Genomic DNA, 285728 nt, shown 5'->3' with positions numbered 1-285728 from the left:
GGCCTTCCTGGGTGAAATGAATAAGGATTTAAAGGACTATATGGAAAAAGAAGTTCTTAAAATTGGTGGTTAGATCTCACACAGGAGGCTACTGGGCCCCAGCCATGGTGGTTGAGGTAGTTTGCCACTGGTGCCTTGTGGTTAGCGGCGGATGGTGACATATGAAAGTGATGAGGCGTAAAAATAGTTTTTGACTGGCACAGAGCTGGTGAATGTGATAGAATAGAAGCTCACCGTCGCTATCCTGTCACACATCAGGGTGCTATCGGCCCTATAGGTCTATCATGAAACATTGCCCTTCTCTGGGACCAGTTTCGTAGTAAAAAAAGAAAACCTCTCACAATTGGGGTGCATAAAGCGCCTCACACAGCTGGGGCCAATGCCACTGCATCTGCTGCGCTAATCACAACGATGCCCCTGTGGGTGGGAACTGCAGAGTGACCAGATAGTTCTTTGTGTGGACCAGCACACATCTTGCAGCAAGGAATATGGGAGGATCTAACGTATAGCTGATGCTTACATTATATTGAGGAGAGAAGCTGCTACTGCAATCTCCTTCAAGCAGCATTTTCGGCGGGTTCATGCGAACCACGTTGTGTCTATTTCACTGCTGTTACTAAAAGAGAGCAGAACTCTGGGAATCGGTTATTTTACCCCAATTTATAATAAATGGGAATTTGTTTTTCGACAGCATTTTTGCAGTGCTTTATTCCGTACATATTTCAGGAAGTGACCATGCTCAGCTGTTACTTGATTTCAGCCAAACCTTTGAAGAACATTGCCTCGCAGCGGTGTCTTGATGTGAGGCTTGTTTATTTCATGTTGGTTCCTCTGTTGTGTGTTCAGCATTCCTGCTGCTAACGGAAGCCACGAGTTGCTGGTTACAGGGTCAGTACCAGTTTGCTCCATTTTTCGCCCCTGCCATCCTAATCATGTGTATTTTGATGTCTGGCACCTTGCATGCTAGGCGCCCTATTTGCTCGTAATCTGGCTGTGACTTTGAAATGTTCCCAGCTCCACTTTTGTTACCTGCCCAGACCTACAGAGGCCAGAACATTTGTAGATGGGGTTCCCGTTCTTTCAGCAGCTGTTATGTTAAATGTCCTTGTAAAGCGCACAGCTGCCCCAGCAAAGGGGCGTCCCGGCGCTGTATACCGCTGGGGAACCCGTCCTGGCTTTCCCTGTGGGATGGTCCCTACTGGGAATCCTCACTGGTTGCACACCTATAGAATCGTAGGTGCATCTCCCATGGCACCAGTGTATTTGCTGAATCAGCTAACGGTTACTCTTCAAATGATTCAAATCAGTCCTTTACTTGTAAGTTGATAAACTTATATTTCACATTGTTTTAAATTGACACAATGTATTTCCATATCATCATTTGTAGCAATAATCATCCAATGCATTTCGGTGAAACCCTTCACCTTCGTCAGGGATTTTCTACAAACAAAATAAACAGTGTACATTGTAACTCGCTTTAAATCAACAATGGTTACATTTAGTTCACGTTATCACATTAATTACATTTGCTCTTCTGTGCTTCCTTTCACATTTAATCTCCCTACTTAGTTCATCTTCAAATACATTCTAGTTTCTGTGAAACTAAGACGATAAACCGCTGCTGCTTAACTATCCGTTAACGCGGTGGTTAGGGACAGCCTAGGTCTTCAATCTACGCTGCTGCGCGATTAAAAAATCACTACCGATCTCCTCGTGCTTTCTGGCGTTCTAAGCTCACCTGGTGCTACTGCAATGGTTTCTTTCCGCTCCTGTCTGCGGGTGGGTCTATAGCGAAATGAGCTCTCGAACTCTGTGTAATAACGCTGACGCTGCGTAAATGACGCATGCGCAGTAAGGGAGTAGATCGATTTTTTTCTTTGTTTCTTTATCTGTATCTTTATCAACTACGGGTAGACATAAAGTCAAAAACTCATATATCTGGGTTTATGCGGTGTCAATCCTGTTACGTTTGCAATTCTTGGATCGAAAATAATAAACGCGCTCCATGGATCTAACATGTAATGCTAATTTATATGATCGGTTATATACATGCTAAATTATAAATAACATACAAACTCTGTACGATCATTTAAACCATTCGGCTTGAGACTGTTCAGATAATAAATCCAGTGATTTTCACGTTTCAACAGGTTCTTTTTGTTCAAAGTTCCTTCTTTTCTTGGTACAATTTCCAAAACGCATGCTCTTAGTTGGTTCAAGTTGTGTCGTTTTTCTTCAAAATGGGTGGCTATTGTGGATTTCGTGGAATGAGTTCTTATATTGCTCTTGTGTTCTGTCAGTCTTACTTTTAGTTTTCTTTCTGTGTGGCCCACGTACACACTTCCACATGGACATTTTAAGAGATAAACCACATTCGTGGTGTCGCAAGTTGCATTAACCCTTAGAGGTATTTTGTTTCCTTTCATAGGGTGACTAATGTTTGGCCCCTTAATGATGTTGTGGCAGTTGGTGCAATTTAAGCACGGTACTGTTCCTCTGTATATCTGATGGGGTGTAGTTTGTTTGGGTTGTTTTAACAGATCACTTAAATTTTTGCCTCTAGAGTGAGCAAACAGTGGTTCCTGGTCAAAAATTCCATTGAACTCGCTTTCCATCTTGACTATTTGCCAATTCCTGTAAATAATTCTTTTGAATTGGGAACTCACATTAGAATATTTACTGACACAAGTTATCCTTTGCGATTTGGTGCTAGACTTGTACGTGAGTAATTCTGATCTGGTTTTCGATTGGGCTCTAGCCTGTGATTTGCGAACCATGTCTTCTGGATAACCTCTATTGATAAATCTGTGTGCCATGTTTTGTAGTTGATCCTGGCATACGTGATCCTCAGAGACCACTCGTTTAACCCTAAGAAATTGGCTGTATGGGAGGTGTGCCTTCAAGGTTGGAGGGTGGTGGCTGGAGAAATGTAATAAGTTATTCTTGTCAGTGGGTTTCCGATACAAGTTCGTCGTAATACTGCCATCTTTTAGTGTGATCTCCACATCGAGGTATTGAATGGTGGTGCTGTGAATATTCCATGTGAATTTAATTCTGTCGTTTTTTACATCCAATCTTTTAAGTTGCTGTTCCAAAGATTCTTGGGTCCCTTTCCATATGATGAATATGTCATCTATAAAGCGCATGTAAGCTAACAGATGAGTTGCCCATTCCTGGTCGTTGTAAATGTGTTCCTCCTCAAACGTTCCCATAAACAAATTTGCATACGCCGGAGCGGCGCAATTTCCCATAGCGGTTCCATTCAGCTGGATGTACCAGCGCTTCTCGTAGGTGAAATAACTGTTCATGAGAGTAAATTCCATGAGTTTCAACACAAAAAGTTGTAAGTCTTGTGTGTATGTGCTTTGTAGTAGTGCTTTCTCTATGGCGTCAAGGCCTTCTCTGTGTGGTATTGCCGTATACAATGTTTTTACATCAATTGTCGCCATGATACAATCTTGTTCAATTTTGACTGCTTGTAGTTTTATCAAAAAGTCTGTAGTGTCTTTTATATACGAGAGGTTTTTGATGACTAAAGGTTGCAAGTATTTGTCGATGAACTTCCCCACTGGCTCGTGGATGCTCATTTTGGTGGAAACAATGGGTCTGCACGGTGGTTTCTTCGGATCTTTATGTATCTTGGGGACCAAGTATATGGTGGGACTTTTAGGGTTGGATTGCATCAAATATTGTTTGGATTTCTCATTGATCGTTCCCTCTTCAGTGGCTTGTTCCAGTATGGCCTGTAGGGTTTTTCGTATTTCCATAGTGGGATCATAACTAATTTCTAAGTAGGTATTAGTATCTCCTAAATGGGTTTGCATGGCCGCCTCATAGAACTCTTTCTCCATAATTACTGTCGCTCCTCCCTTGTCTGCTTTTTGACAAATTATCTGTGGGTTGTTGGCTATACTTTCAATGGCTCCAAATTCTTTTTTGGACATGTTTGGGTTTTTTGTCCTCTTGTGCGTGTTAATTTGGTTGATTTCCTGTTTGCATAGGTTTTCAAAGAGATCAATCATCTTGTGCGATATGGGAGGCATATAGGTACTTGGAGTTTTCAATCCTTTTAATTCATCATCTTTAGATATGGTGGGTTCTGTGATGACGTTTTCAAAGAAATGTCTCAATCTCATCTTACGAGTAAGTTTGAAAAGACTGACTTCCAACTCTAATTGATTGGTGTGACTGGTTGGAACGAACGATAATCCTCGTTGTAAGGTATTGATTTGTATTTCTGTGAGATTCTGATTTGAAATGTTTAGAACTAAGTTATCCTGGGTAGTCAATGGTGTTTCTTCCCATATCGCACAAGATGATTGATCTCTTTGAAAACCTATGCAAACAGGAAATCAACCAAATTAACACGCACAAGAGGACAAAAAACCCAAACATGTCCAAAAAAGAATTTGGAGCCATTGAAAGTATAGCCAACAACCCACAGATAATTTGTCAAAAAGCAGACAAGGGAGGAGCGACAGTAATTATGGAGAAAGAGTTCTATGAGGCGGCCATGCAAACCCATTTAGGAGATACTAATACCTACTTAGAAATTAGTTATGATCCCACTATGGAAATACGAAAAACCCTACAGGCCATACTGGAACAAGCCACTGAAGAGGGAACGATCAATGAGAAATCCAAACAATATTTGATGCAATCCAACCCTAAAAGTCCCACCATATACTTGGTCCCCAAGATACATAAAGATCCGAAGAAACCACCGTGCAGACCCATTGTTTCCACCAAAATGAGCATCCACGAGCCAGTGGGGAAGTTCATCGACAAATACTTGCAACCTTTAGTCATCAAAAACCTCTCGTATATAAAAGACACTACAGACTTTTTGATAAAACTACAAGCAGTCAAAATTGAACAAGATTGTATCATGGCGACAATTGATGTAAAAACATTGTATACGGCAATACCACACAGAGAAGGCCTTGACGCCATAGAGAAAGCACTACTACAAAGCACATACACACAAGACTTACAACTTTTTGTGTTGAAACTCATGGAATTTACTCTCATGAACAGTTATTTCACCTACGAGAAGCGCTGGTACATCCAGCTGAATGGAACCGCTATGGGAAATTGCGCCGCTCCGGCGTATGCAAATTTGTTTATGGGAACGTTTGAGGAGGAACACATTTACAACGACCAGGAATGGGCAACTCATCTGTTAGCTTACATGCGCTTTATAGATGACATATTCATCATATGGAAAGGGACCCAAGAATCTTTGGAACAGCAACTTAAAAGATTGGATGTAAAAAACGACAGAATTAAATTCACATGGAATATTCACAGCACCACCATTCAATACCTCGATGTGGAGATCACACTAAAAGATGGCAGTATTACGACGAACTTGTATCGGAAACCCACTGACAAGAATAACTTATTACATTTCTCCAGCCACCACCCTCCAACCTTGAAGGCACACCTCCCATACAGCCAATTTCTTAGGGTTAAACGAGTGGTCTCTGAGGATCACGTATGCCAGGATCAACTACAAAACATGGCACACAGATTTATCAATAGAGGTTATCCAGAAGACATGGTTCGCAAATCACAGGCTAGAGCCCAATCGAAAACCAGATCAGAATTACTCACGTACAAGTCTAGCACCAAATCGCAAAGGATAACTTGTGTCAGTAAATATTCTAATGTGAGTTCCCAATTCAAAAGAATTATTTACAGGAATTGGCAAATAGTCAAGATGGAAAGCGAGTTCAATGGAATTTTTGACCAGGAACCACTGTTTGCTCACTCTAGAGGCAAAAATTTAAGTGATCTGTTAAAACAACCCAAACAAACTACACCCCATCAGATATACAGAGGAACAGTACCGTGCTTAAATTGCACCAACTGCCACAACATCATTAAGGGGCCAAACATTAGTCACCCTATGAAAGGAAACAAAATACCTCTAAGGGTTAATGCAACTTGCGACACCACGAATGTGGTTTATCTCTTAAAATGTCCATGTGGAAGTGTGTACGTGGGCCACACAGAAAGAAAACTAAAAGTAAGACTGACAGAACACAAGAGCAATATAAGAACTCATTCCACGAAATCCACAATAGCCACCCATTTTGAAGAAAAACGACACAACTTGAACCAACTAAGAGCATGCGTTTTGGAAATTGTACCAAGAAAAGAAGGAACTTTGAACAAAAAGAACCTGTTGAAACGTGAAAATCACTGGATTTATTATCTGAACAGTCTCAAGCCGAATGGTTTAAATGATCGTACAGAGTTTGTATGTTATTTATAATTTAGCATGTATATAACCGATCATATAAATTAGCATTACATGTTAGATCCATGGAGCGCGTTTATTATTTTCGATCCAAGAATTGCAAACGTAACAGGATTGACACCGCATAAACCCAGATATATGAGTTTTTGACTTTATGTCTACCCGTAGTTGATAAAGATACAGATAAAGAAACAAAGAAAAAAATCGATCTACTCCCTTACTGCGCATGCGTCATTTACGCAGCGTCAGCGTTATTACACAGAGTTCGAGAGCTCATTTCGCTATAGACCCACCCGCAGACAGGAGCGGAAAGAAACCATTGCAGTAGCACCAGGTGAGCTTAGAACGCCAGAAAGCACGAGGAGATCGGTAGTGATTTTTTAATCGCGCAGCAGCGTAGCTTGAAGACCTAGGCTGTCCCTAACCACCGCGTTAACGGATAGTTAAGCAGCAGCGGTTTATCGTCTTAGTTTCACAGAAACTAGAATGTATTTGAAGATGAACTAAGTAGGGAGATTAAATGTGAAAGGAAGCACAGAAGAGCAAATGTAATTAATGTGATAACGTGAACTAAATGTAACCATTGTTGATTTAAAGCGAGTTACAATGTACACTGTTTATTTTGTTTGTAGAAAATCCCTGACGAAGGTGAAGGGTTTCACCGAAATGCATTGGATGATTATTGCTACAAATGATGATATGGAAATACATTGTGTCAATTTAAAACAATGTGAAATATAAGTTTATCAACTTACAAGTAAAGGACTGATTTGAATCATTTGAAGAGTAACCGTTAGCTGATTCAGCAAATACACTGGTGCCATGGGAGATGCACCTACGATTCTATAGGTGTGCAACCAGTGAGCATTTATTCATACACTCCAGGAGGGGAGTGGTTCCTATGAGCACAGTATAAACATTTTTTGCACAAACAAGGCGGTGCACACACCCTATATCCATTAAACCCTACTGGGAATCCCCAAGGTGGAGCCAGGCATCCCCGACGTTGATGGGGCCGTTGTGGAGATTAGGCAAGCTAATGCCCAGAGTTGCCGAGTGGGACCCCAGGTTAGAGTAGGCACCAAGGCGAGAATTGTCGAGTCCGCTGACCCTGGTCCACGACCCTGCCGCGTCTGGAATTGAACCCTGGTCCCTGGCCGACTTCAGCTCCCGGATCTGCCGCCTCTAACCAGTGAGCCACACTATATCCACTGAAATAGCATTGAAATAACACTCCCTTTTCTTTTCCACATCACACCTGTTTCAAACAAGCATTGTTAAATGCATTAGGTTTCGCCTATATGAGTAATAATACGTTTTTTTTTGGTGGTAAGTTTTAGTTTGGGGAGTAGTTTTGCAATGCAAGTTACTGAAACTTTGAAAAAGTGTTATGACTGGCTTAATGCGCATGGTCAGCAACGGCTACCGCCCCCCTCCCTGTAGACCCACATCAACACGGACACACTGACATGAAACCTGATTGTCTTTGGAAGGCGGGGGATCGCGGGACCCCCCGGCCGTATTTATTAAGATACAAAAGAATAAAATTATTAAACCAAAGGTACAGTTGTATGCAAAATATTCGGGGACATTCGATACAATCATATCAACAAGTATGATATGCTAACCTTAACAAAATTCTAATACAGCTTGTTTCTGTAAGGATTGAAAGCAGCGCAAGAAATCGCAGGCGCCACTAACCTGAGTCCGATGCCCAGCAGGGACGACGGGATGACTGTCCTCGCTACCTCCCACTGCACGTTACCCAACAATGGGACCAGCACCGCTATTAGAGCACGCACAGCCAGAGGTCGCAAGGGTAAAGAGGTAGAGGATTGTGGGTTTCTTGGATCTCTTCTACTCAGGCTCTAGGATCAGCGGCTTCACTGAACAAAACCCCCCTGGAGGTGGGTGAGAAGATAGAGAGAGAGTAATGTATCTCAATACTGCCTTGAGGAGCCCCCACTTCCCCTGTGTTCCGAGACTTACCACTAGCGTGAATGGATACTCCGTGGATGTAGTCTACAGATATACGAAAGTCGGTGTACCTGTTCAACAGGTGTTGAAGAGTTAACTCACTCTCCTCACTGGGATCCAACACGGAAGAGCACTTCCCACGATAAACGTTTTCAACAAGGTACTGCTCTCAAAAAGACCCAAAATGCTCCTTTTGGGGTAAGCATAGCAGTAACGGGTTACAGGTTCAATAACGCCTTTATCCAGGTCTCCAATTAGTTAACAAACCCGAAATGCACGATCTACACAAAGAGTCACTATGCTAGTAGAACGAACAACATAGGAAAAACAAAAAAGGCAGCGGAAGAGAGCGAGCCCGCTCTCCTCAATCTTTGCAAACAAGCGCGGTTCTGTTACACTCACAGGACGCGCTGAGGCTCCGCAGATCTGACCACGCAGGCACTTCCACACAGTAGCGCGGCTCTGTTACTTTCACAGGACGCGCTGGGGCTCCGCTGATCTGACCACGCAGGCACTTCGTCGTTGTGACGGGTGTTTGTTCTCTGACCACGCAGGCACTTCGTCGTCGCGACGGGTGTTTGTTCTCTGACCACGCAGGCACTTCGTCGTCGCGACGGGTGTTTGTTCTCTGACCTCGCAGGCACTTCGTCGTCGCGGCGGGTGTCTGTGGTCATTACAAGTAGGCTAGTCACGGTATCCACGGTAGAACTCCAGAGGAAAAACAGACAGGGAACGAACCAGGAAAAGGATTGACAAGCCCCGTTTTGTTCCAGGGGCGGAGCTTAAATAAGGTCTTCCCATTGAGCCTGATCCCAGCGCCGCTTGGCCTTCTGGGACTGGTAGTTTTTCCGTGGATGAGTCAAACTATGATGTCTGTGGCCACCTGCCGTTCTGCTAAGGGTGATCGCTACAGAACCCCCTCTCGAGGACTGCCGTCCCGGCGGTCGTCCTGGCTTCCCGGGGTGACGTTCATGAAAAAGTGCAACCAAATCAGGACAATGCAAGTGATCCACCGGTTCCCATGAGCGATCTTCGGGGCCATAGCCTTTCCACTCGACTAAATACTGTACCCTGCCCCGTACCAAACGGGAATCCAAGATGGACCCCACTTCATATTCCTCCTGCCCTTCCACATCCACGGGCCCAGGGCGTTCAGGTAACCGGACACTAGGTAGGCAAGGCCGCAGAAGGGAAACGTGGAAAACCGGATGTATGGACCAAGACACGGGCAAAGAAAGTTTCATGGCCACCGAGTTTATCACCTCACAGATACCATATGGACCGACATATTTAGGTTTCAATTTGTTCGCTCCTCTCAGGTGCAAGTGACGAGTAGAGAGCCAGACTTTGTCGCCTACCTTATACGCGGGTTCCGGGGATCTTCTTTTATCAGCGAAAGTTTTCTGGGCGTCTTGAGCCTTCCTCAAATTGTTTCGCGCCTCTATCAAGATCGCCCGGAGATGCTCGTGGTGTTCTTGGATGGTGGGCACGAGGGAATTTGCTGGCCACTCAAAGGGAAGCATGTTTGGGTGATACCCGTTCAGACAAAAAAAAGGAGAACATCCCAAGGTGGAGTGAACCGCATTATTGTACGCGAATTCCGCCAACCATAAAAGAGTGGTCCAATCGGTGGCGTTTTGTAGGGTGAAACAACGTAGGTACTGTTCTAGAGTTTGGTTCAACCGTTCAGTCTTGCCGTCCGTTTGCGGATGGTAACTGGATGATAGTCGAGCGTCTATCTGTAGGATGGTACATAGCGCTTTCCAAAAATGAGAGGTGAATTGCGTTCCCCGATCAGTTATCATCACACTCGGTAGCCCATGCAGACGTACAATATTGTGCAAGAACACTTCCGCTAGTTCTCCGGAGGTCGGCAAACCTGGTAGGGCAATGAAGTGTCCCATCTTGGTGAGATGATCTACCACCACTAAGATGACTGTTTGTTTCTCACAAGAAGGCATTTCTACTATAAAATCCATAGACAAGGTATGCCAGGGTTTGGACGGAATAGGTAAGGGGTGCAGCAATCCTACTGGTTTAACATGACAAGACTTCCCTTGCGCACATACTGCACAGTTGGTCACGTAGACCTTCACATCCTTCCGGAGATTGGGCCACCAAAAGGACCGTTCCACCGTAGCGATCGTTTTGTACACTCCCATGTGTCCACCCAATACTGAGTCATGGGCCCATTGTAACACTTTGCTTTGCAGCTCGATGCGAGGAACGTATAAAGCATGGTGATGGTATGCTAATTGATCTTTTTCGCAGCGATGATCCGGCTCTTCAAGGACCCATGCAGATACGTCAAGATCTGTGAGGGCGATTTTGACGTCCTCAAGAAAGTCGTCTGAGGTGATCAAAGCAATGGATGCCTCGGCGTTCTCGATTCCCTGAAGAATAGAAGGGGTTTCAACCGATCTCAATGTGTCCTCCTCTCCCACTCGAGAGAGAGCATCTGCCTTACCATTCCGAGTTCCAGGCCTGTATCTGATAACGAAGTCAAAGTCGGAAAAGAAAAGGGTCCACCTCAATTGACGAGGTGTTAAGGCCTTTGCTGTTTTCAGAAACAGGAGGTTGCGATGATCCGTAATGATCTCCACCGTGTGGACAGCCCCAAGGAGGTAATGTCTCCACTCCTCACACGCTCTTTTAATGGCCAGGAGCTCCTTGTCCGTGATGGTGTAGTTTATTTCACAAGGGGAGAGCTTTTTTGAATAGAACGCCACTGGATGAAGCTGTCCGGTGGTAGGGTGACGTTGTGACAGGATTCCACCAAGAGCGTATTGGGAGGCATCCGTTTCGAGAATAAAAGGCAGCTGTGGGTCTGGATGCCTAAGGATAGGTGCTTGAGTGAACTTCTCTTTGAGAGTTTGAAAAGCCTTTTCTGCATCTGCCCCCCATTTGAACGAAACGTTTTTCCGCAAGAGTGACGTGATAGGATGTATTATCTTGGAGAAATCCTGAACGAAGCGTCTATAATAGTTGGCAAAGCCAAGAAAGCTCTGAACGGATTTGACAGTCCGTGGTGTTTTCCAAGTAAGAATGGCCTCGACCTTTCTCATGTCCATCCTAAACCCTTGGGCATCGATCACATAGCCCAGAAACGCCACCTGTTGGACGTGAAAAAGGCATTTCTCAAGTTTTGCATACAAAGAGTGTCGTTGTAGTCTCTCCAGTACTTCTTTGACATGTGTGATGTGCTCTGGGAAAGGTGTTCTTACCGGATGTAGAAGCCCGAGCTCTACATTCATTAATGAAATGTCCGCTTTTTCCACAGTACATACAGAGTTTGAGTCTTCTTCTCCGGTCTCTTTCTTCCTTGGTAAGGGGGCCCCGGATCCCTCCGATTTGCATGGGTTCTGGCCCCTCTGGAGGCTTGGCTTTTTCCTCTCCCGTTTGTCGGGGTCTAACTAGAGGATAGGAGTGCCTAACGTCTCCTCTACTCCGATCCCCTCTCCTCTCCAGCAACCTATGATCCAGTTGTACTGTAAGGTCAATCAGTTCTTCACATGTAGAAGGCAATTGCACCACCTGTGCTAATACGTCCTTCAGTTCCCCCCGAAGGCCCTGATAGAATAGAGAGATCCGTTTCTGAGCTGGCCAGTCCGTCTCTACTATGAGACGATTGAAAGTCGTGATATACGTTAACAGATCCTGTGATCCTTGGCGTAGGGTCATTAGCTCCCGATCTAATGACAGCATGTGGGACTTTCTGTCGAACAGTTTGCGTAATTCAAGACAGAAAGCGGCAAAATCGTTTAACACAGGATCATTCCGCTCCAACAAAGGAATGGTCCAGCTGGATGCGTTTCCTCCCATGTAGGACATTACGAAGGCTGTCTTAGATGAGTCCTCCTGAAAGATTTGAGGTTTACAGAGAAAATGAAGGCGACATTGGTTGAGGAATGTCTCAAATTTTCGGGGGTCTCCGTAAAACCTTTCGGGAGGAGCTAAGGGTATACCATGGGTTTGCAGTATGTGCACCGTGGGCGCGTCCATGGACGTGGAAGGGGCTGCAAACGCTCCTCCAGGTTGAAATGAAGGAGGAGGGTGCAGGGTAGCAGGCCTAATCAATGGTTTGACGCTCGGCTCCTTTTGGGCGAGATCGGACAAGTCTCTGCGCAGATCCGACACTTCCTTATATAATGCTTGATTCTCAGCACGAGATGTTTGCACCTCGGTTTGTAGCTCCGTGAAGCTCTCCAACAAGGAGGTGAGGACGGCATTGGTATCCATCGTCCGGGCTGGTTAGCGTTCTTGGGCTTGTCAATCTGTAAGGATTGAAAGCAGCGCAAGAAATCGCAGGCGCCACTAACCTGAGTCCGATGCCCAGCAGGGACGACGGGATGACTGTCCTCGCTACCTCCCACTGCACGTTACCCAACAATGGGACCAGCACCGCTATTAGAGCACGCACAGCCAGAGGTCGCAAGGGTAAAGAGGTAGAGGATTGTGGGTTTCTTGGATCTCTTCTACTCAGGCTCTAGGATCAGCGGCTTCACTGAACAAAACCCCCCTGGAGGTGGGTGAGAAGATAGAGAGAGAGTAATGTATCTCAATACTGCCTTGAGGAGCCCCCACTTCCCCTGTGTTCCGAGACTTACCACTAGCGTGAATGGATACTCCGTGGATGTAGTCTACAGATATACGAAAGTCGGTGTACCTGTTCAACAGGTGTTGAAGAGTTAACTCACTCTCCTCACTGGGATCCAACACGGAAGAGCACTTCCCACGATAAACGTTTTCAACAAGGTACTGCTCTCAAAAAGACCCAAAATGCTCCTTTTGGGGTAAGCATAGCAGTAACGGGTTACAGGTTCAATAACGCCTTTATCCAGGTCTCCAATTAGTTAACAAACCCGAAATGCACGATCTACACAAAGAGTCACTATGCTAGTAGAACGAACAACATAGGAAAAACAAAAAAGGCAGCGGAAGAGAGCGAGCCCGCTCTCCTCAATCTTTGCAAACAAGCGCGGTTCTGTTACACTCACAGGACGCGCTGAGGCTCCGCAGATCTGACCACGCAGGCACTTCCACACAGTAGCGCGGCTCTGTTACTTTCACAGGACGCGCTGGGGCTCTGCTGATCTGACCACGCAGGCACTTCGTCGTTGTGACGGGTGTTTGTTCTCTGACCACGCAGGCACTTCGTCGTCGCGACGGGTGTTTGTTCTCTGACCACGCAGGCACTTCGTCGTCGCGACGGGTGTTTGTTCTCTGACCTCGCAGGCACTTCGTCGTCGCGGCGGGTGTCTGTGGTCATTACAAGTAGGCTAGTCACGGTATCCACGGTAGAACTCCAGAGGAAAAACAGACAGGGAACGAACCAGGAAAAGGATTGACAAGCCCCGTTTTGTTCCAGGGGCGGAGCTTAAATAAGGTCTTCCCATTGAGCCTGATCCCAGCGCCGCTTGGCCTTCTGGGACTGGTAGTTTTTCCGTGGATGAGTCAAACTATGATGTCTGTGGCCACCTGCCGTTCTGCTAAGGGTGATCGCTACAGTTTCCTAACCGAATCTAACATCCTCCTCTGAAATTGTGCATACTAAGATTACTGGCCATATGGCGAGGTCCTACCCGGTGTCAGGTCTTACAAGCTGCGCCTCACCACAATATGTGTGTGCGCATGCGCAGCCGAGCCCGTTAATTACTCGGTCCACGCCGTGAACTCCATTTACCCACTGAAGGAGGGCCCTTACTCGCGCCATTCGCTGACGTCATGAGTACGCGCGGGATGGCTACCAGCCCTAAGGACAGCGTGACTCTCCTACCCGCGCCCCTTTGCAGCACCAGTTATACCTGCCCCTGAAGTTCTGGGAGGGGCCAGTGACCCCTCCCCCTGGGCGGACACCTCCAAAGGATGATGCTGCCCCCTCAGACCTTAAAATAGCTGCTCACCGGTCATGACCTTACCGCATGTCCATACCCTAATAAATACGACGACCTGTGGAAAAAAAAAAAGATCTAAAGGACAACTACACTAACTAATCAAACACGACATGACGTACCATCGTCAGGCTACTAGGGAAAAAAGGCCTAAACAAAATTGCAACCGACATTTTATGTTTCAACGCTGTTTCCTAAATGGGAAAGAAATAATTAATACACGTCAATACACACAATAAAACAGGTATACTATAAACACGATACACTAATGCAACCGACATTTATGTTTCAAAACCACTTTCTAAACGGGAAATAAGTAATTAATACACGTCAATACACACAATAATACAGGTATACATTATGCACAAAAAAAACGAAGTGGTCCAGGGATGGTGGGTGGGGAAAATTAGGAGGCCCCGGACGCGGGGCACGACAAGTGTGGGGGAGCGTCCAGGCGACAAGGGGCCACCTGAGCGCTCCCCCCTCCTTTAGCCTCGGGGCGCGGGGAGGGGGCAGCACGCCCCCTCCCCCTGCCCCCCAGCCGACCGCCCCCCCGACCCGGAAGCCTGCACAATGCCCTCTGGGTCAGGGGTCAGGCGGCAGCCAACCGGTGGTGCGGCGCGCACCCCCCGCGTCATCGCTGGACGCCGGGAGGTCGCGCCCCCCCACCACCGGAAGTCAAGGGGAAGAGGGGGGTCGCCGTGCCGCCATGCGGGCGTGGGGGCCGAGGGCCCCCCCTTTTCAAAAGGCAAAATGTGCAGTAAGAGCCTTTTTTTTACACTACTATGGATTTGTTGCATTTTGCATCCGTGCAACCTCTAGTAAATGCAAGCGCTAGTCTTTAATGTATGTGTGATCCTGCTCCTTATAATAATATTATAATGCACGCTTCAAATGTATGCTAGACAGCAAATAAATAAAACGTGTGGTTTCCTAACAAATGTATGCAGCTTAACCAGCATGCTTTAAACCACTCTATTTTATTTGAAAGGAATCCCAGCCCCAAAAGCATATAAAAGTATAGATATTAGAAGCACAGTTCCGAAAACGGTGCTCCAGTAAAGGCACATGTCACGTGTTTTTGGTTTTGTTGTATTCACAGCGTGAACTCCACCCGAAGGTATAGGTAGAGTGCTTTTACATGAGCCCCAGTTACGTCACACAAACACACATTTTTAGTTGTTGGCACAGTGAGATTAAATAATTTGACCAAAAATACTGGATGATAAGCCTGGGCTGAGAACTTTAAGTTGGTTTAAGAGTTTTAAAATTGTCCGCTTTGGACTGCAACCATGCAACCGTTATGTAATCTAGGCGGTAGCTTTTAGTATATGTGTGATCCTGCTCTACCATTCTAAAACGGTGCATTTCCTCTTGTTTAAAATGTTAACTTATGCTAGTAGATTAACCTTTAAAAGAGATATGTATGCGCACAGAAAATACATTAAGCATAAATGTGTCAACTCCAGGTGCAAAAGGCACGCAAAGATAAATGTTAAAAATGACAATGCCAAAGCTTGCAAGGATTAATTTTAAAGTCTACGGTGCCCACATGCGAACAGATGTGTGTTGGCAGAGAAACTGAATGGAAGGCCTAAATAAATGTGTGCCGAGTCAAAAAGCTAATATGTAAATAATTGCTATAAAAGTAAAAAAGCACGCTTTACATGTGTACAGAATGAGAAAGTTAACCAAATGTTGGACTAAGTAATAAAATTGTAAGATAGATAAAAAGGGTAGCTAGTGAAATTTAAGTGGGATGTGTGGCTGGTTGAGCTCTGTTGCATTAAACTGCATATTTTTTCTATTGGTATTTCTGTGTGCGAATTTTTAAATTAAAGTATTTATTGTCTAGCTGTTTGTCACGCACTCCTAATGTTTATAAGTGCTGGTGATGACTACTCATTTGAGTGCTTTTACATGAGCCCTAGTTCCGTTACACAAAGACACTGGTTTTTTGGGGTAGGTACACGGAGATTAAGGGCTAGATGTAGGTAAAAAGGATTTACCGATTCTAAAGTACCAAATTTTACCGATTCGGTAGTTTAGAATCGGTAAATCCTATGTAGATAATTACACGGTAAAAATTACCGAATCGTTAAGATTCGTTATTTACCGAATCGGTATTTACAGATTCGGTAATTGTCATTCATTCCTATGGGCCTGGAGGCCCATAGGAAAGAATGTCAATTACCGAATCGGTAAATACCGATTCGGTAAAATGGGGAAAGGATCAAGGGTGGCAGGGTGTCACTTTGACACCCTGTTGCACCCCTGAATAGTGCTTGTGTGCACATGTGACACACAGGGCATGTATGTCTGTCACAGGGCACAGGTGTAAATGCACAGATTTGCATTTACAGAGGTATTCGTTATTTACCACCAACTAATAGTTGGTGGTAAATTACGAATCCTGTAAGCACAGAAGCACTCCTCAAAGTGCTTTCTACATTTCATTTACCGATATGGTAAATACCGAATCGGTAAATGATGATTTGGTAAATACCGAATCGGTAACTACCGATTCTACCACCTACATAGGAAAAGCCTATTACCAGTCCCGTTACCGACCGGTAATGGCCTTCCTACATCTGGCCCCAGGTGAATTGCCCAAATTTTCTGGATGCAATGCTGGCACTGAAACATGAACCAGTTTCACTTGTTCCCACGTCGGCAGTTGGAGATGGCAGTAATGTGAGACATGGATTTACTCGAAAAAGAGCAAACCGATGAGCCACATTACTTAAGCAAATGCATGCATGCCATGAAAGTTAAAAGTGCAAATAAGTAATAAATATAACGTAAAATGAAAGGAAAGTGATGTGCGACATGGGTTCAAGGCAAATAAGCAAGCTATGAAAGGTAAAACATGAAATAAGTATGAAACATATAGGAGAATGAAACAAATGGAGACGACAGTGATGTACAAGGTTTCACTTGAAAAAGAGCATGTGTTGAAAGTTATACGCGAAAAAAGTTAAAAACCTAAAAATATATTTTTAAATTACATGCATTGGAGAATCAAAGAAATGGAGGTGGCAGCATTGCCAGGGAAAGTAAACAACATGTGCGATATGGTTTAGTGCTCAGTGCCAGGGAAAGTAAAGCCCAAAAAAAGTTCCACACAAAAGCGCATCAACACAATACTTCAGCCATGGGAACTGATAAGAGCCTCTTTTAAGATGTATTGAATATGAGAGATTTGACAAACACTGTGTAGGCGAAACCTAAAAAGCATGTTACAGAACACTCCTTTTCTCTGCTCCACTATTGTACTTATCCTGACGTCCCTTTCTCATATAGCACTCTTTCATACACTTGGAACACTTCTCACTCTTGACGGCTCAGACAATCTCATGTCCCTGAATCATCCTTTCACATTTTCTCCCGCTTGTTATTTTTAACAGACGCCCTATATTCAAATGGATAGTCTTTCCCCTTTCTTGCTTCCAATTGTTTTCAAACTATTGAACTGAGGAATACAAACATAAATGCTTGCATTGGCCATTTTTGGGACTGCAGCAAATAAAATAATTGTATGAACCAAAATGTACCAAGTGCTATCATCGGTTTACAATCAAGAGTGAAGATCTGCTGGGTGCCCTAGAGAGATGCCTACTGGACTGGGTAGTCCGTCAATTGAACGTTAGCCGGATAGACGCCTGGTGAGGTGCACGTGGCCGGTGTGGGCTCTTTCCTGTGTGGTTGCTGCAGTGTCCACGTGGCCCACCAAATGAAGCCCAAAGGTCCAGCGGGGTCACAAACCAACAAAATGGATAAGTACACAGTGTCGCCGTCAGCGGCGTCGCAGGTTAGTCTGCTGGAGGATCACACGGAGCTATCACGGAGCGCCATCATGGCAGCAATAGCGGACTTCAAGGTGACAATCAATCCCAAAATCGACGCTGTAATGCTCAACGTCAACCTACTATGTACAGACTTTAGGAAATTGTCCGATAAAGTAGCTTCTACGGAAACACAGGTCACGCCGTTGGAAACTAGCACTAAAAGTCTGGAGGAGAGGGTCCAGACCCTCACCAAGCAACAAGAATCGATGGCCACTAAGTTTGAGGACCAGTAATGGCAGGCGCGAAAAAACAACATACGTGTGGTGGGAGTTCCGGAGGGAATGGAGGGGCCTAGTGTGGACCTCTTCCTCGAAGACTTGATCCTGAAACATTTCAAACCCAAGCGTCTCTCAGTGCACTTCATTATCGAGCGTGCACACAGAGTGCCCGTTCCTAAACCGAAGCCCTACCACGCACAATTGCATAGCACAGATTCTTAAAGACCGTGACAGGAACGCCATCTTGCAGGCCACGCGGCAGCATGGGGACTTGCTACACGAGAACAAGGTGATCAGATTTTTTACGGATTTCACACCTAACGTTCAGCGTCAGAGACGTGGCTTTGATGCTGTAAAGAAGGAAATGCGGGCCAAGGAACTCAAATATGCCATGCTGAGGGGCTCATGCTTGGGGCCGCATGGACCGAGAGGCACTCTATTTTTGTGATAACCCTGTGGTAATCATCATTAGTATAAAACAAGTTTGTTACTAATGGAACCAGGGACGGGGACCCGGTGCAGGAGCCAGGGTAACTCGGCATCGACCAGCCCTACTGTTGATCGGTTTGTTCAGGGCAACAGGCACTCTGCATGTTGGGGAGGTGGGGGTTGTTGTACTCACCAGCAGGGTAGCTGGGAGGGAGGTGTGGATGGGGGTGGGATTGTTTAGTATGTTTGAAGTTCTCGGTTGTAAAGTCAGCTATTTTGGGAGATATGCGTATGTTTATGGGTTGCAGCAATCCGAACGCCTTAGGATCGGACAGTTAATTAGGGGATGGCATCCCAGGAATGGGTAACTAGTCATGGGATGACCCATGCACCCCCTGGAGGGCGGCAGGGGTAGCGTGCATGGTACTACCAGCCTAAGCATTTTATCCTGGAACGTAAACTGATTGGGGAACCGTATCAAAAGCAGCATTGTGCTCCAGTATTTACATCGCTGCTCCCCAGTATTGTACTGCTCCAGGAAATACACCTCAAGGGTCAGAGGTATAGGGCACTGGATAGATATGGTTATAGATTAGTTGCACACGTGGGCTATATCACTGGCTCCCATGGAATGGGAATCTTAGTGAAGACGGGGATCGCGCTAATTGTAGACAAATTGTTGTACAACCCTCTGGGCAGGTTTGTGGCGCTGGCGGGGAGTTGGGAAGTAAGAGCTCTTAATTTGGTCTCCTGTTACATCCTGCCAATGGCACACACTGAAGTGTTCATGGCACTGGGAGCCTTGATTGTGGACCTCCCACTGGGTGTGTTGGTGCTGGGGGGTATGAATGCTGCAATGGACTAAGGGGTATGACAGAGACACAGTACTGTGAGAGACAGGGGAGTGGAACCACTTCAGGCATTCACCGAGGCATTTAGTCTGAAGGATCTGTGGAGGCTGCATAAACTGGGGGTCCGAAAATACACATTCCACTCCGCCGCCCATGCTAGCTACTCCAGTTTAGATTATATATTGATGCACTGAGGAGGTGAGGGGTGGTTCACTAATGTAAGAATAGGACCCAGGGTATTTCAGACCATTCCCCAGTGGAAAGAAAGATGAGAGGCCTGTCTCGACCACCTGACTTGCTCCCAAGATTGAACACCTGGTTCTTCCGGAATAAAGACAATGCCCAGATGGTTAAGGAAAGAGCGCAACTTTATTTCGAGGAGAATGAGGGGTCTGTAGAAGAGGCTGCCACTTTATGGGAGTACTGAGAAGAAGGGGTCCCAGCAATAAAGCAGCAAATATATATCAAAAGTGACTAAAGATGAAATTTCACTGAATTCACCAACAATTGTTATTTAATCACAATGTTGTCATAAATAAATTATCAAAAGACATTTGTTGAACATTTCAAAATGTAATATAGTGCCCCTGGAGACGGAAAGGAAGTGGTAAAGTGAGGGATGGTGAGGGTGAAGGATAGTGACATATAAAAACGGCCAGGCGGCCTCACTGTACTATCTATTGTACGTCAAACATAGACATATACATCATGAATGAAGAAAAATATTTTTTAAGAGATATCATGTTCCACATAAGAAACAACATTTTTCAAGTCATGGAGTAGAGCTGAACAGTACACAGAGCTGTCGACGTTTCGACCCCTATACAATAACAGGTATTAGTTATCTCCTTGTGGTGGGGTCTTCATCAGGACGGGAAGGGCGAGGCAGTGCCCTATTTAAATAAGTAATAATGGGTATTACCATTTATTGAATGAATCAAGTTTAATCTAAAGAATATATGAATTGATGGCACATGTTAGTTAGCGACAAAACATACCAACTGGTCGCTTGTCGAAGGAGAGGGTGGTAGGAGAGGTATTACGCCCAATCATAGAACTTCAATGCCTGTGGAGGAAGGTATAGTCTATAAATACAGAGCCAACGTATAATCAATTATATCACGAGAGGAAGGGAATGGAGTTGTTGTAAAACTCACATGAATCAATAGAGAAGTGGGACATCTTGGATCTGGAAAGGAAGCGAAACAGCATCTCATTACTCATGTGTTCACCCCGGGATTGTTCAGAAACCAAACAGCGATATTTCAATTGAAATTAGAGCAATGGACAAGTGGCTTACTTGAATATAAATAAATGCAAATCAAGAGTCCGCCCGTAGGTCGGTCTGGTCCGTGAGGGATGAACCACTGCTATCAAAGTCGTCGGAGACCCGTACAACCTGTAGGAGACAGACCGGGTTCGTGAATGGAATAATCAGCGTGACTGCAAACGTGGACACGCAAGGGTTGAGCGAATTGGACTTACCGAGAGAGAAACTGGAATAAATCCGTCAGTGTTGCAGCGCGCAGTCAGCAATGGAGACCCGCTGCTTCCTGGTGTGTAAGTAACCATGGAGATCGCGTCACGTGTGCGCGATCTCCAGGTTAGAATTGGTAGAAAGACTCAAAGTGTCATTCAGTCCACTTCATAATATAGAGGGACCAAGTGTAATATTATGAGCGCTACACAGTGTTGTCTTAATAAAAACAGATGCTCAAACATAATAGTACAAGTCTAGAAATTGTTATTATTAACAGTAATACCGAGTCAAAAGATACTCATTTGGATATTGTACCCAGCAGAAACAAGGCAGGACATTCAATATCATTACACAAGAGTCCATATTCTGTATCATTGTACCCGAGAGATAGTCAGAGATTCACCAAGAGGATATTACATATCTGTCACTAAAGAGAACCATAATTGGCTAAACTGGCACATAGGTCGTGGTTACATATACATAATTACGGATCTGTCGCACAGTTACATAATAGATGCAGTTATTTATACTTAAGCCAGACAGGAAGTACAAAACGTAAATGGCAAGATCAATCGATATCGATTAAATGAGTGTGGCCAACTGAGTGAAAGAACTGTCATTTTCATTAAGGCCAGTATTGATCGAGTCAAAAAAGAACATCCATTTTGACTCTCGCACATTTAGAATATTGCCAATATTACCACCACGGGGTCCCAACTGCGCTTTCTCAAGGATCACCCATTTAAAACTGTCTGGGGGGTGTTGGGCAGATTTAAAGTGTTCCACTAGGGGTGCACTGTGTACTTCACATCGTATCCTACTAATGTGTTGTAAGATCCTGGCTTTGGCTTTTTGTTGAGTCTGACCAATATAGATCTGGTTGCAGGGGCATACTATTGCATAGATGATATTGGTGGTATTGCAATTGGTATGAGTTTTAAGCTGAATTTTGTGTTGATTATATTGGAATTCTTTGGTTTGAACAGTACTGGCACATGCTTTACAATTTCCACATTTATAATGGCCCACAATGGGTGGCAAATTCCACAGGGTCGTTACAGATTCTTCATCCTCAGACTGTAAGAAAGATTTTACAACATGGTCTCTAACACTTTTAGCTTTTTTGAAAGCATGAAGTGGTGTATTTTCTTGTCCAATATCGTCAGCGACCATTTTCCAGTGTCTGTTTATGGCCCGTTTGATTTTATTGCATTTTGTGGAGAAGGTTGTAAAGCACACAAGTCTTTGTTCCTGTTGTTCAGTTCTCTCTTTCAGGATCAAAAGGTCTTCACGCGGATTGAACCACGTCCGCTTTCTTGCTCTTTTGATTATCCTTTTTGGGTAGCCACGCTGTTGAAGACGGTTGGACAGGTCTGCGGATTCCTCCATGTAATAATCCTTATTGGAACATTACTGCCCAAATGGGAGATAATCACGCAGAGCTCTCGGGTGGTGGCTATTATATTGTAGCAATGAGTTTCTCTCAGCTGGCTTCCGATATAGTGTGGTCTGCAGACTTCCTGCGTTCTCAAAAATGGTGATATCCAGAAAGTCGATTTTCTTACTATCTGAATGGATGGTGAATTTGAGATGGGGTGATTGTTGGTTGAGCCATGTGTAGAATTCCGTAAGTTCATTCTGAGTGCCAGGCCATGTTAACAAAATATCGTCAATATATGTCATCTAGAGGCCGATGTGGTCTCTGAATGGATTGATGGTGTTGAGGATAACATTTTCTTCAAAGACAGACATATATATTATGGCTACATCCGGTGCAAATGTACCCCCCATGGCCACACCATGGGTCTGGAGGAAAAAATTATTCTTGAAGATGAATTTTTTTTTCATCATAGCCAATCGTAGTAGGGCCACAATGAAATTGGTGGGTACCGCCATAGGTGCCGGGCGCTGATCCAATGATCTGGTTACCACTGCTAGAGCTTCTTCCTGGGGGATGCAGGTGTAGAGGGAAATGACATCACATGTGGCCAAAATCTGTTCATTTGGATCAAATGGTTGACCTTCCACGATATTGATGGTATGCATAGTGTCCCTTAAATATGTCTGAGTGGATTCTGCAATGGGTTTCAAGAAGAAATCAACGTATCTCCCAATAGGTTCCAGCATGGAACCACAACCCGAGACGATGGGCCGTCCCGGGGGTTCTGACATGCTCTTGGGAATTTTCGGGAGAGTATAGATTGTTGATATCCTTGGAGTTTTCTGGTTAAGGTAGTTGAATTCTTGCTCCGAGAGGAATCCTTGATCTAATCCTTCCTTGGTAATCTCAAGTATTTCTTGTGCAAGGGGTACTGACGGATCAGCTGTTAGTCTTCTGTAGCTCACACTATCGTTAAGTTGTCCTAGGATCTCTGATTCATATTTGGAAAGATCCTGGACAACAATTGCCCCGCCCTTGTCTGCCGGTTTTTTAACAATATTTTTAATCTTAGCAAGGGTGGTGAGTGCCGTTCTCTCAGCTTTACTTATGTTGAATTTGGTATAGCTCTTGTCTTCAAGGATTTCATTGACATCTTTCCAAACAATAGATTCATATGCCAGTATCTTCTGTGACATTGACTGTGTTGGGGGTACAAAGGTGGACGGAATCCTCAGCCCTGCATAAGATGGACATTGGTATGGTGGAGAGTTCCGAAAGAAGTACTTTAAACGAATCTTCCTGAAGAATTTGAACAATTCAGTTCTTACTGAGAATTTGTCAGGTTTGTTAGTTGGAATATAGGACAAACCTTTACACAAGACTCTATGTTCGTCCTCATTTAGGATGTAGTTAGAGATATTGACCACAGGATCAGCAGTTGGCGTGTCAATCACCACCGGTTTGTCTTGCGGCGCGTGGTTCCCTCGCCATGTTGTTCCTGTTGGAAATGTACTTGTTTCTGTGGTTGCCCCCTGCCTGCGTCCCACGTGTTGGTGCTCTGTTGTTGTCCCCGCTGGTGACCTCTTGGCTAATTGCTGCCTCTGCCTCTTGGTGGTCTCCATTGTCCCTGGCCTTGCCCTAAAAAAGAGGGGGGTATTGATTAGGATAATATCCATAGTCTTGATAGGCGTTGCTTGGGCCTGCTTGATCAGATTCACCCTCCGAGCTATATGAAGAGTCAGAGAATGTCATGTAGGAGCGCCTCCCACGGTATCCTGCATGTCCTCTGTTGGTGAAACGGCCCTGGTTATCCTGGTGGTAATAATTTTTCTCAGTACTTTGAATACCCAGGTCCCAGTGACTTCTTCTGGGTGAACCCTTTGTGTATACGGCCACTTTATGGGAGGCGTTTACAACGAGAATTGCAGGACATGGCGGCAAAGGCGGCCAGGTCAGCAGCTCTGGCCACGCAGAAAAGTGTGTATAATTTGGAAGACAAAGCCAATAAAATGATAGTGTGGCTAGAAAAACGTGACCGCAAGAGAAATTGGGTGACGGAAATTGAGGACAATGATGGTAACGTACAATCGGGGGGAGAGGCTATAACAGGCGTTTTCGCCGACTATTATGAAGAGATTTATGACACGAACCCAACCAGGTCGGCCCAGGACTGCAGTGAACTTCTTGCGGAGATGCGTCTCCCAGTGCTGGCGGATGATGATCGAGACTCGAAAGACAGGGATCTCATGATAGAAGAAACAGTGGGAGCTATACAAGACTTGCAGTAGGGGAAGGCACCGGAGCCCAATGGCTTACGTGTGGAACTTTACAAATGCACCACCAATACGGAAGCCCCGTATCTACTAGCCATGTTCAACGAGGTGAGGGACAGTGGGTTGCTGCCACTTGATCAGCGAACTGCGACGATAGTGGTGGTCCCCAAAGCCGGTAAGCCACCGGACCATTGTGGTTGTATCGACCGATCTCGTTGCTAAATCTTGAAGTCAAAATTCTGGCTATAGTCTTGGTCAATAGACTTCTGGTGCCCATTCTAACCCTGGTCCACCCTGATCAGTCGGGCTTCATGCCTTGCCAAAGCACCAGACTCAACCTACGACGACTGTATGGGGTCATGCATCTGGTTAAAACCAATCCGGGGGTGGAGGCGGCCCTGCTGTCATTAGACGCTCGGATGGCGTTTGACAGTGTAGAGTGGAACTATCTATTTGAGGTCTTGAAGAGATTTGGCTTCCGACCACGGTTCATCTCCTGGATTCAGTTATCATATATCCAACCTATGGCACGGGTTTGTGTTAATGGCGCGGTGTCTCACTATGCGAAAGGGCACACGACAGGGATGCCTTATTTTGCCGATTCTGTTTGCACTGGCACTCAAGCCTTTAGCTGCAATGGTTAGAGGGGGATCCAACTGTATCAGGCATACGGGGAGGTGACCAGTGGGAGGAGAAGATATCATTAATGCCGACGACATCCTCCTTTATGCATCGAGACCTCGGTTTACAATTAACCGGTTGCTCCAGATCTTTAAGTTGTTCCAGGGGTACTCTGGGTATCAGATTATCTGGGACAAGTCCCTTTTATATATGCTATCGGACGGGCCACCGCCAGACCTGGGCGCTGACTCCAAGCTCCAGATTAGGACTAGTTTTAAATACCTGGGCATTGTTATTGAAAAATCTGTGGCAGCATTCATAGCAGGGAATCTAAAGCCACAGCTGGAACATTTGAAGAGCGATGTTGCGCACTGGAGGAATCTACAGATCTCCCTGATGGGACGTGCAGTGCTCTTCAAGATGATGTCTCTACCTTAGATACTATATGTCTTCCAAAATACCCCCTGTCAAGTACCAGAGAAATTCTTTAGAGACAAAGACAGTAAGTTGAGAACGTTGCTGTGTGACTGGGGAGGGGCATAGATTGTACTAGCCAAACTGCAGAAAGGGGTGTATGATGGTGGTTTGGCCATACCTGACCTCCAGAAGCACTACTGGGCCTCACAACTCATGGTCATTAATGACTGGGTCTTTGCAGATAGGAATGACCCGGCATCTAGAGCTGATCACTGGACAATGGGGAAAGAACGTTACCTAGGCGTACTTTAAAGATGAGGAAGACAGGACGGTCTAGCCCCACATACCCAACTAGTACAAAAAGCTTGGATTAAGGCCAATCGTTTTTTGGGCTGGGCTGGACGGGGCGGCTGACGGACCAGACTCCTTTATGGAATAGCGACATGCTCCGAGAAGTGGGCTAACTGCAGGGCTTCTCGAAAATTAAGCTTGGGGGACGTTTGGGGAACGTAAGGCGGAGACAGGCAGTGTTGTTGTTTGCAGGGTTACAGGCAGAATTTCAGTTGGTACCCACGGAGTACTATAAATATCTGCAGTTGAAACACGCATTGAGTCGTCATCATAAAAACTGGGATCAGCTTCCAGAATACAGTCCATTAGAAGACAGATTACCATTGGACCCAGTCCTGGAGAACGCGTTGTCCTGCACGTATAAAAAAATCATGAACAACTCACCAGATCTACTAGGCAAGGTATGGGAGGCGTGGGAATCTGATGTGGGCCTATTAGAGGACGACGGCTGGAAGGAAGCAGTGCAAAGTCCCAGGGAGGTGGCTCTTAGGGCACGATTTTGTCTGGTACAATTGTGAATATTGCATAGATCCTACTGCACCAGCTTCTTTATGTTCACATTAGGGCGTATTTCGAACAAGGAGTGCCAGAGGGGGTGTACTCAGAAGGGAACATTTTTTCATATCCTGTGGGATTGCCCTGTTATACAGACTTATTGGATAAAGGTGGTTTGCATCATGTCAGAGGTGTTGGAACAGGAAATACCTTTGGATGCTAGATGGCATTTATTGTGTGTGTCTGGAGGACTTACTTGGCCCAAATATCAGCAGATTTGGTTACAGGTGGCTGCCATGGTTGCTAAAAGTAATGTTGCCGGTTGAAGGGGGGCGAGCCAACCGCCTAAAGTCTCTCAGTGGAAACGAGACATGCACTGGTGCTGTGCGGGGGAAAAGACAATTTATGATAGCTGGGGATGCCCCAAGAAATCGGAAAAAGTCTGGCAACGGTGGGTAGACTACAGAGGGCTTGGGGGGGCTTTGGGCAGTTGGGGGGGTGGGCTTTGTGATCGGGAGATTCTGCCTATTAATGCATGATCGAATCTTGTTTAACAGAATGTGTACGCTAATGAAACTACATGCAACCTGTTCTAAGCATAGGACAATGTATGTTAAAGCTGACTATTGTTCAATAAAAAAGAAAAAAAAGGTGAAGATCTGCTTCTTTACAATGTTGTTCGCATGTTGCTTACTACACATAGCTGTCAAGTTTTCACACTGCGTTGGTGTGATGGTTCCATACGTGTAGTGTGCACGAGTGACATACAGCCTAATGAGTGACACTTTTTCTTGAGTAAAACCAAGAGAGTAAGTCCATGTAAAGACAAAGATATCAGAAATAACCTCTTTTTGAGCAATTAGGGTCTCTGAACAGTACTTGGAATTGCTGCAAAATCCCTGAAATGGAAGGTCACTAACTTGATTTGTTAAGAACGCTCCTGATTTGTCAGCGAAGCTACCAGTGACTAGTGCCAATTAGCACCTGCTCCCCTGCCGAAGTGTACTGCAAGATAGTTCATAGGGTTAAATCTCTGGTATCTGAAACCCCTACCAGAATTTATGACTTTAAGGCCCACCACCACTGTGGAGCTTGAAAAGATACCTAATTGGGTTGAATACGGGTGGCAGAGATGTCTCTCACTTTTAGTGTTAATTGATGGCTCAGCCTTTCGTTTGCTGAGTCCTGTACCTAAAATGTTTGACCCAACTCTTCAAATGCCAAAAATGCCTTTTGAAGTCATTGTGCATAAAAATGAATCCAACTGCAATGACAATGCTCCACATAAACCTACAGTTTACATATAGATAATGCAAACACCATAAGAAACAGAGTTCCAGGCTAGTACCACTGATATGGGTATATGCAGCGCTTCTCGCAGTCCCTTTCACACGGGCACTCCATGCAGCCTCACACACACCAGCTTTGATAAGAATATGCCTAATGCACGCTCTCACATTAACACCTCAAGAGTGCAGTCAGTGACTCCTCATACCTTCAGCCTTGACTTCTCACATCTGGTGTTGGCTGCAGTATTTGAGTTCAGCACCATATTGAGTTTTAGGACATTGGGAGGTTCTTAATTGTTCAAAAGTTTTAGGCACCCTATCCCTTTTCTTAAATGAGCAACGCCTCTCTACCAGGACAGAATTACCTGGAAGCATTGAGGGGTTCTAGAGCGGCTTTGGCAACTGAATGGCTTCGAGGCACAAGGGTTGTAGCCAATGTCAACTCTGCCAGATTCTCCTCGAGTCGAGGCAGGAAGAGATTCTAGAGTCAGGTCTGTTGAATGAATGGCTTTGAATGGCTATAGATTCAGAAACGGGAGTGGTGATGAACAGAGTGCCTGAATTAAGCAGACCACTCTTACCCAGTCCAAAGATCAGGGCTTGATTCATCACTGTTTTTTAGCTCACTGCACCATCCCAGCTCAGAACTTGGCTATATGCAAATTAGTCTGTTCCTGTCCCAGTGCATGATGGGAACAGGGCAAACCAAACTACCAAGCCAATTCTTGTACTGGGAAGGAAACAAGCTTCCGGGGACCGGTTTCTGCCATTTCAGGCGTCGTCGGCCCGGCTTGCTTTAATCCTGATGGTGCAATGAGCAAGGGACTCACATCTGAGTATACCCTTCCACGCTTATGGTGGACAAAATGATTCAGAAACGGGGGTGGTGATGAACAGAGTGCCTGAATTAAGCAGACCACTCTTACCCAGTCCAAAGATCAGGGCTTGATCCATCACCGTTTTTTAGCTCACTCTTTTCTGGTGAAGAATTGGCTTGGTCTGGGTAAGAGTGGTCTGCTTAATTCAGACACTCTGTTCTTCACCACCCCCTTTTCTGAATCGTTGAATGGCTATAGGGCTGCTGTGCCAACACATTGCAATTGGCCACAAAGTGCTAAGGGGCAGATTCACCTTGAGAGGCTCACGGACTGCAAAGTATGTGCACAGGGACTTAACCCCTTTGCTGCGGGGCGTTTTCACCTGCTGTGTGGGGGAGGGAGGCTGCGCGCGGCGCCGCTGTGCTTGTGACGAGCTTGGCTCGTCGTGAGGCACAGTGGAGCTGCACTCATGACTAGCGGAGCTCGTCCCGACCAAACCTATTTTGGAACGTTCAGCACAGCGGGGAAATTATCCCCACGTGTGAACGTTCCAACGGTCATGACGAGATCAGCTCATTATGAGCACAGCTCAACCGTGCCTCCTGATGAGCTGAGCTCGTCATGAGCATGGAAAGTGTTAAAAAAAGACAGCAGGCTCTGTGTTTCCCATGCAGAAGAGCTCTCTTCTGAGCCCAGTCCCTGGTGCATCAAAGCTGTCTGCCAGGGCTGTGCTCTCATGTTCCCAGGCAGGTGAATATTTTCTTTTCGAGCAGAAGCAATCTGTCTGGGGAGCTGCTGAGTTGGGCGCGGCCAGACAGGACTTTCCAGAACCTTCTTCCTGCTTAGTGATGGAAAGGGTCTCATATGGACATAGTGCCACTCTGGTGGCAGCAGGCATGGCAAGAAAAACAAAACTGCTGCCTGCCGCCTTAGTATCTTGCTCCAGGCCAATCAGATCCTGTGTTGTCACAGTGAGGAAGTGAGGCAGGCACCCTACCGCTTTGAGAAAACAACAAGCAATGTGCTGCCCCTGGATCCACATTACGGGCCAGAATACTGCAGTGGCAGCCATGTTATCCAATGGACTGCTAACACTTATAGTAGTTTCCAATGGAGATTGTCACTATAGGGACACATAGGCTTACACTTATATGTGCACACCTTAATGCACGCTTATCCTGGGCTGAGGAAGCCTACCTTAGGAGTGTCTGACATATATTATGGGCAGTGCATTTGACTGTGCCACACATGGTATGGGCACAGTTGAGATTTGAGCAGTTTGCACTGCTCCTGCATTCAGCAATGGCAGGCCTGCTACCAGTAGTTTGCTTGCGTCAACCCGGGTGGCAGCAGACTCCAGCGCACTATCAGAGTCATAACCATCAGCATTTGGAGCATAAAGTGGAGTGTGACCATTCACAAATGGGCACTTTCCAACACTCAGTATATCCAGATACAATACTGCATTCCATGCTCACTGTCCCAGGTGAGGACTATTGTGGTCAGTGTCTTTGCACTCTTTTTCTTCCGTGCTGGGATGGGAGACCACAAAAAGTGGTTTAGCCATCTTAAGGAGCACAGGTACTGAGCAATGCACTCAGATATCTAGATTGCAGTCACAGCCTTTGGGCCATCACAGGAGTATGTTCTTATTTGGCAGGTGCTGCCCTTGGGGTTGATGCAGATGGGCGCTAATCTTTGGCAGTTGTGGTCCTTGAGACAAGTGCAGGCAGGGTCTTGTCTATGGTATTTCTAGTCTCGGAGATTAATGCATCTGCTCTTCTCAGGTGAGTACCTCATGTGGTCCGGTCCTTACTTCGGCACCGAAGTAAGGACCGGACGCATCCGGTAGCGGTGAAAAGACTTATGGGCATTCACTGTGGGGAATCGTGATCCTTTGACGCATACCAGATTCTCCTTTTACACATGGTTGCAGGTATATGTTATGGATGCAACCTAATGGTTTGATGTGAACCTACCATGAGACATTGATTTGGAACCCCAACAGCCCTGAAGAAGTTGCCCGAAACTTTCCCTTGGCAACAAAACATGTTGGCGTAGACTAATTGATCTTGGTTTGAAGGGAACCATTTTTAATCTGGGAAGCTATCAGCATCAAATAAAGTTTGTTATAGCTAGGTAGCTTCACCAAGTTTTAGCAATGAGGATTGCCTGTTTAGATCCTCATGGGGTCCATTGGTTAGACATGTTATTAGCATGTTATCACTTCAAGGTTTTTACAGTTTGGGTTTCATGGTTTTGAGTTTCAGTTATTTATACGCACACATGTTTCCTTATTACCTATTGAAAGGTGGTAATCAATGATGAAAAGTGGACTTGCTGATGAGTACCAGATAGCAGTCCCCTTGGTGATACTACCATGAGGTGCCTCCTTTCCACTCCACACTTTTTTCAATGCACATTGGGTGGATTATGATGGTATAAGAGTTTTTTTAGAATTGGAAAACACCACAGCTGAGGGATTTAGTTAACTCCGGGAGTGAGTTATAAAGTATAGGTGACTCCTCCATGGCTGGATACACAGATTTAGGTGTTATACCGATTGATCAGGCCTTTTGTTGATTTATGATACTCAGCAAGGCCCCAGAATGAGTAAAGGATGTGTCTTCTCGCATTCTTGTCCCGCAGCTGCTCCTGCTCACCTTGTGCTCCTGGGTTCCCCTGGTGGGATTGTGGTCCCAGGGATTGCTTCGCTTGTGCCCCTGCCGAAGGACTACAACGCCCAGGGTGCACATTGCTCCATCCTGCTTCTGCTAACGAGGGGGAGGCGCTGAAGTCAACACGCACAGTTAAGCGCTGCCTCTAACCCGCGGCACGGGATTCTTGTCCCTCAGCTGCCCCAGCTCGCCTTGTGCTCCTGAGTTCCCCTGGTGGGACTGTGGTCCCAGGGATTACTCTGCTTGTGCCCCTGCCAAATGACTACAGGGCTCCATCCCGCTGCTGCTAACGAGGGGGAGGCTCTGAAGTCAACAAGCGCATTTAAGCGCTACCTCTAACCTGGGGCGCGGGTGTGTCTTCTCGCATTCTTGTCCCGCGGCTGCTCCAGCTCACCTTGTGCTCCTGAGTTCCCCTGGTGGGATCGTGGTCCCAGGGATTGCTTCGCTTGTGGCCCTGCCAAAGGACTACAACGCCCAGGGTGCACAGTGCTCCATCCCGCTGCTGCTAACGAGGGGGAGGCGCTGAAGTCAACACGAGCATTTAAGCGCTGCCTCTAACCCGCGGCATGGGACACACGCGGGATTCAGCCCAGACCCAGGGCGGGCCCGTCTGAGCCCGTCCGAGACTGGAAGAGGCTGGGCTGGGCCACCGTATGTACATCTGACTTTTTAATTGCATGGTACTGTTTAGTCTCTTTGCTTCGCTGCTATGCCTCCTGTGGGGGCTGGACCATTGAGCAAACGTAAGGCAGGAGTGGGAGGGGGGTGGTGGGAACGCTTGATGCCTTTTTGACTAGGGCAGAATCTGCGCTGATTCACCAGATTCAACTAACTGAGCGCAGGTTATCTTTAGAACCTCAAATGCCCCTAACCAATGGTAGTTTGGCTGCCCCCACCATTCTAACACAAATAGATACACCCTCTGTCATACCTTCCTCGTTCCTAAGTCAGCATACTCCGGGTTTTATCGCCCCATCACCATCTACTCCATCTTGTCCAGATTCCAATTCAGGCACAACAATGGTTATAACTAGGGGCAAGAAAGCAATTCAGGTTGAAAAAGGAGAACCACCCTTGAAGAAAAGGAAAGCCCGGGGTCCATCGACGGCCATCCCCCAACCATCAGTGGGAGTCAAACGGAAGTTAGCCTCAAGGGGGTGTGACAGGTGCTGTCAAACCACATCGGCTACCACTAGTGATAGCCTACCCAGCCGTGCCATTGATAGTCCACCTATATTTAACAAGGAAATACTCTATACACGGATAGTGCAGGGAATCTCAAATGTAATTGACCCCTTGTTGCAAAAATTGTGTCTGATAGAAGATGGACTCAACAAAATGGAGCAGGGTTTATACCATAGTACCTTGAGCAACTCCAGCGCAGTCGGGAGGTGGGGGCATTTCTTCCCAGGTGGGTGTGGTGGGTTTGCATAACAGAGGGTCTGTAATCAAAGCACCGAATCCCCCTGTTAATAGTCATTATGTCTCCTTGCTACGAGGAGGTACTCGCTTACCGGGTTCACAGCATGTCTCAAGAGAAACTCGCACACGCTCTCCTCAACAATGTCTTGCAGGTGCTCGGCATGCTTTTCATTTTTTACATCTACTCCGGGAATCCACTCCCTATACTTTAGTCCTAGGTAATTTCCCTGGGTTAGCATCTCAGGCACAGGAGGATTGGTCATCCCTGAGAAACAAGGCATTACACCTGCTGAGCTCAAGGACAGGGATCAAAAACCAACTTTTCACTGAATTTAAAGTGGTCCGCAGAGTACCATGCGTAGGGAAGTCCCAAAAGTCCCTCAGGGGTTACTGTGTGGTCCTAAGTTTTAGGCCTCCTGGTTTGGTCCAGCATATTCTGGAGGGGGAGGGGACCTTGTCGTCAGGGATGATATTTCTGTTCTCCCCTTGGGGTACTTCTATCGACCCACAGATATCATCAGATGTGCCGAATGGAGAGGGACATCCTAATCAGTTGGCCAATATAACTATTCTGTTCCCCTTAACAACAGTTTCGATGTTTTTTCTTCATTAGAAGATATCGACTGACTTGAATCACTTGATTGTTCTGTTTTACCAGAGGTCACGTGGGCTATGGTACCGGTCCCCCAATTTGTGTTCCACCTGATTCTTTTAAAACCTGAGAAATCCCAATAGAGCAGGATGCAATAGGTAATAACTCTGGCTATCCGGGGGGTGTCTATATAACTAAGGTGGAACTGAGCATGATGGAGAGGCTGAAAAGCATGGCTAATGTTCTCCCTGTAGGATCCGTTCTACTAAACTGCTCTTATGGTTTGGATGCGCAGGTGGCTGTGAACGCAACTCCTCCCTATCCGTCCCCCACAAGCTCATCTCAAGGGCAGTTAAAGTCAGTCATGACAGTGGGCTCCTGGAATATTGCAGGGCTTTTGCCCAAAATTGCATCAAGCGATTGGGCAGCTTTTATTGAACAGGATGACCTCTGGGCATTCCAGGAGACTTGGTCTATTGATCAGGTACATTACTCCGGGTTTTTAAATTTCTCTAAACCTACCCAAGGGGGACAGAAAGGTAGACCCATTGGTGGTCTCACTTGCTGGGTGAGACAGCAAATGGGTTACAGGGTTGAGGTGATTCTTATCGACAGTCCGGATATTATGGCCCTACTGCTCCGGACGGCTCAAGCACGAGACACTTTGATAATTAATATTTATGTAAGAGGGCAGCCGGGTGGGAGGTGTTCCGAGTCAGTTTCCCTCCTTGATAGTTTCCTGTACAGCCAGAGGGATGGGTGCAACCTGATAATTATGGGAGATTTCAATTGCACCTTTGAACCGCTTTATTTAGACGATGGTAATCTAAGTATTGATGATTATTCACAGTGGAACATCCTGTCCCTAGATCTGAGCCCAATAAAAAAATGGACAGAAGCTGCCTTGCAACTTAGGGGGCTGTGCCTGGAAAGGGGAGTGCGAGCGGCAAATGGGAGGTCTCAATTGGACCGGAAGGGCCTGCACACCATCAATAATGGTATAAGGAGCAGTCGCATTGACTTTATTCTCCTCAATGTAGAATTTTGGTCTTCCCTCTACGATATGTTGGTACAGGAACGCACAGAAAGCGATCAAATGACACAGGGAGAGTAAGATGGTCTAGGCTTATTGGGAACGATGGGGACCTGGGAAAGATGAAGGCTATGGTTGCCCACTCGATATCTTGTGTCCAAAGTTGGGACTCCAAGGAGGATATTAACCGCATTGCCCCCCAGGTTCATAGAGAATTGTTTTAAAATCTAAAAACATATTTTATCAAGACCAGCCAAAAGAAGGCAAAGACAGGGACAAAAACAGCTACCTGGTACAATGAATCCTGCAGAGAGGCATATTGATTATTGACATGGGCTATTTGATCTAAAGATATGGGAGAGGTTAAACTTGTTGCCAGGGCAAGGTATAAAGCAACTCAATTAAAAGCTAAAAAGGAATGGAAAGATAACCCCTGGCTTGACTTGCTTACTGCCAGCCAAGAGAAAGATATGGTGAAACTTTGGCAGTTAGTCAAGTGGGGGAGTGGCTGAACACCCTATACACCTATTAATTATGTTCCGCCCGAACAGTGGGCCTTGTAATATAAGGCCCAGCTCTCTGCCTCCAATAACAACTTGGTATATTTCCAAATTCCCTCCTCGATCCTACCCTATCATTTAACACCTCAGAGGTCGAGACAGTCCTCTCCTTAATTACGAGAGGAAGGGCCCCGGGCCTCTATTGTGTACCAGTGGATCTGATTGTTTATCACAAGGACAACTGGGTTGTTTACATCACTTATCTTGCTAATGCCATCGCTAGTGGCACGTGCATCCCTGACACCTGGCCTGGAGCAGTTATAATACCAGTATATAACAAGCATTTGCAATTCAATAGGTCTCGCATTAGGAAAGTTTGAGCTATTGGTATTGTAAATGACACATTTTTTATCTATGTTTTGTTTTTGTAAGTAGCAAAATTAATAGCGAATGTGACACCTATAGCATTTGTAATGCAATATGTGTTGTATTTACGTGACTTACATGTATTAAATTTACAAATAACAATGGCTTTTAATTTTGTTAATAATTAATTCTTAAATAAAAGTTATTGTAATTTATAATGGCAATAGCTTAAACTTTTGTAAATAACTTTTGTGAAGATTATGTTCAGTGTATTTTATTGTGACGAAAATCCAAGAACAGAAGTGAAATATTAACATCTTTTTGTTACATTTGTAATAAAGCTTGAAACATTGAGAGGACATATTTGAACCAGTTGTTGTTGAATGGTTGCACAGATTGATGCTGTGGTGGTGCTGAGTGATGTTGTATTGGCGAACGAGTGATGCTGTGGCGTTCAGTGATGCTGTGGTAGCGCATAGTGATGTTGTGGTGCCCCTGAGTGATGCTGTGGTGGTGCTGAGTGATGTTGTATGCTATGCTATGTTTTGTTTTACTATTCTATGTTTTGTTTTGTTATGCTATGCTATGTTTTGCTATCCTATGCTTTGATTTGTTATGCTATGCTGTGTTTTGTTATGCTATGCTATGTTTTGTTATGCTATGCTTAGTTTTGCTATGCTATGTTTTGTTATGATATGCTGTTTTGTTGTGTTTTATTATGCTATGCTTTGTTTTGCTATGCTATGCTTTGTAATGCTATGCTATGCTATGCTTTGTTGTGTTTGGTATGCTATGCTATGTTTTGCTATGCTATTGTAGGTTTTGTTTTGCTATGCTATGCTTTGTTGTGTTTTGTTAAGCTATGCTATATTTTGTTGTGTTTTGCTATGTTTAGTTATGCTATGTGTTGTGTTTTGTTATGCAATGTTTTGTTATGTTATGCTATTTTGTTTTGTTTTGCTATCCTATGCTTTTTTTTGTTATGCTATGCTATGTTTAGTTTTGCTATCCTATGCTTTCTTTTGTTATGCTATGCTATGCTTTGTTATGCTATGCTATGTTTTGTTATGCTATGCTATGTTTTGTTGTGTTTTATTATGCTATGCTTTTTTTTTGCTATGCTATGTTTTGTTATGCTATGTTTTGTTTTGCTATCCTATGCTTTGTTTTGTTATGCTATGCTATGTTTTGCTATCCTGTGCATTTTTTGTTATGCTATGCTATGCTGTTTTTTGTTATGCTATGCTATGTTTTGTTATGATATGCTGGCGAGGGTGTGTGAGGGTGAGTGAGGGTGAGTGAGGGTGTGTGAGAGGGTGTGAGGGTGAGGGTGAGTGAGGGTGGGTGAGGGTGTGGGAGGGTGAGACGGTTGTGAGGGTGAGAGGGTTGTGAGGGTGAGACGGTTGTGAGGGTGAGAGGGTTGTGAGGGTGAGGGGGTGTGAGTGTGAGTGAGAGTGGGGGGGTGTGAGGGTGAGAGTGTGTGAGGGTGAGGGTATGAGGGTGAGTGAGGTTGTGTGAGGGTGAGAGGGTGTGAGGGTGTGTGAGGGTGAGGGGGTGTGAGGGTGTGTGAGGGTGAGGAGGGGTGAGCGTGAGGAGGCGTGAGGGTGTGTGAGGGTGAGGGTGTGTGAGGGTGTGTGAGGGTGAGGGTGTGTGAGGGTGAGGGGGTGTGAGTGTGAGTGAGGGTGAGGGGGTGTGAGGGTGAGGGTGTGTGAGGGTGAGGGTATGAGGGTGAGTGAGGTTGTGTGAGGGTGAGGGGTTGTGAGTGTGAGTGAGGGTGAGGGGGTGTGAGGGTGAGGGTGTGTGAGGGTGAGGGTATGAGGGTGAGTGAGGTTGTGTGAGGGTGAGAGGGTGTGAGGGTGTGTGAGGGTGAGGGGGTGTGAGGGTGTGTGAGGGTGAGGAGGGGTGAGGGTGAGGAGGGGTGAGGGTGTGTGAGGGTGAGGGTGTGTGAAGGTGAGAGTGTGAGGGGGTGAGAGTGTGAGGGGGTGTGAGGGTGTGTGAGGGTGGGGGGTGTGAGCGTGAGGGTGTGTGAGGGTGTAGTTGGGATAGCTTTGCATATGACTTACTGCCAGCTCTCTTGTGAGGTGTACAAAGACAGAAGGTAAAGTGTAACACACAGGAGCTAATTAATTGCACAGACACCTCAGGAACTGCGACTCCCTCCGCAATCTTGCAGTACATAAAGTAGTCAATTTGTATGCGAAATCCGAAGTGATCAAACCATTAAAATTACAAATATTTCAAAAAGGCTCAAAGTGTTGGAGACACCAGGAGTATGAAATGGTTTTCGCCAGCGGCGAGGTGTTTCTGAAAAAGTATAGTGCTTTTGGGTGCGTTGCAAGACCCTGAAGTTAAAATGTGACGTTTTTGGTCGCATTTTTTAATGCTCCTTTTTTAATCCGCCCACCCCCAAACATCTGCGCAGAGGGTCCAACTCGCATGCTAAGTTTGCTCGATGGATGTGGTATTAACATTTTCCCAGAGTTGCTTTAGGGTGCCAATCCGCAGGGCCCTTCACTGCCGCCACGGCTCAGTAAATAAAGATGCTCACAAAGGAGACAGAGACAGGAAAAGTGCACCGTTGGGCACAGGGGACCGGCAGTGTTTTGAAGACAGTAGGGCTGAGGCACTGGGTAATATTGCTATGAGGCTATTCTCTGCCACCCCCTTGTGCACATATCTCAGGGCACTGCAGGGCCCCCGAGGGCTGTACCCAGCACCCCGTCCGCTAGCTCCCTCCACCAGCACCACGTCCACCTATCGATGCTTTTGCACAGCAGGCCCTGTCTGGGACAGCCCTGCTCGGTTGCCATGGCTGCAGTGTGCTGCCAGGGGGGTTGGAGAGCTCCTTGCTGCTAAGGTCGCTCCTTCCTCAGCGTCTCCGAGATTCCAGGGCAGACCCCAAAGAGTTTAAACTGCAGCGTATGGATGGAAGGGATCCCTATACGTCAGGTCCATTTCATAAGAGCTGATGCCTGGTCCAACTCAAAATGGCTAGACTTTTGTGTAATGCATGCGCACAGAGAAAATACAAAGAGACCGGCACACCTGCAGACACTGATTTTCACAAAATTCAACAAACCGATGCACAAAGACTAACTAAAATATAAGGGCATCAACGCCACCAATCAAGACCAGTCATGCATCACTTTATGCAGCAGGAGGCACAGGGTGGTGTGCCTCAGTGCGAAAATGAGTGATGTACTTCAGGTGAACCCTGGGTGGTGTTTCGCACAGGAGCACTACATTCTGTGCATTAGAGAAACGTGGGCCGCTGTGCGACAGGCAGGTACTACGTACAGTTCATGGGCACAGGTCTGTGTGCTATATAGGGCCACAGGCAGGTTTGAAATAGGGGGTACTGGGGAGAGGATGTGGCGTAATGGCCAGAGCTGCCGACTTTGGAACAGGGAACCAGGATTGAGTCTCGGCGGCGGCTCAACATCCTTTGATTCTGGGCAAATCATGTCATGTCCCCACGCCTACTAAAAACAAGCATCAATCAGCCAACGTGCAAGGACCATTACGTTTGAATCCGTTACATGACATAAATGCAAGGCCGGCATGTTTACCTTCTTATTCTGTAACTTTGTGCAGCAGACAGTTTGTAAAATGAACTCAGAATTAGCCCAGTCGCGCTTAGCTTTTAACTTTCTTTAATCAGCCCAACGCAATTGCTTTCTGACACTGCAAGTATTATACAAATCTGCTGTACACGCAATTAAAATGATGTATCGCATGCATTATAGAAGGAAAAGAATGAGAGTTTATTCTTCGTTTTCATTTCAATGCATTTAGTACATGGTGGACACAGGTTGCATCGCTGTATATGCATCAGGTAGTGTCGCGCTTCTCAAGATGATGACACTCGCTTTGCATAAGAGAAAGGCCCTGTGTGTCGCTCTGACAACACGAGGAAATGAACAAATGAGCACCCCTGGCATGCAGCCGGGTGGAGAGCTGTGTGCCAGCATTTCCAAAGCTGCTAAACCGCCGGTTAACCTTGCACGCGAAGGGTAATGTTACGATGCACAGTGCAGTGATCCCTGACCTGTGGGAGGGTGGCAGACGGCTCCGTCCTGCTGGTCCCGTCCAACCCAGCATCCTCGGGAATTTCCATGGAAGAAGCAGGCCTGCTCTCACACCTCCCACCTCTGTAACTACTGTGAGTTCTTTCCCACAATCAAAGCACCATGATCGCCCGCCTGCGAAGCCTGTACTGGAAGCTACCGATGCAGACCTAAGGGCGGACCTTGCACTGGGCTCGCATCGCACCGCACCAGTACATTTAATCGCCATATTGCAGCGACAGTCACTTTCCTGTTGATGCTCAGTTACCTTTTCAGCACTTAATAAATGATAACACTTGAAGCAAGACGTGTGCGTGAGGAAAACTGCCGTGGAGCGGGACTTCCATTTCCTGCTGGAAGCCCGCGCCCACGGATTGGCTGGCTAGGAGAGGAGCAGTGGTGACGCGGGGCTCCCATGCCCGAGGGAGAGCCCCGCGGTGGCGGCTAAACTCCGGAGTTGCTCCGATGCGGTAAGTGGGGTTGGTGGGGGGCAGGGGGTTGGCGGGGGTGGGGGTGTGTGCGCGCGTGTGTATGTATATGTGTGGCTGTGTGTCTGTTAGCTGTGCGTGTGTATATGTGTGTCTGTGTGTCCCAATGCATTGTGCCTGCGTGGGTGTATGTGTGTGTGCGCATGCGTGAGTGTGGCTGTGTGTGATTGAGAGAGGCTATGAATGGGAGGCAGGGGATGTGCACGGCGCCGTACGCACCCTCGAGGACAAATCTGAGACAGCAGAGGCGCGTGGCCGAATGCTGTCTCAGATTCCCAGGAAAGTGAAAGCAATAGGTCTTTCGCTGACGCTGGACCTAAAAAGGGGGACCATGCACTACCCAGCAACTATAGGCCTATCAGACTTATAGATCACATTCCAGAAATTGTTGCCAGGTAGGTACTGTGCCAAATCCAGCTGTGGATAGAGGAGTCTGAGATCTTATCACCACTGCAGGTAGGTTTTCGCCCCCATACCAGCACCATAGATCAGGTGCTCAGGTTTGTGATGATCTACTGGCGGATAGTTATTATTGGTGGGGGCACACTATATGCAGCTTTTATCGATCTTAAGTCCGCTTTTGACTCGGTTCCTTGTAATAAAATGTGGAGTGTCTTCATGGATGTGGGGAGGCCATTGGAGTTACTAGCAATGTTAGCCAAATTACATGACTCCAATCACACACACGGTCGTTGGGGCACACATAGTGAAGTAACGGATACATTTCCCATTTTAAAGGGTGTGCGCCAAGGATGTGTCCTCGCTCCCACCCTGTTTTCTTTGTTTATTGACAGGGTCATTCAGTACTATTCCACATGCCCCACTGATGCTCCTACCTTGGTGGGCTTGAAGATCCCCCTACTCATGTTCCCGGACGACACCTGGATCCTATCTAAGACCCAAACAGGGCTACAGGTTGCCCTGTCTCGATTCGAGGAGTGTTGTCGCGACCATGAGTTGGTAGTCAATGTGGATAAGACAACGTTCATGGTTCTCCACAAGTACAAAGCCATTAAGGGTAAAGTGTACATGAACAATGTTCTTTTAGAACAGACTGAAGTGTTCACTTACTTGGGAATAACCTTAAACAGGAAGCTAAACTGGAAGCGACAGATTGACATGCTAGTTCTAAAACATGCTCAGCTGGCTGGGGCTCTTATAAAAGAGCACAGGCTTTCACTCACCAAGCCAATAGCCCTGCCCTCAAGACATATAACTCTAAAGTCGCTAGTGCAATCCTATATAGTGCTGAACTCTTGGGCCATGAGGATATTACCCCCCTGGCTACTGCCCTAAACAAATTTATAAGGTCACTAACGGGTTTGCCGCAATTCACTTCATTGCTGCCTTTATTTTTAGACCTGGGTTGCTTTTGCATTGAGGATTTGGCTCTATTCAGGCATATAGCTTTTTGGAGAAGGCTTTGGGTTACTCCTGAGCTCTCCCTGTATGCCAAAGATCTCTTGGATTTCAGGGTGGTAGGGTACCCAGGTAAGATCAAATGGCTTCAGTACATAAAAAAACACCTTGACTGAAATGGGAATGAGCAGTCTGTGGGAGAATCCAGAAGTCAACCCATTTGTGGGTGTGGTTGGGCCCTAGGGGATGGGGGTCCCTTGGCTGCATTTGGCCTGGAGAAGGGACCTGCATGCCCCCCCTTTTGATGATGGCCGGACCCCAGGGGATGAAGTGTCGGGGCCTGAAATCCGCACAGGATTGGGGCCGCCGCATGCTCCTCTCTCACTTGTTTTTGAAAGGCTGAACTTCGTGAAAATGGGTCCCAGGGCCTGAAATCGGCCTAGGGAGGGGAACCCTAGTGCCCCCTTTTTGATTATGACTGGGCCCGTGGGATGGGGTCCTCATGGCCTGAAATTGGCCCAGGTGGGGAGGCCGCATATGGGCCACATGCTACCCTACCACCTGTTTTTAAAAGGCTGGGTCCCAGGGGATGGGGTCTCCGGACCTGAAATCGAAGCCATGCGGCCCCCTCCCCTTCTTACAGTCGGCCAGAGGATGGGGTTCCCCGGGCCAAAACAGCCTGGGGAGGAGAGTCACATGAGTCCTCTCCCCGAAATATATCTGACCTTGCCCACCTGGGGGAGTGCATAGAAAACAAGCATTTTTTTTTCATTTAGCCACAGTACCTCCTGGTTGAAGTGCTGGCAGCTTATCACAACATTGTTGCTGAAGCGTGGATCTGCGGATCCACTCCAGTAGATTCCCTTCTCTAGACATACATAAATCTTTTTTCTTTAACAACTCCAGATTTACACAAAGTAATCTTTCTGTCAAATTTGGTGTAATTCTGTTAAGTGGTTTGGTTTGTAGTCATGTATAAAATCCCTATATTAAATTGCATGTAGAAAATGCTTTTTAGGAACTCCCTTTTCACACGCCGCTTGATGAATTACCCCAAATCTTTCCAGACAGCAACTTAAGTGAGTGGCAAGCTAGTTTTGAAATGTTTGTGAACCACTTTATTAGCAATCCAAAAAACACTTTTGCTATGGAAACTAGGTCCTAAGTATTTAAAAATAAAAAATATTGATATCTGGTGACCAAAGTGGATCCGCAAAACCCTCCTGATCACAAGCTTCACTCTGATTGGCTGCAAAAACGCCAAACCAGGAAGTGTTTGCAGCCATCTTGTGACTTGGTAAAACTGAGTCAGAAGAAAAAAGGTAAAAAAAAGAAAAGGGGGAAGGGTAGAAATACCCTGACTCCCTAGGCCTGCTCAGGGGGTCCCACAGGGACCCCAAGGCCAAAAAAGCATCTAAACACTTGGTGCATGAATCCCACCGAAACCCCCCAAAAAACAAAGCATGGTCTTTTGTGCTTCGTTTTAATAAGCCCCCGTGGGGGCAGGTCCCGGGGGCAATATGCCAAATATATGAAGGGGCGCATGGGCTCCTGCAGCCCAGGGAACTGCCACCTCCCCAGGGCTTAATTAAATATGTGGGGGGGCCCCCGCAGCCCGGGGACCGCCACCTCCCCGGAGCTTATTTATTAAAAAAAGCGTGCGGGGCTCCTGCCCCCATGCTGCCCCGAGACCACTACCTCGCCGGTGCGTTTGAAAATAATGGATGGAGGGGCCTCATAGGCCCCCCGAGCCCCAAGGACCACCACCACCCGGGGCTACTTTTAAAAACTGTGTTTTGGGGGGCTTGAGCCCCCCCACACTGCCCTGGAGACCACCGCCTCCCCGGGGCTACTTTTAAAAGCTGTGTGCTAGGGGGTTTGAGCTCCCTACACTACCCCAGGGATCACCACCTCCCCGGGGCATAGACAAATGAAGTGCAGGGGTCTGTCTCGGGCCCCCGGGGACCACCATCTCCCTGGGGCTTTAAACTTGTTGGAGGGGCCGCACAGCCCCCCTTGTGGAGCCCTAGATGGCCCTGGGGACTGCTACCCCCAGGGGGTGGCTCCTGCAATGTCCTGGGGTGCCCACCCCCAGGACATTGCAGTTTGCAATGACATTGCAAACTCTGCTTCGCTTCATGGAAGCGAGAGCAGGTTTCCTGATCTTGCTTCCATGAAGCGAAGCAGAATTTCTTTTGGACAAGGGGAGCTGGATGTCAGCAGTTCCCCATGTCCAAAAGCAATGCCTGCTGCCGCAGGAGGTGGGGAGCCAACTGGGACCGTGAGGGGGGCTCCCCCGCGGTCCCCAATGTTGAGGCCAGGCCCTGGGGGATGGGAACCCCTGGCCCAATAGTGGCCCAGGGTAGGGGTGCCTTCTCGATAAATAATAAAAATAAATAAATAAAAGAGGCAAAGTCTGGGGGATGGGGTCCCCGGGGCTGAAAAATGCCTCAGAAGGGGGCTGATTGGCCCCCTGCATTAAATGTAATTTTTAGAATAAAAAAAACAAGTGGCCATGCCCCGAGGGATGGGGTTCCCGGGGCCGAAATCGGCCTCTGGAGGGGGTTGTGTGGTCCCTTTCGCATTTTGTTTATTAAATAAAAAATAGGATCAGGCCCTGGGGAATGGGGTCAACAGGGCCCAAAATTACTAAGAGAAGGGGGTCACCCAGCCCCCTTTCTGAAAAAAGAAATACTAGAGAAGCCGGCATCTTGCCGGAGACCCCGCCCCCCCCCCGCCCTGCACCACTCCGCAAAGAAGCCTCCTGGCGCATTCTGGGTTGAGGGACTAAGTCCCCATGAATCCTAAGGATCCTTAGGGACCAACTAGCCCACCAGGTACCTCTAGTTAGACCCACACAGTGGGATTGCTGAGAGGTGGTCCTAGGCCACGACCCTTTTTACACCAGTCTGCAAACGCGCCTCTTGGCGCAGTGCTGGTGGGGCGATTAGGTCCTCTTCTGTCCTGAGGACCTCAGGACTGAAGTGGACTTCATCCCCCAAGCAGCAGTGCGCCAAGAGGCGCATTTGCAGAGTTGTGTAAAAAGGGGGCGTGGCCTCAGACCTCTCTCAGCAATCCAGCTGTGTGGGGCTTACTGGAAGTACCTGGTGGGCTAATTGGCCCCCAGGGACCCTCAGGAGGCAAGTGGAGTTCATCCCCCAACCAAAAGCGTGCCAGGAGGCACTTGCATAGTGGCAGAGAAATAGGAGCATGGCCTGCGTCCACCTGTCAGCAATCCCACTATCTCGGGGATTCTGAAGGTATCAGGTAGGCTAATTGGCCCCTATGGACCCCAAGCTGTGAAGTGGACTTTAATCCCCATCCAAGAGCGCGCCAGGGAGTGCGTTTGCAGAGTGGTGGGGAAAGGGGGCATGGTCTGCTATGAGAACTTAGCAATTCTGCTGTGTGGGACTTACTGGAGGTAATAGGAGGGTTAGTTGGCCCCCAAGGTTGTCGTTGGGGGCCAACTACCCATCCTGTTACTCCACAGAATTCTGTCCAGGACTATGAGTCAGGACAGATTTTTACATTTCCGCGCAAGCAGTTCCAACAAAACAGCTTATGCAAAGACACCAGTGGTCCAGTTTCAGCCTCTGGAGGAGTACAGGCACCATCAGAATCAGATGCAAGCTCCTTACCCAGCGAAACGGAATCCGATGACAGACTGCAAGGAAGAGCTCAAGGGAGTGAAGATTATGGTACTTTGACCACTGCAGAAGAGCTGGATTTTTTTACAGAGAGCCAGACGGCAAACCCTCAAACCACGGAAGCCAACATCAACTCAAAACAAAGACGGAATCAAAGGAGGAAGGCCAGAAGAAATTGCAGTAAACGGAAGGAACAGAAAACAGCAGTACAACAAAAGGAAGTAAAAATCAATTTGAATACCAATGCCATCATCAATCTGTCCCAAACTCAATTTAACAAGACAGAACTACAATTGTTATCTCTAGGTCTGTCTTTCTGTCCTGACAGTAGTTTTAATTATGTGCAAACCCGCATGGATATTTTCTAATTCTTACGGAATATGAAACTTACAAAATATTTTGCTATTAAACACTGTAAGAACAACTCAGATCCCACGGTACAAAGAGAACAAGAAGAGACAAAACACCTATCCTCACAGACAGTATCAGATAGTTCAGTCCTGCGAACATTGGAAACCTTTGCATTAGAGAGTGGTGGGTGCACCCACTTGCCCAACACACATAAAAACCTACACAATGCAGGCATTAGACTTAGGAAACTGGCTCACAGTCCCTTTAAACCTCCATCGTCTTTATGCCCATCATGCCCCGTGATGCAATTGACATCTTTCAGGATGTAGTAGCAAATGAACTAAAAAAGCAAAGTCCAACAAAAAAAGAAAATAATGGGATTTAAACAAAAAATTTATCAAGATCTCATAAAAAAATTACAGGACCAAAATGATGTCATCATAAACAAAGCAGACAAAAGAGGAAATATTGTTTGTGGCCAAAGGATGACTATCTAGTGGAAGCCCACAAACATTTGGACGATAAAACATGCTACGTCAAATCCAATCACCAAAAATTAAAGGCGGTACACAACAACTCAAACAACATCTTAACAAATGGAAGAGGGATGGCATTGTGACAAGTGACGAATACCAATTCTTAAAAACAGATTTTTCAATCACTCCAATAATCTATTTTATTCCCAAATCCATAAAAAAATCTCGCCAGTCCCTGGAAGACCTATAATATCAGCCAGAGGAGGACCATCAGAGAAGGTGTCCCAATACGTGGACTATTACGTACAGGATTTTGTTAAAGCTCAACGGTCGTTTATAAAGGACACTAATGACTGTCTATCTAGACATAATTAAAACTATTTCCTGGTCAAACCAGCATTATCTAGTAACGCTAGACATTTGTGCTTTATATACTAGCATTACTCATGCTGATGGGATCAAAGCAGCAGGTTTCCTTTTAGAAAATGCTCCTATTGAAAGGTATAGACACGGTAAAATGATCCTGGAGATGATACATGTTTGCACAATAACCTTTTCTTGTTCAATAAGGAAGTATACCAACAGACAAGAGGTGTTGCCATGGGAGCCAGCCTCTCCTCCAGTTATGCGTGTTTACACGTAGGTTGGTGGGAGGAGCAGGTACTCAGGACCACACACAAAGAGGTGTGGGACAACCATATAATTTGCAGGATGACATTTATAGACGACGTCTTTATGGTATGGAATGGTTCCAAAACACAAGCTATTGACAGCATTAACTAAAATGATTTGAACTTAAAATTTAGAGCAGAAATCAGCAATACAGTCACAAATTTTCTAGATGTAAAAGTTCAAGTCCTTAACAACGAACTGGAAACCACTCCATACAGAACAAGCATTAGAAATGCAATCGGGCTCGGATTTATTTGATTTTGAGCTAATGGAATTGTAAATGGCAATGTCTTTCCGCCATGTGTGATGGAGTGTGTGCATGTGGTGTGTAGTGGTATTATGTGAGTTGGATTGTAATTTTACCAATGGTGTCATGCTGTGCTTTAGATGAATATGTTTAAAAGTAAAGTGTACCATACTGCGATTGCTACAAAAGTTAATTGTGGATGCGTTAACAATTGATGCGTGCACTGATGGCTGGTGGTGTGTGTGTTTGGTGGAAAAGTGCACTGGCGCCTGGAGGTGTGTGTGCCTAGTGGAAGGGTGCACTGACGGCTGGTGAATGTGTACTTAGTAAAACAGTGCACAGATGGCTGATGGTGTGTGTATTTGGTGAAAGAGTGCACTGACGGTTGCTGGTGAGTGCGCCTTGTAAAAGAATGCGCTGACGGCTGCCTGGTAATGTACGCCTGATGGTGTTTGTGCTTGGTGAAAAAGTGCATTGATGGTTAGTGGTGTTTGGCCCTGGTGAAAGGGTGCACTGATGGCTGGTGTTATGTTGTTGTGTGTGTGTTTGTGTGTGTGTTTGTGTTTGTAGTGGTGAGTCTGTGGGGGTGAGTCTGTGGGGGTAAGTCTGTGGGGGTGAGTATGTGGGAGTGAGTCTGTGGGGGTGAGTCTGTGGTAGTGAGTGTGTTGTGGTGAGTGGTGATGAGTGTGTGGTGGTGAGAGAGTGGTGTGTGTGTGCTGTGTGTGTGTTATGTGTGTGTCGTGTATGATTGTGTGGCTGCTCTGTGTCTTCATCCTTCTTGGGTCTGCAAGCAGCCAATGCCTACCACTGAAGCCTGATCTGTGCTGATCTAATCTGCAGGGCTGCTCTGTGTCTTCATCCTTCTTGGGTCTGCAAGCAGCCGCTGCCTACCACTGAAGCCTAGTTCCCTTCACAACAGCACGGCAGACACGCACATGCAGCACTGCCGATCTGTGCTGATCTAATGTGCAGGGCTGCTCTGTATCTTCATCCTTCTTGGGTCTGCAAGCAGCCGCTGCCTGGCACTGAAGCCTGATCTGTGCTGATCTAATCTGCAGGGCTGCTCTGTGTCTTCATCCTTCTTGGGTCTGCAAGCAGACACTGCCTGGCACTGAAGCCTGATCTGTGCTGATCTAATCTGCAGTACACAAATGAAGGTGTAGGGTCCTGCAACTGACCAGCCTGGACCTCAATAATTGAGAAACAGAACAGAATGGCTGATCAGGGTAATTGGAAACAAAATATATATAACCACACAACCAATGAGTGTCTGCAGCCAAGGGTTTAGATATTCCCAACAACTTGAGTATTTTTGAAAAAACTTTATATTATTTCAATAAAAATGGCATCAAATAGACACTCCGTCACCACAGTTAGTGCAAAAACATGGAAGAATATATACAAATATATACAACAAATATATATACATCACATTGAAGGCAACGTATACTTGAAAAAATGATGGAAAACAATATATTACAATTGTTGTGATGACACCAACTATAATCTACAATGTGAATTCAAAAGCACACGTTTGCAAATTAAACACTTCTTTACAATTCATTAAAGAGATAAACCAGTCCCTTGGTAACAAAACATGTGAACAGGGCGGACACTAAGGTGGAATGGCCTGCCTGTCACACAACACCTGTGAATAGTAATTTCTAAGAAATTGCAGGTAGGGCCCACAGAAGTGGTATGAATTTATCCCTAGCTGCACCCTCCGTTCTTGACACAGGCTGGGGGTCAACGCGTTTCGAACCTTGTTTGTTCTAGGTTCTCCTCAGGACGAGGACTGGGTAAGTAATTACCTAAAAGGAGATATAGGGAAGGTGTCAGCAGCTGTATAGAGTGTATATATATCTGACAAGATAGTACTCTGACAGGCTACCCATAAGTAAGATTACCTTCTCAGCCAACACGTTGACTGCGTGGAGAGAAGGGGAACCACCAGAATAATTCTGAAAGAACAAAAGAAGGCTTTCACCAAAGGCGTTACATAAGGTTTGTCACGCATGGGTTAGGCAGGCTAGCAAAGTGCCTAGGTATAGTGAAATATCAAAATACCTGGGTGTGGTGTCAAAGGTGCCTCAGTCGGGGGCGCCCAAAGCGAGCTGTATTTATCAGCGCGGACTCACATCCTCTCTTAATTGTGTGTTATTCAGATGAGGAGAGCTGGGGAATGAAAATGTAGAGTTGACAAGTTCAAACTCTGGAGCGGAAAAGTTCGTGCTTCACAACTCAGGCGAGCTTTGAAATCAAATAGAGGAAGCGTTTCCTACCTGCACACGTTGTGCGCTGTTCAAGGGAAACGAGCCGCAGTATGTTTTTCAAGCTTGCGAGTGGGAATCAATCTCTCGCTGTCGACTGTAAACAAACAAAGTCCGTCAGACAGCTGGTATGAGGCACTCGTTGTTCCGCATTTCGAGTGAGCGTTAAAGACGGCTCGAATTAACTTACTTCAAGCCTTGCTTAGATGAGTCTGCGATGTTCGTCTGCCGGTAGGGTCAGATTAGTGAAGCGGCGCCGCCCTGCTGCAGGCTACTTAAAGGCACGGCAGCATAGGCGAGTAGAGAAGACTGCAAAGAATCATGGTCCTTGTAGTCCATAGTGGGAGGGCAAATGTCAATGGTGGAAAGTATGGGAAGCCAAATGTCGTTTAAATATTGGAATGACTGAAGTCTTTTAAGCATGTTGTTGTTAACCCACCAACGATTAGTTGAGCGTTGAAAGAATGCATTGCGCATACCAAAACCATCATAAGCAAAATACACTTTATATGCGTCGTTTCTCCTAATGTGACATAACATACACATTTCAAAATGTCAAGCAAAAAATGGATGTAAGCCCCTGTACACTACGGAACTTTGTCATTCTGCAAACGGATTTTACTGTGCCCATCTAACCCCATGATCATTTCAGTATGAAAGAGTGGAACCAAAGAGTAATAACAGCCAGACATATGGAAGCCTTGGTGAAAGTATGAAATAAAATCTGCAGCCACAGTCTCACAGCTCAGTATAGGTTCATTGAGGTTGCGCATGCAGGAAAGGGGCTGCTGGAGGAAGTAGGAAATAAAGACTGCAGCCACAGTCTAACAGCTCAACATAGGTTCTTTGAAATTACGCATGCAGGAGAGGACCTGTGTGTTTCTGTTGTAAGAAATGGGCCACCAAGGGTGCCGTGAGAGTCTCTACCTTTGGACCCCACACCAGCGAATTACAAAAAATCATCAGAAAGAGTTGGCACCTGGTTGAGGAAATCTTACCGGACGCTGGCACTCCACTATTTGCCCTAAAGAAGAACCGGAGTATAGGTCAGATGATTACGTCCACCAGGCCACCTACAAAAAAAGACACCCAGAGTACCATCTTCGGGTCTACACCAGTTAAGGGACATCGCAAATGCGGTACGTGCACTGCATGCCATATCACGATGGAAGGATCACTGTTCACCGATGGGAACAAATTCTGGCGCCATGAGGAACACACCAACTGCAAGACCAAGTATACGGTGTATGCAATCCAGTGTCCCTGCAAAAAGCTGTATATCGGCAAGACCACGCAGGAGGTACGCCAGAGAATTATACAACACAGGTCCCGTATAAATAACAAGACTCTCACGGCACCCTTGGTGGCCCATTTCTTACAACAGAAACACACAGTGAATGACATGCGATGGACCGTTCTGGCAGTGATCCGCGGAGGCAGTGGTGACCCAGATGTACGTCTGTCACAAAAAGAAGCGTATCTCATCCTAAAATTTGACACTTCGAACACAGGATTGAATGAAATGTCCGAACTTTCGAATCTGTGACCTGAAATTCTCCTCTAACAGGTCCTCTCCTGCATGCGTAATTTCAAAGAACCTATGTTGAGCTGTTAGACTGTGGCTGCAGTCTTTATTTCCTACTTCCTCCAGCAGCCCCTTTCCTGCATGCGCAACCTCAATGAACCTATACTGAGCTGTGAGACTGTGGCTGCAGATTTTATTTCATACTTTCACCAAGGCTTCCATATGTCTGGCTGTTATTACTCTTTGGTTCCACTCTTTCATACTGAAATGATCATGGGGTTAGATGGGCACAGTAAAATCCGTTTGCAGAATGACAAAGTTCCGTAGTGTACAGGGGCTTACATCCATTTTTTGCTTGACATTTTGAAATGTGTATGTTATGTCACATTAGGAGAAACGACGCATATAAAGTGTATTTTGCTTATGATGATTTTGGTATGCGCAATGCATTCTTTCAACGCTCAACTAATCGTTGGTGGGTTAACAACAACATGCTTAAAAGACTTCAGTCATTCCAATATTTAAACGACATTTGGCTTCCCATACTTTCCACCATTGACATTTGCCCTCCCACTATGGACTACAAGGACCATGATCCTTTGCAGTCTTCTCTACTCGCCTATGCTGCCGTGCCTTTAAGTAGCCTGCAGCAGGGCGGCGCCGCTTCACTAATCTGACCCTACCGGCAGACGAACATCGCGGACTCATCTAAGCAAGGCTTGAAGTAAGTTAATTCGAGCCGTCTTTAACGCTCACTCGAAATGCGGAACAACGAGTGCCTCATACCAGCTGTCTGACGGACTTTGTTTGTTTACAGTCGACAGCGAGAGATTGATTCCCACTCGCAAGCTTGAAAAACATACTGCGGCTCGTTTCCCTTGAACAGCGCACAACGTGTGCAGGTAGGAAACGCTTCCTCTATTTGATTTCAAAGCTCGCCTGAGTTGTGAAGCACGAACTTTTCCGCTCCAGAGTTTGAACTTGTCAACTCTACATTTTCATTCCCCAGCTCTCTTCATCTGAATAACACACAATTAAGAGAGGATGTGAGTCCGCGCTGATAAATACAGCTCGCTTTGGGCGCCCCCGACTGCGGCACCTTTGACACCACACCCAGGTATTTTGATATTTCACTATACCTAGGCACTTTGCTAGCCTGCCTAACCCATGCGTGACAAACCTTATGTAACACCTTTGGTGAAAGCCTTCTTTTGTTCTTTCAGAATTATTCTGGTGGTTCCCCTTCTCTCCACGCAGTCAACGTGTTGGCTGAGAAGGTAATCTTACTTATGGGTAGCCAGTCAGAGTACTATCTTGTCAGATATATATACACTCTATACAGCTGCTGACACCTTCCCTATATCTCCTTTTAGGTAATTACTTACCCAGTCCTCGTCCTGAGGAGAACCTAGAACAAACAAGGTTCGAAACGCGTTGACCCCCAGCCTGTGTCAAGAACGGAGGGTGCAGCTAGGGATAAATTCATACCACTTCTGTGGGCCCTACCTGCAATTTCTTAGAAATTACTATTCACAGGTGTTGTGTGACAGGCAGGCCATTCCACCTTAGTGTCCGCCCTGTTCACATGTTTTGTTACCAAGGGACTGGTTTATCTCTTTAATGAATTGTAAAGAAGTGTTTAATTTGCAAACGTGTGCTTTTGAATTCACATTGTAGATTATAGGTGGTGTCATCACAACAATTGTAATATATTGTTTTCCATCATTTTTTCAAGTATACGTTGCCTTCAATGTGATGTATATATATTTGTTGTATATATTTGTATATATTCTTCCATGTTTTTGCACTAACTGTGGTGACGGAGTGTCTATTTGATGCCATTTTTATTGAAATTATCTAATCTGCAGGGCTGCTCTGTGTCTTCATCCTTCTTGGGTCTGCAAGCAGCCGCTGCCTGGCACTGAAGCCTGATCTGTGCTGATCTAATCTGCAGGGCTGCTCTGTGTCTTCATCCTTCTTGGGTCTGCAAGCAGCCGCTGCCTGGCACTGAAGCCTGATCTGTGCTGATCTAATCTGCAGGGCTGCTCTGTATCTTCATCCTTCCTGGGTCTGCAAGCAGCCGCTGCCTGGCACTGAAGCCTGATCTGTGCTGATCTAATCTGCAGGGCTGCTCTGTGTCTTGATCCTTCTTGGGTCTGCAAGCAGCCGCTGGCTGGCACTGAAGCCTGATCTGTGCTGATCTAATCTGCAGGGCTGCTCTGTGTCTTCATCCTTCTTGGGTCTGCAAGCAGCCGCTGCCTACCACTGAAGCCTAATCTGTGCTGATCTAATTTGCAGGGCTGCTCTGTGTCTTCATCCTTCTTGGGTCTGCAAGCAGCCGCTGCCTGGCACTGAAGCCTGATCTGTGCTGATCTAATCTGCAGGGCTGCTCTGTGTCTTCATCCTTCTTGGGTCTGCAAGCAGCCGCTGCCTGGCACTGAAGCCTGATCTGTGCTGATCTAATCTGCAGGGCTGCTCTGTGTCTTCATCCTTCTTGGGTCTGCAAGCAGCCGCTGCCTGGCACTGAAGCCTGATCTGTGCTGATCTAATCTGCAGGGCTGCTCTGTGTCTTCATCCTTCTTGGGTCTGCAAGCAGACACTGCCTGGCACTGAAGCCTGATCTGTGCTGATCTAATCTGCAGTACACAAATGAAGGTGTAGGGTCCTGCAACTGACCAGCCTGGACCTCAATAATTGAGAAACAGAACAGAATGGCTGATCAGGGTAATTGGAAACAAAATATATATAACCACACAACCAATGAGTGTCTGCAGCCAAGGGTTTAGATATTCCCAACAACTTGAGTATTTTTGAAAAAACTTTATATTATTTCAATAAAAATGGCATCAAATAGACACTCCGTCACCACAGTTAGTGCAAAAACATGGAAGAATATATACAAATATATACAACAAATATATATACATCACATTGAAGGCAACGTATACTTGAAAAAATGATGGAAAACAATATATTACAATTGTTGTGATGACACCAACTATAATCTACAATGTGAATTCAAAAGCACACGTTTGCAAATTAAACACTTCTTTACAATTCATTAAAGAGATAAACCAGTCCCTTGGTAACAAAACATGTGAACAGGGCGGACACTAAGGTGGAATGGCCTGCCTGTCACACAACACCTGTGAATAGTAATTTCTAAGAAATTGCAGGTAGGGCCCACAGAAGTGGTATGAATTTATCCCTAGCTGCACCCTCCGTTCTTGACACAGGCTGGGGGTCAACGCGTTTCGAACCTTGTTTGTTCTAGGTTCTCCTCAGGACGAGGACTGGGTAAGTAATTACCTAAAAGGAGATATAGGGAAGGTGTCAGCAGCTGTATAGAGTGTATATATATCTGACAAGATAGTACTCTGACAGGCTACCCATAAGTAAGATTACCTTCTCAGCCAACACGTTGACTGCGTGGAGAGAAGGGGAACCACCAGAATAATTCTGAAAGAACAAAAGAAGGCTTTCACCAAAGGCGTTACATAAGGTTTGTCACGCATGGGTTAGGCAGGCTAGCAAAGTGCCTAGGTATAGTGAAATATCAAAATACCTGGGTGTGGTGTCAAAGGTGCCTCAGTCGGGGGCGCCCAAAGCGAGCTGTATTTATCAGCGCGGACTCACATCCTCTCTTAATTGTGTGTTATTCAGATGAGGAGAGCTGGGGAATGAAAATGTAGAGTTGACAAGTTCAAACTCTGGAGCGGAAAAGTTCGTGCTTCACAACTCAGGCGAGCTTTGAAATCAAATAGAGGAAGCGTTTCCTACCTGCACACGTTGTGCGCTGTTCAAGGGAAACGAGCCGCAGTATGTTTTTCAAGCTTGCGAGTGGGAATCAATCTCTCGCTGTCGACTGTAAACAAACAAAGTCCGTCAGACAGCTGGTATGAGGCACTCGTTGTTCCGCATTTCGAGTGAGCGTTAAAGACGGCTCGAATTAACTTACTTCAAGCCTTGCTTAGATGAGTCTGCGATGTTCGTCTGCCGGTAGGGTCAGATTAGTGAAGCGGCGCCGCCCTGCTGCAGGCTACTTAAAGGCACGGCAGCATAGGCGAGTAGAGAAGACTGCAAAGAATCATGGTCCTTGTAGTCCATAGTGGGAGGGCAAATGTCAATGGTGGAAAGTATGGGAAGCCAAATGTCGTTTAAATATTGGAATGACTGAAGTCTTTTAAGCATGTTGTTGTTAACCCACCAACGATTAGTTGAGCGTTGAAAGAATGCATTGCGCATACCAAAACCATCATAAGCAAAATACACTTTATATGCGTCGTTTCTCCTAATGTGACATAACATACACATTTCAAAATGTCAAGCAAAAAATGGATGTAAGCCCCTGTACACTACGGAACTTTGTCATTCTGCAAACGGATTTTACTGTGCCCATCTAACCCCATGATCATTTCAGTATGAAAGAGTGGAACCAAAGAGTAATAACAGCCAGACATATGGAAGCCTTGGTGAAAGTATGAAATAAAATCTGCAGCCACAGTCTCACAGCTCAGTATAGGTTCATTGAGGTTGCGCATGCAGGAAAGGGGCTGCTGGAGGAAGTAGGAAATAAAGACTGCAGCCACAGTCTAACAGCTCAACATAGGTTCTTTGAAATTACGCATGCAGGAGAGGACCTGTGTGTTTCTGTTGTAAGAAATGGGCCACCAAGGGTGCCGTGAGAGTCTCTACCTTTGGACCCCACACCAGCGAATTACAAAAAATCATCAGAAAGAGTTGGCACCTGGTTGAGGAAATCTTACCGGACGCTGGCACTCCACTATTTGCCCTAAAGAAGAACCGGAGTATAGGTCAGATGATTACGTCCACCAGGCCACCTACAAAAAAAGACACCCAGAGTACCATCTTCGGGTCTACACCAGTTAAGGGACATCGCAAATGCGGTACGTGCACTGTATGCCATATCACGATGGAAGGATCACTGTTCACCGATGGGAACAAATTCTGGCGCCATGAGGAACACACCAACTGCAAGACCAAGTATACGGTGTATGCAATCCAGTGTCCCTGCAAAAAGCTGTATATCGGCAAGACCACGCAGGAGGTAAGCCAGAGAATTATACAACACAGGTCCCGTATAAATAACAAGACTCTCACGGCACCCTTGGTGGCCCATTTCTTACAACAGAAACACACAGTGAATGACATGCGATGGACCGTTCTGGCAGTGATCCGCGGAGGCAGTGGTGACCCAGATGTACGTCTGTCACAAAAAGAAGCGTATCTCATCCTAAAATTTGACACTTCGAACACAGGATTGAATGAAATGTCCGAACTTTCGAATCTGTGACCTGAAATTCTCCTCTAACAGGTCCTCTCCTGCATGCGTAATTTCAAAGAACCTATGTTGAGCTGTTAGACTGTGGCTGCAGTCTTTATTTCCTACTTCCTCCAGCAGCCCCTTTCCTGCATGCGCAACCTCAATGAACCTATACTGAGCTGTGAGACTGTGGCTGCAGATTTTATTTCATACTTTCACCAAGGCTTCCATATGTCTGGCTGTTATTACTCTTTGGTTCCACTCTTTCATACTGAAATGATCATGGGGTTAGATGGGCACAGTAAAATCCGTTTGCAGAATGACAAAGTTCCGTAGTGTACAGGGGCTTACATCCATTTTTTGCTTGACATTTTGAAATGTGTATGTTATGTCACATTAGGAGAAACGACGCATATAAAGTGTATTTTGCTTATGATGATTTTGGTATGCGCAATGCATTCTTTCAACGCTCAACTAATCGTTGGTGGGTTAACAACAACATGCTTAAAAGACTTCAGTCATTCCAATATTTAAACGACATTTGGCTTCCCATACTTTCCACCATTGACATTTGCCCTCCCACTATGGACTACAAGGACCATGATCCTTTGCAGTCTTCTCTACTCGCCTATGCTGCCGTGCCTTTAAGTAGCCTGCAGCAGGGCGGCGCCGCTTCACTAATCTGACCCTACCGGCAGACGAACATCGCGGACTCATCTAAGCAAGGCTTGAAGTAAGTTAATTCGAGCCGTCTTTAACGCTCACTCGAAATGCGGAACAACGAGTGCCTCATACCAGCTGTCTGACGGACTTTGTTTGTTTACAGTCGACAGCGAGAGATTGATTCCCACTCGCAAGCTTGAAAAACATACTGCGGCTCGTTTCCCTTGAACAGCGCACAACGTGTGCAGGTAGGAAACGCTTCCTCTATTTGATTTCAAAGCTCGCCTGAGTTGTGAAGCACGAACTTTTCCGCTCCAGAGTTTGAACTTGTCAACTCTACATTTTCATTCCCCAGCTCTCTTCATCTGAATAACACACAATTAAGAGAGGATGTGAGTCCGCGCTGATAAATACAGCTCGCTTTGGGCGCCCCCGACTGCGGCACCTTTGACACCACACCCAGGTATTTCGATATTTCACTATACCTAGGCACTTTGCTAGCCTGCCTAACCCATGCGTGACAAACCTTATGTAACACCTTTGGTGAAAGCCTTCTTTTGTTCTTTCAGAATTATTCTGGTGGTTCCCCTTCTCTCCACGCAGTCAACGTGTTGGCTGAGAAGGTAATCTTACTTATGGGTAGCCTGTCAGAGTACTATCTTGTCAGATATATATACACTCTATACAGCTGCTGACACCTTCCCTATATCTCCTTTTAGGTAATTACTTACCCAGTCCTCGTCCTGAGGAGAACCTAGAACAAACAAGGTTCGAAACGCGTTGACCCCCAGCCTGTGTCAAGAACGGAGGGTGCAGCTAGGGATAAATTCATACCACTTCTGTGGGCCCTACCTGCAATTTCTTAGAAATTACTATTCACAGGTGTTGTGTGACAGGCAGGCCATTCCACCTTAGTGTCCGCCCTGTTCACATGTTTTGTTACCAAGGGACTGGTTTATCTCTTTAATGAATTGTAAAGAAGTGTTTAATTTGCAAACGTGTGCTTTTGAATTCACATTGTAGATTATAGGTGGTGTCATCACAACAATTGTAATATATTGTTTTCCATCATTTTTTCAAGTATACGTTGCCTTCAATGTGATGTATATATATTTGTTGTATATATTTGTATATATTCTTCCATGTTTTTGCACTAACTGTGGTGACGGAGTGTCTATTTGATGCCATTTTTATTGAAATTATCTAATCTGCAGGGCTGCTCTGTGTCTTCATCCTTCTTGGGTCTGCAAGCAGCCGCTGCCTGGCACTGAAGCCTGATCTGTGCTGATCTAATCTGCAGGGCTGCTCTGTGTCTTCATCCTTCTTGGGTCTGCAAGCAGCCGCTGCCTGGCACTGAAGCCTGATCTGTGCTGATCTAATCTGCAGGGCTGCTCTGTATCTTCATCCTTCCTGGGTCTGCAAGCAGCCGCTGCCTGGCACTGAAGCCTGATCTGTGCTGATCTAATCTGCAGGGCTGCTCTGTGTCTTGATCCTTCTTGGGTCTGCAAGCAGCCGCTGGCTGGCACTGAAGCCTGATCTGTGCTGATCTAATCTGCAGGGCTGCTCTGTGTCTTCATCCTTCTTGGGTCTGCAAGCAGCCGCTGCCTACCACTGAAGCCTAATCTGTGCTGATCTAATTTGCAGGGCTGCTCTGTGTCTTCATCCTTCTTGGGTCTGCAAGCAGCCGCTGCCTGGCACTGAAGCCTGATCTGTGCTGATCTAATCTGCAGGGCTGCTCTGTGTCTTCATCCTTCTTGGGTCTGCAAGCAGCCGCTGCCTGGCACTGAAGCCTGATCTGTGCTGATCTAATCTGCAGGGCTGCTCTGTGTCTTCATCCTTCTTGGGTCTGCAAGCAGCCGCTGCCTGGCACTGAAGCCTGATCTGTGCTGATCTAATCTGCAGGGCTGCTCACTGCTGGTATTGCTAATGCAAACATCGATGTTATTAATATTTTTTGCTGTAATTCCTTGGCATTTAGTGTTCTTAATATTACATTTACAGAACGGCAAACGAGGCACGCTTGCAGAGCCTCCAGGGTTTTTATTGATTGTTCTATATTTCTGTAGCCTACTTACATAACTCAAATTTCAGATGTATCTGATTTCTCTCGCGGGATATGGTGGATGTGCATTAAGATGTGTGTGCAGTTCAAAACATGTTGATTGCTTTGTATTGGCATCTAACCACGTCACCATGCTAGGTGAGCATTGCAGAGGGTAGCGCAGATTTCCACCGCATCGTGATTGAACGTTTTGCCAGTATCGGAGCTAAATAAAAAAATCTGGATTGTACTATTTGCTTCTTGTGCTTACCGGTCAGTCCTAGTATGCAGGATTCTGCTGTGTCTCCCACTACTATATTTGTAACTGTCACTAGGATCTTTATCAAATCTGCCTCTTTTTCAGCCACAAAAAGGCTGCAGACGAACGCGCGCCCTATACATGCAATGCAGGATGGTGAACGTGCTCCCACCATCTGGATTGCATTAGAAGGGCACTCTGACAGCTCCTAATTAAAATTAATGGTCTGCCGTGCGCGAAACCGCACAGAAAATGCCAAAAATGGCGGACGAACATTACATATGCCCTATCACATGAAGACAACTAAAAAAACAGCACAGCGAGGACCAATTACCATTCAGCTTATAAAATAAAACACTGGAAATGCACGAGCAAAGAAGAATTTCTCCAGCATGAGCCATAAACTCGCTACAATACGGCTCGCAGCTCCTCCCCACTTCGTGGAGATGTCGCAGAGCCCGTAAAAAGCACTTCAGGCAATTCCACCCTCCATGCCTACAGCTCCCTCCCTTTCGTAACTATGCATTTTTTGTTGCAAGCTGTTCTTAATCATTTATAATTCACCAACCCCCCCCATATGTTTAAACATCATGTAAAACAACATGTAAAACAACAAATAAAGTCTGGATATAGATTCAGTATCAGGGCCACAGAGGGGGATGTAGTGTTTTATAGGGAGATCTCATTGACTGGTTCCACAGACAATATAGTTTTTCTCTGCAGTGGTAAAGCCAGAACATATATCGTTAGATTGCAATATTTTTCTTTGCTTCGAATCTCTGTAATCCATTTCAATATATATATCTTTTGGGAAATCGCTCTGTTCAGCCATTTTTGTTTTCTATCATATTAATTGAAAAGAAGGGAGGAGATTCAGATTTGTGTTGTCTGTTATGGAATCATGCAGCTGAAAGCTATCTCTTAAAGTTTTGGAAAAGTCCTTATGGCGTGCATTTACTGCACTGTCATGCGCTGTAATTAAAATAAATATTTTCACAGTGGCCCACAATTATCCCGCACCGGTGCTCCATTAAGAAAAGACATGGATCAAGTCCAAAAACACAATGTGTAGAGCACATGTCTTGCTTTTGGGCTTACTGCATTACTTCTCTCAAGGAGAGGGCTGAGTGCTAATTGAGGGTTATTGTGAAAATATTTATGTTACTTGCAGAGCAAGACGGTGCTGCAATTAACAGGAATACTTTCACAAATGCCAACAATCAGCCCTCAGCCGCACTCCATTAAGAGAGGAAATGCAGCAAGTTCAAAAGGACGCCATGTGCTTTACACATCGTGCTTTTGGTCTTTGGGCAGTCAACTTTCACTAGGCACAGCCAGGGCCTGCTTTAACACTGATGGGGCCCTGTGCGACAATGTTTTCTGACGTCCCCCCAATGGCCAACTCTACCACGGACTCCATCACTAGCTCCCTTTAACAGCGCCGCTCAAGTCTCCGTAACCACTGTCTCTCAGATTCATTTAGCTTTATAGCACCACTCATTCCAGTGTAAGGTGTCAGAGTACTTTACATCATACACACATTGCACAGAGACAATAATAGGTGTGTAAATCAGTGTATAGGAAGTGTTAAATCAGAGAGGACTACACAGTGTAATGTAGGAGTAACTTGTCATTGATACTGATAGTTTATGAATGCTTATTCTGAAAAAGTATAAATTCATAATTTAAAATGTAACATCACTGTTAGAAGTTCTCTCTAAAAACAAGAATTGTTTTCTACCCAAATTAATCCTTTTGGCAAGATTAGGATAATGAAAGACTGGGCAAAAAACATATTGCTCTAACATAATGCTTGCAGTTTGCAGGCAGCCGTTTGATGACAGTTAATAGCTCAATGCTCTATATTAGGATTTTGACTTACAAGTCACAAGTAACAAGATAAGCTCTCTTACAGAAACAGTAACCCACTGACCTATTTACATTACATGCACTTTGTTATTTGCATGGTACAATTTCTTCGCAGCAGGCATTTTAACTCACTGCGCCACATTTGGATGAGTCAAAACGTACCACTAGACAAACCTCTGTCTCTTTCTAGGAAGACGATTAATCACCAGAGTTTTCTAGACATTTTAATTGATGCCTGAAAATTGCTGGAGGCCAGGAACACAGCAGCAGATGCTTTCAAAATGGTAATATACTTGCAAAAATGACGCACCCACCCCAAGTCAGAGCCCGGTGCGGTGGCACCGATCTGGAGCTGGCCCTGTGCACAGCTTTCAGCCAAAGGGTTTGTCTGCATGGAGAAACTTTTGCCATTCCCTGCATCCTACTCTTCACATGAGGATAACACCCTCATTATATGTATGTCAACTGCATGCAGCAAAGCCTGGCAGTGGTCTTGGTCTCTCTCCATGCACAGCTCACAATCTGGCAGCCAACTAATGCTATGTATAACTTTTAGGAGGCTTGGTTGCAGCGAGCCCAAAAGCACGACGTGTGCTTTACACATAGGTGCCAAGGTTTCAGATTGCTTGTGTGTGACAATTTCATAATATCAGTGTAATTATGAGTGGCATTTCAACAACTATGACACTTTCTCGTGAGCAATATCAAGCCATGAATAAGAGGAAAAACCTATAAATAACAGAAATTACAGTTATCTGAGCAACAGGAAACTCTAAGAAAATCCAAAAACTGCTGCAAAGCACCAGAAATGGAATGGCACAAACTTCACAGGAGGCCCCGGTAGTGATAAATGAAAGCCAAATTGCTGGTTTATTGAAGTAAAACATCTGGTGAAGAAGTGAGCCACAGCAGTAGACCCTGGACCCCAACTAACTAACAGCCAACGTTCTATACTACAGAGCACAGTCAGTATACAGAAACTTGAGCAGAGGTGTAAATTCACTAAATTAAATTAAATTGGTTAGAAGTACTTTGGCACTAGTGTGAGTGACACAGTACAGGCTAACTCAGTCACGGTGACTCCGGTCATACTATGCACTTTACATGCAGCTGATGCCTTTGATAATAGTAGGTCACTGTGTAGATTAGGATTGAAATTTATGAATTGCAAGAAACACAAGGAGGTGACAAGTAACCCTATAAGCTTCCCATATAAAATATGGTTCTGTGATAGGCAGAATACACGTTTGTTGCAGCAGGCATATTAACCCTCTGTGCTACTGATGAGTCAAAAGCTGCACGAGAGAACTTTGATCTCTCTGTAGCAGGAACATGAATAATCACCACGTTATCTTAAACTTACCCACGGATTCACTGAGTGCTGGGTAAATCATTCCACTGGATAACCACGCAGCCCTCAAGAACGACAGCCGCAAGCACCACCAACTCGTTTGAGACACCTAAAGGACCTCCTTCAAATACCGCATCGACAACAATGCACACAACAGCAAAGAGCTCTTCACCATTGTGAAGGAACTCTCCAACCCAGCTCCAACTCCAATGACATCCCACCATCGCAAGACCTGTGTGACTCCTTAGCCACCTTCTTTCAGTGCAAGATCGCAGACAACCACAACAGCTTCAACACCCAGACTCCCCCAACAGCCACCAATGCTGCAGACTCATTACCCACCCCCCAGCCTCACCAACCTCCTGGTTTCTTGGACCCACGTCAGGGACAACGACACCATGAAAATCATGAACACCATCCACTCCGGCTCACCCTCCGACCCCGGCCCTCTCCATATCTTTAACAAAGCAAACCGCATTCTCGCACCCCAACTCTGCAAGATCATCAACAGCTCCCTCGAGACCGCCACCTTCCCAGGAAAGTTGGAAGCACGCTGAGATCAAAGCTCTACTCAAGAAACCCACAGCGGACCCAAAGGACCTCAGGTATTTCCGGCCCAACTCCCTGCTCCCGTTCCCGGCGAAAGTCATCAAGAAGATCGTCAACAGACAGCTGACCCACTTCCTCGAGGAGAACAACATCCTGGACCCATCCCAATCCAGATTCCACAGCAAGTACAGCACAGAAACCGCCCTCATCGCTGTCACCGACGACATCAGGACCTAGCTGGACAACGGCGAAACCACTGCCCTCATTCTCCTGGACCTCTCGGCTGCCTTCAACACCGTCTGCCACCACACCCTACGTAGTTGCCTCCACAACATAGGGATCCGCGAAAAAGCCCTTGACTGGATCCCCTCCTTCCTTACTGACAGAACTGTGGTAAATAAATAATTAATTACCGGTACTATTTTTCTAGGCATTAACTGAAACAGATAGCTCAATAAATAAGAGGCAGGATCCGTGGTATCTGAGTCGAATAGGCTTTAATTAGATGGCTCGAGCCAATGGACCATCGGGTTCCATCACCTGCAAAGGTTCAGGAAGGGACAGACACAAGGAAAGAGGGAATGAAAAGCCTAATGTCATATTAACATCATACAGTATATATAGTAAAACAGTGCAATTTCATTGCATACAGTAGGCGTAACAAGTGACAAACGAAAGATAAGAACACAGGGGCGTAAAGAGAAGGCGTGCACAGGACGTGCACGAAGACATGTGATGTAAACGTCACAGAAGTGTCATAAATGGGTGGATACATGGAGGGGGCTACCTGGGCAGCTGGAACCTTTAACCTACTGGTGCGCGCAAACGGGCCATGACGTGTAACTGGGGAGAGCTGGGGGCTCTGACTTCTGGCACTAGAAGAGGAGACTAAAGTCTGGGATGTCAGAACGACCTGTACCTATAGCATATCTGATATCTCGTGTTTGGAGAACATGTTGCTTGAATCTAAATGTCATCAGGGCAAAGGCTACTTGACACTAAGGCTGGTGCATGCATATATTCTACATGTATTGCGTGTGCTATGAATCTTCTATGGATACTAATTCAGTAATTCTCTTGCATGGAGACAGGAAGGCTAGACTATAGCTGAAGATGTTTATACGGTTCGTTAGCTTAGGAATGTGAAGCCGGGGAGCTGAACTGATAACTAGAGGCATAACATATTCTTGGCAGACAGGCAGGCAGGCCAGGCCGGGCACCATGCTGCTTGGCAGAAAGTAAGTGAAGGGTCAGGGATGCGGGAGGGGCTGCATCGCTCCTCGGAGTGATTCAGAAGACTTGAAGCTTGAATCTGGTGTCCGGGCCCTGTGAGGCCTAGAGACGGGTGCAACTCGATGATTTATCGTGCACAATGTAAAGACGTTGGCATCATAGGCCTAATACTCGTTGCTTTCGCGAGGACTGGATAACTGGCATACTAACGTTGGACACAACTATAATTGCGTCTTTATTCGGGCAAGGGGATAAATATGCATAGCGTACATGCACATATAGCATATAATGGGGAACACGTAGGGACACATGACAGGGCAAAATTCAATTTTCCTCATTCCCTCCTTGTTCCCTACGTTTCCTTCAGGAAACATCAATATTCATGATACCATCTATCTGTTCATACAGCATCATTTGCTCGTCTCGAATCTTCTTGGAATGGGACTTAGGACTTGGAATACAAGAGGTAGCGCACAAGCCGCAAATCGCAGGGCCACATTGTAAGCATAGGCAACAACTGAATATGATCATTACTACTATTCCTAGGAATGATAGTACTTTCCATCCCCAAGCAGATATTATACTCCAGAGCCAACCGGACCATGTCCAGGTGCCTGGATTCTGGTGCAACTGATGGGCTATCTTGTGAAGTCTGGTTATAGCTGAATAAACAGATGGTGCGTTATTAGGAATGAAAATGCAACAACTAGATCCGATGACTCTACAAGCTCCACCCCTATCGGCCAGTATGACGTCAAGAACGAGGCGGTTCTGAAGAACGACAAATCTCATAACAGATTGCTCTTCTGTTAAGTTACCTAGAGCGGAAGTAGTCTCATTCACTACTGCTTCAAGGGTTCTGGTTAACCTACGTATTAGCTTACTATTCTGGATAGGTCCTATGAAGAAAAAGAAACCTTTATTGAAATCTGTATACTGTTCTAAGGCAGTTTCAGTTTGATCGACAATTGGGGACTCGATCTCCCTTCTATGTCTGATGTGTACTAGATGTGTATTTCGGTGGTAATCGGATGGGGCTAGGAAAACTGGTGGCAGTAGGAAGGCAATGTAACATGTTCCATCCCAATCTAGGGGCAGACGTACATATGCGGTCTGACCACATACAAAATACGAATGACGTGAGGCTTTGAAATTAGATTTCCCACTGTCACTGTACTTGACCACAGTAGTACAATCACTGTGTCCTAGATGTACTGAACCATTCTTTCTAACACATAATTCGCCTTTCACTGGGAGAACTGTAATAGCAGGCAAATCTGGAGTAGTCTCGGACTGAACATTCAAAACCATGAAATTGGAGGAATAATTACCTAGATCATATACTTCATTTTCTAGATCTAACCCTGTCCTATGGGAAAGACCTTCCTTGTCTGGGAAACATGTTCTATTCAGAAGGGACTTATCGTCTAGGGATGATGTTATCGTAAACCATGCTCCACACGAACCATTGTGTGAAAACGGATAGGGAAAGAGTGGCAGTACTCCCTTCGGTGTCTGGAAAGGGGGGAGTCGACCACACACCCAACAATTAGTGGCATTGTTAGTCTGGTGTGAATAGTGTAACATTCGAATAAAAGTATTGTTGCGCATTGCAAGTCGGTAGGATAACTCGTGAGGGGGTAGTTCACTAAAAGTGTGCTCTACTGTATTATTAGAGGAAAGATGTACATGTGAATCAATAGGAGGAAAAAATACATGTAAAACGTAACTTATACATGTGATCGTAAGACTCAGAAATAACATAAACAATAAAGTGACGATACATCTGCTGCGCAGATGTTTACAGTAACGTATTTTCTTGGAGTTTCGACTAACTCTCTCACTATGGGGGTCTATCTCATACATGTCAGGAACCTGTCTAACCGCTTCACCCGAGAGGGACTTAAACAATTAAACTGTCTGACTTGCTAGACCTGAGCTTGAGTTTATACTCCTGCTGTGGAGTTTTCTCTAACCGGGGAAGTTTAGAGTCAGTATCGGGGCAGTCCTTGAAAAAAGTCTTTGGACGGAGTCCATGAAAACGCTTGATGTGGCTGGAGTGAAGCCACCCTTTTCTTCCTTCTAGCTTTACGGCGGTCCTTGTGGTCATCAGAACAAGCTTCGGCTCTTTCCAGCAGGGCTCCAGCGGACTTGAACGATCAAAGTTCCTCACTAGAACGAGGTCGCCTGGAATGACCTCGTGCGGTTTCACTTGGGTGTTGTCTGGAAAGGCAGCCGCGACCTGTGAACGACAAGAGAGTAGTGCAGACATCAAGGAAGCTAGGTAATCTGTCAGCATATTACTGTCAACATCGGTAATTTTACGTGGCATAGGTGTACCCCACATGTTCGGGGGACGACCGAATACAACCTCGAAAGGGGACAGACCTGAACGGGAGTGAGCGACCATTCTCATGTAAAAAAGGGCGACTGGCAGAGCTACCATCCAATCGACGCCTTTCTCTGCGCAAACCTTTGCAATGCGGATTTTCAGAGTTTGATTATGTCTCTCGACGAGGCCAGCTGCCTCGGGATGTCGCACACAGTGGAACTTCCACTGGTACCCTAACAGAAGAGATACTTGTTTCATGAGTTCGGATGAGAATGGCTGACCGTTGTCTGAATACACGACCCTGGGCAAACCATAGCGTGGGAAAAACTCACGAACCAACGGCCTGGCAGTGGTCGCGGCAGTGTAATCTGGAACTGGATAAGCTTCGGTCCATCTGGACAAAGCGCATACAACTACGAGGACATACTTGAAACCTCGACATCGATCCATCTGAATATAATCCATCTGGAGGACTTCAAAAGGGTGGTCAGGAGGATGGAATCCACCTTGTTCCACCGGAACACCTTTACCTGGATTGAACTGACAACAGATCATGCAGGTACGCACTTTCTGCTTGGCTGCTGCTCGTAAATGCTTGTTAAACCAAAGGTTCTGGATGCTGTCTAACATGGCTTTTTCTCCTAAATGTGCTGGACTATGTGCGGTGTTAATAATGACTTGAACCATAGAGTCGGGGAGAAACCATGTGGCTTTTCCCTTCGTCAACCATCCCTGATCTGTCTGGGCCCCTCCTTGTTCAGACCATTTCTTGATTTCGTCTGGGGTAGCATGTGACTGTATGTCTAGTACGTCTTGTGTAGGATCCTTGACTGTCATGCAAGTTGTCAGAACTGAAACGTCTGTCTTTGTCTTGTCAGCTGGAATGACTGGAGTCTGAGCTGTAAGCTTGGCTGTTCGATCTGCTAGATCGTTACCTTGGGAAATGGTGTCAGTGGCTTTCGTATGTGCTTTGCACTTCATAATGGCAATGGCTTTCGGTAAATGTATTGCTTCTAACAGAGCTTGAATGAGGGGGCCATGCTGAATCTTGGCTCCATGAGAGGTCATGAAACCTCTTTCTTGCCAGAGGACTCCAAAGTCGTGAACGACTCCGAATGCATAACGTGAATCTGTATATATGTTTACTTTCAGGTTCTTGGCTTGTATGCAGGCTTGGGTCAGAGCGATAAGCTCTGCTGCTTGAGCAGACAGGGTGTCAATACGATGTGTTTCTATAACATTAGTTTCAGTAGTCACTGCATACGCGGCTACTAACTCTCCTGTACTTGTTCTCATACATGAACCATCCACATAAAGTGTCAGGTCTGGATCAGGTAATGCAATGTCCGTCAAGTCTTGTCTTGGCTTTGTCATGGTGTTGATAACTTCCACACAGTCATGTGTGGCAGGGTTTGATGTAATCTAGGGTAACAATGTAGCAGGATTTAAAATGTTGCAGCGTCTGATTTCTATGTGTGGCTGAAACAGTGTCAGTTCATATCCTGTTAAACGTCCTATTGTCAGGTGCTGAGTCTGTGTTCGGTTTAAAAGAACTTCCACGGAGTGTGGAACTTGTACTGTCAGGGAGTGTCCTAACACTATGGAATCACTTTGTCTGATAGCTAGAGCTGTGGCTGCAACTGACTTGAGGCACGCAGGCAGAGCCTGGGCTACTGGATGTAATGTGCTAGAAAAATAAGCACAAGGCTTGTGTTGTCCTGCTTGATCTTGTGTGAGAACAGACAATGCTGTACCATCACGTTCAGTGACAAAAAGTGTAAAAGGCTTACTGTAGTTTGGTGTCGCTAACACAGGTGCGTTACATAAAGCTTTCTTTAACTCATTAAAAACAAGTGTATGTTCCTGGGTCCAAGGGAGGACAGTCGATGTGGCTGCCTCCTGTGTCGTTAACTGTATCATGGTTTGGCTAGATATGCGTACTGAGGAATCCATTGTCTGCAGTAAGAAGTGAGGCCGATGAAAGCTCGTACCTCCTTCTGTGTCTTGGGCTGTGGAAGATGTGCTATTAACTGGATACGGTCTGGTGTCAACTGTCTACCCCTCTTGGACAGTAAGTGTCCAAGGTATACCACTTGCTGGACACAGAATTGCAGTTTGGAAGGGGACACCTTGTGTCCCATGTCTGCCAGGAAATACAAGACTGTCAGTGACGCACGTTCGCAGTCACGTTCTGTACGGGCTGTGATCAATAGATCATCGACATACTGGAGCAGGGCAGTGTCAGTTGGCATGTGGATACTGTCTAGTTGTCTTTTAAGTGCTTGACTGTAAATACTAGGACTTTCTGTGAAACCTTGAGGTGCTCGTGTGAATTTATAGCTTCTTCCATTTAAACAGAATCCGAAAAGAAACTGGCTGTCTGGATGAATGGGGACACTAAAGAATGCGTTCTTGAGATCAATAACAGTAAAGAACGTAGCTTCAGAATCAATGGCAGTCAATAGGGAAGAGATATCTGGAACCACTGGGTACTGGGGTATGATACATTTATTAAGTTCTCGAAGGTCAATCACCAATCGATAAACTGGAGGTGCATTTGGATCAGTACGTTTAAGAATCGGAATGATAGGAGAATTACATACATTGGAGTCAGTTTCTACAACTACTCCTTGAGCGATGAGCTCGTCAATTATTTTCGATAAGGCTGCTACAGCCTCAGGGGGTAACTTGTACTGTCGGATTCGTGGTAATACAACACCTTGTTTCAGAGTGACACGATATGGTGTAATATGCATACAGCCTACATCAGTTGGACCTTGCGCCCATAAATGCTGTGGTACATTCAATAATCTTGGATCAAAATCACGTAACACATAATGACCTTTAAAATCTCGTAAAAACAATCTCACTCCTTCCGGAGAGCAGCATATTACGGCACCTAACTCTTTCAATGTTTTAATACCCAGTAAATTTTCAGGACAGGATTTCGTAAGCAACAAGTCTGTAGTTCGGGACAATGGACCAACTTCTAGGGAAACTGGTTTCGATATTTCATTAACAATCGGCTTTCCTGAAAATCCCAGGGAAACATTTCTTGAGCCTGAGAGTGGAGCCCCTGGAACCTCGTCATGACTGATGGTAGTCCTACTTGCCCCTGTATCAATCAGAAACTTTCTGTCTTTCCCTAATACTTGACTGTGTACATAGGGACCCTCTTGATCTACAGGAACTTCGATGAGAGGCAAGCCAACCTCCCTCTCTAGGCTGTTTCATGAATACTGCTGATATTCTGGATAATCTGACTGTGCGTACTGGTACATCTGTTGTGTAACGTGTTGTGTGGCAGCTATAGGCTGCGGTACTGCAACTGTCTGTTGTGCGTTCTGCGGTGGTTGCGTATTTTGCGGAACATGTTCTTGTCTAGGAGGACGCGGTCTCTCTTTCGTCTTACCTGTAGCTATGTTATGTTTCAGAACTGCACATTCCTTTATGTAATGACCTGGCTGTTTACAGTAATTGCATGTCCCTTTAACGGGAGCTGCAGAATGACTAGTTTGATTCGTACCCCTCTTCTGACTATCTGATGGAACAGACTGTGCAACTAGTACTTTCATTTTCGTGTCTTTCATACGTCTTCTTTCGTGTTCTTGCTCTTCCCTGATTCTGTTCTGGTGATACTGTAACATCTGGAGCATTTGGGACGGGGTATTAGCTTGCCATGTACTCTCGACTTTCAATACTCGATTTTTAACTTGTGGTAAAGAATTCTCAACTAGTTTGGTAACAAAAAGATGTGGATACGACTCACTACTTGTTTTCAGACCGCTATTAATAATGAAACATTTCTCGAATCTGGAATAAAAATCACTAGTGTCTTCGTCTTGCTTCTGTTTACAGGCTGAGATGGCATCCCAGTCTTCCTTTTTCGTGGCTAGTAATCTTGGCAAGACTTGTATTAACAACTCGGGCAACTCTTTGGCTTTATCCCCAAGACCAGTACCTGGGACTCGTGTGTTATCTTCGGTTTCTAACGCGGTCCAATCTATCTTTTTCTCTCCCACCTCCCATTCTTTTTCTTTGAGTTTTTCATATATGCCCGCAGGCAGCAGGACCTTTAACATTTTGATGATATCAGGATACGTGTATTCTCCCATACGGAGCATGTCTTTTAATTCACGGTGGAACCCTGCTGGATCTTTATCGTGACAGGGCACTAACTTTTTCATTTCTAGTAGTTCTATTTTCGTGATAGGGGTGTAAACAAATACTCGTTCGAGCTCACCCCCCATTCCCTTAACAGGATGCACTTCTCGCAACGGATTCTGTCTATCTATGTAGAATGGGGGTGAAACAGAAACACAATGCGGAGTCAGGAACGTTCTGTATTTGTGGCGTTGTTCTAAAATGACACTAATTAAATCGGTACCTAGACCTTTCCATCGGTTTAGTAATAACTTGTTCAATACATTATATAAGGGACCTGGATCAGAATGCTGACTCTCATACAGTGTGATGAGGTGCTGGATCATGTACATACCCACCAGTCGCTGCTTGGCTGGGGGCAGTTTCAGAAACATTTGAGCCACTACTTCGTCTGGAAACGTGGTAGAATCACTAGTCCATCGGACTGCTGATCGGGCGAGTTCTTGTTCATGCATGGTACTAAGTTTACTGTAACCAATTCGTAATTTCAGAACTTTATCGGTAGCCTGGAATAATTGTTCAAGAGAACACTGTTCTGGCACGGGAGGAGGAAAAGCTTTCTTGTAGTCTAGGCGTGTGTGTCTATCAGAAGGTCTCGTCCTACCTACATACGCTATTCTGGTGGGATTCTCGTTGTCTACCTCTTCGTCTGAAGAGTCATTCTCTTTCTCTGCTATTATTCTTGCTTTCTCCCTCTCGTGTATGCCTATAATTTCTTTACGAATCTTTCTGTACATGGTTTCTATACTATTCTGTGTCTTGTGTTTTCCTTCTGCTATATTGTCACTCCATCTGGTCAGGACTCTCATCTCTTCTGGATTTTTATCAGGATGATCCTGTTCTCTTATTAAACAATTTATTAAAAATTGCAAAATCATGCCATGAATCTCGACTTTTCTGTGTACCATAGCTTCGTGAATACTTTCTGGTTTCTCCCCTGTTCGGATGAAATGATATATTCTGTCTAGATGTTCTTTCATATTTGATATGGTAACCAAGAAGCTTGCAACTCGTCGTAAGCGTATGGAATATATTATCATACTATCTTCACCTGGTACTGGATCATATCTACAATCAGATCCGCACTCATTGAAATACTTTCTGAGGGCTTCGTACGTAGTCACTTTCGGGGTACGTTGTAACGCTGCATCTCTCAGCGTCAGGCGTTTTGTTTGAGGCGGGGTGATAGGAACTGATTCTTCGAGTAACCCTTTTCTGGTTTTTATCTGACGTAACTTCGAAAACAGAGGCATATTTGAACCGTACTTGAACTTGAACACAATACACAATGAACACGATAATAAATAGCAAAACAATCACTCATACCACGACATCAAGAACACATTAATAACAGTTCGAACAGAATACTACCTAATACATTGAAAACATAATGCTTGAATTTCTCGAGAACAGACTTACTAGAATTACTGGATGCACTGCTAAAACAGTACAGAACATACCGGTCTCCTAAAGAGACACGTCATACCGTATCCACCTAGGTGAACACGTCGGACCGGATCTGTGTACCCAAACCCGTCGGACCGGGCACAAATTAATGAACCCGTCTAGATACCCCCAGCAACGGTACTCACCGGGAAGCAAAACTGAAGGCCTCGGACTGGACTGGACTGCTACGACGTCTGGTTACTGCTACGCACTACGCATGCGCCTCGGGCTTCGGGCTTCGGAAACAGGTGGGCCTCCGGATACCTCGGACCTTGCTCTCTCGGCTTGGGCTCTGGTCGGGACGATCCGCCTTCCTCACTGCCTCCCTCACCGCCTCGTCTGGATGCCGGACCGCAGTCTCCGTCTCCTCCGTGGGCCTGAGGGAGACTTGAAGCAGAAATATCTGCACGTGCACAGTAGGGTTCCGTCACGGCTGTAGAAGGGTCAGGGGGCCTGCGTTACATCGCCGGCGCGTGGGGAAGGGGCTAGTCCCTATTCGGGCGCCATTATGTGGTAAATAAATAATTAATTACCGGTACTATTTTTCTAGGCATTAACTGAAACAGATAGCTCAATAAATAAGAGGCAGGATCCGTGGTATCTGAGTCGAATAGGCTTTAATTAGATGGCTCGAGCCAATGGACCATCGGGTTCCATCACCTGCAAAGGTTCAGGAAGGGACAGACACAAGGAAAGAGGGAATGAAAAGCCTAATGTCATATTAACATCATACAGTATATATAGTAAAACAGTGCAATTTCATTGCATACAGTAGGCGTAACAAGTGACAAACGAAAGATAAGAACACAGGGGCGTAAAGAGAAGGCGTGCACAGGACGTGCACGAAGACATGTGATGTAAACGTCACAGAAGTGTCATAAATGGGTGGATACATGGATAGGGCTACCTGGGCAGCTGGAACCTTTAACCTACTGGTGCGCGCAAACGGGCCATGACGTGTAACTGGGGAGAGCTGGGGGCTCTGACTTCTGGCACTAGAAGAGGAGACTAAAGTCTGGGATGTCAGAACGACCTGTACCTATAGCATATCTGATATCTCGTGTTTGGAGAACATGTTGCTTGAATCTAAATGTCATCAGGGCAAAGGCTACTTGACACGAAGGCTGGTGCATGCATATATTCTACATGTATTGCGTGTGCTATGAATCTTCTATGGATACTAATTCAGTAATTCTCTTGCATGGAGACAGGAAGGCTAGACTATAGCTGAAGATGTTTATACGGTTCGTTAGCTTAGGAATGTGAAGCCGGGGAGCTGAACTGATAACTAGAGGCATAACATATTCTTGTCAGACAGGCAGGCAGGCCAGGCCGGGCACCATGCTGCTTGGCAGAAAGTAAGTGAAGGGTCAGGGATGCGGGAGGGGCTGCATCGCTCCTCGGAGTGATTCAGAAGACTTGAAGCTTGAATCTGGTGTCCGGGCCCTGTGAGGCCTAGAGACGGGTGCAACTCGATGATTTATCGTGCACAATGTAAAGACGTTGGCATCATAGGCCTAATACTCGTTGCTTTCGCGAGGACTGGATAACTGGCATACTAACGTTGGACACAACTATAATTGCGTCTTTATTCGGGCAAGGGGATAAATATGCATAGCGTACATGCACATATAGCATATAATGGGGAACACGTAGGGACACATGACAGGGCAAAATTCAATTTTCCTCAGAACCCAGAGGGTCCGCCTCACCCCCTACTGATATGAAGAAATCAAGATCACCTGCGGCGTGCCTCAAGGATAATCCCTCAGCCCGACCCTTTTCAACATTTACATGGCAGCGCTCGTCAACATCGTCCGATCGCACAACATCGTCTCCTACACCAACAACACCAAGCTGATCCTCTCACTCACCAAGGACCCCGCCACCGCCAAAACCAACCTCCATGAAGGAATGAAGGCCGTCGCAGACTGAATGAGAAACAGTCGACTGAAGCTAAACTCCGACAAGACAGAGATCCTCATCCACGGCTCCACCCCCTCCGCCTGGGTTGACTTGGTGGCTGGCAGCTCTGGGAGCTGCACCGACACCCAACAACCATGCTCGCAACCTGGGGTTCATCCAGGACTCATCACTCTGAATGACCCAGCAAGTCAACGCCGTCTCCTCCTCCTGCTTCAGCACCCTCTACATGCTTCGCAAGATCTACAGATGGATTCCCACTGGAACCAGAAGGACAGTCACCCAGGCCCTTGTCAGCAGCAGACTGGACTACGGCAATGCCCTCTACGCAGCAAACATGGCCATATTCCAGAAGAGGCTACAACCATACATGACACCTCTGCACACCTAATCCTCGACATACCTCGCCACACCCACATCACAGCCCACCTTAGAGACCTGCACTGGCTCCCAGTCAACAAGAGGATTACTTTCAAGCTCCTCACCCACACTCACAAAGCTCTCCACAATGCCAGTCCAGCATACCTCAAGAAACGACTCACCTTCTACACCCGAACCGCCAGCTTCGCTCCACTGACCTCGCGCTTGCCACCATTCCACGCATCCACAGGATGACCACCGGTGGCAATTCCTTTGCCTACCTGGACATGGAACACCCTCCCCACCCATCAGCGACAGACCCAGGACCTGCTGACCTTCAGGAGATGTCTCAAGACCTGCCATTTCAAGCAGTAGCTGCACCCCCCCCCCCCTCACCCCCCCCCCAGCGCCTTAAGACCCTCACAGGTGATTAGTGCACTTTACAAATGTCTGATTGATTTAAGGGATATGTTTTGTGAAGATAATAAATGTATATTGTTTTTAAGTAATTTTACGATCTTGCGGGACTCTCACAGGATCACAAGTAGTAATAAGGAGTAGATGAGATCTCAAAACACTCCATTAGTAGGAATACATTTGTCCGTCATTGTTATTGATAGGAAGTTGCCTCTTTTCTCTTTTATTTGCCTCTGTTTTGTCTTTTCTCTCTCTTTTCTTCTTTGCTGTGCTCCCTGCCGCTGCTGTCCCACCCCTCAGCATGTCGCTCCGTCTCCCAGCTGATCGCCCTCCCCTGACCCCTACTTAATTGTGGCCGCTGCGGGTCAAGAAGAGCAAGACCTTTGACCTTCTTGGTCAGTGTCACTGCTCTCCCCTCGCACAGCTCCACCATTAAGGCGCTGCCCTTGAGCTCGAGCTCCTTCCAGGTAGGTGTTCAAGGCCCTTCTCTACCCACAGGCTTCTGCCTGCACCTTATCCCTGGTGGTCTAGTGGAAAAGCACCCTGCTCGTCTTGTATTGCACTCTGTATCCTCTGTTCTCTTCTGCCTCTTTTATTTTGCTTCTTTTCCTTTGCCATTTTCTCTTTTATTTGCCTCTATTTTGCCCTTTTCCTCTTCTTGCTCCCTGGACTTGCTCCCCGCTGCTGCTGCAACTGCAGCCCCACCCCCCAGCATGTTGCTCCCGCCTCCCAGCTGATCAACCTCCCTGACCCCTACTTAGTGGCCCGTTGTGCAGCTGTGCTGCTGGCGCATCAAAGGTGCACCAAAGGTAAGCCGTCTGCGCCCATCCATTTTTTTTTTGATTTAAGCCAGTATATTTATTTATCACAAAAAATGATATTATACATTTTATTAATATTTCATAAAAACAATATATCATCCATTTTATACAGAGGCATAATCATAAAACCTTTTCTATTAAAAATAATTAAAAGAAAAAGCACAAAAACTGTCAACGCGGCGTTTCGGTGAACAAGTTGAACACCTTCTTCAGGACAATGCTTTCTATGGTTAAAAACAATCTATACAAAAGATGTAAACAGAAAAACTTTGTTACTGAGCATTCTATTCAACAGACCTCTTTATTCCATTTTAAAAAAAACTGTAATTACTCTGATTAGTATTGCCTCTGTCTACTATACATCTCTGTTTATACATTACATATCATTTCATTCAACAATAAGAACGCAAGAAAATTGCTGTTCTGGCCCATACCGCCGTTCCTCTATGTTTTAATGGCTATTTGAATTTCTAGTGGGGGTAATATGCATTATGTACTTACTGCCGGGACGCGATCTTTTAATGCCTAGTTGCGCCATCTTGGAATGGGTTGGATTGCCTATTTGCGGCGTACCAGATGTCTGCTTGTAGTGTCCATCAAGCACCCGCGCTCTGTTTTGTATATAAGAGCCTGCGGCAGTGTTTTGGGGCCTACGGATGAATCCGAATTTACCACAATAAGATAATCTCGATTTTCAAAGTCAAATATGTGCTCCAGCGGATCAGAAACCGCCATCTTGGAGTATCTATATATTCTATGTATTGCGGTTAATTCTAGGTTAGTTCATTTTTTTTTTTAAATATATCTTTTATTGAGTTCACAGGAGGAAAGAAAACGTGAATAGTACATCTTACACATTTCTACATCTCAAGGTCGTATGCCATGGTTGCGAGGCGTATCGCAAAATATTGTAGCATATCACTTTATGTTTCATAACAAAAACTCAGTACAATCGTTCCATCCGCGTTGGCACAGTGAAGGTAATGACATTATAATAAAGAGGAAAACAATGAAAAGGAAAGGGGGGTCATGATCATCTAGCTTGGAGGTGTGGTGCGCGTGTCGTGATGGGAGTGCGTCGATGCATTGGGGGCTCGCAGGTGACATTGAATAGCGTCTATGGATATTTGTCTAGTGCGGGAGGGCGGTGTGTTGTTGGCGGGAGGTGTATAGCATGGGCAGAATGTGGGGGGGGGGCGTCATGTCAGTCAGAGTGGGGTGCCGTCGACAGTTGCATTGATGGTAATGTCTGGGGGTTTGCGTACTTCCCGGTCGGGGGTGTTAGGGTTATGGCCCATAGCTTCTGCTCCATCCGTTGCCTCCCGGTCACCTCTAGGAGAGGAGTTATTCGAGGTGTCCCCCAGTGTTTGGCATTCTCTATGGAAGGAGTTGAGCGTCTCATCCCATAATGTCGCGGTTGGGAATTGTCTCAGTCCCGCTGTTTCCTCGTAATGGAGGGTGACGCTTTCTGCCCTCGCCCAGGTGTCACGAGAGGTGCGCCAATGTTCCGTCAGGGGTGGGAATGCTCGTTTCCAGTGTTTGGTGATCAGCCTTTTGGCCGTGAGAAGGCCAAGGTCCCAGAAACGAGAGGGAACTTTATTGTGTTTGGTCCGCTTGTATCGGCCTAGCAGGCATGCCTCCCATGTGTGCGGCATCGGCATGGCTGTGCATCGCTCTAGTATCGGTAACACTGACCGCCAGTATGCTTGGATCCGTGGGCATTGCCACAGCATATGTAGCAGGTCTGCCCCCTCCAGTACGCATCTTGGGCAGCTAGCTGCGGCGCCCGGGAAGTACTGGTTAATTTTGTCAGGTGTGAGGTACGCTCGGTGCAATATATAAAACTGGATCAGTTTGAAGCGTGCGTTGCGGGGGATGTTCTTGGGGCCCGCTAGCACCATCGTCCACTCCTTATCCGTCCAGTTCCTCCCCCTGTCAACCGCCCATTTGTCACGCAGAGGTTGCAAAGTGTGTTGTGTGTGCGACAGCAGTGCTGAGTCAGCCAATGCACCACATGTGTACCGTCCCCTATGACGTGTAGGTATTGTATCAATTGATGTGTGGGTAGTTCCTCAGTGATAGTTCCCCACTGTTGCGTGTACGCCATAACTATGGAGGCGTGCTGTAAGAACTGTCCCGCCGGGAGTCCCGTGTCGTTAGCCAGTGTCGCGAAAGGTATCAGGGTGCCATCGGCGTAAAGGTCCGCCATGGTGTCCACTCCCGTGCGTGTCCAATGTTCCAGTGCTGCTTCCGTGACAACGGCTGTGGTCTTGGGGGTGCCTAGGAGCGGGAGCGCTGGGGCGTATGGTTTAGTGTTGTGCGTTAGTCTCAAACTCCTGGCGTAGCACTTTACGGCTACATCTACATGTAGTTGTGATGTTTTCCTCGTGCGTGCTAGGGGGTGGAATAGGGAATGTATCTGTGAGTGGGACAGTGCATCCGCTGCCGTGGCTGTGTCCTCTAGGTGTTTTCCAGCAAGCCAGGCAGCTACCCACTGCAGTTGTGCAGCCAGATAGTAAAGCTCTAGGTTTGGTACTGCGAGGCCACCGTCACCAATTGGTGTATATAATTTTTTCAGTGCCACTCTGGGTCTCCCAGCGTTCCATATCAGATCTCTGATCATGGTTTCCAGTTCTTTGAAAGTGCGGACCTGGACGTATACTGGGATGTTGGCGAAGTAATATAAGAGTCTGGGCAGAACGATCATTTTCGTCAACGTCACTCTGCTCGGTACATTAAGTGGGAAAGTTTTCCAAAAGGCAATCTGTGATCTTATGGACGTGATGGCGCGCATCAAGTTGCCATCTAGGATATCCGGGGGTGTTCTGTATATGTATATTCCCAGGTACTTGAAAGTGGTGTGGTGCCACGGCAGTCGTTTGCCATTGATTCTAATTTCGGGATCCGGAGTGTCGGGAGCGAACGAGTACGCCCCTGATTTGGCCCAGTTTACTTTGAGGCCCGACATGGTCTCGAAGGACCGAAAGATTTCTGACAGTTCCAGTGGTAATTGGGTGAGGTCCCTGACATACAGGAGTAGGTCGTCCGCTTATAGCGAGACATTGTTTGTGCCGTCTGCCAGTGGGATACCCCAGTGTGCGCCTCTGCTGCGTAGCATCTCAGCGAGGAGTTCTATTGCCAACAAGAAGAGCAGCGGGGACAGCGGACAGCCTTGTCTGGTGCCACGTCGGACCCTAATGGCATTGGACATCAGCTTACCTGTGCGGACTCGCACCACGGGGTGTCTGTACAGCAATCCGACCAGTTCAATATATTCGTCCACTAGGTCGAATTTGCGTAATACCGACAACAAATAGGGCCATTCGACCGAGTCGAACGCCTTCTCGAGGTCTAAAACTAAGCAACCTGATCTCGGCCATCCCTGCACTGCGTATTCCTGTACTCGGAACAGCCTCCGTATGTTCTGGGAGGTGCATCTGGTGGGCACAAAGCCGTTCTGGTCACTGTGTACCAAGGCGGGCACCAGGGCTGCCAGTCGTCGGGCTAGGGTCAACGCCAGGATCTTGTAATCTGTGTTTAACAGCGCTAGAGGTCTGTACGATCCTAGGAGCGTGCCATCTCGACCTGGTTTAAGAAGAGACACCAGCGTCGCCTCGTTCATCGACTGGGGCAAGGTCGAGTCTTCTAGTGCCGCTGAGTATACCCTGAGGAGCTCCGGGATCAGGATATCGGAGCAGGCTTTATAGTATTCCGCCGGTAGCCCATCCGGGCCGGGGGCTTTACCATTCGAGAGGGCGAAGATGGCTTCACGTAGCTTTTCCGCCGTTATCGGCGACCCAAGGTCATCCCGTTGGTTATCCGCCAGGGCAGGTAGTGTGATCTTGTCTAGGTAAGCAGCGATGTTTGGTTGTGGGGTCTGTAGACGGGACTCATATAGCGCACTGTAGTGTGCCACAAAGGCCTCGTGAATTCTCGCCTGGATGTATACCATTGGGCAGGTGGTTGGATGTATCGCCGCCACGGGTGATGTTCGCTCTTCGCGCTGTATCAGCCAAACTAACAATTTGCCAGGTTTATCCCCCGTGTGGTGTGTGCGGGCTGAGTGGGCTGCGTAATTAACATGCTTCAACCTATCATTCAGTCTGTCATGTTCCGCCCGTGCCTCCAATAATCTAGTGTCTGTGCCTGTAGCCGCTCCCTGTTCCACTTGCATCAAGTCTGACTCTAGGCGTCTGAGGTCTGCTTCTAATTGCCTTCGGGAGTGGGCCTAGGTGCCAAGACATTGTCCCCTGAGGAAAACTTTGAATCCGTCCCATTCAATCTGCGGTGTCGACGCCGTGCCAGTGTTGTCCTCAAAATATTGTGCCGTTTGTGTGCTTATGGAGCTTCGAAATGGGCCGTCTAGTAGTAGGTCAGGCTGCAACCTCCAGGTGTGTATCGGGGGCCGTGGGTGCTCCCATGTCAGATCCATTAGGTGTGGGTTGTGATCAGAGTGTGTGCGGCCCATACAGCAGGTGTCCGTGACATTTGGTAGGAGCTCACTGGTTACCATGTACCTGTCAAGGCGCACATGTAGGGCGTGCGCCCCTGAATAGTACGAGTAGACTCTGGTGTGTGGGTTGCGGTTGCGCCACGCATCATGCAAGTCCCATTGTGTGGACCACGCCTGGAGTGTGTTCATAGCAATCTGTGCCTGTGAGTTGGGTGGCGGAGGGTGGGATCTGTCTAGGGCTAAATCTAATGTGCTGTTGTAGTCCCCACCCAACACCCAAGGGATACCATGCCAGGGGGCCAATGTGTTTGACAATTGAGCAAGGAAGTCCGTCAATCCTGTGTTGGGCGCGTACACTGAGGCTAGTACCAGTGGGTTCCCATCCAGCCTGCCGTGGACCACGACGTACCTCCCCCCGGGATCTATACACGTGTCTAATGTTGTCCATGGAGTGCCCGGCCTGACCCACACCAGTGTCCCCTTAGCATAAGACGAGTAGCCCGTGGCATATAGTTGCCCACGCCATCTGCGGCGTAGTGTGGAGGTTTCAGCAACGCTAAGGTGTGTCTCTTGTAGGAGGGCGATTTGTATGTGGTGACGCTTGAGGTATGAGTAGATCTGGTAGCGTCGGGATGGTGTATGTATGCCCCTCACATTCCACGTACATATCTTAATGACAGACATTACAGTTCTTTAACAGTACCCTCCTCCCAGGCCTCCCACCATCTCCTCGCGAACCCCACAACTGCCATCGAGCAAAGGTTCCTTGCAATCAAGTAGATATCAATGAACTTCACACCACTTCAATGAGACCTGAGGGGGGGGAAGAAACCTGGCTAACGGAACAATAAGCCATTGAACAATATGAACATACAAAATACCAAAAGGTCGGATGCGAAACATGCTCCCGTCCATACTCTCTAAGAGAGCAACAAAGTCTAAATCTAAGGGGGCTGTTGTGCTATGCGCACTTTAACAGTGGTTTCAAATCGACAGAGTCATTGCATGAAGGCCCTCTGCCTTCCCGGGAGGAATGCGCCAGTCTAAACCACCCTTGCATACAGGGAACCCCAATTGTACATGTATGAAACACTATACTTTACGTGTCCCAATCGGTCTGCTGCCAGGCGAATTGTCTCTGGGTCTGTGCGCCGGCCAAGTGCGGGCACCCAGGGTCGCTCCTGAGTCTCGTGTCCACTGAAGAGGCTTCGGGCATGTGCCTGCCCCGTGTCTGACGTCCATGGTCAGGGGCATTATACGCTGTTATGTGCGCCCCCTGGATTCGCAGCGTCGTGGCCCTGTCGGCTCACTTCATCTAGTCTGCTGTGGCATCCCTTGGCAAGTGTCTCTACGAGAACCAATCTTATGGTGCAGTCAGTTTATGTAGTCCGCCGTTTGGGGTGTGACATCCGGTCTGTCTTCTGATGCTTGGGAGTCCGGTATGCCATAGATGGCTTCATCGTCGCTGGGGGGGTCCTGCACGCCGTTGCTCGCCACGTCGCTCTGTGCTGGGGACCTGCTGAGTTCCATCACTAGGCGGAGGGTGTCCTGCTTCTCCTGCTGCGCGGTATCTGCAGGGGGGGGGGGAATCCTTGTCGCTCCCCGCGCGCCGGTCTGTGATCTTTGGCGGGGTCTGCGTCTTCTCCTGCTGCCACTGGATTGTCGCCGAGGTGTGGGACCTGCAGCTGTACTGGGTTCCGTGTCTATGCCGCTGTCTAGCCATGTTTCCACGTCTGTTGGGTCAGTGAAGAAGTGGGTCCGCTCACCAGCCACCACTCTCAATTTCTCAGGAAACAGCAGAGAGTATTGCAGGCCTAACTGCCTCAGTCGCTTTTTCACAGCTAGGAAGGAGTGTCGTTGTCTCTGTACCTGTACAGTGTAGTCCGGAAAGAACATCACTGACGGGTTTTCAATCCGTACCTCTTGAAGCTTGCAAGTTTCGCGCAGGATGGAGTCCCTGTCTCTATAGTTCAGTATACGGAGCAGCATGGGCCTCGGGTTGGAGCCTGTCGTTAGAGGTCTGGTGGGGACTCTGTGTGCACGTTCTATCACAAAGTGTGGCGAGAGCGATCCCTCCGGTAGTATGTGCTTTAGCCACCGTTCCATGCGCTCCTCCGGGCTCCTCCCTTCCCATTTCTCCGGGACCCCGACTAGGCGCACGTTGTTCCTTCGTGCCCTACCTTCCGCATCCTCGGCCCTGTCTTCCAAAAATTCCACCCTGTTCAACAGATCCTGTATTTGTTTATGTGATTGGCTGGCTTGAGGTTGAAGTGTCTGTACGTCGCTTTCCAGGGTCGTGGTGCGCTCCGCCAATTTTTTATGGTCCGCTCTCAGGTGCGTCAGGTCTATGACCACGCTATCGATTTTGGTAGCTAGGGAGGTGCGAGTTAGCTGAATGGATTCTTCCAATCTTTCCATTGCTGCCAGCATGGTGTCCAGTTTCGCCGTTGTGTGGTCCGGGTCGCCGCTCTTCCCGGGCTTGTCCATCTTGCCCTTTGAGTTCGCGCCGCCGGTCCCAGTTCGGGTTCTAGGCCCATTAGACATAAGTACCGTGGCTCTGCCTTCGCTTCAGCAGCACGATCCACCTCCAGAGGGCCGGCTAGAGCGCGGTTCCGCCGCACTCCGGGGCTTTGGTCAGTCTCTTTGCGCTCGTGGCCTGGAGGTGGGTAGTTGCTTGTTCCTCTAACTTCGTGCTGGCGGTCCGTGACGCTTGGCGGCAGCTAGGCCGCTGTGTCCTCGCTCGCGTGTGCCACTGAGCCAGAGTTTGCTCCCCAGGGGGTATTTCGGGTGTGGTGGCGGGTCGTGTAGGCCTCTGCGCCGTCCACGTGGTACAGTTAGTGTTGGGGGCGCTGCGTGTCCCCTGTGCTTTCTCCCGGTCTGCCCGACCCCCTCTCAGCTACGGGCGCCTGTGTGTCTTTACCGCTTTCCACCGGTGGGTGGGTGGTCTGTCTCCGGGTGGATGTGCCCGAGCCTGCTCACTGCCCGCGCCATCGGTCCTGGCAGCTCCTGTTGTCCAGTCCTCCCTCGCTCACCTCTGGTTGTCGCCCAGCGCCGGCGTTGCAATCTTCCCGGCCCTGGGGTAAGGCCTCGGGCCGTCTTGATGGGCAGTTACAGGTTCCCGCGCCCTGTGGATCGTCTCCTTTCTTCCCGCCTCCGGCCCGCGGCGTCCCGGTCGTTGTCACGTGGCTGCCCGCCGCCACCCAGCCGGGCAGTCGTCAAGGCAGGCAGCGCGCAGGGAACGGATGCCCCAGCTGGGCCAGGCAGGGTCACGGATATTGTCCTCGCACTCCAGTGCGGTGCGCTGGTGTTGTGAGCAGGCCGCAGGATCGGGCCTGTCGCGCCCGCCGAAGCCTCGGCCTGTCCTGGGCGCGCGCCGAGGTTAGAGGTGACGTGCGCGGCTGATTCACCGTGGGATCCTCGGTGCGGCTCGGGTGCACCGCATGCCCCCAAAATTGGTGGGGCGCTTAGTTGTGGCATCCCACTGCAGCGCCGGCGGTTATCGGCCGGCTGTGTTCGGCGATTCCTCGGATAATTTCGCCGGCTCTACCCCAAGGCGGCCATTCCCGTTGCGCGCTTAGCCACGCCCCCCGTCTGCGCCCATCCATGACCATCTGTGACCCAACCGTGATCAGTGCCAGGGACCTTGGTCCCCCGATCCCCCGCTGTTACGATCCCAGGACCCTCTACGCTCTCAACCATGGACGCAGCAACAACTGCCAGCTCTCAACGCCGAGCAACATCCAAGGCCTATTCTCCTGCCGTCACTGCTGCTGCACCTTCACCCACCTCCGGACGCCGGCAGTACACCCCAGCCCACCGAAACTGATTACTCTCTTTCTGAATTATAATTACAGCTTTAATGTAAAAAGCACGTATAAAGGCTATGAAAAGTACGCTATTACCATATTAATGAACTTGCTGGGAAACATTTTCACTATGAGAGTCAGAAGAACTGAGGAGATAGACAATCTCAACACATATATTGTTGTAATATGCTGTTTTATACTCAAGCATCATTTTTGAGAAACGTTCTGCAAAGTGTGCACCCTTTCTGGTTAAGTCACAATACCAAAGCAATTCCCTTTCAGAATAATGTTTGCACACAGTATATATTATTCAGTTATTGTACCATACATACAGTTAAAAAAATACTTTACAAAAACCCTAAAAATTCATTTAAAAAACAAGTTTAAAGCAACATTATAGTTAGGTGTCATAAAAATGTCTGTTTTTGTTTAAAAAATACCTTAGACATTCACTGAAAAAAACAGAGGTTAAAGTAACGTTATAGTGAGGTGAATTTACCTGTATCAACATTAACATTTTCAACAACAAAAACACAGAAAATCACCAGTTATAGTTCGCGGTGCTAACAATAGCTTGTGACCCCGCCATGCACTGCTTACGACATCACATATGACATCACTCATGACATGCTCGATGACATTATTTATGGCATCACTGATGACATCTCAAATGACATTGTTCTCCTTAAAGAACTTTAAAATATATGTACAGTATTAGAGATCATTATATATTTCTCATTTTACAGATATCAGGAAAGTTTCTTCTTGCAAGTCACTTCAACAATGTCAAAGAGGATTATTTGTCAAATGATTCCACTCTCTGTAAAAGTACTTTCTGTGAGTTTAATTCAAATAATGTCAAACTGCATACAAAATAGAGGGGCCTTCAGTGTTCCCTTTTATCCCTTGCACTTAAAATCCTACGACCAGACCTGCTCATATCCTTCTTCCAACCCCGTACTTTGGAGCTTGTTCGTGGCCATGAAAGGAAAACCTACTTTTTGCCTGCAACTGTCAGTTAGTACCATTTGGCTTTTCTACCACTTGCAAGCATATGCAGAAGCTGCTGGGCTGTTGACAGGAGAATATTGTGCTGGGACAAGGTTAAGCCTGGAGCTGGGACAGGTTATGTAAGTCAGCTTGTACTCCACCCTTCATTCTGTCTGCACTCTGCCCCTAAGGCGCAGGCAGAACGGCAAAGAAAGCATTTTCCAACCTAATTACCCTAGCCAGCTTTGTACAGGTCACACCTGAGAGATGTCATTGACCAAGGTTTCACTAGGTATGAGGCAATGGAGATACACTTTCTACAGAGAACATTACCGCTCCACATCAAAGTTATAATTTCTCCAAAACCCTGTCATTGTACATAATCTGGAATCATACCTCAGGTCTCCCACACCTTTTCAGTGCTCCACGTCTACCTAGCCAGGTTTACTTTATAGAGATTCCGCAGTCTAAAGAAATAAATGCATAAATCAATATTGCTTAGGAATAATGACAACATCACAAAATAAAATGGTGGTTGGAGGAATTAAACTTTTCAAATACTCATCCCAAGTCACAGATCTGGGTTCCATCCTTATTTGCCTCGCCACGTCACCCACGTTTGGACACAGCCATATGCAAATCAGTCTTGACCCTGCTCCCCCTTTCTCCAGCATTAGGGAAATATCTGAATCCAACAAAGGGTTTGTGATGTCGATCATCAATAGTGTATCCAACAAAGCACTTAATATGAGATCTCCTAAGTGTTCTGTGCAATTTCTAGGAGCAAACTTAGACCTCATGGTAGACTCAGGCTCACCTTGGACAATTATTACCTCTCAGTATTATAAAGAAAAATTGCATAGCTTATGTGATTATGATTTGTTACAACCATCTGACATTGTCGCTGAGAGCTATGATGGGTCAACAATTATAATGGAAGGGTTCTTCCAAGTGCCTTTACACTTTAAAAGAAGATGTGCAGACATAAAACTATATATAGCGTTTAGAGGAGTGATTTTTGGGGCTAGCGCGACCGGTGGAAATTAGTTATCATACCGAATCCGCGGTCTGGTGAACCTGTGTCACTATGTGAGGCCGGAGAAATGGGAAAAGTTGCAAGTATTAGCACAAATGTTACCTGTGATGACAGAGAAGTGAAATTAATTAGCTCTTATAACAATGTTTTCTGTGACAGATTGGGCAAATTGAAGAATTTTGCGCATAACATTGTCTTAAAAGAAAATACTTGTCCATTCAAACAAAAATTGAGGGGTGTGCCCATTAACATAAGAGACGAACTAAGAGAGATGCTCAAAGAACTATCCTATGAGGGCATTATTGAGAACATAGAGTCATCAGAATGGGTTTTACCCATAGTTTTAGTACGCAAACCAGATCAAAAGTTGAGTGTGTGTGGACTTAGGAGTGTTAAACTCCAACATTGTTATAGATTGCCACCCGCTACCCAAAATAAATGAGGTGGTCTCCATGTTGGAGAGTGCACATATTTTCTCCACATTAGATTTAAGGTCTGCATATCACCAATACAGCTCACAGAGGTGTCAAAGAAATACACAGCTTCACTCCACAAGGGCTTTACCAATACCCAAGGATGTATTTTGGACTGACGTCGGCCGCAACAGTCTTTCAGAGGGTAATGTTTCAAATTTTCAGGGCCATAGATCATTACGGAAAATGTTTCTGAGATGATATTTTGATCTTTTCGAAGGATAAATTGAGCATGAGAGTCATTTAAAAGAAGAATGCAAAAGTGTAGAAAACCATGGTCTCACACTTAAGGAAATAATGGAACCATGAGAAGGTAATCAGGCAAAATGTTACATATGAATGGGCTGACCAGCAACAAAAAAGCTTTTGATGACATAAAACAAATATTGTCAATGCACCCACATTAAGACCATTCCGCATGAAAAAGGAATGCATCATCACAGTCGATGCTAGTTTGTATGATCTTTGTGGTGTGCTGTCACAAAAGGATGGTAAAGATGAGTGGAATGTCTCTTTCGCGTCCAGGACCTTGAATGAGACCGAACGCAAGTTTGCTGTGATTGAAAGAGAACTTCTTGCGTGTGTGTGGGCTGTTGAACATTACAGAATCTTTGTTTGGGGCAGTAAATTCACCCTGAGGATGGATCGTAATCCTCTAGTTAATATTATTTTCACTGGAGGAGGGTGGAATTCCACAGCTAGGATTGCAAGGTTTGACTCAATGCTTTAGGCATACAATTTCTAGACCGAATACATTACTGGGAAGAAAAATGTTACAGCAGATTTTCTTTCATGCTTACCTTGTAATCAGAATAGTATACGTGTGATTAAGGAGTGTGATTTAGTTGTGGGCATTAATGACATTATTCTGTTACAGTTCCATGAAATCACAGAACAACACTGGGAAGAAAGCCAACAAAATGATGACAGGTGGAGTGACTTAAAGAAATTTGTAATGGGAGGATGGCCGAAGAAGTATGATGCAAGCTCAGAATTGTTACCTTTTTTCAATGTTTAAGATGATTTGGAAATAGAGGGAAATTTGAATTTCAAATCCGGTAAAAAAGGGAATACAAAACATCATCCTAAAAATTGCTAACAAGACACAACCAGGGATATCTTCTATGAAACGCCCAATCAGAAGCTACTTCTGGTGGCCTGGCATGGATAGATTCATTAATCGCTTAGTAAAGAGAATGCAATGAGTGTGTATCCACTGAGAAGATGCTAAAAGTATATACTCCTCCTTTAAAGATCGTTAAGTGGCCTGCGGAACCATGGCAGAAGGTTGCTTTTGACATATCAGGACCGTTAAACATTTTGCCCGAAGGTTCTCGTTATGCGTTGGTCATAATTGATTACAATTCTAAATGGCCAGAAGTAAAATATGTTCCAAAAGCCACTACAATCCGGTCATACATTTCTTTAAAGAGGTTTTTGCACAAGAAGGGTGTCCCTCCATTTTAGCCTCAGACAATGGAGTGCAACTCATCTCATCCAAAATGGAAATGTTTCTAAAGAGTTGTGGTATTAGGCACAAGTTCACGTCTCTCTATGAACATCATGATAGTGGACAAGTTGAGTGCTTCAACCGAGTGCTCAAAAGTTTTGTCACTGACTCCCTCAAACAAGGTGGGAACTGGTTAAGTGTGTTGAGGGAACGATTGTGGGTATATCGTATTACTCCGCACTCACCAATGAAGTCAGTCCGTTCAAATTACTAAAATGGAACAGATCCTGCTTCCAGCGTGTGCCCATGGTAGTTCTAAGAAAAGTGTAAAAGATTACTTGATAAAGAGTGAGTACATGACACTGCAAAGAGGGTAGAATGTAAACAAAACAAAACAAAAAAACGGAATGATAACAAATGGAAAACGAAAATGTAGAAAAATGAGTTCAAGGTGGGTGATTGAGCCAGGATCTTAACATCTGGTTTTGTCAATGTAGGCTTCCATAAGTTTGGGAGAGCTATGCAAGTCAAAAAAGTGTTTAGCAATAGCTTCATTACCCAAGATGGGAAGGTCTGGAATACCAGAAAGATAGCAAAATGCCTTGTTAGTTACGACCCACATGTATGTATGACCATAGTGATATAACCCAGCAATTTGTGAATGCTGAAAATTTGCAAACTGGGCAGAGTAATGGGACGGTGGCTTTAAGAGTGAAAGGGTCTAACCGCCTGAGACAAGTTCCCAAAAAATCAATGATTTAGTTTAGCCACATGTTGCTCCCTCGTCCCTTCCCCGCTCTTTATTTTCCTTTTTTAATGAGGGGGATGTGTTGCATCCTACTTTTATGTATTACACAATATATTACTATTGTCATGTCTGCACAACTATTACATCACTCCTGCTGTTCCTGGCATGCGACTTGTATACATGTGTATGTATTCAATATTCCACATGGAGTGCTGACCATGATGTGTTCTACACTGTTTTCTCCAGTTGCATCTGGAGCCTGAACTGAGTGGATGTCTTTGCTGTGCTACCAATAAATATTATACTTATTTACTTTACTGGATTTTGGAAGTTTCAATAGCAGCCTTGATGGATTTTGCGCTGTACTTGTCCAGAAAGATTCTGGGGGAAATTCTACCCCTTTGCTTATGTAAGCTGACAGAGAAGGTAGGGATTCCTGTACATGGAGGCCACAGATAATTAAAAATACTACATATACATCTATGGCTACCCCTTCCACCTAATAACCAATCATAAACCACTGATGCAACTATTTCATGAGTCAGCACCACATCCACCTCCTCACATCAACAAATGGAAACATTTAATGATCCATATCTACAGCAGGTAACTGCCACACAATAAGAGAATGTGGTGAGATATGCTTGGAAGGGTCAAGATCCGCCCCACTGAAATGTGGCAGAAGCCATATTAAACATTTGGCAGTGGATATCTGTAGCACCGGAAGGACTAGTGCTAGGAGAAACAGTACAACTAGTACACAGTGGACACAAGGGAGTGGCAATGTACAAGACAAAACCAAATGAACATAAGTGATTTTCTAAAGTAGGTCTAATGGCTGAGGTTCAGGTTTGAAAAGGCCTTTTGTGTCACAATCTCCAACAATGATCAAAACTGAGTTGCCTGCTCTGTGGCCACATCAGCATGGACATCTGGAAGACACCTGCTTGTGATAATGGGTCAACTGTCCAGATATATAAAACTTTCTGAGCACCACCACAGCCCCCCAAGGCTCAACAAAGATGCTGCTTTTGCATCAGCTGTTATCCAAGCTCAAGATAGACAATGGCCCATAACTCCACTGCAGTGAAATGCAGCTGTTCTCGAGGCAGAGTGATATGCAGCATCATCTTCACTTGTCAATATGTCTCCTGTTAGACCTGACATCCTTAGTGTGGTTTCTCCTAACCTTTTGCTTTCAGACTTCCTGTTTTGGGTGGCCTTAGGACTCTGCACACGTTACCACTGGTAACAAGTGCTAAAGTGCTTGGTCTCTCCTTCAAAACATGTTAGATTGGCGTGTACCCAGGGTCTGTAAGTAAATGCTACTAGTGGGCCTGCAGCACTGATTGTACCACCCACTTGAGTAGCACTTTAAACATGTCTCAGGCCTACGACTGCAGCCTGTGTGTGCAGTTTTCAACTGCCGTTTTGATCTTGCAATATAAACCTTTTGCAAGGCCCAAACATCCTTTTTAAAACATAGAAGTTACCCCTAGGGTAGGCACTGGACAGCCCAGAGGGAAGGGTTCAATGTTTTGAAAAAGTAAGGCATATACTTTTAAGTTTTGCATGTCCTGGTAGAGAAGAACCCTTAAAGTAAGTAGTTTTTCACTAATGCAAGGAATACTACACCCACAGCATAACATTGGAGTTACCTTATTTTATCTAATAAGCTGTAATTTCCAAAGGCAAACAGGTAACCAGTAAATGTTTGGTGTCTTTGGAATTGTAATGAAAAATCCTAACTTATAGTGGAGTCGGATGTTAAATTACAATTTTGATAATACTGTCTCTGGGTCGCATGACTGGGTGTAGTCAACAGTAGGGGTTTGTATATTCCTCCTAGATAGCCCGACTCAACAATGGGGAATGTGACTGGATGGCCCATCACTGGCAGGATGGGAAGGAGGAGCAGGACCCAGCCCCACTTACACTTGAATAGGCTGTGTCCTAAATCCACACAAAGGGCTGCATACCTCCTGTCTAGGGCAATTGCCAGGACGGCAGGGCAAGTGTGCACTTGAAAGACATGCCTCTAAAAGCTTCTCCTCACTTCAAAGGCACAACTGGGTATAAATATTGGTCCTCATACATAAACTCTTCAGGATACTTCTGGATCTGCTGATACTCTCCCAGGAAGAAGAACTGTTGTGCTTCTGAAAGGACTGCCACTCTGCTGGGCTGCTGCTTTGAATTAACTGCTGCCCTGCTGTGAAGACCTGCTGCCCTCTTGCCTGGGTAAGATGGACTGGACCTGAATCTCTTGAACACGGAACCCCAGAGTAACGCCAAGGGCTAATTGGCTGGCCTACTGATCTGAAGCCTCAGGGACATACCAGGTTACGTACAATCCAGAGCCTGAACCTGTACTCTGCCATCTATGAGTCTACTCTGCCAAGTGGTGCCAACCCTATCCTGGATCCTTTGAAGTAGGATTAAGAGGACACATCTCCTCTGCTGTGCAGCGCAAACCCGAGTAGAACAGACGCATCACTGCTGCAGCGTGGATTGAACCCATCACAAAGACCCTGATTGCCTTCCCAGCTCCAACAGAACTGCCAATGCATGACACATTCTGAGTGCAGGTTCTTGCACCACTTGCCAACGGCAGTCTCGATGACAATGCCGGACTCTGTATAAGAGCTGTTAGATTTGGGGGTCTCTAGTTGGCACAGGTAGGTACTTGTGACAAAAAGGACACTTGACTCTAGTCAGGGTAAGGAGGTACACTCCTAAAATAACCCCTGCTCACTCCCTTGGTAGCCTGGCATGAGCAGACAGGCTTATCTCAGAGGCAGTGTGTAAAGCATTTGTGAACACATACAGTAACCCAGTGACAATACTACAGATGGACACCACACAGTTGTATATTAAAAATAAGTATTCTTTATATAGATTTAACACAAGACCACAAACGACAAAAAGCCACAATACTGTACTTAAAATGGTAGAATTTGTGTTGTTCTTTTTAGATATAAAAATGCGACACTTTGAGTCAATGTACCTTAAGATGCAACACGCAGGGTGCAAAAGTGTTGCAGGTAAGGTGATGCGGTAGTCCCTGGGACGCAAGGACGGTGATGCGTTGAAGATCTGATGCAAAGAAACAAAGATGCGTCTTGTTCTTGATGCGGTGCGCTTCTCCGATGCTGCAAGATGTCTGGACTCAATGCGTCAGCTGCAGCAGCGACACCCTTGTTCAGAGATGCGACAACAGCGGCTTTGGCGGCGACACTCTTCTCCCTCGATGCGTGATGCTTCCGCTCGATGCGACAGCTGCAGCGGCGACACCCTTGTTCAGAGATGCAACAACAGCAGCTCCGACGGCGTCACGCTTCTCTGTGGATGCGAGGCACTTCTGTGGTGCAATGCGTCAGCTACAGTGGCGACATCCTTGTTCAGAAATGCGACAGCAGCGGCTGCAACTGCGACACGCTTCTTCGATGTTGCGAGACTTTTCTTGTGATGTGGTGCAATGCGTCAGCTACAGCGGCGACACCCTTGTTCAGAGATACACAGTTTCTTTTTGTTATCTGAAAGCAGATAGACCTTTGCCTAGTCCAAACCAGTTCTGGTCAGTCCTGAAGCACTCTGTTGACATGACTCCTTCTTTCCTTTTACAGTGCAGGACAGAGATATCAGACGCACCACAAGAGGTGGAGCCAGCATTGTGGAGGGAAGGCACAGCCCTATTCAGGTCCCAGGTGCAACTCCTTCCTCCCATCTAGATGCAGATCTCTCTAGTCACCACTGGGCTGACTCACCCTGTTTCCTGGAATCTCTCAGCCCCTGTCACTCAAACTCCAGACAAGGAATACACAACCTAGTAGAGGCAGGCTTGGATAGTTAGACAAGAAAATACCTACTTTCTAAAAGTGGTATTTTCAAACACAGAATGTTAAAATAAACTTTACTAAAAGATGCATTTTATCATTCTGAGTTCAGGCATACTAAACTCGAATTTCTACCATGTTCCCTGAGTCTGTTAGGATTATAACATTTAATAATCTAACTGCCCATTCTGGCCTATGGGGAATAGGTAGCCTTGCAATAATCAAAAACGAAAATGGCTGTGATTCACTATTAGGACATGCCACACACATCAGGGCTTGTCATACCTTATACTTACAATGCACCCTGCCCTTGGGGCTACCATAGGGGTGTCTGATATGAAGAAAATGGAAGGTTTAGGGACTGGCAAGTGGGTGCACTTGCCCAGTCAGCACGGCAGTACCAGACTGCACACAGGCTCTGCAATGGCGGGCTTTAGACACACCTTTACGGGCTGCTTCTGTGGGTGGCACAACCAGTGCTGCAAGCCCACCAGCAGCATTTTGATTACCAGCCCTGGGCACTCCTTGTGCACTGTACTAGGGTCTGACAGGTAAATCAAACCAGCCAATCATCGAATCACTAATCCATACATCAATTTACAATGGGGAGAGCATATGCACTTTAGCACTGATCAGCAGTGGTAAAGTGCCCAGAGTCATAAAACGAACAAAAACAGGTCAGACAAAATACAGGAGGAAGGCAAAAAGTTCAGGGATGACCCTACAAAAAGGGACAAGTACAACAACAGCTTCGCAGCTCCTTGGAACTGATGCATCGCCTGACTGTGCACCACATCCTTGATACTGAACTACGCCTTGCAAGCCCCATAGATGGAATTCTGGATGATGACAAAGACCCTCACAATGCAGCCTCCCTGAATCTCGGAACCGATGCATCGCTTCAGCTGCGCAATACATCTTCGACACGGATCCTTGCGATGCTCCACAAACCAGGATTTACAGTACTATGTTCAGCAGGCCTAACTGGGTCCTTGTAGGTGGGCCACGTTTCATTATGGTTGATGTGAACTTGAGACGTTGTCATGGTCAGGCCCACCAGCTATCCACAGTTGATGCATTGTGCTTTTTGTGTTATTTTCACTAACATCTTTAAAATTGCATATCTCTGGTTCTACTAATTAGATTTTTGTAATTTTGGTCTTGTGTTATTTAATCAAGGAAGTCTTATCTTTTAACTTGAAGCAGAATGCTTTTTGCGTGGTGTTTATCACTTTATTACTGTTTGAAGTGTTGAACAAATACTTTACTTATTGCCTCGAAGTTCAAACTGACTGTTATGTGCCAAGCTACCAGAGGGTTGAGGATAGGTTTAGTTAGGGTTGGCTTGTGCCTCACCCTGATAAGGAACTTGGTAGCTGCTTGACCAGGGCTCACAACCCAGTCAATTAACAACCCAATTTCTTGCAGCTTCATACCAACAATGAATTTCAATAGTGTATGCACATTTTTATGTATCAGGTTACCAATATAACAATCTGCCTGTTCCTGCTTAATTAGAGGAGCACACAACCACCAAAGGTACAACCACTTTGGAAAAGTCCAACTTCCTAGAGGTTATAATGATGGCAATATCTTAGGAACCCAGGCTCCTTTACTCCAAAGAAGTTGGGTCCTACCACTGGTGTGCCAATGAGCACATAAACAGATGGCAGGGAACCAGGACACAATGAATCCAAGTTATAGACTGGGTTTATGAGAGATTGCCAACCGAGGTGAAGTTCCAAGTGCCCTTTGAAGCATGGCACATTATTGTCTCATAGTTAAAGGGTATGGTGATGAAGCCCTCCCAAGATTAATAAAGTGTGCTCCACCACCGTAGTGCCAATGGTTATGCCTGATGCCACTGCCCTGTGATCCGGTACATAACACATAAAGGGAGTTGAGCTTCATGATTGAAATGCCATTGTACACATGAGTAGATGACAGGGAACCATAGCTGTGTGACCCAACTTAGATATTGTCTATTCATCAGAGATTGACAACTGGATACAAGTGCAAAACGCCTGACCCGTGGTTTCCCCAGTGCCGAAGGGCAGCTTGATCACAGCATTATGAGATTGATAAAGTGTTGACCTACTGTGTATCCTGTGCCATCCAGGGGCATAGCTTTGAGGGTTATTTAGGGTGTTACACTCCCCTAATAAATGTTTTTGTGGCAAATAGCTGGGTACCACTGCTTTCAGTCGGATATGATGAGGTGACTATCATACTTCACCAGGAATTTTTACGAACACACAGTCAGAAACCCACACACACTCTCCCTCTTTCTCAGAAGTTTTCAAAGATGTTGGTTATTTTGTGAAATATTGTGTTTTCTCTCACTTAGTATCCCTACCAATCTGTGTTCCTCTCCCTATTCACTGCCCCTTAATTTCCCCGCATGCGCCATGCTTGGCGTGTAATGCATTTCAAATTGATATGCCAAAGTGATTTTTGGAAAGTCCGACACTCACACGCTCCAACCTTATTGACCAATCTACGCTCCTGGTGCCTTCTGTAAATGGGGAAGGCTTTGACTTCGACAACAGCGAGGTGGGGTAGGTCCGAGGAGTCACCCCCAGAATTTACTGAGTCCTCCTCACCTGTCTCCAGACTCACCATTTCCATATGATTGCTAGAAAAAGATCACTCCTTCCGCTAGATGATGGATGATACACTCCAGCTGGTTAGACAGCAGAGGTGAGCAGGGGACAGCTCTAGAGCCAAAAGGTGCCAGGGTTAGCTGGGACCCTATCACCTAAGTTGATCATGTAAAGGGTGAACCTTCTTCACCCACCCAACTCTGAGACTTTAAGATTTAATATCCAAGGGCCCCCTTTGCCCAACTTTGTCATTACCTCTCACCTTGGCGATCCCTTTAAACTGATAGACAATATTAATCTGTTGGGGGAGGGATGTTATGCCTATATTCCTAGCATCTGCTTGCCCGAGTATGAATAATTCTGACACCAAAAATACCAGACATGGCACCCAGGTCCACAAATTCCGAGATTCAATGGTTAGGAGCTGAATAAAGAGGGAACGAATGGTGCCTAGGACCCTCCCTCGGTGGCTTGCCAAGGCCAATCAATGTGCTTGCATAAGGTTTGAAAATCCTAGAACAAGCTCTGCCAGGGCTGATTCGAGGTGTCAGTTAATCCTGATGCATTCTAATGGAATCTGAGTTTTGACTTGTCCAGCCAAATTGTAAAATGTGGTAGGATTTATATAAAAAGTGCTTTTGTTGCTTTACCATCTGTGACATATGCAGACCTTGTCAGAATTCATGTGTAGCAGTCACCTGGATGCAAGTGACACCCCCCCCCTTCCCCTCCGCACTGCTTCGAGCTCTGCCCAACAATGTATTTTTTCTGCACTCATTGAAAAACGGTATGAATGACTGTTTTTGCCTTATGCAAATGAGAGAGTGAGGCTTGATAAATTGATGGATGACTCTGTCTGCTTTTAAATACAGTCGAAGGCTCGTTTATTATGGCCATGACTCATACAGTTTCAATGCTTATTAGGACTGTTCTTGGGGTTGAAGGCACCATGAATTTAGATCCATCTGCTTTCCCCCATCTCAGTCTGGTATCAGCATTTGCTGCTGCTCCCATTCTCTGATGACCAGCAGTGCCTCTAAAATGATTCACGCACATGGATGGCACTTACCTGCTGTTTCATGAGCTGTCGAGGCTCATTTGTTTACATAGGTAATAATAATTCTACAATTTATACAGCGTAGTATCTTGCAATTTGGGATTTAATACACATGACACTGCCAAGCTTGAAGTTCCCGTTTATATCCAAGATCTGGGCTTACTATCCTTAAACATTTAAAGCCTTAAAACATTTTTTAAAGCTGTGTGGAAAAATGTAAAGACAACTATTAGGGGCTCTAGGTTTCTGTATGTGTAGCATGGCTCACCCACCACAATCTTTTCCTTTCCCCATTTTAATTATAAACCTTTTATTAGCTTGAGGTACAGAAGCTAGTCCACTGGAGTTACTGGTTATTTGGAGATGAATGTGTTAGATTTTTTTTTTATTTATTTGCATCAACACCAATTCATGGTTACAGTCCCGTACATGTCACAAAGCTCTTCATTTGGCAGCAAAATATGTCATAGTTTTGTAGTGCATTTTACCCGTAGTTTACCCTATTACATGTCATTAATTGACTTTTCTGTGTCATGTAGGACCAGCATACTGATACATTAAGGTGGTGAGCGCTATGTACATGTAGCAGATCTTAAAAGATAAGCAGACATTGGGATAAACAGATCCTGGGTGATCAAAAAGGTCCTTGGGATGCACTATAGCTCATCTGTCGACTTTCTTTCATGCCTAGGAATTTAGGAATTTAAAACATTTGTAGAGCGCAGCGTTCACCATGCGGTTTCTTGGCGCTATAGTGGTAGGTCCAGCAACTGAGGGCGGAAAGAACCAGGCGCAAAGAGAATGGGCAGGTTACAAGGGAAAAGCCTGTTGAAACTAGACCGTTTTTAAATCTTTGCGGAAGGATGAGAATTGTGTGGCCGAGCGTAGGTGATCAGGGAGGGAGTTCCAGAAAGTGGGAGCCAAAGTTGAAAAATTGGCTCCACCCCACTTTTTACGCTTAAAACATGGAATTTGCAGGAGGGATTTAGAGGAGGAGCGAAGCTCTCTGATCGGGACATAATCGTGGATCAGAGAGGAAATGAAGGCAGGGGCAGTGCCCTGGCGAGCCTGAAAAACCATACAGCCGGTTTTGAAAAGGGAACGTTCCTTAACAGGGAGCCAATGAAGCTCCTTCAAGAGGGGTGTGGAATGGTGAAAGCGGGGGAGACCGTACACCAACCGGGCCGCTTGGTTCTGGATCACCTGGAGCTTCCGCAGGCTGTATGCAGGGGTGCCGTTATATATGGCATTGGCATAGTCCAGCCGCGAAATCACCAATGCGGACATGATCAGCTTAAGTGCTTGGGGAGAAAAGAAACGGGAGACAGTGCGAATGGTTCGAAGAGTGAGAAAACAGGAAGAGACAACTGAACTGATTTGTGAGTGTAGAGTGAGTAGGTTATTTATTTTGAAACCCAAGGTTTTGACTGTGGAAGACGGAGTGGGGGAAGTACCAAAAGAAGAAGGCCAGAAGAGAGAATTCCAGGGACTGGAAGAACCACCAGTGAGAACCAACTCGGTTTTATCCGGGTTCAGTTTGAGATGGTTGTGGTTCATCCAGTCCCTGATGAAAATCATAATAGATTGGAAGTTTAAGATAGAGAGGGGTGAAGAAGAAAGATTGAAGATGAGCTACCTTAGTTTACCTTAGTTTACCTTTGAAAATCAGGCCTCCGTGTTTCAGACATATTGGCACATGCAAATTTAGACCTACTCGTGCTGTGACTTCTGATTTGGAAAATTGGCAACTGTGTGTAAGAATTATAATTCAGCTCCAGCAACTTTGTTAGGAAGTTGTGAAGATATTCTTGCCCATCCTGTCTTTTAAGCCCTACTTGGAAACCAGACAGACTGATGTTTTTTCTATCTTCTCTATTCTCATGGACTTCTTGAGTAGATTAACTATTTTCTTAACCTCCCTGGCCTAAAAAGCAATTTCCACTTCTCATCTGCAATAATAATGTCTGTCTTCTCATGCTCCTTTTTCCAATCCATGGCACTCATTTTCTCATTATTCAGCTGCACTGAATCTCAAAAGTATTCTACAAAGTAAGTATTTTAGAAAAAGATCATTTCAGTTTACAAAAAGCATTTTGACAGTTGAATCCGGATCTTCCAACCCTCTCAGGGATCAATTTATCTTACCCATCAAGGTGATTATTTACAAGCCCCTTGCACCGTGGTGCGCCACTTTTGTTGATGCACCGGCAGCGCAGTGTCGTACTCCATATTTAGAAGGCCATGTAAAGCCACACTGCGTGGCTTGTGTGGCCTTGTACATCCAGGCCCCTTTTCACTCAGCACTTGGGGCTGCGTAAAAGGGGCATTCCTTGGGTGTTTATGTGAGTGTTCCCATGCAACACCCATGTATTCTGCCATATTCCCAGATTTATACCATTTCATAAACCTGGGAATGCGTCAGAATCCTACACCTCCCAGTAGAGGTGTAAGGAGGTGCAACAAAGAGAAATGCTTATATTTTGCCTCGTTATTTCTATTGTATATGCCTGTTACATTCTGCAGCACATATTGAAAGAGGAAAATACCTGATGTGATTGTTTTTGTGCAGGAAGGCGTCTCTTCCTGCGCAAAAACAATTTCCACTAAAATGGAGACATAGTTGCACCATAGCGCAAGAATGCCTGCATTGGCGCAAGGCAGCAAATTGTGCACCAGAAGTGGGGAAAGTACAGGGAAGCAACATTGTTGTAAATATGACGCATTCCTGTGCTTTGAAAGTGACACAGTGCGGCACAGCCAAATGGCTTGCGGTGCCGTGATGCGTCACGTTCTTGTAAATAAGGTCCCCAGTGTTTCATTTCATCTTTTCGATTCCCATAAAAGTGTGATCCAGAGGCATCCACCTTCTCCACTTCTGTAGACACTGGGAGACAGATTTACCATGGTATGTTGAGATTCCCTTGCCTCAAGCATGGGTGTTGCTAGGGCAACACTACACCTAAATTAGATTTACCAAGCTTCACAAGGCCTCCCTATATGGTCCTGCCTGCATTGCTTGGCAAATTTAGAGTAATTCAAGGCAGCGCAAGTCTCTGCCTTGCATTACTCTGCCCTGGGAAGCGATTCCATGGGTGGAACTTCGGTATTCCCTTGCAACCACCCATAGATTTTTGGCACATTCCTAGAGTTACCAATACTGGTAAACCTGGGTTTGTTTCAAAATCATACTTCTTCCCAAGGGAGGCGCAATGAGGAGAAATATCTTCATTCCTCCTCATTGTTTCTTGTTTCTAAGTGTGCTGCATTCTGCAGCACACTTTGGAAGAGGTAAGCACGTCATAGGATTGTTTTTGCGCAGGAAGGAGTCCCTTCCTGCACAAAAACAGCCTTCCTGAAATGCTGGCACCCTCACACCACGGTCCAGAGGTGCCTTCATTGATGTTAGACAGCAGATGGTGCTCCTGTGCTGGCAGGGAGCAGAAATGTGCCATCTCTTGATTGATATGGTGCATTCCTGCCCTCTCCCTTTCACTCAGGGCAGCAGGTTGTTTTGCTGTGTTGCTTGATTGAATAATATATCTGGCCATGGATGTGGCTAGTAAATACGTAATCATGAGATCTATGTGTTGCCTGAAATTCCAGAAATTATCGGGTATATGGATGGCAAACGTAGGACTGGAGTAAAGGCAAAAAGATACAACCGAGAACATGGCGTCCAATTTGACTCGGACAGGCATTAACAAACATATATGCCAATTTGAGAGTAGGCATGCCCCGAAATATCCTGCAAGCAGCTATGATAATGTATAAAAGCAACAATAATGTACAGATAATGTTTAATTTATGATTGAATGTGGAATGTAGTGATGCAAGCTGAAAGTATAAAAACAATTTATATATTTTTTTATTATTTGAGATACATGTGTTAATATGTCTGCACTTACTTTACTCCTTCATCACTTATTCCTTAGTTCATGGACATCACCATAAGTGATTAAGGAGATACACTTTAAACTTAAAATGACAGTGACAGATTTATGACAGAAAATATTCTAACACTCAGTTTGTTTTTTTAAAACAGACTTTATTGAGTTTCATACAAGGAATATAGGCTGTGATATCTCAACCCGGTCAATAACACAGTTGAGCAGCGAGTTACTTGGAGCATAAGTAGAGCAATACATAACCCACATGGCAACAGTTCAGTTGGAGTTTTAGGTGAACACCATGACTAGCCGGCTAAGTTCTTGTAGTCAGGTCCTGCTGCAACTGCGGCGATTGCAGCCTCTTGTCCCCAAACTGCCCCCTCCCCCCTGCCCTCCAACTATCCCACTCTAACTACCCCTCCTCCCAATCCCTCCCCCCCAGGCATGTCAGTAATATGAGATACACATACAGGGATTGTTGGGCATCCCCACTAATTGGAGTATCACTGTAAGGGAACTCGCCTCAGTAAGATGTTACAATCTATTCTCCTGAGGCAGGGCAGCAAGCCCCCGGAACTCTGCTTCTGCCCACAGATTACCCTGTGTCAGCTGTGGGGCCCACTATAGATGCATCTTCTTCGCTGTTATCAGGGGATTTGAGCGCTACAACCAGTCTCTCCCAGGCCCTCGCCGCTTCCAACGCCTTCTCGCTCCCTGTTCGTTTTGCTACTTGCCATCTGAACACTCCTTCTCATTCAGCCCGTTTAAGGAGCTCTGCTTTCCAGCGTGCTATGCTTGGGCCCGCTTCGCTTTCCAGTGTATAGTGATATTTCGCTTGGCCAGGAGTAAACGCAAATCTAGAAACTTACTTGTGACTTTATTTTTGGACTTGTGAGGGAACCAGTGTAAGACACAGTGTTTCAGGGATGGCTCCAGTACCCTATCAGTGACATCAGTCAGTACCGTTGTTAATTCCTCCCAGTAACTGTCTAGAAACGGGCAGCCCCATAACATGTGCTTAAAGTACGCTCCCTCTGCGTTAAACATTCGAACACTCATTACTGTTGGATCTCATCTGGTCTCTTGCTTGTGCTTTGATTGTGAGGTAAGTTCACTTGATAAATGATAGTACTATGGCACCAGTCAGTCTGTGGATGATCATAGGGGAATTTCTCTGTCATACAGTTATCTTCATCAAAACGATAAGAAATAGGATACTAAGGGGGAGATTTACCCAAAAATTATTCAACGCAGCACAGCCCCCTGCGAGGCTTCGCTGCATTGCGTGACAGGGAGGGAGCAGGAGTGCGCCATATCTTCAGAAATCTGTCTCTCTCCTCCCCTTTCCCTTGTGCTGGCGCTGATTTCAGCGGCCGTGCACCAAGCACACACCCTAGTGCTAGGGTGTGTGCATTAGTCTAGCATAGGTTTTGTACAGGAAGGCTACCCTTCCTGTACATAATACGATGCCTAGACATTATGCAAAGTTTTTCCCACTTTATATGTGTCCTCACAGTGCAGCATGAATAAAAGTCGGAAAAGGAAGGAGAAATGAAAGCATTTCTCCTTCCTTGCACCTACTTGAAAAGGACGCAATTTTCTCACACTAAACCCTGTTTACTATGTTTAGCAAATTGGGTTAACGTGAGAAACCTTGGGTGGTTGCACAGGAATGCCCATGCTCCACCCTTGGTTCGCCCTCATGGCTCAGAGTAATACAAAACAGCACTATATGGTGCTACGCATTGAAAGTAAATTGGTAAAAAAAAGATTTTGCACTGATTTGCGTCATTTTCGTGATGCAAACACGGCACAAAATCTTAGTAAATCTCCCCCTAAATATCTAGGAAAGCCACATGATCAATGCACTTTTAGAATTCCTTCAATAAAATCAGTAGTAAAAATGGGAGAAAGAAAGCTAAGAGACTACACAAAACGTTGCTCTTGTTTTTGGTGATGACGCTAGCGCCAATGGTCGTAGCAAAGCTGCTGCTTATACTGCTACTAGTGACGTTGAAAACCCCCTGATGGGATGTCACATTTGTCGCATATCGCTGAATCCATTCGGTGTAAGCGGTAACACGGGTGTAGACTCCGGGGCGATTGGCCTTCGCACATCCCTCTCCCCAGCTCACGATGCCGGTCAGGAACCAGGTGCCGTCATCTGCTGCACACACCAGAGGTCCTCCAGAGTCTCCCTACATGGCAAGGAGGAATCGAACATACAGGAACGTTAGAGGAGAAACAAAACGAAGGCAAACAAATAGAACAAGTGGTGCTATTGGCCTCTTCTCGGTTCTAGAATCTACAGAAATAATTCTTTTACTTGAGGTCATGAGTAAAAAAATGAAGTTCACATTTCAAAGCGTGGTCGGGTTTCAAGCATTTTCAATTAATGCTCCAGCAGAAGGTTAATTCCTCTGAAATGTTCATCTGAAAACTAGTGGCCCAGTTTGAGCAAACACAATTAAACAATATTCCCCCTCAAACCTCAGAATATTACTACAAGAATCACTGTATTTCTATTGAGAACCCATTCTTGGAATTCAAAATTCAAAGTATTTTTTAGAAAAGAAGTGAGTGGCAAAAATGTTAATAATATCTGCAAAAGCAGGTAAATATGGTGAGGATCTTGGAAGCATTATGAAATTCGGATTAGTGCACTGAAAAAGACTTCCAGGGTGTGCAGATTGGAATAATCGGCTATTTTCCAAAAGATTCCCTCCAGATCTACTGGCATTTAGTGGCTAAATAGCACATGGGAATTTAATTTTCACACGGGCAAAAAACACAGGAGAAATTAGTGCATGAGCAAATACGGTGCTCAATTTGTAAATATTAAAATGCCAGGACCCACATTTTTCTCAGCTGACACTACTGAATGTCGGTGTTGCCAAATACCGATGTATAACTCTGATTGTACCTTTAAACTCTTCCTTCCACCAATATACTCTCCCTACCCCTTTATCTCCCAACACTATCTCACTCTTTCAGGTTCTTTCTCACATCTGCTTTGCCTCTTTCTCACTGTTTTTTTCGTATCTCTCTTTTTTTACCTCCTGCGCTGTCTTTCTCTCTCCTGTACCGCGTCCAAATCTAATGATTAAAAATAAGTTCCTGTCCCAAAAAAAATAGTGGCAGTAGACCGATTTGCAGCCTCCAGCTCAAATTAGGCAATGGGCAAACACCGCCCTACTTGCAATCTAGTTCGAAATCGAATTAGTTGTGTAGTCAGGTCTCCTTTCCTTCTCAACTTTTGAAAAAAAAGAACGTAATTTGGTACTTCTATGAGGCAATACGAGTTTCCAACTCAAGACCTCGTTATATTAATGTACTAAATTGAAAAATATCTTCTTCTTCTCACTGTTCCATAACAAGGCATTCAGGTCCGCTAAAAGTGAGACCCAGAGTGTGCATGGCAGCCTAGGCTGAGTAGGCTGTCCGTTGATGGAGAACTCTGCAGGTGTTGTATCATATCATGATATTCATTATACAAGGCATTACCATGCGTAAGCCTTTGAGGAAATACAGTTTAACATATCCCATTGAATTACTAATGTTATGTTATGTTATGTTAAAACAACTTATAAAGCGAGCAAATACCCATAGGCGTCTCAAGATTTCAGAATCCCTAGAGCCCCTACTTTTTTAGACACCTTGAAAATGTGTCCATGCTTGTTTATTCATTTATTTTTCCATAAAACTCTGTCCTTACTATAAGACACATATTATAAATGGGCCTGATTTTTAGGAGGGCCACTGTGCTCCTGGAAATAAGGTTTCAGGTCGGTACTCACACAGCTAAACCTGGCTTTTCTGATCTAATCCCCCAGAATGGGGAATAACCACATGAACCCTTTTTCCGAGTCATAGTCCATATCCATAGAGGGCACCACCTTCTCGTAATAGGAACCGGGGTAAGTGTTTAGATAGAAAAGATTGTGGAGGGTGTCATTTGACGGGACAGGCTATGGGCTTAGAAGATGGAATATTCCATGCTAGCCCCATACTGCAGGATGTGGGTGGGAAGGGGCCATTTCTTGTGGTCTGGCTGTCCTTGCAGACTAATACTTCTGTGATTTCGGGTCATAAATGTTGGGTCTGCTACCTCATGCCCACTGTCCCACTCTCAGAGAAAGTGGGTGCAGTCTAGTCTAGTTGTAAGGTGGTGGAGTGGAGCCCATTCAGGGTTTCCGCTCAGCCAGACTTTTAAGTGGACCTAATATTTTCTTCTCATTTCAGAAAAATCTGCTTGGCATCTGAAGGACTTGTTCAGTTTTTCTTTTTTTAAAAGAGGGCTGTTTGTTTTCAGCCATCTTCAATGAGCCTCCTCCCGCACCAAGGTGATTTTTTTCTGTCCTGGCTAGGGGCAGATGGGACGAAACCCTTGAGCCATTATGTTATTCAACTATTTATCAAAAAATGTTGAAAACACACACATTCATTAATTAGGGTACACTATGTGTAGGGTACTCCTATATTTGGCATGACCTACCCTAATAGTCCCTAGTAGATAATACGGCAGGGAGATTAAAACTACTTTTAAGTCCCCAGTATGCGATACAGCATGCAGTTTAAAGGCCAGCAGCCTTTGGTGCACGTGCATGTGTGCACTGCTGAGAGTCTGAGGTCCTTTTAAAAGCAGCCCACTGTTGCAGCACTGCTTTTAAATAGAAATAGAACCCAAACTCGACTTTGGTGGTAAGGGCACTAAAGAGGTGATAAATTACAATATTTTGGTATTTTTGGTACCCCCCAGGTTGTCCCCTAGGTGTCTAACGGGTGAGGGGTCACATCATTATACAGAGGGCCAATATATAAGATGTTTTATATTCCATGGGGATTAAGAAATTGAACATTTCACTTTCCCTGTTATAGTTTTGGTAAAGTGCCTCTCAAAATCGAATGTGGTTTTAGGAGCACTGTGGAGTGAGGATCTACATTATTTTGCATATTCAAGACCCCTAAAGTCTTCTTGGTGTCCAGGTTTGGAGGGGGGGCATGTAGATATAAGCAGGGCCCTTATAAAAGATGTTTTACATGTCCTGGTGATGGAGAGATTGCACATTGCCCTTTGCCCATTTTAGATGCCTAGCACCATAAGATAACATGGAAATAGTTTATGAATGTATAATTATCGCTAGGAAATGAATTAAGATATCATTCAACTATTTAGGAGAATAGTACTGATAAATCCAGCAATATTCCATTACTGAATGTATCCTAAATTTCACAGAAAATTAATTATAAGACTTTCTTGTCTGTCGGTCAACATTCAGCCTTCATGTCCTCTCCCTGCCCGATTGGCCAGAGTTAAAAGGATTAGCCAGGCTGCTCTGATGAAGTGATACGTGGCTCACCCAGGGAGAGACGATCTGGTGGAGAGAGCTCTGCTGTGCAGAAATGACAGAGCAGGGGGGAGGGGTCTTAAAGCATGAAGCCTCAAATGGGGAATGTGACAGATAGTGAATTCCAGGTCCTTCTACCTACCAGCCCCTCTGACCCAGCCAGGTGTCAGACTTAGGGCAGGAATTTGAAAATGGTAGGGGGAGAAACCTACGGAAATGAGCCATACTGGGGGCTTGTTTAACTAGTACTTTATCCTTTGCTGATATTTTAGCCATATTGAATTTTGGAGGAATACTGCTTTCTGGGATAGGATTATGCCACACTTTGGAGCAAATGGCCATGCTCTAGGGTATTGCCCTGCACCTAATTGAACAAGAGTGCTCTTCTGCTTCACCCCCAGAGAACAGAGAATAAATATGTGAGAGGAGCCGCGCCTCTTAGATCTGCTGCTTGAAACTAAGATAAGAAGAAGGTTTACCAAGCTCGAAGCTTGATTTGTACCATCAGGTCCTGCATTCTAACTGATTGTGCCTGCTGCATTATGTGGAACTACAGCCCTTTGGAGGTACCTCTCTTCAAGGGGAACAAAGAGTGGACTCCCTGCATACTACAGGTTAACAGAGCTCACCTGGACCATCAACACCAAGAATCCCCCGCCTGGAGTGCGTCCAGTGGATTTGTAAGGATTTTGTCCAGGTGCATTGTAGGAATTTTGGTCCCAAATTTTCAAGTACCATTCTGGAGCTTCCAGACCATTGAATTGTGTTTTGGACACTTTGGACTATCAATAGGAAGTTCAGGAAGGAGTTACAGAACTTTATTGCAACTTTGGAAAAAAGCTCCATAAGGGGACCGACTCAACTGCGAGAACCAAACCGGCCACCTTCAACTGCGTGCTGGCCTGGCCTGCTCCTTCCTCCTATAGAAAAGCTCAGGAGGTCCTACTTCGAGAGTTTGACCAGCATCTCCCTGAAAAGCAAGCTGGCGAACCCTCACCTAATCCAGCCTGGTGAAGAGCATCAAGGAACCCCAGCAGAAACAGCTCCAGAAAAGTTTCAAAGTCAGCAGGTAAAAGTTTGACCAAGGTCACCCATGAGGGGTGTGTGAGCAGGGCTCAATCACAGTCAGCCTTAAACTTTGACTTTGTCCCTGTCAAGCATGACCAGATGTCGCAGATTGGCAATATAGGTTTCTAAGTGCTGTATAGTTCTAAATATTAAAACATTCATATTTCAGTTTCCCTACATGTAACTTCAAAGATAAAAATATTTCCTATGTTTATATATTGGTGTTGGTTTTTTATTGTGGGTTGTGTCTTAATTAGCTACATAATTGGTCTTTTTAAATGCTTGATATACATGTCTCCTAGGTTATGTCTGTCTCCTTGCAGCCAAGCTACCCAGGGTTGTGTTATATTCCAGAGTTAGGCCCATGTAGAGAAGCTGCTTATTTTTTACTTTTTCTCACAAATAATATTTCCACCTGTGACCGTTGGCACACATTTGCATGCACAACAATGTTGGATTAGTTTCTCTGAAACTAAAATTGTTTTTTACATCTAGATTTGCACAACATTATCACAACACCCTGAACATTATGTACAAGGTCTAGTTTCACACTATGCACAAATGTCATCACTATCTTCATTTACGGGCAACAGGGCTATCTATTTATCTATAACATCACTAATATATACATACATTGCAAGGCTGCTTTCTATTATAAAAGTTGAGCATCACAATAGAATAGCAGAGGAGGTACTTCCGCTGACACCAAGGGTCCTCGCATGCTCAGAAATCACCGTGCAGCAGTCTGGCATCTCGTGAAGGGTGTCCAGTTTGTGACCAAGACGGGGTCCTTCACTCCATCAGGTAATGGGGTTCGATCATCCCTTGGGGGGATTCTTGGCTCTACACCTACACACACTCTAGGTACACTTAGAGTATGGTTGGCATAGTAAGAGTATGCTAGAATACTGTCTTGTTTATATGCCTGCATATATGCATTGTTTGGCACCATGGTAGAACTATATCTGCTCTTAGTGCTTGTAATCATGTTGATCTGCTTCTGTCTACTAATAATTGCAGCACACGTATTTTATGCAAGAATAATGTTAGTTCAATAAATATTAATGAAAAAGTCCCACTATGTATTCTCTGTATTTTACTCTGAGAATAAGTCAGCGAAAGTTTCGGTACTGTTTCCATGATACATGAGGGGTCAGGGTTGTCATGTTCAGAGGTTGCCAAAAACAATTCGCTCCATGGTAGGTGAGGGGGGGCTTACAGTGGCACTGTGAGCAAGCTGGTCTATAGGCCAACATATCCTGTAGGGGTGTCCGGTATCAATCTTGACGCCAAGCACTTAGTTTGTGTTGTCCAAACAATGCGCAGGTCCTACAGATTGGTAGGAACTACATAACAGTTGAGCATGGACATAATTTACTGAGACCTATTCTGAGCCCTAGACTGTGTTAGTGGCTTTATTACCAGTGGTAGATACATATTTACCACTACTAATAACCCACTTTCTAACACACACAAACACAATTGGGTTGATACCTAAAGTTACTGAATGATCAGCTATAAGACTTAAGTTTTGCTACTTTAGGCTTTTCCATCTAAAATGAGGCTTTCAACCCTTACTATTCTAAATGTTTTTCCTACATTAACATGTAAGCTGAATGACACCCTCAAAAGATTATTGTCACCTTTGTCACAGGAGCAAAGAATAAGAATGACTTGCTAATGTGAAAAAATGAACAATAATACTATTTACCTCTCTTGACGCAATTGTTGGGCCGGCCTGTTGCGCCAGTAAAAAAAATCACCCTTTCAAATAAGGCAGTTTCTTGGATTTCATAACTTCACTTAAATTAAGACGCTGTTTATGCATTCTGCTGACTTCTCCGTATAATTAAACCCTATCATATGGTCTTCATATTGGACTATCTGTTTGTCTAAAAAGGAGTAAACAATCATGCATCAAGGAGGTCTTGAATCACATTGGTCCCAAAATGTGGTGGAGTAGAACATATAATATCACTCTAAAGATCAATAGCATATTCTTACTGAAGAAAATTTACCATAATAAATGTGAGATAAACTAACAGCCATAATACTGCATTATCGCCTGATGCCAAGGGCTACACTGGTTGGTATTGGTATGGTAAATGAGGTAAACAACTCCTTGGTATAGTGCCTGCCCCAAAGTTGTGCACCATTTTTCTTTTGCCAAAGTGGATCCCCTCTCAACAAACGTAAGCGGAGAGAGCCCAGATAGCCTTGCATTAACCAGCAGTTGCTAGTGAAGAGGCTGCAGGAGAATGGAACTGTTATTTTCACGAAAACATTCAGGTGAGTGGCTGCACATACACCCTCAGTTCTCTCTATTCACCCACCTTGTGTATGAGATGGAGCTTACCTGGGTGTAGTTGTGAAGGGGCTTTTGGCCAGAGAAAACAATTATCAATCAAGAGCCTCTCCTAATCAACAATTTTGTGTGTCTACTGACTGTTAACCCCTTTCCTGCTTATGACTGAACCACGCTGTCATGAGCCACGGGCGGCATGAGCTCATGACGGCGTGGTTCCGTCATGCTGCAGCTGCTCCACCCACGCGGCACTGATTCCCCGCCTGTGCGGGTGAATTAGTGAGTTGGCGGAGTCATGATGGAACCACACCGTCATGAGCACAGCTGGCCCGTAACTCATGACGGCGTGGTTCCGTCACGAGCATTGTGGCGCTGCTCTCACCCCCCACACCCCCCAGCACCGCAGCAGAATTAACGTCGCGGCCAAGTGGTTAAATACAATAGATTGGCTTAGTTATGGTCTTTGGGTGGAGAAAACGTGCTGACTTTCAACATTGCAAGTAGCATGCTAAGAACAAGAACACTATTTCCACAGAACATACTCTACCTCCTTCTCAAAAGAACTCTTCCTACCTATTTTTACTGGGAATTAGGCCTCCTTATCCCAAAGAATTGCGGCCAAATTGGCTCCTCGGTTGAAAACAATGATGTCAGACAAGAAAGGCCACCATAACATCCATTAACTCAAACCAAAGAGACAGACAGGAAAACTGCATGATGAATTCACTCATTCCCCACCTCTTTCCTGCTGACAAAGATCCCCTTCCTTTAAATAGGTGCGCCATGCACAAACAGGGAAACATACCCTATTAGATGAATGCACTGCCGTAAGGGCACCTACAATTTTGTGCGGACTTGGGGGCAGAAAATTCAACTGAAATATAGAGCAGCTACTTCAAAGCTGCTACGTGTTTCATTATGCAGGCGGTAACCTGCTTGCACTTTAAAAAGGGATTAGAGATCCCTTTGCAGACAGGTGCAGTGTCCCCATGTAAATGATGGAATGTTGCCTTGAGATAGTGCTGGTTCTATATGTGCACATGTGCTATCTGTATTCCAGGAGGGGCTACACAAGTATCTGAATACCAATCTGTAATACCAAAGTGCCCTGGGGGTGCACAAAGCTGGTGCACGTGCCCATTGATGTCCCGGGGAGCTTGTTGTAGTACAGCCCCAGGACAGCATAAATACTCTTGTCCTTTGTTTATTCTAAACCCTGATCTCCTGTAAAAGAACCACTAAAAAAAATCACAAAGATTCCTACATCAAAATATTAGTATATATAGCGTTGCAGGGCTGGCAAGCAAGTTTGACAATCCAGACTGAGTGCTTTTTTAGGAAGGTCTGATGTGATCTGCCTCCAGGGGACATGGGCGGCCGTAAACAGTTATTATCTGGAAGGTTACAAAACATTCTTTGTGACAGCCACACCCTCTACAGCAGGAAGAGCGTAGGGGGGTTTAGCCAGTTTTGTTTCTTTAGCTGTCCAAGTCAGCTCTGTCATGTTGCCTCAAGACTCCCCCAACTTACAGGTGCCGTCGTTATTTAGGGGGACAAATAAGTTATTGCTTTAACATTTTTAGTCCTTTAGAAATATGCAATATTAAACGGCTGGGTTTTTTGTCTGAGAAACAAGACCCGGAGGAAGCAGATTTGCTCGAATGTTCTCATTGAGGGGGACTTTAATGTCCATATATGTGTGGACCCCAGGTCTGGGGTGGTTAAAGACATGGGTGTGCATTCCACGCTAGTCTGCATATGGAACACACCTATCAGGGCTCTATCCTAATGACATCTTGAATGAGTTCGATTTGTTGTCTGCTATGTATAAGCTGCACCCGGGCAAAAAGGATGTTGTCCCCATTTTTACTGGGAGAGAGCAGTGTCTCTTACCCTGTGGCTGTGACTGAAAATCTTCACAGGATATGATTCAGTTTTTAATGTTTTGAAGTTTTTATGAGGTTCCAAGAAAGACTTGTATTATTCCTTTTCTTAAGAAAGCTAGCTTTAAGCAGGTTATACAGGCTTTTATCTTTTTACAACTGCTTTAAAAAACCTCAGTATTACAAACTCTTACCATTTTAAGGGCTGCAATTAGTCTTAGGTCCAACTGCGATTCATTTTTATGGTTAAATCAGGGTTACCGTGGTAATATGAAATTGTTTTTCCTATCTATCCATCAAAAGTATTTGCTATTTAACTCTGTATTATATACTGTTTTTGTTAAAGTATTTGATGGAGTCTTTTTTAAAGGTGTTTTTTTGACTTTTATGATTTTCTTGTAAAAACCGAACAAAGTTGATGATAATGATGATGAGTATATGTATGAATCCATCTTGTAGCTAAAATAAAATAAAATGTATAGGCTTGACTAGCATGTTCAAAAACGTTATCTCCTCTTGAACAACTGTTTATTTATTTATAGTTTATTTAAAACGTTTTCTGTAGCGCAAACATGACCCTTTAAGGGATCAGTGCTTTAGAAATGCTCAGAGAGAATAGAAATACAGAGCCAATAATATCATAGTCAGGAACAATACAGGACAGGCAACTCCTCAGAAGAGGGAGTGATCACCTCAATGTCAAGTCCAATAGATCAAAAACAATAACATAACAAGCGAGCAGTAGACATGAGTGTAGTTAGCTTCTTGTGATAGGCTCAGAGAGAGGTGTTCCGAGGTTCTAGGGCAGAAATGTGCTCATTAACTTCTTTCTTGAAAGATGCAGTTGAGGGATTAACTCTGATTTCAAGGGGCATGGAGTTTCAATTTCTCGGGGTGATGCCAGAGAAGGCTTAGTTGTAGGTTTTCTTTTAATAGAATCTCTGCAGTTACAAAAGCAAGATGCTAGAGCTTCTGTTGGATCTGCAGCTGCCAGAAAATTCCAGTTTCTGAGCAAGTTATCCCGAGTTATTGAAGTGTAGGGCTTTATGGGTCATGCAGGCAACGTTTTGCTGTGTTCTTGCTTTCTAAGGGAGGGATTTCAAATTGGTGGTGATGTGGTTGTTTCTTTTAATTAATCAATATTTTTATAAACGTTTTCTGCAGGCACTACAATCTGCTAAACAATGGATCGAGAACCATATACATATGGGAGTATGTACACCATCATTCAAGTTAGCAATAGCACAGTACAGTGGCAATGCTCTCACGGTATTCATTCATAAAGACAGGTAGTACAGTATACAACTTTCTATTGCACATTACCGGGGATGTGTTAGCTGGGGTAGGCCACCGTTCTCCCCAAATCCTAACGTAAAGTTTTAGCTGGGGTGCCATACCTCGTAGAACTTCGGGCATCCTCTGGCACAGTAGGTAACCTTGGCTGTTACTTTTTGATCCTGTGATGAGCTTTGCAGCAAAGTTAAGGGAGGCCATTAAAGGAGCCGTCTGAAATCTGGACAAGCTGCAGAGGGTTGATCTTCCATAGTTTAACCTGGGAATCACTAGGGCTTTAACAGCAGACTTGAACTTTTTGAGGGGGATGAAGGGATTTCATTTTCTCAGGATGTTCATTAGGAGGTTCACTCCTTCACTCCTTTGGTGGCAGCACTGATGTCCTTCTGCTTGTTAAGGTTCTTGTTGAGGGGTATTCCCAGTGATCTCTCTGAATCAATAACTTGTGGCAAGAATTTGAGGGCTGTTTATTGCTTCAACCATTCCTCAATGACAGTGACTGGGAAGGGGATTAGGAGGAATTCAGTTTTTAGAGTGTTTAGTTTGAGGTAGTTGCAAGTAAGCCAATGTTGTCTTTTTTACAGTTAGGTTAAGGGACTTAATGTCCTATGGGCAGGAGACATTCAGGTATAATTGGGTGTCATTGGTGTACATGTGACGATGGATGCTGGATAAACTCTAAATTTCCATTAAGGCTCCATGAACAAGTTAAAGAGCGTGGGTGAGAGGGAGAAGCCCTGTGGAACCACTAACGTGACTAGAGTGGTTTTGGATAGAGACAAATTGGCCTTGGGTCTTTTAGTTCTGTTTTGGAGAAATGAGGCAAACCAGTTTAGGATGGATCCTGATAACCCCATCCTATGCTCAAAAAACTAGAGTAGGTTGTCGTGCTTAACCGTATTGAATGCCGAAGATAGGACAATGGGGATTAGCAGGCATGAATCATTCTGATCCAACATTTTTACTGCATCGTCCACAATGTGTGTAAGAACCTTTCAATGTTATGCCCAAAATGTAAGCCATGTTGAAATTGGTCAAATAGACGAAAGTGTTCAATGTCCTTAGAGAGTTGAAAGTGTACACATTTTTCAAGGAGCATCGCCAGGGTTGGGATGTTGGAGATAGGGCAGAATTTGTTTAGGTCTGTGTGGTCTGCATCTTTTTTTTAGGATCGGGAAAACCTGCAAAGACCTTAGGCAGTCAAGGTTAGTACCTTAAAGTAGACAAGCATTTACAATCTCTGTCCAAAGTGGTAGAATACATTTTTTGATCTCACTGATGAAATTGGCAGGTAGAGGGATGTTACAGTCGCTTGAGGGGTTCAGAGCTGCTAGAAGGTTGGAGACTGTCACTTTCCTCCAAGGTTATGAAAGAATTCCATGAAGTATTGTTTTTAGGGATGTGCCCCAGGGGACATGATTTCACTAGTGTACCATTCACGTATGCATTTTGATCACAGTGAACAAGAGTGCGGTACAAGTTCATTAACATTTGACTATAGTGCAGCATGCATTTAGTCATAAAAAAAGCTAATGTAGTGGTTTGTTTCACCCGAAGTCCATACATAAATAGGTAGTCTACTGAAATGTATGGTTGGGAAGGGCTGTTTAATAATAAATGTTATCCCTAGTTGCCACAGAACACAGGAGGGGATGTTGGTAGTTTGCCAGCCAGAGACTACTTCCTTTCTGGGCCTGTAATAATAAATATAGCCTGCAAAGCCAGTTCTTTGACAGGATGACCAGTTCATAATATCCCCCTCATGTGCTAATCTACATTATAAGGTTATTCCAAGTGACCAAGGAGTCAATTTATAAGATAGTCAAACTATGATGTAAATTGCAGTATGTATTAAGGGACATCGGAGGAAAGTTTATTCTTTATAATGCATGGTTAGATCATTATCAGTTTCTTAAACATCACACATTCTTGGTCACCTGCTCCTTAATGAGAAATAGTTAAACTAATACTTCACATTCACTCACCTGGCAAGAATCTTTTCCACCACGCACATAGCCGGCACATATCATGTCGCTGAGGATTAAAGGTTTCATGGAGCTCACAGAGGACCCTATGTGATAGAGACGATCGCAGGTTGGCTGGTCAATGAGTGGGACCATCACTTCTTGCATTGTCTTTGGATAATAAAGATGGGCTGTGGAAATAAACAGATACTTTATAGAAGATTCACTCTAAGAAAACTGCTTAAGTAACTAGAACTGACATTTGACAGAAGTCTCACATTCCCTACATTCACGAGCCATAAAGCCTGGTTTGATAGCCTCAAATCCACATGTGCAGAAAGTAGCTTTATTTGCTGGCCACAAAGTGGGACTCTTCCCCTTTAAAAGCTATTTTGCACAAAGCATGAGCTGTAAGGATGGTTTTAAAAGGAACCTAAAAACAACATATAACAGGAGTGATATGAAAACCAACGGACTACTGTGAATAAACTGGGTGACACTGAGTCAAGATCGACTGAGTACCCCCATTCCAGAATTATTGGTGCCACATGTAGTGCCCATTTACAGACATCATTTTGTTATTAGGACACCAGGTAAGGAGCTTTGTGCAGATAGTTTAATTACCACATGTAATCAAATAAAAAATGCAAATTAGGTCATTCCAGACTGATCAGGTATTGACAAAGTTTAATTATTGTTGGGGGTCTGCAGTGGATTCTATGTGGCTCAGAGTATTTTTGAATCCTGAAGTTTAATTATACTTACCCTTTGGGGCTGCACAACCTGCTTTCTTCCTCCCTCACCCACCCTCCCTCCAAACCCTGGACATAAACTGAAACATGGTCCATCTAAACATTAGGCTACAGCTAAAAAATCCTGGGTTCTCCGTGGCCCATACTGTGTCAATTTAGAAGTGGGGAGCTAGCATTAAGTCGGTTAGAGGGCTGACTTTTACCATGCATACCCGTTAGGTATCTGCTGTCAGGTCTACTGGAGTAAAACATCCAATTGTCTAACTCCTTGCCCCCTCCCTTATTGTGTATCCTCCCAGATCTGGCTGGATTTTATTCAGTTGCATCTTTAGCCTTCATCAGTAACTTTCCTTAATTGTCGCTGGGTTACATATTACTTTCTCAAATTAATTCATATAAAATTAATGTCAAAGTAGAAAAACTGTAAATGTAGCTCATAGTATTATATAGTATTATATATATATATAGATATAGATATAGATATATATATATCCTTGCTCCACCTGCACCTGAGATTAGCGCACTCGAGGACGGGTGCTTGTAACGCAGAGGTGCATCAGTGTTCAATGTGCATCCTCACTCCCTTCTCCTCTACGGTTTCGAGAAAGCACTCACAGGGGTCTTTACCTTTCCCAAATCTCTTTAATGCGTACAACCCACAGTCAACATGACGTGTTTCAGCTTACGCCTTAGTCAAATGTTTACATGTTACATGCTAAAATGCGACAGATTTTTAAATACACTTACTGGGTCACATGATAGTTAAAAAGGATGCCACTTATCCAGTAGCAAGACATTTTTCAGAGAAACACGACAGTGATAGGGAGCTGTTACGATATTATGGGCTAGATCAGATCCCCATTAGTGTGAGGGGAGGCAACAAGATCAAAAAGTTACACAGGCTAGAATCCAGATATATCCTTGATTTGGGAACTAAGACCCCTAAAGGTATGAATATAGGGGAAGAACTAGCAATTCATCTTGGAGATTGAATTTGAACATGATATAAAGGAATAAATGATTGTGTAAAGTAACTGAAATGACAGATCAGTGTACAATTTTATGATTTTGAATATTTTTGGACCTGATTGCATTTTAGGAGTGATACCAATTATAAGTTTAAGCCGATACACGGCATAATTAGGAAGGACTCTTGTTCAGGAACCATAAAGTAACCCTGGGCGTAGTTCGCGAAGTAGCGCTACGCGTAGCTATGCGAAGTGCACTTCACACTACGTGAGCTACGCGAACTGCGTGGTGCACTGTGTAAAATGCTGTTAACACAGGTTGCACAGTACCGGATGCTTGTCCACACTGTGCAAGCAGTGCAAACTGCATCTTGCACAGTGCAAGCTGTCGTTTTCTGCCTCTTGAGTAGATTTCTACTCGAGCGGCAGCTTTCTCAAAGTGGACTGGTAGTTTCTGATCACGAGCGGTCGCGAGCATACGTGACCACTCGCAATCAGAAACCTGATCTCCCCGCATTGAGAACCTCGCTGGGAGGTTTATTTTCCACGGCTGCGATCGGCAACTTGATGTTGCTGATTGCGAACGAGGAAAAAGTCTCGCCGGGATGTCATTTTGCTTGCTCGCAGTTGCCAACTTGACAATGAGGACTACAAGCAAGCAAAAAATAAATTAATGCTGCACTACGCTACGCATGTTTGCACTGTGCTACATGCAATTCGCATAGTGTGAAGTAGCGCAAACTTCGCAAACTACGCAAGGGTAGCATAGTGCTTTGCCCAGAGTTACCATAAAGCCGAAACACGGCGTAATATTTTAGGAATTGGTTTTATCCCACCAAAATTGTGTGTTACTGCGTTTCGCTTTTAATTCTTGATATGGAATAATGAAATGTGCACAGAATTAGAGGCTTGTGAAGAAGACCGTTTGGTCGAAACGCATCGCCAATAACAGACACTTACTTTCACGGACCCTGGTGTGCAAGTGTTTATTTCCCGTGGTTTATGTACCTAGATGATTTTCGAGCAGTATTGGACCGGGTCCCGACACCCGGAACTTGCACCAACCCCGTCAGGAGCGGAGCTGGCAGGTCGAGAATCTCTCTTTCCACACAATTAGATGAGAATATATATTGTATAGTCTTGGTAGCTTAGCAACGTATACAAACTTTGCTTTGTTCACAGGGATTTGACTTGCCGATATACATTCCAATATGGCGCTTGATTTTGGAAATAAGATGGTCCTTCATTGGTTTCCAATGAGTAAAGCATCATCTGACCCAGTATGTGTATTTAAAAATCTGCCGCATTTTAGCGCATAACATGTAAACATTTGACTAAGGCTGAAGCCGAAATGCGTCATGTTGTCTGGGGGCTGTACGAATTAAAGAGATTTGTAAAAGTCAAAGACCCCTTGTGAGTGCTTTCTCTAAACCATAGAGGAGAAGGGAGTGAACATGCATATATATATATATATTCCATATATAGTTAGTTGCACTAACTATATATCGCGCACCCGCAATCCACTGCTGATGATGTCACATATTACATCATTCATGACATGGTCAGTGACATCACTGATGACATCACTGATGACATCATCTAGTGTCTGTGTGTTTTTGTAAAGTTTAAATACGTTTTACATATTGAAGAATGACTGGATGTATGGAAGACTGAGTGTGTGTGTGGCTGGCTGGGAGGTGTGTGACTCTGTGCATATCAATGTGTACTTGTATCAGTGATTGTATAAGAGAGTAAGTATGTGTTAGTATATGTGTGAAAAGTATGGTGTTCTGTGTTTAACTATAGATGAGGAAATCGAAGTGTGATTGATTCTTCACAGGACTGACTAGGTGTATGAGTGCATATGATAGTGTTCTAATAATAAGTGACTGTATGTATGAGTAATTGTATGGGTGAATGAGTGAATGTGTGTGTAGACGTACGAATCAGTGAGTGTGTATGTAGTAACTGGTATTGGTGTGTCATGATGTCATCAGTGATGTCATTTGAGATGTCATCAGTGATGTCATTTCAGATGTCATTAGTGATGTCATCAGTGATGTCACTGAAGTATGGTGTTCTGTGTTTAACTGTATAGATGAAGAAATGGAAGTGTGATTGATTCTTTACAGGACTGGCTTGGTGTGTGAGTAACTCCATGGATGAGTGGCAGTGTGTGACTGTCTGCATAGGTGTATGAGTGCATATGATAGTGTTGTAATAATAAGTGACTGTATGTATGAGTGATTGTATGGGTGAATGAGTGAATGTGTGTGTAGACGTAGGAATCAGTGAGTGCTTATGTAGTAACTGGTATTGGTGTGTCATGATGTCATCAGTGATGTCATTTGAGATGTCATCAGTGATGTCATCAGTGATGTCATTTGAGATGTCATCAGTGATGTCATCAGTGATGTCACTGACCATGTCATGAATGATGTAATATGTGACATCATCAGCAGTGGATTGCGGGTGCGCGATATATAGTTAGTGCAACTAACTATATATGGAATTTCAATGGTTTTGTGTGAGTAAAATAAGGTTTTCTAAATGCTAATTCCTAACTATATATGGTCTATAACCTATGGTTTTTTCAGTGAATTTTCAAGGTTTTGTAAATGCTAATTCCTAACTATATATGGTCTATAACCTATGGTTTTTTCTGTGAATTTCATTGGTTTTTTAACAGCTAATATCTGTAGCTGTAAAATGTATTCTTCTTTAAATCCAAAAATATATTTTATATGTTTATGAATAAATTTTTTTTAAAATATTTTTTTTTCTTCGTTCCCGCTTTGCGAATCGGGAAGCTTCCCGTTAGCTGACCTTGATGCCGCGAAATACACAGCGAGCCGGTAAACGTTTCTTTACCGCAAGTGCCGCGTTAGAAAACAACATCGTGACGCCTCCCGTCCGCATGACGTTTCACGTTGTCGCGTGATACGTCATATGACGTACAACGTTAGCGAACTGGTACGCGAAGCGAGTCGCAAAGCGCAGGTTTCTGGAAGCAAACCGGGAGGCCCTGCAAAGCGCTTAACGTAAACCCAGCAAGTCATGTGACTTGGTAATAACACTTTTCATTGGTTCATTTCACTTTTGGTTTCCTAATGATGTAAGACTAGGTCATATAATCTAAAATGAACACTTTTGATTGGTTGAGAACTCTTGTTTTTCCCAAATGATGAAAATCCCTCCTTCTTTCCTCACTCTGACTTTCATCATTGTGAGAGAAAGACCCTTTGTGATCACTGAGCAATGGCTTCTTTAGTAGCTTCAGCTGGTGCTTCCCCACCACCTCCACCACATCCAAGGAAGAGTGGACCACCTGCTCAAGTTATAATTCAACAAGAAGAGGAAGAAGAGGAACAGGAGGACGAGCACGAAGAGAGGCAGTTTTTGCCTGAGCAGCCCAGGACGTCTCACTGGAAAGAAAACTTCATTTGGCAATTTTTTAAAATTCCCAAAGGTCAGAAAAAAGTAAATGCAAGATACGTAACTTGCCTTATATGTCAAGATAGACTGTCCAGAGGGACCGACAAAAAATACAGTTTCGGAAACTACACAATGCATCGCCATATGACTAGGTGGCATCCTAACAACTACAGTGCTGCACAGTTTCGGAACGACCTAGATAATCTCCCTATTATGGCCAGAAGATCTGTTGTACCGGAAGTAACGGGACCAGAGGGCAGGGAGATGGTGCCAAATATACAAATGAGATTTGGTGATGTAAAACACATCTGCGTATTTTGCGATGGATTCATTTCCTACGGAGAAAAAAGCATCACTCTGATCAACAGAGCTATTGACTATCATATGCAAGTTTGTACGAAACGCCCAAAATAATAAATACTTCTTTTTTTTGTTTTGTTGCTCCTGTTGAGCCCTTTACAATGAATCGTTTTCATTGCCCCCTCCAAGAAAAACCCAAAAAAATATAAAACTGTTCAGAAAAATTCAAAAAAAGTAAAAAAATGTTCTGAAAAATAAAAAAAAAAGTTCTTTTCAGAACTACCTCCCCGTTATTAAAAAATTGGTACAATATTTCGAACTGTGCCAACCTCTATTTCTCTTAGTTTGCTTCCCAGTTCGCTCCCCGGTACGCGAACCGGAAGCGAACCAAAAACAGTAAGTATAAGGGAAGGAAACAGACACTTATGTTAAAAGAAAGACAGCTATAGGGGAGTAAACTAGAGATACTATTACCCGTAATCCACTGCTGATGATGTCACATATTACATCATTCATGACATGCTCAGTGACATCATCAGCAGAGGATTGCGGGTTTTTTGGCAACGTGCCTTATCCACGGTTTAATAAGGCTGCCTTTTGCTTTATATAAGTTTTCAAATTGTATGAAATATATACCAATAGGTCGTTATGAACCTTTAGGTAGTGCTTTTCTTCATGAGGTCTGGTCGCTTCCATACACATACAGATGTTTCAAAGATGATCAAGAAGTTTATCTGAATGGAGAGGAATGCACTGAGACGCCAGATCATTCACTAATGTGTAGGCACATACAGTTACACGGTTCATGCAACAAACACCGACCAAATATGGCTTGCGTGTTGCAAGGCACGCCAGTTCCTGCTATCATCCCCACGTTCAAGTTGTTGGAAAATGGTAGTTATTTGATGCTCAATAATGAAGATTGTTCTGAGTTAATTAAAAGTATTCCTTTTATCGTAACAGTAAGTGAACGGGTTATTTGCTGCAGAAATGTTCTATTTCCTCCCACACATGAACATAGGGAGTTTTCAATCTGGCCACAAATACCAACCTTGGGACAGATTTCAACGGCATGGCAAGAATAAGAGCTCTTTTGTCTCAGAGAGAGGTGGCCTTGAGTTCGGCCCGTGAAACTTTCTTGCTTCACATAGCGAACACCCGTACAGAGGTGCACACACTTTTCAATTCAGATTTGCCTTTCAAATTCAGCAAGATGGTTCCGACTATCTTTAACGCATCCTCCGCAAAGTCCCTGGCGCACTTTTTTAAAGTTGTTACCAGTGGTCTCGTGACTTCATTTGAGAAAATCTTTGGACTCATCCCTGCTTCCTTTCATTCTATTTTCTCCACTCTGGTTCGTGGATTGGCATTTTTACTTGCATTACCAGCGGACGCTCTTGTGCTTTTTTACATTTTTAAATATGGATGTCCCTCCTATGCAACCTCCCACCCTGCAGCTGCTGACACTGTTCCGCAATCGCATGCTAGAATATTATGGCACAATGCCGTTGGCGATATTAAGCACGGCATATGGATTATCTTTTCGATTCTCCTACTTCACCTGTGTCCAGCCTGTATTTCACTGCCTGACCTGTGATTTCGATTGGGCCATTGATTTGTGTCTCTGCGGACCGGTTTCTCCTGACGTCGACTTTAATCAGCTGATGACTCCTATCATTACTCACGAGTTGGTTTGTCCTGGCGAAAGGATTATGGCTGTGGCATTGATGCATGGACTACTTGGTCCCTGGAATTTACTGGCGGCAGCACAGTCTTTCTTGGAACAGAGCTTTCTTGAAAACCCACCGAGCTGTCCTCTGATGGTGATAGAGGATCCGGTGCTGGGAGAGCACGTATGTTCTTTTCCGCTTTTAAATTGGATGGCTGAACTGTTTTCGGATGAAGACGGTGACTTCCTATTGGAGGCTGTTGCAGCTTATTTTGCATACACAGTTATGTCATAGACCTTTTTCATGTTTGATATGCTGAGTACTAGCATTTCATTGACAATTCATTGACTTATTTGTCAAGTTTTTATTATTTACCTTGCCTATTGGCTTAAGACTCGATAAAGTACTTGGCTGTTTTATTTTTCTTTAGCATTAAATTTTCCTAGTTTTTAATGCTTTACCTTGCGGACCGTCCACATATAAACTTGCAATCTGCTCTCATGAGATGGCACTTCTATTATCTTATTCAGTTCGTTTCCGGATCATGGGGAGGTGTCATCTAGGTCCTGGATATCTTTACACCGTGTTAAGTTAGCATGGGCTCATTACCGGTTTAAACGCCATTTTTCCTTTTTTGCAACTTCTGCACACGACACTTAGTTGTTGCTTTAGCTTTCCACCTAGTAGTTCATCGTGGTTTACATGAGAATAATATGTTATTGCTCTACTATCTGCTTTGCTTGTTAAACTATATCTGTACAGCGAGTGCTAAAGTTTCAAGAACAACACGATACAGAATTGTTATGAGGTCTGATCTCCACGACTTCATACTCATAACATAAGTGCAACTTCTGCCAATTCTGGGCATGAGGCGGGTTTTATATTGCTTTGCCGAACACACATACACAACAGTTGATGCGGCTCACATGAAGAGAGAGCTGGTGTATGCTGATGTGATTCCTTCAAATCTAAGACACTAAAGTATGGGCACGCCCTAAACCAACACAAAGAGACCTTCTTAGCAAATAATATAATATGTGTATTAGGGAGGGTGAGATATAAGCAGCCGCGGGCCGTGGAGGGAGTTACGGTGAGGCAGGGAGGCGGGGAGGGGGAGAAGCAGGGTGGAGCCCTCTCTACCTTGCCCCTCCCCCTCCCCGCCTCCCTGCCCCACCGTAACTCCCTCCACGGCCCGCGGCTGCTTATAAGTGTTGCTAACTCTTATTAATTTACAGCATGTTAACATACTATCGCTTTTTATGTACTAGTAACTATGCTGGTAATTTTGCTACTGATAATATGTGTACTTGTATTATCTAAGATACTACACCTGTGAAGACGGCATTAGTAAATAAACATTTCAAATACACATGTGTTCTTCTTAACTCCATGTTCTGGTTTCTAAGAAATATATAACGACCGACTGTTCATGAGTTCCACGTATCCTGAGGTACTATAAGTTCATATTCTGGATTGTCTAAACATTGAGAGTTTGTTATATCCAATGTGACACTGTACCTAGCTTGCTAAGGAGTTTTTGATTACTAACGTGAGTTTTGGGACACCCTAATTCGCCGAGGTTCCAATCCTCTGTCCACAGTTCTGTGTGAGAACAGAAACCCTGCGACAGGGGCACCCCCGACCCTTGCTGGAGCTTCATCACACTTGCGATACAACTCCAGCAATGCGCCACCTTTACGGCACAGATACATCACGCATCTGTGCTGTTTTTGCCCCATGATGCGCCGCATTGTAAATGCAGCACACCATAGGTGACGGAACAGCGGCACAGAATGACTAACACATCCCTGGTGATGCGCCAGTCATCATAAATGTATCCCTATGCTTCTTATCTTGTTAGAGATGAACCGCCATATGTATCATCAAAGTTTTTTGCATTTCCTAAATAGCGAACTTTAAGGAATAAATAGCGATTCTTTACCATTCCTAGTTTGCGATGAGCTATTTGCTAATTACAAATTACCCATTCATTTCCTTCATTTCCATAGGGCGGTTGGACTCACTTTTAGCTCGAACGGCTGAATGGATTTCCACGAAACTTGGCAAAATTGTAGGGACTGGTAGCCCGATGTGCCTTTGCTATGTCTCAAGATATATGCTCCAGTGGTTTTTACGAAAATTAACTTTGAAAAATATATATTGGGCTACATTGGCCTATATATATGTTGGAGCCCAAATGTAGCCCAATGTAGCCCAATGTAGCCCAAAGATGGCCGCCAGACACACAAAAAAACAAATGTAGCCCAAATATCAGCCAGATGTAGCCCAACTATAGCCCAGTGACAGAATGACCAATCAGCTTCGCAAACCTCCGTTACGCGAAGCGGAGCGCTGTTACAGATATATATCTTTTTTTGAACGTTAATTTCTCAAAATCCACTGGAGCACATATATTGAGACCTAGCAAAGGCACATCGGGCTACCAGTCCCTAATATTTTGCCAAGTTTCGTGCAAATCCATTCAGCCGTTCGATTATTATTATTATTATTTTTTTTTGCCCCGCGGGGCCCTTTTAAAACCTCCACATCAAACCTAGGGGGTCAGCGAGGATCTACTATGCCCCCTTATAGTTATTCCCCCTTTGTTTTGACCTCCTCTTGTCTCTCGATCCTACCGAGAGACAAGATGGCGGCCGCTACGGACTGTTTGGAATGTTGACAGACGCCGGAGAACCAATCAGCTTCGCTTCACAAAGCTCCGTTGCGCGAAAAGTCCGCGTCCTGGGCCGCTGCCAGTCCGCTGTTACAGATATATATCTTTTTTTAAACGTTAATTTCTCAAAATCCACTGGAGCACATATATTGAGACCTACAAAAGGCACATCGGGCTACCAGTCCCTACAATTTTGCCAAGTTTCGTGCAAATCCATTCAGCCGTTCGGGCTAAAAGTGAGGCCAACCGCCCTATGGAAATGAACATGGGAAAAACGCGTTTTGGGACCCCCCTTTTTTCTCGGCCCCCCCTTGACGAACCCCCCCATAATTTTCAGGGGCTGCTCAGAAACAAAATGTGCCATTTTCCTGAAAATTTTAGCCAATTCCGTCCACAAACGCCAAAGTTATTAGACATAGAATTTTCAAAAAACCCATAGAGAAAAAATCCTAACTATATATACCTACTGGCGACCGCCAGTAGGTAATATATATATATATATATATATATATATATATATATATATATATATATATATATATATATATATATATATATATATATATATATATATATATATATATATATATATATTATATATATATATATATATATATATATATTTATATATATATATATTTCCATATGAAAAACACCCACAATTGGAAAGCCTCTCATTGCGTGCTCAGGGTTCTTTTATTGGCATCATACTGGATACAATCACGGCAGTTACCACGATACAAACTGTCACGGTGCCTTCAGCTGCCATACACGTTTCTGGAAAGAATTGTCCCTTGTTCACTGGCTCGGCACAGGGGGAACTTCGGAAGGCAAGAAATGACGCTCCTTCTCTTACGTGCTAAATCGTCTTGCCATAGTGAGCATGGTTTAGGAGCATTGGGATAATTGAAGTCCCAAACAGTAAACCCTTCGTGGGTGCCTTCCGTGGTGTTCCTTCATTAAATTAAACCTCTAGTAGGCAAGATACTATTCCCTGCTGTGCTTTTGCGGTAGATTTTGGTCTCTAACTTACCATTCTTAACATACACCTCAGTGTCTAGAAAGGTGACAGTTTCTTGACTCAGTGTGGCTGTAAACGCAAGGTTGAGGTCATTAGTATTGATATCACTAATGAATTTTTTGGCCTGTTGTTCACTGCCCCTCCAAATGACAAACAAATCATCGATAAATCAATACCACCCAATTATATTGGCATCAAAGACCTCCCGATGTGTGGTTTTGAGGACCAGCTCCTCCCAAGCTCCCATGTGCAAGCATGCGAAGCTCGGAGAGAAGCTGGCCTCCATTGCCACCCCCTGTAATTGCCAGTAAAGGAGATTGTTGTACATAAATACATTATTAGACAGGCAGAATTCCAACATTTGCAATAGCATATCATTGTGATCCCTGAACAGATAAGAACGTCGGGATAGATAGTATATATATATATATATATATATATTTATATCCGTTCACGAGTCCCACTGATCGGCTCTGAACGCCGATCCAACCACGTAGGTACAGACCACAGCAACGCTGAAAAATTAATTCAGGGCAGTTTTAATGCTCCCAGATCCCCAGCATGACGCGTTTCGGCTACAACACGGTAGCCTTGATCACATGGCCAAAAGGAACCAATACCAGTGTTTAAATACAGTGCAAAAAACAGATTGACGTCACAACAGCAATGATCAACATAGAAAACATACTGTCCATTAATGCCCGGAAGTCATACTATTTAACCAAATGCATGAATCTATAGATACATATTAATAAAAGGCTATTTCATGATTCATATAATTACACTTAATTCACGAAAATTTACAAACCATTAATGGTACTCCCGAGGCAACAGTTAAAAAATCCTATACACTTAATCAAAAGGATTTTGCAAAATCTATAGTTGGTCTTAGCAGTCATTGGTGGCTCAATCCAGAAAAAAGTGCAAGTGCAAACCTATATACAGTGCAAAACGTACTTCATTACCACAGTGCAGATCCTAATTAATACAAAAAGGACTTTCATATACAATTTAATAAAAACAGCATGTTGGACGGCACATTGAACCCTAAATGATGGGGGTTATATGACTATAAACCTTATGCATGAAAAGAAAAGCAAAACCACAAATCAAATCAGGGGAAGTGATAATTTATACGGAAAAAATTATCATTAGGACATAGTGCCCTTAATTTCCTCAACAAAACACTTGTATATATATACACAAAAATATATACATATATACAAATACCAGGATTACGTGATAATCAATTCACATCCAAACTCAAGATAGTGAATTCATATCAATCATGACATAAAGGGATAAAATCCCGAAATCCTGTCAAATACAGATTGGGAAAAAAATCTAGACAATTTTCCTAACAAAGGAAAAAACAGAGACAAAAAATATGTATACTATGAGAACACACAAGAAGACCTTTCCCATTGTAATCCTCAAATAGAACTCAGAATTATAACTCCAATAGAGTCAGACAGAAAAGCAAACTAAGCCTCAATGAGGCAGCAAATATCAGATATCAGTTTTCAGTTTTCAGTTTTAAGCCACAGGCAGAATATATTATGTTACCAGATGTAATAGTACAGATTAGACACAGTATGTACAGCAACCAAATCAGAGAAAACAATGCATGTCCTCTCCTGTGTTCATCCCATTTGGGATTCTGGTGTCTAAAAGCAAAATATACTTGCTCTCCAGTTGTCTTAAAGCTCTCTCTCTATTTCCTCCCCTGATGTTTTTGGGTACAGCATCAATGATGAAATATTTGAGGTCATTTAAGTTTTTGTTATGGACCAACTCGAAATGACGAGCCACAGGATAATTTTTATCTGAATTCACTATGGCCCTAAGATGCTGCAGGATGCGGTTAAAAGCTTGTAACTTTGTGCTTCCAATGTACCTAAGACCACATGTACATTGGAGCACATAAACCGCAAAATCGGTGCGACAGGTGAAATGGTTCCTGATCTTAATGGGACTAGGGTCGAAAGCTGAATGGAATTCACTGGTGTTAATCCCGAATTTACAGGCCCTGCATGAAATGCATTTAAAAAAGCCACATTTGTCTGAAATCCTGATGTTTTTAGAGACTACCTCTGGGCTTGACCTGACCAAGACATCCCTCATTGATGGAGCTCGTTTAAATAAAATAGAGGGTTCCTCGGGTATCAGAGGGGCTAGGCTGATGTCAGTTTTGAGCAGAGGCCAGTGCTTTTTTATATTTATATATATATATTCACTGAAAAAAACATAGGTTTCAGCACATTATAGTAAGAATTAGCATTTAAAAAACCTTCGAAATTCACTGAAAAAAACATAGGTTTCAGGGACGTTATAGTTAGCTGGAGATTTCACTCGTATAAAACCATAGAAATTCGGCCATTATAGTCAGTTCAGCTAACTATAACTTGCGCCCCTGCAATACACTGCTGATGATATCACATATTACATCACTAAGGACAAGGCCAGTGAATGTGTGTTTCTGAAAAGTTTAAATATGTTTAATATATATAAGGAAAGGCGTATTGAAGAATGAGTGGGTGTATAAGTGTCTGAATGGATGATTTAGTAGGTGCGTGACTGACTCTATCAGTGAGTGATGAAACGTATCTTACTGAATGCATGGGTTAGTGACAAAACTGTGTGAATGTCTGTAACCATCTGTCTGTTGGTGTGTAAGTGGCTGCATGGCTTTATGAATAGCTACATGAGTCTATATGGGTTATTTATTGGTTGTCTGAGTATCTGTATGGGTGCCTGAGTGTTTGTGTGGGTGGGGTGTGTGTGACTCTGTGCACAGATGTGTGAGTGGGTGATTCACTGGGTGCATGGTTTCAAGAATGCATCTGGGATGTACTGTATGGGTGGGTGAGTGTATGTATGGGTGTGTTAGTGAGTGAATGTATATCTCAGTAGTACATGTGTGAGTAACTACAGATGTGAAAGGCAGTATATATGTGTGTTGGAGTATATAAATGGCTATAAGTGAGAGTGTGTGATTGTGCGTGTGGCTGAATGGACGAGTCTGTGCTTGTATCAGTGATTGTATTAGAGTGTAAGAATGGGCTAGTATTTGTATGAGTAATTGAGCTGGTGTGTGTATAAATGTATAGGCGAGTAAATGGCAGTGTGATTAATTATTTACATGACTGACTAGGTGTGTGAGTACATATATGAATGTGTGGTGATGTGTGAGTGTCTATAAAGGTGTATGAGTGCATATGACAGCCCAGTACTGAGTGACTATAAGTATGAGTGACTGTACAGATGAGTGAGTAGATGTGTGTGTAAACCTAAGAATCAGTGAGTGGGTATGTAGTTATTGGTGTTGGAGTGTCTACCGTTTTGAGAATGGCATTTAGAGTGGGTATATCAAAGGTTATATTAGGGTGTGAGAAGATGCATCAAATTATCACATGGATAATTTCATCGGTGATGTCATCAGTGATGTCATTTGAGATGTCATCAGTAATGTCACTGACCATGTCATGAGTGATGTAACATGTAGCTTCATCAGCAGTACATTGAGGGGTCGTGAGTTATAGGTAGCTGAACTAACTATAATGGGGGAAATTCCCTGTTTTTTTTTTGTACGAGTGAAATGTCCAACTAACAACAACTTTCCCTAAAACCTATGTTTTTTTCAGTGAATTTCTAATGTTTTTTTAAATGATAATTTCTAACTATAACGTGCCTGAAACGTATGGTTTTTTCAGTGAATTTCAAAGGTTCTTTAAATGCTAATTTCTATCTATAACGTGCCTGAAACCTATGGTTTTTTAAGTTAATTTCAAAAAATTTTAAATGCTAGTTTTGAACTATGCCTACAGAGGTAGGACATGTGAAGAAAGAAGAAAAAACGCACAGAAAAAAGCAAATGAAATGCAGGAAGAAGCAACAGAAGTCCACAAAGACAAAGAAAAGTGCAGGAAGAAGCAAGACATGTGCTGAAAGAACCAATAGAGGAGCAGAAAGAGGTCTTGTTGGAAAATCATCCTGTGCCCACAACTTTTAGAGACGGGTACTGTTGGTAACTGACTCTGACTAACCAGGCCTAGAGCCAGTGCACTAAAAGACACTTAGAATACAGTGAAAACACCTACATACTCTAGGGAACACTATGCGTTGGGGTACCCCTGTGATTAGCATGACCTCCTCTGTAAGGCCCTAGTACATAATAGGGCAGGGGGATTAAAACTACCTCTAAGTTAGAGGTCCAGAAATATGCTACTTAAACTAGTAGTCGTGTTTGCAGAGTGGTGGAGAAATGGTGCTAGGCATCCAACCAACTCTCAGGAATTCCGCTGCTTAGCACTTACAGGAGGTACCAGGTGGGATCATTGGTCCCCAAACTCCCTCAGGACCAAATTGGACTTCATCCCCCATCCTGTAGTCTGCCACGAGGCACGTTTGCAGAGTGGTAGAGAAAGGGGGCCATGGCCTCCGAAGACATCTTAGCAATCCCACTGTGTGGGACTTACTGGAGATAACAAGAGGGTTAGTTGGCCCCGAAGGACATCCTTGGGGGCCAACTTCCCTAACTATTACCTCCAGTCAATCCCAAACAGCAGCACTGGTAAGTACTCATACCAGGCCATGCCCACTTTCCCCAGCACTCTACAAATGTGATCCCTGGCACACTCTTGGACAGGGATTGAAGTCCCCTTCACTGCTGGGGGTCCTTTAGGGGCCAACTAGCCTACCTTTTAGCTCCAGTAATCCCCACACAGTGGGATTGGTGACAGGTAGACAAAGGCCATGTGCCCTTTCTCCACCCCTCTGCAAATGTGCCCTCTGGCGCTTTGTAAGTTGGGGGGTCATGTCTCCTTGAATCCTGAGGGTCCCTGGGTCCAACTAGCCCACCAGGTACCTCCAGTAAGCGTCACAGAGCTGTATTGCAGAGAGGTGTAAAAAGGGGGTGACCTGGACCACCTCTCTGCAACACAGCGCAGTGGCGCTTACTGGAAGCACCTGGTAGGCTAGTTGGCCCCCAGGGGCCCTCAGGATTGAAAGAGAATTAATTCCCCAACTTAAAAGGTGCCACAGGGCTTGTGTGCACACATGTCACCTCAGGCCTTGCCCCCTCCCTTCACCACAGTGCAAACACGTCCTTGGCGCATTTTAAGTTGCAGGATAAAGTCCCTTGAATCCTGAGGGTCCCTGGGGTCCAACTAGCCCACCAGGTACCTCCAGTAAGCACCACAGAGCTACGTTGCAGAGAGGTGTAAAAAGGGGCATGGCCCCGTGCCACCTCTCTGCAACGCAGCACTGTGGCACATGCTGGAGGTACCTGGTGGGATAGTTGGCCCCCAGGGACCCCCTGTATTCAGGGTGTGTTTGCAGAGTGTTGCTGGGAGGGGGCGGGGCCTCCGGCACGATGCAGGTATTTTTCCAATTTCTTTTTTTTAGAAGGGGGGCTGTGTGTCCCCCCTTTTGTTTGATTTTTTGGGCCCTGGGGACCCCATTCCCCATGGCCTGACCCCTTTAAAAAAATAAATAAATGTGTGGGCCCCATGCCCACTCTGGCCCCGGGGACCCCATCCCCTGGGGCATTGCCACATTTATTTATTTTTTAATGGAGGGTGGCTATGTGGCCCCCCTCCTGAGGCCTCTATTGGCCCGGGGACCCCAAGCTCCGGGGCTGGCCTTTGTTTTTTATTTATTTCTTTTTGGGAGGGAGGCCACCTGGCCCCCCTCCCAGGCCACTTCTGGCCCCAGGAACACCAACCCCCGGGGCGGGCCCTATCCATTTGGGACCCAAATTCCCCCACGGTCCTGCCAGCTCTCTGCCTCCTGTGGGAGCCGACATTGCTTTACCATAAGGGGAGCTGCTGACATGCAGCTCCCCTTATGGAAAAGCAATCCTGCTTTGCTTCATTGAAGTGAGAGCAGGGAAACCTGCTCTCGCTTCAAAGTAGTAAAGCAGTTTGCAATGACAGGGCGGGAGCCGCGTGGCTCCCACCCTGTCATTGTAAACAGCAATGTCTGGGGGTGGGCACCCCTGTACACTGCAGGAGCCGGCCCTGGGAGGTGGCGGTCCCCAGGGCCATCAAGGGCTCCAGGAGGGGGCCGTATGCCCCCATCCCAATGTGTACACAGCCCCGGGGAGGTGGTGGTCCTCTGGCTTTGTGGGGGGCTCGAGCCCCCCCCCCCCCCCATACTGGTACTTTTATTTTTTTTTAAAGAAGCCCCTGGGGAGGCAGTCCCTGGGGCTGCGGGGGGGCCATGTGCCCCCCACAAATATTTAGGAAAGGCCTCGGGGAGTGGTGGTCCCTGGGGCTTGAGGGAGCCTTGGAGGCTCCACACACATAAAAAAACAAGCCCCGGGGGTTGGCGGTCCCCGGGGCTGCGGGGGAGCGTGTGCCCCCCTCAAATATTTAAGGAAAGCCCAGGTGGATGGCGGTCCCTGGGGCTGTCGGGGTCTCCCTGGGCCCCCGCATTTACAATCGTCCATGCCCCCGCGCTTATTTTTTTTTCAGCCGAAGTTTCGCGCCGGGTGCCCTAATCTCGCCAATTTATTTTTTACAAAAATGCTTTTTATCGTCCTGGGGGTCCTTGTGGGACCCCCTGACCAGGCCTGGGGGTCAGGGTGCTTCTACTGAGTCACAAAATGGCTGCCTACACTTCCTGGTTTGGAGTGTTGACAGCCAATTAGAATAAAGCTCGTGGTCGGGAGGGTGCCCGGATCCTCTGTGCCTGTATATATCGAAACTTTTCTTTTTTTATTGTCTCAGCAACTACTAAACCGATTTACACCATTTAAGAAAAAGAGTTCTTTCTGAAACAAGGGCTACCTTTATGTCAAATTTGGTGTAATTCTGTTCAGCAGTTCGAGCTGTAGCCGTGTCTAAAGTTTCCTATGAAAAATACATTTTTTGTCCTTTTTTTTTTATTTCTCAGGAACTACTGAACGGATTACACCATTTAAGAAAAAGAGTTGTTTCTGACACAAGGTCTACCTTTTTGACAAATTTGGTGTAATTCTGTTCAGCAGTTCGGGCTGTAGCTGTGTCTAAAGTTTCCTATAGAAAATAACATGGAAAAAAATACGTTTAGGAACCCCCCTTTTTTCTCTGCCCCCGCTTGGCAAATCACTCCGAAACTTTCAGGATAGGAGCTGACCGAAACGGGTCACAAGTTTTGAAAATGTCGCGAAGATTCGTCAACTGGCGCAAAAGGTATTGGGAGCAATGCTGGCTCTGCAGGAGGCCAGAGGTGGCTGTGCTGCAGGGGATTTAGGACTCCCCTGCAGCCTCCAAAAAAAAAGAAGTGGGTGCCCTGGGTTGTTTCCAAGGCACCCACACTTCACTGCCAGGCCCTGGTGGACGGCTTTCCTGGAGTCAATTTTGGCGCAAGAAGGAGGGCTGCATGCCCCCTCCCAATTTATAGTGTGGCCTGTCCCTCGGAGATGACGTGCCAGGCGCCAAAATCAGACCAGAGAGGGTGACCCTTTCCCCCCAATATGGTAATTACATAGCCCCCTGGGAATTGGGTCACCAGGGCCAATATTGGACCCAGAAGGGAGACTGTGTGTCCCCTTCCCCCTTTTGAATATATTCAGAAAATGGCCGGGCTATGGGGGGGTGGGGTCCCCAGGACCTAAATTGACCTGTGAGGTGGTATGCATGCTTCCTTCCCAATTATTAAGATTTTGCCCCGGGGGGTGGGGCTCCATTCCCCTCTCCCCCTTATAATTATGGCCAAGCCAGAGAGATGGGTTCCCTGGGGCAAGGTAGATGGGTTTCCCTGCTCCAGAAATCAGCCAGAGGTAGTGGCCACACAACCCCATTTGAAATAAGACCAGGCCCTTAGAGATGAGGTCCCCAGGTCGCCCCACACATGTTGGTTGCCTTTTGGGGTTGGCTACAAGCCTCGGTGACCAACCCCCACCATGCACAGCCAAAGGCAATGCACGGCGTGTGATTGGCTGCAGGAGCAGGATTGCCTGTAGGGCCTGTGGCAAACCCCCTGTCTTGCAAGCACACACAAACTCATAGACATTCAGCAGTTATAATTAGAGTTATCTCAAGAAGCTATAACTTGCACCTTAGGGTTAACTATAACTTGCACCCTATCCATGCACTGCTAAATATCCCACATATTTCATCACAGATTAAATCTTCTATGAAATAATGAATAATATCACTGCAACTTTTACAATAAAAAATTGATGAGAAAACTGTGCATGGCAGCTACTGTGGGTTAAATTGAACAGGTGGTGCTTTAAACAACCTTGGCATCTTTAGTGTTTTCATGTGATAAGGTTTGCCAGTGGGGTTAAGGAGATGTTGAATAGAATCATAATGAGAGATGATTCTTAGGACATTCTGCATATGAGGTTTTTGAAGGATGACATTTTGTGTTCTTCCTGTGAGGAAAGATCTGATCTGGGTCTAGGCAGGTCCTGGGATTCCTGTTTCATGCAGGGTGAGACCATATCAAAGGTTGAAGAGAGGTTGAACAATATGAAGGCTGCTGTGCCTCCACGGTTGAGGATCAGCCTGATGTGGTCAGTGGCTGCATTGAGGGCAGTCTCAGTGCTATGGTTGGGCTGGAAATCTGATTGTGTGGTGCGTAGGATACGGGGTGCATTAAGGTAGAGAGAGAGTTGGATATTGATAACTTGCCCCATTACTTTGGCTGGGTAGAGTTGAAGAGAGATCGGGCCATAGTTTGCCAGTTGAGTGGGGTCTACTTAAGGTTTCTTTAGCATTCCATTGACCATCCCGTGTTTCCAGGCATCTGGGACCATCTCAGAGGTGATCGAGTTGTTCAAGATGCGGGTGAGGACTTCGCTAATAATCATCCTATTGCCATTACCTCCCATACTCTCCAATGCCACATGTGTGACATAGGGGTTGTATGTTGCTTCCATTTCCTAGCCAATGTAAGGCTAGCTTTTAATTTCAATTGATGTACCAATATCCATATCATCATGAGGAACTCCTTACAGTTGGTTAGGCTTAGACCTAGTATCAAACTGGTCAGTTGTGCTGGCAAGGATAAGCCCTCTTTTTTTTTAGTAGTGGCAAACACCACATCTTCCAATAAATATGGGTTTATGGACCTGGCCACCATATATAAATGAGCAAACCTTCACCTCCTTATCCTCTCCTGCAGCAATCTGAAGATTCAGAGAACATTTGCGGAGCCTATGGTGTCTGACATAGATTCTCCCAAGGGCTGACTGTGTTGAACTGATAATCTATCCTTATAAATATCTCTACAAACTATTTCCCATCTCTTTCTGGTTATTTTTCCTTTAGGTCTTTTTCGCACATATTTCCTTGGATTATCCATTCATGAAATAATCAGAAACATGCAGCTGATAAGCAACCCTTGGCACCCTGATATGTGGTAAGGACATTTTCTACTCAGGTCAATGGTCTAGTGGTCGCTACCTTAATTCCTGGTTGAAGAACCCAAGTAAATGTATTCTGCTAGTCTATAAGTTGTTACACCAACCATAAATGATTAGATCTTTCCTTCTATTGAAATATTAGACAACTTTCAACATTCCCCTGCTCTCCATCCCTGGAGAGCAAACTGTTCCACAGCTAGAGTAAAGTCTTCATTGCCCAAAATAGGCATCAAAGGGCATGTACATTTTCCCACATGTATCTCATCCATATGTCTTGCAGCATTTTAGTAACATTCGGCATTAAATATTCAGAGACTTGTGTTTTCAAGGGAGTCATCAGGTTTCACACCTTACCATTGAGGGTCCATATAAATCAACTGTGCATCAGTTTCTCGCTTTGACTGCTGTGCTACTGTGCATGGTTGGACAGCTCTATTAATAATTCAACATGCCTGGAAGGCTTTGTCCACCATTTATGGATGGGGACTGCCTCTGTTGCCGTACTGATGAGTTGAACTGGTCCCGGATGCCTCCACTGGTTTGTTGCCATTCGGCAGTCTTGAGTCTGATTTTGACTGGCGTTTTGTTTCTGCACTGATCCCTCCCCCCTACTCTATTGTTGCATTTTTGCTTTGTTTAGGGGGGATTGCCTCTGTTGCCGGCCCGGTGTGTTGAACCGACCCCGGATGCCTCCATTATTTTTCGTGCCGTTCTGCGGAATCGGGAATTTCATTTAAAATTGCGATCGTTTCTGCCCTATTCCCTTCCCCCCACTCTATTGTTACTCTTCTCCAATGTTTTTCACCTTGATTCGACGCAGTGAGTGGGTCCTGTACTGGATGTTTGTTATTACTTGACCCCAACCGGTTTGTTGACTCTTTAACTCTTACTTCTTTGGTGTCCCCTCTAATCCTATCTTCCATTGCTGGTGTGCCATACCTAATCTACTCTCTAGCCCCCTAATGCTCGCCTAACTATCTTCTATGCTCTATGGACTTGTTTGTGTGTTATTCTATGTTCTAGCAACTGATGTTAGTATGTAACTCAGTTTGTAACGTTAACCTCATGTAAAGCGCTCTGATACCTCCGGGTCTAGCCAGCACTCTATAAAAACTCTGCAAATAAAATGCACTGACGTGGAAGTTCTTAGTTGCGTAGGTTTCTGTGGTCTTTTGTAGGTGCATGCGTTTGACGCTCACAGTTCACTGAGTCTCCCACCTCCCACACTGAGTACACAGAGCTGCTTCGTAGGAGTCTTCGGCATTTGAAAGCTCTTTACTTCTTCTCCTTGGATGTATGATGCACTGTGAGGGGGCATTAATAGAAGGCAAGGATGGCTAAAACAGACCATTGCACAGCTCAGTAAGAGACACAGACGTAGCCGTGGAGCAGATCGAGGACCCCTGATGATTCATATTAAGGAAACAAGCATTTGCAATGCAATCGGTCTCGCATTTGCGAGAGTTTAAGCTATGGGCATTGTAAACGACTAAGCCTTTAATTTATCTGTTTTAAAAACCAACACATAAATAAAAGGCATTGTCATTTACAATGCCCATTGTCATTTACAATGCCCATAGCTAAAACCCTCGCAAATGCGAGACCTATTGCATTGCAAATGCTTGTTATTTCATCTTCTCCAACAGGAGCTCCACGCAGCTGGCCTTTCCTCTCTTTTTCTTGGCTTTGTTCCTCCTTGAAAATATTTTGGAAGAAAGAAAGGAACCAAACATATTTGGTTTTGTGTTGAAATTGTACGTTGTGTTCCCGGTATTAGTTCTCAGTACAAGTTTGTCTTCGCTGCTTAATCTAGCTGTACATTAATTGGTATATTTTCAGTACAAGGACAGACCTCTCTGCTTTAATGCTAAGAGGACCCTTAATAGTCCCCTGTGGTTCATGACATTTTCAGGTTTGCTTTTTTTCCTAATTGTTTATGTTTTTAGTGCACTTTATTAAGCTCTTCGCCAATGTTCTTCCATTAACCAGAAGCATGCTCTGCTGTTCTCGTTTCATGTGCTATGCAGATGACAGTCAGCTGCTGGTATCTCTTGGTAAGCAGTTCGAAGATGCAAGTGAACATTTACAAAGTGCAATGGTAGATGTTGTTTTGTAAATGAACTCCAACTCCCAGATTTTCAAACAAGGCATGGGATGCAGCGCAGTGACCAAAAATGTTGTGCTGCATTGCATGAGAGAAAGGAAGCCGGGGAGCGCCATTTCTACAGAGATATGGCTCTCTCTCCTCCCCCATCCCTAGCGCCAGCACTGATTTCAGCTGCCGTGTGCCAAGCACACACTTTAAAGTCAAAGCGCTTGGGTGCGTGCCAGAGTCTATCATAAGTTTTGTACAGGAATATGCTGAGACCCACTTTACAACTTTTCCTTCTTTGTATGTGTGCAGCACAGTGCAGCAAGCATACAAAGTCGGAAGAGAAATAAAAACATTTCTCCTCTTCACGCCTGTTTTGAAATGGTTCTAACGTTTAGCCCAAAATCCTGTCTACTATTGTTTGTAGTTATTGTTTTCATCAGAAGGCATGGGTGTTTGTATGGGAACAACTTTGCACTACCCATGTAACTCCCCATTGGCGTTAAGTAACGCAAAGCAGTGCTTCGCAATGCTTTGCATTACTTCTGGTCCTTTCCAGCGCAAAACAAGTTTTGCAATGGAAAGTAAATTAGAAAAAAAACTTTTTGTGCTGGTTAGCGTCACTTTTGTGATGCTAGCCAAGCGCAAAATGTTTGTAAATCTAACTCCAACTCTCTCAAACTGAATACTGCTAAAATGGCAATGTTGGCTGAGTCTGGGCAGAGTTGCCCGAGCTATCTACTTGGTGATTTTTGGCCTCCACAGCTCGCTACATTTCCTTCACAGGTCACCTCCGTCCATAAACTTGGATTCTACTTTGAATCGATTTCTATCTCTACTCATGTCAGGAAGTTCCATTTGAAATTCTTGCTCAAAATCCATCCATTTTCACCTTTTATTTCTCATTATCTTATGTACAAACCGCAATCTCAATTCGGCTAGATTATTGCAGATTGTTGTATTAGGTCGCCCCACTCAATTATATCCAACGATTACGAAGATTTCAGAACCCACTCACCCGGGCCATTTACCATCGCTCTCCATGGTTTTCAGTTCAAAAACTTTATTCAGCTGCGAAGCAGTCATAAAAGTGCAAATAGGCAATAAAAACATACATTACAATCCACTTTTAAACAGACAGGCAGGACTTCATAAATAGTGAAGAACAATCATTATATATACAAATATATATATATAAAAAGATAAAATGTAGCACTTGAAAACATTAATCAGGCTGTATTGTACCCCGTGAATGTACCTCAGCATGTAGAAAAGAGGTTACATAAAAAGAGGTCTCATCATCAAGCAAAAAATGATACACCTGGATAGAGTGCCTCAGGATTCTGGACTTCATGAAAAAGGTTAACAACATTTTAGTAAATATTTGATAGAAGGGTGCTGCTCGCAAGCCGTGGACACTGAGGTGACTCTTGCCCTGTCTTCTCTGGGATTCTAATCGCCGTGTGAAGGAGAATCTTGCCCTGTGCTTTCCTGGGGCTGCGAACTCTGCAAGTTTACTTTGGACCTGTTGCCCGTGGAGAGAGAGGACGGTGCGGTACTGCGAGGCCCAGCATTCTGAGCGGCCTGTCACTCGCCGCAGCTGGAGCCTCTTTCCGCCCCCGCCTCCTCCTCCTTAGCTCCTCCCACTACCGCGCACGCGGGACGCACGCGGGATGACGCCGGGCAAAGCCCGGGCCAAGGGTGGGCCCGTTGTAGCCCGTTTGAGCCCGGGGGGAGACCGGACCGGGCCACCCCTCTGGGCCCGTGGCGAGCTTCCCAGGACTTACCATATCTTGTGCCCCATCGTTCAAGCCGTGTTGAGATTCAGCTATATCAAGATTAAGGCAACATGTCAACAAAGGAGACGAGGAGCAAAGCCACGGCATCGTCTACCATAGTTGCAGGTACTCTGGACAGTTTTCTTATTAGAGCTAACACTGCGGTAAATAATGAATTGACGGCCCTAGAAAGACAGCTCGCGGATGGGATTGAAAGTACTAGGCGATCTTCTCTGGGATTAACTGCGAATGCTAGATCCCCGGAAATACTGGATGCTTCTCATCTATCTCTTTTGGATAGTATTGACCAAACAATTGAGTCTGTCTTACAACAGCTAAGGACTTCCTCAACCTCACATCGAGACTCCCTAGATAATACCTGAGGTGGCTCCTCTTCCAACATCTGACCCAGTCCTGACACTGGGTGAGGGGAGCGATCTAAACTTATCGCACTCACGGGGTCTCCGAGAAGGTGCTGTTTCAAAAAGAAAAAGACCTAGACAGTCTAAGGGCCAAATTGGATCATGCCCCTAGTACTACTAACAATATGCCCGACATAATGGAATCTTCTTCTCCAATAACTGTTAATGAAACTGCGAGTCCAATACAGCCCTCCCAATTGCAGGTGCCAGTGCAGTCTGGCCCGTTTATTTTTGGTGAGGGGTCTTGCAGTGGGAGGGAACAGTCTATTCATTTTATTACCAATGTTTTGAAGAAACTCCTAGACCCCCTATTGGCTAGGCTTGACTGTATTGATACCAGGCTACAAGCAATAGAAACAGTGACCGGGGGTTTGGAGGATCAGCTAAGAACTTTGGGTAGTATTCAAGGTGTAACTTTGATGAATGCGGGGAGCCCCCTTCCCTCCAACCCATCCAGTACCCTAATCACAAAGAAGACTAACCCTCCCACTACAGCAAGTGTACCCACAGTTAACCCACCAAATCCTATCCCTCTACCCCTCCCAAGGCAACTTCCTCCCGTGCCTTTAGCGCGGAAATCAAAGCTGCCTGTGTCAACAACTTTAACGAGGCAAGAAAAGACGCCCACCAGGACTGGTAACCGCCCCGCCCAGAATGTTACCAGCCTAAATCGGTCAAATATAGTTAATCTACCTCCAGAGGCGGCAGCCCGTACTGTAATTTTGACCAGGGTCCCTGAGCTTTCCAACTCTGTACCAGAATCCTTTGATTCTTTGAGAAACAAAGTCACTAGTTGGATAAACATTCATAGACCCCTGCCACCAAACATGAGAGGTGAAATATTGATGGTCAGGAGGGTCCCCTGGGTGGGATATACCACAAAGAAAATAAAGGGTGACTGCAGTCTGGTAAATTTCAGGGATTCGCAGATCGTTTCCCATATTTTTAACTGGTTGGGCAGCCCGGGAAACACAAGCATTCAACTGTTACCATTGTCCTTTTTCTATCCGCCAAGAAATCACAACTTGCATTCTGGGGTGAATGATGGCTGGACAAGGGTGGGATTTGCCATTGATGGCACAAGGTATAGGCCTACACGTTATGATATACCAATACCGAGCAACTATTTACATGCCAACAGGTATAGTTGCCTTGACCAGTTAGACGGACTTCAGCGGGATGAATGAACTGGGGGAAGAGAAGGGGTGGTGCCCTATACAATTCAGCTGGGGACAGTGGCAGATATCTCTGATACTGGCAATCTTGCCTGTGACCATTTATTCCCTGGTCGGCCAAGTACTATTATTATAGAATCCCCTATTCAATCTCCCACTTCCTCCCCCGTCCGCATGTACTAAAAATCCTTTCCTGGAATATAGTGGGCCTATGTAATAAATTGACCTGCTCTGATTGGGGGCCATTTATAGACTCGAATGACATCTGTTTATTCCAGGAAACATGGGCGCGGGAGGACCAGCATCGTTTAGGATTTGCCTTATTTTCAGTCGCTGCTAGATGGGCGGGAAAAGGTCGCCCGTCAGGGGGGCTAACAATTTGGGTAGCAACTCATATGGGCTGCAGTGCAAAAATTATGGATACAGCTTCAGACGATGTCCAGTGTGTAATTCTAAAGTGGCAGAATGGCTTCAGATTGGCAGTGTTCAATATCTACTCTAGACCTGTGAGTGTGACTTCTGAGTCTGAAACTATTGAAGAATTATCCTCCTTTCTAATCAACATTCCCGAGGGTGCCACGTTTGTGGTGGGAGGAGATTTTAACTCCTAATTTGAACCACTTGATGGTTTGGTAGATGCCGTAAGCCAGGAGGAGGATGACGTCTGGAAAATCCCCCAAGTGGCAGGCCCTCCGCCAAGAGCATGGACTCCCCTAGCTGTACAAATTACTTCATTGACGTTGACCCATTCGATTAGGGCATGCAATGGCCGCGCAAAGTCTGATAATCCCCCTGCTTCCAGTTTTTATCAGTCAGGGAGGAAGGCACGCCTCGACTATATTTTTGTGGAGTGTAGGGCTTGGAATAGAATAGTAGACTTTAGGGTCACACACAGGGCGGAGAGTGATCACAATCCTCTAATCTTAGATTTTAAAATTCCCGGCATTCATAAGGGCAACTTATCACTGCAATCTGTTATACCTAATAGGGCTACCCTGTCAAGTAACAGACGCAGGGTAAGATGTGACAAGTTGGCAAAAAATCCCAATGCGCTAGCTAAATTGTACACTCAGGTAATCCCAGTATTGGAAGATGTAGCTGCTCTTACTGAACAGCATCCTGTGAATGACTTTCATGAAAGGTTGGGAAAACGTAACAATGTATTAATAAGCACCCTTTCAGAAATTTTAAATCCCCCGGGTCCATGTGCAGGAGGGGTGGTAAGGAAGCCATCCTGGTACAACAAGGCATGTAGACGGGCGAAAAGCGAGCTACTTCTGGCACTAAAACAGAATAACAATAGGGACCTTATAAAAAGCAGGAGGCAAGTATACCGGAACCTCATTCGCCATGCTAAGATCGAATGGGAGAATGAGAATTGGGTAAAGTTAACACTGGCACTTGCGGTCAAAGACGCACAAAAGTTCGGGCAAATTGTGAGCACTGGCTCAGTTGAACCAGAGCTGGCAGTAGCACCTAATATTGCTGCTGAGGTCTGGGAGGAACATTTTGCTAGATTGTACGAGGGGGATATCTCCAACACGAACAGCTCTTCGCCTGATGCAGCGAGCACTCTTGTCTCTGTCTCGTCGGAGATTAGGTTCACTCTAGGTGAGGTCCGGGCGGCTATATCTAAGCTCCCCGCGGGAAAAGCCCCATGGCTGGACAAGGTCCCGGGGACCTCTATAAACAGGAACCTGAGATATGGGCCCCCTATCTCTTAACATTTTTTAATGCAGTTTTTGGGGGAATGGCACTTCCAACTACTTGGCTGGGAGCTGAGTGGGTCCCTATCTTCAAGAAGGGGTCGCCTCTGCTCCCAGCCAACTACAGGCCAATCAGCCTAATAAATGTATCTCAGAAACTTTTTGCCAGGCTGATTCTGGATCGCCTCTTGGACTGGGTTGAGGACTCTGAAATTTTAAGTGATTATCAAGCAGGCTTCAGAAGGAATGTATCCACCACCGTCCAGATTTTCAGACTAAACATGCTTTTCTGGAAAACGGTCAAAGTGGAGGGCGGTTCGCTTTATACTGTTTTCGTAGACCTTCGTGCGGCCTTTGACTTGGTTCCACGAAGGAAACTTTGGAGTGTATTAGGGGATTTAGGTATCCCAATCCCCCTTTTGAATATCTTAATACGACTCCATTCACAGAATTTCGCAAGGGTCAGGTGTGGGAGGCAAGGCAATATGTCATCTAGTTTCTCCGTTGGCAGGGGGGTAAGGCAGGGTTGCGTTTTGGCGCCAACCCTGTTTTGCCTCTATGTCAACGGAGTAATTACCCAACTGAATACGGTCCCCAACAGGGACGCCCCAAGGCTCGCTGGTTCAGGGATCTCTGCGATTATGTTCGCGGATGATACCCTGTTGTTGGCAAAGACTCCGATGGGCATACAGCGAATTTTGGATGGCTTTGTCTCATTTTGTCAAGATCGGGGACTAGAAATAAATACATCCAAAACGAAATTCATGATCTTTAATCCACCGAAAACATCTCGCCCAAACCCTGCTATAGGTGGTGTTCGTTTGGAAAGAGGGCAAACGTTTGAAGACCTGGGATTAACTCTCAATGAAAATATGACTTGGGTGCAACATCAGATTAAAACCCAATTAAAGCTCTCGCAAAAAGCAGGGGGATTCTCAAACTCCTAAAACAATCTACGTCAAAACCTATTTCCCCACCTCTTGAAATCTATAAAATGCAGGCACGGGGAGCGGTGATCTATGGAGGGGAACTGTGGGGTCACAGTTGTTCCCCAGAAATTACCGTCACGGAAAATAGGTTTCTTAGGCAGTTGGTATCTTTGCCCGCTAGTACGCCCCTACTTCCCCTTAGGTTGGACCTGGGATTGAGATCACTTAAGGAGGAACTAGGACTTAAGCCTCTAACTTTCTGGAGGCATCTCTGGGTAACCCCTGAACTCGCCAGTTACAGGCATGAGCTTGCAGACTTGTTAAAATTCCCAAATGTCTGGAACTTCCCCTGGCTGAAATATGTCAGGCAGGAATTTGACAGGCTAGGTTGCCCTCTGCTATGGACCAACCCTGAACAAGCGTGCAGGGGTATATTCCGTAAGGAGCTAGTTAGTCTGTATTACGATCATAATTTGTCTGCCTGCTCAACGAATGCCCAAATGGGGACAATGACAAGTACATTCTTGGCACTAAAAGATCACTACAAATTAGAGTCTGCTTTTGATACTATCAGCCCTAATGGTTACAGGAAGTTGTACCTCCAATGGAGGTATGACTCCCTACCAATAAGAGCCCTCACGAGCCGTTGGCGCACCAATGCTCCCAGAAACTGCCCAGCGTGCATTACGGAGATAGAAAATGAGTTGCACATAGTCTTCTTCTGCCCTTCCTACCAGATTCCTAGGAAGAAGTGGATCATCCCTATTTGCAAAAACCTGGGGATCAGGCAGTGTTTGCACTCCTATCGAATATTAAAAACAGATTTATCCCCAATAATTGTTTTTGCTGTTACGAAATTCCTGGCTGCCATGTGGAATATCAGAAGAAAGTACGTGGTAAAATGAGATCAAATGTATTCGCGTACAATGCTCGGGTGTTTCGGGGGTGTTGGTGACCAGAGGTTTTTTGGGCTGATTGTCCTTTTAACTTTAGATAATGTTCTTACGAGGAATGAATTTTACGGCACTCTGTATTTCTGTATTTTTAAACATTTGTAATGATGTATGTTGAAATTTTTATTGTGTATTCTTTTATGACATCTTTTTGTCGAAATAAAGACGAAATGAATGAATGAATGATAAAAGTCACCAAAAAGACAATGTAACAGTAAAAAGTATTCCAACTGTACCCTGGAGCTAAATAAGTAGCTGCTGGGAAGGGTTTTAGGACTCATCTACAAGTAAGCTGCAAAGGTAGGCTTTCATGTTTCTACACTTAGCCTTTTCTCTTGTGCTTGGGCTCGCAATAAAGTTTGAGCATGCATCCTCGCTAAGTTGACGTTCAATGCTTCTTTAAAAAATGCTTAAGATAGACCGATCTCTTCAAAAGATTGCTTTACAAATGCTATCCATGGCATGGAGAGGCCTCTATCGCAAGCAAAACAGTTCCTGATAATATCTCTCAATAGGGAGACTTCTTCAGTGTTCCAAATGGAGAGCCATATCAGTGGCGGGAGAGTTCGAATTAAGTTACTCAAATAACTTAAACCTAGCTCTTTGTGACAAATACAATGGGAAGGAGCTCGGGGGCCAGTCAAAGGTTTTCTGAAGAAACAGTTTTCCTGTGCCTGAATTACCATGATATCCCCAATAACCCAGATTTCCTCTCCATAAAATGCCACCGGAATAAATTCTGAAGTATATATCTAGAGCAGCCTTACAGGGCCCTGCCTCCAGGGGGAAATGGGAGGCTGAAAAGTGAGCCTACGGTCCTAGATAACTGCATTCTGCGCTACACTTCTTCTTGTCTTCAATCTCTTCACTGGGTGCCCTTCTCCAAAAGATAGATTTTGTAATCTCTCTGTTTAGTTTAAAAGGACTTTCACCAAAACAACAACAGTCTGTTTACAAAACATGTTTCGTCATTACCTGCCTGAGCGCCCTCAACTCTCCTCCTCTGGCAACCTCCTTACAATCCTGCATGTCGCTCAAACCCAGACAGGGTCAGGTACAAAACGTGCAGCCACGGGCTCCTGAGGACCGGTACTTGACTTCCGGGTCAGAGAGAGCTCTATAAAAAGCTAGTGGGCAATAAAGTTGGTGTCTAACAAGATCAGTTTTTTTGACTCTCGCTTTAGTTCCCACCTCTGTCTCCATTGCCTCACCTTTGTTTTTTCCCATTCTTAGTTCCCTTTGAGTTGGAGAACTTTGCTTAAGCAATTAGGTGTAGTACACTTTCTGTCCACAAGTTATCATTCCCAGAAAAATTGGCAGACAAAAAGACTTAATCAAACCATTGAACAATATTTTAGATTTTGTTTGATGAACCATTGATAAATATTGTTGTAATGTATCCCAATAGCGGAATTCTCATTCAATAACACGTTACACACTTCCCTGGGTTATTCTCAATTTAGTTTTGGTCAACAGGATTTGACCCCCCCCCCACACACATTTTTCACCTTCCTTTTCCTCCTCTTCAGTTCCTTTGGTCCAGATGCTACTTTAAAACAGATGTATGGTACAAGACTCTGCATTATTCGATCTAAAGCTGATTTCTAGAAGTTTTCTAACAGGAAGCGCAGAGCAGGGTAGTGTTTCGGACAGGGGAAAACTTGATTTTCTGCTGAATACTTGGGCATCCTGTTGTCTCATACCAAGTTTGCACCAAGATTTGTAGGATGCCTTCCCAGATTGAGATTAATTGTTATGTTATGTTTTGGGCACTTACTATAGGGCATTGGCTCACATCCAGAGGTGTACCTCGGCACTTTGCTACTTGGAATCAGTACAGTGCTGTTAATGGTCTTTTGAACTTGGAAGGATATTGGAACATCCACATTTCAGAGGAATTTGTTCCCGTGAAGTGGGGCACGATAGGAGAAGATCTACCTCTGAATCTGGAAGTGCGGATTCTTAATAAATCCTTATTTGCAGACCTAAGCAATCTAGTGGGCTAGTAGAGGCAAAGTCTGGCGTATAGGGAAGTTCATAACAACTTAGTTAGTGCCTTGAGACGTTTGTCTAAGAATTAAGACTTCCAGATCCCTGAATGATACACTGCCTATTCTACTTCAGCAGCTCCCCCATCTACTTTCATGGATGCAACACCTTGGTATGAAGTAGAAGAATTACTAGAGTTAAGGTATTATCAGGGACAATTGCATTACTTTTTTTTAATTTATTTTTTTAACATCGTCCATTGTTTAATCAACATTCTATCCATGAAAGGTAAGCAAAGCCAGGACATTGACATTTCAACCAGTGCCTCGTGTCAGCTGCACCTCGCAGAGAACAGCTTCAATAATCTGAAATCTAAACGCTGTTTTCCCTTAACTACATCATTATTTTTTTTTTAATTGCCATTTTATTAAGGCATTACTTAATAGCATGGAAGGGCTATGATGAATCAGGTGACTTCTGGAACCAGCAGCTTGTGACCATGGCCCAAAACTGGTAAAACTATCTCTAAGAACATGTTTCCACCTGCCTAAGCGAGGGTAGTCTTTGGGGTCGTGGGTAAGTCCAGTTTTTGACACAAGACACCAACCATGGGACTCAGGAATTGTTCAAATTGGAGAAAATGGAAGAAGGGCAAGTGGAGACTGCAATCATGGAGAGCAGCAGCTTCCAGGGTGGGTTCAAAGCATGCTGCTTCAGCCACCTGAGCACTACGACTTATCATCTAGGTCAGAGAGGGCAGAGCACTGTAAGGAGATAGTGAACACTAAAGACTATGCCTTCCAACATTGGTTATTTTGACTTTTTCACTTGACGCTTTAGTTCACATCCGTATCTCTGGTCCCTCAATTTTGTTGTTTTTCTCTTTCTGGGTTCCCTCATTTTCTCTTTTCCCTACTCCCTGTGCTTAATCTTATTTTGTCTTGGGCTAATTCTTGTTTTTTGATTTAGCTATAGTTTTTCATGTACTCTTGACTTCACCTCTGATTAGCTTGACAAATTGGAACCTGCTTTTGTACCTGACTTTGAATTTCCACTTTTGGATTTAGTGAGTAGATTCTGCCTTCCTGTAGAAAGGTGTGAATTTCATCTTCGAATCTCTGGCAAGTTTCCTGGATTGCCTGGGGGCTACTTACAGCATCAACTCCTCTCCTACCGGGTAAGCCGCATCACAGTATTGGCACTAGAATTACCTATTGTAGAAGTACTCTCAAATATTCAATACTACTGTCATCTGTTTTTTTTTCTTGACAGTGGTGTAAAGTGTGTCACAGCAATTCAGTGTAATTCTGCACCTCAGAGAGTCTAATCCAGATCTTCTAACAACCATGCTGCTTGAAACGATGGTCTTGCTGGCTCATCCCTTATACCCTCTTTCCCTTTTTGAAACAGGTGCTCCCTACTCTGATGGATATTGATTCAGGTAGTGGGACCACCTATTAGAGAAGAAGGTGGAATTCGCCTCACTATCCTTTCGACCACACTACAAGGGTTGGGAACATTTAAAAAGCCTCTAATTAGAGCCTTAAATGTAAACCAATATGTGACCAGGGGAGATGTTGTTGGGCTATTATTCATTACATAGCCATCTATTTCCCGGGAGGACTCAGCCCCATTTGCTGCTTTCTTTCCATTCTGGGCCTTACCCTCAAATAGGTTGGGAGGGCGGATTACAGTGTTGACAAGGAAGGAACTCCATAGCTGCCAAAATGGAGTTCCCTTCACGACAATATATAAATCTGACCCCAAATATGTAATCCTTTTCTCCATTATTTGTTGCTCGCCAGGTTACTAGCAATTCTATTCTGACACACAATAGGTGTAGGTATGATAGCCATTTGAATTACCTTAATTGTGTCCTTCTGCTATAAGACTATTCATGTGAAACTCTGTCTTTTATAAATACACTAAGTTATTTTGTGTCATGGGAGTTTGAAAACTTTGGGGCTCGTTTAGAGCCTGTTGGGTGTCATGCCATCCTACCAGGTCTACAGCGGCTATGGCCTGTGCTTCTATGGTGGAGGACTGACCGCCATTTTTAGAGATCCCTGCGAAGCAGGTGGGGATCTTTGTGTATTTAATGAAGACACTACTGTGGAGGCTCCATTGAAGGCACTGATCTTCTGGTAAGTAGGTGCCATCTTTGAGGCACCTGTTCTGAAAAGATGTTTGTATTCTGGAAACAAACCACCAAATCAGCAGTTTTTCTTAAAATGGAACTGATACACACAGATTTGGCCATTGTGGATTTTCCTCAACTGCACTTCCTGGCATGGCAGTCCATGGTAGGAAAAAAAGAGTGATGGTTGCCTCAGTCTTAAAAGTCTTAAAAAGAGACAGGGCGTATCCCACGTGACTAGCAGCCTATTCGCAGACGGGCACCAGATCAAGTGTTTACATCGGCAAAGCCAGCTGCTGCTCCACCATGACAAAGCCAGCATTTCCATCTATTCTAAACGGAGTATGAATACCGTGAGCTTGGTGAGGGCCAGGACCAGAGCACTATCATCAAACTCTAAGGGGTACATGCATCAAGCAAAGGAATTGTGATTCCTTAATAGCGATTATTAAGGAATCACTAGTAAGGAATTGCAATTCCTTTTGCATGTAGGTTTCACAGAAATAATAGCATTCCTAATCATTCCCAATTCGCTATTAGGGAATACTTTCCCATTCATTCCTATCGGCCTAGTGGCCCATAGGAATGAATGGGAAAGGATTCACAATTTGCGATTACCAAGTAGGTAATCACAAATTGCTATGGCAATTCAAAAGTGCAAGGGGGCCAAAAGGCCACCCTGATGCACCCACAAAAGTTGTATTTGTGCACATGTGGTGCACACACATGCCATGGGACTTAGAAAAATTCAATTTTGTGCATTTTTCTAAGGAATTGCAAATTACCATCAACTTGAAGTTGATGGTAGTTTGCGATACCTCAATACAAAGTCGCATTCTGAGAATGCTTCTTGGATTGCATTTAGGGAATTGCAAATTGAGATTCCCTAACTGCATGTGCAAAATAGGTAAACACAAAAATTGGGATTACCTATTTTGCAAATGCCTTTGGGGTTGATGCATCCCAAAAGGCTATTTACCGGTCGCAAAGAAGCTGATTCTGCGAATTGGCCCATTTGCGCCCGGTATATAGCTTGATGCAAGTGCCGCTAAATTACTTTGTTTTAAGGAAATATTAATAACATTTTAACTGACTTCTTACGATTCATACACAACGTATTGAAAGTATTAGAAGGAATTACAAATAAATGCATACGTAACATATTTTATATCTAGTGGGGGTATCTTCATTAATAAATAATAATGGGGCCTATAGCTGGCACAATCTGAGCATTTTTGGTATAATTGTGGCTGTCGCTGGCATAATGGTGACCTTCTCTGACATATAACAAGCATCAATGGAATTTGGAATATGATAACTTTCTAGGCAAATACAAGAAAAGGTATAGGCCCACATGCATCATTGTGTCTTTTTGCATTTCTTAATTTGCGAAAAATAAGGAATCGCAAATTAAGAAATGCAAAATGATATGCATCAATATTTTCGGTATTCTTGTGGGATTCGGTAAAAATCGCATTTTTTACCGAATCCCAAAGAAATACCGATTTCTTAACTTAATTTTCGCAATTCCCATTGATTCCTATGGGCCAAAAGGCCCATAGGAGTCAATGGAAATTGCGAGTGGCACTTAGAAAATTTCATGGGTGCAGGGGGGGGGTCCAAAGGACCCCCCCATGCACCCCTGAAATGTACTTTTCAGCATAAGTTACATACACACATGTCCTAAGGACATGTGTGTGTGTAACTTTACAGTTTAAAAAATGCATTTTTGTGCATTTTGAATCAATTTCGCAATTTACCACGAAGTTGAACTTCGTGGTAATTTGCACTTCCAATTTAAAAAAACGCATATTTTTCTATAATGATGCATAGCATTTAAGAAATCGCACAATTGCGATTTCTTAAATGCTAATGCAATTTTAGAAATCGTAAAAAAGATGCGACTTCTAAAATGGCATGATGCATCCCAACAAGCACTTTTGCATTCGCAAACGGCCGATTTTAAGGAATCGCACCGTCTGCGACTGCAAAAATGCTTGATGCATGTGGGCCATAATGTGTGGGAGTAGTAAATGTGTGTAACTGATAAAAATGATAACCAGATGTTTGGTGACAAACATGTTTACTAAAAGTGAAAAGCTGTTGGTTATGGACAAAATAAGTTTTTTTTAATCAAAATATGTTGTTTGGGGGTAATTCGATTTGTTGCCCTAAGTGGAAAGTTAGAATTCTATTGCAAAACCGTGCATTTTTAGAAATTGCCATGCTAATGTTTGCAGACATTAAAGCATTTAAAAAATATGTTGAAAGCGGAGTGATAATTCAGGTTCTATGTGGGAGACACATTACTGATGTTGTTTTAATGCTACCAGAGAACACTTGCAACTGCAATTGTCATTTGATGTTTCAAATAGAGGCGTATAGTATCTACACTTTTAAAGCTGTTTTGGATGCAATTATAATGGCACATACTTGTGCCTTTATTCTTCCTCATGACTAAACCTGTAATGTTTTTGTAATCTGATTGGTTGCTCTGATTTGATGCATGGTTATACTGTCTAAAACTAGAGATTGTGGATTTTGGTCAACTCTTAATTTTCCCGCTCCGCAAAGTGGGTTACCTTTTTGTCCCTAAGGTATATCAAAGAACTGAAATGGACGGCAGGATGGAATAATGATAGGAAGTAGATTGTAGAACTCAGAAAGGTGCTAAACATGTTTTCATTCTTTCTCCTAGTTCCTCATCTTTCTAGTTTTCTTCTCGTTTTGCTGCCTCCATTCATTCCTTCCTCAAATATTCAAATTCTCACTCACCTATATGTTTGCCCTCTGTGCTATTATTACCATTTCCTACATTACCCCACTTATTTCTTTTTTCTCTAACATTGTCCTTCGCATTGCCCCTCTCGTGTTTTCTCTTCTCACTCTAAATATCTGGCAGGTCTTTCTCCTGCATTGCTGAGACAGTATTCTCATGCTGCTTTCTTGCTCGTTCTTTTAATATGCAATTGTATTGCTCTTTCTTTCTCATCTTCAACTTGTTTCTTTCCTCTCTCCCTTTCGTTTCTTCTTTCTCCAGTTTTTCTTCTCTTTTGTGTCTTCCTTTATTTATTACTCCTGCCTTCCCTCTCTCTTCTATTTTGACACCCTCTCTCAGGACAGTAATGGAACTTAAATGGATTTGCTACTTTTAATAGTTGTATTTATTTCTTACAGTCCAACTAACTGAATTGCGAAAGACAATTGCCTCATTGAAGCCCCACTAGTTAACCATCATGACCACTGTATTTGTAAATAAAATATGTGACATAGGGATTTTAATTCTTCCTGCCAAACTGGACTTTTAACATATATATCTGGATAGGCATTTTGGTTTGACTGGACTCATGTGACAAGAGAAGTACACCATTTTTACCTCATCTGGGGCAGCCCTTATTTTATACGGGTATAGCCTTGTTTTAACCCAAAATAATTGTCCAAACTAAGGCAACCAATAATTCTAGAAGTATGTTGCACTAAAATGTTATGCACCGTACCTGTAAGGTGCTTATGAAAGAATTTAGGGGCATATTACCAACAACTAGCGATAATTATCGCTATGTTGGCTTAGCGGCAATATTTTTATCGCCGAGCTGCGGCGATTTTTATCGCTTAGGAACCTTGCTATTATCAAGGTTTATCTCCTAAGCGATAAAAATCGGCCGAAATGCATGAATATCGCTGAAAAGTCAGCGATATTCATGCATTACCGAGATAATGCTCTTAGCCATGTTATCCACCTACCATTGGATAACATGGCTAAGAACTGCTCAGGGGCACCTGTTAGCTTTTGGAGATATTCGCGCTTAGCGTAAATATCTCCAAAAGTTGGTAATAGGAGATAGCGATGTTAGCGACTGTTTCCAGTCGCTAACATCTTGGCACGCCCACTTTGTTTGTCATTAGTGATAAATTTCACTGACATGCAAAGTGGGGCCCAAGATGGTCGCTATCTCCTACTAGCTGTCGCTAACTGGTGTTAGCGACAGCTAGGTAATAGAGAGATAATTTTGTCTCCGCTTTCGTGGCTTTTAAAGCCAAAAAAGCAGTGATAAATCCCCTTGATAATATGCCCCTTAGTGAGAAACCCACTCCTCCTCATTTCAGCAACTAAAATAATGAAACATTGAAGGCAGAAATGTGATGCTCTTTAGAAGTATGAGAATGAAGGACTTACCCAGTGCAGAAGCCTCTAATATTTAGCATCTGATCCTGTTATGCCCTATGCTTGATAACTGCAGGCAAACCAGAACCAATCTGAAGAGACTTTCAAACGCACTAGTCATCTGTCTTAGAAAGGAGCAGGCACCATTAACTAGATATTCTTATCAAATGATAAGTGGACTAAGAAATCCCAAAAAGTCCAGGAGAGCATGAGTGCACACACCCAATCAGGAATGGAAAATTCATCCCATCTATAACCACCTAACCAATTGAGCAGGAAATGTAAGAAAAGGAAACTGACCCAAAAGCCAACACCAAGCTGCAGCCATGTGGTTAACCACAAAGCAGAAAAGTAAACTAAAGTCATAGGTCCTTGTGCAGCTAGAGGAGTTTCCCGAACCATCATCAATTAATGAAATAGCACTTCAAACTCATGCCCCTGGATAGGAAATGGACAGCTGCTATTTCAAACCAGTTAGTCGCACCTGGTGCAGTCCCTTTTCTGTTTCTTTTATCTACTTGCATTGTATCGGAGAAGAAGTGGAAGCACAGTGCCAGTGTGACCGAGAGCAAGGGGGATAGAGCTGTTGTGCCGAGTAGGTTGTGGATCCAGTGCCTTGCTCACTAGAGAGAGGGGACGGAGAAAGCCTTTTTCCATTCAGTTCTGTATTTTTGGGGGGAACTTTTCAGCAGTTTTAAGGTCTCCTTAGACTTCCTCTTTACTCAAATAGGGGTAATTTGTGATATTTATATGTTTCCCTTGCCTTCATTGCTTGATTTTGCTTGTGCGAAAGTGTCACTCATAATCGTTGAAAATGTCACTCATAATTACACTATAATTATGAAAATTTCACACATAGCAATCTAAACCCTTGGCAGCTATGACAGTGACATGGATAAGACTGTGTTAGCTTAATAATTGGTTAAGTGAATTAGAACTACAACCCCCAAAATGCACTTCAATTTTAATTAGGAGCTAAAAAAAATGCAAACTAACTTGTGAAACTTAGTCACCTTTTGACATTATTTATCACCAACTTCAAAACGACTTTATTTCGATTCATAACGAATCATAAAAAGCACGTAGACATGAAATACATAATTAAGGGGTACAGTTACAACGGATTGCAGTCACTGTTAAAATAGAACAATTAAAATATTTACAAAATTTTAAAAAATGCAGACATTTTTCAATAATTCCATCGGGTATTGTCAAAAACTGATAAGTCATCTATTTCCAAAACGTTTTTTAAGACGAAAAGCAGCTACCAAGAAGTTAGCGACACTAAACATAAATAGTGGTGAATCTAACTTTTTTAAGTAAAATAGGGCAGGCTTGATTTGGACGAACCCCTTGTTCTTAAGCAATGGAACAATATACTTTTTCCTGGGCAAATCATATATACCACAGAAGAACATAAAATGAGCAGTATCCTGCAGAGAAAAACCATCACATTTGCAGGCCGCTAAGTCCTCTGGCTTGGCCCATGCCTTCGAGTCATTTAACAGCAAGTGAATCTGGTTAAATCTTAGTTTGGTTAATAACCAGCGATGTAATGGAATAGACACTACTGTTAAATAAGTTTCAATTGCCGGTGTAGTTTTGGAAATATAGTGCTCCCTCACAGTGGGTTTCGCAAGCTCACAGCTCTCCCGCTCCATTTCTCTCACTTTAGAAAAAGTCACTTTGAACCATTCCAGGTCATTCTTAACGATGCAGTCTGGTTTATGGAAAAGATCTGGGCGGCCCAGGGAAGTTAGTGTTTTTTTAATATATGCTAGCCACGGGATATTTTTCATATTGTCCAGAAGTAGGCAGTCTCTCATAATTGTGTGGTTCAGAGTTAAGTTGGAGTTCAGCCATGTTTTAACCACATCAAGATAGGGGATTGTTTGATGATGTCACTGATATACCCCTGGCCTAGTTCCATATGGACAGAAAAAGTGGCTGTAGATTGAGGTAATCCTAGTAGCATACGTAAGAATCTGTTTTCTTCCATCTGTATTGATTCTATATTTTTGGAATAACCCCAGATGGAAGCCCCGTATCTTACTACTGAGATTGATTTCGCTCTGTAGAGTGCCAGCATTGCTTCCGTGGGCTTACCTCCCAGACGTTTTGAGAAGCCGACAATGGCGGCTGCTGTTCTTTTCATGGCATTGGTTTTGACAGATATTTGAGGTGCCCACGTGCCCTTATCGTCGTATACTACTCCCAAGTAGGTAAAAGTTCTCACATTGGAAATAGGAGTATTAGCACAGTAGAAGGTCTTCATGTCCTTATTTTTTCTGCCACCTACAGCCATAACATGGGACTTGTCTGTATTGATTTTTAAATCAAGGGAGGTCATAAAGGCATCGAAGGATGTCAATAGTCTTTGTAGCCCAAGAGAAGTACGTGCCACGAGCACCGCGTCGTCCGCGTAAAGGAGGACCGGAGTGGTCAGTCCACCAAAACGCGGGACGTCGAGTGTTGCCAGCTCCAATGTGGATTCAAGGTGGTTAATATAAAGTGTAAATAACATTGGGGCGAGGATACACCCCTGTCGCACCCCTCTGGTAGACTTGAATCCAGCTGTACAGGCTCCTTCCTGTGTCATCCTGATGGACGCTTCTAGGTCCCGATGAGCCTCAGCCAGAAAATGAACCAAGGTAGGGTCCATCCCCAATTCCAAAAGGATGTCCCACAGCCTGGACCTACTCACTAGGTCGAAGGCTGTGGACAGGTCCATGAACCCTAGGTAGATTGATCCTCTGGATGCCACTGTATGTTTGCCTAGGATCAGATGTAGGTTGAGGCACTGATCCTCCGTCCCTCTTCCCTTACGAAACCCGTATTGGGCATTTGATAAGATGTTATTACTGGCAGCCCATTCATCGATCCTTGCCAGTATCACTTTCCCCAAGATTTTGAAAGACGAGTCGATAAGTGAGATGGGGCGGTAGCACCTCGGGTCTCCCCTCTGGCCTTTCTTGAAGATTGGAATGATGGTGGCGTGTGACCAGGAGACAGGCAGGCTATGTTTCATGGCGGCGTTGAAGACATTGGTCAGGATGTTTGCCCAAAAGGAGACGTTGGCCTTGAACATGTCGGCTGGGACGCCATCTGGGCCTGGCGCTTTCTTCCCTACTGTGTTGGTTATGGCTTTTTCAACTTCTACCATATTAAAGGAGAGTGCTGGCTTGAGGGGATTAGATTTGAGGATAGTAGGTGTTTCACATATTTGGTCACTCCCATAGATGATTTTAAAATGAGCTAACCAATCCTCCTCACTGATGTTGGCCTCTAGGATATCATTCGCTTCTCCAGAAAACAGGGGATTGTTTATAATAGCCCAGAAGCTAGTGCTGTCTCTTAAGGTGGCCTTTTCCATTAGTGAGGCCCATGCATCCTTTTTAAGAGCTTCTTTACGTTCATGAATAATGTTATAGTATTCTTTTCTTAGTCTGGCAACTTCCCTTCTGTCCCTAGGTGATTTTTTTAGTTCGTTCAGGAGGCAAGTGTGTGCTTTCGAGCAGGCTTTGTTGAACCAGCCCTTGGTCGATCGAGTCTTTTTCCTGGGTTTAACTGTGAGTTCATCAGAAACTAAAGCACACAAGGTATCAAAGGCAGTGATTACATCCTCCCCCTGTTTAGAGTTGTCTTGGCAGATATCTAATTCATTGCGGGCTTTGCTGTTTAGAGTGTTAAAAAACTCAGTTGGAACTACTTTGGACCACTTCAGCCTTCTTCCTTGTTCCGTGGGCCGCACAACCTGCGCGGGCATTTTTGTTGTTCCCTCCTTGAGTAGGCCCGCAGAGCAGGCAAGCTCAAGGATGACTGGGTTGTGGTCACTAAACGCAGCCACAACTGCGTTGTAAAAGACGACCCAACTTAATAATCCAGGGGAAACAAAAATGTAGTCAATGATGGATTCGGAGTTTCTAGCACTGTATGTCATAACCCTTTCACTGTAGGCATTGAACCCCGGTTCATAGAGGTCAACGTTTGCAAGGAGGTTTTCTAATGCCAATCCTTTGGGGTTGTGTTCAAAATGTTGGTAATCGCCTGAGGTAGGGCAGTCAGTGTCTTCAATGTGGCAGGAAAGCCTTCAGAGATGCGTGTTAAAATCCCCCATTATTATAATGTGCAACAAAGAGGTTTGACGTTCTTTAAAATTAATCAAAAAGGACTGTAGGGAACAGAGATGCTCAGTGGAGTGTCCATCTACTAAAGAATTATAAAAATTAATAAGGATATATTTATTACCATTGGCTAAGCTGATCTCTAGACACAAGAAGTTGGGGGAGTTAGTGGTTATTTGTTTAACAGTTCCCGCCAGTTGGACAGTAGTCAGGATCATAAGGCCCCCTTTGTCCCTTCCACTGGCAGATCTGGTCGCTGGGACAAAGTAGGATGTGAACCCCGGAACCCAGAAATTGTTGTTGCGGTCCCAAGTTTCTTGCAGGGCTATGATGTCATGTTGGTTCAGAAGGTTCAGCCAAACACTGTCCTCCCTTTTTGAGCGGAGGCCGGCTATATTCCAGCTTATGAGTTTAGGCTTTCTGCTGGGAACTCCTTGAGGGGGACAGTTCCCTATAGATTGTCTGAGCATAGGGGTGTTAATGGCTGGGCGTCAATTATGTTCAACCGCCTGAGCCAAGGGCGTGAATCTATTATGCAGGGTTAAAGGGCTATTAAGGGACATTGGAGTGTATGTGACCACCTTATGATTATTCAACCTATTAATCGTGGACCAGCTATAGTCTGGTTCTGGTCGAGTGTTAACAGGATGTGAGGGCAAACTAGGTGTCCTATCAAATCCCCTGCCTTGGTCATAACCTAAGTTCAAGTAAGGGTGAGGTTTAGGTATAGGATAGAAAAAGCCCAAGGGTACTGCACGGGGCCCAGCAATTAAACCCTCTAGGGGTGAAGCATCCCAAAGTAATCTGCGGGCCTCTCCCGGATTATTGAAGTTGATTATCAAGCAATCTCCATCAGTAGTTTTGTTAGTTCGCCCAATCCAGCCCACCCGCCGAACAGAGACGATGGCATTGGAAGCTTCATTGTCTCCTGAGCAGGTCGAATTTGCCCAAGACTTAGTCCTTGCTAACAATTGGGGCGGATGTTCTTGTTCACCTGACTTAAGTGGGGGAACATTTACCAAAATAGCTACAAAAGGAGCAGCCTCGGGAGGTAAGTTATTAAAAGGTTGACGAACAGGCTTGGGTGGGCTAGGTAGGTTCTGTTGACCTATAGTAACAGGAGTAGCAGGCTTATTTGTTACTCCTGTTAAACTGGGAATGACTATCGTGGTAGTTGCTGGTCCAGAGGGCAAGTTGGATACAGCACTCCTGGCAGCTGGGGAATCTTCCCTTGGTCTTTTACTACCAAAATTTGGTTGAGGACATTTAGTGCCTAGATCCGCCGGTATATTACCTTTAAAAACAAAAGTAGCTGGTTCGGCAGTTGTATGGCATGCATTCAGGCGTTCACATTTCCTTAAGATGCCGTCGACGCACTGGTGTAAGACGTCTATGATATCTGAGGCTATTTTTGTGAGTGTGGGCTCTATCTTGTCAGTAATGACTTTTTCCACCATGTCTCTGATAGCCTTTTCCAGTGAGCCCACCGTGCCCTTTCCTCCCTTGTGATTCTGCGTGTTCCTTTTTTTATACTGTCTTTTTGTCTGCTTTATATTTAATGGTCTGCATACTCGAGCTGAGCTAGAGAGTTTGGGAGTAGCCCCATTAGAATCAGCAGTAGTGGAGTGGGGAGGAAACGCAGCCTCCTTAGGCGGGGCAATAACAATTTTTGGTTCAAGGGGAACAGATGTAATACCAGATTGTAGATGGCTTGCACTCTCTTTGCTATTCAGCGATGAATCTAGCCCCAGTTTGCGTTCAGTTCTTGCGATTTCAGTAGTCAACTTCCCCACCTCCGAGGTCAAAAAGGAGAGAATGCTGTTAGATTTCCTGGGGGCTTTATCCTTAGGTGTACCACCTACAATAGGGGAGGGTAGTTTTCTCTTACCCATTTTGAATCTAAGTCCACGGTCCTGGGCTTAAGGGGGGTGGCCTGTCCCGTCCCTCCTCGTCCCTAGACGGCCACAGACGGCCCGCCCTCTGCCCGGGCTCCGCCCGGCGCCGTCGGCGCGCATCCGCGACGCGGAGGAAGCTGTTCCCTTTTGTGCGCCTCCTGGCGCTTTCCACAGGAAGAGGAAGCGGTGATGATGCAGAGCAAGCTGGGAGCTGTAGTCCAGTCACAGCGTCAGGAACCCAGCGGCGCTGCGTGGTTGAGTCTGGCAGGTTGGTGCAGCGTGCAGCATGCAGTGTAGCGCTATGACCCCTCCTGGAGCCGGTGTGCGCTAGTGATGTCCCCCCTTTTGACATTACTACTGTAAAGGGTTTGAACATTAAAAGTTGTTTTTGCGTTTTTCAGACAATTTAATTTAAATATTTTACATTCATATTTTTATTTTCATGCTGCAATATGTTATTAATTGAACTACATATAAAGCTGTTTGCTTTACAACGGATAATAAATGTTTCTCCTCGATGTGCTCGTTCACTTTTGTAACCTATTTTCATCATTATGTGGGACTCAAGTTCTTTCAGGCTTTCGTCTTTCTTCTTATGGTCTTCTGTTGATGGACGTTGGGCTTGTTCTGTCGCGCAGAGTTGAGTTGGGCTCTTTTTGGGCTCTATTTTGTCCGACTTGGGCTGCAAAGTTTCCTTTACTCTGCTGTGCCTGCGCAGTGTTTTCAATTGAAAATGAAGAGCAGTGAACTTGGTGGAGGAAGAGCATGAAACGGGACAACATTTCTATGCTGTGTCCATCACCAGAAATGCTAAGGTTCAGGATTGGCAGGAAAGTAACTTCAGTGACACTATCTGGATTGGCTGTGGAGCCTGTGCCTTAAGAGACTGAGACGGGAATGAAGCACAGAGGCAGCCATGGGTATCGGGGCAGCGAGAGGTACTTTTTTATATCACTTTTACCCTCAAATCCCAAGCCTCCTCACTCCGACACCCTCCCACTTTTGCTGTGCAGCATGGTTGCCTACTATGATAAGCCCTAGAGAGCTGGAGACGGAGCCAGCGACCCTTTACAAGCAGACTCAATTGGCGTCCAAAGGTCTCTCTGCCCCAGGTCAAACAGGATTACTTTAGAAGCCATCCCAGAGTCATTTGATGATCACCCACCTACTCTAGAAATCATTTTCACGTCATCCGACATAATCAAGCTCTTAAAGTCATCAGCAGAGTTTAGAAACTTAAACCTGATGATTTGAAGATGACTTGAAAATGATTATCTGATGACTTCACAGGGTGTGATTGTACCTGATGATTTAAGGATGACTTGAAACTGAGTACCTAATTACTTCACAAGAAGCATAGCTACTGGTGGTTTAGGATTGTTTGAAAAGGCTTGTCAAATTACTTGACTAGCACCACAGTCTTCAAATTAAAAAGACTGGTTCGTGATAATATCAGGATCATTTGTTGATTGCTTCAGGAACATGTTGAACATTTTAGTTTATTTATTTTTTTCGAGACGAAATTTCAAAATCTCTTTTTTACTGCATAATGAACACCATTTACACATTACTACATTTTCAACTCTGCAATTAAACCTACAGTGTACGCATTAGCAGAGAATTCAAAGCTAGAAGGCCTATGTGTTATGCAGATAATAAATCCCAAATTCAGTTTTTTTTCAAACAGTTGCTTTTTAGGTCGAAGCCTAGAGCTGTGCACATGCACAGTCTCGCTGGCGATATTTAGTGTTTTCAGGAGGTGTTAGTAACAGGCTTTAAGCCCCGCCCCTCTTTCCCATTGGCCGACGTCACCGTTTATGCTAAATGGTAGCCAGCCATTGGGAAAGAGCACTTGGTGAGGTACAGTTTTCTCTCTTTCAGCCGTCCTACTTGGACGGACTTCCCTGACTTCTTTTTGGTAGAAAAAGGTTTGTTATCTTTATGGGGGCAAAACACTTGGCCCCATAAAAAAAAATTACGCCAGAAGGAAAGCAGGCCGAGCTGTCCAAGTGGGATGGCAGAAAAAGAGAAAAGCCTGTGTCTGGAGAGCGCTTGTTGTTTAGCTTCATAAAGACGTTTTATTGCAAGGAGCGCCCGGCACCAAATGTTCTTTCTGTAGGCAGCTGCATGCTCGCGGGCAGGCACTCCTGCTCAGAAAGGCACAAACCCTGCAATATGCTCTCTCCTGCTTAATACTTGCACGAAAGTAGGTAAGACGTCTCCCGTGCTCGAACAGCCGAAGCTACAGTGTGTAATTACAAAGCAGGGAAGCTGCGCCGATCCCTCTACATCAATGCTACACCGAGCTAGAGCCGAACTGCTGTGCTCATCCCGCTCCCAGGGGGGCTCGCCCCAGGAGGGGCCTTCTTGGCACTGAACGGCAGAGTGTGCAGTTCCAGAAAGGTTGTAGATTACCTCCCGGATTCTTTGATATTTACATAAATACATTTCCCGGCATCGAGCTATTAAACATAATATTAGCGGATGATTACCAGTCGGGAGAGCCGTGGCCGTTCCTGTTATTATTGCTGGCATGATCTGATATTAAGGAAATTTAAGGGTTGGGAGGGGGGCATCCGCGTCATGTACTTTCCCCTACGCAGAATGTAACACAAAGAGCTCTCATCTCAGGAGTATGGCTTAGTGTCCCTTGTACCCCTTCCGTCTGAATGTCCAAGACTAGAGTGACTGAGAACCCGTTACATACAAAATATGAAAGACTACAAGTACCAGAATTCACTGCGACCTCACTGGGCACCGACGCGAAGTTTTGGAAATTCGGAAACTGCCGTATCTAGGACAAGCATATTTTCTCTTCATGAAGTTTCAGATGGCTGAAAGTTTAATGCCCAGGAAAATCACCCTTGCTTCTGAGTGAAGGTAGTTGTCAGCTTCTGTGAAAAGCGACCAATTGATACAGCTAGACACCACAACTGGTCTATTTTTCACATGCAAAATGTGGGTCCTGTGCCGGGTTCTGCAATCGGAGGCACATTTACCTCGCGAGGCAATCCTGCAACTAAAGGGGTCATTCAGCAAGCACCTGTTAACAGTCTGCCACCCCACCTGTGCTGTGTATCACGGATGTTTGAGGTCTTCGGAAGGGTAAAGAATTGTTCTGAAATGGTTTAAACAATAAATACATTTTAAAATTGTTAAAGCCTCTCGCTCTCCTAACTGCACCTTTTGATTTGGGGGGGAGACACTTGCATTCAGACATGTTCACTGACAAAACTACTTCTGCAATCTTGCCTAAAGGTGGTACTTCAGGAGAAGCCCAGCCTCGAACGCTTTGAACAGAAGTTTCGCCTTCAGTACGATGGCGGCGAGTAGCTCTGCAAAGCGATGTACCACTGTTCTCCTGGACTTTCTTCGATGAAAAAAAATTCAACCTCTCCTTTTTAAAACGAAAAGGTATTTTCATCTCCAGCCTAATTTGTTTTTAACCTTTAACACTTTGGAGTACAGTGTCACTCATCTGTGCCTGATCGAGCAGACTTAACCGGGGGCTAAGACTGCCTGTCCTTTAAGTCGTGTTTCAGCAGTAACTGATGAATGAATTAAATAAAATGTGTAAAAGCGCGCTAATACCCAAGATAGTCTAGGCCCTAGACTCAATAAGAAGATGGACAACTGAGTTAGCGTGAGCAGGATTACTATTTAAATAGCCAAGTTTGAAGGGCTTTCCTGAAGGTGAGTAGGTCAGTGTCATTTTTCAATACAAGTGGAAATTTCCTAATGAATTTAGATGTGTCAATATTTATTTACACGCGGCGCTGTCCCTAATGAGTGAAAGCGGACTAATTATGTGTCATGTTGGTTAGGAGGACCGGCCTTTAACATGGGCGACCTGGGCCCAGACATCCAATATTATGAGGGGCGTTTGGAGCAGTTTGCATTAAGGTAACGCTAAAAGCAGCCCCCTGTTGTCTTGTTCATTTCCCTGTGTGCTCATTTCTGTCTAGTTTGCCAGCAAATGGTTTTAATCTTTCATTATACAGTGGACAATGTTTTTAACACTGAATTGCCCCCTTCCTTGCCCTCCTTCACTGTCTCACCCAGTCCTGCCAAGTATCACGCATCATGCGTTAGACTAATGCATTTCAGTGTGGTACTCCGCGTTACCGCAATGAAATGCATTGTCACGCATGTGCATGGTGTCTGTTACTGAAGCGCAGCCTGCCTAAAACTTAAGTGGGAAGGAAATAACAAGGGAACCCTACTCACTTAGGAACCAGGGTGCATACTTTATATGGGAAACAGTGGTTCCAGTTGGGTACTACATTTACGTTATATACTCTAAGTGCGCTAATTCGCGGAGGAGCAGTCGGATCTCTTCAGACTGTCTCATGCTATCTAGGTGTTGCCAAAGGCATTCTCCTTGTCACCGTATGCCCCACCGCAGGCGTTGCTCATTGTAAAGCAAATTGAAGATCCTCCGACCATCGAGTCACCCGAAATATCAAAGCACTCCACAGCGCCGCATAGACCGTGCACCAAGACCAGTTACCACCTGTACCTTCGATCCGACATCCGTTTGCTCAATCACCACCGCCAGTGAGTAAAATACTTTTAGCTTTTCACTCACATGGTTGGTACAGCTCACTGCACGTGAATTAGCACAGTGGAACTCAGATGTCTCCCACACCCTTGGTCCTGATGAGACCCCTTATCCTTAGTTGGGTCGAAACGCCATCGACGATTAAAGGAAACAAACCGTTCAGACAGCGCTTATGATTATACACAGTGGCCGTACTATTTTCTTGTTTGCATCGTAGAACGGTCGCTTCCTTGAAAATATACCCCCAGATGCATGAAGCACCCACTCTGCGAATCCTAAATAGCGAAAAATACTGAATCGCTATTCAGAATTCGCAGAATGGGATGCATCACCAAAATCGGTAAATATCTGCGAATCGCAACCGGCCGCAATCGCCATATGCAAATTTGCTAAAATCGCTATAAAATCGCAGAATCGGCTGTTTCCCAACCCCAAATTGCGATTTCGCAAATCCCGAAATCGCAAATAGCGATCTCGCAGATTACGAGATCGCAAAAACGGGAAGTCGCATTTTGAACACAATGATGACATCACTACCAGGAAGTAGCCTGCCCCATGCTTCATTTGGATCACAGAGCTGGATAGAGGAGGAGGCAGAGCACTGAGCACCAAGACACAATGTCCCAGGAAGCAGCAGGACCAAGTGAAACAGGCAGGAAGCGCAAAATCAAGTTCTCCGAAAAAGAACTGGAGTACTTGATAGACGGAGTCAGCAGGGACCATGACCAGCTGTTTGGGAAGCTGTCCCGGAAGGTGCCCGAGGCTACCAAGAGGAGCATCTGGCTGCGCATCAGGGCCAAGGTCAACACGGGGGGAGTCACGCACCGGTACATCGATGACCAAAAAAAGAGGTGGTACGACCTCAGAGGCCGTGCCAAGGAGCGCATTACGGAGAGACTGGGGGAGAGACTGGCCACGGGAGGAGGAGACTCCACAGTCCTCGAGAACACACCAATGCAGGACCTAGTGTAGGACACCATCAACCCTGCAGCCTGCGTGGGGGTCACTCAACTGGACACCTCCCGCGCCACAAACCAATCACAAGGTAAGAGCCATACAACTGTGACCCCATCCCCTAACAATGCCCAAGCCCCCAGAGCAAGCCATATTTGTAACCCCAGTAATTCATTTCCTGCCCCTCCCAAACGCCCAAATGCATTGTGGGACCTGTAGTGTGACAATGTGCCCTGATAGCCACACACATTCAGAACAGTCAAGTGAAACATACCCCTAAAGCCAGTCAGGGAATGCAAGCCTGTATGCATGTTGCTACATCCTAGGTGCCTGAATCATATCATTAATCATGCACTCATTCACATCACAGGTGCTGCAGATGCTGAGACGTCTGATAGTGAGACACTCCACATTGTGGAGACACCTGATGAGACGGAGGGAGAGAGCCAGCCAGCACCAGCATCTGAACCAGCACCTGGACCAGCACCTTCCCAAAGCCACAGGGCCACCCCTGCAGCCATAGGTGGAGCACAACCTCACCAGTCGACACACATGGCAGTGGGGCAGATCCCACCCCCACCCAGGAGGCAGACACAACGCCCAGCAACTGTGCAGTCCTAAGCAAGCAGCAGGTTGAGGCAGCAGCGCTCTGTGGCCACCCCAGCAGACATGGAGCAACAGGCACATAACTTAGACCTTGGAATTGAGGCTCAGTGCTTGCTGTGCACTGCAAACAGGCTACAGCACATGGCAGCAATGCAGCTGCAGCTCTACAAAACTGCACGCAACATCAGTCAACTCACTGAGAGTGTGCAGGAACTGACCGCAGCTGTCAAGGAGAGCAACCAACTGATGGTGGTGCAGCAGGACATCACACGCAGACGCCACAGGCAGCTGCTGACATGGCTATCAGCCTACACACGCTCAAACCACCTGATTGGGAACCCCACTTCCCAGCTGTCGCATTGGTCACTGGCCATGCAGATGCAGATGCTCCAATGCTGTGCAGATGTTGCAAGGGCCCTGGAGCAGGTCACCACCGCTGTGGAGAACCAACAGGCGGCCGGCCATGGCCATGCAAGGGGGGGGTGATGCCAGTGAGGGGACATCGTGCCTCAGCAGCCTGTCTGTGCTGGTGCAACCAGAAAGGCGCCGCAGTTCCCGGCCCAACGCTGCTTCACGGCAGAACACTCCCAATGTGGAGGGTGAGAGGCGACAGGGTGCGTCCGGCAGGAGGCGCCAGTCACTGTACATTTCCGGCAGTGCCATGGTGAGGTAACCACGCATGCCTGCTCAGGATACAAGAGCCTATATGGCTCAATACAGTAGCACAAATGTTTCCTGATTTAAAGCACATCGAGAGCTTGTTAAATAAACAAAAGATTTATTTTGAACACAAATCTTCCTCATGTCAATCATTCATGTGGCATGCATGAGTGCAGTTTTGTGTGAGGGGTATGGGTTCACTAGAAATAGTTCAGTGTGATGTTGGCGCGGCGCCTGTGTCCTTCAGGAGGATTCTCACAGTGTGCATGATGCACATGTGCAGGTGGCAGGTTGTCCCCCTCCAACTCACTACCAGACACCTCCACAGGTATCCTCCGCTTGGTGGCAATATTGTGGAGTATGACGCACACGGCCACGATGCAGCAGCAGACCTCAGGCCGGTATTTGAGGGCCCCGCCAGTCTTGTGGAAGATGCAGAATCTACACTTTAACATGCCAAATGTCTGCTCTATCACATTTCTGGTGTGTATATGCGCAGCATTGAACCGCTGTTCCTGTGGTGTTGCAGGGTTGAGGTATGGGGTGAGGAGGTATTCACGGAGGCCATAGGCGCTGTCACCTGAAGGGAGGAGCAGAGGGTCAGTGCCTGTAATGCGTAGCAAACTGGTCTTAACATACTGTATGTGAGCATGTGTACTTACATAGGAGATGTCCCTCGCCAAAATTACCCCTGGCCAAGCGGGTGTGTATGCCGCTGTGCCGGAAGTTGAACGAATCAAGCGGGATCCCCGGGTATTGTGCCACAATGTCTGTGATGATGGTCTTCGCATTGCAGACCATCTGGATGTTGAGGGAGTGGTATGACTTGCTGTTCCGGTACATGTATTCGGTCTCTGCAAATAGACAGATGTGAATGTGGGTGGAGTCGATGCAGCCAATTATATGGGGGAAATGGGCGGTGTGATAGAAGTCCAGTTTTGTTTGCATTAAGTCCTGTTGGGTTGGTGGGAAGGTGATGTAGTGGTGTATCCGGCTCAGCATGGCGTTCGGGAAAGTGTGTAGTCAGCGTGACAGTGTACTCTGTGATATACCCCCTTCTTATGCGACTATCCCCTGGAAGCTGCCAGAGGCCAGGATGTGCAGGCAGCACAGAACCTGGACATGGGTAGGCACGGCATTGGTACTCCGTGTTGGGTGCTGCATCAGGGGGTCAAGGTCTCTGATGAGCTTCTTTATCATTGCCCCATTGAGCCTGTATTTGGAGTAGATCTCCTCTTCAGTGTGGCCCAGGTGTGTAATCCGCAGCCGGAATATGCGCTCCTGGATCCTGCGTCAGTTCTGGGCTGTTGCCTGGAGCCTCAGCTGCCTTGCCACGATGTAGAAACCTGGCATTGTGACTTTCCTCATGCTCCTACTGAGTCTCCTTAAGTGTGTTTGATTTACCCAACACCTGTTTCTTGTTTGCCTTTTTTTTCACTTGGACTTCATGGTTACCACTTGGTTTTGATTCTCCTTAAATTGCGACTCGTATTTACCGATTTATGGTATTTTCGCTATTTGCGATTTAGGATGAATTGGAATAGCAATTTATCAGCGATTTCGCAATTTGATTGCGAATTTGCTATTGATTTCGCTAAATGTGTGGATAATCGTTGTTAAGGAATCGCAATGGGGGTTTCCAAATGGTTTTGCGATTCTTTGTTTTTGCGAATTCGCTATTTGCTGCTTTTGTATTTGATGCATTGGGGGAGCGGAAATTGCAATCGCAATCGCTGTTTCGCAGCGATTGCGATCGCAATATAGCTTGATGCATCTATGCCATAAATGTTTAGAAACCTTGAAAATACTTTCACCTAGTGTCACTCAACTGTTGTTTCTTGGTTCTTCAAATACACTGGGGGCGCTTCGCACTGTTAAAAATGTATTTTGTACATTCTGTATGTTATTACCCTTTTTTTAAAAAATAATATAAATTTAATTGTCAAAAAATCATTGGTGTAAAGAGCCTTCTCTCTCTCTCTAATATCCCCTATAACCCTTAAAGTGAGATTGCTATTATGCTTTGCTTTACCATATAAAGTATATGGATTACCCCACTAAAACTTAAGTGGGGCATCTGGCAGTGTGCAGAATATGGCGTGTGCACTGCTCTACCAGGCTTGGGGCTCACAGCTGATCTAAGGCTGCTCAGCGCTGGCAGGGTCACATTCCCTGCTAAGACACCTTTGACTGGGCAGGACTGTGTTTCCTTTCTAGGTTTTGCGCCTAGCGATACACTGCGCAGCAGTGTTCGCGCAGCGAGAGTTCTTTTGTCCAGGTATTCAAAATGGACCTGGGAAATGCACACGCTTGTGCGTATGATTTTACCTTTGCGGCCTGCTATTGGCCTTTCCCTACGTGTTCTTTTCTAAATTAGCACACAATAGGCCACAGGCGGGAGCATAGCTCCACCCCTGGCCTATTGGTGTCTATTACGCGCATTTCCTGCCATATTGTTTCAATTATTGTGCCCAGACATGGGCGCGATAATTGAAAGCATATGGCGCGCGCGCACCACTCATTTTTTATTGCCGCGCGGCGTTAAGGACAACCAGCTGCTCCTGGACCGAATGGCAAACATCATGTGCACCAAAGGATATGTGGACAACTGGAACGAATGCTACATCAAAAGGTGAGCGAGTTAAAAGAAAGGACTGTCGAAATAGGACAGAATACAGTGAACTATCTGCAAGCGGTCAGGTGCACAACTTACATTGAGATGTTAAAATGGTTTAGCACCATGGCTTCAAATACAGAAAAAAAGTCTACCTGACGTTTTATATTTAAGTACAAAAATATGGCAAAGTACACGACTTTGGATTGTACCTATGTAAAAAGAGCAATGTAACATTTAAATGGGCATGAATTGATAAGAAATTCAGGAATTCAACCCATTGCATGCATGGAAAGGATCTAATGAGCGTACACTTGCAACCAGTTACACTGCCTTAAAAACTAATCGTAGTGCAAAAAGTGATCACTTTCCAAGAGACATCGTACATCGCTTGAAGTCACAAACGAAAGTTTGTCTCACTCGGCTTCTTAGAAAAGCACCGGGTTTGTGAAGCACCGGGTTTGTGTCCCGAGCCCTGTCCACGTGTCTAAGGAACCTTGCCCAAGAAACGGAAACTGGCCTACTGAACGCGCAGCATCACTGCCTAGTACCGAGAGCCGACACCCACTCAGTGATCTGTTGACAGTTCTCCCGGGATCGCCCCACGCGGCCGTGAATCCAAACTACAGAGGGCATGCAAAGCCGTCTACAGGGCCCACCAGAAGAAGGGATGTGCCCTGTGTAGAAGCAAGGAAAGTGCGGCCTTCAACCTAAGCGAGACCCTACCTTTGGAGCACGCTTTCCATCAACACAAGGAGCTTACGTAAGAACGGGGCACACTAAGTTTATCTGCGAACCTAGCGGTCTCCTAACTAAAGCTCCCCACCACTGCCCCCCCGGCACACTTCGAGCAGGCACAGACTGGGGCCGCGTGCGGCTGCCACCCCTGACAATAACCAGCGAGCGGGCCACCATAACTCCCGGTCCACCCAGCCCGGTAGCTCCCGCCATCCACCACCACAGCAAGCGTCTTCTGCCTTGCTCCTATCCCCCCGGGTTCCTAACCCCAAGCGCTGCCAGCATAGGCCTCCCTGCCTCCAGCAGCCGCCCCCTCCCCACCTCACCCGAGCGCTGTGCCAGCCACCACCCAACTCCTGCTCCCTAAACGGGGTGCTTAAAAATAGGCTTGCTGGCACACCAACCCAGCTCTTGGGGGCGCTGGGGGAGAACCCACGCGTCATGCATAGCCCTTACCTTCTAACAAACAAGCATTTGCAATGCAATATGTCTTGCATTTGCAAGAGATTAAGCCATTGACATTGTAAATGACAATGCCTTTTATTTATGTTTTAAAAACCAACACGTAAATAAAGGGCATTGCCATTTACAATGCCAATAGCTCAAACTCTCACAACTGCGAGACCTATTGCATTTTCTTTTTGTCTCAGTCCCAGTCCAAGTAATTTTCCTAACATTGGCCTTATAACAGCCCACAGGGGCAGACGTGCATAACAGGGACAGACGCAAAGCAGCTGCCATCAGAGACCGAGGCAAAAGCTAAAGTTTTCATAAAGAAGAAATATGCTTCTTTGCACCATTGCCAATTGTCCTGGGTGCCTCAGCCTGCTACCTGTTCCACCTCTCCCATTCCGACTGTGCCAAGCCACCCACACTCCATAGTCCGCTAAATGTGCACGCTTACTTGTACCTTCTGTATCATCTTCCCTGTGCCCAGTGCACCGCACGACATCTGCCCTCAAGTCAGATTCCTCACCACCATTGCCCACCCATGCCTCCTGTGTGAACCGTATTCAGGTGGAGCCTCTCTGCAGCAGCCCGACTATTACTCTGATATGCTATTCCTATGCTGCAATGACCTGGTCTCAGAAGCAGGTGTGACCCCAGCCTTGCTCTTTCTGGCCACCTCTTGAAAAACAGCAAGTGCTTCCCGCACTCTTGCCACACAACACACAATTACTAAGAAGACCCTAGTATAAAAAAAATCCCAAACAGATACATGAGCTAAGAAAGGAGTGACAAAGGAGAATATAAATAGCAAGTGGTGGCAAGATCTCTCTCTTCCTGTAGACCTGCAGCATGAGATATGCAAAATAAGGAAGAGGCTGGATTGATTCATGTCCAATTGAGTCTCTGGCCCCAGAGGGCTTGTTTTCTCCGCCCAGCGTCCGCCCCCCCTCGCCCACCCTCTGAGGGGAGGGACCGAGGCAGACACCGGCACATCCCCCGGCCCCCACCGGCTCCTCCACGGGGCCTCCCTGTGCCCTCCCACCTCACTCGTGCCTCACTTCCTCCAGTACCTCACAGCACTATCCTCCTCCTAACTCATACCTCTGCCTCCGATCTCATTGCACCCTCCCTTAATCTCGTCTCCCCTGCTGCCACAATCCACTCTTATTTTGTATGCCCCTCTAACCCCCAGTATCTCCCTGCACTCTTCTTTCTCCCTCCTACCTCCCCAGTACCTCCCTGCACACTTCTTTTGCACCCCCAGTACCTCCCTGCACACTTCTTTCGCACCCCAGTACCTCCCTGCACACCTTTCGCACTCCCAGTACCTCCCTGCACACTTCTTTTGTACCCCCAGTACCTACCTGCACACTTCTTTCACACACCAGTACCTCCCTGCACACCTTTTGCACCCCAGTACCTCCCTGTACACTTCTTTCGCACCTCCAGTACCTCCCTGCACACTTCTTTTGCACCCCGAGTACCTCACTGCACACTTCCTACTCAGTTCTCCCAGTACCTCCCTGCACACTTTTTTCGCAGCCCCAGTACCTCCCTGCACACTTCTTTCGCACCCACAGTACCTGCCTCCACACTATTCTCGCACCCCCAGTACCTCACTGCACTCTTCCTGTGCACCCCTGTACCTCCCTGCACACTTACTTCTCCCTCCTATTTCCCCAGTATTTCCCTGCTCACCCCCTCTCACTCCTTCCTCCCCAGTAACTCCCTGCACACTTCCTACTCAGTTCTCCCTAGTACCTCACTGCACACTTCCTACTCAGTTCTCCCCAGTACCTCCCTGCACACTTCCTTCTCCCTCCTCCCTCCCCAATACCTCACTGCACACTTCCTACTCAGTTCTCCCTAGTACCTCATTGCACACTTCCTCCCTCCCCAGTACCTCCCTGCACACTTCCTTCTCACCCCTCCTCCACAGTACCTCACTGTACAGTTCCTTCTACCTCCCCAGTACCTCACCGTACACTTCCTACTCAGTTCTCCCTAGTACCTCATTGCACACTGACACTCCCCTCGCCCCCTCATTGTCTCCCACCCAGTTCCTCCCGCCTTGCTCCTCCAACCTCCATCACTGCCTCCTTGAGCTGTTCTTCCCTCTCCTGCCTGCAGCAGAGGTGTTGCTGCTAATAGGGGTGTAGGTCAGGGCCGGACTGGGAACCAAAACCGCCCGGCAAAGTGCTCGGCCGGCCCCCCGGGGGAGGTCTGAGCTCTTTGCCGGGGCCGGTTTTCGGCCGATTTTGTTGCAGGGCCGATTTTGCAGCTATGCTGCATAAACGGCCCTGTAACAAAAACGGCCCCCAGGGGTCCAAAACCGGCCCCCACCCTTGCGGCGCACCGGGGGATTGCCCGGTGCCCGCAACGGCCAGTCGGGCCTGGTGTAGGTTCTTTATTAGACATTGGTGCATTCTAAAGGATTTATTCAAATTCATCCGGATAAAGTAATTAAACAATCATGAATACACGGGTGCAAATCCTGGAAATCATTTATAACTTGAAAGAGTCACCTGGACCTTACCAAGCAAATAAGTACTTTCAAGAAGGTGTTACCCTAGGACCACAGGGCGTACATCAGAAAAATAAATATTTGATTTCAACACTGGCTATTACAGCTCCGGAAACCAGTGCAAATTTACCTAGTTTTTTGAACGTTCAAAAAATAAATCAACACAGGGCGTGGTGAACAGCCTACAAGGCACTCAGTAGTAGTTTAACCAGATACCCAATCACAAAAATAGCCCAATTGATATTTTAAAAGACCCAGAGGTGGGAGTCATGATATTGTCCCTTATCACTAATAAATGTAAATTTGGTGCTATGCGGATCTAATGCGAGAGGTCATTTTTTATTCAATTTTAAAAGGAGGCAACTATGGAATTCCAAAATGTTAAAGACGAAATATAGTACTGGATATCAAGGCTTAAATATCTGTCAGAATGTTGCTAAGAGCATGGACAACATGGGCAAATGTGATGCATATTTGATACTTGTCACTTTAAAAAGAAAGGACAGAGGAGCTCATAAGTAGCACTTTATTTTGTCAGCTTTCTATATTACTATGGGGCTTTAGATGAAAAAGACAATCTACATCTGTAGTCAAAACTCAACTAATGCAAAATGGGCGATACCATGTTAAATTTAAGAGTGGTACTCTGTATGGAAACATAGGAAAGGGATAACTGCTAAGGCAGGTAACAGTAGTCATGCCGTGTGTTTAAAATGTGACGTTCCAAAGCGATCATTTACATCGCGGTACGTTACATCACAGTTATTACAGCGCAAGTTGTTACAACGACTTGCGCAAGAGGCGCTGTACCTAGGAATAATATGAATCACTATTCCAACTACAGCCTACATAACAGTAGGGAAGGTGTTGGAATAGTAAATCATGCTATTCCCTAGTGTGTAGCACCATCCAGCGCAAGTTGTTATAACGACTTGCGTTGCAATGACCACGTTGTAAATGTACTGCGGTGTAACGACCGCATTGTAAAGGTCATTTGCCTGTGTGTTTCCTACATGGCCCATTGTTGTTTTCCCTATGTTAGCCCGATTGTGCATGTGTAGGCCGCATTTCTTTTGCATCTGCTACTACATAAACTAGCATGCTTTTGTGCCACATTGTATTTTCACACAGAACCTGCATATATTTCTGTGCTCTGTTATTTTCCTGGTATTTAGTCTGAACACCATAGACATGGCCAAACAACAATGACATATTTCATTCTCTCTGGTCAGACACAAGCACCTAGAGATAACAAAAGAATACAGCTGCTGTTTGTGAGCACACATCTTGTCATATTACTGATGATGGTAGTTCTAAAAACACACACTGAGCAAAGGTCTTGAGGCATGATTACTGCATCAGCTGAGATGGAGAACATCCATCTATGTATGCCACGGTACAGAGTCTGCCATTCAACCCAGAGATCTTTGATATATAATCATTTAGTTTCAGTTGGCGGCAGTAATTAGGCTGATCTGTCTTATAATATGACAGGGCTTTTTATGGTATATGGTTGCATAACCATGCTAATGATATTTTTGGTATGCATTTGTTTTCTAATTGTGGCACAAATACTGCATATTAGAGCATAACAGTTTAAATAACCATTATAAACTTCCTTCATTCCTCTTGGTTAACTTATTATGGACAAGTCGAGTGAGATAGTGAAAGGGTGTGTCCTATTAAGATGAACCCTGACAGGGTTACAGAGTGTTGTGTTCTGTGGTGACATATCACTTGTCTCTCTGGAAGGTTGGGAGGGCAAATGAGGCTCTATAAAAAGTCAGACCAGGGCTCATAGAAACTGAGTTGGTAATATGACTCAGTCCCTAGATGCTGATGTTCTATGGCCCAAAGTATAGGTCTGTTCCTGAGCAGCATCGCTGCCACATGACACCACCAGCGTTTTGGTCAGGTACTTATTTGCGAGATGCCTGAGCAGTGCTTGTGCTTACCCACAAAACCCTCACACCTTTTACTGGCGACTTCTGTGGTGTTAGGGATCTATCTTCCACAGTTTTTAAAGAACACCTAGTTCTGTTAATGTTTCAAGCTTGCTATGCTTTGAATCTGTTTAAAATTGATTATGGCGCAACCTGTCGCTATTGCAGCTAACTGTCGAACAGCAGTCAATGCGCATCTAAGACAACATGGAGTCCCTAATGCGGGAGTTCCGGTAATTGTTTTTTTTGACAATCAATTTTATTGAGTTTTGAAGTTGACAACAAACTGCACCATTCAGAGCTACACAGTACAGTAGCCGGATAGGGGAAAAACACATCTCAAAGACATCAAGATCACATAAAGATATCAAGAATAACATCTCCACGTGCACCTGGGGAGCGGACCACATCATCTCATTCGTCGAGTACCCCAACCCATTTCCCCCACATGCGATGAAATTTCTCGGGGCAGCCCCTGGTGATGTATAGAGGCTGCTCCTGCGCAGCACACCAATCCACCCCCTGGCACCAGCGTCTTAGAGTGGGAGGGGCAGTGTCCAACCAATAAGTAGTGATGTCCCTCTTGGCAACCACCAACGGAGTGTTGAGGAAGAGTTTCTCAGCCCTGGAGCCATCCAGTCCGTCGGTGATGCCCAGCAAAACACGTATGGGATCAAGGGGCACCTCCCAGCCCAGGACCCCTGTCAGGTCTTGTGTTAATGATTCCCAATACCCCTGAATTGCAGTGCATAGCCACACCATATGGGAAAAGTCAGTATGGGGGTGGAGCAGCGGGGGCAGCTAACATCGGGCCAAAGCCCTGCGCGGTGGAGACGCAGGGGGGTAAGATAGGCAGCGTGCAAAAAATAGACTTGGACCAGGCACAGTCTTGCTGATACCGCAATCGTCCTAGGGGGTCAACAGGGCGTCCCTCCAGTCCTCATCCTCCAGAGCCCCAAGCCAGCCTTCCCACTTCTCTCAGAGCAGGGAAAGGGAGTTGGGGGTATTGTTGGTGAGTGAGCGGTAGATCCGAGAGACTCCACCCTTCCTCAGATCCCTGGTCAGGACTCGCGCCTCGGACGGGCTATATTCGGGCAGGGAAGTGCCATCTGTCAATAGTGAAAGAATTGAGAGGGATGGAGGGAGTGCCTAGCCTGTAAGTCTTTGAAGGATCGGATATGGGTACCACTCCAGACGTCACCCAACATGGTTACCCCGATGAGGTCCCATTGCCGGAACCCTGACAGGGAGGCAACTTTGCAAAGCCTGGTGCCACACCACAAGGGAGTGTAGCGAGTCAGCCTACCCGCCCATTGAGTATGTCACAATGATGCATGCCAAGCCAAGAATGCTCCGCTTGTGACCTCGGGAAGAGCACGAGGAGCTGTAGCCCCATAAAGGATCCCCTGGATAGAGGAGAAGCCCAATATGTGCAGCTCCAAGCCAGTAATTTTAGTCGTTGAAGAAAACGCAGTGTTCCACTTTGAAGTCTTTTATTATGGGCTCACATTTCCAGCTGTGGATGGTAACACTAATACTTTTCATACATACATGACACCACCAGCATCTACTTCTCATAGACCTTATGCACTTTCTGAAATTCCTCTTACAGACTGGGAGCACAGTTCCTGAGCCAGTTTACATGGAGCTCCTTGGCTGGAATTAGCAAGGTATACGCCATACCCCGATTTAGCCAATTAAAATATTATGTTCTTGTCATCTTATACAGATGTCTAACTCAATTTATTTGCGTACATTATTAGCGGGTTCAGCTAGACTTGGCCTGCAAGCACAAGCCCAGTTGCATGCAGCGTCTGTAATTTGTCCTGTGATTGTTAATTCAGTTATGGGAAAATGGCCCTCTAATTGTGAAGAAACACCTTTTTGCATTGCCCAAAAAAATCAATCAATTTGTATCTGTGTTTCCCCTTACAGGACCACTAGACAAGTACAGCATTTTAACTATGTGGTTACCCACTGGACTGGTTCCCACTCTAGTAGACTGCAACACCTGAGGGAATATTTATGCCACTTCTACACTCTTTGTCATGGCACTCCCTTGATGGCCATTCTACTGAACATTCTCAAACTAATACAGAGTGAGCATGGGGCAGGTCTTGCCATCAATTTGGGGATGAAACTTATGTGTGATTGTCCCTTTGTTTCTGAAATGATTGTTTCTAATGTTAAAGGTGAAGCAGCATCTTTGACTTTACACCAGCGACTTGCCATGGTGGCATTAGCCGACCGCCAATGTGAGTTGCCTGTCAGTATTTCTAATTTGTATACGTCTTTAGGACGCAATAATCTGGGATCCAGACCTTCAGTACCAACACTTAGCAAGCCTAGTGCTGACAAGAATGCCAGACCAGCCCATGAGTTTCCTAAAAACGATCAAGACTCTAGACAGGTATAAGGTTCTTGAAACACGTTCTTCTCATTCCTTTCAGGAATCATCTGACCAGCAGTACGACAGAGGAGGAAGATCAGAACACAGACAAGAAGAGTATGTGAAACCGAAAAGCGAGATGCAATACTTGTCTGATATGAAAATAAAGAAGGACAGACCTCTTCCATTTAAAGTCCTTTTTCAGAAAAAGAAAGTTACAGCCTTAAAGGATAAATATGCCACAGGGCGTGAGAACCCTCCTCCTGAGCTGGAGTTGGATGGTGACTCTCCTTGCCAGCGTAACAGATGTCACCATAGTACGCCGGATTCTCCACCAGTTTCGGTAGCGAAAGCAACTCAATCTTTTAATATGGTTGAAACCGCAGACAGCCTCGTAGCCCCACAATATGGAACATATGACTTAGATATTTAAATTAAAGGTGACATAAAAAGCACCAGTATGGTAATATTCTGGGACAACCTAACGGTCTTTTAAGACATTTTACTGGGGGAGGTCGATTAGCCCCCACCATTTGTACTAGCATACTCCCAGCAGAGGACGTAATACTACCTTCTTTTTCACACTTAGTCCCTGACTAAGTCAAAAATGCCTATGCATCTAAAGGGGCGCTTGCATTGTCCCATGCACTTTATAGTAATCATGTTGTTTGAGTTAAAGATTCCCTTTATCACATCATTCCTATACAGTCTACCCCACAGGTACAACCAGAATATCCTATTAAACGGTATGCTAAAGCATCCGTTAAAGAAATTATTTCCCAATTGGAGTACTAGGGAGTTATTGAACTCTGTATCTCTCAAATGAATAATCCTCTTTTTCCCGTTCTGAAGCCTGACATTCCTATCGCGTTGTCTTAGACTATAGACATTTGAACAGTCATACATGAACATTTCCAGTGCCAAATACACAAAGTACGGCACTCATTAACAATGTAGTCTGTAAAAAATACAAGATCATATTTGACATTTCCAACGTCTTTTTCAGTTACAAATTGGCTCCTGAGAGCGGTGGTTAGTCAACCTTTAGCACCATGGGTTTCCAAATGCTCTAACCACGACTTCCTAGGGGCTATAAGAACAGCCCAGGAGTTTTTGCTGTAAAATTGTGTCAATTCCTATTGAGGTTGACACTGATGCTCTGTCCAACATGGACGCTATCTACTTGATGGACGGCCAACTAAACCACCACTTAGACAGAGTAGATCTCATAATATTAGGTTTTGCTGAACTTGGGTAAAAATTCATCATAGCGTGTCAGAGTGTCCTTTTCTTGAGATATGAACTTACCAATGAGGAAAAGTGTATTTTCCCTCATTTTCTGGAAAAATGTGTGCAATTGCAGCCTCCAAATGCACTCAAAAATTGCAGTATCTGCTGGGATTTTCAGCAGAACATACATACCTGAATATGCACAACACATTAAACCTCTTTATTCTTTAATATGCACAGATGTTTCTGCTGAAAAAATATTGACTGTCGTGCAGATGGTTATTCTTAAAGAGTGCCACATGCTAAAGGAAAACACATCATTGTGGATCCTCTAGTGCCAGCCTAGAAGGCTGTCATAAAAGCCAGCGTACCTAACACTAAGGCCCTCCATCCTAGATGGATAAAATGAGCTACATTCTTAACAGCTGTTGATGTCAACTTTGTCTTTGACCCTTCTTAACAAACACTAGAAAATCTGCAGTATGAGCATGTTTACCTATTTCCCTCTGCAGTTCCACCTCTTGATAAGTACAAAAATATCATATGGTTCAGCTCAACCTGCCATAGGTTCTAAGCACCAGTATTCTGCTGCATTCACCTTTTTATTGTTTCTCCGTTCGATGGCATTTTTCACCCTCATGTTACAAACAGAAAAGAGAGTAAGGGAGTTCGTTCACTCGAAAGTGAACTAGAGACTTCTCCTATTCCCCTGGAGGAAATGTATCAAAAACAAAGCGAGGAGTATCCCCTATGAGGTTGAAGAACAGACGTATCTGGAGGACCGGTTTTTGGCAACAAGGAGGAAATTCATCCTTTTGTTTAAAACCCCTCACTCACCACCTAGTGGTGACATGCTTCATCATCGGGGTCCACCTTGGCGTCCTAGCGACACCAAGGTGTGCTGCGACACCTGGACTACAGTGGAGCGGGTTGTGACTGTGGGTGCAAAAAAATTAAATGTTAAAAATTGTCCTGGTTGTACTCAAAAATTTAATTTTAATTATAGAGCAACTGAACAATGTTTAAAAATATAAGGGCGAGATCCTGGTAGGGGGGTTACGACCAAAGGGATCTCTATATGTGTTGAGTGGTCAACATGTTTCTACCTTAAGGGCTATTGCCCGGTATTAGTCAGGACCAAAATAACAGGAGGACAGGAGGTGCGTGCTCCCTAAAAAGCACACCCGTACCTTGATCCCCTGTGTGCCTACTGGCAAAAATGGCCAGTGGTAAATGCTGCACAATACAATAAATGGGCAGGCGAATAAGCAAAAAAGAGACCTGTAGGGAGAGAAGAATGGGTAAAAAGCAATCAGGTATTGAGTGATTCACTTACTCTCCTGTAACGTCGTGCAGTTTCTCAGTGAAATGGAAATATAGTGCCAAAAGAAGGGGGGGGGTTTGGTCTCCAGATAAACATAATACCGTCGTGATGGAGTGAGATATTAGTCAATATCTATGCCAAGGAGTAGGTGCACGCGAGTTGCATGCAGTGTAAACACGACACTGCTGGATATTTATATCGATTATATAAAGTGCCGATATCGAGGAAACACATAGGGTGGCATTACATAGATCGTATTTATCACGTGGTGCCTTTGCTAATTGCAGGGTGATAAGTAACATAACGGTTCCTCTGCCATTGTGGGTGAATACAAGGTGGGGTGATCAGAGGCATAGCGCTAACTCGGTGGTGCTATATGCATTTTAACAGCATCTGACTCGTACATGCGAGTGAATAACATTTAATTAACATACATGACGAACATACATGTAACACTGAGGGACAAACATCAGCCCAAATGGCATAAACTGGGCTTACTCGGATAAGAGCTCTCAGCGCTTCAACGGGCAGGGCGTAGGGTCAGTGCCTATAGCGTAACATATTTCTGTAAGGTTAAAGAAAGCGCGGGCGTTGTAAATTTCTGTGCCGCTCAAGGCGTTCTAAGAATGGTGAGCGGTGCCCTCGTGGACCCGGTACTAGACAGTGTACCCGGGTGCTAGTAATGAGATTCTACTTACAGTTACTGGCAAGGGAAATCAGGATCGACCTACTCCTCGCGTCCTCTGCTCGGCTAGTAATTGCGAGGGCAGCTGGATGCGGTAAAGAGGAGTTGGCCGCTTCCGCATTCGGGCGCGGCCTGGGCGGGTATGGGGGCGGGGCTTCCAGTACATCATGGCGTGCTGTCGGTAGCTAAGCTACCGTAGGGAAACAAATAGCAGGTTAGGTTGTGGCTAACCTCAGGACAGGTTAGGTAGGCTCGCAGGGCTGCTCCGCAATGCTGGCATCGATGTAGATGTAACGTGAAATACACGTCAAGGCATGTGGAGTAGAAATTAATTACACAGCCTAGTGACTTAAAAGAGATAAGGAAGGAATGCACGTCAAGGCATGTGGTGTAGAAATTAATTACACAGCCTAGTGACTTAAAGGAGATAAGGAAGGAATGCAACGCTGGCCTGGCAGTGGAGCAGACATTAGTTGTGTGACCGGTATAAGGTCAAAGGGCGGCATGACACCACAGTTAATGAAATCAGCCTCCCAGGGGTTTAATGACATTGTTGGGTCACGTGGGGGCTAGACATGTATGTGGGCGCCAAAATGGCGCAAAAAGCCTAGGGTAGATCATATGGAGGCCATGTAGTGTGAGGAACACTCAGTTGGAGGCTCAGCATGGCAAAGGTTCGATATGTGCTGAGAGTATCATGTGGCAGCTGTGCTCATTTCTTAATCAGTGGTCGGGGCGGAGTTTCACTTCAGCACCGAGTTCCATGGAATATTATCGTTGAGTCCAATTTTGTGAGAAGAAAGACGATAAATCCATCGCTGCTCTTTTTCAAACAGTCGTGCTTGTGCATTAGGGCCTGGTTGGATCTGCTCAATTACCGTCCATCTCATGTCGTTGGGGGTGTGATGCGCTGTGAGAAAATGGTCAGTGAGTCTGGTATTCGTTTTTTTGCATCGGATTGTGCTACGATGTTCCGCTATTCGTTGTTTGACTTTTCTTGTCGTCATCCCCACATATGGCTTGTCACAACTGCATTGGATCAAATAAATGACAAATGTACTGTTGCAGTTTGTGTGTGATCTTTGTTGCCAAATTTTGCCTTCCTCAAGGTTCAAAGTTTTTGTGTTATTGGTGAGGTGGCAAACGCTGCAGTCACCACATCTGGAATGTCCGATCACTGGGGGTAAGCCCCAAGCGTTGGTGATGGTTTGGTTGGTTGTTGTCATATTCTTTATAGGTCTGGTGTTCACCAAAGTGTCTTTTATGCTCCGTGCCTTTTTGTAAGAAAACAGTGGCCTGTCCCACTTGTGATTCCCCGTGTGTAGTATTGACCAATGTTTTCTAATGCTTTTGCTGACCTGGTTGGACACCGCATTGTATGTGGTCACGCATGTGAGTGGGAGCTCCTCCTCTGGTCTAGGTGTGTCCTCTAGCAGAGCTTGTCGTGGCTGGTTTCTTGCCCTTTTCTGGCATCTCTTTGTGATCTTTTCGGGGTAGCCCCGGTTAGTTAGTTTCTCCGTCAGATCTGCTGCCTGGGTTTTGTAGTCCTTTAATCGCTACAGTTCCTCCTAAGCCTGAGATACTGGCCGTAGGGTAGATTCTCCCTTAGGGGGCGCGGATGAAAACTGTCAAATCTCAGCAAGTTGTTTTTCGCCGTGGGCTTGAAGTGGGTTTTAATTTTAAGCTTGTCTGTGTCTCTTTCGATCTCAATATCCAGAAAGACCATTTTGTCTTTGTCAACACTGTGTGTGAACCTTAGGTTAGGGTCACACGTGTTTAGCCACCTAATGAAATCCATTAGCGTTTCATGCGGTCCTTGCCAGATAGTGAAGACGTCATCTATGTACCGCCTCCAGAATTTGATGTGGTTGCTGTAAGGGTTGTTGGGGGTGATGACATATTTTTTCTCAAAGTCATACACGTAGAGGCCCGCTACGCTGGGAGCGAAGACACTTCCCATGGATGTCCCGCCTATTTGGAGATATAGTTTGCCATCATGTTCAAAGAAGTTCCTTTTAAGAGCGAGGGTTGCGCACTCTACAATGAACTCTCTCGGTGTTGTGTAATCCCATGTGGAATTGTCCAGTGTTTGCTTGAGTACTGTGATGGTGGCGTCTTGGGGTATGTTAGTATAGAGACTCTCTATATCTAGACTCACAAGGATGTGGTCTGGTTCAACCTTGATATCTTCCAACATGGTCAGTAGGCTTTTAGTGTCCTTCAGATAGGTTGCAGTATTTTGTACAATAGTTTTTAGGAAGTGGTCACAGAAGCGAGATAAGGGTTCCAAAAGCGAACCTATGCCTGACACGATTGGTCTGCCAGGCGGCGGGATCTTGCCTTTGTGCATTTTCGGGACTACATAGAAGTAGGGAATCTTGCCCTCCGTTTTGCAGAGGTAGTCCGCTTCCTGTTTGGAAATGTGGCCTGACGCCTCTGCTGTTTCCACCATATTAGTTATTTCCACTCTTAGGTCGTCGGTGGGGTCGGCTGTTAGCCTTCTGTAGTTGGTGTTGTCCCCCAGAAGGCGTTGGCATTCGATGTCGTAGTCGGCCTTGTTCATTATTACCAACCCCCCGCCTTTGTCGGCTGGTTTTATTATGATAGAATCGTCATTTTTTAAGTCAGCTATGGCTTTGGTCTCCGCTTGGCTGTTGTTGTGGTATTGTTTAGTGACTGCTAGTGCTTCAATGTCGTTGAATACAGCTTGCTCGAAGGTGTTGATCTCCACCGGAATTGAGTGTGGCGGGGGCGTGAAAGTGGACCGCAATCTAAGGCCTGTTTCATTCTTGGTTTCATCAGATTCAATGGTGGTGGTTTTTTCAAAGTATGCTTTCAGTTTGAGTTTCCGAAAGAAAGCGGCCAGCTCACAATGTAATTTGAACTTGTCCAAGGCTGCAGTGGGCACAAAACCTAGACCTTTATTTAGTACATTGGATTCTGTAGTTGTCAGTGTACGTGAAGATAGGTTGGTTACTAGCTCCTCGCTGTGCTGGGGCCTGCTTTGTTGGCTCCCGATCTGCTCCTGGTTACGCTGCCTGTTGTGTCTTCCTCCTCCCAGTGGACGTTGTTCCCTCGCCTGTTGCGTCCCCTTCCGCGCCTGCCTCTGCTCTGAAAAGGAGGGCGGGACTGGTTTTGTTGGAAGGGGAACTGTTGGAATGGTGGCTGCCAACCAAACATAGGGTACTGTTGTGGGTGTTGGTAAGGGTGCATCACCGGTTGTTGGAATGGATGTTGAGGGGGGTGGTTAAATTGTGGCCATTGGTAATTCCCTCTATAGCCTCCTTGTTGTCTTTTTCTGGGTGTCCCACTGTTGGAGCTACCGCTGTTGTGGGAACTGTTAGTGGTATCACTTGATGCGTCTGAGTCTTGGTCCGGGACTCCAGTGCTTTTGAAATCAGGGTCCGAGTATGGATAGACTTTTACAAAAGAGAATTTCTTCAGATCTTTCTGAAATTTTTGAACCTTTTGTTGGGTAAGGTTTTCCCTGTATTCGGCTATTTCTTTATTTAAGTCATCCAGCTTTTTTTTGTATCCAGTGATACTGGCTTTAATTTGTGTCTCGGTGACTTGAATCTCCACTTGGATCTTCTCCGACAAGCGTATGGCCGTTTTCAGAATTAGTATGATCCAATCGTGGGTACAGTGCCACGCAATAAGTGCCCAATCTTTTCTAAACTCGGGGTCATCTAGGAAGATGCGTGGAGCGTTTGTAACCAAGAGGCCCTTTGGAGCTATTTTGTTGGTAACATATTCCTTCAATATTGTTCCATGTAGGATAGTCCTGATACGGTTCCTTTTCATTTCTGTCAGTTTTTCCCATTCACAGGTTTGTGATATGGTGTTACTAATGTTGGCGTCCGCAAAGACACTGAGATCACTCATGATGGAATCAATCTCATCGGTAGAATACGTAAGTCCTGTATATTCCGCCATATTGGCTGTAGGTGTATTCCTCAGAAATTACAGTGAAAAACAGTTTAAAAACTCAGTGGTAAAACCGTGGTGAGCTTAGTAAAAAAACTCTCGCAGCTGTGCGCTGCCAGGAATGTTACAAACAGAAAAGAGAGTAAGGGAGTTCGTTCACTCGAAAGTGAACTAGAGACTTCTCCTATTCCCCTGGAGGAAATGTATCAAAAACAAAGCGAGGAGTATCCCCTATGAGGTTGAAGAACAGACGTATCTGGAGGACCGGTTTTTGGCAACAAGGAGGAAATTCATCCTTTTGTTTAAAACCCCTCACTCACCACCTAGTGGTGACATGCTTCATCATCGGGGTCCACCTTGGCGTCCTAGCGACACCAAGGTGTGCTGCGACACCTGGACTACAGTGGAGCGGGTTGTGACTGTGGGTGCAAAAAAATTAAATGTTAAAAATTGTCCTGGTTGTACTCAAAAATTTAATTTTAATTATAGAGCAACTGAACAATGTTTAAAAATATAAGGGCGAGATCCTGGTAGGGGGGTTACGACCAAAGGGATCTCTATATGTGTTGAGTGGTCAACATGTTTCTACCTTAAGGGCTATTGCCCGGTATTCGTCAGGACCAAAATAACAGGAGGACAGGAGGTGCGTGCTCCCTAAAAAGCACACCCGTACCTTGATCCCCTGTGTGCCTACTGGCAAAAATGGCCAGTGGTAAATGCTGCACAATACAATAAATGGGCAGGCGAATAAGCAAAAAAGAGACCTGTAGGGAGAGAAGAATGGGTAAAAAGCAATCAGGTATTGAGTGATTCACTTACTCTCCTGTAACGTCGTGCAGTTTCTCAGTGAAATGGAAATATAGTGCCAAAAGAAGGGGGGGGGTTTGGTCTCCAGATAAACATAATACCGTCGTGATGGAGTGAGATATTAGTCAATATCTATGCCAAGGAGTAGGTGCACGCGAGTTGCATGCAGTGTAAACACGACACTGCTGGATATTTATATCGAGTATATAAAGTGCCGATATCGAGGAAACACATAGGGTGGCATTACATAGATCGTATTTATCACGTGGTGCCTTTGCTAATTGCAGGGTGATAAGTAACATAACGGTTCCTCTGCCATTGTGGGTGAATACAAGGTGGGGTGATCAGAGGCATAGCGCTAACTCGGTGGTGCTATATGCATTTTAACAGCATCTGACTCGTACATGCGAGTGAATAACATTTAATTAACATACATGACGAACATACATGTAACACTGAGGGACAAACATCAGCCCAAATGGCATAAAACTGGGCTTACTCGGATAAGAGCTCTCAGCGCTTCAACGGGCAGGGCGTAGGGTCAGTGCCTATAGCGTAACATATTTCTGTAAGGTTAAAGAAAGCGCGGGCGTTGTAAATTTCTGTGCCGCTCAAGGCGTTCTAAGAATGGTGAGCGGTGCCCTCGTGGACCCGGTACTAGACAGTGTACCCGGGTGCTAGTAATGAGATTCTACTTACAGTTACTGGCAAGGGAAATCAGGATCGACCTACTCCTCGCGTCCTCTGCTCGGCTAGTAATTGCGAGGGCAGCTGGACGCGGTAAAGAGGAGTTGGCCGCTTCCGCATTCGGGCGCGGCCTGGGCGGGTATGGGGGCGGGGCTTCCAGTACGTCATGGCGTGCTGTCGGTAGCTAAGCTACCGTAGGGAAACAAACAGCAGGTTAGGTTGTGGCTAACCTCAGGACAGGTTAGGTAGGCTCGCAGGGCTGCTCCGCAATGCTGGCATCGATGTAGATGTAACGTGAAATACACGTCAAGGCATGTGGAGTAGAAATTAATTACACAGCCTAGTGACTTAAAAGAGATAAGGAAGGAATGCACGTCAAGGCATGTGGTGTAGAAATTAATTACACAGCCTAGTGACTTAAAGGAGATAAGGAAGGAATGCAACGCTGGCCTGGCAGTGGAGCAGACATTAGTTGTGTGACCGGTATAAGGTCAAAGGGCGGCATGACACCACAGTTAATGAAATCAGCCTCCCATGGGTTTAATGACATTGTTGGGTCACGTGGGGGCTAGACATGTATGTGGGCGCCAAAATGGCGCAAAAAGCCTAGGGTAGATCATATGGAGGCCATGTAGTGTGAGGAACACTCAGTTGGAGGCTCAGCATGGCAAAGGTTCGATATGTGCTGAGAGTATCATGTGGCAGCTGTGCTCATTTCTTAATCAGTGGTCGGGGCGACCAATGGGAAAGGAGTTTCACTTCAGCACCGAGTTCCATGGAATATTATCGTTGAGTCCAATTTTGTGAGAAGAAAGACGATAAATCCATCGCTGCTCTTTTTCAAACAGTCGTGCTTGTGCATTAGGGCCTGGTTGGATCTGCTCAATTACCGTCCATCTCATGTCGTTGGGGGTGTGATGCGCTGTGAGAAAATGGTCAGTGAGCCTGGTATTCGTTTTTTTGCATCGGATTGTGCTACGATGTTCCGCTATTCGTTGTTTGACTTTTCTTGTCGTCATCCCCACATATGGCTTGTCACAACTGCATTGGATCAAATAAATGACAAATGTACTGTTGCAGTTTGTGTGTGATCTTTGTTGCCAAATTTTGCCTTCCTCAAGGTTCAAAGTTTTTGTGTTATTGGTGAGGTGGCAAACGCTGCAGTCACCACATCTGGAATGTCCGATCACTGGGGGTAAGCCCCAAGCGTTGGTGATGGTTTGGTTGGTTGTTGTCATATTCTTTATAGGTCTGGTGTTCACCAAAGTGTCTTTTATGCTCCGTGCCTTTTTGTAAGAAAACAGTGGCCTGTCCCACTTGTGATTCCCCGTGTGTAGTATTGACCAATGTTTTCTAATGCTTTTGCTGACCTGGTTGGACACCGCATTGTATGTGGTCACGCATGTGAGTGGGAGCTCCTCCTCTGGTCTAGGTGTGTCCTCTAGCAGAGCTTGTCGTGGCTGGTTTCTTGCCCTTTTCTGGCATCTCTTTGTGATCTTTTCGGGGTAGCCCCGGTTAGTTAGTTTCTCCGTCAGATCTGCTGCCTGGGTTTTGTAGTCCTTTAATTCGCTACAGTTCCTCCTAAGCCTGAGATACTGGCCGTAGGGTAGATTCTCCCTTAGGGGGCGCGGATGAAAACTGTCAAATCTCAGCAAGTTGTTTTTCGCCGTGGGCTTGAAGTGGGTTTTAGTTTTAAGCTTGTCTGTGTCTCTTTCGATCTCAATATCCAGAAAGACCATTTTGTCTTTGTCAACACTGTGTGTGAACCTTAGGTTAGGGTCACACGTGTTTAGCCACCTAATGAAATCCATTAGCGTTTCATGCGGTCCTTGCCAGATAGTGAAGACGTCATCTATGTACCGCCTCCAGAATTTGATGTGGTTGCTGTAAGGGTTGTTGGGGGTGATGACATATTTTTTCTCAAAGTCATACACGTAGAGGCCCGCTACGCTGGGAGCGAAGACACTTCCCATGGATGTCCCGCCTATTTGGAGATATAGTTTGCCATCATGTTCAAAGAAGTTCCTTTTAAGAGCGAGGGTTGCGCACTCTACAATGAACTCTCTCGGTGTTGTGTAATCCCATGTGGAATTGTCCAGTGTTTGCTTGAGTACTGTGATGGTGGCGTCTTGGGGTATGTTAGTATAGAGACTCTCTATATCTAGACTCACAAGGATGTGGTCTGGTTCAACCTTGATGTCTTCCAACATGGTCAGTAGGCTTTTAGTGTCCTTCAGATAGGTTGCAGTATTTTGTACAATAGTTTTTAGGAAGTGGTCACAGAAGCGAGATAAGGGTTCCAAAAGCGAACCTATGCCTGACACGATTGGTCTGCCAGGCGGCGGGATCTTGCCTTTGTGCATTTTCGGGACTACATAGAAGTAGGGAATCTTGCCCTCCGTTTTGCAGAGGTAGTCCGCTTCCTGTTTGGAAATGTGGCCTGACGCCTCTGCTGTTTCCACCATATTAGTTATTTCCACTCTTAGGTCGTCGGTGGGGTCGGCTGTTAGCCTTCTGTAGTTGGTGTTGTCCCCCAGAAGGCGTTGGCATTCGATGTCGTAGTCGGCCTTGTTCATTATTACCAACCCCCCGCCTTTGTCGGCTGGTTTTATTATGATAGAATCGTCATTTTTTAAGTCAGCTATGGCTTTGGTCTCCGCTTGGCTGTTGTTGTGGTATTGTTTAGTGACTGCTAGTGCTTCAATGTCGTTGAATACAGCTTGCTCGAAGGTGTTGATCTCCACCGGAATTGAGTGTGGCGGGGGCGTGAAAGTGGACCGCAATCTAAGGCCTGTTTCATTCTTGGTTTCATCAGATTCAATGGTGGTGGTTTTTTCAAAGTATGCTTTCAGTTTGAGTTTCCGAAAGAAAGCGGCCAGCTCACAATGTAATTTGAACTTGTCCAAGGCTGCAGTGGGCACAAAACCTAGACCTTTATTTAGTACATTGGATTCTGTAGTTGTCAGTGTACGTGAAGATAGGTTGGTTACTAGCTCCTCGCTGTGCTGGGGCCTGCTTTGTTGGCTCCCGATCTGCTCCTGGTTACGCTGCCTGTTGTGTCTTCCTCCTCCCAGTGGACGTTGTTCCCTCGCCTGTTGCGTCCCCTTCCGCGCCTGCCTCTGCTCTGAAAAGGAGGGCGGGACTGGTTTTGTTGGAAGGGGAACTGTTGGAATGGTGGCTGCCAACCAAACATAGGGTACTGTTGTGGGTGTTGGTAAGGGTGCATCACCGGTTGTTGGAATGGATGTTGAGGGGGGTGGTTAAATTGTGGCCATTGGTAATTCCCTCTATAGCCTCCTTGTTGTCTTTTTCTGGGTGTCCCACTGTTGGAGCTACCGCTGTTGTGGGAACTGTTAGTGGTATCACTTGATGCGTCTGAGTCTTGGTCCGGGACTCCAGTGCTTTTGAAATCAGGGTCCGAGTATGGATAGACTTTTACAAAAGAGAATTTCTTCAGATCTTTCTGAAATTTTTGAACCTTTTGTTGGGTAAGGTTTTCCCTGTATTCGGCTATTTCTTTATTTAAGTCATCCAGCTTTTTTTTGTATCCAGTGATACTGGCTTTAATTTGTGTCTCGGTGACTTGAATCTCCACTTGGATCTTCTCCGACAAGCGTATGGCCGTTTTCAGAATTAGTATGATCCAATCGTGGGTACAGTGCCACGCAATAAGTGCCCAATCTTTTCTAAACTCGGGGTCATCTAGGAAGATGCGTGGAGCGTTTGTAACCAAGAGGCCCTTTGGAGCTATTTTGTTGGTAACATATTCCTTCAATATTGTTCCATGTAGGATAGTCCTGATACGGTTCCTTTTCATTTCTGTCAGTAAACTCCTCTTTACCGCGTCCAGCTGCCCTCGCAATTACTAGCCGAGCAGAGGACGCGAGGAGTAGGTCGATCCTGATTTCCCTTGCCAGTAACTGTAAGTAGAATCTCATTACTAGCACCCGGGTACACTGTCTAGTACCGGGTCCACGAGGGCACCGCTCACCATTCTTAGAACGCCTTGAGCGGCACAGAAATTTACAACGCCCGCGCTTTCTTTAACCTTACAGAAATATGTTACGCTATAGGCACTGACCCTACGCCCTGCCCGTTGAAGCGCTGAGAGCTCTTATCCGAGTAAGCCCAGTTTTATGCCATTTGGGCTGATGTTTGTCCCTCAGTGTTACATGTATGTTCGTCATGTATGTTAATTAAATGTTATTCACTCGCATGTATGAGTCAGATGCTGTTAAAATGCATATAGCACCACCGAGTTAGCGCTATGCCTCTGATCACCCCACCTTGTATTCACCCACAATGGCAGAGGAACCGTTATGTTACTTATCACCCTGCAATTAGCAAAGGCACCACGTGATAAATACGATCTATGTAATGCCACCCTATGTGTTTCCTCGATATCGGCACTTTATATACTCGATATAAATATCCAGCAGTGTCGTGTTTACACTGCATGCAACTCCCGTGCACCTACTCCTTGGCATAGATATTGACTAATATCTCACTCCATCACGACGGTATTATGTTTATCTGGAGACCAAACCCCCCCCCCCTTCTTTTGGCACTATATTTCCATTTCACTGAGAAACTGCACGACGTTACAGGAGAGTAAGTGAATCACTCAATACCTGATTGCTTTTTACCCATTCTTCTCTCCCTACAGGTCTCTTTTTTGCTTATTCGCCTGCCCATTTATTGTATTGTGCAGCATTTACCACTGGCCATTTTTGCCAGTAGGCACACAGGGGATCAAGGTACGGGTGTGCTTTTTAGGGAGCACGCACCTCCTGTCCTCCTGTTATTTTGGTCCTGACGAATACCGGGCAATAGCCCTTAAGGTAGAAACATGTTGACCACTCAACACATATAGAGATCCCTTTGGTCGTAACCCCCCTACCAGGATCTCGCCCTTATATTTTTAAACATTGTTCAGTTGCTCTATAATTAAAATTAAATTTTTGAGTACAACCAGGACAATTTTTAACATTGAATTTTTTTGCACCCACAGTCACAACCCGCTCCACTGTAGTCCAGGTGTCGCAGCACACCTTGGTGTCGCTAGGACGCCAAGGTGGACCCCGATGATGAAGCATGTCACCACTAGGTGGTGAGTGAGGGGTTTTAAACAAAAGGATGAATTTCCTCCTTGTTGCCAAAAACCGGTCCTCCAGATACGTCTGTTCTTCAACCTCATAGGGGATACTCCTCGCTTTGTTTTTGATATATTTTTCACCCTCAAACAACTCTCACGGAGTCTTTGGGAGACTGTACTGCGCAGTTAGCTGAACTGAAGGCTTTGCTTCTTGCACTTGAAAATATAGATCCCGAATTCCCCACACTCATTGTGTGTGTATCATATTACTGTGTACAGTCCTTTAATGATAATTTACATTTTTGACGACAAAATGTATTCAGAGATTCTAAGGGTAGCGCAATCAAGAACAAACTGCTTTGGGTTGAAGTAAAGATCTTAATGATTGTATGCCACAAAACTTATGTCATGCACACATTGAGTTATTAACATGTGGGAACACATGTCTTAGGGAACTCTCAGGCTGATGAAGTAGCCAAATCTGCCGTAGCCACAGCTGAAATAGCAGCAGTCACTCGCTCTAAAACATATATCGATAATGATGTATTGGCTGCCGTTAATGCAATTAAAAATGGCACCCCTTTACAGAGGGTTTTCCTTCTAAATTCTTTTATCATTTAAATGACCGGAATTTTCCTTTAGTAACTATTCCCGGTATTGGTGATCGTGTAATTCCCAATGAAAACCACAGGCATGCTTTTATTGTTGTCACCCATGTAGGTGTAGCTTCCACCCGTGTTGGAGTGCAGCCACTATTTCGCTCTTCCAACGTCATTGGTGGCAAGGCTTATCATAACAGACTGGAAAATATGCCCTATGTTGCAACATTTGTCAGGAAATTAAAGGCTCCACTGTGTCTCGTCCACCGCAGACACATCTTTTAATTTCCAACAAGCCTTTTTGCTGTATTTACCTTGATCACTGTGGTCCACTGATTTTGGATACTGCGTTCAAATTTATTTTAGATGCAGTTGATTACTGCTGTAGGTTTCTTCGGATTTGGCCACAGCTATCTGCTGTAGTGTAGTTCCTCTATTCCCAATAGGCTCTGCGCATTGGAATAATATATCTTATAGAATTGACGTGATACTTAGGTTGACTAGGTCTCTATCGAATATATTAAACTTAATTGTGAGTGCCATCTAGCTCAGAGGTCACTAGAAACTTTCTCGAATAAACAAGAAGGGATTGGTTTCTGACAACCGCATAAACATGACATCTTTGTTTCCCAAGAATAAAACGTATCTTCAGAGACGTGGAAACAATAGATAAATATTTTACTCAGTCAATCGTGCATGCTTCGTTTCACCAGAGTTGCAGAGAAATAGAGAGATAGGGCGTTTTCAATAAAAGTATTTATTGAACAGTCTTCTTTCTCATGTAGAAGAAATGAACTGCTACAATTTTAATACTGGCTGAAAAGTATAATATTACAGCAAGAAGAGTATTATAAAATAATACTGTAAAAGCATGGTATGGTTTCTAAGCCATAACATACATACATAAATACCAAAGACTAAAAGTACTCAACTAGTGCTTCTAAAATACGCCTACCCCAATGTACTTAAACTAAGTCTAGTACGAGGGGAGAAGTAAGTATGGTGTAGCATAGGTTTAGTATTCTTTGCCAAGAATCTATCCAAGATTTTTCTTAGGGTCTAATCAGCTCCGTACCTTGGTTTAGAATGAAGGAGGTCTGGTATCTCTGTCTTGGGACTCGATTTCCCAACACCCCGCAAGGGGAGCCTGGAAACACTGGAGCTGGATTCTCAGCGAGAGAAAGGCAGCCTCTGTCAGTGCCTCAGCTGGAGGGTCGGTTTCCTTCGGCACTTGCTGTAGCGAGCTGTGTGGGGCAAGTAGATAGTCGAGCTGCTCCAAACCACTGTGTGTTTGCTAGGGCAAGTGTGGGCATATTTATACCTTGAAGGTGCCTGGTTTGACGTAAAGTTGGACATAATAACGTCATCAAAGAATGGCAATTCTTTGAAAACTCCAAAAGTTCTTGGACAAATCAGTATTTAAGCAAGGGGAAGTCCCTGACTGCTGAAGCTGAGTTTTCCAAGAAATTGTTGTGGCTTTTCGGAACTAGTGGAAGTGTTCATGTCTGTATTTGGACTGCATGGACTATGTCCCAATATGGTTATGATTTCTATGCCTATATTAGGGCAAGGTGATTTGTACCTATATAAGGGAATGATTCGGGAAAATTACACTAGGGTCCTAAAATGCTATACAACACCCACTCCACTTTATTATGTTCAACATTACTAAATTCTTAGCATTTAAAACATATCTGAAGCATGTGTTTATAACCCCACCCAAAAATGCATAAGATGCATTTTGAAAATGGTTGTACACAAAAATGAGCATTTGTGCTGTACGCATTGAAAAGCAATGATTTCATTCAAAGCATATAGTAAGATATTGGCAATGCTAACCGAATGAATCACAAAATTGCATATTTGAAATGGATCTTACTTACAGAATAAAAAGGTCGAGGCCATTTCATAACAGAATATATGAACAGTTTTGGTTGTGGACCAGGTCAAATATTGTCTCTAGGAGGTATTCACAGAATTCTTGTTCTCTAAGAATAGTTCTACTATAAATAGATTACTTTGCGCCCCCCCGAAAAAAATTCTAAAGTTAGAAGTTTTGTTTTTGAAAAGCGAAGGTCGAATCCAGAGTTCACAGAACGCTCTGTGCTAATTTTCAAAAGTCATTCTCTTTGTTAGGCAAAAACATTAATTCTTCTAAGCTGGCAAAGAAATCGTCTACCACAAAAGGTGAAAGTTGGACTACTTCATTAAGTAGACCGATTGAACAGAAATATGAAGCATCGCCGTCAGCGTCATCCGCATTAGCAATGTTCGCAGGAGATGGAGAATGTACCTGTGTGCCCGTCGATCCACGTATCTCACCGTCAGCAGTTTGCCTCTGTGAGATCTCAACAAATGCCGTCATCAGGATTGGTAGCAGCTGGGGGCAACACAATGCATGAGCCGTTACTGAACCAAGCAAAGTATCAACATCCGTTGGCAGTGCTGATGGAAGTGTTAGACAGATATCCAACACGCATTCCTCTACACATAGCAGGCATCGTAGAACAGGTAAGATGCAATCTTGCCAGATTGGTCTGAACGATAGGAACCATGTGGTATTCAGATCCCTCAAACGAGCCAACCAAGAATCTGTATCATGCGCTCACGACATTGCATTGCCAGAAAAGTGTTCTCCATGGTAATCTGGGTGTCGCTGGTAACTAGACTTGCCATATCGGAGCAGAAGGAACAAAAATAGTATTCCTGCTGTGAGTCCCAAAATGAGACGCAGGCCTCCGAACACAGAGTGCACGAAGTTTGGAAAAATGCCTAGGACTGCTTCAAAGGGTGCTAATAGTCCAGAAAAAACTGTACTAAATACATGTAGAATACCACTGATATCAGAGATGTTTAAGATACGACCTAACATTTCTACGAAATGTATGGGGCAGTTTGTTGTTAATAGGGCATGTATCTCCGCAAGTACCTTGCAACTTGCAGATCATACGTCTCTTTGGACGCGGTCAGTGGCACCGCTTTTTGTAAAAGAATGGCTTTCATCCTGCTTAAAGTATCAATTCGAATAGAAGAGATGTTCAGTGAAGGCCATAACAGCGACTCCCCGTCTGTCTTAGTTTTAGGAAACAATACTTGCATACAACAAGTGACCCTGGCTGACACAGTTACGAGATAGGCTATTCCTGGCATCATTCCACAATAGCTATGATCATTCAACATTATGTAGCTACCATTGGAAAGCTGCCTAAATATTGAATCTATCACCTCTGCCGGAGAACCTTGCAGGTGGCAGGATAAGTTGATCGAAGAACCATCGCAGGCTCCGTGTAAATTAATACCCTGACATAAAAGTGTACCGCTTAGTGTGCTTTTTACAATTTGTACCACTAAGAAATACTTCCTTACACCCACTCCAACATCTGTGTGTGTATGGTAAATCCCAGGTCGACTTTATGTATTCTTTACCCAACCTATCATACAGGCCCACTGGTATGTGTTTCAAGCAATATTGAAACTGGAAAATCGTCACAGGCAAGGTAATGGTGCCATGTATTATCCATTCAATGGCTGGTTTCTCAAGAACAGTCAATGGAAATCTTTCCAGTTTTTCTATGCTCATCACCGTATAGTCTGCTCCCCTCTGTGCCAAAGAGATTTGTTTATTTGTAAGGTTAAATCCAGTAAACAATGACGTGGTGTTGATTAGACGCCAAGGCACTTGGCCTGAACGAAGGTTTTGTAACGTCCAGCCTAGCAGCATTATAGAACGCAATTGAGACTGTCCATGTTGTAACATGAGCAAGTCCTGTTCCATTATGTCGATGGCAGAGGATACAATACTGTCCAAAGAATACGTTCTGAATGACAGATTTGTTAACACATTGTCAACTACAGAGAGAGCTTTCTCTAAATTAATACGATCAATTTCTCATATTCGTTCTGCAGTTTCCATTTGCGTGATTTTCCATGCTTCATTATAAGCAGCATAAATACCGGCGCATATGAAACGTTTATGACGTGGTTTGAGAGGTCCTAGAAAGAAGTCTCTCAAATCAACGCCATCATTAAGTAAAGTTAAGTGTTGTTTTATATCTGGTAGTGTGGATTTTTGTAGCCACTCAAGGCACAGTTTTCCTACACTGTATGTTGTTACTATCCCTGGATGTTGTCTCTGGACATATCTTGGGTCTGGCCTAGAGAATGTGAAGCCTTGTATCTTGTTCAGGAATCTATCTTGACAGTTATTTGTGTCTGTGGGCCAGATACCATTTTTTTCCAATCAGGATCAGTTCTGTTTTGTTGTAAAATATATTTCACGTCTACCTCCTCATCTGTAGTGTCATCACTATCAGGTGTGGGTTTAGGTATAGACGGTTTGTTTAAGTCTTTTATCTTGGCTAGGCCAAGACAGGATCTCTGTTGAACAGTGTCATTTAAAAACATTATTTGTTCTGGGATGATGCAGGCTCTAAATAAAGCTTCTAATCCCTGCACCTGCCAGTCTTTTGTACCCCAGACAGTTTCCGTCTCAATGTTGTCTTTCCAAAAGTCAAAGCCTAAAGTAGACAACTGAGCATAAAAGGCCGCAGAATAAATTTGCTTAGTGTTAATCAACATACTTTTCATTTCTGTCTTAGTAACATTTTTAAAGTAAAATGTTTCTGGATTTGAGACATTAAAACCTGAAAAGTATGGAATTTTTTCATAGAATGTTTTTGAGCTACCCTTTGGTGGCGTTGGACAATGTTCCCATTGATTATAAGTATAAACATTTCTAGGGTTTGCAGATTTGTGCAAAAAATGATGACCATAGTGATTATAACAGTACATTTGTTCATAATCTGATGAACCTTCTAGGTATTCATGTTTTGTAAATGTTGCTGGCATTTCTAAGTCTGCCATCATATTATTAATAGTCTCAAAGTCCCAATCATCAGAAAATGTGCTGGGTGACACAAAGTCACTCAAGGAAACCTTAAATTGATGTAGAATCTTCAACAGCTCTGCAGGACCATAAATGTCATAATCAGTTCAGTCCCATGCTATACCACCAGGTATAGGAACGGCTGTGATGTGTACTGATGACAAGTCTCTTTGTTCACGATGAGATGATTTGTGTGGCTTCAGCTGGCAGGTTGATGTTCTTACTTGCTGTGTCCATTTTGCTATATCTCCCATTTATCAGCAATCCCAAATTTAATACAAGAATTAGCCAAAGTATGCCTAACACAATCCAAAGTTCAACCCATGGTGATACCAGATATGTATTTTCAAGTTGATGAAAAAGTTGTTTTACTTGTTCTTTAAAGGTTTTATTTGCTGGCGTCGTTTCAGGCTCACTGGGATCCTCAGAAAACGTATCAAAGTTGATGAAATAGCCTGAGGCAGTTCTGTCAATTTCTGGTATTGCATCAGGTTTACTTGAAATCACTGGAGCTACTTGATCCATTGTCATATTAGTATAGTCAGATGCTATATCATTGTAGACAGGAGTGTCTTGACGAACTGTTATTTGGATCTCAAGAGGCTCAAGTTCCATGGCTTTGTTGCATAGTTCTTCTTTTCTTCCTGCATATTCTTCAAACGTGATGAATCGCTCAGTTTGAACTTCTTGGATAGTAGCAAGATTTGGTTGCCTGCTACATCTTTGGAGTCCACTGGGCCTACTACTTGATATTGGCCACATGATGTGGTTTTACCAGGTCGATAGATACGAACCGGTTCTCCTTTCTTCCAGCAAGGGGCGGCAGTAACACTGTTATTGATCCGTGGATTGCTAGCACAGGTACTGGTTTTCTGTAAGAAGGCCCAAATTCCATCTTATCCGCGATCTTTTCTCTGACTAGATCCCCAATATTTGGAATCCAGACAGGTCTTGCTGGGACAGGTGGTTTTTCTTCAGTGGTCGTTGACTTCTGTAATGCGTTGCTTAGACTTCTTCTTGTTTCCTTTAAGTCCTGTAAAACAGCCAAACGGTCTTTGATATCAAAGAGTTTTTGTTCTACCACTGAAGTATGACGATCGAGATCCTCGACAATCATGCTAGTACCAAAAAGGATTTCATATGGAGTGATTCCACCCAGAGAGTTTCTTGGCAGATTATTTAAACTACGTTGGACACATATTAGATGTTTGACCCACCCAACACCAGAGCCTAATACCCTAGCTGTTATAGATTGATTTATGTCCCGGTTTTCTCTTTCCACTACAGAATTTCCCTCAGGATGGAATGGACTTGAGTACCGCAATGCAACACCCAGACTGGCCATGGCCTCTAAATAAGCTCGAGAGCTAAACGCAGGACCCTGTTCAGAATGTAGCTTGCCGATTGCGTATGTGCCGATAAAGACTCGCAAATCTTTTAGAACAGTTCAGGCGTCAGCCGAGCGCTGAGGCACATCCAAATGAATCTTGAGCATGAATCCACTGCGACCATGATATATTTATAGTTGCCATCCCTCTGTAAGGGACCACAGTGGTCCAGGTAAATGCACGCTAGTGGTTTATCCAAAATAAGAAGGGGCGTCTGCGCAGGATGTTTCACTGTTGAAACCATCATTTTATTGGCAGATTTCACATTCTAGAACATAACTTCTAATTTGTTTCCTCATGCGTGGCCACCAGTATCTCTGTTTTATTAACGACACTGTGGGGGTCACACCTGCGTGTGCAGAGGCGAGCCCTTCATGTGCTGCTAAGATTAGTCCTAATCTATGTTCCATGTTTGGAATTACCCTATCCCCCACTCCAGGGATTCGAGCAAAAGAACATTATTTGCATCAGTTATGTATGAGTACTTGAGTGGAAAGCCTTTTGGAAGAGTTTTACCACTGTCTTTTACTGAAGCAGTGACAGCTTGCATTATTTTGCTGTCTATTTTTGTTCTTGAACAAGTGATTGCAGCTATGGAAGCCATTTGCACAGCTGCCTTTGCGGCTTCATCAGCCAATGAATTCCCTGCAACATGAACACCATCATGCTGATGACTCAGTGTATGGATCACGTGAGTCTTTTGTAGTTCTTACTGTAATTGAACTACTTGTTCCCAAAGCAACTTATGCTTAATTGTGCCACCTTTTCATCTTTGAAACCGTTTTGAATCCAGTTCTGCAAGTATTCATTGTAAGATTGAACGCAGTAATACGAATCTCACACTATGAGTGTGGGCAATTCGCAATCGGTATTTTCAAGCGCCATCTTGAATGCTTGGAGTTCAGCTCGCTGAGCTGTACAGTCTCCAAGAGATTGTGTTTTTGTTACCATGGGTCGGAATTTACCATCGCGCCAGCGACCTTTAACAATCGTGCACGCAGCACTATAGGCTTGTTTACCCCCATTTGCAGGCTTTGATTATCCGTCTGTATAAATTATACATTTGTACTGTTCTAGAGGTAGAATCTCAATAGGCAGAGGACATTCTTCGTATTGTAGAAATTCTTGTGTTTTCAGATAAGAGTCAAAAACGTATTCAACGTCTATTGCAGCAAGAGAGTTAACCCATTATATCCATCTCGGATGTAAAGCCTTTGCATTCGGAATGCTTGCCTTTGTCACTGCCTCTAAGGCAGGTACAGGAGTAATGACCATTATGCGTTTTCCCTGTGCGAGGGCTCTCTCTTTTGCTACTGCAGTTTGAACCGCTGTCAGAATTTCTTCTGTAGAAGTGAATTTCATTTCAGCTTGTGTGTACAAGTGTGATTTATAAGCTATTGGTACTTTTTCTCTTTCATTAAAAGTTAAGTACGTGAATCCGCATCTTCCTGGAATGATTCGGATTACAAGGTTGCGTATGTTTACGCAAGTTTGTCAATGTGTTGTTGCTAACATGTCTGTTTGCACTGAATGCAAAATTTCTGTGTGTTTTTGAGTCCAATTAGTTGTTTTGAAATTAGGTTTGATTAATTCGTAGAGAGGTTTAACCCTGTCTGCGTAATTTAGAACGTAACTTCTTCCAAAATTCAGGAAACCTAGAATCGACTGTAAGTTTTTCAGCGTTTTTGGAGGTTGGAGCAGCACACATTTCTCTAGAAAGTTTGCTGCCAGGCTTTTGCCTTCACTTGAAAGTTTGTATCCTAAAAAAAGGACTTTGAAATGGGCAATTCTAGATTTTTTTTAATTAAATTTGTACCCTTCAGAAGTGAAGCCCAGTATAATGGTTTTCACCCTGTTCAAGTGCTTATCCAAGTCATCATCTGTCAGATAGAGGTCATCCACATATGATAATGCTTCATCATCATACATTTGTAGTAACTCTGTTACTCTCACTGAAAATAACCCAGGACTGTTCTTGAATCCCTGAGGGAGACGACAGAAGTGACGCTGTGTCCCCATGATTGAGAAAGCGGGCAAATACCTACTTTCTGGTGCAATGTTTTGACAAAAGAAACCCTTAGAAATATCTAATGTAGTTTTGTATTTTTTACACACAATGTTATTCAATAATGCTGCACTGTGTGCATTTTGTACTGCAAATATTTTGCAACAAGAGTTTAAATGTCTGTAATCCAAAACTAGACGATATGTATTGTCTGGTTTGGAGACAGGAAACAAAGGATTGTTCATGAACGAGGTGCCTGTTTCAATCACCCCCTGGTATTCAAGTTGATCTAAGGGCTCCCTGACTTGTTTTTTAGCTTCTTGCTTAACTGGGCACTGCTGTTGTGCAGTTGGTTGATTTTTTAACTGGATGTTATGGTGACGAGAATCCTCATCCCATCCTACATGATTTTTATATAATGCAGGAGCCTGGGCTACTGCACATTTCCTGGCATAAGTAGATTTTAAATTAATTGGAATGTGGTTGGAGAAGGCTGGCATAATGATGTCTTCACCATGTGGGCACTCCCTGACAAATTGGGGTGGCCAGACTTGTTCAGCTAGAAGAATGTCAGAGAGTCGCTCCCAAAAGAGTGCTTTCACTTTTCTTGGTATCTCCCTCTCCGTCCGGAGTATTTTTTCATATAAACTATGTGGACAACTAACCCTGGTACCTGCAGTTTCATCTTGAATGAATTCATTCAAGTCCACTGTCTCCAGATGATCCTTCAAGTTCTTGCGAGCTATGGTGACTTCTGCTGCGCTGTCCAACATTGTCTGAGCCCATTCCCTGTTCTTGAGTTGTGTCCTCAAGATCCTCGGCATGTCTAATTTTTAGACCTGCTATCCTCTTTTTGGTGAATTGCGGTTTCTTGTTTTTCTGAACATGTTGATTGTCTTCGGACTTCACGCGTTCTTCTTTGTGTTCTTTTGAAATTCTGTGACGAAGTCTGAAAGGTATGAGAGGAACGTGCATCAGTATCTTGATATCTATCAGGTTTTCTTAAATTATCCTTATTCCTGAGGTTATACCTCCTTTCAGAGGGCTCCTTTTGAGGAGACCTACCTATGGATTGAGAACGCTTCTCTTTAGTAGTTTGTTTGCTATTTTCCCACTTCTTTTTGGGAGGAGTAGGAGTGTTTTTTATAAAGACCTTTTCAGGACTTTCAGACAGTTGGGGTTTAACTGTATAATTCTATTAAATCTTGTATATTACTAAGTAATTTGTCATCCGACATTGCTTCAATGTCAGGGTCAGGTGTGTAGCCTGCCTAAAGCTAGCCATGTTGCTCCTGGTCCACCTAGTGGACCAAGCCTGGTAATGTGATTTAAATGTTTTAGGGCACCATTAAATCGGAGCACATGTTCCTGGTAAGTTAGTGGAATTTCTATATCTTCAAAGGGAATTTATTCCGTTGGTGGTTCATCTTCTTTGTAGAAGTAAAACGCATGTTTACTGGATTTGCTTCAGGGAAGACTATCCATGAATAGACTACCTCTGTCTGGTGATATTCATGTGCCTCTATCACAAAAACTACCCTACCACCTCACGATGTTAGGCAATTTTATATAAGTTTTATAGTGATGATTTTTCTTAAATTTTCAGGAATGCATATAGCATCCTCGTCTGTTTCTTGAGAACCTGTAAAGTTTAAAGCTTGTACGGCGTCATCGCCTGTAGCTCCACCGTTGTCGGTGTTGTTGCCGTTATTCAACATTATTTAATGACAATTGCAGAGAAAGTTTCAAGGAAACAAAGATAAGGTGAACAATATTTTGGAAAACTGTATCCTTCAATGTTGAACAAACCAAAAACTGATACATAGGATTTTTTGTCCTACTCAGCTATGACGGATATTATCCCTTTACTCACTCCAGACGTCTATTGGAGTATAACGGAAAAAAGGGGTCTCTGAGAAAAGCACGACTGAGTTACTTTAGTATCTAGCGTTAAATTCGTGCCTTACCAAACTTTGGGCGCCATGTAGTGTAGTTCCTATATTCCTAATAGGCTAATAGCATTTGAAAAATATATCCTATAGATTTGACGTAGGACTTAGGTCAATAGGTCTCTATCGAATATACTAAACTTAATTGAGAGTGCCAGATAGCTCAGAGGTCACTAGAAACTTTCTCGAATTCACAAGAAGGGATTAGTTTCTGACAACCGCATAAACATGACAACTTTGTTTCCCAAGAATAAGAATATATCTCTCAGAGTCATGGAAACAATAGATAACTATTTTGCTCAGTCAATCGTACAAGCTTCGTTTCTACAGAGTTGCAGAGAAAATAGAGAGACGGGTGTTTTCCATAAAAGGTTTATTGAACAGTCTTCTTTCTCATACAAGAGATATGAACTGCTACAATCGTCAGACAAAATGCAAAGTATAATGCGTACAGTGAGACTAGTATTATGAAATAATACTGTAATAGCATGGTATGGTTTCTAAGCCATAAAATGCATACATAAATAATATAGACTAAAATACTCAACTGTTGCTTCTAAAATATGCCTTCCCCAATATACCTAACCTAGGTCTAGTACGAGGGAAGAAGTAAGAGTTTATTTAGCATAGGTTTTAGTTCTTTGCCAATAATCTACCAAAGGTTTCTCTAGGTCCTAATCAGCTCCATACCTTAGAATGAAGGAGGTTGGTATCTCTTTCTCGGGACTTGATTTCCCAACACCCCGCAAGGGGAGTCAGAAACAGTGGAGCTGGATTTCTCAGCAGAGGAGGGCAGCTTCCTGATCAGTGCGTCAAATGGAGAGTCGGCTTCCTTTGGCACTTGCTGTAGTGAACTGCGTTGGGCAAGTAGGCTGTCGATCTGCTCCGAACCACCGTGCTTTGCCATAGCAAGTGAAGGTATATTTATACCTTGAAGGTTTTTAGGAATGCCATCTTTCACGTAAAGTCGGGCATATGAACGTCATGAATGAACCCCTAGGGAATAGATGTTCATTGTAAAACTAACTGAGTTCTTGGAGAAATCAATATTTAAGCAAGGGGAAGTCCCTGACGGCTTAAGCTGGTTTTCCAAGAAATCGTTGTGACGTTTGGTGAACGGATGGAAGTAGCCATGCCTGTATTTGGGTTGCATGGGCTATGCCTAAATAAGAGCTTGATTTATATGCTTATATAAGGGCAATGTGAATTGTATCTATATAAGGGCAGGAAACTGAAAAATTTAAAACAGAACCTAAAACTCCACACAACACTGCTGTTGCTCGAACGGTTATTAAAAACGTGCACGTTTTAATTCTGACTTATGCATGCTGTGCAGTCCATTCAATGGTCCTATAACCTAATTCACAGAGGCAGCTAATCAAATAACATAGGTAATTATCATTCATTAATGTAAATCGAAGCCATGATAAAATATATTTGAGACAAGGTCCTTAACCCTAAGTCAATTGTTTAAGCATCAAATGGACAATGGGTAAACAAGCAACAAACCAAAAACTGTATTCACCAAGTAATTTTATGTACTTATTTTCTGCTGAAAGATCAAGTAATATTCAAATAATACAGACAGACGAAGGTTGCTCTAAGGGGGAACGTGCATATAGGAGGGGTGCTCAGTGTTGGTAAGTGAAAAAGAAGGAAATTTAATGACATAGAAGGAAATAGCAACTTCGTATTCTTTTTTGACAATATGAACGGTTGTCAATCACCGTCATGTACAGCCCAGCTACACATATGATACAAATCATTTATTTACACAAGTACAGAATTGAATTCCAATTTTGCAAGATAAGAAACACATAAAAAAGGTAAGTCTAGGCCTATCCAAGAGCGTCAACGTTTTGATCCGAAAGGGAGGTTGGATGCCTCGGCCGTGCGGATCTTCTTCAGGACTGGGGTGGTGAAGGGCAACCTGGGAGAAGGTGGCTAAGTCATCCTCCTCGAATTGCGTGATGGGGAGCCAAGCAAATTGTATACATCATACCATGGTTAATAGGGTATAATCATCCGATGATTTGATCGGGCATTCAGTATTATTTGAAGTGCAGAAATGGCGAAGAAACACCGTCGAAATCCGTGTGTTAATCACGGTGAAAATGATCGGCAATCTGGAGATAGCAAGAATCAGTTCAACCGTTCAGTCTCCCTGTACGCTTACAGGGTGACTGAACCAAACGTTCTGGCAAATACTTGCCGGCTGGTTACCAAAGGTGGGAGATATGGTTCATGAGAATGTGGCGAGTAAATTGGCCCAATGTACTGTGCTCCTGTTCCAGTCCTTGGCATTCAGGGTACATGAACTGTCATCTTACCACTGCTTCCTGGCTCTTAAGACAAACGCCTTGTCTCCATCAAACATGTCAAACTACACCATGTGGCCGATTCTCGATAGTTTGCCACAGAGTGTTCATACACTTTCCCAAGACCTTCCCTTACAGCTCATGAGCCCCACCAATGCTGATTCTCCCTGGTTGGGAGAGGAGAGGTGGAGTTCTCCACCGACAACTTGACAGAAAAGATAACTATTTCTACTATTGCGTCTTCCACAGTGGATGTCATTTAAATGGATCCACCATATAATCCTGCCCAATTGGATGTTTCAAATCTTACTGCTGTGTCACAGCCCTCAGTTTTCCACTGATGATTTTTATTCAGATAGTTTTTTTCTTTTGTAACCGCCTCCAGCTCGGATTTGTGTTTTTATTTCATGGTTGAAAGACACTTATCTAGTTCTGCCCTGGATATAAATCTGGATCATACTCTCCTTGATTTTTTTGTAATATGGATTAGATGTGGGACTATTTTTTCCTGTTAATCAATGGCCATTACCTCCCAAAACGTTCTGACACAGAACTAGTGGACGAGGTGTTAGCCCCCATTCTTCTTCGCATAAACTGAAGAGAAACTTGTCCATCTTCACCATTTTAGCCATTCCAGTGACTGATGGGATGTTTGGGATAAAGTTCCTTTCGACATACTGCAGAGATCCTGAGAATACCATATGTGTTTAAAGTTAAGATGGGTGATGTAATAGTACAGGGCTTACTGTCAGGTGATTGGGATTTTAAAACCTAATTCTGTGCCTTCAGAGTACTATACAGTTTTTTAATCAGAAGAGCTATATCCTAACTCTGCTAACTCTGCTAATATGTTTTATTATCATCATTATGGAAATCATTTTCTGCATGGAGCCAGTGGTAAGCGTCCACATTTTAATTATACACAATGGGAACATTGTCCAATTCCCCTACAGGGGAGATCCAGCAAAAAGACAAGTTCACGTATTCAACGGGATATGACACCTATGACCCCACGTTATATTATTTCAAATTAATTCCTACCCCACCAAAAAAATATGTTTACTCAGACTAAGCTCATGTATATAGCTTCATTTCTCAACCAGTTAGCCCTTAAAGTTTATGATAACTGAAAGGACACAGTTGATTTGAAATTGATTTGGGGAACAAAATCCTGGCGGGTACAGGGAACAGAAACTCTATTTAGAGCTTTTTTAATTCCCATACAAATGACGTTCTTGAATAAAATTATCCAACAGGCTACCTGTTTGAGATTGGCAAAAATTAAAGAAATTGATGCCTCATTCCCTCTTTTGCCAGCTTTGATAATTGGCAAAGATTGACAAATTACACTGAAGATCAGTTAAATAACATGGTGCATAATGGTACACTTAATTCCTTGTTCTCAGGTTCTGGTGGGTGGTTTTTGTGTTGTCCAAGGCTCCTTCATTAACTTTCTTGTAAGGCTCCACCCAGCTTAAAATTCTCCTACTGCATTTTCAACCAAACCTGCTCTCCTGGTTTTATCTCATTTTATTTTGTATTATGATAATAGTTTACCCTATCATAACACCAACAATATTATTATCACTTTAACATTTATTTTCTCCAACCCCCCCATCGTGGTTCCCATAGCAGGCGCGAACCCCTCTTTAAGAGCACAACCCATCCTATGATGGCCGCCGCTCTCCCGTTTGTCATTCGCACCACGCATGCGCCGACATAGTGTACCATTGTACACCACGGCGCATGCGCCCACCAATACGGGCCCTCCTCTCCCGCGGGACACACCGGCAAACTGTTAACGCAGCCAGCATTTAAGCAACCAACTCTGGCCGCTCTTTACCAGCCGGGACGCCGTGGGCACCAGACTAGGTTTAAAAGCAGAGGACTCCTCACTATCAAGTAAGGCCTCATCCCCGGTCCTACCAATCGTGGACCAAACTTTATCCACCTGGCAGTATATAGCTTTGTCCACTAACCCCACCCTCCACCTTTCCTCCAGATAATATACGGAAGTATCTCTCCCCCCGCCCGATCCTCTGGACAATAACCCCAAGCGAAGTAAATACCAGTGCAATGCTTTTAATTTTCATAATTTTTATTTGTGTGTTTGTCTCACTGCATATTTACAGCGCATGCCGATAGCACGTAATTTCTATATGTTTGTACGGTCTGACTATCCAATTCCTAATTAATAGCGACACCATGGCCAGTCTCCTTCACTGTAGGGACCAATCTTGTGATAGATAGACACTAGACCTTGCAACATGATTGAATACGCCTAGAGTTGATGGTGATCCACTTTGCGCTACGCATGTAGCCTGTCTTAGCCAGCATGCCCTGACCGCATGCTTCAGCGATCGTCACTTGTTCTCAACAAAATAGGCACAGTCATGCATGCCATACCTCACCAAATCCTGCATGGTTGGCACTGCCATTAGCATATCCTGATAATGCCTTATTGTGTATTGTTCTCTTTTCCTCCCTACAGGATTTTTCTCGCTTCATTGCAGTATATGTAAGTTTAACAAACTGCACTTTTTAACCCTTTTTCCACACACCTTAGTGCGTGTGTAGGATATTATTCACACGTGGCACCACTTTTTGCCACGCGGTTTAATCAAAATGAGACTAGCTCAAATTACTTTGTTTTACAAAAGTTATTTAGGGGAGGGGGAAGACTCTGGTGTGTTTTGTCACGGAGTGGGAACACCTTGCAGGTGTGTTCATAAAGCCCTCACCCACCAACCTAGTTGGTGGCATGCTTCATCATCGGGCCCACCCAGTAGCACCTAGCGTGCCCCGGGTGTGCTTCAACGCCTGACTACAGCGGAGCTGGTATATTGCTGAGTGTGCAGTGATGAAGGATAAGAGAGTGATGTTAAAACGGCTAGACGGTGGTCCCAGTACCCGAGGGTGAATTAGACTTTAATACCTGGGCCTCCGTCAGCGGTTAAAAATAAGGCAAGGGGATGTGAGAGGCGAGTTACGACCAGTCACATCCAGTGGGTCAACATGTTTCAGCCAGTGCCTTATGACTAGACTGGCTTTCTTCAGGACCTAAATAAAAAGGTGAGTGTAGGTGGGACTATGTGTCTACACGCCCTAAAGTGTATCTATGTGTGAGAGGGGGATTCCCTTCTCAAGACCACGCTAGTTTTTGCTCAGTCAGACCTCAAGGTTGGGAGGTGGCAAGGGCTTGACCAGCATTTCTGGGTAGAGCCTGCTCTGGACCTGTAGTGCCTCCTTCGCATACCGGCACTACAGGTCCAGAGCAGGCTCTACCCAGAAATGCTGGTCAAGCCCTTGCCACCTCCCAACCTTGAGGTCTGACTGAGCAAAAACTAGCGTGGTCTTGAGAAGGGAATCCCCCTCTCACACATAGATACACTTTAGGGCGTGTAGACACATAGTCCCACCTACACTCACCTTTTTATTTAGGTCCTGAAGAAAGCCAGTCTAGTCATAAGGCACTGGCTGAAACATGTTGACCCACTGGATGTGACTGGTCGTAACTCGCCTCTCACATCCCCTTGCCTTATTTTTAACCGCTGACGGAGGCCCAGGTATTAAAGTCTAATTCACCCTCGGGTACTGGGACCACCGTCTAGCCGTTTTAACATCACTCTCTTATCCTTCATCACTGCACACTCAGCAATATACCAGCTCCGCTGTAGTCAGGCGTTGAAGCACACCCGGGGCACGCTAGGTGCTACTGGGTGGGCCCGATGATGAAGCATGCCACCAACTAGGTTGGTGGGTGAGGGCTTTATGAACACACCTGCAAGGTGTTCCCACTCCGTGACAAAACACACCAGAGTCTTCCCCCTCCCCTAAATAACTTTTGTACAACAAAGTAATTTGAGCTAGTCTCATTTTGATTAAACCGCATATAAACCTGGGGACATGGACTAGCTTTCTGGTCCTACCTCTCTCTCTTGATTACGCACCACTTTTTGCCACTCACTACCTGGTCCTGACGAAAGTCCCGCACACTTTTTCTCATGGGACTGAAACATGTACACCGCTAACACCTAGACAACTAAGTAGTCCTAATTTTTCTACTTGTAGTTGCATCACATACTTTTATTTTACACCCTGGGCCGCCACTAATAAAATATTGGGCAAGGATTCCCAGAGGTGTATTTTACCACTCACCTTCATCCACATCACACAACCGCACCACACCTGCTCCGCTGTAGTCAGGCATTGAAGCACAACCAGGCGGCATTCGGCTGCCTGGTTGGACCCCGATGATGAAGCATGACACCAACCATGTTGGTGTGTGGGGGGTTTATAAACAAAGCTTTTTGTGCCCAGCTGAGTAAGCTCAATTCACAAGTGACTTGGGAGACCAATTAACTTTCCACCATCTCCACACAGTGGGCCAGTCCAATTTTGTTTTCGTGGTGGATATTAATGTTTGCCATGCTTGTTTTCCTAATTCCACACCTGGGTTCAAATCAACAAGACGTGACACCCTCAATCACCCCATTGTGGTATTGTTACCACCTATTCCGTGGGAAAATGTTGCAAACAATAGTTGAACGACTCTACACTGTCTGAAGTAAAACAATCCTGTCTGAAGACATGAATTTGTCATATTTCCTTTTAGGTCCCAAATCTCCACGTTCTAAAAGATTTATTTATGCTACCTATAATGAGATTTATCCAAGATGGAAGCTGCTGCTTGTTTGAGAGAAATTGACCAAGATACTTGGATAAAGTGTGTGCTGTTGTTGATAATAGTATTAATTTGTTGTCTTCTCGTATTTACAATTTAAATGACATTGTGTCATCTGTTATTGATATTGTGCAGAATGACATGTCAGCATTTTATCATGGGCAAAGTCAGCTTAGATCTAATATGTAATTTAGCTGGACACCTTAAACACTTAAAAATGGGTGTGCACCATGGCACTATTTGAATTGCAGTGATATGTTCCTGTCTTTTAATTTAACACGCAAACAACAACGTATAGCCATGAAAAACTCAATCTACACAATGTTGCATTTAGAGAAATTAGAACAACTTCCATTCACTATAGCTGAAACTCCTTTAGCTCTGTGGTTAATACATGGTGTAATTTCTCTGCCCATCCTGACATTTCAATTCACAGCCTGCATGAAACATTTCCCTCTAGGTAGATATGAACCCCTTGAAAGCAGCTTCATTCATGAATTATAGTTACTTCCCTTAACATATCATTGTGAACGTGTCAATAGGGCAGTTTTTATTACAGGAGAAGAATGGACATCTATTGTCGCCATTTACTAGTCTGTAAACATGTTAAAATTCACGGCATATGTGATGCTTCAAAGCCCAATTTGGCCTGTTATTTAAAAGGTATTCAGTGGCCAGCAATTCTCCCCTCTAACAAGAGTTATGGTAGTCTTCAACAAACTAAGCAGACTCAAAGCATCATTGTCCCAACAAGAAGTAGCTCTCACACCTGCTCGCAAAACCTTCAAATTACAGGTGACCAGAATTTCTAGTGAAATAATTAATTATTAAATGCAAACCTTCCCCTGCACTTTGGAGAACTAGTGCATAAAAAGTGTAATGCCTCTAGTATGGCTGCCTGCCACTTTTTTAAGATTGTCAGCCCTGGCCTTGTTAGTTTGTTCCAAACTATTTTTGGAATAATACTGTCTTTTATTCACTCCATCTTTTCCAGTGTATTCGGAGGATTCCTGTTGCTGTTATTTTTCATTTGCAGCATTCTCATTCTGTTCCAACTTCTCCACAATGGATGTTCCATTTGCAGCCCTCTGGAACTGGAACCACTCCAACATTACCATGAGCTTATGCTTCAGATCTTTGGAATATTTCAACTGCAGGAGCTGGATCTTGATTGGACCTTAACATTCTGGCCTGCCTGGTTTACCTGCGCCCAACCTGTGTTCCACTGCCTCTGGTATCCTTTTGAATAGGCAGTGGGGTAAACAACCTTTACAACGCAACTTTTACATCGCAGAGCCTTTACAACGCAACCATTACAACACAAACTATTACAACGCATTGCTCTGGGGGGCGCTCTAGGATAGGGAATAGGTTAATTTACTATCCAATAACCTTCCCTAGTGCCCACGGGGACTGGAGTTGGAATAGTAAATTAAACTATTCACTATCCAGCACCCCAAAGCACTATGCGTTGTAATGGACTGCGTTGTAATACTTGCGTTGTAAAGGCATGCAATGTAAAAGCATGCGTTGTAATGTCATACATCCAGGCAGTGGATATTTGCCTGGCTTTGCAGACACCCCCTGCCTTGGTCATTGAACTACTAATGAGTCTCTTAGCAACCAATTTCCAGGACTGTCATTTAGGTTTACAACTTCTCCACAATGTGAAGTTTTAACCACTCACCTTCAAGAAAGCCTGTGAATCGCACATGTTTCACATTATAAAGGGTCTACAAACACAGATGCAGGTTGCCCTGTAACCTACTCAGCATTTTCTGAAACTGAGGATCATGTTTGTTCTTTGGAGCTTGTGACTTGGCTATTGACTGATCATCATCTGTGGAGACAGACTCCATCATGGAGTTTTTAGCCTTTGAATTGGTGGATGACACAATGGATTCCTCAGAAACACCATAATGTAATTATTTTTCAAAATTGACAATTCCGTTATTAATTTTCCGTATATCATATTGTTTAACTGTTGTTTGAGTTTGTTTACCTTTCACTTACATTTATATCATTTACTGTTTTCTATTGTGCTATTATCCTGACCAAAATGTAATGTAATGTAATGTAATTGGTGTTTGTATAGCGCGGGTTACACTCCAGGGAGCATCTTAGCGCTTCAGAGAGTGAGAGAACATGGTGGCTTAATTGTTCTTGTGGTGGGAAACCCTTGGTTAAAATGCTAGATCATATTTTTGCATTTTATGTCGGGCAAGGTATAAACCAGGTTTTCAGGGTTTTCCTAAAAATTGTTTCTGTAGAGATTTGTCAGAGAGGTGATGGTAGTGAGTTCCATGCTCTGGACCCCAAGACAGCCAGGGCTTTACCTCCTCTGGTTTTAAGTCTAAACTTGGGAATAATCAGAAGATTTTCACCTTGGGACCTCAGACACCTGGAGGGAACATAGCGTTGGAACATGCTTTCAATATATTTGGGTCCTGTTTTATTCACTGCCCTAAAAGTGATTAGCAAGATTTTAAAGAGCACCCTTTTATGTATTGGCAGCCAGTGCAGGGTGTTCATGGCAATTGTGGCTGAGGTTCTTCTTTTCCATCCCAGCACTAGTCTGGCCGCGGCGTGCTGCACCATTTGTAGTTTATGCCAGACTGTCCTGTTAGTCCCTGCGTATGTGCTGTTGCAGTAGTCTATACGAGATGTAATGAGGGCTACTGCCACCGTCTTCCTTGCGGCAAAAGGGATTAGATCGAAAAATTTCCTCAGCCCTTTTATTATGCCGAAGCAGGTTCCTGCCACGGCTACTGCTTGTTGTTGAAAGCTCAGGGATGGGTCGAATTTTATCCCTAGATTTCGGACAGTGTTAGCTGTATTAGGAGGAACGGTTGCATCTTCTGGCCACCATAGTGCTGGGTTGAAAGTGTTTCCCTTCCCAAATGCTAAGATCTCGGTCTTTCCAGTGTTACATTTAAGGTGATTCGTCTTCATCCAGTGAAAAATGGCTTTTAGGCAGTTTTTCAGTCATGTTTCTGCTTCACTGGTGTCATCCTCCATCACCGGGATGAGTTGTGTGTCATCCGCGTACGAGATGGTGGCTATGCCAAAGGATGATATGAGGGAAATCAGAGGGGCCAAGTACACATTAAAAAGTGTCGGGCTCAGGCAGGAGCCCTGCGGTACACCTGAATTTATTGGGATCTCTTTTGATCTGAACTGGCCCAGGGTGACCACTTGTCGCCTGTTTGTTAGAATTTTTTTTAGCCAGCTCAGTACCTTTCCAGTACCTTTCCAGTTATCCCTGCCGCGGCTAGTCGGTCTGTCAGGATGGAGTGTGACACCGTGTCGAACACTGCGGAAAATTCTAAAAGTATAAGGACTACTTTTTTTCCCTGGTCCAGCGCTGCTCTGAGTGTTTCTGATGAGAATATTAGAGCTGATTCTGTTGAGTGATTTGCTCTGAAGCCAGCCTGGTTGGGGTGCCAGATGTTATTGGCCTCTAAGAAGGTGGTGAGCTGTTGGTTTACTACCTTTTCTGTGAGTTTACAAAAAGTAGGGAGCAGGGAGATGGGTCTTAGATGAGTGAGGATGGTGGGGTCTGGTAATGTTTTTTTTTGTAGGAGTCTTACAGCTTCCAATTTCCAATTTCCATTCCTCTGGGACTACTCCTGAAGAAAGTGAGGAGTTAATAATGTTGTTAATGCTAGGATATACAATTTTCACCATAGTGTGGAGGACAAAAGGGGGGCACGGGTCGAAGGGAGAGCCTGATTTGATTTTTAGGATTCCTCTCTGCGATTCATCCAGACTGACTTCCTGAAAGGCGGCTAGTTGGCTAGTCACACTAATCCTGTTTTGTTGGAGCTCCTCTGAGGGGAGGGGGTGTGGGAAATCTTTAATGAGTGTCTGTATTTTCTCAAAAGGAGGGTGTTGTGTGTTTTCTGCGTGGCCCATTGTAATTTTACTGATGTTCACCTGATTGTGCATGTTGTAAGGCCATATATCATTTGCACATGTTACTACATAAACTCTCTTGCTTTTGTGCCACATTGTATTTTCAAACAGACCCTGAATATCTTTTAGTGTTCTGTTCCCTTTCTGGGATTTAATCTGAACTCCGCAGACAAGGGCAAACAACAATCCCCCCTGATATTCTCTCTCGTCAGACACTAGCAGCTGGATATCACAAGAGAATACAGCTGCTGTTTGTGAGCACACATGTATTGTCATATAACTGAGGACGGGAATTCTAAAAAGACACAATGAGCGAAGGTCTTGAGGCAAGATTACTGCGTCAGCTGAGATGTAGAACATCCATCCATGTATGCTAAGGTATGGGGTCCGCTACTCATACCAGAAATGTTTTATTTATAATCATTTCGCTTCTGTAGGTGGGGGAAAGGATTTAGGCTGATACGTCTTATAATATGACAGGGCTTTTTCTGGTAACCATCCTAACGATATTTTTGGTAAGCATTTGTTTTCTTTTTGTGGTGCAAATACTACATATTAGAGTGAAATAGTTTAAATAAATATTATAAACTTCCTTTGCATCTTTTGTTTATCTTATTGTGGGCTAGTACGAGTTAGAGAGTGAAAGCGTGTGTCCTTTTACCAAGAACTCTGAGAGGGTCAAGAGTGTTGCTTTCTGGGGTGCCAAATCACTTGTCTGTCTGGAAGGTTAGGAAGGCAAGTGAGGCACAATAGCTAATCAGACTCGGGTTTATAGATACTGAGGTGGTATGGTGAGGGGGACACTTCCAATCTGCTTTCACTAGCGAGGAGGCTGTGAGGGGAACGGCCACGCGATCCCTGTACTCCGCCAGCCGCGAGGGAAACGGCAAAGTGGTAACATGCCCTGGGGACTACATTACCCAGCAGCCCCAGGCTCCGGTGCTCTTGCGACATTCCTGCCGCGCCTGGAGGCGCTTTAAGATAACGGAGCACCGAGCGTGCTCTGGGGGACCCTTCTAATCTGCTTGCACTAGCGAGGAGGCTGTGAGGGGAACGTCCACGCGATCCCTGTACTCCGCCAGCCGTGAGGGAAACTGCAAAGCGGTAACACGACCTGGGGACTACATTACCCAGCAGCCCCGGGCTCCAGTGCTCTCGCGATGCTCCTGCCGCACCTGGAGGCGCATTAAGATCACGAAACACCTCCCGCCCCGCGGGACACGCGCGGGCCGGCGCCGGGCAAAGCCCGGGCAAAGGGCGGGCCATCTGTGGCCATCAGGGGCCAGAGGAGGCCGGGTCGGGCCACCCCCTTAATCACCGGTACCTGAATCATGGGTAAGCGGAAATTACACACTTCCCAGGAGCAAGGGGGAAGTGAGGCGAAAGTCCCAAGGAAGTCAACTTCCATTATTTCCTACCTCACATCAGCAGTGGGGGTTTTATCCTCAGAAATTGAATCTGCTGAGAGAGAACTGGAACTGGCACCAAACTCCGAGTGTGGCCTTGTCCAGGATTTTGTTGTTCAGAAAACTCACATTCCCTTGGAACCTAATATAATTATCAATCGCCCTAAAGTGGCACAGCCAGAAAGTGGTGTCAGACAAGAGGATAACAAACCACAACCTACAAGTCAACCCCTAGGATTGTCCCCGAATGTTAAAGGGTTATTCAACAAACCTAGCTCTGTACCAAAGAAATTGTCTAAGAATAAACAGAAGCAGGTTAAGGACATTAAAAAAATTGCATCTAATGTTGAGTTAAAGTCATCTAATATAACAGAGCATTATGTTCGGGACATGATAGAAGAATTATTTTCTACTAGACTGGAGCAGGCGCTATCCAATATTGCTTAAGACATTATTGATACTATGAACTCGTGTGTTTCTGATTTGTTAGGGAAGTGTCAGCGTATTAACATGTTTTTAAGTCAACAGGAGTGTACTCTTAGACAAGTACCACTGCCTAACCAATTAGCTACACCCCTAGTGGTATGTACTAAAGACAATGTAGTACAAGATTATAGGCCATTGACAGAAGTTCCCCATTTGGTTAAACCCCCACTTCTTAACACTGATATACTTAGGGGCCAGCGAAATACTAACGAGGGTAGTGAATTACATCTCAGCTCACCAAGTTACCCTTAGACCCAAAATATCCCGGCCCCTAATAGGCAAAGGGGTCTAGAAATTGGAGATCTGTCCGGAGGTGAACTTTTACCTCAACCAAACATCAACCTCCCACCTGAAGCTGCACCCTTGGTGATTGTACTAGTCGGGCTACCACCCTTAAAAATGGGAGAGAAGGAAACCCCCGAGGCCCTTATGGCCACTACAAAGAACTGGTGTGAATCTAATTGTTCAGGTTGCAGTAATATCTCACAGAATATTATCATGGCAAGGCGTGCTGGGTGGCTTGGGAGATCGGCAAAGAGAATAAAAGGGGACTGTGTTATTGTTAATTTCAACAACCCTCTCATTGCACCATGGATGTTATGGGATGGGTCGGACACAATGAATGAAGATGGTAACATCAGGGCAGTCCCCCTAGGATTTTTCTATCCCATCGGAGGATCTCGTTCAAAAAAATAACACCCTGCTCGCAGTATTCTAAAGCAGGACAAGGATGGCAGCCTTGTAGTACTTTTAAAAGGGCCTCTTTAATAACGGGGAACAAGTCAGGAGTTACCACCTTAAACAATCCCTATAACACCCAGGATATAAGGACTGAGGATAGCCTTATTTTAGCAAACAGGTTCTATCCACTATCACGCCTGAATAAGATTGATTGACTAGGGTTATCCGTCATAACCACACTACAACAACCACATGAACCTGACCTTAATACAACGGTTGATTCTAACTTTAGGTTACTAAGTTGGAATATTGCTGGGTTAAGGTCAAAACGGGAGGACCTATCTTGCCTTAGTTTTATTAAAGCCAATGATGTGATAGCATTCCAAGAGACATGGGACCTGCAAAATAATTTTTGGGTGGATGGCTATACATCTTATTTTTAACCTGCACGTCCATCTGCTTCAGGGAGAGCCAGGGGAGGACTGTTGTTACTCCTTTCAGTTAATTTGAAAGGGGTAGTCAAGACCTTAGACTCTGTTTCCCCCAATTGTTTAATAGTTGAGATCTCCTCTGAGACCGACGGGAAAACCTTGTTAATAAATTTCTATAATTCAGGGGAGAGTGATTATCGTAATGAACACTTGTGTTTTTTTAGAACAGTTTATTGTAAGCTATAAAGCTCAACAAACCACTTTAATCGATATTATCCTTTTGGGAGATTTTAACATTCACCTTTGTAATTTTAATTGTCAACTTATTGAAGGATATAGCCCTTCCTTTGTGTCACCCCCACATTTTGAACATACTCAGAGGGGAGTGGCTCTTGGGGATCTTTTATCATGTGTCGATCTTCACGAGCCATCTTTCTTTGATAGACGCAAGAGGGTAGCAACCTTCGAATCCAGGGAAAGGGAGTCGACCATTGACTATATATTTTTAACTCCTGCCCTGATGGGGCACGTAATTTTTTACAATGCAGTCAGTTCTCCATTTAGCGACCATAACCCGGTCAATCTGGCGTTGAACGAAGGATTTTCCCGTTCTGTTAATCTAAACAGCACCAGACCCCAAATAAGTGTGACTACTAGCGACCAAGGGCGAAGGTTGAAATGGGCGAAAATAGTACCAGATCAGTTCCTAGACACCCTCTGTGAAAAGATGAGTGTTGAGTTTGGGAAATGTGCAGATGGTGCCACCCCGGCAGGGGAGAGCATCATAGCTTTTGAAGCAATTTGTAAGCAAGTTGCTATTGATCTAACTGCCCCTGCTAGACCCACAAGGAAAAAAGTGAAAAGATGGTTCGACACTAAATGTTCTTGGGCTCATCGTATTTTAATGGAATTATTGAAGGTGTTACCCAGAGATAAAATCCTGATAGCTAATTGTAGAAAGGAATACAAATCATGTATACAAATGCGCCAAAATGAAATTAAATCAGAGGCCTGGGACAGTCTTATGTCTGATGCAGTCTTAAAGGATAGCTCCAGGTTTTGGGCCACCGTTAACAGCCCGCTGTTAACAGGTGAGGATAATGAAAAGCTTGAAACGAACATCTCGGAGGAAGATTGGGTAAGTCATTTTGAACTAATTTATGCAAGTAATGAAGGATTTGATACCTTTATTCCACCTGCTGGTATCCCACCCATATCTAACTTATTGTTATAGAGGCGGATGTGGAAAAAGCAATAATTAACATTGCCGCAAACAAGGCCCCCGGCCCAGACGGTGTCCCTGCAGATTTATATAAGGGAAATGTTACATTTTGGGCTGCAATTTTAACGAAGGTTTTTAACTCTACTGTTACCGATGGTTTCCCTGCCTCATGCGCCCTTTCCACCATTATCCCTATTTTTAAAAAAGGACAGAGAGGGGACCCGAGATGTTACAGGCCCATTTCCCTTATAGACTCCTGTGTTAAAATTCTAGCAAAAGGTATTTTGTCTTTAGCTCACTTCGCCACCCCAGTTCAGACACAGCTATATGCAAATCATTCTTGGCCCTGTGCCTCATGGGAACAGTCCAGCCAGAACTTCCAAGCCATGTCTTCCCTAGGCCAGAAACAAGTATCCTGGGACCGGTTTTGGGGTCACACTCCAGAAGTGGGTCCCTTGCTCACGTTGCCACTGGATTCAAGCTAGCTTGGCTGATGAAGAGTGTGAGCCCGAAACCGGTCCCAGGATGCTTGTGTCTGATCCAGGGAAGACATGGCTTGGCAGTTCAGGCTGGACTGTTTCCTTGAGGTACAGGGTCAAGACTGGCTTGCATAAAGCTGGGTCTGAACTGAGGTGGCGAAGTGAGCTAAGGAATGATGATAGATTCAACCCAAATCTGTGACTGGGAGTGAGTGTCTGAAAGGTTTCAGCACTCCATCCATCATCTCCTTGTGTTTGCCTTTTCTAAGTGGGTCTTCCTACCATTGTCAGTATGCTTAATTGTTCCCTTGATTGTTGGGCCATAAAAAGTTAAGGAAAGCGGCCTACTCAGAAGATTTGATGTTTTGGCTGCTGCACTTCTTCCATTACAGTGACAACTGAATAAATTGACTAAATTGCAAAATTTTACAGAGAAAAGTTTCAGACATATATCACTTAAAGGTATGGCTCCTGACTTTTGATTTCAGAATATAGTTCAATATTACCCTGGCCATAATATTGTGACTACAGAACTATTGTGATTGAAAACATTGTGAGTAAGGATATCATTTGTTATTTATTCATAATATCAATTTTGTAAATATTGTTGCCTTAAATATTGTGGTATGTAATATCATTGTAAGTGTTTTTGTTACAATTTTGAGATGTATTTATTAAGTTATTAGTTAAAAAAATACTGATCAATATTTGGGGCAGTAAGGTGTTGGTGTATTGCGTGGGTAGTGTTTATAAAACATTATATGTATATAATTTACATTTAAATATTAGTGATCATTCTGATTTGTTTTATTATTTTACATATTTACCTATGTCTTAACTACATTTACATATTTCATATTGGGTTGTGTGGATTACAGAGGATTTGGGAAGGTGTTATTTTAAAGATACAAGTATTTATTAATATTTAGCCGTTGCTTTTTTCAAATTAGTGATCTGTGCTATTCTTATTTTCAGTTTTGTTAACATGTTTAAATATATTTTAATTCTACATAGATATATATGATGTAACTAAATGAGGATATTCGAGTTCAATGATGAAGTCATACAATTCTTTAATCTCTTGGAATAGGAGGCTGAGAAATGACAGGCTGGTAAGAACATGACTGTTATAGAAGTGACTTTCATAATAATTGGACTGTGTACATGAAACATTTTATGTGGTTTATCAAGTAGGGGTGTGATAAAATTTTTGGTTTGTAATGGTCCAGCTTTTAGTGTTTCGGTATTATGTTGCTCTATATAGAACGAATGGAAATCTATGGATTTAGACGTAAGGTTTTAAAAATGTAGTTGAGTTTTGGATTCATTAAGTGCGATATTAAAGCTATACATTTTGGTAAAATGAATCACTGTCCATCTATATGTGTCTTTATTGGAACTGTTTTCATTATCTGAACAATGTTAAAAGGCCTGTTAAATGGAATTGGCAGTTATCTTGCATTAGGAGGTAAGACCTGCTAAAACATTGTTGTTGTAGCTAAATCTGCTCACTCTCAGAAATCTATATTGTAATTCAACAGAAGTAGCTGATAACTTCTATGTTATAATATTGTTTTACCCTCTGATTGTGAGACACAAATTATTTTTCTTATTTACTTCCTCACACAAGGTAAGATAATCAATACTAAGGGTTGTTTTTGTCTGCTACCTATTAGTCTTCCCAGTGGCACAACAATAGTGTAATACAAAGCCATGACAAAGAGGAATTCATGAATAATTTATAAATAATGTGAAACATGGTGGGACCTATGTAAGTATGCAGAATAGGAATATTAATGACAATTCAAGTTGAATATATTTTATAAACCCTCTTGCAATGCAGCAAAGAATAATTTTTTAGCATTAGCACTCTACCTTTTATCTCAGGTATTTTATATTTTATCTTTTCAGGTGAAAAGAATTCTGAATATGTATTTACTGTCTTTAGCTATACAATTATTATTTTGATTGTTATGTTGGATTTTTATAATCACTTGAATGTTTAATCTGATGATAAGTGATATGTATTGTGTAATGTATGCTTGTGTTTCAAAGGGAGAGTAAACAAACAGTGTCCTGGGGGTTGGGAACCCTGGGATATTATCACTGAGCTGGTCCCAGGAGATGGAGAACAAGGGGCCCTAGCATGGCTCAGGTAACGAGGACTCGTGGACCCTTCCTATTTATTAACATTTTCAGCCCTGGGGGATGATGGTGTCCCGGGGCCCTGCATACCCCCCTCCCTCTGAAAAATAACCCACCCCACACCGGGCCCACAGTGGGGTCTATTAATAGAAAAGGGTGGGAGCCTGCATTTGTTTTTACATTTTACAGTGCATTTGTACATTTTCCAAGAATTCGCAGATCCTATGCAAATTCACAAATCCTCCATGCACTCGCAGATTCTCTGCTAATTTGCGGTAACATTTTAGAAAAAACATTCTTAACCTCATGCGGTGTCCATTTGGGAACCCATCAACCAGGCCTAGGTGGTCAAGCTATGACGACCCTGCCTCTTGTGTTTTTTTTTTACTTTTGTTAGAACTCTGGACTGATTCCCAAGTGCTAAGATGGCTGCCACCACTTCCTGGTTTGAGGTGGTCATAGCCAATCAGATCTCAGCTTGAGATCTGTTGGATACACTGGGGCCCGCGTCCCTGGATATAAAAAAAATTCAGCATTAATCCTTCAACAACTACTGAATGGATTTACACAAAAAGCACTACAGCTTTCTAGCAAATTCAGTGTAAATCTGTTCAATGGTTTAGGCTGTAGTTGTATCTAAAGCTCCTATGAGGAAAACGTGTTTTCGACCCCCCCCTTTTTTCTCAGCCCCCGTCTGATAAATCACCCTGAATTGTTCCTTGTATAAACTAGGCAAAAAGAGCACATTTTAGAAAGTTTTAAGAAGATTTGTCAAACAGCAACAAAGTTATTAGCAACACAAAAAATTCATTTTCCATGGAAATATGATCCAAACTATAAATACCCAGTGGTGACCGCCACGGGGTAACTTACTGTAAAACTACTAAAACGAATAAAATAAAGTTAAAACTAGACCCGGGTGGATTTCACAGAGTTCCACATAGCGGAACTCTGCATAGTGACCAAAAATGTAGGTTGCGCTACGCCGAGTTCCACAAGCAGCGGAGTACATTGGGTTGTGTCGTTTGCGCTGATTTTAAGCCAGGTGTTTGTTCCGTGCTTTAAAATCAGAATGAATGGCACCATGTAAAGCACACAAGGGTGCTGCTTCTTTCTGTTGCTCGAGTAGGTGTTCTAGTTGAGCGGCAGCTTCCTCAACATGAACAGAAGCTTTCTCAACATGAATGGTAGTGGACATCAGCGACTGCCCGCGTTGAGAAATCTCATCAGTAGGTGGTCTGGAGTAAGATTTTCCTCTCTTGCTAATTTAATGTTGGCAAGCGCGAGCGGGGAACAAGCTCAGAAGCATGGAGTCAGAAAAACTCCTCAAACTCCGTGAGCGGAACGGCATTTCACACCAGGCCTATTTAAAACATAACGTATGACCATGTTGTTTTAGCAAATAAATGAACATAGATCTGTTAGTGTTGCTTGATGATTCAAATTTTAAAGTATTGTTCGAAAAATAATATTTTTTTAAAAATTATATTTAAATTCATTTATAATTAAATCATTTAATTTTGCAAGGAAGTGTAGTGTATATATTTTTTTAGCTAGTCCTAGGTTAAAACTGTTGAACAGTATTTTAATGTTTCTTTATTTTAAAGTCTCCAATGCACACTGACGTCCTAGTGCTGAACATCAACCACATACTAATAAACATGAAAGTTAGGGAATTTAAAAAAGATAGGTTTTGAACTTTTTTGGGAAGCGTTTATAGACTTTGAGGATCCTGAACTGAATCAAGGGAGATTCCATCATTTTACTGCCAGATGGAAGAAGGAGTGTCCTCCTAATCAGGATCTCTTTACTAAATTTCCCTAAATGTTCCTACATGGGGAGATCCCTTTGGGGCAGAGATCTCCAGAAACACGAGAAAAGGTGCCTGTAGTAATTTTACACTTGTAAATTCAGTCATAGGAGCCCTTGTTGAAGGGGTGGAGACTCTGGAGTCTATCTTTTCACGAGGATTGTGAAGTAAATCTCCACTCGGAAATGATGAATAGTAAAAAGTGGAGATTTACACCTACATGTAGAAGTAGAAGTGTGATGTAAATCTCCACTTGGAAAAGATAATGGCAAAAAGTGGAAGTTTACACCTAGGTGTCGCGGTAGACCAGCAGGTGAGTGGAGCTACACATGTTAACTTACCTTTATGTTTCATGCCTAATGGACCTAAGATGTGCATCACCATTGTCAATAATGTGAGAGTTTAGTATCTTTCTGGGTAATATAGTTTGTTTTGGCTTCACTTATATGTTGCACATAGGACAATCGCTCCAAGCCTCACACAAAATAACTGGCCCTCACAATCTACATGCACCACTGACCTGCTCTGCAGCTGAAGACTCGAGCTTCTCTGAATTTCAGAGAAATGCTTCTCTGTACCCACCCAGCATACACAGGTGAATGCGTGCCACAGATCATGACCATTTTGCCAACCTCTGTCAATACATTTCGTGATGCCACTGACTAGTACTTCAGCTGCATCGAAAATGTTGTTTACAAACTAGTTGGTGTACAATTTGCACTTTGTGGAATGTGAACTTCTCATAAAAAATCAGGCCCCAAGTTATTTCTTTCTTTTTTTTTGAGAATTGGAATAGTAGTAATGAAGTAATATCAATATGTGTTTAACAGAATATGTTGCTATTACTTCATTCAGTAGGATTCATTTGATCAATCTATGACGGATGGAATGCCGACTTGGTTCAAGCTGGATACTACCTTATGGCCTTCAGGTTACAATCAGATTCTAGCTGCAGGACAATTATTTGACTGATGATTTTAACACTCCTTGGTGTCATTGTTACCTGAGCCCACAACCACACTCACTTGAACTGGCAATGTCACCCCAGCCTGTGACCCAGCAGTTTAACCCAGATGGAAAATCGATAATGGAGTTTGGCAGGCAGATGGGCATGATGAAATCAGTGAAGTTCACTGCAGTGTTCAGCTCCAGCAGCAGAATGTCCCCAAGTGATGCTGTGCCAGTGTAGAGAGTGTTGTAAATTATCCTTTTGACTGCAGAGCACACCGAATCAGGGTTAGACACTGAGAGCTGATACAGTCCCAAGCAGACAATGTAGGTAGATTGGGCAAAGTTTCTGAAACATGAAAACAATTCAGATTCAATCAAATGCAAAGAATGTGCCAACATCTCATCAATCCATATGAGGTACTGTTCACAGTATGGAATGGTAAGTCTGGACCAGTTGAGGAATTTTGGATATCGAATGACAATGGAGGACCAAATGTATGATGATTTATTTATTCAACTGGCTCCTGCAAAAGCATATTTTACATTTTAAATGATTTCGCTCTCCACCACCTCCAAGAATCAGGACAGAATATTCTGCTATGTATCTGTTCTCAGGCATCAAAACAGGATATGTTCTTTTAGGTATACAACCCCCAGTGATTGTTCTATTTTAGTTGACTACCTGGCAGATGCTGCCTTCTCAGCTCTGACTACACAAATTACATTTTCACCATAGGAATAAATACATATTCATTATTGTTTTTGGGAGGCCACAAAGCACATCTTAATGTAGTGCAATTCAAAAATAGTTTTAGAAAAGTCTAAAATCAAAGTATTTGGAAACCAAGAAAAATATATTGAGATTTGATTTTCCCCATATGGGATATTCTTAAGAAAAGTTAGGATGGGTATGCAGTTCTATTAGGATGTGTAATTCTACTCAGGTGAACCACTTCTAAAGAGTCAGGAGGGAGTGCAACTCTTTAGGGACAAATGCCCTCACACACAAAGGGCCCGACTCACAAAAGTAATCTGAGACAAAATCGAAATTTTACGACTTTTGGTATTCACAAAATGCATTTTGGAGTAGTAGAGTTAGGATTTTGTCTCAGATTATTTTTGTGAATCCGGTCCCTTTATAGGTGTCATGCGTCATTACAGGGGTTTGGCTCCACATTGTGCCGGCGCTGCAATGCCCTATGGGCACCCTCAAAAGGGGATATTTACTGGAGATCTTTCAATAAGTCATCTGTGAAGGATAGGTGTGTGAGACTAGGTGTAGATTTGTGTATTAAGTGTATAGGTGTGAGTGTAATGTTAAAAATCAGACAAGGGGTACTCCCCAAAATACATAGAGTTCTGCTGACTACATTGAAAATAGTGGCGCTATCTAGGGGAACTAATTATCTAAGTTAGTTGTTAGGCCAACATGTTTTAAGCTTTAATTAGTCATACAAATGATCTAGTAGCTTTTCTTCAGGACCAGTATAACCTAATCTACATAGTGATTGAAGTTTCAATGAGTGACTTCCTCTATATACTCCCAATCACACATACCTTTCTGCGTTAAAGAAAAAGAAAAAAATCTTTAGATTGACCTGTAACGTGCAAATAAACACTATCATCAAGCACACTTTGCTTTATAATACCTAGGGAATGGGAATTCACTGCATGCATTGCATAGTTGATCATGCTCAGTCTTCAGTGTTTGCCATATTTTTCAAACGTTGATGTGACAGACACCACACACAATACGTGACTCACATAATTAAAAATCCAAAGCACTGTGTCGATTGTGGTTAAAACTCACCATATTTGCTCAATGGGAGCAGGTGTAATGTAATGTGAATGCACCCATTCGAAGCAGCTACAACAATGTAGCTGATTGGGAAAGATAATCACTGGGTTCTATTTTGGATAGAGGAGGGGAAGACCCTCTCTCATGTTGGAAAATATTACGGCCATGATGTGGAGGCTATGGGTGGCATGAAAAAGGTCAATCAAGGTCAGATTTATCAGCCGTTTAAAGTGCACATTATGTTTGAAGGACCCCTTCAAAAAATTACAAGAGGCCAGTCAAAACCAGAGTGTTTTTGTCCTGAATGTTAAATATATGGAGGTGGGTATGATCATAGTGTGTGGGCTGAGATTATTACTACAAAATTCCCGTTTTGGTAGACTACAAACATTATGTAAATAGTCATCCAGGTTTATGTACATGTTCCTCAATTATGTTTCAGAGCAGACACGGTATTTAGACATACATCTCGTTCCATGGAATCTTATCATTGTGACCAATGGTGTTAGAGGACAGCGGGATATACATTATTGTTCCCTTCTAAAAAGTGCTCTTTGGTTCATGTTTGGATGTGCTTTAAGCAACGTCCATCGTATGTCATCTGGTATATAGCCCTTACTCGAGAATTGCATGCTTATTTTTGTGTCCCTGGTACATTTCCAGGCTGCCTGGGACCATTCTTTTTTGTGTACCAGGGACTGGTTGGCACACATTATAAATATAGTAAAACTCCTAGCTGACGCATTGATCATCAGGACCAATAAAGCTGAAGGAGTCGTAAAAATCAACCCTCTGTTAGCCACCTATAAAATGAAACTGACAGAGATTAACAGTGAAATTACCGAGAGCAGAGAATATCTGACTAAACAGAAGATAACAAAACTACACTGTGGGGTAGGTAGACATTCTGTCGCATGTGGCGGTCCCTGCGCTTGCTGCCCAGCAGCCACGTGAAAGAGGGGCTGCTGGCTGTCCCTGTGACAGTGCTGGATGTAAAAGCGGGGGATGCTGCCAGTTCCTGCAACAGCTGCAGGTAAGACGGGGAAGGGGCTGCCACCCCCAAACTCATGATGCCTGTGGCAGACCGGCCCCCCTTGCTATGCCATTGAAACTACAAAAGGATATTAAAAAAATGGATAAAGACAAAATGTATCCTTATCTGTAAGCAGATTCTGTTGAGGACATAGGGGATGTTTCATTGTACAAGGACCTATCCTCTTAGAAGAGGAACAACTGACCCAACAGCAATTACAGCTCGTATTGTTGGAATAGCAATCAGAATAGAAAAACGCCCCCTCCCTAACCACCATACGGTTATGTGATGATGCCCTTTCATGGGCCACTAATGTGGCATTATTTGATGTTTCCTCAAGGCCCACACTATCCTTTCCAAACACCCTTCTTTTTTAGACAGAGGTTGCGGCAGAGGGGGAGGAAGAAGAAGGGGGAAGCAAAAATTAGTCTCTGTTTTGGGAAACTGACTTCATACCCCACACTTGGCAGCTGATAAGCGGGGCTCACAGAGGAGCGGGGAAGCGGCAAGTGAGACCACCAACGAAGGAACTATCCCGGCGAGGAGGGGGGACTACAACTTCCACCACCACTAGCGTGCAGGTTGCGCTCAGAAGCGAAGCGCTGACCCCCAGCGTGGGACAGGCGCAGTCACGCACCCGGGCTACGCCCAGGCAAAGCCCAGGCCAAGGGCGGGCCCGTCCATGCCCATCGGAGCACCGAAGAGGCTGGGCTGGGCTGGGCCCCCACTCCGACACCCAGGGAGTACCAAAGGTAAAGTGTTTTACCCTGAGTGTGAGTCTGTGACTGCCGATACTAACATCACCAATAGTTTTAATACGGGGACGACGTAAAGACAGGATGAGCGAATGAGAGGGCCAGAATGCCCGAGTGGGCGCAAGCATAGTGGGGACACTTGACTCTTTGCCAACTAGGACAACATCAGTTCTGGCACACGAAATAAAACTAACGGAACGCCAACTATCGCTGGAGCCCCCTAATCATAAAAGGTTCTCATTGGGGGATATCGTCCCATAACATCTTAGACAAGCCCCCGCTAACAGATATGGCCACGGAAGAAGTTATCACCACGGCACCAATACCCCAGGACTTGGAATTGACTGGCATGTCACAAAGAGCTTCCTCAAGGGTGGCAGCAATGAAAAGACTGCAGAAGAACAGCACTCATGCTGCAGTAAAGAGAAAGAGGGTTGGGGGACCACAAAGACTAAAACCGGCAAAAGCCCGGACACCTAATAAACATGAGGGAGAGGTAGCATTAGAAACAGCTCAGCAGAAACTAATTGATACGGAAACAGAAAACATTGCCTCTTGCTCCCTGATGACTGAAACTATGTGGCAGAGACTAGAAACACTAGTTTACACTATGCTAAACCCCCTCTCACTAAGACTAAGTCAGATAGAGGAGAAGTTAACCACCGTAGAATCCCATGCTAAAGATAACTCTTGTGCATTAGAGTCAGTATTAACAAAGTATAGCCCAATGATGACAAGACAGCCCACAACTTTCTAGGAGAAGCCTAGAACTGATTCTAACACAGTGACACTAAATATACCTCCTGTCACAACAAATAGGGCTCAACATTCCAGTGATAATCGGGAGGGAATAACCTCAAAGGCAACACCAGCTACACTTAGTTACCCTGCCTATAGCAACATAAGGTTTCTTACTCCCAATAACTCAAAAGAAACGGGTGATAAAACAAGTCGGGAAGAGGCAAATTCTAACACAGCTCCTAGGGGTCAAAATACCGCACTGATAGGATGGGGCAACCAGGATGGTTTTCAGAAGGAAGGCAGTTCTGCCCTGAGTAATCAGATGAACGAAGCATAGATTTTAAACTTACCCATAGCAGCTGTCCCCCTGGTTCTAGTGTTGGGGAATGTGCCATCACTGCTGGAGGGACAAGTAGAATCAACTTCCCAATTAATGTCAAATCTGTCCATTGGCTAACTCAAAATTTGGATATGGTGGGGGCTGCAGTTAGGAATATTGCAAGCCAGATAATTATGGCAAGAAGAGTATTATGGGTGGGCTCAGCTAGGAAACAATTGCCGGGAGATTGTGTGGTTCTAAACTTTAAAAGTACATTTGTTGTTGGTTTTCTCCTGGAGCAACTGGGCAATGCTTACATTAGAAACTCACATATTACTGTCCTACCATTGGGTTTCTTCATCGACCTCCCACACCGTTGAGATCTGTGGGCCGTTTACAGTTTAAGGAAAGACTGATAGGGGGCTCATCTTGGGGAAATAGTGGGAATATGGATTGGAGGCTTGAGAATAGGTATGCACCCCTGTCCGACTGTGATGCTTGTGATTGACTAAAGCCAGCATACACAAGCCCACAGATGAGCTATGAAAGGCAACTTCCCACAACTACGGTTAATATCGAGAGCCTACAGCCATCTCCTATACAACAGGAAAGACAAAGAAATGTACAGAAATAGCCTGTAGCGATTGCCCGGGGTGTCAGGTTCAGGAAGGGTCGAATAGCACGGAACAGCAGATGCGGTTCTCGCATGTCGCCACTGGAGGGAGCCAGGCGACTGCAGGACTACATTCCCCAGAGACCCAATCGACACGGAAACGGAAGCATCGGGTTGACAAAAGCCTTCCGAGGTAACGGCTCGGGGCTTGTCAATCAGGACCTTTCGTTTGTGCAAGACGGAGCCTATCCTGTGTAGCCGGTGAGAAGTTTCATGTACCTATTTCGGAATTTCGCAGAACGGATTTCTGCATCTCAGCAACTCGTGTTCCCTTGTGTTACTGTTTACTTTCGCGAGTCCCCGCATCAGTAAGACGGGCGGTCTCGCTCTTTTTGGTGGCGTTTGTGAGACCCGCGCAGGAGCGCGTTGCCGTCTCCGCCACTGTACTCATTCAAAGGATATTTCTACTGGTGGTATTTAGTGGCGTTTGCGAGACCCGCGCAGGAGCGCGTTGTCGTCTCCGCCACTGTGCCATTCCTTGGGGAGTTATTTCGGTGCATCCAGGCGTGCCGGTACCGGTGCGCTCTTTTCTGAAGAAGACCCTTGCTGATTTTGTTTGCTTCTTTCGGGGGTGCCAAGTCCTTGCTGATTTTGTTTTCGACTTTTGGAGCCTTAGCAGCTGGTGTACAAGCTGCTCTTGATAGGCTTGGATATCTTCAACCAAGTGCTGTTTCCTGTATCATTTCCCTGTGGGCTTTCCAAGCGCTTCAGTCCACCCCTCACAGTTAGTACTTACTGGTTTATGTATACCTGTTACCGTGACTTCTGTACAGTGCTGGGTCGTTAATGTTTGTTCTTGTTCCCTCCTTACCTGCAGCTACCGGGGGGTCCTAGAGGCTGGTGAGGAAGAGAGGGTGGACAGAATCCATACAAGTCCCAGAAGCTTTTCGGAATACCCTATCTTGTTTTCTCCCCTTCCCCCTTTTTTCCCTGGGAGGCATTCCTACACAGGTGTGTTACCCCTACACTGTGTGGTGTGCGTTCCGGAGAGGAAGGGGACTAGTCTTCCATCCATCGTTCCTGCTGACATCTTTCAGAGGTTAGTGGTACGCCATTGACGTCGTGACATAGCCTCATGGAATGTGGCTGGTATCGCCCATAAAGTGAGTGATACTAACTGGCTACAGATATGGCAGGACCAGGAAATAGTATGTTTCCAGTAAACATGGGCAAAGGACCCAGTGTTTATCAATGGTTACAGATCCTTTCAGACCCAAGCAAATCCATCTATTTTGGGGTGGGCAAGGTGGGGCATCTTGACCCTAATCAGGAATGATTTACCAGTAAAAGTAAAAATGAATTCACAATCAGTCTCCCTAAATATGGAAATAATTTGTGACCCAGACCTCATAACAGATACTTTGCCGGGAACTTTTCAACTAAATGGGGTGGAGTGAATGATTGGCTATATACTTTTGACCGCTCCTCATATTGCAAGGGTTATTATGGTAGACACTTCCTTTACGACTTTTAGTGACCACGTCATAGTTTCAATGGAACTGAAGATATTAGCACCTAAGAAACAACAGCACAGTAACGTTGAAACACCAATTGTGGCCAGGAAAAATGGAGTAGAGCTCAAATGGGCACACATTGGTAAAATCAAGTTGGTTCCAAAATTCATATTAAATACACAAGAAGACATACGACTATTTTTAGACCCAGAAGCCAAAGCAAGGGAAGTTGTGCAGGCTTTATGAAAATATAAAATCAGCCCTAACAAGAACAAAAGCTCCAAACAGTGGAAAAGGCAGAGGCTGGTTCAATCCATTATGCACGAAAGCTAAGAAGGCTATGTTGTATGATTTGAAGGCTAATCCCAGAAACTATGATCAAATAGGAACATTGCGGGCCTCATACAAATCTGCAAGGAAAATCAGATAAAAGGAAATCAGGAAGGACTTATGGGACAACCTGGATAAGGCAGCCAGCTCTGGAAATAGTTCTGATTTCTGGAAGCTAGTAAATGCACCATATTTTAAGAACCCTAGTGACCCAACACTGAACACAAATGTTGACGAAGAGGCATGGGTCACTCATTTCGAGAACATTTTTTCTTTAAATCCTGGTATAACAAGCTTCCACGTAGAAACAAAGGAGATGCGTCATGTGCCCATATCATTTTCATTTATTGAAGTTAAAGCGGGGCTGGACTCATGCAGCTTGGGAAAGGCCCCAGGACAGGAAGGTGTTCCAATAGACTTTTTCAAGCTAACCCAGATTTAGAGATCCCACTCCTAACTAGTGTCCTGAACAGTATAGCTTTGGTAGCCCCACCTCATGGTCTTCAGGGGTTATAGTACCCATCTACAAAAAAGGGGATAGGGCAAACCCAAAAAATTAAAGACCAATCTCCCTGCTGGATACAACATCTAAGCTCATGGGCCGCCTTCTCCTCTCTAGGCTAGAGAGACGGGCCAGAGAAAATAAGATCTTGTTTCAGGCCCAGTATGGCTTCCAGCAGGGAGGGGGAACTGTGGATCAGTGCTTGAACTTAGCATTGATCATAGAAAAATACACTAGAATGAAGGACAGGAAAATATACATGGCTTTCTTGGACTTTAGCGCGGCGTTGGACTGCGTGGTCCAAGATAGGCTATGGTCTATAAAGGAGATGATGGGGGTAGAACCTGCTATACTAAATTTCATCAGGCAATCGTACGCAAACGCAACTGCATTGTGCGTTACACCAAAACTGGAGACTGTACACGTTCCTTTAAAATCTCCTGAGGAGAAAGGCAGGGTTGCGTATTGGCCCCATTTCTCTTCTCCCTGTACACAAATGGAGTTGAAAAGGCACTTACAGTGGCTACTAGGGATGCTCCCCTCTTTGAAAATCAAATGCTACCAATACTGGCTTATGCAGACAACCTGGTTTGAATCACCAGACCTGGGATTGGGCTACAAATGCTGATAACTGCGCATGTCTCCTTTACGGATTCACTTCAGTTAAAAGTGAACCAAACTTGGGGGCCCATTACGATGGCGGGCGGAAGCGGTGCTGGGTCCGGCACAATGCTGGGAACGCACTGCATGCATTGTCATGCACAAGGTGACAGGCACCGCGGGGTACCTGCCACCATGTCCATGACAATGCAGGGGGTACCATAGGTACCCCCCCCCCATGTGCACCCACTCCTAATACCCTGGGGGCCCACAATGGGCCGCCGAAAGCAAAATATGCATTCCTTTCCGTGGCAGCAACGGCGCCACGGAAAGGCATGTTTCCGCCCCCATGCTTATATGGATGGCAGCGCCACCATATTAAACCCTTTTCTGCCCGGTCGATTTATCGACCGGGTGGAAAAGTGGCAGACGGTCTTCCCATCTGCCGCGGTACCCCTGGCATACTAATTTGGCGGGGGTAAATGGGTGGCGAGCAGGGAAGGATGTAGGGCGGATCGCCACCGCCCACATGGCGGTGGCAATCTGCCCTAAATCCTAATGGGCCCCATAGTCTTTTGCAATAATAGCTGGGGCTACAGAAAAAGAAAAAATTGAGGTAGTGGACTCTTTTTGATAAAGATCTGTCGTGGGCAAAATTGATGGAGGGAAGAAAGATGGTTATGGAGAGGGGTATAATTGCCATAAAATCCTTTGCTAGAAAATTGGGTGCTAAACCCTTATTACTGATAAAAAAATATCTACCAGAGCAGAGTAAAAGCAGCAGCGACTTATGTAGCTGGGGTCTGGGGTATGGTTGCACCAACACCACTACAAACTATTGAGAATATATTTTGATTAATCTGTAGTGGGCTTACCTGCCTCTTTTACAAATGGTAGTCTACACACAGAATTAGGCGTGCCTTATGTCTCAGATTATACACATCTAGCCCCACTTCTACTCTGGCATTCAATCTGGAGGAGAGACACAGTTCCACTGACTCAATCAATAATAAGTAGCTGTTTAGCCATGGACAAGTGGAAGAGGTCTAGGTGACTTAGTTATGTAGAGTCTGCGCTAAGGAAGATTGGTCTCCATGAGCTTTTTGAAGACCCCCTGATTTGTAAGAAGGGTTTTAAACAGAGGGTTAATGATATGTTCATGTTGATGGCCGAGTATAAGCGTAAGGAGCACTATAAAGAGAAATACGCAGCGTGGGCATATGGCCTTAACCCATCATTAATTGAGGAAGGTTTCTCTTACGTAGTAAATGTAAATAGGATGCAACATAGATTCATATTACTGAGGTTTCGCACTAACCTGATTCCCCTTATGTTAGGTTATCCTGAAAAAACATATAATCACTCTGATTTACATGCATGCCCATGTGATAATCCATCACTTCAAACTGAATTGCACATAGTTTTATTTTGCAGCCTACACGAGAATGAAAGGAATGTCCACCTCAAACCAATTTTAAAGAAAATGAATTTCAAGCAGTGCCGGGTAGCATTATATTTTCTACAAACACTACCTGACCCTCTGGTTTGTTATTCAGTTGCGACATTCCTATGGGCCTGCATGAGGAAGAGGAAGGGGACAGCGTATAGACTACTGAGTTCACTAAACAACAACACAAGTATTTAGACTTACCATATGAAAGGGTTCTCTTGTTTAACATTTTTATGTATCTTCATCTTTATCCCAGATTTGTGATGAAACATTTGTATTTTTAAAAACAGAATATTGAAATAATCTTAAAATGATCTACTTTTATGTGCTTTTATGATCTTTTTAACATGATCGAATAAAGATGAATTGATTGATTGATTGAGTACAGTGGCAGGAACCACCCCCACAAGAGATAGTACTATAGAGCCACTCTGGGAAGAAAGATTAGTGTGAATCTATCTCCAAGAAGACTCACTGAAACTGAAGACAAAGTACTACAGAAGAGGTTGGGCTTTGTTTCCACCCTGAAAATGTATCAATTTCAGAATAATTGGAAACTACACATCTTCTTCAGCAAAATACGCTTAAAAGCGTTTTTTCATGAAAAACCTTCTCCAGTGCAGACAGATTCTGGTTTGAGCAACCCTTTGACTTTCACTCCAAGAACTGTCATGATACCTCATGAGCCTTTGAGATTGGAACAGGCTGTTCCGAGCAGAGTTTTCACAATATGTCAAAGGTTGAACTAGAAGTAGTCAGAGCTCTAGCTGATGACAAACAGATTGCACTAAAACAGGCTGAGTGGAATTGGGGTGCCGCTGTAATCATGTCCACCATTGAATTTAAGAATGAATGTTTTCAGCAACTTGCAGATCGCAAATATTACACGCCTATCAGCCGGGACCCCACAGCACGGTTGAAAGCTCAAATATTGTCTATGGTATGCATAGCGGAAACACAAGGGAGGATCACAAGGAATGACGCTGACTTTTGGTAAGTAAACTCCCCAGGATCCCATATTTCCATCCCCTTCCCAATATTCACAATGGAATCTCCCCACCTCCAGGCAGACCCATAGTCTCAGGGATTAATTCCCTCTTGGAACCATTATCTAGATTCTGTGACCATTTTTTACAACCCTTAGTAAAGACCTCATCTCACATACAGGATGCAAGGGATATACTGAAAGTAATTGAATCCACAAATGACACAAGCCAGGTAGACCTACTGGTCACTCTGGACACGGAATCAATTTACAACAACATCCCACAGGGAGCCACTTTAGAGGTAATAGAGAATACTTTACTAAGACAGGATTGGACATCATCCACACCCATCATTTTCATCATGGAATGTGCCACCATAGCCCACAAAAATTACACACCAACTGCAACTCAAAGACCTTTATCTATTTGCTTACATGCCTGTGTGACAAACAATGTGTAGGGATGACCACTCAGCCAGTAAAATTGAGAATCAATGAACATCGCAGCACTGTCTGCTGCAAAAAATCAAACACAAAATGAACATGCACTTCTTGAGTCAGGGCCATACCGCAGCCGACGTATGATGGATGGTGCTTGAGCACAAACAAACATGAATCAAATAGCCCTTTTTAGAAGGGAACAACAATGGACATTCTGTCTGTCCACTAACACCATTAGTCTCAATAATGAGGTTCCATGGAATATAGTGTCCACTCTGAAACATAATTGAGGAGATATACATTAGCCTGGATGACTCTTTGCATACTGTCTGTAGTCTACCGAGAGGGGAATTTTGTAGTAATAATACCAGTCCACACACTATGATCATTAACATCTCCATATATTTAACATTCAGGACAAAAACACTCTGGTTTTGGTTGCCCCTTCTAATTTTTTAAAGGTGTCCTACAAACATAACATGAACTTTGAATGGATGGTAAATCCAACCTTGATTTACCTTTTCTATACCCCCATAGCCTCCACATCATGGTCGTCGTGTATTCCAACATGAGAGAGAGACTTCCCCTCCTCTCTCTAAAATTATAACAGGTAAGTCCCTTCCACGATCAGCTCCATTGTTCTAGCTGCCGCAAAAGGGTGCATCGGCATGACATGACACCTGCTCTCGTTGAGCCGATCAGAACGCGTGTTAAATATCAGTCTCCACCCCGACCGGTGGTTCCAAGTCAGCCTGCGAGGGTAGGTCAGCTAGTGAAAAAGCTCATGGGATTTTGTAAGTATGGCACTGCCGTTTTTGATTACTGCATGAGAGAGGAAATATTTTAATACCGCTATTTCATACGTTTTGAGATTTCAGGTTATCTGATCTGAATTTCAATGTTTTGCAGTACGCAATTTGGTGTGCCACCACACATGACTCGAGGATTCATTATTAATACCTGTATAAGGTGGGTTTTACCCACAATTGACACAGTGTTTTGGATTTTTCATTATATGTGTCACGTTTTGTGTGTGGTGTCTGTCACGTCCACATTTGAAAAATATGGTAAACACTGAAGACTGAGCATGATCAACTAGGCATTTCATTCAGTGGTATCTCATGTTCCAAGTAATATAAAGCAAATTGTGCTTGATGATTGTGTTTATTTCTATGCTACAGGTCAATCTCAAGAATTCTTTTTTTTAAACCCAGAAAGGTATGTGTGATTGGGAGTTTATAGAGGAACTTTCTCATTGAAACTCCAATCACTATGCAGCTTAGGTTACACTGGTCCTGAAGAAAAGCTGCTACATCATTTGTATGACTAATTGAAGGTTGAAACATGTTGACCTAAAAGCTATCTTAGATAACTAGTTCTTTTAGATAGCGCCACTATTTTTAATATAAGCAGGTGCAATCTATCATTAAAATTAGTTTTGGAGACTACCCACTTTCCTATTTTTAACATGACACTCACACCCATACACGTACTACACCAATTCTACACCTAAACTCTCTCACCTACCCTTCACAGATGGCTTATTAAAAGATCTACTGTAAAGAGCCCCCATTGAGGGTGCCCATTGGGCATTGCAGCACCAGACTGACATGGAGCAAAGGCTGGAAGATGAAGTATGACACCGATCTAGGTGTGTGAGGTAATTTGTTCATAAAGAGTCGCGCTCCCTGCTGAGCCTTTAGAACTGGTCTGACCTGAGTAGAATTACACATCCTAGTAGGAACTGCATACACTTCCTACCTTGAACTATTTATCTGCAGCATGTATGAGGGATCTTAACGAGCTCCCAGTCCCACCTTCTTGTTAAAAAAAATATTCTTTGGAAAAACATGTTTGGTAACAGTATTTTTACCCATCCATTTCTTAAATTAAAATATTTATAACAGACATTGCAGAGTCTGATTTCATAATATTTTATAGTGTACTCTCCTTCTTACTCAGGGCCTAATTATGAGTTTGACAGTCCGAGGACGGTGCAGTCCAGCCAGTGCTGCGTCGGCATCGGCAGTCCGACCACTGGATTCCAACTTGTGCAGTCGGACAGCCATGGCACTGCTGCAACCAACAGGCATCAGAGATTCCTGGCTGTGGTGAGGTGGTCTGATGGCAGCAATATACTTGGTGGTAGCCTGCAGTACCACCAAGCATATTATGACTTTCCTCACTACCTGTGGTCTCATGGAGGTTCTAACTCCATGAAAATGCTTGAGGTGGGGAAAGAAAGGAGGCCCGGGTGCATGCAGGGGTCACATTTTGTGCCCCCCATGTGTGCAGGCACCCCATTCCTACATGACATTGACTGCACAGTCCATGCTGTGTAGGAACATGCACTGATGCTCCTGTGGCAGTGCATTTTAAGTATCACATATGAGCCTTTAAACTGCACCACTGTGGGACCACCACGCTACCACGATAATACTCGTAATCTGGTGAGCGGGTGGCAGCCCTGTTTGGTGATGTGGAAGCGGGACAGTGGTGTGGCGGCCCACTCCCACACTACCAAACTCATAATCGGGCCTTAAATCTTTCTTAAAATATGTTCTGGGTGCAATTGTTGATGATGAACAGCTCCCCTCTCAATATTATTACATTATAAGAATACTGTTAAGTAAAATTATTAAAGTTCAACTATTTTCAGCTTCTTATGATGCTCCATTTTTCCTTTCATTTACGGAAAGTTTTTTGCTGTATATTCAAATCAAGATAATGGGGCCTATTCACACACAGTATTTTGCAATTCATTTTGTGGAACTATAATACTATAAGAAACATACTACAAAAATAATATTAAAAAACCTACCTGCAGAGTTTCTGTCGCCACTGCCTCTCTTATCTTTTCCTGTGGGATTTTCTACCCCGACAATGGACTTTAAGCACACATAAGTTGACATTTTAGTAGTAAATGAGGTAGGGACAGAAGAGAATGGCTTGAATATAGGGAATGGTCATTATTAAAGGGGAGCTGATTAAGGTGGAGTAAATAGGGGTTTATGGAGGGTTAAGGAGGGTATAAGAGAGGGGTGTGTAACTACCCACAAAATAGTAAGCCCATTGATATTCACAAACTGCACATCTAAAGTTACAGCAGCCAGAAAGGGAAATAAAACAATAGGAAATTACTTTAGCTCAAACTGAATTAAGTCCATTACTACACATAGCCAACCACTGGTACTGTAACACTCTGCAATAAATGATGGAGATATGGACTTAATTTTTTTTTAAAACTGTAGAAAATAACCTCACAATAAATTATTAAAAACATTTACAAAATATTTTAGGAGAAACAAGTAAGCCAAAAATAAATTGTCTAAATTCAGGGGTCTCCAACGAGAAGCTCAGGGACTCCTGATAGCTCGCCAGTACCTTCAAAGTAGCTCCCAGATGTGAAGTCAAGCCCCGTATTTAATTGAGAGAGTAGGTGCCTATTAAAGAAGGCAGCGCTGCTCATCTCAAGCCCCCTAGAGTGACAGCCACCGAAACCTATGGCCGTAACTCATGCTAACACTTAAATACACACTGTGTCTGCAGGCGCGGCGGGCACAGGTAAGACTCGGCAATGCGGTAAGCGCAAGGTAAGTGGTTTTATTTATTTTCCTATTTAATTTTACTTATCCCATTGTCTGTTAACTTCCACTCCCACCACCCTGCTTTTGCCCCACTGCTCTTGCCAGTGCTGGCTGTGCCTGTGTGTTTGCCTGTAGGGCCTGCCACATGATAGTCTATATCCAATCTCAATATATAAATAACTAACAAGGAGATTGACCATGTTGTAGTCCCTACTTTATTCTAACTAACCAACAAGAAAATTGACCGTGTTGTAGTCCCTGTTTAATCAGTCGCAACATGTGTGTGAACAGTGGACCATAAAAGACGTATGGCAGCAGTAGCCTGAGCCGGAATCAGTGCTGACCCACCAAAGTGTGGGACTGCAGGTTTCAGAGAGAAACATGTCAGCTGGGTGCATGATCAGCCCAAGACTAGAGGAGAAAAGGGTATGATCCAGACCGTAGAAAATTAGGAGACTCTTCAGAATGTATGTGTGCATCCATAATAACCACTATTGCTTCCTAAAAGCTACACCTGGTGTCAAGAACCACCAAATGTGTATGCTAGCCCCCATCATAAGGGTGCTTTTTTCTCTGGCATAATCGTGGGAGTTCCTTGCATTAGTGCCAATGGCATAATAATGGTCATCCTTAACTATGTTGAGTATTCTTGGTCTAGCTGTGGTATAGTGGCATCCCATCATTGACATACTAAGAATATGACTGGCCTACCTTTACCTATTATTGGCATAATAGGAGTCATGACTAATATGGTCTCTACCCTGGCCCTTATGGTTTCCAGCCTTGGCAAAACTGTGGCCTAGTATAGTGAGGCATTACCGGCATAATACAGGCCTCCTTGGTGCCATGGTGAGCATCATTGGCATACGACTGCAATACCTGGGCATTCAAAGTAGTCTGTCTGAATGAGGCATTTGATTTTGGGAGTACAGAATGCAAATGACAAGCTGATGTTTTGGTACAGTACATTTTCTAAAAATGGAATCTGATATTTTAAAGACAGTTTTTGTATTTCAAATATCGTTTTTCTTCCGGAAAATTTAGCTTGTTTGCCCACAATGGAAAGTGTTATTTGATAGAAAAATGTGCATTGTCAGAGAATGATAATTCAAGCTAAGATGGGGAGATCTACTGCTGTGGTTATGTCCTTTGTGCCACTGGGCATGTCAAGATTTGAACATTACTTCAAAAATCAGGTGTAAGCCTTTAATATTGCTGCACTTTTTTCTGGCATTTCCGCTGGTAACCGTGCCTGAAATACTTGGGTGGTCATTACTGGTAGTCCTGCTTAGGGTGGTCATAGTTTAGTCACTATTTTATAGTTATGTGATCGTGAACTGGGTTTTAAAGTCATGCCAACTTTACTTACAGCCCGTAGTAGCAGTGTGCCGCGGACACCACCCAGCTGTCTGTGATTAGAGTTCCTCCACAAATATGCCGTCCATTCACCTGCACGCTAGCCTGCCATGGCCACGCCCCCTTCACGGCATCCTGTCCGCCCACTATCCGGTCAGAAACCACAGGTTTTCCACACCCTGGAGAAAACAAAACAAAGATCATTGCTTAACTGTTCATTCTAGCAATGACGGCAAAGATGAGGAAGCAGGGCACGATTCACACACAGCAGCCTGAATTGGAGTAACTCATGAGCTTCAATGGTAATAATCATAATGCCAGTTAACACGATGTGTGCGAAATTTGCGTAATTTGCTTTTGAATCATTATGCAATATTTTGAGAAAATTGCACTAAATTATGTGTAGTAATGCAATCTGTCATTTAACGCTATATTTTAGAGCAAAATACGTCCTTGCGTTAATTTGTGATGCAAGGAAGCATTTTGTTCTCAAAAGCACTTAAAGCAGAACTGCCACAAAATACAGCAATCCTTTTTTTTTTTTTACAGAGAACGGTGATGTAATTACGCAACTTGTTTAATGGTAATTTCATGAATTTCATGTAACAAGAATAATGCAACTTTCCTAAAATTACGACTCTGTAATTCAAATTTCACCCGAGCTAATTTAAACAGGATTTGCCTCTTGTGCCCCATAGGCAACAGACCCATTTAATAACAGCAATGCAAGAATTCTCCTGGCGTTGTGTTGTGTAGTATGGCCAGGGCCGGCCTTAGGCATGTGCAAGCTGTGCACTTGCACAGGGCCACCAAACCCCAGGGGCCACCATGCCAATATATATCCTTAATATAATAATCCTCTGAGGATGGATACATATTTGCGTGGCGGCCCCTGTGGCAGGGATTTGGGGGCCTCCGGCTCTGTCCTACTTCCAAACACCCTGACCCCCTTCCTGAGCTCCGGGGGGCTCCGAACCACCCAGACCCCTCTTCCAGGGCCCCCTACCTACGCTCCCTGCCCAGGGCCGCCATGAGCCTAGAGCCGCCCCTGGTATGGCTAGAGTGCTTGCAACTAATCTTTTTTGAAGGGAAAAAACCATCAAACCAACAGTGCATGCAGGGCAGCCATTACTAATGCGGGCAACAAACAGTAATCTGCAGAGCATTAACTAATGGAAGCAACAAACAGTTGGGAGCATGTGCCACACAGTTGTACAGGAGCCCATAATGGGTTTAAAAGTTACCAGTAGACGAATGGGTCTTTAATGAGCACAATCACTAACGAATGCAGCAGTTACATATTAGTGCGGCAGTCATAAGCGGGATATTTGCGAGATTGCTAATTGATAGCAATGCTTTTTAACACCATGTTGTCTTAGTTAAAAACAAAAACCTAATAATGGGGCTCTTAAAACTGACAAGTCAGAACATAACACGTTAGAAATCAGAGCAGCACAAAACCTATGTGATTAAATGTTCTGAAATGATAAAAATGTAACATTTGACACTGCTCAGAAAGACGTACATTCACTAAATTGTTGATCCGAAGACATTCATGACCAGACATTTGTGTTCACTTTACTTCTTTATCATAAATTTGTAAATTGTTGTCCTTTTGGTGTTTGCAGCGGATGGCACTGAATTTCTTTTGCAGGCCCCCATCTCTGTTCAAATGACGTGTGGTGCATGTGCACCAGATATTTTGCTAACACAAGCAATTCGTAATAGTTCACTATATGTCTTGTTCAGTTTTACGTATTGTGTCATATTTTCACCATGGTCCAGGAGTAGTCAGTGTGCTACCCTGATGGTCAGGCTGGAGAAAAATGGATGCCTGTGTTCATCCACCAGATGAAGAAAACAAATGACCTTCCTTTTCCGTCTAGTGCACAGAATTCACCCATCAAAAGAACAGCACACACAGCTGCTTCTCCCAACATGGCCGACCCAGGAAGTAGATTTTGCCACAAATTATAGACCTAAAAGTGTAATTGACGTCAGCCCCAAATAATGTTTTTGTGTATTGCTGGGTCGTCCTCAGACTTGGATGGAAGAGCATAACGTTCTGAGCCCATTCCAAGCTGCCTTCACAGAAAAGACGTCCACAATTGACCAAATCTTCAGGCTGTTTTGGAAGACAGTGTCTATAGAGGGTGGCAGCCTCTACCTAATCCTCCTAGACCTAAAATCAGAGTTTGATTTGCTCCCTAGAGACAAATTTTGGACAATTTTGAGAGATTTGGGGGTCCCACCTCATCTGCTAAAGCGGCTTCATGAAGGCAACTATGCACATATCAGGTTTGGCAAATATGGAGTGCTCACCTCCCCTATTCCTACAGATAGAAGAGTTTGCTAGGGGTGAGTCCTTGCCCCTACTCTTTTCTCTCTATTTATAAATGCATTGGTAGAGACATTGATCAAGGGGAACGACATCGATGCGCCCAAAATAGCGAAACGTGAAGTACCGGCATTGATGTTTGCTGTTGATACTCTTTTGCTCTCTAAATCACCCATGGGCTTATAGAGGATCTTCAACAATTTCAATGCCTTCTGTAAATGCAGAGGGCTTCAGATTATTACCCAGAGGACAAATACATGGTCTTCAATATAGTCGGCAGCACCCGACCAAACCCATGTTAGCTGGTACTCCACTGGAGAAGGTGTCCGTATTTGAGTATCTCTGGGACACCTTTACAGAAAAACTGGATTGGGGAGCTCATATTAAAAAAACTAGTCTAAAGTTAGCTCAGTCCATGGGGGGTTTGTTTAAGTTACTTAGTAGTTCCACTGACAAGCCCGTTGGACCGTTAGTTGAAACTTACAAAGAACAAGCTAGAGGTGCCGCCATGTACAGGGCTAACATCTGGGGGCACTGTTTTCCCTGTACTATATCTTAGATTAAGAACACCTTTCTCAGGCAGCTATCAGACACCACTTTGCCTGGATCTTGGGTAAGGCCAATCGCATATGAAATTGCTTTTCGACCTCTTGTATTTTGGCGTCACCTGTGGGCCTCCTCAGAAATGGTTGCTTACAGGGTAGAGTTGAGGGAGGTTTTGAGCCTCCATGGTGCGAGTAAACTACTATGGTTGGCTCATGTCAGGGACACACTTTGGCTATGGGTAGAGTCAACATATGGTACAATGCTGAGGCAGCTTGCCCCACAATACCCAGGAAGAAACTGGCAATGAGTTAATGGGAGAAAAAACTCGCTCATTTGCAGGGGCGTTCTACAACTGGCTCTCTCACTGTAGGGTTTCTGGGAATTAAAGTTCAATATAGCTTAGAGTCAGTATTAGTCAACATTCATCCCACCCTAGCCAGGAAGCTATACTTACAATTTAAGTATGGAATCATGCCTTCTTCGTGCCTTCACTAACAAATGGGTCGGCTCAACCCCTTTAGACTGTCTGGCCTACTGCAATATAGAGGAGTCAGAACTGCATGTATTCTTTTGATCTAGGATGTAGGAAGGCTAGGCATCAATGGTTGATCCAGTTATGCAGAAACCTCGGAACCAGGCACTGCGTGAAGGCCTTTAGACTTTTGAAATATAATGCTCATCTGACTATTTGCGGTGTCACGTTCTTTATTTTCTATGTGGGGTGCACGCAGAACATTTTTGAATACTATTTCTCAGACTCATAATGCCATGATGTTTTAACTGGACTTGGTCCCTCTTTGATTCATTTTATGGTTTTATGTGTGTTGTTTGTGGCTGCAATATGACCTACACTTGTATTTACTATTGTTTTATATTTGTATACATTTATGTCAATTTTTTGAGGCGCTGGCCTATGTGATGGCAATTTTATCCGAAGGATTTGGAGTCCGAGCATGTGAATTGTCCTAATGAAATGTTACTGTTATGCACATGCACTTTTATGGTCAATTTGGCCGAAAGAACGTTTTTTTTGATTGATTGATATTGTTTAGATGGTAAAGGAGGAGCTAACCACAGACCGTATCTTGTTTGTAGTTGGGTTTTCACTGATGGTAACATTTATTTTTATCTCTCGTGATCCCTGTTTTGTCTTTTAAATAAAGGAAAGCTGGAACTCCTTTGGTTCCCACTGTATATCGTAGGCCTATGACGTAAGCGTTAGAGAGATGAGTTCAAGGCAGGGTTAGAATGTTTAGTTCTGACTTATATGCACGAGCATACAGACGTGTAAAATTATTCTCTATGTGTAGCGTGACTTTTGGCACGTGCTTGGGTTGGTAGGATGCTGCAACTGGTGCCGAGATAGGGGATATGAAGCCCATATACTGAAAGCTCTTTTCTAGTGAGTTTGCAGTGGTCCAGCAAACTGCTTGTGTGTGCCCCGTGTGCTGCAGTCAGAGTGTAGATTCGATGCTGGCACTGGTGGAGTCTCAGAGCAATGAAAGCCTGTACAAAATGCTTGAAGATGAAGAAAGCGACATCGAAAATCTACACGTTGGTGGACAGAAACTGAATGAAACAGCCAGAAAGAAAAGATACTTCACCATTATACAAATAAAGAATGTAAAAAATGGGGTTCTCTAATTGGCAGGTTCCTACCCTGTCACACTTCTAAAATAACCTCTGCTCACCTCCTTGGTAGCTTGGCACAAGCAGTCAGGTTTATCTCAGAGGCAATGTATAAAGCATTTGCTCATGATACACAGTAATACAGTGAAAACACTACAAAAGGACACCACACCAGTTTAAAAGAAATAGCCAATATTTATCTGTGTAAAACAAGACAAAACTATAAAAATCGATCAAACAATTATCAAGATATGAATAATGCAAAAATGTACTTTAAATACAGTTCCTTAAAGTTGATAGCTCCATCTGGGGATATCATGGCATTGTGAACAACAAATCCAACGGTTCAAGCTGGCTGTGGTGTTGCGGATCAGCTACGGTGTCAGGAAGAACCCATAAAACAGTACCTTAAGAAATGCAGGGCAACAGGGACCTATCGATGAGCATAGAAGAGTGGCAGCAGCAGGCGTTGGTTCTGAAAGGTAGGTGCAGGAGTTGTCAGGCCCTTGAAGTCGCACATGTTCAGGTCAAACTCTGTGAGGTTGAAGTCAGGAGCGCCTACATCGCATAGGCATTGAGGCTGTGGTGTGAAGTGGAGCGGTACAGCATGTGGTGCCCTCAGGTCACAGTGTGGTCAGCGGCTCAGTTGTGGTTGTCGAGCTGTGTTGGTGAGACCAGGGCTGTGGTGCAAAGTGGGGCAGTGCTCGTTGTGGTGCTGGCAGGTCACAGTGCAGGCAGCGGCAGCATAGTTGCTGAAGCACTGTCGTCGGTAGACCCAAGGAGGTGGTGCGAGAAGGGGCAATGCAGTGTGCAAGGCCCACAAGTCGCGGTGCAAGCAGCAGCGTTGGTTGACAATCTGGAGTCGATGGTGCTTGTGTCAGTGGGCCAAGACTGTGATGTGAGATGGATCGGTGTGTCATGTAACTTACGAGTGGTGCCCCATACCATGGTGCAGGCAGCGGCATCGATGCCAGCTTACAGCGTCGCCATCGGTGAGACTAGAATGATGGTGTGAAGCGAGGTGGAATGGAGTGCAGTGCCCACGGGTTGTGGTACAAGCAGCAACTCAGTGGCGGTGTCAGATGGTGTCATCAGTGAGACCAGGGTTGTGGTGCAAAGTGTGGTGGTGCCCTCTACGGTGCCTTCAGGTAATGGAGCCGGCAGCGGTGTTGTTGACGGCATCAGGTTGAGTTTCCCCTCTGTGGTTGCTGAAACATGCAGTTCCAGATGCAGGTACCCAGAGGAAGACAAAGTCTTTGATTTTCCTAGAGTTCTTGTACACTGGGGAAGCTCTACCTCAATCCATTGGAGATACTCAAAAATGGAAGTTGCAGAAAGTCCTCTTGAAAGCAGGTGTTAAAAGGGGAATTTTTTTCATTTCTCTTTTCTATTCTGACTTTGCATGTGTGCTACACTGTACAGCATGCACACAAATTAGAAAAAGTTTTGAAAGTTGTCTAGGCATAGTATTTTGTACTGGAAGGGAAACCTTCTAGTACAAAACCTATCCTAGACTCATGCACACAGCCTTGCACTATGGTGCAAAAGTGTGTGCGTGGCACTCAGCACCAACATTCGGTGGTGGCACTAGGAAGGAGAGAGACATATCTCTTTAGATGTGGCTCTCTCCTTCTCATGCACAACATCGCAGCATTTTTGGCAAACCAAATAACCTCTTCTCCCAGCATTAACGGATGCCATGCATCACACTGTGACACTCTCAATTGTTCTACAAAAAATTTTTTTTCGGAGATGTGTGTTTTTTTCACCTGGTTCTCTTCCATAAAGACTGAGACCAGAACATTAATAGGTGCTGCCCATTTCCTTCTCTCTGTACAATGAAAAGGGGATACCTTTTCTATACTGCCCCTCGTTTATTGTTAAAACCCATGGACACGAACTACCAGGATTGAAACTTTGATGCATAATCTCTGGATTCTTGCTTCATAGAATATTTGCTTTTTATATGCACTTCCATAACAACAAAACAGAAAGCCAGCAATTTTTATAGCTCCTCCTCTTCCGTCATAGTGGTGTATTTACAAATCTTGCATACTTCTTTTAAGCAACTTATGCATCATGTGACATCATTCCACTGTTTCTCACATCATGTGTGATCTTGCACCTACATCGCCATTTTATTGAATGACAAATATTTTTGACTTTATTTGTTTGACTTACTTGCTTCATTTTACACAGGTTTCTACTATTGAGTACTCCACCAATATATTGTATGCAGTGGCATTTATATTTTCCTTGATTAAGGGGGCCATTGCTGTCTCATGATCACATATTGAAAATGGTCCCTTTGTGGATTATTGAAAAGCTCTTGTTTTATCAATCTGAATTTGAGGTAGGTATCACATCTCTAATCAAAACACAACAAATCCTCGGGTCTGTGATAATGATGTGTGAGCCTTTTAGCAGTATATGTTCTGACACCAATTCTCCCGAAGGGAGAGATTAAGGGAGAGATCCATTTGAGGATGAATATCCTCACTCACCATAGGTGACATGCTTCATCATATGGGTTTCTCCTCTCAGTGGAAAGCCTAGTTCCACGGAGGGCTACAACTCCCTCACTGTGAGGATGGAGCTCAGGCATGTTTTTATGTAGAAGATGCTACACTCTCACGGACCCTAATGTCTCATGGTGGATCAGGTTAAATGAAAAAATACAGCGCAAAGCAAGGGCAAAGTGAATTAAAACAACCTAGTGGAAGCAAAATAGTCAATCTTTCTTCACTTGCTCACACTGGTAGAGTTAAAAAGCAATGTAAACAGCAGTATGGAATTAAACTGCTGGATTTTGACACAATCACCGTGTGCCACATTCCTGGACACCTTCATGCCCATGCTTCAGAAACCACCTGCTGGCCCAGTCAAACTTCCTAACTATAGACCCATCTCCCTTCTACTACACCCAGCAAAGGTCTTAGAGAAACCAATCAACCAACACCTCACCGACAACCTCAGAACCCACCAGCTCCTCGATGCCTTACAATCTGGATTCAGGCCCAACCACAGAACAGACACAGAACTCATTACCGCGATAGATGGTACGTGCATGATCCTCAACAGTGGAGACACTGCAGCCCTCATTCTCCTGGACCTCTCGGCAGCATTTGACACATTCTCACCACCATCTTCATCATCCACTTGTATGAGATTGGTATCCAATTAACCACTCTCCCTGGATCAGGTTCTTAACAAATAGAACACCAGCTTTCAGTCTTACACCTTACTCCTCAGAAGCCCACAAACTCATCTGTGGAGGGCCTCAATTTGCTAATTTGTTAATAAAACCTTTGCAAATCTACTACTCTCTGTCAATTTTGTGGAGAAAGATGTGCTTGCCAGATATTGATATGTTATTAAACTGTTGACGTTCAGCCTCAATTCGAGTAAAAGTTCCATCCATTTAAGTATAGCTGAGACTCAAATCAAATCAGATTATTAATGCATTAGATTACTTAAAACCATTGCATAATAAATACCACGTAACATTCAAATCAAAATATAATAGCATTTTCAACCCACTTTAAAAAAACTATCAGACATTGAGCTTTAGCCACATGAAGTTTTTACAGGCTCAACTGTTCAAGCGTTAATTTCCTTGTTAATTTCCCTATTTGCTTAATGCACATTCCTCATTTGATTCATGTTAGAGCTGCTAGTTTGCACATTATTGGTCACCTCGTTTTAATTTGTGATCAGAGCTGCACACTGTTTTAAATTTGCTCACTGTTCAGTGCTAGGATTTTACTAGGAAATTCCCTCTCCTGACTTACTCGGCGTTTGCTCCTCCTCGGGTGCTCTCTACCACGTACCCCAGTGGTCATTGGCCCCGGTCCACCACAGCTTGTGCTGCTTGAGTGGAGGGCTCTTTCGACCAATAGCCGGGTCTCCCATGGGAGTGACGCACTTCCGGGGACGGAGAAGGCGGGCCTTCCCCTGTGAACACTACTTCTGGGAATGCCGGCTCTGACGCGCAGCGGACGCGCTTACCTGGTGAGGCGCTAGCTGCTTTGCTCAGAGCTCCCTGTTTGCTTATTTGCACATTCCTCATTTTATTCATGTCAGAGCTGCTAGTTTGCACATTATTGGTCACCTCGTTTTAATTTGTGATCAGAGCTGCACACTGTTTTAAATCTGCTCACTGTTCAGTCCTAGGACTTTACTAGGAAATTCCCTCTTCTGACTTACTCGGCGTTTGCTCCTCCTCGGGTGCTCTCTACCACGTACCCCAGCATTCATTGGCCCCTTTCCACCACGGCTTGTGCCGCTTGAGTGGAGGGCTCTTTCGACCAATAGCCGGGTCTCCCCTGGGAGTGACGCACATCCATGGACAGAGAAGGCGGGCCTTCCCCTGTGAACACTACTTCTGGGAATGCCGGCTCTGACGGGCAGCAGGCGCGAGCAGCGGGCGCGCCACGGGCTCGGCGAAGGCTCGCCAAAGGCTCGCCCGTCTGCGCCCGTCGGCGCTAGGCCGGGTCCACGGACCAGGACCCCTGGCGCTTCCATTGTATACTCTAAGCAGGGGCTGCTTTCCCTGAAGTATGTAGCCCAATTCCTACCCGACAGAGTGATAGCAAAACTCGACCGGGAGGGGCTGCTGAAACCACAAGTAATTTCTAGGAAGGCAACCACTGCCCCTTTACCGGTAAATCCTTTAAAGCAGGTGAACGGTCAAGGGTGCAGGTTTTCGCTGCTTAATACCTGCTCATTACAGAGGCACTGCCTTGAGGTCTTCTCGCTTTTGCAAGAGGACAACCTGGACCTTCTCTGTGTCACTGAATCGTGGCTTAATGACTCTTCTATGCCTGATTTGGTGGCGGCCTTGCCCACTAATTTTACTGCTATTTATGCTAATTGGCCTAATAATATGAGGGGGGGGGCGTAGCTTTCCTTTTTAATGATGCACTGAAAACCGAAATCCTATGCTCTGTATGTATTGAAGGCACAGATGAATTGGGAGTTAAGTTTTGCTCCCCTACAGACTGCGTGGTATTTCTTTTAGTTTACCGTCCACCTAACACAACATTTAGGTTTATGAAGCCTTTTCTGAAATTAGTTCACGATTTTTGCACCTGTTATGAAGGATTGGTGGTGCTCGGGGATTTTAATTTTCACTGGGAAGTAACCCCGAAGGGCGACCAGACAAAACATTTAGAAGAGGTCTTAACATCTCTGGAACTTAGCCAGATGGTGGGTGGACCTACACATGAGAAAGGCCACATATTAGATCTAGTTTGGTCAACCTGCTCACTTATAGGTCCCTTAGTTATCTCTCCATGCTCCTGGTCAGACCACTATCTAATTGAAGGCCAATATCCAATCTTCACAAGAAGATCAAAAGCTAAGCTGGAATGGAAAATACTGCGTTGTTGGAGGCAGGTCAAAGCGTCTGACCTGACAGCCATCCTATTACATTCTGACAACCATTCACCCATGAGGGACGACTTGGAGACTGAGAGCGCTACCCTGTTGTTTAAACTTAGGGATGCCATTGAGGTAGTGGCACCGGCCCATAAAATCAAACTGGTAGACAAGGGTAAGGGGACACCTTGCTTAATAATGCTCTCAGGGAACGAAAACAAGTCCTCCGTCAATGTGAGAGAGCATGGCACAAGTCTCACGAACCCAGTGCCCTTTCTGCTTATGTACAGAAGTTTGCTGCATACAAAAAAGCCATCCGCTTAAGGAAGGCCGAATTTTATGAGGTGACAATTACAGAGGCTGCCAACCCGCAGAAAGAAGTGTTCAGGGTCCTAAATGATTTGAGGACGGCTAGGGTACAAAAACCGACCTTTAGTCAAAAGGATTGCCAGGATTTTGAAGCCTTTTTCTTGGCCAAGAAAAAGGATCTGATGACAGAAATCAGTCATACCCCAAACCTTCTTTGTTCAATCGAGCCTCCCCCCACCCCCAGGCTGACGATGAACTTTTTGACTAGTCTGCCCTCCCTCACCAAGGAGCCTCTGTCTACCCTGGTAGGACGGGTGAAATCAGGCTCTCCAGCTGATCCCAGCCCCCCTAAAATTTTTAAGTTAGCATGGCCAGGTATGGAGGATAAAGTGTTTGCCCTTTTGAACCGTTCTTCGGAAACTGGACTTGTCCCTTCTAATTTTAAGGAAGCCCGGGTGGTTCCACTTCTAAAGAAACCAGGCGCAGATCCTAAACATTTAAAGAACTTCAGGCCAATCTCTCAGCTGCCTTTTCTGGCACAAATTCTAGAACAGCATGTTCTACATTCTCTTACGTGCTTCCTAGAGTCTAATCATCTCCTTGAGCCCAATCAGGCTGGGTTCAGAGCCCATCACAGCATGGAATTGGTCATGCTTTCCGTGCTGGATGACCTGAGACTCAGGGCTGATAAGAAGATTCTGTGTGCTCTGGTCCTATTGGACTTATCCGCGGCGTTTGATACCGTTGATCATGGCCAACTACTATCGCGGATCAAGGATCTAGGGATCCAGGGCACGGCTTTGGCCTGGCCGACTTTCTTTCTTAGGGAACGCTCCCAGCGAGTCCAACTAGCGGATCTAGTGTCCAACCCAGCCATGCTGACATGTGGAGTGCCCCAGGGTTCAGCTTTATCACCTCTGCTCTTTAATATCTAATTGCAGCCCCTGATAGCATCACTGTACCAGATGGACTGCAGGGTTTATAATTACGCCGACGATACTCAAATTCTGATACAAATTGACCATTCACCTATGGCTCACCTGAGAATGCAAGACATTCTCAAGTTTACCATCAACTGGATGTCGGCTAATTCGTTAAAAATAAACCCTGACAAAACTGAAGTCTTAGCGGTCACCACAGCTTCTAATCCTTGGAGTGATCGGTTTTGGCCGGTAGAATTGGGGCCTTTCCCGGAACCCGCGGTGGCGGTAAAAAGTCTTGGTATCAAGGTTGAATCCTTGTTATCCATGACACAGCAGGTGTTGGCTGTGGTGGGAACATGTGTCAGTCTGCTGCGCCAGCTTTGGAAATTGTCGTCACTGCTGTCATTTTCCACTCTTAGACTGGCGGTTTCAGCTTTGATTCTGGCACGTCTCGATTATGGCAACTTTTTATATTATGGCTTACCTAAAAATCTCCTGACTAGGCTCCAGGTTCTTATGAATGACGCTGCCAGATTAGTTTTTCAAAAACCTAGGCGAACCTGTTTCACGCCCTTATTACAGGACCTACATTGGCTTCCGATTACTCAGAGAACCAAATTCAAAAGCCTTTGTATCGCACATAAGGCCATTCACGGCTCAGACCCTAGCTATATCAAGGACCGACTGATCAACTATATGCCGAGTAGGACTCTTCGGTCAGCTGATGCTTGTAACTTGGTCTGCCCCCGGTTTAACCTCGTGTCTATGGGCGTTAGAGCTTTCTCTAGCACTGTCCCTCAGGCTTGGGACCGCCTTCCAGTTAAACTTCGGAAAGAAACTAATCTCCTCCCCTTTAGGAAGAATTTGAAGACTGTGCTTTTCTTGGAGGCCTGGGGGCCCGTCTGAGTAGGGTCTCTGCGTCCCTTGCTGGTGGTGTACGTCCGTTGATAGCGCTTAGATACCCCTGGGTGATAATGCGCTCTATAAGTCTATATTAGCATAACATAACATAACATACTAACAGTATTTATTTCACAAAGCGAGTATTTAAAAAGGAATAGTTGGGGTTAATACAACAATACAACAATAATGTCTTGCTGACATGTGCACATACCCCTATTAACAAGCATTTGCAATACAATAGGTCTTGCATTAGGTAAATATAAAGCTATTGGTTTTGCAAATGGAAAAGAAATGTGACGTCTGTCTGGCTTTGTTTTTTTATTTATTGACTTTTGTAGCAATTGCGGCACGCCGCGCTTTAGCTTTAGATGGTTAAAGCTAAAGTGCAAGGTGCCACTTTTGCTACAAAAGTAAAAAAATTGTGTGGCTGCTGTATTTTGTTTCTGTTTATTTACTATTTTAGCAATCACGGCATGCCACACTTTAGCTTAATATGTTTAATAGTAAAGCATGGTGTGCCGCTCTTGCAACAAAAGTAAATAAATGGAAAAGAAATGTGGCATCTGCTAGTCTTTGTTTTTCTACTTATTGATTTTGTAGCAATGGTGGCACGCTGCGCTTTAGATGTTTAAAGCTAAAGCGTGGTGTGCCGCGATTGCCACAAAAGTCAATAAATAGAAAGAAAAGGCTGTGTGATGAATACCAAGATGGACGGCAGCAATGACAGGAGGGAGGGGGTTTGTCTGCGAGCCAGATGACCAACCAAAAGAAACAATCGGTGATGTCCCATGGGAGGGAACCGAGCATCCAAAGGCACAACAGATTGGCACTATTGTCCAACAGCAGTAAAATAATTTCAAAAAGGCAAGCCAACCAACCAACCAGAAGCACTGTCTGGAGCTTAAAGCTTAATGCCCATATGCTGAATTCAACATATCTCAAAGGGAAAGCGCAAGCACTGCTTGGGTGAGACCTGAGAAAAAAGTGTCAATGCAATTCATGCCCATAAGTTGGGAGAGGTGCAGACAAGATGAATTAGTGTTTTAGATACTTGTTGACACACACTGCACAGATTAATGGCCCTTCCTTTATCTCATGTCCAGATGTGCTCAATTGCTGGCAGGCTGCCTAAAGGATCTAACAAGAGATTAAGTTGTAAAAAACTTGAACAGCCAGTGGGAAAATAAGTTTGCTTGCAGGGCAATGTATAACTATTAAAAACCTAGCAGTTGTCAGAGATCCATCCTTTTGGGTACAGGTGAGACTTGAGATTTGCACCACCCTTTAAACAGATCAAACACTGTCCTTACCTGCTGTAACAGCTACACGAGGAACAGCTTGTAATCTTGAATGAGAAATACTTTCAAAACAAAGCGGTTCTCATTGGCATAAATATTCTTAAAATATATATTTGGCCTGCGACAATGACTGTAATCAAGTAATGTTCTTTGCAAAATATGAAACCATCACGCCAAATTGAAAATGGCATTGCCTTTTATGCAGTAAGTGAAATATAAATAAAGAAAAATGTCATACAAGTGCATTGTGTCCCAATTGAAACAAACCATCCTAAGACATACATATCCAAATAATGAACAAATTAGAGCATGCCATGCTGATAGATAGGGCAGCTGTAATTTAAAATTCGTCCAAATTTCATTGGTACATATAAAGAGAAGAACAAGCCCAATTACGCTTAAAAGGAAGCCAAAAACTAATATCTCGCTAAAGGAAACGCAACAAGGTTGACATCCAAAAGTGAAAAAAGTAAAAAACGAGCCCAATCCCCCTTAAAAGGAAGCCCAAATTCAAATCAATATCTGAACAAAATAACCTCCGCTGCAGCGGTTCCAGGCCGCAGAGGGATCGCACTGCCCGAAACTAATGGGCATTAGGAGAGAGGAAGTTTCCTCTTTTCGAAGCTGCAGGGCACCTTTAATGAAGCCGGCAGAGTCTCATCCAAGGCTCAATGGAGGGCGAGAAAAATTGTCCATAATTAGCTGCAGCGGAGGTAACCCACTAGAGGGCGTTAATTGGCAAAATGAGACCTCAAATCCCAGCGTGCATTTAAAAATGAACTGCCACCAAAGGAGGAGCACTGAAGCCCCCTATTACAAAAACACGCAGGGGAGATGCGGTAGTCACAAATCACCTCCGCTGACACTGCCTCTGAGGAGATGCAAACAGCGGCATCGAAACGCATAAGGCCATGGACTTCAAAGGGATGATAAGCTGCCTGCTTGGTTTAAATAGAGTTGTTACTCACCTGCAGTGTTGTGCGGCCTCAAGCTTCTGGACGTTTTTGGTTACACATTGTGCGGCGGTTCCAGGCCCAAGAGGGATCGCACTGCCCGAAACTAATGGGCATTAGGAGAGAGGAAGTTTCCTCTTTTCGAAGCTGCAGGGCACCTTTAATGAAGCCGGCAGAGTCTCATCCAACACTCAATGGAGGGCCGTGAAAAAATGGCCATAATTAGCTGCAGCGGAGGTAACCCACTAGAGCGCGTTAATTGGCAAAATGAGACCTCAAATCCCAGCGTGCATTTAAAAAATGAACTGCCACCAAAGGAGAACCACTGAAGCCCCCTATTACAGAAACACGCAGGGGAGATGCGGTAGCCACAAATCACCTCCGCTGACACGGCCTCTGAGGAGATGCAAACAGCGGCATCGAAATGCGTCAGGCCATGGACTTCAAAGGGATGTTAAGCTGCCTGCTTAGTTTAAATAGAGTTGTTACTCACCTGCAGTGCTGTGCGGCCTCAAGCTTCTGGGCGTTTTTGGTTACATATAAATATATATATATATTGATGCTTAAAAACTTTGATAGAAAAGCAGACATTTGAGGTGAGCAAATTTAGAGTGTCGCTGGTGTTGAGGGTGCTCTACACAGGAGCTGCCTTCCACCTAAACATGGGAACTACCCAGAGTTCTCTCCTTCTTTTTTGCATAATTTATGCGTCACTCTATGCCTGCAAGGGAATTGTTTTGACTTATACTGGGTGCTCCCTTGTGTCTGGACAAAGCTAAACCTCTCTGAAGAGCTGTAATGACAGCGAAACACGTGTCAGGGGTTGCTTTTATTCATTTCAGGTTGGCTTGGATGGTATTTTACCAATCCAAAGCTGTACTATTGTGCCTGTAGTGGTAAATGGCTTTTGTCATTTTACAGCTTGGCGTGGATAGCACTGTGCTAATTCTATGCTTAAAGTCTTTACTGTACAAATGGCAAAAGACTTTGTCCATTTCTATCTCAGAGTGGATAGCAATGTGCTAATCCTATGCTTAAAAACTTTGATAGAAAAGCAGACATTTAAGGTGAGCAAATTTTAGAGTGTCGCTGGTGTTGAGGGTGCTCTACACAGGAGCTGCCTTCCACCTAAACTTGGGAACTACCCAGAGTACTCTCCTTCTTTTTTGTATATATATATATATATATATATATATATATATATATATATATATATATATACATATATATATATATATATACATATACACATATATATATGTTGCACCACCGCATATAAGTTGTTTCACTTGGTTTTTTTTTCCTTGAAGACACCGTACAACAGCCTATATTTCATGCAACATTTAATGGATATATAAAGTCTAAAACATTACTACCTTATTTTCCTGTTTGGTGTGTCCCAACAGATCTGTGTTATTTTTTGAGCCTCTAATGTTTAATAGCGATTAGTTCTCCTTAAACACTAAGCAGTTGTTGAACCCGACAGAACCCATTATAATAATTATCATATGTACCCAGGTTTCTGAGGGAAACTGGGTTGCCCCATTATACTTTACATTCACTGTGCTTTGTAATCAGATAGTTTGGTCAGGAAGCCAATCTAGTCAACTTTTGGTGCACAGTTGCTACCTAATAGCACACTTTTGCCCACCAAAAGACCCTCTACCACTGTATATCTACCACCCATATCTAGCATTATTGCGAGTGGTCGGAAGGGGACCCTCCTTGCACCCACACCAATGGCCCCCTGGCCTGAGCCGGAGTGCAAGTGGAATACACTTGGCCTCGCCATAATTTCTGTGGCATGGTGGCCTCTGCTAAGGAGATGTGTATCTCCTAGAGGAAAATGATGTGCGCTTTCTGACGTTTGACATTAGAGTAAATATTATATGCTTGCTCTCTGCGTGCATCAATGAGTATTCCAAGCTAGTAATTTATAATAAGTAGTAGTAGAGTAGTCATAGTATATCTCTAGTTAGTGTGATCGTACTGTGATGAACCCCCTACGTGTCATCGTATCACACCTCGTGGGTGGGACATTGTGCCATATGCACCTGTGTATAGTTTTTCCCTTGGTGTATTTTAAGAACTACAACAATGAAAAACATTAAAATGAGGAACCTTTAGCTAATGGCTTCATGTTCAAATGGTTGAAAATATCTAATCTTATTTTTGTTTGAGGTGGAAGGACTCAGACTTAAGTAGGCAACATTTGGGCTCACGCCCCAAACTCAATATCAGCATGTAGTGGGTATTTTAGTATACAGCTCATACCGTGTTGACTAAGCCACTGGACGTCAGAGGAGCCAGAAAGCTACACTCTTCTCTCTGGCATCCAAAGCTGACTAATGAGTAAGACAGGGAGCAACTAATTTAAAATACATAAAATCCCATGAACATTATAATAATGAAAACATGATAAGACATTGGGGGAAATTAACCCAATCAAACGTTACCTGGTATTTAAACAATCTATTGTGGGAACAATACAAAGCGTAATTAGAAAGCCAGTCTGCAGTTTGAAGGGTGACTAAAAGAAACAACATAGATCCAGACTTCTAGGGCTAGTATGAGACATCTTTGTCCTTGCCAGTGTTGGCTGGATGTCACAGCAGTAATCATCTCATCCAGACCAATGCCCAAACATTTGGCCGCAGCTATACAGAGAGCCCCTCTGGCATACAGGATTGCCGCATTGCTTACTATTGGGCACAGACTCTTTGGTGTGATTGCGCCAAACACAGTAGGCAAAACTCTAACGCTCCGGCACAATTAAGTTTACAGGTGGCCTCTTCTAACATACGTGGTCACTGAGGTGCACTGGTGTGTTCCTGATGCTTCCTGAATGGTGCACATCACATGGCTGCCGTCACAGCGTCCTTCTAGCGGCATATGGGGTTCGTTGGCCTGTTCGTGCACATGGACCATGACCCGATCAGTCTAGAACCACTCTCCTCACACCTTGCACAGAGGAGTCCTCTCTGCAGGGCTACCTGCGGTACATCGGTCCCTCCAAAGCTCTCCTTTTCCTCCCAGGGCATGCTGGTTTTGGCAAGCAGGCAGGGAATAGTGTTACAGGCTCCGGGAAGTAATGTCGGTTTCCCTGGTTGATCTCCCCATACCCAGCAGGGAGACTAGCTGTCCTTGGCCCTCAGTCTTGATTACAGGCAGAAGTCTTTCAGATCATCCCCTTATCATGTAGTCCATCTGGCTGCATAGCAGATGACACAGTTTTGGGGACTAAACCTCACCTTTTTATAGTCCTTTTTTAAGCATCAAATGTGATTTAGGGTCTGGCTTTTCGAAGTTTTATGTTGGGGGTCTACTCCTATTGAAGTGGGCACTTCTCCTTTTGATCTTTCTTCATGAAAAAATTATGCCACAACAGGCACAACTCTGAATCTTACTGTCCACAATGTAACTCATTGGAGTGACCAGAGTTTACACATGGATGTCAGCCACAGTGATATGTTCATCAAAGGGTTAATCACAGACCCCTAGCCCTATTCTTTGTGATTTTCTCCCTTACTGACCTGTGTCCAGGACTCTTCCTTCAGATCTATCAACGAATAAAAGAAGTCTATGAAATGTAAAGGTAGTCTGTTCTGTGTCCCCACCCAGCTCTTATGAATACACCAATCCACACATATGTCTGGGGGATTCCTCTCCTCCTCATGTCTTCAACAGGCAGGTGTGGGCTTTCTCACTGATGTAGGTCAATGGTGAGTTAAACACTTAAAAGCTGAACCTCAACAAGATGAGTGAGCCTGTAGGCATCACTCCAGTGACAAAGGGTAAAAAGGTCCTGTTTTCTACTATCGATCACTGTGGAGTATGCTGCCACCACCATGTTTGTGCTGCTTAACTGCTGGTGAAAGTGGTAGAGTCCACCACTATGAGGGTAGCACTTAGGGCACCCCTCTTGGTTGAACAAGTCAGCAATCTGTGAGACAGCTCCATGTCATGGCACTCACACATGAACTTGTTTGCCTATGATACAAATCAGCATTAGGAATCCAGAAAACAATACATCTGGGCACTCAGGGCAGGCGTATAGGTCTCTTATCATACTTAAGACTTACCTGTCCCAACAAGTACACACCCCTAGCTCCGAGGTCCATGGGCGGATAGATTCTCTGGGTGAATGGTAAGTGCTTGGTGATGTTTTAGCATTTGCAACATTTTAGTCAGCTCTTTGGCATGGTTCACAGCAGCTTCGCCATGGTGCAGATTCCAAATACTCTCAAGCACTGCTGCAGAGATGGCACAAGTAAAACTGACCACTTCAGCAGAAAATACAGACACAAAAGCAGGGTGTTGGAACAATGGAAAATGACAGAGGGTCTGAATATACCTATCCACAGAGGGTAGTGGAATACCTACTAGACTCCACAGAAAATGTTTGGGGAGCAGACCCCTCTTTGTGTATGGCCTGACTGTACTCATTCCCCCAAGAAAAAAGCTTGTTCCCTCTTTGAAACTAGCAGATCAGGGTCTTGCCCACAGATCTCCTTTACTCTTGGCAGGGGGGGTCCACTGATTGTTACCCAGAATGCCTGGCATTTATTAACAGGAAAACAACATAATTATTGGACAACAGCCTTGCCCATCCACCTTCTGTCTATTGACTGTACTTATGGGCAAACGAAAACTTGGTGGGTAGATTGCCTGAATAATAGTAAGCCACGGCTAATCACTGTAAGCCGCAATCTAGTGCATTGTTTTTGCCTATCATGCCCCCTCAGAGCGGTAACACAAGCAATTTATTATTTTTCTCAGTACGACACCCTAAGTGGAATGGGTATGCAACATATGTTGATCACCTACTCACAGTACCACAGGAACCAAGCTGTACCTACTGACAAGGCTTAAATATTTTAAACTTTTGAGGGGACTTGGCCTTTAAGTTCAGTTTGAACTATTTGTTCCCCTTGGAGCAAGACCAAGGCTGATTTGCATACGTCTGGTTCTCCTCAGAGGTGCCATGGTGTGCAAAATAACGATGGATTGGGATAAGGCCCAGTGTCTGAAATTAATTCTATCATTCAACCCATCACTCTGTGGTTTTCCTTAGTCTCTATATGCATTCAGTCTGAAGCAGAATTTCTTGTTCTACATGGGTCCTTGCCCTGTCGAGGCTCTCAGACGAGTGACAATTTTTAGATATGGTTTTGTTAAAATCTCCGTAATTCTGCTTTGTCCCGCTCCTCTTCGCGGGCAGAAATCATCTCCACTTAGCTGGTGAATTCTGAATTAGTCTAGATTTTTTTTGCTCAGTGCTAACTGGGACAGGTACCCTCAAAGCATTAGATCTACAAATGATGTTCTGCATTGCTTCACCCCCAAAGGGTAGGCAACCGCTATAAAAGTATTTGCAATGCAATAGGTCTCGCATTTGTGGGAGTTTGAGCAAATGGCATTCTAAATGACAATGCCTTTTATTTATGATCTGAAAACCCGCAAACGGTGCTTAAACATGCACTATGTCTTTATAGTTGTTGCTTATGAGAAGCAAAGCTGGCAGTAATTGTGCCTCTTTTACTGCCAGCATCGCTTCTCATAAGCAAGGACTAGAAGTACAAAGTGTGTGTTTTAGCACCGCTTGCAGGTTTTCAAACACACAAATAAAAGACATTGGGCCATATGTAGGTGGCCCAAATACCGGTCAGTAAGGGTGAAATTCGGTAAATTTCACAGTTACCGACCGGTATTTAGGCATTCGTGATGTAGGGAAGGATTCGGTATTAAGGAATCGGTAAATACCGATTCCTTAATGCCGATTCCTAATTGGCCTTGCATTTAAGGAATCGGTAATACCGATTCCTTAAATGCAATGTAGGAAACACTTTTAAGAGTGCTTTTGGGCCATAGGTATTCATTAAATACCACCAACTTCAAGTTGGTGGTAGTTACCGAATTCCTTTAAAAAAAGCACATTTTTGCTTTTTGGCACACATGCATGCCCTTAGGGCATATATGTGTGCCACATGTGCACACCCTGGCACTCTTGAAATACCTCCCGGTATTACAGATTCGGTAATACCGAATCGGTAATACCGAATGACTTCACATTCATTCCTATAGACCTCCAAGCCCATTGGAATGAATGGGTAGGTATTCCTTATTACCGAATAGGTATTACCGATTCGGTAATAAGGAAAATTAACGATTCAGTATTTTTTACCGAATATTTACCTACATCAAAAATACCGAATTTTTAATACCGAATCAGCAAAATTCGGTATTAAGAATTTGGTATTTGGCAATTACCTATATATGGCCCATTGTCATTTACAATGCCAATAGCTCAAACTCTCGCAATTACAGGATCTATTGCATTGCAAATACTGGTTACTATATTATTACTGCTTTATATTTTATAGTTAGCTGTCTTTTACAACTAGTACTAACTTCCGGTGTGAAGTCCTCTGTTGTCTATTGGATCTTATCTGTGTTACATAAGCCTGTTAATAAAACAATAAATATTATTCACCCGTTTTTCACCACATTAGGGCTGCAGCAGCTGCCTTATGTCTTTCTTACAAGAAAGAGGGTGCCATATCGCATCAATAGCCATAAGCACTGCATTTTTGCTAGGTGAAAGGGCACTCCAAAATAACAATCAATGATATGAATAATTATTCTTCATGAATATCATTCATTTGTAACTTTGAAACCCCTTGCACTGACCCTGCTGAAATCTATTGCTGAAATCTGACGGAGCATCTAAACATTATGTATCTGGCAATGAAGAAAGGGGTCACAGGGCTTAACATGAGGTAGATGAATACAAGTCGAATTCTAGGAGGCTCTTGACATTTCATCCTAGGCACGACAGCTTGCAATTACTGACAAGGCAGACAACAGAACTCAGAGTGCCTGCAAACACCAAACAAACTCAACAACCTTAACTCATTCTATTATTTTGAGCCAGCCTCGTCTCCACCAAATGTCCCCACGCGTTATACATCAGCCATGTGAAAATAGACCCAGATGGTGCAACACGGTTCCTATTTAAACCAGTGATTTAATTAATGCAAACAGAAAGGAGGTAATTTCAGATTTTTTTTTACTATAATTTAATTGCGGGTTTATATAGCGCTAGGAATCGACTCCCGGAGGAGTATCTCCACGCTTCGACCGCTGGGGAACCCGTCCTGGCTCACCCTGAGAGATGGTCCCTGATGAGTATCTCTAAGGTGCGACCAAGCATCCCCGGCGGTCTGGGGGGGCCGTTGTGAAGATGAGGCAAGCTGATGCCCAGAGTTGCAGAGTGTGGTTTCTGACTAGAGTAGGCACCGAGGCGAGAATTATCGAGTCCGCTGACCCTGGTCCACGACCCTGCCGCGTCGGGAATCGAACCCTGGTCCCGGGCCGTTCTCTGCTTACGGGTCTGCCGCCTCTAACCAGTGAGCCACACTTCTCCACTGTTTGTGATGATTACTATGGCCATAATGACTTCTTTGTTTGCCGCACTGTGTACTTACACAGAAGGTCGAGTGGAAATGTATATGGAAGCTGATCTAACAGATTCCATCTTTAGCATGCTTCTAAAGCTCTTTGCTTCTACCAATGCCTAATAGAGAAACCCCTCTTGAGTTTTCACAATTTCTAAACCAGAACACCGACTAGCAAAATAAATACTGGAATTCATTCCAAGATAAGAGGGGAAGTGTACCATAAGTGTCGACCCTTTGTCACCACTCACACAGGAAGATGATCCTTAATGTTTGGAAAGTATTCGCTCAAGGCAAACAGTTTAATGGAAACAAGTCGGATCCCGGTGAGTGATTACAAGGGAGGGGAGGGAGAGCAGAGAGTGGGTGGAGGAGCTGGAAAAAGACAATGAAAGCAATACCAGCTCTGCGCTCATGAAACAGGCGCCCTGCATTTCTGCGGGACCTAATGCATTAAAAACGAGAGTGCAGGCGGGCAAGTAGGCACGAACAGGAGTCGGGGCTGAGAAGTCACAGACTGTGGGAGAGGGCGGGGGGAGACAGGGAAGGAAATAGTGTTCGCGGTAAAGGGGCCAGTAGCCATGGAAGGATACCAATGAGGACATGACTGTCATGAGGAGGGACAAACAAGCCTAAAACCAATCAGAAGGCAGGATTTAGCACCTGAGCCAATTAAAAAGATGGGCGGAGAGTGGGAGGAGCTTACATGAGGCTTCCCCACTATACTGAATACTGCATGCCTTGCAAAGCAAGCAGCGCATGCGCTGCAACGCTAGGCTTGACCTAAATATGCTGTAGTGTAGTTCCTATCGGCCACATGCATCATTGTTGCCATTTGAGGCAAAGAGCTGTGCATCAAGAAATCGCAAATTGTTTTGCGATTTCTTAAAATTCCTTAATTGCGATTCTCAATTTGAGAATCACAATTAAGGAATCCCTTCCCCTTCATTCCTATGGGCCTAGAGGACCATAGGAATGAATAGGAAGCCATTCTCATTTTGCAATTCGCAATTAAGGAATCGTAAAATGAGAATGCTATTTCAAGGGTGCAGGGGGGGTCCAAAGGACCCCCCCCTGCACCCCTGAATGATAACTTTAAGTGCATTTTTCACACACACATGCCCAAAGTGCATGTGTGTGTGTAACCTGAAACTTCCAAAAATGCACTTTTCTGCATTTTTGAACTTTTTCGCAAATTACCATGAAGGTTAACTTCATTGTAATTTACCTCTCCCTATTTGCAAAATTAAAATGTTCATGCATTGCATTTAAGAAACCGCAAATTGCGATTTCTTAAATGCAATCGCAATTTTAGAAATCGCAACATGATTGCGATTTCTAAAATTGCGAAAAACATGATGCATCCCAATTTTGTCAATTGCATTCGCAAACGGCCGGAAATTGCGATTTGCACCGTTTGCGAATGCAATTGACAATGATGCATGTGCCCGTATATTCCCAATAGGCTCTGCGCATTGGAATAATATACCCTGCAGCTTAGAGGTAGGACTTATGTCGACTACGTCTCTGCCGAATATATTAGACTTAATTGTGAGTGCCAGCTAGCTCAGAGGTCACTAGAAACTGTGTCGAATAAACAAGAAGGGATTAGTCTCTGACAACCATATAACATGACAACTTTGTTTCCCCAGAATGAAACGTATCTCTAGAGTCGCAGAAACAATAGATAACTATTTCACTCAGTCAGATGTGCATGCTTCGTTTCACCAGAGTTGCTTGGAAATAGAGAGACGGGCGTTTTCAATAAAAGTATTTATTGAACAGTCTTATTTCTTAAGCATAAGAAATACACTGCTACAATTGAAATGCTAGTTAAGAAGTACAATGCATATAATACGAATAGTATTATAAAATAGTACTGTAAAAGCATGATATGGTTTCTAAGCCATAAACATAGAATACATAAAATGCATAAAATACATACAATAATAAAAGAGTGGCTAAAAGTACTCAACTGGTGCTTCTAACATAAGCCTACCCCGGTGTACCTAACCTAAGCCTAGTACAAGGGAAGAAGTAAGTGAGGAGGAGTTTAAGTTTCAGTATTTATCTGCCAAGAAACTGTTCAAGAATTCTCTAGGGATCTTATCAGCTTCGTACCTTGGTTTTAGGATGATAGAGGGCTGGTATCTTTCTCTCGGGACTCGATCTCCCAGCAACCCACAAGGGCAGCTTGGAAACGCCGAAGCCGTATTTCTCGGCAGGAGAAATGACAGAGTCTCTCAGTGCCTCAGTTGGAGGGTCGGCTTCCTTCAGCACTTGCAGCAGCAGGGCGTCGGGCAAGTAGTTAGTCGATCTGCTCCTGAACCACCGTGTGTTTGACTGGGCAAATGTAGGCATATTTATACCCCTGAAGGTGCCGAGTCTGACGTAAGATTGGATATAATATCGTTACTAGTGCCTCAGTTCCTTGAAAACTCCTGGATTTCTTGGATAAATTAGTATTCAAGCAGGGGGAAGTTCCTGACTGCTGAAGGCTGGTTTTACCACGAAATCAATGTGGATTCTCGGAGTTTAGTGGAAGTAGCCATGCCATATTAGGGCTGCACAGGCTATAACTGAATAAGGCAATGATTCTTTATGCCTATATAAGGACTGGGTGAATTATACCTATATATGGGCATGAATCGGGAAAAATTACACTAGGGTCCTAGATTCCCACATACCACCCACTCCACGAATATTAAGCTCAATAATACATGAGCACTAAACATATTTCAAAGCAAAGTGTCTAAAATCCCACCCCAAAATACAAAAAAATGCATTTTTGAATAGGCTTGTTCGCATGAAATGAGCATACTGTATGCAGAAAGTCATAGGCATTACATGAAATCAAATATAAACTATCAGCATATATCTTCACATTTATATAAAACGAAACTACAGTCATTAATCGATACCTGAGATCAGTCCCATAGCATAAGTATTTAACTGCGTTTGTTTTCTTTTATCTCTTTCGAGGTTGAGGCCAACTATTGTCATTTTAAGGATGTTCAAAAACATGCAATCTTGTTCTCTAAGAATAGTTCTACTTCAAGCAGATTATTCCGTGCCAAAAAGTTCTATTTAGGAAAGAGTTCAAATTAGTGGATTTGTTTTGAAAAAATGAAGGCAGAATTGCAGAGTTCAGGAACGCTCTGTGAAATAATCAAAAGTTATTCTTAGGAGTGTCCAAAGAGTCGGGAGAAAACATCAGATCATCTAGGCTCGAAAAGAAGTCGTCTACCATGGTAGGTTATAGTTGAACCACTTCAGTTAGAAGATCAAAAGTGCAGAAGTGGGGAGCATTGCCGTCAGCGTTTGATACATTAGCAGTGACCGTTGTAGATGTTACCTGTATGCCAGTAGTTCCTCGTATCTCACCCTCAGCCTGACTTGCAGGTGAGATCTCAATGAATGCCGTCATCAGAATTGGCAGCCGTTGGTGGCAACACGATGCATGAGCCGTTACAGGACCTAGCAAAGCTTAAACATCCACAGGCAGGACTGATGGATGTGTAAGACATATGTCCAACACGCATTCTTCTCCGCAAAGCAGGTATCGAAGAACAGGTAAGATGCAATTTTGCCAGATTGGTTTGAATGATAGAAACCAGGTGGTGTTCAGATCTCTTAAGTGAGCCATGCCAAGAATCTGGGAAATTCTCTCACGATATCTAATGGCAAGGAGGCATTGTTCCATGGTTGTCTGATTGTCGGCGGCTGCTGGACTTGCCATAACGGAGCAGAAGGAATAAAAATAGAATTTCCGCTACCAGTCCTAAGATGAGAGGAAGGCCGCCGAACACAGAGTGCACAAAATTTGGAAAAATGCCAAGGACTGCTTCAAATGGTGCTACCAGTCCCGAAAAAATCATCTTAAATACATGTGCGATGCCGTTGGTATCAGACATGTTTAAGATTTGGTTTAACATTTCTGCGCAATGCACTGGGCAGTTTGTTGATAATAATGCATGTATCTCTGCAGAAGACCTTGCTACTTGCAGATCATACATTTCTCTAGACGAGGTCAGTGGCACTTTTTTCTGTAAAAGAATGGTTTTCATTCTGCTTAAAGTATCAATTCGTATAGAAGAGATATTCAGTGAAGGCTACATAGCCGTTTCCCTTTCTGTCTCTGTTTTTGGATACAATATTTGCATACAACAAGTGACCGTGGACAACACAGTTACGAGATAACTTTTTCCTGGCAACATGCCACAACAGTTGTGCTCATTCAAGATAACGTAACTGCCATTGGATAGCTGCCTGAAAACCGGTATTATCATAGGAGAGGGTGAAGTGTGCAGGTGTCATGAAAGGTTATTTGCAAAACCGTTACAGGCCCCGTGTAAATTAACTTCTTTGCACAGAAGTGTACCACTTAGTGATTTTTTGCAATTATTGCCACTAAGGAAAACTTCATGTCCCCCATTCCAACACTTGTCTGTATATGGTAAAACCCAGGTCGACTTAATGTATTCTTTACCCAACCTTTTATACAGGCCCGCTGGTATATGCTCCAGACAATACTGAAACTGGAATGTCGTGACTGGAATTGAAATGTAGCCATGAATTATCCACTCAATCACAGGCTTCTCGGAAACTGTCAATTGTAATCTTTTGAGTTTTTCAATGCTCAGCACCATATAGTCTGCTCCTCTTTGTGCCAAAGAGATTTGTTTATCTGTAAGGTTAAATGCAGCAAACAATGACGTGGTATTGATTAGATGCCATGGCACATAGCCTGAACGCAGATTTTGCAACGTCCAGCCTAGCAGCATGATAGAACGTAATTGAGACTGGCCATGTTGTAACATTAACAAGTCTTGCTCTATGATGTCAATGGCAGATGACACGATGCTGTCCAAAGAATAAATTCTGGAGGACAGAGTCGTTAACCCATTGTCCGCTACAGAGAGTGCTTTCTCCAAATTAATACGATCAATTTCTCGTAGTTTCTATTTGCGTCACTTTCCAAGCTTCGTTGTATGCTGCATATATACCGGCGTATATGAAACGTTTTTGCCTTGGTTTGCGAGGTCCCAATAAGAAATCTCGTAAATCATTGCTTTCTTTAAGTAAAGATAAGTGTTGTTTAATTTCAGGAAGTGTAGATTTCTGAAGCCACTCAAGGCACGGCTTCCCTACACTGTAAGTGGTTACTATCCCTGGATTTTGTCTCTGGGAATATCTTGGATCTGGCCTATTCCATCTGAATCCTTGTGACTTGTTCAGGAATCTTTCATGACAGTTATTAGTGTCTGTTTGCCAGATAAACCATTTTTTCCAATTAGGATCAGTTCTGTTCTCTTTTAATATATATGTTACGTCTACCTCCTCATCCGAAGCGTTATTACTGTCCGGTGCAGGTTTTGGTATGGACGGTTATTTACATTTTTTATCTTAACTAAGCCAAGACAAGAAGTCTGTTGAACAGTGTCATTTAAAAACAAAATTTGTTCTGGTATAATGCAGGCTCTGAATAGTGCTTCTAAACCTTGTACCTGGCAACCTTTCGTGCCCCAGACAGTTTTTGTCTCGATGTTGTCTTCCAGTAGTCAAACCCTAAAGTAGACAGTTGAGCATACATTTTTGCAGAATAAATTTGTTTAGTATTGGTCAACATTGTTTTCATTCCTGTGTTATTTATATTTTTGATATAAACCATTTCTGGATTTGTAACATTAAACCCTGTAAAGTTTGGACATTTTTCAAAGAATTTTCTCGAACTACCTTTTGGCGGTGTTGGACAATGTTCCCATTGATTGTAATAAAACACATTTCTAGGGCTTGCAGATTTATGCAAATAATGATGACTATAATGATACATTTGTTCATAATCCGATGACCCTTCTAAGTAGTCATGTTCTGTAAATTTAGCTGACATTTCTAAATCTTTCATCATGTTGTTAATAGTATCAAAGTCCCAATCATCACAAAATGTACTGGGTGCAACAAAGTCACTCAAAAAACCTTGAATTGGTGTGGAAGCTAAGCTTCAGAAGCTCAAACGGACCATAGATGTCATAATCAGTTCTGTCCCATGCTATACCACTAGGTATAGGAACGGCTGTGATGTTCACTGCTGACAGTCCTCTTTTTTCACAATGAGATGATTTGTAAGGTTTCAGGACCAAGTTGATTTTCTTACTTGCTGTGTCCATAGTAATGTACTTTCCATCAATCATTATTCCCAAGCTCAATACTAGAACGAGCCAGAGCAGGAGGAAAAGTACACCCAATCCAATCCAAAATTCCACCCATGGTGACACCAGATATGTCTTTTCTAGTAGATGAAGGAGTTCTGTTACTTTTTTCTTGAGATTTTTGTTTGCTGGCTCATCTTCAGGTTCACTGGGATCCTAAGAAAAGTTATCGAAGTTGATAAAGTAGCCAGAGGCAGTTCTGTCAGTTGTTGGTATTGCAACAGGATTACTTGAAATCACTGGAGCTGTTTCTTGTTTCGCCATGTTTGTATAGTCAGATGTCACATCATTGTAGACAGGCGCGTCTTGACCAACTGTTATTTGGGTTTCCAGAGGTACAAGTTCCATGGCTTTGTTGCATAGTCCTTCTTTTCTTACTGCAGGTTTATCAAAGGTGATAAGTCTTTCAGTTTGACCCTCTTGGATAGTAGCTAGGTTTGGTCTTCTGCTACTTCTTGGGAGTCCACTGGGCCTACTACTTATTATTAGCCACATGATTGTGGTTTGACCAGGTAGATAGATACAACTCTGTTCTCCCTTTTACCAGCAAGGGGCTGTAGTACTACTGATCTTGTTCCTTGGATGGCCAAGACAGGTACTACTTTTCTGTAAGAAGGCCCAAATTCCTTCTTCACCGCAATTTTCTCCCTGACCAGATCCCCAATCTTTGGAGTCCAGACAGGCCTTGCTGGGACAGGTGGTTTTTCTTCAGTGGTTGTTTGCTTCAGACTTCTTCTTTTTTTGTTTAAGTCCTGTAAAATAGTCAAACGATCTTTGACATCAAAAGGTTTTTGTTCTACCACTGAAGTCTAACTATCGAGGTCTTCGATCATCATTCTAGTACCAAACATTAATTCATAGGGAGTGACTCCACCCAGAGAATTTCTTGGCAGATTGTTAAGACTACGTTGGACACTTGTTAGATGTTTGACCCACCCATCACCCGAACCTAATACCTTAGCTGTTATGGATTGCTTTATGTCACAGTTTTTTCTTTCCATTACCACATTTCCCTCAGGATGGAAGGGACTAGAGTACCGCAATGCAATGCCCAAGCTGGCCATGGCCTCCTTGTAAGCCCGAGAGCTAAACGCAGGACCCTGGTCAGAATGTAGCGTGCCAATTGCATATGTGCCGATTAAGACTTCGCAAATCCTTTATAACAGTTCTGGCGTCAGCCGAGCGCTGTGGCCACATCCAAATAAATCTTGTCCTAGTAGTTGTGGGAACACAGATGTCTTTGATGACTTCTGTATGTAGATAACCTAATGCTGTCTAACAACGGTATCTGACCTGGACTGGCTACTCTGTAGTCAGGTATCTGGTGGTTTTTGCTGCTGCTATTTCTGTTGCAGTTAGGGCAAGAAGTTGCGAATTTACACACCTCAACTCCCAGTCCCGGCCACCAGTACATCTTTTCTAATTGTATTAGAGATATCAAGATCCCTTGATGTCTCAGACCCTTTCCCATATGTGCTTTGTGTACAAAAGCAGCTCTCCGATTCCTGTTTGGAATTACTCTGTCCCCCACTCCAGGGATTTGAGCAAAAGGAACGCAGTTTGCATCAATTATGTATGTATTGGTGAGTGTATAGTTTAGAGGTAACGCTGCTTAGCTGCCTTCCATTGAGGCTTTTACTGCTAGTAGCGTTTCACCATCTATTACTCTTATCGAAAGAGTGGTTGTAGCTACGGTAGCCTTTGCAAAGCTGCCTTCGCGGCTTTATCAGCCAATGAATTCCCTGCAACGTGAACGCCATCACGCTGATGACTCAGTGTATGAATAACGTGAGTCTTTTGTAGTTCTTTCTGCAAAAGAACTACTTGTTCCCAAAGCGTTTTATGCTTAATTGTGCCTCCATTTGCGTCTTTGAAACTGTTTTGAACCCAGTACTGTAGATACTCATTGTAAGACTGGACGCAGTAATACGAATCGCACACTATTAGTGTGGGGAATTCGTGATTGGTATTTTCAAGCGCTATCTTGAAAGCCTGTAGTTCAGCTCACTGAGCTGCACAGTCTCCGAGTGATTGAGTTTTAGTGACCATAGGTCTGAATTTACCTTCGCGCCAATGACCTTTAACGATCACGCATGCAGCACTATAAGCTTGTTTAAACCCAATTGCGGGCTGTGCTGATCCGTCTGTATATATTATACAGCCGTAATGTTCTAGAGGCAGAATTTCGGTTGGCAGAGGACATTCGTATTCGTATTGTTGGAATTCTTGTGTCTTCAAGTAGGGTTCAAAAACGTATTCAACGTCTGTTGCAGCAAGAGAGTTAACCCATTGTATCCATCTTGGATGTAAAGCTTTTGCATTTGGAATGCTCGATTTCGTCACTGCCTCTAAGGCAGGTACAGGTGCAACGATCATTATACGTTTACCCTGCGCGAGAGCTCTCTCTTTTGCTACTGCAGTTTGAACCGCTGTCAGAATTTTTTCTGTTGAAGTGAATTTTATTTCTGCTTGTGTGTACAAGTGTGATTTAAATGCAATTGGTACCTTTTCTCCTTAATTAAAGGTCAGGTATGTGAATCCGCATTTCCCTGGGATGACATGGATCACGAGATTGCGCGCATTGTTGCGTGTATCTAATTGTGTTTTTGCTAACATGTCTGTTTGTACTGAACGCAAAATTTCTGTATGTTTCTGTGTCCAATTTGTTTGTTTAAAACCAGGTTTAATTAGCTCGTAGAGAGGTTTAACCCTTTCTGCGTAGTTTAGAACATATGTTCTTCCACAATTCAGGAAACCTAGAATTGACTGTAATTTTTTCCACGTTTTTGGAGGTTGGAGCAGCGCACTTTTATCAAGAAAGTTTGCTGCCAGGCTTTTGCCCTCACTTGATAACTCGTTTCCTAAGAATAGGACATTGAGGTGGGCAATTCTTGATTTCTTAAAATTGAATTTATACCCTTCATAAGCAAACCCAAGTATTATGGTGTTCACTCTTTTCAAGTGCACGTCCAAATCATCGTCTGTAAGATAAATGTCATCGACATAAGATAATGCCTCATCATCGTACATTTGTAGTATTTCTGCTACTCTGGCTGAAAATAACCCTGGACTATTCTACAATCCCAGGGGGAGACGGCAAAATTGCCGATGTGACCCCAAGATTGAGAAAGCGGTCAAATGCCGGCTTTCTGGTGCAATGTTTTGACAGTAAAACCCACTTGAAATGTCTAATGTGGTTTTATATTTTTTTGCGCACAATGTTATTCATCAGTGCTGCACTATGTGAATTTTGTACTGCAAACGTTTTGCAACAAGAGTTTAGGTGTTTGTAATCCAAAACTAGACGATATGTATTATCTGGCTTGGAGACAGGAAACAAAGGATTCTTCATAGATGAGGTTTATGTTTCAATCACCCCTTGATATTTAAGTTGATCTAAGATCTCCCTGACTTGTTTTTTAGCTTCTTGCTTGACTGGATACTGCCTCTGAGCAGTAGGTTGTTGTTTTAAGTGGATTTTGTGATGAGGAGAGTCCTCATCCCATCCTACATGGTTTTTATATAATGCTGGGGCTTGGGCCACTGCCCATTTCCTGACATATGTATATTTTTTATGAACTGTAATGTGATTTGAGAAGGCTGGAATAATTATCTCTTCGCCGTGTGGGCACTCCCTAACAACTGCAGGTGGCCAGTCTTTTTCAGCTAGAAGTATGTTATAACCCTAGGAAAGCTTGTCCCAGAAGAGAGCTTTTATTTTTCTAGTTATGTCCCCCTCCATCCGGAGTGTCACTTCATACAACTTGTGGGGTACACTAACTCTGGTATCGGCAGTTTCAACCTGAATGTTTTCATTCAAGTCCACTGTCTCCAGATGATCCATCAGTATCTTGCGAACTATGGTTACTTCTGCTGCGCTGTCTAGAATTGTCTGAGCCCATTCCCGTTCTTGAGTTGTGTCCTCAGAATCCTCTGCATGTCTGATCTTTATGCTTGCTACTTTCTTTTTGGAAAATTTAGCTTTTTTACTTTGGTGAACGGGTTCTTTGTCTTTGGACTTGACACGTTCTTCTTTGTGTTCTGACCGTCCTCTTCTTTCCGATTTCTGCGAGGAAGTCTGAAAGGTACGAGAGGAACGTGTATCATTATCTTGATATCTATCAGGTTTTTTTTCAAAGTATCCCTATTTCTAAGGTTGTACCTCTTTTCAGAGGGCTCCCTTTGAGGAGACCTACCTCCTCGTTGAGAAGATCTTCCTCTGGGCTGGGAATGCTTCTCTCTAGGAAGCGTTTGTTTAGTGTTCTCCCACTTCTTTTTAGGAGTAGTGAGATTATTTTTAATAAAAGTTTTTTCAGGATTCACTGTCAGTTGTGTTTTTAGTGGTTTCCCACCCAAACTATCTCTACCTAGTTCTTCATAGGATTTTTCAATAATTCTGGCAAGCTCAAATGGTTGCTCAGTAATGTCTGTTTCTTTTAATTTCTGGTGGATTGCCACTGATGCTGTTTCACCTTTAATGTTGGCTAATAGTATAGCCGACCCTGTTTGAAATATTTCAGTAATTTCATACCTAGATTTAGGGCCGGTTCTGGACCGTATTCATTTTGGATCTGTCTTAGAACATCTGGTATTACCTCCATAGACGGAACACCATGTGTTTTAGTGTAGATTGAAGCAAAGACTGTACCCTAAGTGTCACAGTCCTCTATGTGTGGTGCAATCCCCATCGGTAAAAAGATTGTCAGAATCCTGTGTTTCTCATGAGGTGTACTATCAAGAAATACTGCCTCTATTTGAGTAATTTTTTGTGCTAACCAGAACGGAATTTGTTCTCGTTTTGCTGGTAGTTTACCAAAGACTGACTGTATAGTCTGTGGTGTGATTTTGTTTGTGTTCCCCTGGTGAGGGGTGTGCTGTGGAATTCTTACAGCTGGTTGGACTATTAATGTCCGCATGACATATTAAACTATTTGTCTATGTATTTTAAATAATTGTTTTAGCTGAGCTAATAATTCTACATCTGACATCCTTTCAATGTCTGGATGTGGTGTATAGATGGCTAGTACCGGCCATGTTGCTCCTGGTCTACCTAGTGGACCGAGCCTGGTAATGTGATTTTGATGTTTTAGGGCGCCTTTAAACCATAGCTGATGCTCTTGTTAAGTTAATGGAATTTCAATGTCCTCGAAAGGAATGTATTCCACTGGAGGTTCCTCTGCTTTGTAGTAGTGGAACTCTTGTGTTCCTGCATTTGCTGCTGGAAACCTAATCCATGAATAGAATACCTCTGTCTGCTGACACTCATGTGCTTCTATGACAAAGATTACTCTGCCACCTCTTGCTGATACTCCATTATTTATCAGTCTGTACGTTATACTTTTCTTTACCGGGAGCAGTATAGCATCCATGTCATTTTCTAGGATTTCAGCGTCATCTAAGATCGCTTGAGCTGCTGCTGCAGCTCTATCCAATTCGGTATCACTATCCCGCAGTTTAGTCGGCTGAGGGTTTGCAGAACAAGTTTCAAGGAAACAAAGATTAGGTGCACAATATTTTGGAACACTGTATCCTTCAACGTTGTAAAAACCGAAAACTAATACGTAGGATTTTTTTTCCTACTCAGTTTTGGCGGATATTATTGTTTTACCCACTCCAGACGTCTTTTGGAGTTTTTATGGGAAAAAGGGTCTGTGTGAAAAGCACGACTGAGTTACTCTAGTATCTAGCGTTAATTTATAGCCTTACCAAACGTTGTGCACCATGTAGTGTAGTTCCTATATTCCCAATAGGCTCTGCGCATTGGAATAATATACCCTGCAGCTTAGACGTAGGACTTATGTCGACTAGGTCTCTGCCGAATATATTAGACTTAATTGTGAGTGCCAGCTAGCTCAGAGGTCACTAGAAACTTTGTCGAATAAACAAGAAGGGATTAGTCTCTGACAACCATATAACATGACAACTTTGTTTCCCCAGAATGAAACGTATCTCTAGATTCGCAGAAACTATAGATAGCTATTTCACTCAGTCAGATGTGCATGCTTCGTTTCACCAGAGTTGCTTAGAAATAGAGAGACAGGCGTTTTCAATAAAAGTATTTATTGAACAGTCTCATTTCTTAAGCATAAGAAATGCACTGCTACAATCGAAATTCTAGTTAAGAAGTACAATGCATATAATACGAATAGTATTATAAAATAGTACTGTAAAAGCATGATATGGTTTCTAAGCCATAAACATAGAATACATAAAATGCATAAAATGCATACAATAATAAAAGAGTGGCTAAAAGTACTCAACTGGTGCTTCTAGCATACGCCTACCCCGGTATACCTAACCTAAGCCTAGTACAAGGGAAGAAGTAAGTGAGCAGGAGTTTAAGTTTCAGTATTTCTCTGCCAAGAATCTGTTCAAGAACTCTCTAGGGATCTAACCAGCTCCGTACCTTGGTTTTAGGATGAGGGCTGGTATCTCTCTCTCGGGACTCGATCTCTCAGCAACCCGCAAGGGCAGCTTGGAAACGCCGGAGCTGGATTTCTCGGCAGGAGAAATGACAGAGTCTCTCAGTGCTTCAGTTGGAGGGTCGGCTTCCTTCAGCACTTGCAGCAGCAGGGCTTCGGGCAAGTAGTTAGTCGATCTGCTCCTGAACCACCGTGTGTTTGACTGGGCAAATGTAGGCATATTTATACCCCTGAAGGTGCCAAGTCTGACGTAAGATTGGACATAATATCGTCACTAGTGCCACAGTTACTTGAAAACTCCCGGATTTCTTGGATAAATTAGTATTCAAGCAGGGGGAAGTTCCTGACTGCTGAAGGCTGGTTTTACCACATAATCAATGTGGATTCTAGGAGTTTAGTGGAAGTAGCCATGCCACATTAGGGCTGCACAGGCTATAACTAAATAAGGCAATGATTCTTTATGCCTATATAAGGACTGGGTGAAATATACCTATATATGGGCATGAATCGGGAAAAATTACACTAGGGTCCTAGATTCCCACATAACAATGCTACTAAGACCCAACTCAATAAAAGTCCTTTTGTTGTCTGCCAATGAATTAATAACAAATAAGCCATCCACTCAGGTAATTTTGTATGTGACTTTCAGGCTAATGCAGCTCTCGCTGCAGGTACCGAAACCCAATGAGCTGATTTAAATGGATTTTTTGTTGCAAACTCACACGTGCAGATACTTGCCCGTGTGGCCAGGGGAGGTCAGAATGCAATACTTCACACACTTACATCATCTAGAATTTCCAGTTGAAACATTTTTCTCCATGAAGAGAACAGAGCCAGGGTGGAGTTTTAATCTCCAGGCTCTTCATGTCAATGCTGCAATGGAGGCTAACATCGGATTTTAATGACATTAATGCATAATTATAGATCTTTTAGAACAACAGGCCTGCATTTGAAATTTAAGCTCTAAAAAAATATAACATTGTGTAATCGTTTCTAAACCATTTCAAGTCGTTGAATCTCCACTATTTTGTAAATTTAAATATTCAAGTCTGAAAAAATATTCCTTCTATGACTGTAGCGATTCATTTAGCTTCTTTGATTTTCAACAATTGAGTACAATTTTGACATGGATGATAATGTATTCATTTGTTGCCCTATGTGAGTTCAATTGTGGGATTTATAACCAATGCAACATGACCTATTATTGCAAAACTAACATATTTGTGTACTATTACATATTCGAATTTAGAAAGCAATGTATGCAAAAATGCTACGAACATATGTGTAGGACAAATGGCATGCTCAAAATTGGTGGATTTATTTTTCCACTTGTACTTTAAATTACTCAAAAGTTTAAAAGAGGATAGAGGGGTTTTGATGGGGCCATACATTATAAGCAAACAAATAAGTCCACGAATGTGATTGCAAGTCACCCTGAAGTTCCTAAACCTTGTAAAGGGACTCAACTTATCTATAATCGTGTATGAAAGGTCACTTGGTGAAATCGTTAACACAATGATAATGTGTACAATTTCCAACAAATAATTCCAATCATCCACATGTACTGGTATCATTTCATCAACTAGTGCCGGGTTGAAGCTTTGGCCTGCACAGAGATCCTGATGAAAGGCTTGATGGCCATGCATCAACAATCAAGCAATGAAACAATGGGCTAAAGGATGTTCGAAAATATGTATATTAAGCATCTCACCTTGTGCATAGGCCATTCCAAGGAATCCTGGAAAATAAAGAAAGTGGATAAAGTTAAAACACACTGCGACACCATCAGTGGCTTAAGACAAAGTCGATCAAGTTGATGGAAAATGGTGGATGAAGAAAATTGGAAGCTGGTGTCCTTCACAGCCCTGTGAAATTAGTCTGAACCAGGTATGTAGCTATCACTAGTATAGCTGGTGCAGCGGCACCAGGGCCCAGAAGTGTGAGGGTCCCACTTCACCTCAATTCAAGGATGTATTTTATTGTCAATCCCAGTGATGGTGGGGGGGCAGTATCATTGCACCACTGTACAGAACCTGTTTCTGGAGTTGAGGAGGTGTCAAGTTTGTCCCGAACAAAAATGTTGATCCAGTAGGGGCATAGCTGCAGGAGAGGGTGTTTGTGATGTTACATGTCCCTAATAAATGTATTCTCTAGTATATAGTTGGGTAAAGGTGCTTTCAGTCTGATATGGTGAAGAGGCTGATGATTTCACCTGGGATTTTAATATGCACACACATACAAAAATATACACACACATTCTCTCCTCTCTGTTTTTAAACTCTTAAAACTGTTTCTTATTTTACAGCATCGTGTCTTATAAGCCCTCTTATCAATCTGCACTTGTATCCCTTCCCACTGCCCTTTAATCCCTCTCAAGTTCTACATCTCAAATAATGTATTTTGCCATGAGAGACCTGCATGATAGTTGGGAAATGTGAACCTCAATTTCCCCCCCAACCCCAACTTTTTTTTTTTAAGTTTTTTATTTTCAATTTACCTGGTACAATACATTACTTGAGATTGATATATCCAGAATATACAATTCTTCATTACTTAGTATAAGGATCAAAAATAAGATAGGTCTTCAAGGAGAAAATCATGTGTATAAACAGACATATATATCAGCATCAAATTAATTAGACCTTGAGAAATCCAAAATATAAAAGTGATAGTTGCTTAGTATAAGGATCAAAGATAGCGTATATACAAACTACAAAAACATTATTAACCAATCAAGGGGTTTGTCTCCACAAAGCGAGGGGAGCCCAGACACAAAGGCCCCACTCCTTCAACTTTCTTCCCCTTCTTTTATAGAAAGCAGCTTCAATGTTGTGAATGCCTAGCAACCTGGCCAGCCACATTTGAAAAGTAGGTGCAGTATTATCCTTCCATCCAGCTGCCACTAAGATGCGAAGGGCTGCTACACATATAAATAAAAAGTCCTCCTTATCCCATTCTAAATCAGGATTATTACCAAGACCAGATATCATAAGTGTAGGGGAAAGATTTACCTGAACATCCAGCAGCCCCAGAAACTTCTCAATCTCTGCACATAGTCCCCTCATTTTTTTTACATTGAAAGAACATGCGAATTCGATCAGCGGGTCCCTCCTGGCATCTTGGACATTTATCATCCTCCTTTTTGCCCCAATTAAAGAGCTTAGCCGGAGTAAAATACAGATTAAAAAGTACTTTATAATGTTGTGCTCTTAAATTAGTAGAGCGAAACACTTTATTCGCTAGCTGGAGAGCCTTATCTAAGTCAAAATCAGGGTCCCCTAATTTCGTCATCCACGATGATTCAACTTTATCCATATCATATGGTATTGAGTCTGTTAGGGCTTTATAAATTATATTAATCCGCGCTACACCTTGCAACAGATGCTCAATTATTGTGATTTTCCCACCTGGATGGATACGTGGTCTCATACCATACAGTGTTTGCTGAATCTGGAGGTACTTAAATGCGTGAGTAGAGGGGATACCAAATTTAGCTTGAATATCAGTAAAAGAGAGTAGTTTCCCTGTGCCCTTATCAAAAATGACCCCCATTATTCTTATTCCTTGCTGTTCCCAAATAGCCCCCATCCTATCATTGCTGAATTGAGGAAAAACTTTGGAATCCCACAGTGGTGTATAATAGTTTATTTTGGGAATTCTTAATGCCTTTTGAATAGTTTTCCACATTTTCCAGATTCCATCCATAATTTTGTATTTAATTCTATTATAATACCCTCTTTCTATTTGGCGTAACAGCAACCCTTGAGCATCATGACCCATTAATAATTCAAAAATAGAGGGAGGATCTAAGGGCTGAGTGTGGTTAGGCGCAGCTTCAAATAATATTGCCACCTGGCTCATAAGGCATGCCCATTGGCATAATCTGATATTAAGCGTTGCCAATACACCCCTCTCTTGTGGAAGTGATAGAAATATTAGGGATCTTCTAATTTTACCATCTGACCAGAAGAAATTTGAGAATACTGCTTCTATACTTTTTATCCACCCCTCACCCACCAGAAGCGGAATTGAGCGGAAGAGATAGATAATTTTTGGTAGCATGGACATCTTCAGTACATTTACGCGCCCAATTAAAGACAGATGGATAGTATCTATTCTTTTTAGCTCCTGCGTAATGGAGGCAACCAGTCGAGCAAAATTCTCTTCAATTATTTGATTGACTACCGGGGTTATCCTGATCCCTAGATATATTGCTGAATCGACCCATCTACCATCATGTCTTGCCATATTGTTAGTACAGAGTATTTGCGTCTTATTTTCGTTGAGACGGTAGCCAGAGTATTTGCCAAATTCCCTAGCCATATCCATAAGAGCTATTATTGCAGTCTCTGGATTGGAGGTTATTACAGCCAGATCATCGGCATATGCCAGGATTTTTGTCTCGTAGCCCCTACATACTACTGGGTAAATTGCCTCACAACCTAAAATACTACGAACCATCGGGTCTATATAGAGGACAAATAGTATTGGGGAACATGGCACCCCTGTCGGGTCACACGAGATATTAAAGTCTCTTCCGAGCTTCCCCCATCATCTGGATCCGAGCCTTCGGTTCGCGATACATCGCTTTAATTGCATTGATTATTTTAGGACCAAAACCCCTTTGTACCAGTATCCCCATAAAAACCTCCAGGTAACGCGGTCGAATGCCTTCTCGGCGTCGAGGAGGATCATCGCCATCCAATCCCCCCGGCAGCTTAGATATCAATTAGAGTAATTACCCATCTCACATGGTTCGTTGTTCCCCGACCTGGAATAAACCCATGCTGCCAAGGGGACACCAGGCCCGCGACGACCCTCCCCAGTCTCTTAGCCAGAACCTTGACGTAGATCTTTGTATCTGAATTTATGAGGGATATTGATCTATATGCTCCGGGGTCATCCTTAGGTTTATCCTTTTTATGGAATACCACAATGTTTGTTTCCTTCCATGAGTTTGGGGTATCCATAGTAAAGACTATCCCGTTGAATAGATCCGTTAATAGGGGGATTATTATATCCTGTAGATGTTTGTATACTTCCAACGGGACGCCATCCGGTCCTACGGCTTTCCCTATAGCTAGGTCTTTTATCGCCTCGATAACTTCTCCTACCTTGTTATCTCTTCCTCCAACCCAAGTCTATCATGTTCATTCAGTTTTGGCCCCATGTCATCCCAGCACATATTAGAGAAATCCGATCTGGCCTCTTCTTGATATAGTGCCTGATAGTAGTTTTTAAAAATTTCTCTGATTTCTTCTGGCTCGGAATAATTCTGGGTCCCTTCACGAATGTTTTTAATGACATTTTGACTGCTCTCCTGTTTAATTCTTAGAGCCAATAATTATCTCGCCTGCTCCCCGGATTCATATAATAAACCCCTATCTGTTTGATATTGATCCGCCGCTTTTTGGGCCATTATCTGATTTATCTCTGCTTTAATAATCATAACTTTCTGTTTCATTTCTGTGATCTCCCGGCCCCTGGCAATAGCTCTGACCAATAATTCTTCTGCGTCTGCTAGTTGCGTCAGGAGAATCTCATTATGGACCTTAAGTTCCTTCCTAAGCCTTGCAGAAAAACTAATTACCTCCCCTCTTAAGGTCGCTTTAAATGAATCCCATACCATGCACCGGGATGCACTAGAATGATTAATATCAAAAAAGCTTTGGGCCCAGTTTTTTAGGTGGTCGACAAATTTAGTGTCAGTTAGTAGCTTTCTTTCAAAAGTCCACCTTGATGTTGGTCTAATCAGGGTATCAATATGATATTGGATTATCAGAGGGTTATGGTCAGAGATTACTCTTGGCAATTTCTTAATTTTCACCGTATTTGCCATCAAATCAGATACAAGAAAAAAATCTAGTTTAGAGAACTTTTTAGCAGGACATGAAAAATATGTGTATTCAGGGTTATTGGGCTTCTTCTCGCCCCAGACATCCTGCAGCCCGTGTGTTTTAATTAGTGCTGATATTGCGGAAAATACTCCCGGTTTTCGTCCAAGATATGGGGTATTTATCCCAGAGTCTACAAAATCCGCATAGATATTGAAGTCCCCACAGACTACAAGAGGTGAGGGACAATTCAACAATTCGACTTCCAGACCATCAAAGATTTCAGGATCATCCTGGTTCGATCCATATATGGTGCATAATGTAAATCCCAGCTCCATTTCCACCACTGCCCAGCGACCATGAGGATCTGCCAGGTGTCGTCTGCTCCCCCCCAAACCCAGTTTAGCCCGTATGGCAACTCCTCTAATATTGGTGGTTTGAGAGGAGCTAGATAAGAGCTCGTATCCTCTTATGTTCAGCAAATGTTTCTTGGCCCATGGTAGATGAGTTTCTTGTAAACAGAGTACATCTATTTGAGTAGATCTGATGTATTGGCCCAACCTCTGTCTTTTACCCAAGTCATTGAGACTCCCTACATTAATAGAGCAGATACTAAGTCTCCCCATTACGTGTTTGTAATTTAGGCTCTAATATCAGTTTTCTCCATTTCAGACATCTCTTACATTTTCCATCAATCCATCTGACCAGTACTTTACACCAGGTATAGTGAAATGTATCTGACTTTTTTCCACCCCCCTTAGTTGAGCCCTCCTCCCTACCTCGATCCCTCCCCCTCCCCACCTCCCGTCCCATCCGCCCTCCCCACCCGAGCACTCTGTTCCACCCCACTGGGGCGCTCAGACTCAGGTCTGAGCATGTGATGTAGACTGTGGGAGAGGGCAGTGGCTAACTTATCGTGAGCCTATAACTTCACAGTGACCCTTGCTTATCATGATGGATATAGGTAATTCACCGGTCATGCCTCAATCGGGGGGGGAACAGTAGAGTCCTACTCAGATTCTAATGATTTACAGCTTAAGATCATTAACCCCCCTAACCCATTGCCTGGTTATCCGTTTAGCTAGGGTTCAGACATATACCTAGACCTCTTTACCTTTTTCCCAACCCCAAGTGCCCTCTATTCTCCTCCAGTGCATATTGAACAACAGCCTTCCATTCTTACTAAACCGCAGCTAGCTCGTACCCTTTTAACAGGACCTAAAACAGGATAACCTCCTAATTACCCAAAGCGTCCAGGTATTCTTTGGCCTTTATCTCTGACGCAAAGTATACAACAGAACCATTATTAATTACTTTAAGTTGCGCTGGGTTAATCAAGAACACCTATACTTTTTTGTCCTGAATTGGTTTGATGAGCTTTCTTAGCCGCCATCGTCTCTCCACTGACACATGGCAAAAGTCGGGGCGGACAAAGAAGGAGACTCCCCCAACTGACCTTTTGGCATCTGGCCTCGCCTTTACATATATAGCTTGCCATAAGAGATAATTGCCAAAGAAGACAAGTAGAGCCCGGGGTCTCTCCCCAACCTAAGCTGATGCTCGCAGTTTCATCGGGGTGCGATGTGCCCTTTGAATTTCAGCTGGCCAGTTCCATTCTGATAATTCTGGGATGGCCCCTTTGAATAGATCGATTACATACTGTCTGGGGTCTGAGCCCTCAAGGCCCTCTTGTACTCCAAGTACACAAAGGTTGTTGCGTCTCTGCCTGTTCTCTGATTCTTACAGTTTCCACTGGATATCTCTGATCTGAGCTGAGTGTTCCTCTGCCATGGATGTAGCCTTAGATTAAGCATGGGCGTAAAATCCGTTCCGCTCGCAATCCGCGAACGCTCGCGAATTTGTCGAAAATCCGTGAATCCGCTCGCGGCGGATTTTTTGCTTGGTTGCGGCGCGCGGCGTGGTGCACGGCGTTCACTTTCCGTCATTTTAGCGTTTGCCGAGTTGTTTTTCTTTGCGAGTGACGCGCCATTTTAGATCTTGCTGCGTGTTCCCGCGGGAGTTTGTCGCCCGCGAATACGTACTCGCGGCTTGCCACCTTGCACAGCACACCTCGCGAGAGTTCGCAATTGCGAACATGTAGTTGCGGCGGAAAGGAACAATCTCGCACTTGCGAAATAGAGATTTTGCAATTTCGCACAAGAAAATCACCAGCAAACAGGATAAACCTTCAGAAAATTATGATTTTTATCAGAATCACTCCTCAGGTTGACATTTGCATGGCCTTTTTTTTTGCAAGGAGTCCATTTTGGGGGGGGGGGGAGGAAGGAAGTGCCCCACAGTCTCCAACTTCCTGTTCCTGTCCAGCAGGCTCCTCCCAGTGCTTTGTCCATCTCCTGGTCACTTTCATTTGGATCTGGAGCTGGAAGGATTACTTTTTGTGGGTGCTGCTGGATATTTGGATTTGAGGCCTTTTTGACTGTCTTTGGATCACTTTTGGATTAGAAATCAACTTTCACAAGTAAGTTTGTTTGGGGCATTACAGTTGCTGCAAGTACAATTTTGGAACTTTTTCAGAAAATTAAATAAATTATATTGTGGGTAGCCACAGTATCCAGTAGGACCAGGGTTGGTTATGGGTGCATGATACAACTGTTTTGTTGAATTTAAACACCATTGAGGCCATGGATGGGCTGGGATTGTGCAGATTTTATTGTTTTTTGTCGTTTTTTTGGGCCTGCTGGTGTGGCCCTTTGCCCAGGGGTGGTGATTGTTGCATGGGCCTAGTCTTTCTGTGGGGTGTCTTCTTGAATTTAAACATAATTGAGGCCATGGATGGGCTGGGATTGTGCTTATTTTATTGTTTTTTGTCGTTTTTGGGGGGCTGCTGGTGTGGCCTTTTGCTTGCCCAGGGGTGGTGGTGGTGCATGGACTGAGTGTGCCTGTGGTGTTGTCTCACTCTCTTTGATGTAAACATCATGGATGGCATTGGATTGTGGTGATTTCTGGCTGTTTTTCTGTTTTTTGGGGGTGTACTGTTGATGTGGTCTGGCCATGTGGGTGGTGGTGGTGGCCATCTTGAGTGCTGGCTGGTACAGGCAACATGTGCTTGGGGTGTAAGGGGGCCATTTTGAGGAGAGGCAGTGTCTGAGGCCTGCACTTATTTTGCCTACTTTTCATCCCTTATGCCCAGGGGTAGTGAGTGTTGCATGGGCCTAGTGTTTCTGAGGGGTGTCTTCTTGAATTTAAACACCATTGAGGCCATGGATGGGCTGGGATTGTGCAGATTTTATTGTTTTTTGTCGTTTTTTTGGGCCTGCTGGTGTGGCCCTTTGCCCAGGGGTGGTGAGTGTTGCATGGGCCTAGTCTTTCTGTGGGGTGTCTTCTTGAATTTAAACACCATTGAGGCCATGGATGGGCTGGGATTGTGCAGATTTTATTGTTTTTTGTCGTTTTTTTGGGCCTGCTGGTGTGGCCCTTTGCCCAGGGGTGGTGAGTGTTGCATGGGCCTAGTCTTTCTGTGGGGTGTCTTCTTGAATTTAAACATAATTGAGGCCATGGATGGGCTGGGATTGTGCTTATTTTATTGTTTTTTGTCGTTTTTGGGGGGCTGCTGGTGTGGCCTTTTGCTTGCCCAGGGGTGGTGGTGGTGCATGGACTGAGTGTGCCTGTGGTGTTGTCTCACTCTCTTTGATGTAAACATCATGGATGGCATTGGATTGTGGTGATTTCTGGCTGTTTTTCTGTTTTTTGGGGGTGTACTGTTGATGTGGACTGGCCATGTGGGTGGTGGTGGTGGCCATCTTGAGTGCTGGCTGGTACAGGCAACATGTGCTTGGGGTGTAAGGGGGCCATTTTGAGGAGAGGCAGTGTCTGAGGCCTGCACTTATTTTGCCTACTTTTCATCCCTTATGCCCAGGGGTAGTGAGTGTTGCATGGGCCTAGTGTTTCTGAGGGGTGTCTTCTTGAATTTAAACACCATTGAGGCCATGGATGGGCTGGGATTGTGCAGATTTTATTGTTTTTTGTCGTTTTTTTGGGCCTGCTGGTGTGGCCCTTTGCCCAGGGGTGGTGAGTGTTGCATGGGCCTAGTCTTTCTGTGGGGTGTCTTCTTGAATTTAAACACCATTGAGGCCATGGATGGGCTGGGATTGTGCAGATTTTATTGTTTTTTGTCGTTTTTTTGGGCCTGCTGGTGTGGCCCTTTGCCCAGGGGTGGTGAGTGTTGCATGGGCCTAGTCTTTCTGTGGGGTGTCTTCTTGAATTTAAACATAATTGAGGCCATGGATGGGCTGGGATTGTGCTTATTTTATTGTTTTTTGTCGTTTTTGGGGGGCTGCTGGTGTGGCCTTTTGCTTGCCCAGGGGTGGTGGTGGTGCATGGACTGAGTGTGCCTGTGGTGTTGTCTCACTCTTTTTGATGTAAACATCATGGATGGCATTGGATTGTGGTGATTTCTGGCAGTTTTTCTGTTTTTTGGGGGTGTACTGTTGATGTGGACTGGCCATGTGGGTGGTGGTGGTGGCCATCTTGAGTGCTGGCTGGTACAGGCAACATGTGCTTGGGGTGTAAGGGGGCCATTTTGAGGAGAGGCAGTGTCTGAGGCCTGCACTTATTTTGCCTACTTTTCATCCCTTATGCCCAGGGGTAGTGAGTGTTGCATGGGCCTAGTGTTTCTGAGGGGTGTCTTCTTGAATTTAAACACCATTGAGGTCATGGATGGACTGGGAATGTGCAGATTTTATTGGTTTTTGTCGTTTTTTTGGGCCTGCTGGTGTGGCCCTTTGCCCAGGGGTGGTGAGTGTTGCATGGGCCTAGTCTTTCTGTGGGGTGTCTTCTTGAATTTAAACACCATTGAGGCCATGGATGGGCTGGGATTGTGCAGATTTTATTGTTTTTTGTCGTTTTTTTGGGCCTGCTGGTGTGGCCCTTTGCCCAGGGGTGGTGAGTGTTGCATGGGCCTAGTCTTTCTGTGGGGTGTCTTCTTGAATTTAAACATAATTGAGGCCATGGATGGGCTGGGATTGTGCTTATTTTATTGTTTTTTGTCGTTTTTGGGGGGCTGCTGGTGTGGCCTTTTGCTTGCCATGGGGTGGTGGTGGTGCATGGACTGAGTGTGCCTGTGGTGTTGTCTCACTCTCTTTGATGTAAACATCATGGATGGCATTGGATTGTGGTGATTTCTGGCTGTTTTTCTGTTTTTTGGGGGTGTACTGTTGATGTGGACTGGCCATGTGGGTGGTGGTGGTGGCCATCTTGAGTGCTGGCTGGTACAGGCAACATGTGCTTGGGGTGTAAGGGGGCCATTTTGAGGAGAGGCAGTGTCTGAGGCCTGCACTTATTTTGCCTACTTTTCATCCCTTATGCCCAGGGGTAGTGAGTGTTGCATACTTGCATGTCCCTAGTCTTTCTGTGGGGTGTCTTCAATGTAAACATCATGGATGGCATGGGATTGTGCTCATTTTTCTGTGTTTTGTCGATTTTTTGGGGTGTATAACTGAACTGATGTTCCTCTGTCTTCCATTGCTTTTAGGTGCACAAGAAGACTCAATAGAACCACCAGTGCCAGGAAGAAGTCCTGCAGCGGTGTGTGCAGCATAACGTCACGCGACGTCACGTCTGGACACAGAACCCTCTGCAACTCGTGCAACTGCTGCCTGCTGACCTGCTCTGAAGAAGATGGCCCCAAAAAAAGTAACCCGTAGCTCCTCTAGCAAGAAAGGTGCCAGTAAGGAGCAGAAGAAGCAAGTTACCAAGGACACTGGTGTGCCGCCCGCCCCTTTTTTTGTGAGTAAAAAAAAAAGTATGCCTGCAGCAGCTGCAGCGGGATCTGCTGGGGACCAAGCTGGCAGCAGCACCCCCGCTCCATTGGGCTCAGTGCCACCACCACCACCACGCCAACTTAAGTCCAAGCCCTTGAGTGCTGCAGAGGCAGCCAGTATACTTCTTCAATCACCATCGACCAGTGATGTTGGCTCATCGCAAGAAAGCAGCAGCAATGTCCCTCAATCAACACAGGTTGTTGTAGCTCATCTGACGAGTGTTGAACAACCACAGCGGCAACAACAATCACATGTGCAAGTACAAGCCCAAGTACATGTGGAAGGAGAGGCAGCGCAAGGAGATGCGCATGCAGAGGTGCATGGAGGGTCACAACAAGTGCCCACAATAGTTGTTCCTCCCGAAGTAGGGGCACATCAGGAAATCGACAATCAAGGCGAGGTATCATTTGAGGAAGCCACTCCTCCTGATGATCCTTCATTGTCTTCCACAACCCTAGCAAGGAAGAGATCAAGGGTGGTGTCTACATCCTCTTCAAGCACACCTCCTTCTGATGATACGGATCAAACTTGGGAACCAGCACCACAGCCGTCTGAGAGTGAGGCACACCATGATCCAACAAAGGTACTTAAGCGTAAAAGGAAGCTCGTCCAAAGTCTCAGACTTATGGAGTGTGATGAGGCTCAACAAGAAGTGGCGGATACTGCTGCTGATGAAGACTCTGCCAACGACGACCCAGTCATCATAAAGGTCACTGCAGCCCCAGCGGGCATGCAGCAAACAGACATTTTGACCCTAGCCCGAAGAGCTGCTGCGCGTGATGATGATGATGATGATGTTGTCGATGAGGAGGCAGTGGAAACACCACAATCATTGGAGTTAAGTAGTACACCAACTCGTCCCGCTTCCATATTTCTTTCTGGCAAGAAGAGACCTGCGTCAACCTCGACCTTAATTAGTGGCGGTGAAAGTGGAAAACGTACAAAAGTTGGCCAATCCAGATCCTCCACTTCATCTGGCATTAGCTTCATGACCACCACCACCACCAGTATCGCCGCCTCCTCCAGGTCCCACAGACACTTCAAGTCCCCAGTTTGGGACTTCTTTACTGTTTGTCCCAAAAATCCAAGGTTTGCCATTTGTACCCTTTGTAAGCTTGCAGTTAGTCGTGGTAAGCCAGGTAGCAACTATGGTACCGGCGGCCAGAGTGGTCATCTTGACAGAAAGCACGCTGTCCAATGGTTTGCGCACCTAGCTGCGATCAAGAAAGGCCAAAATCAAGGAAACGTTGATGTTTCATCTGATGTTGACGAGCAGGAAGAAGACGTGTCAAACACTTCCCTTACACCCAGTACCCCTCTCAGCAGCACACCCAATGTGAGGCACACTAAGAGTGTTGGAGCGAGTGAGACACCAACGCACAAAAGTTCACCAGCGAGCAAAATTGGGTCAACGAAGTCATTATCAGCCCGTAAATGCTTGGTCCAGGGCAACATTAGAACAATGCTTACTTCAGAGGTGCCATATGAACGCAACCACCCACTGACGCGTCTGTATAACACTAAGCTGGCTAAAATGCTAGCTGTGGACCTTCTACCTTTTTCTTTTGTAGAAGCGGTAGGTTTTCTTGAATTAGTTGCAACGCTCTGCCCTAAATGGAAGGTTCCGAGCCGGTTCTATTTTGCCAGAGTTGCGGTTCCAGCACTACATGAAGATGTGCTGCAGGCGATTGGGGCAGCTTTGCAGAAGAGTGCTGTTCACACAATACATCTGACAACAGACATGTGGACCAGTGGCCCAGGCGATGATTACATGTGCATCACTGCACACTGGGTCTCTTTTTCAGGTGTTATAGCAAAGCTAAACGCAGGTGTTGACCCGGACCAAGTTTTCAAAGCTGCTCGGAAACATGCAACACTAGCCATGTTTGCCTTGGAGAAAAGTCACACAGCAGAAAACCTTTTGGAAGAGTTTGACAAAAAGGTGTTGTCAATGCTATCCCCCCTAAAACGCAAGATTGGTTATGTTTCCACGGATAATGGCGCCAATGTAGTTAAGGCCATGTCACAGGGTCACCATGTTAGAGTGCCGTGTTTGGCGCACTGTATCAACCTGGTAGTTCAAAAATTCTTGAGTGATAAAGAGAGTCCAGCGTTCGAGGTAATGGCCACCTGCCGCAAAATGTGCAACCATTTCAGCCATTCTTTTAAGGCCCGGAAGCATCTGCGGAGACTGCTACTTCAACGTGGAATGCCAGTGAAAGCACTCATCCAGGAGGTGGCAACACGTTGGAACTCAACCTTCTACATGCTTGAGCGTCTGCATGAGCAGTATACGGTACTCGATCACTATTTCTTGACAGAGGCTACATCTCAGAAGGAGGACCTGCGGATGAGTAAGGCGCAATGGGCCATAGTTAAAAGCCTGACAGACATGCTTCGTCCTTTTGAGTTCTTCACGCATGCAGTCAGCCAGGAGGACTGTAATTTGGGAAAAGCTATCCCATTGTTGTGCATACTGGAGCACCAACTGATGGCGGTTTCTTCTGAGTTTGAAAAAGATGAAAAAAAAAAAACCATTTCATTTTGTCTGAGAAATTATTACATCGCCTACGTGGTGATGAACGTCTTAAAAACATCAACTCAGATCAGCATTACATTTGTGCTACTATTCTGGATCCACGCTACAAAAAGGCGCTGGCAGACAACGCATTCTTTCCTTTCGCTGATGCAGATGTTCAAAAGTACAAACATTGGTTAGCCTGGTCAGCCAAGAGGTTTGAAAAAGAACGGCAGGTTATTGAAGGAGAAGCCAGTACATCAGCATCAGCATCAGCAGGCCATCCGCAGTCACAAGAATCCACTTCTGCACCTGTGGCTGGGGCACAAGTGACCTCTCAGCCGTTAAAGACACCGGCAACTGGATCATCTGCACCACACACAATGACAACACTAACAGTGGCTGGGGAGGAAAGTTGGCTAAGTTTGATGGGGTATGGTTCTCTAAAAAATGTCACAGGCACAGCAAAAAGTAAGCAAAGTGGAGGAACAGTTGATGACCTTGAGTCGATGGTGCAGGACTATCTGAATGACTCAACAGTGGTCTTTCTTAATGAGGAGCCATTGCAGTATTGGCATGGCAAAAAACAATTGTGGCCACAGCTCTACAACCTGGCTATAAACTATTTGTCTTGCCCACTCGCAAGTGTGTCTTCTGAACGTGTTTTCAGTGCTGCTGGTGGCATTGTAACTGCCAAACGGAGCCGCCTATCGCCCAAAAATGTGGAGCGGCTGACAATGATCAAGATGAATCAGCACCTCATACCACCAGATTACAAAGTGCGAGAAAGCACGCCACATGAAGACGATGAGGACAGCAACGTAGATGAGGGGATTTTTTCTCTGTTCGGTGCCACTGACCTCATCCAGCCTGAATTCGCAGAGTATGATGACGAAATCTTGTTCTTATTCCCTGACACCGAGCCCTGAAAATGAGACAATCAATCAAGAACTTTCTTTTTCGTCCTTATTCACTTTTATTCCTGTGTGCTTTGTGTCTCTCTTTCTTTGTTTTGCACAGTTAATTTAATTCAAACTTTAATCACCTAATCCCAAAAACAAGACCATCATCAGAACTGTCTTCACTTGTTTGCTTATTGATTTGAAGGTGCCGCAGTCTACATTCCTCAGGTTCACAAGTTCTGAAGAACATGCTCCTCTATCCTCCTCCTCCAGACTGCGATTTCCCTCCAAGCAGAGTGCTGGATTACGCACAATGAAGAAAGACTCAGCACTTGTGGGGGTGTTGTACTTCTTTGCGGGTGAGTTGACGGTTTTGGGCCCATTGCTGTGAAGCTCTAATAATGGACAAAAGTGTTTTGGACCAAATATGAGGTGGAAATTTCTTGCCGTTTTTGCTGACTTGCTTGCCTTTGAGGTGCTCTTTGGCGGGGTTCCGGGGGTTTGTGTGTAATTTTTGGTGTCTGTCGAAGCACTGCTGCGACAGTCTAATCTTGATTGCATTTGCTTTTCAGGAAATCCGTGGTGGAAAACAGGAGTTATGATGATTGATGATGACCTAGCTGCACAGCGCGTTACTTTGGACCGAAGGCCGAGAGATATTGTAAGTATGAGATTTAGCTTTTTCGCTGTTTGGGGGTGTTGTCGGGTGTTTTTTTGCGGGTGGGTTGGCGCCGGCGGGTCTTGCCTGGGGCATTCCTGGGAAGGTCTAATACCGGATACAAGTGTTTTGGACAAAATCCATAAGGAACAGCCTTTTTTTTGCCATTTCTTCAGACATCTTGCTCAATGTAGCGTTTTGGGGGGCTTCCTGCTGTTCGTGGGTGGGTTGCGGCCGGGGTCTCTGTCGAAGCACTGCTGCGACAGTCTAATCTTGATTGCATTTGCTTTTCAGGAAATCCGTGGTGGAAAACAGGAGTTCTTATGATGATTGATGATGACCTAGC

General features: G+C 44.5%; 1 protein-coding gene across 1 annotated transcript; it reads right to left on the bottom strand.

Moving 5' to 3' along the window:
* Positions 1–99908: 99908 nt before the first annotated feature.
* On the bottom strand, positions 99909–252530 carry LOC144769142 (serine protease 27-like). Its single transcript, XM_078653150.1, has 4 exons — positions 252406–252530; positions 219375–219646; positions 113231–113400; positions 99909–101546 (listed from the first exon to the last, which is right to left on the bottom strand). Exons 1-4 carry the CDS (start codon positions 252528–252530, stop codon positions 101220–101222), a joined length of 894 nt encoding a protein of 297 aa, XP_078509276.1. The 3' UTR covers positions 99909–101219.
* Between the last annotated feature and the right edge of the window lie 33198 nt (positions 252531–285728).

Source organism: Lissotriton helveticus, chromosome 7 (genome assembly GCF_964261635.1).
Source record: "Lissotriton helveticus chromosome 7, aLisHel1.1, whole genome shotgun sequence".
Taxonomy (NCBI): domain Eukaryota; kingdom Metazoa; phylum Chordata; class Amphibia; order Caudata; family Salamandridae; genus Lissotriton; species Lissotriton helveticus.
The sequence above is the reverse complement of the archived record's forward strand: the minus strand, read 5'-3'. Positions and strand labels throughout refer to the sequence as shown.

Excerpts from the sequence above, each read along its gene's own strand:
- LOC144769142 (XM_078653150.1), bottom strand. The coding sequence starts at position 252,530 with ATGGTCCATGTGCACGAACAGGCCAACGAACCCCATATGCCGCTAGAA. Across the intron at positions 113,401-219,374 it reads GGGTGACATTGCCAGTTCAA|CCCATCTTTATTATCCAAAG; the intron begins GTGAGTGTGGTT and ends TTATTTCCACAG. Across the intron at positions 101,547-113,230 it reads GTGGAAAAGATTCTTGCCAG|GGAGACTCTGGAGGACCTCT; the intron begins GTGAGTGAATGT and ends CTTGCCATGTAG.